Source organism: Sarcophilus harrisii, chromosome 3 (genome assembly GCF_902635505.1).
Source record: "Sarcophilus harrisii chromosome 3, mSarHar1.11, whole genome shotgun sequence".
Taxonomy (NCBI): Eukaryota; Metazoa; Chordata; class Mammalia; order Dasyuromorphia; family Dasyuridae; genus Sarcophilus; species Sarcophilus harrisii.
In genome coordinates, this window is record NC_045428.1 from 253,705,026 (window position 1) to 253,993,383 (window position 288,358).

Consider the following 288,358-nt stretch of genomic DNA (forward strand, 5'->3'; position numbering starts at 1 on the left):
AAAGGTCTCAGGAACCCTCCTAGTCAAGGTACTAATCCTTTCTACACACTTATACACTCCACAGAGACAACTATGTATTGCTCTATTGTTAGTTCATAGTTCCTCCATAATAGAAATGTAAACTCTTTGAGAGCAGACTGTCATGTTTGTCTGCATCATCAGCAAAGTAGCATAGTGGGACATCTAATAAATGCTTGTGGCCTAAAGGACTGATTGAGTCCTCAAACACCTAACTACAGGCTAATGCCATGCCATTTGTTTTGAGGTTATTTTCATATATAATCTTTCCAAAAGTACAAAATACTTTCTTCTTAACAACCTTAGGAAGTAATACAAATAAAGAATTTCAGGTTTAGAGAGCTAGATATTTTCAAAGGAGGTAGGATCAGAAACTAGATCTCCTGAGTCCAGAACCAACACTACTTCCACTGAATCACGCTTTTATTTTCCACTGTTACTTGTTTTCTATGCTGGTAAAAAGATATTTTAGTGACAGCCCTGAACACAGAATTTCTTTCTTCTTTGACAGAGCAGAGCTGAAAGATTTAGTTTCCTTCCCACCCGGACCTCGGACTGGCCCGGCTTTGCTGATGAAACCAGGAGAGGGCAAGGAGGGGAGAAAAACTACCTATAGGCCCCTGGGTGAGAGGCTAGGTCAGTCACCCATATACCTCCTCTGTTTTTGACTGCCCTGCTCGAGCTGACACTCAAGAGAGGTCTTTTATGATAAAGATGTCACTAGTGCATTGATGATCCAAGAAGACAAGCTTACCGTGGCAAGATGCCACACAAATGATTTTGGATGGGCTTTGGCCAGATGCCTGAGACACTCACAGGGCCTTGTCTGTGTTGGCTGCTCCCATGCCAAGCAGGAAGAGCATCATATAAATACTGTCCTTGGGGACATCAGTTATATCCTACGGCAGCAGGAAAACTGGCCTTGGGCAAAACTGATGTTAGGGGAGGTTTTTCTTCTAGGGCATTTTAGCATCCCCATTCAGGAACCAGAAATTTTATTACCCTTCCTTTCTTGATATGCTCTCCTTCCTTTAACAACACCTTTTTCTTTTTTTTTTTTTTCTTTAATTTTTTTTATTTCATTAAATATTTACCAATTGTATATTTTTAAAACTTTTAACATTCATCTTTTAAAATCTTGAGCTTTAAATTCTCTCCCTCCTTCCCGTCCCTTCTCTACCCCATTGAGAAGGCGAGCTATATATTAATTATATATGTGAAATCATATTACAAATACACGTTACAAATACCCACACATGCAAGAAAAATTTAAGAAGTAAAAAGAGTATGCTTCAATATGCATTTAGAGTTCAGCAATTCTTCCCTGGAGGTGGACAACATATTTCAAAATGGGTCTTTTGGGACTGTCTTGGATTATTGTATTGATCAGAATTAAATCTTTCAGGGTTGATAATCATTGCAATATTGCTGTTACTGTATACAATGTTCTGCTCACTTTACTTTGCATCAGTTCAAATAGGTTTTCACAGAATACCCCATACTTTTCCTAAATTTCTCCATGATTTTGGAAATTGACCCATTCAGTAGTTAGATGGCAGAGTGGATCTGGCATCAGGAAAACATTGGTTCAAGTCCTGCCTCAGATATTCATTAGTTGATAGAGTTGACCTCAATTTCTTTACGTATAAAATGGAGAAAATAATAGCACTTCTTGCCAGAGAGTTGTTGTGAGGACCCTCTCAAATGAAACACTTGATGAACCTTAAAGTAGATACTAGTTTTTATTATCCTTCCTTTATGTTAAGAGCTTCTTGACAGCAGAGATGACTTTTTGCCTTTGTATCCTCAGAGCTTAGCATAATTCTGACACATAGTAGGAGCTTAATATCTGACACATAGTAGGAGTTTAATAAAGCTTGTTGATGAGTAGGTAACTGGAAAATCTTACAAACAGATAATACTAGATCAAAGTGTTATCCATTCCCAGTAATACATTTGTATTTCAGCAGGGACTCTATAAGTGGGAATTTTACCTACCATGTAGGGTCAGTGATTCATATTCATGAGATCCCAGTTAATCTCTAGAATCCCAATTTCCCTTCAACCTAAATAACTGAGGGTCCAGAAGGGAGATATTTTTATTCTCCTCAAATTACACCAAATAAATAGCCTCTAACTTGTCTTAGGTGTAGAACTAATCCTTGCACAGTATTTATAGATATGGATACTTATCTTTAAGTAGCTAAGACTACCTAGATCAGGGCTTCTTAAATTTTTCCACTCATGACCCCTTTTTACCAAAGAAATTTTTATGTGACCCCAGGTATATAGGTATATAAGATATGTATACAAGTCATTTTACTGATGATAAATCATAAATAAATTTATTTTAAAACAATTTGTTTGCATATAATTTTTACCATGTGTTAAAGATGAAAGCAAATTTCCACATTAATGAGATAGATGTGCCTTTTTATTTTTACATAAAGAGTTAAAACTTGGAGGAATATTGGATACTTTTTACCATTGCCAAATTTTTTGCAACCCCCACATTTCATTATGCAACCCCATATAGGGTTGTGACCCACAGTTTAATAAACTTTGATCTAGACCACTAAGTGGTGATTTCAGAACTCTGGTAATTAATGAAGTCGTGTGTGAGGCTAATTCAAACCTTGGCAAAATAGTAAGATAATCAAAATTTGTCTTTGGTATTCTCTTTCCTTCATGATAATGCCTTTGCTGTGTCTTTTGCCCTTTCCCCTTCTCTCTCTTCCCTCCTTTCATCCATTCGGACACTTTGTACTATAGTTGATCATATAGCTAGTATATGACAGACGTGGAATCTGGGTCTTAGGTTCTCTCCACCCATTGTACAATACTGCCCCTTTGCACATCTTGGCTTCTCACAATAAGCTTATGAATTAAATAAAGTAATGTCATCATTTGACAAATGAGCAAACCAAGGCCCAGAGAGTTCATATATCTAACATAGCCATAACTGCAGCCAGGGCTCAAACCTAGTTTAATTGCAAATTCAGAGCACTTTTCTTTATATGTCACTGCTTCCCTAGGGACATTTGAGTTGAGCAATACCAGGAGCTACCATTCCCTCCCAAGGACATCATTCATGTTTCTGTTTGACACCATAAGGAAGCTAGAACAAGATCCAGCAACAATCATGCAATCACAGTTCCAACCTAGAAGGGTCCCAAGAAGTCATTTAGCTTTAACATTTCTTTTACAGATGAGGAAACTGAGGACTGGAGAGATTAAATGTCTTGCCTAATGTCATCTTCTGGTCAAGTGGCAGAGACAGAATTTGAAGCCTGGCCTTCTTACTCCAAATCTATCAGTCTTTCTCACTCTACTATGCCATCATGCTTCTCCCTTCTCCCCACCTCAAATGGGCAGAAATTCAACTTAAACTACAGGCCACCAGGCTAATGACCTTCTGGGGACAGACCCTCTGCAGTTCTTGCAGATGCTGTTACTTGGAACAGAACCAGAGTCATTAACTCCCTTCACCTGGAGAGCTTCACAGCTGCCAGAGAAGCAGAATGGGTAAACCAGGCAGTCCAGATTCACTTCAGACTAGGAAGGGAATGCTCCTTGTCTCATTAGGAATCCCCTTGAGCCAGGTAAAGTTTCATCTGTTTTCTCTGAGTGACAGTTTGTTGTCATTGCTGTTTACAAACCATAGATCTAAAAATCAAGTCAGCTAACATTTAATTAAGTGCCTTCTCTGTTGCCAGGCACTGACTGGGTTAAAGTGCTGGGGATACAAAGGAAAGCAGAAACAATCTCTGCCCTCAAGGAGCTCCTAGTCTATTGGGGGAAATGGCATGCAATTTACTATGTACAAATAAGCTATATACAGGATTAAACAGAGTTAGCTAGTTTTAGGAAGAGGGGATTAAAATTAATAACCAAATAGCTAATTTTATACGTGTTCAAGGTGATAGGAAACCTGGAGTGATTTTGAGGAAGAGACTGCTAACTTACTGGTAATGAAATCTCAGTAATGGTGATGATTACAACTGTGTCCATTTATGCATAGCTGCTTTCTATTTTACCAAGCTTGTCACTCGCTGCAGTCTTGTAAAATAAACATTTCTTCTCTCTGGGCCCCAGTTTCATCATCTATAAAATGAGAAAATTGGAGTAGAAAGTAACTCTAGGTTTCTCAGTAGAATGTAGGCTCCTTGAAGGCAGGGTCCCTTTTTAGTTTTTTTCTTTGTGTACCTAGAACCAACTACAATGCCTGGTAAATTGTAAATACTCTCAATAAAAGCTTGATGAATGAATGAACATTTTATGGTTCTGTGATTCTATGGTGAAAAAAAGAGAGACCTGTCAAAGGCTATTAATAACATACATGCAAGTGACAAATACTTCTGGGATCGACCAGATAAGTAGGTTAGAATGATACATAAAGACCTTACAAATATACAATACCTACTTATAAGCAGGTATAAGAACAAGGATATTAGCATCAGCCCACTTTGATCAAATAAATAAGGCTGCTGTTTTTTTCCCCCAAATTCAGAAAATGTGAGCAAAGATGAAAAAAAAAAATGCTCCCAAGCTATCCCTGAACTCTTTTAGACTCACTGCACCTGTTCCTGTCTCCCTAATACATAGAGGTTAGTTAACCTGCAGTGCAGGCAAGAGTTTTTTCCCATGCGTGCATGTCCTTCACATCAGAGGAGAAGGAAGCAGCTTCCTCCTCCAGAAAATGCAATTAAAAAAACAAATTATATCAGCAGGGCTCTCTTTGCTCGAAGTGTGAGCTTGATAGAAATCAGCAATGCAAATGGTGCTGAAGTGCAGTTAGAACTTCCGCTTTCCAAAAGGGGGAGAAATTAATTGCTTTTATACTTACCGTCCCCGATAAGCCCGAGGCACATGCTGTACACAAGTAACAGCATCCAGAAACCTTCCACAAGGAGAAGGAAAGAAGCAAAAGCAATAAATCTCCCTCTGAAAGGCCTGTGTTCCACACTGCAGATGTGCACAGCCTGGAATTCTTTGGCTGTGCTGTACAGGGAGGCTGTGCCAAAAGTCCCGACTTGGCTGAGCTCTGCTTAGAGACCCATCAAGGTGGTGAAGGGAAGAGTCCTTAAGAGTTGACAAGAGGGGGACAGCTCCAAACCCATCAAACTGGTTGGGAGGGGAGGAGGGGAAGGGGGAAATGAATGAATTTTTATTGTAAAGAAATCTTTCTTTGATCTTTAGAATCAGCATACTTCCCAGTTGATTAGAATACAGGAAAACTTCAGCAATGCCTTTCCAGTGTGAGCCGGTATTCTTGTTCTCCAACAGTGACAGTGAAAGCATGGATCAGGCTCTGGTTATGTTCTGAAATTTAAAAAGTGAAAAATATTTCCTACCTCTCATTCTCTGCAACCTCATTACCTTTCCTTACTAACTTCTATGGCTCTGAAATTCATGCATACATAGGGCTGAGGATAAGTTGTTCCAGTCAAGCCTAACTTTCTCTCTGTGATCCCATTTGGAGTTTTTTTTTTTTTTTTAGCAAAGATACTGTCATGGTTTGTCATTTATTTTTCCAGTTCATTTCACAGATGAAGAAACTGAGGCAAACAGGTTAAGTGACTTGCCCAGGTTCATACAGCTAGTAAGTGTCTGAGGCAAGATCTCACTCAAGTCCTAAATCCAGGAGGAGTGGTCTATCCATTGTGCCATGGAGCTGCCCCCAAACGACTAAACCCCCTCATTATCTTGTACCTTCCCTCTGTAATTACTTTCCTTTTGTTTTATTAAAGCTTTTTATTTACAAAACATATGCATGGGTAATTTTCCAATACTAACCCTTGCAAAACCTTCTGTTCCAAATTGTTCTCTCCTTCCCTCCATCCCCTGTCCTAGATGGTAAGTAGTCCAGTACATGTTAAATATGTTAAAATATATGTTAAATCCAATATGTGTATATATATTTATACAGTTATCTTGCTGCACAGGAAAAATCGGATCTAGAAAAAAACCAAAAAACCTGAGAATGAAAACAAAATGCAAGTAAACAACAACAGAAAGTGTGAAAATGCTGTGTTATGGTCCACACTCAATTCCCACAGGCCTCTGGGTGTATATGGCTTTCTTCATCACTGAACAATTGGAACTAGTTTGAATCATCCCATTGTTGAAGAGATCCATGTCCACTGAGGTTACTTTCCAATTACACTATATATCTACCCATACACTTACCCACACACATGCACAATCTCTGTGTATAAATACACGTGTATCTATGAAATATGCATATGTACCTATATGCATGCACATATATGTACATGTGTGAGTACATGTATAGATATCCAATCAAAATTTTATAGTCACTTATAAAGACACACATATATACATATATCTACATATATACACACATATAACTGTATATACTTTTTTTTGCATTCTGAAAAATTTGCAAAAAAGTCCTTTATTAGAATATGAGTTCCACGAAGGCAAGAATTTATTTTTGCCTTTTTTTGTATCCCCAATTCCAAGCACAACGTCTGGTGTATTCTATTAGATTAAAAAAAATGATACAAGGAGTTACTGGGTAAGGAAATGCCCTTTACCAGATTGGTACCTTCTCTGCAAATTATAGTCTTAGAGAGTTATCTGGGATACTGAAAGTTTAAATCATTTACTCAAGATCACACAGTCACCACATGTCAATAATTAGACTGGAACTCAGGTCTCTGCGGTTTCAAGGCAGGCCCTCTAACCACTATGGCCTATTCCGATTATGAAATTGTAGAATTATAGAATTTTCAAGCTGGATGGAATCTTAAAATTTGTCTAGTCCAAATCCACCATGTTATAGATAAAAAATTCCGAGTCTGAAAAATTTTAAATGACTTGATTAAAATCACAAAAACATAGTAAATAGAAAAACTGAATTGAATTCAGAGTCTCTAACTTTAGGCAAGTAAATAGCTCAGAGGATAGTGCTGGGCCTGGGGTCAGGAAGATTTATCTTTGTTAGTTCAGATTTGGCCTCAGACACTTGTGAGTTGTGAGACTCTGGGCTGTTAACTCTAATACCAGTTTCCTCATCTGTAAAATGAGTCAAAGAAGGAAATGGTTAATCCCTCTGGTATTTTTGCCAAGAAAATCCCAGGTGGGGGCACAGAGAGTTGGACAAGACCGAAACAATTGAACAATAAACTCTAATTCTAAATTGTGTGCACTTTCCACTACATTGTAGTAACCCTCTAAAGAAGTGTCGTCACCATCAGCACTGCAGTCTACGGGTGTGTGTGTGTGTGTGTGTGTGTGTGTGTGTGTGTGCATGGCATTATATAGGCATAGGATGCTTTTTCCTGTTATGAGCAAGGCACTTTGTAAAAGGGAGGAGAACTCGATGATGCTCAATCCAAAATTCTAAGATTCCAAAGATTTCTTAAACCTACCTAATTTTCTATACATGCCATTAGTTGAGATAAGGAACTTATATTTGGTACCTTTTGGTTGAAGTAGTACAGTGATTCTTTCTCTGTCCTAAAATTATCTTTTGAGTTTTAAAGGGGATCTTCTAGTTCTAATATTCTTTAATTTCACGAAATGTCTCTGTTCAGCAAGCCATCTTTCATGGCTTTGGGTATTTCTGTTATCACCCCTCGGCACTCCTTCTCTTTCCCCATTTTTTAAAAGTTGAGAATTCTTTAAGTTTCTCTCTCACAATGCAGGCCCTTTCTCCCCTTCATCATTATAGCTCCCTTTCTCTAGACTTTTTCTATTATATCTCCACTATGTCACTGAGGCACAGTGACCAGAATTCGTAAATTCCAGCATTGCCAGGTAGGCACATGAACCTGATTTTGTTCAAGGTCAGGATGATGTCTTCTTGGTGTTTTCAGTCTCCACTGATGGGAGTATTATTGATTTGAGTTTTCCAGAATGCAGTCTCCTGTATCCTGATTCAAGCCTGAGAAGGGCAGTGATGTTGAGCAGGAAAGGCATATTTTCTTTCTTTTTTTCCTTTGAGTTCATGTATTTGTTTTTATTGTTATATTATTAATTCATAATTTATTGATATTTCAAAGTCAATAATAGCATATAGCAAAAGTTGAATCTTATTAATCAGAAAACACTCATTTACCTATGTAATATACTCTACTTCACAAAGAGTAGTGATGAAAAGGCTTTGTAAATCTAAAAGTTAATATATAAAATGTGAATTATTATTATTATTTTATAATGATAGTTGATACTTTTCATCATCATTCTCGTTCTCACCCCTGCCATTGTAGAATGCCCACTCCAAGGCTCTCTCCAGGACCCTCCTTTCAATTTTCTCTTTTATTTGCTCCTATGAATTCCGTTATCATTTCTATGTAGATAACTCAAAGATGTGTAGCTATAATCTCCATCTTGAGTTCCACATAACCATTTATCTAGTGGTCATTTACATTTGGATATTCCATAGGCATCTCAAATTCATCATGTCCAAAGATGAATTTATTATCTTTTCTCTAAAATCCACCTTTTTCCTAACTTCCTAATTTTTGTCTAAAACTAAGACATCCTTACAAACACCAAGAGCTGCAACCTTGGAGTCATCCTTAATTCTTCACTCTTTTTCATCCCCATTTGGCTAATTACTTGCCGGGTTTTATTGATTTTTTCTTCAGATATCTCATACATTTCTCTCTATACACACAGCAACCCCGCTTATGTCAGGTCAGTTCCTTAGCACCTTGGACTTAGCACTTGGACTAAAACATTAGTTTCTTAGTCTTCCTTCTCTTAAGTCTCTCTCATCTTCATTCCATTCTCTATATAGCTGCCAAAATGAAATTCCTAAATCACAGACCTGCCTGGCCATCTCGTTGCTTACTAAACTGCAATGGCTCCCTCTTGCTTTACAAATGTAATGCAAAGGCTTTTGTATTTAAATCCCTTCACATCTAGTTCCATTTTACCTTTATGATTTAATTCTTATTATCCTTTTCTCTCTTTGATATGTTCTAGAATCCAGCCAAACTAGTATATTTGTTGTTCCTTATACAGGCTATTCCATCTCTTATCTTTCTGCCTTTTCAGAAACTGTCTTCCATGCCTGAGAATACACTTCTGCCTTACCACCACCTCTTAAAATGACGTTTCCTCTTTTTTTTGTTGTTTCTTTATGCTTGTTGTATTGATGAATTTTGTTTCTATAGGACATTTCCAAATATGTTCTTCCCACAGCAAAAGGTCCCTTGTTAACAAAGATGAAAAAAAAAAAGTTCAGCAAAACCAAACAATATATCCATTATGTCTGAAAGCATATGTAATATTGTATATTTGTCGTCTACCATCTCTGCAAAGAAAAAGGGAAGTTTATTTTTTTCCTCTCTTCTCTAGGGCCAATGTTTCATCATTATAATTTCACAACATTTAATTCAAGTCTTTTTTGTTATTAATTTACATTGTTGCAGTTATTATGTATATTGTTTCCTGTTACTCTCTATTTTATTCCAGCAATTTCTCTGAATTTGTTATGTTCTTCCTCCCTCTCTCCCTCCCTCCCTTCCTCCCTTCCTTCCTTCCCTCCCTCCCTTCCTCTCTCCCTCCTTCCGTCCTTCTCTCCTTTCCTTCCTTCCTTCCTTCCATCCTTCCTTCCTTCCTTCCTTCCTTCCTTCCTTCCTTCCTTCCTTCCTTCTGTCCTATGAGGTATGAGAATTGGGAATGGGAGATCCCCTCTGGTCTGATCTGCAAGTCTTATGCAAAAGAATTCGCAAACCCAAAATCTGTGTGGCACAAAGGGATTTATTGGCATTGAGAAGCCAACTTGCTAGGAAGTCAGACTTCTTAGTGGGCAGAGTCCTGATAGGACACCTTGCTAAGAAGACAGCTTCCTCAGCAAGCATAATCCTATTTAGGACTTCTGCAAAGACAGTTTGACCAACCTCTGATTATATCAGGTAAATCTTGGCCTGGGGGCTGGGAGCAGTTTGGGCTACTCAATAGAGGACTATCAGGCCAAGATCTCCAGTTGAATAAAATCACTTAACTGGGAGTTTGAACTACTGGGAGTTGTTCTGGACTAATCTTCAATTCAATAGATGGTGTGACCACCTTCCTGGCCAAGATCTCCAACTGAATGATACCACCCAACTGGATTCCCTGAAAGGTTGGCCTCTTTCAGAGAAGAGTTTGAGACTTAGGAACTTCCCCCGAGAAGGGGGACAATTTCAGGGTTCACCCCAAAGATAAAGAGGACACAATTTATATCATTTCTCCTCAAAAGATCTCAGTTTACATAATATCCTTCCTTCCTCCCTCCCTCCTTCCCTCACTCTCTCTCTTTCTTTCTTTCTCTCTTTTTTCTTTCTTTTTTTCTTTCCTATCTTCCTTCTTTTCTTTTTCTCTTATTTCTTCCTTTTTTCTTTCTTCCTTTCATTCCTTCCTTTCTGAGTCCTTTCAATATTAACTACTTCTGCAATTATCTTTGCCAATTTGCTGAATGCAAGGTGAAACCCACAACTATTTTAGTGAATTGATTTGGAACAATCTTTTATATGGTTGTTAAAAATTTGTAACTCTTTTGAGAACACAGTGTTTACATTAGGTTATTTATGTTTTCTTTATCTTATATATGTTTCCATTTATTATATTCTGGACTTTTAGTCTTTTATCATAAATATGAAACAAAGACATTTTCTCAATTTTCTTCATGTTTCTCAAGTTCATAAAATGAAATTATCATTTTTATCTTTCATAGTCACATCTATCTTTTGGTCAAGGAATTCTTCCTCATTTATTGCTATGAAACAGACTCTCTCATTCTCTTCTCATTCTTAATAGCTTTAAAAAACATTAGTTCACATGCATGACAGAATTAATTTTATTCCTTTGTTTTTCTTGAAGAGTTTACTTTCTTTCAGGAATATCTCAGGCCTCTCTTTTGTTAAAAGTATATACACTACTCCCTATCCTATCCCTAAATGGTAATTGATTAGGCTTAGGTTTACAGTATATATTATTTTGCACTGAAGCTTTACTTACTACCTGTGTGTAATTTACTTCACATTTGGACATCAGATTTTCTCATCTATAAAAGCAATGTGTTGGTTTAGATGCTCTTTAAAGTCCTTTCATATTCTAAATCTATAGGTATTTGTTTTTTCTATTCTTTTTTTCTGAATTTTTAGAGTTTTAGAGAAAACCTGGGTCATTCATAGACAAGAGTTACAAAGAGTTTCAGAGACTAATTAGTCCAATTTACTCATTTTACATATGAAGGAAATGAGGCCCAGAGAGATTTATAAGTTTATCAGTTATACAGACAGTAACAGAATTAGTCTTTAAACCTTAACTCTTTTGATTAAAAGCCTAGTGTTTTTGCCCCTCTATAAAGTTGATGCTTTTTCGTAGCTGAAGGTCTTTCTTCTAGTTGTTTGCAAAATTTGTTGTTTGGTATACAAATTGTAAAATTTAATTATCACATACTTTAGAGTTTAAGGCTTAGAGATTCTTTTTCACTTAGTGAGCAACTTGTATATTTGTTTATCAGTATTTTGTTTTCTGTTTTCAAAAATTCTGGATAATCTTTATGAATTAGTGTTTCATGTTTTTCAAGTATTTCAATTTATCATTTTTCCCTTTTGAAGCCTATGATCCCCAAATTATTTCTATGGTGCTATATTCAAGGTCAGTTGCTTTGGCTTAGGTAGAATTTATGTCTCCTTTCATAATTATTGTTTTTCATTTTTCTTCTGAAAAAATTTTCTTTTACTTCTGTATTTTTCTGTAGTTTTCTCCCCTAAGACTGTCCATCGTGTAGTCTAAGTTCTCTCTTCTGTTGTCTTCCCTGAATAACTGGGAATTCTAATTGTTGATTTAATTTCCATCCTAATATTATCTTATTGAAATTTAATTTATTTTTGAACTATTTTAAAGTTTATTCTTCTTGTGTCTTGACTCTGGGAAATTTGAAGAATTCTTTTTTATTAGAAATTTTGGTTCATTTTCTTTCATGATATAATTTCTTTTATCTTTTAAAACATTTTCCATTGATACTTTCTACGTGTATTTATGAGTCTTATTCTCAGTTTTCTGCTTGGGAAATAGGATCATACAATTTTTCTTGGACTTTTTTTTTTGTTTTTTCATCTTTTCTTCTTGTACTCCAAACTGTATAGATCAATCAATAAACATTTATTAAGTACCTATTATGTAGCCAAGTTCTGGAGATACAAAAAGGAGTAAAAGACAGTCCCTACCCTCAAAATCTTATGATCTCATGGGATAGATAACTTGCAAACAAATATATACGAAGCAAGTTATATGTAGGATACATAGGAAATATTTAACAGAGGAAAATCACTCACATTGAAAAAATAGGAAAGACTTCCAGTAAAAGGAAGGATTTTAGTTGGGATTTAAAGTAAGAAGGTCAGTAGACAGAGTAGAGGAAGGAAAGTATTCCAAGCATGGGAGAAAGCCAGAGGAAATTCCTGGAGCAGAGGTGGAAAATTGCATAAACATGGAACATCAAGGAGGCCATTGTGTCATTAGACAAAGTACACGTGATAGGGAGAAAGGTCTAAGAAGATTGGAAAGGTAGGAGAGGGATGGGTTATATAGAACTTTGAATGCCAAACAGGATTTCGTTTTTGATCCTGAAGACAACAGGGAGCCTCTGGAGTTTATTGAATGGGGGAGGGTAAGAGTAGAGTGGAGTAGAGTAACATGGTAAGACCTGCCTTTAGGAAAATCACTTTGGAGATTAAATAGAGGATGGATTTAGGTAGGAAAAGACTTAAGACAGGCAGACCCACCAGAAAACTATTGTAAAAATTCAGTATGAGGTCATGAAACTCTATCCTAGAGGATGGCAGTGTACAGTGTTCTCCTGGTTCTGCTCACTTCATTCTACAATTCATACGTCTTCCTAAGTTTTTCTAAAGCTATTCTCTTCATCATTTTATAGCACAATATTACTCCATCATAATCATATCCTACAACTTGTTCAGTTTTTCCCTAATTGATGGGTCTTCCTTAAACTTACAATTCTTTGTCACTACAGAAAGAACTGCTGTAAGGGTGCATGTATGCTGGATCAAAAGCCAAGCATAGTTTTATAGTTCTTTGAACATAGTTCCAAATTACTTTTTAATAATCACTACAAAAGTATATAAATATACCAAAAAAATTCATATTGTTATAATTTTTATAATTCCAAATAGCTAGACTAATTCACAATTCTACCAGCATTGTATTAGTGCATCTATTTTTTCACATCCTCTCCAATATTTGTCATTTGCCTTTTCTATCATGTGTAATATTTTTCTCTAAAATATAATGTTCTCTAGGAGCAGGTTTCTTGGGGGGCTTCTGGAGGCAGCCTTAGTTTCAATTCAGAGTAATCACCTCAAATGCAGCCAGGAGTTAAAGTCCAAATCCTTTATTTTCTCCTTCAAAGTCTTGTCTCTTTTCCTGGAGCCCAGTTAGCTTTAATAGAGTCCTATATCTCTCCTTGGTTCCAAGACCTTATAATGCCTTCTCTGCCTTGCGAATCTCTTCTACTGAATCCTGCCTTGTGAATCTCTCGAAGTGCATGGTGATTGAGGCTCCTATGCTCTCTTAAAGGTGTGAATCTTGTGGAATTGTAATAAGTACTAAGTACATCTAGAGAACTGTTAAGCTAAATATGAATAAATATAATATAATAAATAAATATAAATAAATGCTAAATAACCATTGTCTCTATCAATTCCACTGACTTAGCACCTTGTAAGAACTCTAACAATCATGTTGGTCAGTATTATCTGTATGAAATGGTACCTCACATGTTTTAATTTGGATTTCTCCAATCCACAATGATTTAGAGCATTTTTCATATCATTACAGATAGCTTTGATTTCTTCTTCTGAACACTGCCCATTCACATCTTTTGATCATTTATCAATTGGGGAAAGATTCTTATTTTTATAAATTTGACTTACTTTCCTATATATTTTTAAAAATAGGCCTTTATCAGAGAAACTTGCTGTAATTTTTTTTAATATTACTTCATTGTCTATAGTTGAGGTTGTTTAGTTGTTTAGTTGGTCTACCTCTTCATTCCTCCATTGACTATAGCACATCAGTGCTATTCATGGGGTTTTCTTGTCAAAGATACTGTAATAATTTACCTTTTTTTTCCTTCTTTTTTTTTTGGTTGACAGTGGTTAAATGACTTGCTTTTGAATCACACAGCTAATAAGTATCTGAGGCCATATCTCAATTCAGCTTTTTCTGACTCTAGGTCTAGTGCTCTATCCACTTTAGCCACATAGCTGCCTCATTGTCTATGATACTCTTTTTTTTTTTTTTTTAGCAAAATGTAATTTCCTTGATTGCCTCTTTTAATTACTTTTTTTTTTTTTTTTTTTTTTTTTTGCTTTTGCTTTGTCTAAGATTCTGGTTTCTATCCCTGCCCCATCCCCTCTCTCTCTTTAATCTCAGGTGAAGATGTTGCTGGTCTCTTACTCTAACTTTGTAAATCACTCGGTTTCACATGTGATTCTTGAAAACAACATATTGTTAGATTCTGGTTTTTTAAATCTATTCTACTATCCAAGTCTGTTTTACGGGTGAGTTCATCCCATTCACATTTATAGTTTTGTCCTTCCATCCTATTTTCTTCTCATTCTTTTTTCTCTCAAATAGCTTGTTGCTTCCTCAAAAATCTGTTTTGCTTCTGAACACTACCTCCCTTAACCTTCCCTTTCCTTTTATCACCTTCCCCTTTTCTCTTATTCTCTTCTCCTCCTACTTCTCTGTTAAGTAATATAGATTTCTATATCCAACTGGGTTTGTATACATATTCTTCCCTCTTTGAACCAATTCCAAGGAGATTGAGGATAAAATGTTGTTCAGTACCACTGCCTCATTTCCTCCTCCAATGTAAAAAGTCTTTCTTGCAAGCTTCTTTTTAAGTGAGACAGTTTTCTCTATCTCCTCCCTTCTTCAAGTGTAATCCCTCTTTTCCCTCCTTTCATTTTTTTGAGATCATCCAATATAATAAGACTCACACTCATGCCTTCTATTTAGGTAGACTCCTTCTAATTATGATAAAATTTTTAGGAATTAAATGTGTCATCTTTCCATATAGGAATGTAAACAGTTTAATCTTAAGTCCTTTGTGATTTTTCTTTCAAGTTTATATTTCAAAGCTTCTTTTTAGTTTTGTGTTTGAATGTCAACTCTTCTATTCAGTTCTGTTTTCTTCATCAGGAATCCTGGAAAATCCTCTATTTCATTAAATATCCATTTTTTTCCTTGAAGGATTTTGTTTAATTTTGATAAGTAAAATTGTTCTTGATTGTAATACTAGTTCCTTTGCCTTTAGGAAAATTCCAAACACTCTGCTCCTTTAATGTGGAAGCTACATCTTGATCTTGATGGTAAGTCTATGATATTTGAATAGATTCTTTCTGGCTGTTTATAATATTTTGTATTTGATCTGAAAATTATGGAATTTGGTTATAATACTCCTGGGAGTTTTCATTTTGGAATCTCTTTCAGAGGTAATCAGTGGATTCTTTCAATTTCTATTTTACCCTCAGAACCTAAGATATCAAAGTAGTTTCCCTCCATAACGTCTTGAAATATGACGGTTTTGATCATTACTTTCAGGTCATCCAGTAATTCTTTTTTTGGCTGAGGCAATTGACTTGCTAGGATCACACAGCTAGGAAGTATTAAATGTCTAAGACCAGAGTTGAACTCAGGTCCTCCTGACTTCAGGGCTGGTGTCCCATCCACTGTGCCCCCTAGCTGCCCCCATCCAGTAATTTTTAAATTATCTCTCTTTGATCTATTTTTCTGAATGGTTGTTTTCCTAATGAAATATTTCACATTTTCTTCAATTTTTTATCCTATTGACTTTATTTCTTGATGCCTCATATAGTAATTAGCTTCCACTTGACTAATTCTAATTTTTAAGATATTATTTTTTTCAGTGAATTGTTGTAGTTCCTTTTCCATGAAGCCAATTCTGCTTTTTAAGAAGTTCTTTTATTTTCCTCCATTGAATTTTTTGCGCTTCTTTTACCATTAGGTCAATTCCGTCTTTTAAAATTTTTTTTTTAATAAGACTGCTTGCCATCTAGGGGAAGAGGTGGAGGGAGGGAAGGGAAAAATCGGAGCAGAAGTGAGTGCAAGGGATAATATTGTAAAAAATTACCCATACATATGTACTGTCAATAAAAGTTATAATTATAAAAATAAATAAATAAAACTTTTTTTTTACCTCTTTTACCATACTGCTAATTTTCTTTTCATGATTTCCTTGCATCATTCTCATTTCTTTGCCTAAATTTTCCTCTATAATTCTTCTTTTTAAAAAAAAAAAAACAAAAAAAAAAACCAAACTCTTCCAGGAATTCTTGTTGGATTTATGTTCAATTCACATTTGTCTTTGAGGCTTTACTTGTGGCTATTTTAACATCATTGCTTTCTTTTGAATTTGTATCATTATCTTCTCACCATTAAAAACCAAACCAAAACAAAACCCATATAGCTTTCTTATGACAAGGTACATTTTTATTATTGTTTGCTAACTTTTCCAGCCTACTTCTTAACTTTGAATTTTATATTTAAGTTGGGCTCTGTTTACCTAGGGATGGAGAAGCACCATTCTAAATTTTAGGCTTTTTCACTCTGCTGTTTTCAGAGCTATCTCTGAGAGTCTAAGAGTTTTAGAGGAGATTCCAAGTTACTATCATCCTGAGAGAGGCTTTTTTGGTTTATACTCTTGTCTTTACCCAGGAAGCACTCCTGTTTCATTGCAGCTACAAGAGCTAGTAGTCCTCTTTTCCCTAGAGCTGTGACCAAAGTCTCTCCTCTTTTGTGACCAACCACAAGTACTAGTCTTCCTTCTGGAACTGAGACCCAGAACTGTATATGGGCAATGAAATTGCTGAACAATACCTGATCTTGTGCTCAGTGTTAGCTCAGGGTATTTCTGACTAGTTGTCTAATCCCCTTATCATCTCTGGGTTGAAAGCTCTCAAAGCTGCTTCTGCCATTGTTGCAGCTGTCTTCAGAGTTCACTGGTAATGAGCATTACTGGACACTCCCCACCCTGATGTCATAAATCTCTCTGGCCAACCTCTGAAGTTGTCTTAGGCTGCAAAAATATCTCATCCTGACCTTTATTAGTTGACTACACTGCTTCATAATTTTATTTAATAGTGTTATTTTTAAGTTTGGAGGGGATTGTTAGGAAAGTTCATATAGGCTGCTGCTTCTATTTCACCATCTTTGTTTTACTTCCTTCTGGTCATGAAACCTAATCCTTTCTATATATCTCAAGATAATTCAACTGATTCATCTGAAGTACACACACATACACAGAAATTTAGGTATATACATATATACAGGTATACATATTCATGTGTGAAAATGTGTGTGTACATACACATCTATATCTACAGCTATTTATTTATTTATCTTAGATGCTTAATCTCTATTCCAAATAACCTGTCTTTTCTCTTTGATTTTTTATTCCCTACCTCTTCATACTAGAAAATATGATGGAAGAAAATTTTCCCTAGTGGGCATAAAAAACCTAAATGTCTCAGATCTGTCCAAGTGGCAGGAAGGGGAAAAAAAGAAGTATACACATTGTTAATAACAGTTACCAACTCTTCAAGTGTTACCCTCTTGTTCAATTCAGCTCCTTTTTTTATTTTCCACACTCTGGCTTTTTTTCTGTCATTAGCAACAAAGCTTTTGAGAATTGAGTCCAGTATTTCTCCCTCTTTTCCTCCCTCTCTCTCTCTTTCCCTTCCTTCCTCTATTCCTTCTTTCTTTCCTCCCTCCCTCTTTCCTTCTTTTTTTTCCTTTTTTCCTTCTTTTGCTTTTTTCTTTTCTCTCTTTCATTCTCTCTCTTTTCCTTCCTTCCTTCCTCCCTCTTTCCCTTCCTTCCCTCCTTCCCTCTCTCCCCTTCCTTTCTTCCTTCCTTCCTTCCTTTCTTCCTTCCTTCCTTCCTTCCTTCCTTCCTTCCTTCCTTCCTTCCTTCCTTCCTTCCTTCCTTCCTTCCTTCCCTCCCTCCCTCCCTCCTTCCCTCTCTTCCTCCTTCTTTCTTCCTCACTCACCACTGTTCTCAGCACTTTTTTTCCTAAGTGGATTACACATCTTGGGACAGTGCATGGCCCTCTGTGTCGCTTCAGTATAGAAGCTATCATGTCTTCTTTCTATTTGGGATGTATTGCAGCGCCGACTCAATCTATTACTAAATCTTATTCTCAATGAGAGTAGGATAACTATCGTGTTTATTAGATCACTGGATGAGAAGATCATAGATTTAAACCTAGAAGGGAACTTAGGAGTCATTAAGTCCATCTTGCTAATTTTACAGATGAGAGGACTGAGGCCAAGAGAGGTTAGGATCACAGAACTAGTAAGTATCTGAGGCAGGATTTGGACTTAGGTGTTCCTGCTTCTAAGCCCAGCCACATTATTAACTACTCCATATTGTCTCTTCTTTTTTTCCCTCTCTTCCATCCAGCTAAGTACTTTACACATAGCAGGTGTCATCAATGCCCATCAGACTGAGGTAAGTTGAATCTAATCAGGTCATCAGCAAACAAAACAAAAACATTGATGGTGATGGACATTTGTCTAAACAGAAGACTATTGAAGAGGAACTTTGCCCGTTTCTCAGTTTTACTTGGGACCCGAAATACCATTCATGGGAATGAATATGAGCCATGTATCTTTATGACATTGTACATATTAGTTTCAGGTAACAGGCAGGGCCTGCTGATTCTTGTACTGACTGGCTTTTTAGACTTGTCTTTTCTGAAGCTCCAGATAACCATGGCACCTTGATTCTGTGGGCTATGTTGCTAGTGTCCTGCCATGCAAAAGAAATGCCATCATGTGGCATGGAATTTGGCTATTTTCACTGGTGCTGCTGATTTTTTCACTCACCAGGCAAGCCCCCAAATTGCAATGTGTCTGTTCAGCCAATTATACTCCCTGGCTTTTAACAGCTGCCCCTTTCCCTGGCTGCTTAATGAAAAGATGGGGCCAAGCATTAACAGGGATGTGTGGAGGCCCTCCAGCACAATCCCATTATCAGGGATTCTGAATAAATAAGGAAATGTATCTGCTGGGGAATACATGGTTTGGGCTTCAGGGAAATAATAGTAATAAGAGGTAGCATTTTGAGAGTGCTTTAAAATTTGCCAAGCACTTTACAAATAGAATCTCATTTTATCCTCACAAAAACTCTGGGAGTCTGAGAGGTAGGTGCTATTTTTATTAAGCTCTTTTTTAGTTATGTCTGACCCTTCGTCACCCTATTTGGGATTTTCTTGGTGGAAATGCTATCAATCCTTCTTCAATCCACTTTACAGATGAGGAAACTGAGCAAACAGGATTAAGTGACTGGTTCAGGTCATATAGTTAGTAAAGCATCTGAGGCCAGATTTGAACTTTGATTCCAAGCCTGGCATCTTATTTTATGCTCACATATCTGCTCTGTAGCAGGTACTGTGTCAGATCCTGGAGATATAAAGACAAAAATCAAACACTCATTACCCTCTAGGAACTTACATTCTACCTGGGAAGACAATATGTACACATGTAAATAAATACAAACACATGTAAAAAAATTATAAGGAATAGATTTTGTCTTTTTTTAAAAGCATTCGTTGTTCCTCAAAAACAATAATAATAAAACCATTCACACATATGAAAGGGTATCTACTATTTTTGGAGCAGGATTTCTCCTTAAACTGAAAGACTGTTCTTCCTATATCTCTAGGGGGTCCCCTCCTGACTGCAGATGTTCAGGGTAGATGCTTCTAAAATCTACACCCTCCCAAAGATGCTTGGTTCAAAGGAAATCACCTGGGAGAACCCAGCAGCTCAAAGATGCCTGCAGAAGTTTCATTAAAATTCCTCACCTGGGAGCTTAAAAAAAAATAGTAACTCAGCTGGAAGGGCATTTCAAAGTCCAATTTTACATCTGTGAATGTGAAAGTAGGAAGCTACTGCACTAATCAGAAACAAGACTGTTCTGGCCCATTGGAGGGTTAATGATTCACAGTGCATGACCCCACAGAGGGGGCTGCCTTACCAACTATGGGACAGTGTCTCTGAGTATGAGTCGATTCTGGTGTAGGAAAGTGTGCATGTGATTGTTCATATACATGTAGTATGTATGTATCTAGGTGGGAGCCAGTGTTTAAAGTTCTGCATCAATACAGACCCATGTGTAAGTGTGGAGGTATATACATGTACAGTGACATATTTGGGCATATGTTTGCTTCTGTGTATACATGACTATATTTGTGTTCTGGAGGATAGCTCATTCTTCAATCATAGCTTAGAGAAAAAAGAAGACAATTTCTCTTTCTCACTCTAGTCCCAGCTCTTCTTTTTCCTCTTCAGGGATAAAAAAGGTAAGTGGTTAGTACCTGGGCTTTTTAAATTTATTTTAACCATTCAACTAGAGAGATTCCAACTGGGAGTGCCAACAGGGCTTATCCTTGGTTGTCCTGGAAGGAAACAAACATTTATTAAATACCTCTTATATGCTAGCAAATACTTTACAAAATAATATCTCAGTTAATCCCCATAACAACCCTACAAGTTTTTATTCCCATTTTATAATTGAAGAACCTGAAGTAAGTCATGGTTAAGTGACTTTTCCAGGGTCACATAGCTAGTAAGTGTCAAAGACCACATTTGAACTCAGATCTTCCTGACTCCATTTTCAGTACTCTACTCATCGTACAAGGTAGCTGCTTCTCTTTATTTATGTTGGAATGCCAATAAAACCAAACCCAGAAATGTCATCTCCTCTTTTTCTGTGCTTCTGGCTCTCCTCAGTCTTGCTTGACTCCCCTCCTTTTGCTGTTGTTTCTTGTCCTCTACTCCCACCTTTTGTTTTCTCCTTATAATACTTCTCCCTACCACCCCTTAGATCTTCTTTTTTATGAATTTACATACTATTCTGCTCCAGAGAGCAAAATGATTGGACTACATAGTATCCTTACCCAGAATGAGAAACTGGACCTCTTTTATGGCCAGGACATGTAAATCCATTTCCCTTTATAGAGGAGCACCTCTACTAGACATCCCCATGACCAGGTCTCAAATTTCACCCAACTTCAAAGGTGTGTAAGACAATCTCTGCTTTGGAACCACTTCCCTACATACTCCAAAGTGTCCCAGGATTTTGTAGCATGGATATGTCTCCCCCCCCCCTCCACAAGTTTTAGTGGCCCAAAACTTCTGGAAAAGCAGGGACAATAAAATGGAAAGTTGGACTCATCACTTTCGGCTCAATGATTCTGTTAGGGACAAGAATTTCCCCTCTCTCTCTAGCCACTGAGGGGACATTCATAGTAGGCTTGTGGTATATACTGAGCATTTAGCATAGCCCTTTATATAATCAATAAACCGAGCCTCTGAGAAATGGCATAACCTGCCCACAACTTGCCCACAGCCCATAGTTAGTTCAAGGCAGAACTGGGATCACAATCCAGTTCTCTAATTCTCCCAATCCAATGCGCTTTCAAGGACACAACTCAGAAGCTCTTCTTATACAAATTCTTGAATAACTACCCAAATCATCCTTCTTCTAAATCCTCCCAATAATAGCAATCAGGGTACTTTGGAGATAGGAGAAGTAAGGGAGGGTTTGCTGTGTTATTTTATTTAGCATGGACACCTATAAGAAAGATGGTAATTTCTTCTTCGCAATGCTGTTAGAGAAAGTGGAATATGAAACCTTAATCCCTTGCTTCCATCTTCAAAAACTAGCTTATCTATATAAGAAAGCCTAAGGGGGAGTGGGAGTGGGGGACAGGGAAGGCAGAAAGATAAGATCTATGATTTCATCAGCTTGTACTTTGAAGTTGTTTCATTCTAAGCCTGGCTCACGAATGTCTTGCTCACCCCCTTAATTTCCTGTTTTCAACATCCAATAGCAGAGATACGTAGAAAGCCAGCACCAAGTGACCTCCTTAGTGCTGCCCAGGAAGTAAGCAGAAATGGTCTCCCTGACCATGAGGGTGCTCTTAGCAACAAACCTGAATCGTAGCTACATGTCAGAAATATGCTTTGTGAATTCTGATTTTATTTTGCCTCCTTCTATTTCTCCGACTGGAGAGATCTTCAACTCTTTATTTTCCCTGCCCTTCCCCCACCCTTATCATCCTCATGTCCAATCAATTGTCAAGTCCTGTCAATTCTCCTTTAATTATATTACTTGCATCTGATTTCTTCTCTTTACTCACAGATGTAAAACTCTAATTTATGACATCACTCACTCTCACTTGAACTATTGCAAGAGCATCCTAATTTTTCTTTTCCCAGTCTCTCTCTACCCTAGTCCATCCTCTACACAATTGCCATATTGATAATCTAAAAATGCACATATGACCACAAAACTACTTTGTTCAAAAAACTACAGTGGTGACCAGTTGCCTCTTGGTTAAAATACAAACTCTTCTGTCACTTAAAAGCCTTCAAGATCTTGTTTAAATTTATTTCTTCACCTGATTTCACACTATTTTGTTTCAGGCACTCTACATTCTAACTAAATTGGTAACTTTTTTTATTTTCTTGGCAAATATTTTGAGGTGACATTTATGTATTTGATTCTTCTGCCTCTTGGACCCCCAACATAAAGTAAGCTACTGGAGGGCAAGTTCTATTTAATTTTTTTTTCTTCTATCTCCAGTGCCAAACACAATGTCTAGCATATACTTAGCAATTTATAAAACCATTGATTGACTACCCAAAGACTTTGAATATCTAAAGAATAGGATTAGTGAATTTAATGCTTTAAATTTGATTTCTAAACAAATAAAGTTCGTTGAGAAAGGAAAACCAAAACAGAAACTTGAAAGATTTCCAGGCTTTCCTATCCAGAGTCCTCTGTGACATTCAAGGCTTTCTAAGTGCCTCAAAGGTACCAGTGTGACAGCCCCTGCAACCTTCCCGTTGTGATAGGTAGGGAATGGGTATTACCTATCAGTTGCATTTGATTGAGGAAAAACAGAGGTACAGACTGTTCCTGCAACACAGCCAATTAGTATAGAACCCCAGAGTTTCAGAGCTGGAAAAGGGTCTGAAGGATCTCTAGTCCCTCCGCTCACTGCTGCCTAATTTGACAGAAACCAGAGGCTCTGGAGGAGAAAGTGAGGCTGATGACTTTATACAACCCTGCCTCATTTGAATCCAATTCAATGGCAACTCAAGACTCACCTTTCTCATGTCACTGGTTCTCTTTGAGAATGAAGGACAAACAACAATAACAAAGAAGATAGGGATGGGTTAAACAGACGGGACCCAGAGAAATTCAGTGAGTTAGAACGGAGATAGGAGACAAGCATAGGCTTTTGACTCTCGATTTAATACTCTTTCCATTGCAGAAAGTTTGGTAAAAATTGGAGTGAAAGAGGGCTCAAATGGGATTCTTAAGAGTCTGGATTTGAATCCTGATTTAGCAGTTTAATGTGTGATCTTAAGTAAATCACTTAAATTTTCAGAGTCTCAGTTTCTTCATTTATAAAATGAGGGGTTCTGTCATTGTCTCCTTCCATCTCTAAATCTATGATCCTAGTCAAACAATGAGAAACTATTTAGGGGGCCAAAGACTGAGGTTCTGTACCCATTTGTTTCTTCTTCCCTCCTTTCCCACTTCCTTTCTCCTCTAAAGTTGAGACTCTAGACCCAGATGTATAATCTCATTTGATCTTCCCCACAGTCTGCTTGTATAGATGCTGTTATTATTAATCCCATTTTACAGATGAGGAAACTGAGGCTGAAAGAGTAACAAACATTTCCATGGAAATGAGGAGGAATTCAAATCCAGGTTCCCTAATGATAGAAGGGAATTGTGAGCAAAGAAGGGAAATTCAGTCTTGGTAGTTAAAACATTGTGAGTGGAGTCATAGAGTAATAGTGTCTATCCTTTTTTAGCAGCAGCTGTAGTATTCATTTGATGATTATTCTCAGAGCAAGAGTAAAATGTAGAAATTGGAAAAGTCGTAGGCGGGGGTGCACTTGGCACTAGGGCAGATGGCAAAATGCCTGGTTGGGTAGGCCCTGGCATCCTGGTGGAGAGCTGAATATCACGGAAGAACATGCCTTTGTAAGACCGCATGTGGGGCACACCCCACACTTAACCGCTTGGAAAAAAAAAATCTCCTTCCTTACTTTAAAAGAACAAATCGTTTCAGCAAAGGAAAGGCAGTGATTTAGATAAAGCTTCCCAAAAACTCCAAGTAGGGCAGCGTGGCATTATTGCTCCCATTTTTTCCACTGAGTTAGAAGCTGAAGCATAAACAGGTTAGAGAGCCTGCCAAGATCGCGCTTCAAGCCGGGGGCAGAGCTGGGGCTAGTTATGCAGCAGCTGACCTCGCGGGAGTCCCTCTGGCTTGGTGGATCCAGCCGCCGGCCTGGGGCCACCAATTATTCTGGCAAAGGACAGAGAATCTGTCATTAAAGCTTTCTCAATGGCTGAGCAATCGATTCTTAAGCCCCTGGCTGGGTCCCACAGGGTGGTAGAGATGACGAGGAGAGCCAGCACTTCAGGCGAGGGATGGCAGACAGCCTGGCAAGAACGCTGGCGTTTTATCAGCAGCCTTAGGGGAGCATCTTTAGGAGCTAGGATTTCCTCAACGCAGCAATGAATGGCCTTCCCTTTGGGAAAACCACAGGCGGGTGGGATGCAAAGCACTCCCGAAAGGCACCCTCCCCAGCCCGATTTATGAACCATCAGGGTTCCCAAGAAACGTGTGTCTTATAAAGCACGAGACAAGTAAGAGACATAGATTTTCTTAGTTGACAGGAGACAGGGACGTTCTCTCTCTCTCTCTCTCTCTCTCTCTCTCTCTCTCTCTCTCTCTCTCTCGTCTCTCTGTGTCTCTTCCTCCTCCTTTCTATCTGTCTCTGTGTCTCTCTCAGTCTCTGTCTCTGTGTCTCTATCTCTCTGTGTGTGTCGCTGTCTTTATCTATCTCTGTCTCTCTGTCTACTCCTCCTCCTCTTTTCTCCCCAGAGCTACACTGGAGGAAAAACCTGACCCAGTCTGTACCAGGAAACGTTTCTCTGCACACTCGGATGCACAATCAGCCCATTGTTAAGTCCCCTACAATACCTCATCAGTGAGCACAAGCGCTATAATTAAAAGTAAATCCAGCTCAAGCTCTTTAAAATAGGATCTAATTTAATTGGTGCATTTAATCTATCACTGTCACTCCAGGCCAACCAGGGGGGAGAGAGAGAGAGAGAGAGAGAGAGAGAGAGAGAGAGAGAGAGAGAGAGAGAGAGAGAGAGAGAGAGAAGGAGAGAGAGAGAGAGAGAGAGAGAGTCTCATCACAGCAGGAGGCTAGTTAAGAGTTCTCTCTGCTGGAGGTCTCCCCCTTTTGGGCATTTAAACAGCTGGGTGTGGACAGGTCTGGACCCGCATCCAGACAGAGCTCTTGAGAAAGGAAGTATGGGAAATGACTGGGCCCTTGTGGGAACTCCTTGGCAAACTGCCAATGGCAGGAATGGGATTTGACTATCTCACTGGTCTAGTCTCATGTCACCTTCCTTAGTCCTGCAAAAGAAGTGTGGTCTTAGGTCACCACAGGTGTGTCCCAAGCTGGATTTTTCTCATGTTCCTCCTACAGTCTGACTGGAACTATTCCATAGAACAAGAGGATTTTTGTTTTGTAAATTCTACTGCTCTGGGATGCCTATTTTAAAATAGGGTTTATATGTGAGTGTGCATACAAAAACAACCATATTTTTGCTTGATCTGAGGCTTTACCAGCAGTGTAGTCATGGACAAAAATGATGAACTCAGGGGAAACATTTCTTTTATTTCACTTCTCTTTTTCCTTTGTTCCCAAATTAAAACCCTACCAAACTTTTTTTTTTAAGTTTAAGGTGAATTATTAATATTTTCTCCATCCCTTTCTTAAGTCTAGACAATCAGCAAAGCAATAAGCCAAGCCCCAATTGGTATTGTTTGTGTATTTCTGAGTTGTAAATGCTCACATTGAAAATTTAACAATCAACTGAGCTGGACAAAATCTGGTTTCAGCACATGTCTATTCCCTCTAAATAATCATATAAGTATTTATCTAGAGGCGTAAAGTTTACAATCTCTCTCTCTCTCTCTCTCTCTCTCTCTCTCTCTCTCTCTTTCTCTCTCTCTCTCCCCCCCATTCATCCATCTCTTCATCATCTATTATCTATCTATCTATCTATGATCTTGACCCTCCCAACAATCCTGGATAACAAGGGTTATTACTATCTGCATTTTGCAGATCAGAAAACTAAGGTTAAGTAAGATTAAATTAACTTGCTTATAGTAACATGGCCAGTAAATGTGTGATCAAGGATTTGAATTCAGCTTTTGCTAACATTTACTGTCTATGTGACCCTGCGGAAGTCACTTAACTCTATTTGTTTGAGTTTCCTCATCTATAACATGAGCTAGAGAAGGAAATGGCAAACCACTTCAATCTTTGCCAAGAAAACTCCAAATAGGATCAGAAAGATTCAGACATCACTGAAAATTACTGAATAACAGCTGACTAGAACCTCACTTACTCAAGTGCCAGGTACTCTTTGATTGCAGAGGGGTTCCACTCTGTGACTTCAAGTAAATCTGCTCTTTTGGGCAGTGTCACACAGCTGAGATCCAGCTCTAAACATCTCAGAATCATCCTTGAAAAGCCCCTCAGTCTATTTACCTTTCCTTCATTCCAACTCCCTGGTCCCATTCCCCTCTCCTTCAGTCAAAATTCTCATTCTCAGAATGAGCTGATGAAGTAATTCTCTATCCTCAGCTATACCCATTAACCTAATAATTCAACATTTATTATTATATTTTATAATAATATTATTCTATTATATATTATATATCCTATTACATTATGTACACAATATAATATAACATATATAATATTTTATTTTAAAAGAGGACTTCAAAGTCCAGGGCTTCTTAACCTGTTTTATGTCATGGAAGCCTTTGGCAGTCTGGTAAAGGCTATGGGTTGTGATGCAATGTCTTAAAATAAATAGGATTACAAAGAAAACCAATGATTTTGATGTTCAGTTATAAAAAATATTAAAAAGAAAAAGAAAAACCTGTTTCTGGACTCACTGGTTAGAAATCTCTGCCTTACCCTAGAGATTCTAATGCTGGAAATTCCAGGCGGTGGGGCAAACTGGCAGTAGATATTTTGAGACATTGGTCATTTCCATTCATAAATGATACTACTACTACTACTACTACTACTACTACTACTACTACTACTACTACTACTACTTCTATTTCTACTATCACCACTATTATTGCTATTGTTTCTGCTACTAATAATAACAGCTAGCAATTACATAGCATATTAAATTTTGTAGAGAAATTTTCAAAACTTTATTTCAATTGATTTTCCTAACATTTCTGGGAGATAAGTACTATTATTATTCCCATTTTACAGATGAGAAAACTGAGACAGAGGTTGACTTTCCCTAAGTCATATACCTAAGTACCTGAGTTGGATTTGAACTGAAGCTTTTTGTGATTCCAGGTTCAGGGCTCTAATCACTGCAATACAGAACATAAACTAGATGCTCCCTGGTCTTTTTTATGGGTAATAATGAAAAATAATCAAAAGATGAGAGACAGAGAAAGAGAGAGACACACACAGACAGAGACAAAGACAGAGAAATAAAGAGAGACAGAGAGACAGAGTCACTAGGTGCCATAGTAGATAGAACGCCAGACCTGGAGTCCAAAAGACAGATTTTCCTGAAATTTGACTGTCTTTGTGACCCTGGGCAAGTCACTTAAACCTGTTGGCCTAAGTTTCCTCATTTGTAAAATAAGTTGGAGAAGAAAATGGTGAAGTATTCCAGTATTTTTACCAAGAAAATCTCAAATTTAATCACAGAGTCAGATGTTAATGAAAATTGATTAAATAGCAACAAAAATACACACAGAGAGACAGAAACAGAGATAGAGACAGAGACAAACAGAAAGAGACAGAGAGAGCACTTAGAATACATTGATTAGTTTGTTCTTCACAATAACCTTGTGAAATAGGAAACTAAATGACTTGTCCAGTATCATGGGGCTCACAAGTATTTGAGATGAGATTTGAATCCAGGTCTTCCCAAGGCTAAATCCTGAGAGTTACATGTTTTTATACTGCCTCTGGGGGTAAAGGGAGAGTAAAGAAAGTCCTTTCTTTGACGACAAGGGAAAATGCAATAGAAGTGGAAAGGCAAAAGACTATAGTGAGAGTGGCTTGATCGTAAGGGAAAGCAGAGTGAGCTGGAGAAATAAAAATAGGTGGTTTGATGGGGACCAACCTGATGCTTAAAGGCTGTGATAGCCAAAGCAAGCAAGCTGCCCTCTGAGTCTTACAGATGCCACCCACGTCTCCTGGTGCAGCCGTAGCCTCCTCTAAACAGAGCTGCCTTCAGGATAGATAGGGCTCAGACAGACAGTTCTGATTATGTATGCAAATGCGGATCTGAGCTACGAAGCTTATGAAAGAGCAGAACAGCTAGTCTAAGCCCCCCTGGAGAAAGGATCTTGCAAAGAATACTAAAGAGCAACCAAGTGTGAAGAATAAAACAAACATGAATTTAAAAAACAACAACAAAAAAATCAAATTGTACTTTCATATTTCTCTCAAACTGATAACCCCCAAAGCAAACAATAAAAAAGAAAATATCCCTCAAGCTTTTTGACCCAAATTTATTTTATTTTTAAAAATTTTTGTTGATGCCTTTCTTTCGTATCAGTTCTCTCCCAGTATGCTGCCACTCCCATTGAACTCTCACCTTGTAACAAAGAGTTTTAAAAAATCTCTAAAGAAATAACCTGTCTGGTAATGCATATCATGCAACATAGCACAACCATAATTCCCCTCCCCCTCTCCACCTTTCTCAGGAAGAAGGATCATAGAGAGGTGGAAGGAAACATGAAAGGGGCATCTAAGTAGTACAGGGCCCAGACTCCTGAAGTTAGGAGCTCAACTTCCTCAGTTCAAAGCTGGGTCTCAGCTGTGTGGCACTGGACAAGTTACAACTCTGCCTCAGTTTCCTCATCTATAAAATGATTTAGATAATGAAATGACAAACCATTCCAGTATCTTTGCCAAGAAGACCCCAAATGAGGTCACAAAAAATCAGACCACACTAAAAAATAACTGAACAATGACAGAAAACACAAAAGTCATTTAGTCTTAACTCCTTACATTTCTTTCTGCCAATGCAAACCAGCAACTACTGGAGTTGCCCAAGGTCCTGAAAGTGTCATACAGCCAGAATATAAATCAGGGATGGGTCTTTAATTTAGGTCTTCCTAAATCTAAGGCTATCTTTCAAGTTCACTACACCACATAGCTTTGCATGTAGCAGGTAAATAATAAATGCTTGTTGAGTTAAATATAATTTCAAAAATGAGGAAACTGAATCCCAGACAGCCTAACTTACTTGCCCAAGATCAACTAGCTAATATAGGGGGAAATAACATTCCAGAGCTGATAACCACAAATCCAAGATTTTTCCATGCCAGATCCTCCAAAAGCTTATAGGCAGCCAGTTCCTCTTAAAGGTCGTCTTCTTTCAATAATATAACCCAATGGAAAATGAATACCCATAGCACAATTTGCCTCTTAACCTGTCTTCCTGCTTCTGGTTATCAAATCCATCCTTTCCCAGAGCTGTCAAATTAATTATTTCTAATGCCCATTCCTAATCCCCTGCTAAAGAAGCTTCAACGATTCTCTATCACCCTTAGGATAAGAGGAACATTTTGCTATTCCATATATGAAGATCTTTACAACCTGGCTCTACTTTTCCAGATTTATTTCCTATTATCCCTCCTTTTACCCCTATATCTCTCCTTTGCATTTTGTGTTATGGACAAACTGGCATAATTGCTCTTACCTGTGTACAATATTCCTTCTCCTGCTTCCATTGGCTTCATGCAAGCAGCATCCAGTCCTAGAATGCCCTTCCTCATTACCTCTATGTTTGGAGCCTCTGTAAGGTTCACCTGGATGCCATTCCTATGGGGGGCTTTTTCTGATCTCCCAGATATTTTATGCCTTACCTAATTACTTTATATCATTTTTTGAACAATTTGCCATCAGTGAGGTAGGTAATCTTGATGCTGAGTTCGTCCTCATTGAAGGAATTTGATAATATGGCTGAAAGCATCATGCTAAAAAGCATGTGAGCAAGCAAAGCCTTGTTTCACTCCACTGGTAACTGGAAAAGCATAAGAGCATCATACATTATCCAGAATATGTGCAAGTGTACTGTCATGAAACTGACACACAATACTGATAAACTTCTTTGGGCGACCAAATTTTGACATAATTTTCCATAAGCTCTCATGACTGACAGTATCACAGGCCTTGGTCAGATTGATGACGAATGTTTTGAACAGATCCCTCTATTCTGCTCCTAGTATTTCTCTTGGAGTTGTCAGGTAATAAACATCATATTAACCATTTCTTAATCATGCTGGCTCTCAGATAAATAACCATCTTCCAGATGAAGGATCAGTCTATTAAGGAGGACTCTGGCAAGAATTTTGCCATCAATGATTAAGAGAGAGACATTCCCCCACAATTGTCATAGGACTATTTGCTTTACCCTTATAGAGATGGACAATGGAGGTATCCTTGAATTCCTGGGGATAACTTCCTCTTGCCATATAACCCAAAAAATTTCCGTTAACTTTTGTATGAGCAATAAACCTCTTACCTTAAAAAATCTCAGCCAAGTGCTTTACCACAAGAAAAGAGCCTTATAATACTCTTCTTTGATTAGAAATTTGTCTAGAGAGGGATTGACTTCAACTTGAGGTAAATGGCCAATGATTTATTTGTATACATAATGGATCACTCACTCAAACACTGTAAGATCCATGAGGAAAAAGATTATTTGATGTTTGTCTTATATTTCCTTGTATTGTTCTTCATCTAGAAATTCAATCTAGAAAAAATGCTTATTGCACTGAAATGAAGGGATATGCAATATTTGTAAAGAAATAGATCTACTCCCTCCCCCAAGAATTTCTACTACTAGATTCAAAACAAAAAGAAAAACAAACCAAAAAATCCAAAGACAAAAACAGTCAAGATATATACATGAAAGGCTTTCATTTCAAGAGGAATTTTGAAAAAGGAAGGAAAATTACTTTTGTAGGAATAATGTTATAAAGTGATATTAACCAACTGCAAAGCTCATGATCTCATAATGGTGTGGCAGGATTTCGGCTTCGAGGTATTAATTATGCTATTGTCAAGCAACATTGGGTGGGATAGGGTTATATAAGATACTTCTGGTTAATGAAACCTCCAAAAGGTCATTCTATTTGAATAGGTACTTATTTGACAGTTTCTTCCTCTTCCTTCCCTTCCTCCCAACTAATTGAGAAATGACAAGAAGACAAAAGAAAAATGATGGTGACCTCCCAAAGGACAGTGAGCAGGGAATGTAGGTAGGAGTATGGACAAGAAACTAGTGTTAATAACAGAAATAATTAGCAATGTCAGGGAGTCAAAGCAACAGTAATCAAAGTGATAAAAAAGCAGAGAAATGACATAGACAATCCAACTCTGATAATCTTTTTGCCAGTCCCCACTAGTAATTAAAGAGATTATTTAGGAATCTAGAGGATTAGATGGAAGGGAGCTTTCTGGATTCTCTATGGATTTCTGTATCTTTATTATATAAATAAATGCTCTGTTTTTGAGATCTTGTGAGCCCAGTGGCAAGACAAAAATTCAAGATAAGTGGTGATGGCTCAGGATGCAGTGGATTATGATCTTAGCATCTTTAATCACTGGTCAAGCCCTTTCCTCACCTTCATGGTTCTTTGAAACAAAATGCTCACATTTATCAATTCTACTGAGGAAGTCTTCACATGCTTGTGCTAAACACTTGCCTAACTCACTGATAGATCTGGAGATCATTGATTACCCTCAACTGGTTTAGCCCATCTGCCAAAACAGTTTTACAAGGGAGTGGTCACTATGTATTCTACATCTTCTTGGAGCCATAGGTGAGAGCTGAGTGGCAGGTGGACCTCAAAGTGGGAAGAATAGCTCTGAAAAGGACTCAGCAGCTCTCACACCAGAGGTGATAGTTCTCTTTGAATTTAAGTTCCTGTGGACTAAAAGAAAGAGGTGGCTAGATGGTCTGTTCTATGGATTACTTAATGCCCTGTTGTTTTTCCTCACATTGTCCCCTTGAGAGAGAGGCCATGAAACCTGATTTAAAAAGAGTGGAAAAAAATAGACCTGGGATCAGATCTAACTCTGACTCTTGCTAGCTGAATAGCCATTGGTAAAACATTTCAAGTTCTAAGCATTCCTTTTTTTTAAACATATTTTTTATTTATTTAATTAAATAATTGACAATTACATGTTTAAAAACCCAACAACAAGCATTACTTAATAGCTAATAAGAGGTAAGGCACTGTATTAAGTCCATAGGCTACAGAGTCAAGACTACAAATATTACTTGACTTCAAGATGCTCATATTCGTAGGGAGGAAATAGAGGACACAGAGATAAGTAAATGCCAAATAAATTCAAAGTAACTAGAATCAAGAAGGCCTCCAGTAGACTTCTTATGGGAGGCAGAACTAAATCCTACAAAAAACGAATTTCTTCATCAGTAAAGTATGACAAATTTTGTAGACCATTTTGTTATAATAGAGGAACTTAGAAACTCAAGTACACAATTATAGTAAGATACAAAGTATAATACTGACTTAAAAGATGCGTATATTGTGGGGAATAGACACAGATGGAAAGATAAAGAAACTGAAGTTCAAAGTACTAAGTGTCTCCTGACTTGCTAGGAGGATGTATATTTATAATCTCTAGGCCAATTCTCATCTATACAGTAAAAGAAATGGATAGTTAGATAAGCCATTTTTATAAAGAATGTTATATGAAAGATACATGAATGGAAGACAAAGAAACTTTTTCTCTAACTGTTCTCCTAGTGAATATAAATCATTTTACCTTATCTCAGACTTGAGGATTCTCATCTACAGAGGAAAGTAGAGATTACTAGGGCACAGAGTATAATGTTGTTAAAGATTGAGACAATATTTTCAAATTTGATCCATATTAAGGTTAGAAATATAAATATTAGTAATTTAATGAATTAGTAATACAAAGAGGCTAATGGACATTAGCGTACAAGTAAGAGACTAAATCTGAACCAAGTTCCAAAATCATCATTATTCCAGGCTTAGGTTTTTAAGTATAAATGAATTAATAACATATTTTCAAATCTTACCTTAAGATTTAGAACAGAAATCCTCTTTCTCAATTCTCTTTTTAAAGTAATATAATATTTCTATCTTATTTTAAATCTATCCTGTCTCACTTTTCTTAGTCCCTTTCTAATTCTCTTTTTAAACTGTCACTATGTATCATTACTTTTCCTTCTTTTCCTTTATATCCTTCCTTCCTCACTTTTTCCCTTTCTTCTTTCTTTCCTTCCTCCCTGCATTCTTTTTATTCTTCCCTTCCTTCCTCCCTTCCTCCTTCCGTCCCTCTCTTTTTTCCTTTCTTCCTTCTTTCCATCCTCCCTTCCTCCCTCCCTCCCTTCCTTCCTTCCTTCCTTCTTTCCTTCCTTCCTTCCTTCCTTCCTTCCTTCGTTCCTTCCTTCTTTCCTTCCTTCCTTCCTTTTTTCCTTCTTCCTTCCCTTCCTTCTTCCTTCCCTCCCTCCCTTCCTTCCTTCCTTCCTTCTATCCTTCTTCCTTCCTTCTTTCCCTCCTTCTACCTTTCTTCCTTCCTACCTTCCTTCCTCCTTTCTCTCCTTTTTCTTCTTCCTTTCCCTCCTTTTTTCCTTCCTCCTTCCCTTCCTTCTTCCTTCCCTCCCTCCCTTCTTCCCTCCTTCCCTTTCTCTTTCCTTCCTTCCTTTCTTTCACCTTCCTTCCTATCTTCCCTCCTTCTTTCCCTCCTTTCTTCCTCCCTCCATTCTTTTTTCCTTTTTTTCTCCTTTCTTCCTCCCTTCTTTCCTTCCTATCTACTTTTCTTTCTTCCTCCCTTCCTTCCTTCCTTTTCTTCCCTTCCTTCCTTTCCTTTCTCCTTCCCTTCCTTCCTTTCCTTTCTCCTTCCCTTCCTTCTTCTTTCCCCTCTTCCTTTTCCTCTTTTTTTCTACTTTCTTTCCTTCCTTCTCTCCCTCCCTTCCTCTCTACTTCTTTCTTTCCCTTTTTCTTCCTCCCTCCTTCCTTCCTTTCTTCTACCTTCCTTCCTTTTGTCTTTATTTCTATCTTCCTTCCTCCTTTTTCTCCTTTCTTCCTTCCTTCCTTCCAGGAAAGCTGACTTCAAAATTGGCCTCAGCCAATTGGTGACTTTGTGCTCTTGGGAAGGTCACTTAATCTCTCTTTCTGCTTCAGTTTCCTTAACTGTTAAATGGGGATATTCATTGCATCCACCTTACAGAGTTGTTGTATGGATCAAAGAAGATAATATTTGTACGAAGTGTTTAGCACAGTTCCTGGCTCATAGTAAGCATTTTATGAAAGGTTATTACCCTTCCCTCCTTCTACCACACCATTTTCTTTGATTTCCCCCTCCCCCCCAAAAACCCTCTTTCTTGTAACAAAAAAAGAATAAAAAAGTAAAATCAATAAATACATTAAACATGTCCAAAAAATGTGTCTTATTCTATACATCTATTCAATCACTTCTCTGTCAACAGGTAGGTAACACACTTTATCATTATTCTAGAGTCTGGTGGGTCAGTACTTTCATTAATTAGGTAACTAGATAGCAAAATGAATAAGGTGAGACTGGAGTCAGGAAGCAGAGTTCAAATTCAGCCACAGACATATACTTGAATAAGCCACTTAACTTCTATTTGCCTCACATTGATCACCTGTAAAGTGGGGATAATATTTTCTTGAAAGGCAGTTGTGAGGATCAAACAAGATAATAATTGTAAAAAGTGCACACTGTACCAGATACTTGATAAATATGTGTTTTTTTCCCTTCATCAGAGTTTTTAAGTCTTTCCAAGTTGTTTCATTTTACAACATTATATCAACTGTTTTATTGGTTTTGCTTACTTCATCTATATCACTTCACACATCATTCCAATTTTCTTTGAATCTGTTCAAGGGACTGAACATGAATGTTCTTTTTTGAGCTGAATTGCTAAACATTCAAACTCTACTCTAGAGGATATCTCCTTTGCACAGGCCACATTGTTCAAATGCCAAACAAAAATTTGCCTGAAAGACTACTTTATGGAGAACTCTTAAAAGGAGAACTTTTTTTCTTGTACTGTTCAGAAGATGCAATACAAGGACATTCTGAAGGTTTCTCTGAAGAATTTTAGAATTGATTGTGATAGAGAAGAAGATATTGGCAAAGAACCACCCAGCAAGGCATGGCCACAAAAAAAGCAGATGAGGAAAGTTGAATTGCAATAGTTCAAAAGAAATGTAAGATGACAAATTTAGAGACATTTCCAGTCCAAATGTTCATATAGACTATTTGTGTTCAACTTGTGGTAAAGCATCCAAATTTGTATTGGTCTGATCAGACACATTGTACTTTGACTCCAACATAGCAATGTCATTTTAATCCTCTTAGAGAATAAAAACAACCAACCATACTTTTGGCATTTTCAATTTCTTTTTATGAAATTGGAATAATTAAATTTCCATTTCTTCTGTTAATATTAATTAACAGATTTAAACAGAATTTAAACAGAATTAAAAATTTTTTGTGAATCTTTATCTCATTAATTAGTTATTAATTTTGTTGTCTTATAATTAAGCAGAATAGTTTCTAAAATTTTCCTCTATTTCTTTTACATTTTCAATGAATTCTTTTTTTTTTTTCTTAATTTTGGTATTGGTAATTTGATACTAGTTACCTATCAAATTAGATAAAAGATTATAGATTTTATATATAGACACTAATTTTATTAATTAATTAATTTTGTTTTCAATTTTGTTCATTTCTCTTTTGATTTTCAGAGTTTCTATGTTGGGCTTTGATTGGAATTTTTTAAATTGCTTTTTATTTTTTTTAATTCCATTATTTATTTATTTAACTATTTTTTCTCTCCATTGTTAAAGACATGTTTAGAGACAGACCTTTCCCCATCAGGACAGCTTTGACTGCATCCTAAAATTTTTGCTTTGTGTCTCATTATTGTCATTTTTATTACATAATCTATCACTTTTATGATTTGTTCTTTGACTCACCAATGCTTTAGGAAAAAATTATTTAGCTTCCAACAGATTTTGAATCCTTCCTTCAAATGCCATTATATAGTAGATAGTGATGTCATTTTGGTCCTTTTCAAGTACAAAGGACAATAAGCAACCAACAATGCATACATATATATATGGATATATAGTCAGATAAAAATAGATTTAAATATTTCTGCTTTTCTTCATTTATTTATAAGTTTTTATGTTCTAGCACAGGCTAAGTTTCATAAAAGTACAATATAGATGAGAGATATGTAAAGCCTTTCCTATTTATATATAATAATCACCAGAGAGCTAATATATATATATATATATATATATATATATATATATATATCTCCAAAATTCTATTCAGGGTCCTTCCTTCCTTCCTTCTTTCTTTTTTTCTTTCTTTTTATTGGGGAGAGGCTTATCTAGATTTGGAAAGGGAGGAATTAACATCTCCAACTATTACAGTTTTTATGTGTCTTTCTACCTGTAATTTGATTAACTTAGTTTTTAGGCACTTAGATGCTGTGCCCCTTGATACATATACATATACATTATATATATATGATATATATATATAATACTGGTATTATTTTATAGTTTATAGTGTCTTTAAGGTTAATAATTTTAATTTATTATCTTTTTAAACTATGTCAATTTTTGCTATTGCCATCTCTGAGCTCATAATTGCTTTCCCTGCTTTTTAAAAATATGCTTAAAGAATGATAAATTCTGTTCCACTCATTTTAATTCCATTTGAATCTTTATGCTTTAAGTATATTTCTTATGAAACAACTTATTTTTGGATTCAGTTTCCTAATCTACTTTACTATTCCTTTCTATTTTATAGATGAGTTAATTTCATTTACCTTTTTGGTTATATTTATTAATTTCATATTACTGTGCTCTTATACTTCCACCACAGCTTAGCTTCATGTCTTTTCCCCACAAAATAAATGTTGTGAAAAAGAACCATGATGAAAATTAGTGATCTATAATTAAATTGCCCTATTATCCCTTTGCTGCCTGTCTTATGTTCCCTTTACCCAAGCCCTAACTAACGATTTTATGCCATTTTCCTTCCTTTTAATTTCTCCTTTATAATTCATCACCCATTATTGAAATTTGTTTTCTTTGTGACCATTCTGCCCCTATCTCTGCCTATATCTTCCCTCTTCAACTCCACTCTCCCCCCTCCCTATCCCTGACAATTTACAATTTGAGTTTAAGGGTATTTCTTCATCAAATTCTCTTTGTATACTTTTTTTTAGATAACTGGAGAAACATTGTTTTTCTAGGTTAACAGCAATCAAATAAAAACTAAGTTTCTTGAGGGTATGGGCTATTTCATGTTTATCTTTATTTACTAACCACCTAACATGATGCCTTGCTCATTGTAGGAATTCAGTGAATATTAATTGAATTTAATTGAATCAAAATGCCTATAGTAAAATCTGTCTTTACATAAGATTTTCAGTTTAAGGAAGTTAATTACTTCAACTTCCAATAAACATTTATTGATTACCTACTAAGTTTGAAATCCTGGAGGGTGTACAAATCCTAGATCCACAGAATCAAAGAATCTGAATGTTGCAAGGAACCTCAAAGGTTAGCTAATCTAACCCATACCTGAAAAAGGGAATTCCCTCCAACATCAGTAGAAAGTAAGCATTCTATCCTCTGCTCCTATCACTAAAAGTTTTCAAGCAGAGGATAGAATTCTTACTTTCTACTGATGAATCTTCGTACCCTCACCCTATTCCCTTCTGAGTTCCCCATTTTTTTGTTGTATTCCTACTTTAGAATATAAGGCCCTTGAGGGCAGGGAATTTCCTACTTGATTGTACTTAAATCCATAGTATATGAATATATAACTCATAGTAAATGATTGATGCTGCTTTTTTTCTTTCCATTGACATTAATTCTGTCATCTGAGGTCAAGTGTAACAAGTCTAATCATAGTATCTAAAATATCTAAAGACAATTGTATATCTTGTACCCCAGGTCTTATCTTCTTCAATTTAACATCCCAGTCCTGAAATCACATAATCAGAGCTGCATCAAGGACAAGCTAGCAGGGTCTTTGTCTCAGATGTTACCAAGGAATTTTTAAAACTTGAGGGGGCTAATATCATTTTCTAGTACATGTATACTGTTCCTTTAGGCAGTATTTCCCTTTATGTTTGTGTTCTCAATGTTTTAGTAGCTAAAAGCAAAAACTATTATTTATATAGAAATATAATGTTCCAGGCATTGTGCTAATTGATGAGGTGCTGGGTCATAGGCAGAAAGAGCCTAAAGTATTCCCTGAAGCAAGCAGGAAAGGACAGCACACTAATGGGGCTCAGCTTTACAATCCCAACCCCATGGAGGTCTTGGGTAACTCTCTACCTTACTGTATTCAATTAGAAAGCCAAGTCATATCAAACTCCCAGATTAAATTTCCTCTAGAAATCTGTCCATGGGCTATGCCATCTTTGCTGAAATCCTTTGAGGTTATTTTGCCATAGCATTCTGCCTCATGGTCTTTCTCCTCACCTTTTCCCATAGCTCATGATGTCTTTTTCCTTATACTTAACTCTTTTAGGGTGCTAAACTCCTGTACGTATTTAGCCTGTTAGTCAATCACATATTCCCTTTCTCATAATTAATTGTGAGTTCCACTGGAGAATTTGCCTTTTCCATTGTTAACTGTTTAAAAAAAAAAACACTTTCCTTCATAACTATATCCTCTCTCAATTCTATTTCATTTTTTTTACCAGTCCTGGTGTCTATTTTACCCTGTCATTTTGCCTGTAACCTTTTCTTATAAATAAAAATAACTTTTGGCAAAAGAAAGGAGTCGTTGTGAATTTGTCATATGACCAAACTCCAACATTTAGTGCCGTATCTAAATCTCATTATTTAATGCCTATACTAATTTCATTGTTTGGTACAAATTGCTCTCCTCAATTCATCATTTGGAGCTCATCATTTGGTACCAATTCAATCTTATCACTAATCACGTCATAATTATTATCTTATTCATTTCTTATAACAATTCTGGGAGATAGGTACTACTATTATCTCCATTTTATAAATGAGGAAACTGAGGCAAAGTTGCCCAAAGTCACATAGTTAATAAGTGTCTGAGGCTAGATTTGAATTTAGGTTTTGCTAACTTCAGACCCAATACTCTATTCACTCTACCATTTAGCAACCTCCTACTTTTGTTTTTGAAAGTTCATCTAGTCTTTCATCATCAACTTGTCCTAGAGAATTTTAGGTAATGGAATCCTTCCTGTGCTTAATTATTCTTTCGCCCAAACCATGGCATGTTGGACCATACCATTTATTATTAACAAACTCTAAGACAAAATATTTACTTCTTTACGTTCTTATCCTTTCTACTTTGGCAATCATTTCCTCTTAGATGGTAAGAATCAATTTTGTCATTAATCTTACCATTTGAAGAATTACATCAATGATGATGATGATGATTGTGATGATGTAACTCAAGAATTTGCCATTTTTTTTCCAGAAGAGTAAGTTTCAACCAAAATTTATACAGCTGAAGATTTCCCTCATCATTACTATATCACATCTTTATAGTAAGTCTACCATCTGTTTCCCAAACTTTTCTTTTATTTCATCCTTATGGACGATTCTGCCACTGTATTGTTCATCTTTCTTCCTCCATTACTCCTTATGATAATTGCTCACATTTATAAACACTCTAAGGTTTGCAAAGTATTTTACATATATCATCTCATTTGATCCTTACAACCTTATGAGATAGGTGCTATTTTTTTCAACATATAGATTAGGAAAATGAGGTTGAAAGGTTAAATAATTTGCATGCTATTAAATACCTGATGCAAGATTCAAATTCGAGCATCCCTGAATTCCAATCCAACAACCTACTCACCATATCACATAGCTGCCCTAAAGGCTCAACAAAAATGTTTACCACTCCAATCATGGATTTTTTCACATGGGTATATCTTCTTAATGTAAAATACTAGTCCAGAATCTATTAAAAATCTAATCTACAGATTAGATAAAAGGTATAATAAAGTATATGTTTCTGTAGTGATAATACAATCATGAAGCACATCCCACCAAGACTCAATATCTGACAGTTAAATTTATTATATTAAAAACTAGTTGACTTTATTTATTCCCCAGACTTCGTGCATAAGTAGGTAAGCATGTGAGATTTTGCATTTTATGGTTGCCCTTCTTGGATACTATCTCCTGCGAATCGCTGATATTTTTCTTCCTTCTCTACAGAAGCCCTTCACAGTTTGTCTTCAGCTTCCCATTCCAGGTTGATTGTTTACCAATACTCTTCATGAATACTACTTTCCAGCCTAATTGACCTTCTTGCCTTTCCTAATAAAAAAAAAAATAGTCCATTTCTTGTCTATGTGTCATTTCATAGGCTGTTTCCTGCAGTTTTCTCTATTCACCTACACTTCATGGAACCCTTAGCTCCTTTACTGATTCAGGTAAGGAGCTACCTCCTGCAAGAGTCCTTTCTTCATTCTCCCAGGCATTAGTGACCCTCACTCTCACCCCAGAAATTATTTATTATATTTTAATATTCTTCTTATATTTATTTATTTTTGAATATGTTGTATTGCTCAATTAAAATGAAAGTTCCCTGAGAACAAATGACAGTCTCATTGTCTTTTTGCCTAGCACATGGTAAGTATTTATTAAATGTTTGCTGATTGATCAATTGCAATTTTGGGGGGGTATATTATCTAGCCCATAAAAAATTCCTTCAATTTTAATATAAATTCTTTCTTCAAGAGATTTCTAAGTTTCCTGGAAAACATATTTTTATTATCACTCAGTCCCAAAGAGCCTCACCAAGTCTCAATAATACGTATGGGATCAGACACATAATCTTCTTAACCAGCTGTTCACTTTGTTTTTTTTTTTTTATTATAAAACTTTTTATTGACAGAACCCATGCCAGGGTAATTTTTTACAACATTATCCCTTGAACTCACTTCTGTTCTGATTTTTCCCCTGTCTCCCTCCACCCAGCTGTTCACTTTGTAATGAAACCTGTGCTCCTAAAGGCTTCAAGTTTCTTTTATTGTACATCTTAATTTCTAGGAAGCTTTCTGTTTTTTAATTTTCCCCCAAACAATAAAAATCATTTTTTTCTCTTTCATCTTCACTCCTCCCACTGAGAAAGAAAGAAATAAAATTTTTGTTACAAACATGTAGTCAAGCAAAACAAATTCTTATATTGGCTATTTGTATATTTTTTTGTCAAGGTAATTGGGGTTAAGTAACTTACCCCAGATCACACAGCTAGGAAGTGTTATATGTCTGAAGTCATATTTGAACTCAGCTTGTCCCGACTCCAGAGCCAGTACTCTATCCACTGCACCATTTAGCTGCCCCACATTGACCATTTTTAAAAAAATAATCATTTCAATCTTTACTCTAAGTATTTTGTAGGTAGTATATTTCATCATGATTCCTTTGGAATTGTGGTTGATCATTGTGCTTATCAGAGTTTCTGAACCTTTCAAAGTTGTTTGCCTTAAAATAATTGTTATTGTATAAATTGGTTTTCATATTTTACTCATTTAATTCTGCATCAGTTCACCTGAGTCTTCCAAGGTTTCTCATACACTATTTGCTTCATCATTTTTTATAACACAATAATATTTTATTTCATTAAATGCCACAACTTATTCAGCCATTTCATAATTAATGGACATTCCCTCAGTTTCCATTTTTGCCAACACAACAAGAGTTGCTATAGATATTTTTATATAATCTTAAAAGTTTGTTTTGCTTAAAACAAATCCCTCCTTTAATCTATTCTTCCTCTTGATACCACTCTTCCCTTTTCCTCTTTCTCTTCATTTCCCCTGTTGAATTAACTATATTTCTATATTCCCTTCCTTGTGTGTGTCTTCCATCCTTTGATCAGATTAAATGAAAAGGAGAGATTCAAATGTTACTCATTGCCTCATCTCTTTTTCCTTGTTTATGTAGACTTCTACTTTTGTACCTTGATTATATAAACAATTTCCTCAATAGCCCCACCCAAAAGCATTCTCTCTTCTTTACATTCTCCTTTTAAAGTCATCAAAATCTATTAGAATCACTTCTAAGTCCACACCTAATCAAACTATTCCTATTACCACCTGGTGATAATAAGGTTTTGAGGGTATATATATCATTTCTCTATATAAGAATGTAAAGGATTTATCCTTATTTAAACCTTTATTTGGTCCCTGAGTTTGCTCAAATATGCTTTTTTATGTTTCTCTTGTTTACTATATTTGTACTTCAAAGTTGCTAGGCAGCTTTGGTCTTTTGATCAGATATGCTTAGAAGTCCTCTGTTTCATTAAATGCCCATTTCCCCCTACAGCATTATTCTCAGTTTTTCTGGGCAAATTATTTTTAATTGAATGCCTGTCGTCTTTGCCTTCTAGAATATCATATTCTAAGCCTTCGACTTTTTTAGAGTGATTTTTGCTAAAACACATGTGAGCCTGATTCTATCTTCTCAGTACTCAATTTCTTTCAACTAAATGCTTGCAATAATTGCTTTTCTTTAATCTGGAACCTGCAAGTTTTCATTTTGGGATTTTTTTCAGGAGGTGAGTGGATTCAGTTTATTTCTATTTTGATACTTGGTTCTCAGAAATCTGGGAAGTTTTATAATTTCTTGAAATGTGTCTAGGTGTTTAAAAACATTTTTTGGTCATGGATTTCAAGTAGTTCAATGATTCATCTATTATATCTCTTCAATCTGTTTTAGGCTATTTGTTTTTACTATGCAACAATGTATGTTACCTTCCTTTTTTATTTTCTAATTTATTTTTTATTAATTTTAATGACTTAAAATTTTATTTTAATATTTCTTACTGTCTCATGTAGTCATTATCTTTTATTGTTCTATTCTAATTTTAAGAGATTTTGTTGCTTGAGCAAAATTCTATAGCTGCTTATTTTTTAGCTTAGTACATAACCTAGGGGCCATGATTGCTGCTCACCAGAGGAATGTCATATCTCGACACAGTTCACCTTGTCAGTCAGCCCTGGATCTATGACCTGGAATTGGGTAATGAGCAACAGAACTTTCAAGTGGCACTTATTCTTACATCCTGTATAAGTTTAGACATCTCTGTGCTGAATTTGGGACATTTTCTTGCCCAGATGCATGTTGCTTCTTGCTGGGATGGAATGTTTTATGAGTCCTTTTTTGATTTAGCTCCATCCTCAATTACTGGACACTTTTCTATCTTGTTATGCTGACTTGAGCTGGAAAAAATTATTAACTGATTTTTCCTGGATGTTTCAAATGGGCCTTGATCTGGTGCATTTTCCAGATCTCTGTGGAGAAGTTGTGGGGATAGTATATTTCAATTATTCTTACTATGGGTACTCTTCCTTCTTGATTGTACCACAGGAATACTTTTTTTCTATTTTTCTTCTTGACTTACCTTTTCCCCTCCCGTCAATTGTCAGAGGTAATCAGTGCTCATCAGATTCATAAAGAGGCACATAGTCCAGGAATTAAGTGTACTTCTTTATTTTTCATATTAAGAAGACTTATAACAATCTTGGGATACTCTTGGCAGGCATTACTGATCATGAACCACTAATCACAATAAATTGGAAGCTTCTTTTCTTGATGGCACAAGACAATTTTTATTATCATTCTTTCTAATACAAGAAACTGTTCCTTCCTTGGAAAAAAAATTCATCCCAGTCCTCCAAGGACATTGCTGATGCACACATTTATTACATAGCTCCATAAACTCAGTGGAACTCTGCCCTCCTTTCCTTCTTTGTGGTACATTTTTTCATTCTTCAGCCTCTTGACCCCAGTTTGGTTTTCCTTTTTCCTCATCAGTTCCATTTTTGGTGCTATTTTCCTTTTGAAGCACAACTTAAATTCAAGGAACATATTTTTCAGATAGTCTGAAGAACAGAATATCATTCTTTCTTGACTTTTATCCTCACTCTAGTAGGGAGAGCCACCTGCATTTAGCTATTATTTGGCACCAGCAGAAACAAAAACAGAAGGCTGTGTAGGTTGCTTGAAAATTCTCCCTGTACTGAATATCTGCTAGAATTGAAATTCTCAGTTTTCTGTCCATTGCTGTTAGCTTATACCTTAGCTGCCATGCCCAAATGTCTCTCCACTGTATTGGGATGTCCAGTCCCTGGAGGCTCTGTTATAAAGCTTTATATCATGGATGACTTTTTGCTTTTTAAAAAATGGAAGCTTTATATGGTTTCTTTTGTATAGAAAACTAACTATACTATTGCAATAGATCTGTAATTAGAAAATTCCTATTAGGGTTATGAAGTAAATAATAGGAATAATAATCTAACATAATCTACTTTGGAAACCCTTAGCTATCTCCAAATTTAGTGTTGGGTGTCTGGGGTAAAAATACAACTGTCTTCAAGTTTACATTCTAATGAGGGAGACAATCTGTTAAAAAAAAAACTGTACACATTTAGTGGGGGGTTGACGCATTCCTATACCAACTGAAATAGTGTCAGCTATATGGAAGAATCTGGAGGATCCTGTTTCGGGCAAACCAGACAACTAGTGCCTTGTGCATTGACCTCCCATATGGTTGGAAGCCATTTTTTCCCATACTTTTGGCATCATTAAAGTGATCTGACACAGCAATATTCATGACTTTTGCTACCTTGTTGTCTTTGGTTAAAAGATCATTTCATTAATAATTGGTGAGACATTTGGTGGAGAGTGGAGAATGCTAGGGTATTGGGGCTTCAGTTTTTTCATTTAGTCTGCTATACTATTTGTAGAGGGTGGAGTTTCTGATTCAGTCTGGAACCTTGACCCACTACAAGTCCAGAAATCCAGGCTGGATATTGCAGCCAGGTTGTCAGTGGCATCCTGAAGAAAGAAGTTCCCGAAGAACCTGGCACTTCCTGCTCTGGACTTGAACTTAGAGAGACTGACTAATGCTATGTGTAGGTCTGCTACATTGTGAGCCTAATCTCCTCTTCTGCCTAGAGCCTGAGATACAAAAGGAGGAATTATGCTCCTGAGTTGTTGAAGAAAATGTTTGTATGTTTGCTCTTGCATTTATGCAAAATCTCTGAAGTTACTATCCCTTCCTAAAGTAAATATTATATTAAGTGGTTAAATAGAACCAGAGTGCTTGCTAATCACTGGAACTCTAACAATTTGGAGAACACAACTGGTGGGGACTTGGGGTCTCCTATAGTAGAGCGCTTAACTATCTCCTCAGCATACCTGGGGGCCTGAATGTTACTGGTCTGGGCTTGAGATAGTGGCAGCAGAGCAATCGTGTTACACATACAAGCTAGATATAGGGCAAATTGGAAAAGTTTCTGAGCAGGGCCGTGAAAGGATCAGCCTTACGATTTAGAAGGATTAACCTGACAGCTCTGTGTAGGACAGATTGAAGGAAGGAAAAAACCGGAGGCAGGAAGAGCTGTTAGGAAGCTATTACAATAGTCTGCGTGAGAGGCAAAGGAAGGAGGATTAAGGTAGTAGCTGAGAACTGAGAGAAGGGGACAGATTTGAGAGATACAGTGATGATGAAAATGATAAGGAATACTGTAATGATGTAAAGAGTGAGTGACCCAGAGAAGCCAAAGGTATTTCTGTAGGTTTGGGTGATTAAGAGTATGGTAGGGCCATTGAGGAAATTAGAGATGCAATAAAAGGAGAGATTTGGGTAAAGTTTAAGTTTGTTTGTAAACATGTTGGGTCTGAAAAACAGAATGGAAAACTTGGCAGAGATCCCCAGGAAGCAATTAGAAAAGAGAGGTTAGAGTACTACAGAAAAGGTGCATTACTTGTCTTTTCAGGCCTCAGTTTCCATACTTGTAAAATAAGTAAGTTGGATTATATGATCTATAGGATCTTTTCAAACACTAAATCCTATGATATTGTATGATTGTATGTCAAGTTTGAGGTGCTAGAGATACATCTGGGTAAAATTGTTTAACAAGCAATTGAAACAAGATCCTGGAAGCTGCAGAGAAAAGTATGTATGTGGGTGTCTCTCTGCCTGTATTTGTGTCTGTATATATGTGCATGCATGCAAATGTGTGTATGTGTGCATATGTGCCTGCATGTTACATGTATTGTGTGTGTGTGTGTATGTGTGTGTGTACTGTGTATGTATGTGAATTCCAAGGGGCAGTTACTATATTTAGCACCAGATATTGGGATTGGGAATCTGATGCTAAATTATATTCCCAGTCATTTACCAAGAAAGAGGGCCAAATTTAACTTTTGAGGAAGGGAGCACCAGGGCTCCATTTTCCTAAGTAGGCTGCCTGAAAGATCACCTATAAAAAACACTCCAGATATCTGCCATCTGAGAAGCTCTCTTCAAGCTGAGAATGAAGAAGACAACTCTCCCTTGTAATAACTTCACCTCCCCCACCTGCTCCACGGCTTATGGAAAAATGTCACATAATTGCTCACATTATAGGACTGCAATGAATCAGCTACCTCTCAGCTGATAGTGTTAGTGACAGGTGATTACATCAGCACCCTGTGAGCAGCAGCCTGGCCTGAGCATCAGTGTTAGTTACTGGTCCATCATGTATAATTGTAGAGTTTAATTTTATCTTCACAAACCTACAGGTACAAAACGCTGGATAAAGTTCTTTAAGGGGGTCCAGTGAGGAGGCAAGCTAGATTTACCCCACACACAGCAACTCTCAGGGTGGCCAGCTCAAATTAAATCATTATTGAGGGAGGAATAATCCTAGTAGATTCAGAAAATCAGTTTTAAATTCAGCCTGCTAGCAAAATTCTGAATGTATTTACTTTCTAGATTTCATTTCTCCATCCATATTAAAGCTCCATAGCATAATCAATTATGGGCTTATTGCAAAGCACAATAGGATTCAATCTCTAGGAATGCCTCTGGGTATGTTTTAGGAGGACGATAAAACTAATAGTAATGGGTCTACAACTTCTAAGGCTAAATTCCGCAGTTACAAATTTTATAAATAAATAGAAGGCATGTCAATTCCCAGTCACCCAGCTTGAAGTCTCTTATATTGATAAACCAGGACTTTCTATCTCACACAGATAGCAGGGCTTTCCTGGTTTGAATTGATGTGGTGGCTGTGGTGATGGGGAAGGTGGAAAGTGAAGAGTGGTTCTGAAATTTTTGTATTTTCATTTCTTTCATGTCAAAGTTCAGAAAAGATCCAGAGAAAATAGGAAAAGGTAGAATGGTTTTACTCTGGAATCACCTGGAATTCAGATCTCTGATTATCTGAGACAAAAAAATTAAAATAATGACTGGCTTTGGGTTCTTTGGCTTGCTCATAGTTTTAGTCTATATTCCTGACTAAATTGTTGTTGTTATTGAAAGATTATGAAGGCCTGGCTTTCTCAAGAATTTTATTTAGAAGTAGAACCTTCAGCTCTAGTAAGAAACTATCAAGTTCAGCCATTTCCTTTTTACATAAGAAGAGACCAAGGGTCAGAGTATAATGCTGGAGAAACTGAGGCAAGATAGAGATTAAAAAGTATTTAATAATTTATTAAAAGGGAAAGATATCCTGGGACCAAAGGGATCCATAGTTTGGTCCCAAGGTTGAATGAGACTATCGTCTCCAAGAATCCAGCAAACAATGCAAGTTCTCAATGACCTATATACACATGGCTCAGACTCAGGGGGTAGACTGAGGCAAGGGCGGAGTCAGGGTGCTGAGACCAGGAATGGGACTCTGACAGGGTGAGGTGAGATGGGATGACATAGGATATGGGATGACCTAATGGGGGGAGGAACCCTGGAGATGGGAAGAGGCATTTTGATAAGATAGTATTTGACAAGTAGCTTGAGATGAGGAAAGGCATTATGATATTCTAAAACATAATATCTTTTATCCTTATCAAATATTCTGATAAAGAGGGAGGGGAGGTTTTGCAGGATTGAGAAGACAATTATAAACTGAAGCAGACCAAGGCAGGACTGGGTCAGGATAATTAGGGAAACTGAGTCAGGACAATAAAAGAGAACTGTGGCATAACAAGAGAAGTCCAATGACATGGTCAAAGTCATGCAGGGAGTTAGTAACTGCATCAGCATTTGAACTTCTTTCTCTCTGGTTTCAAATCTAGGGCTCATTTCATACTGCTTTCTCAGATGTTGGACAGAAGGGGTGAAGATTCTGATCCATAGGGACAATTGTTATCTTCTCAAGAAGTTGTTGATTTCTGACCACTCTCCACACTTGAGTCCACTTTTAACACAACAGTTTCATTCAGTGGAATGGTTTAAGTCCTGAATTCAGACCCAACATGTTTGTCACTTTCATTGTATGACCTGAGACAAGTCATAGGATCTTAAATTTTGAGCTGGAAGAAAAAGTCCTTAAAAGAGAAAGGTTGAACCCACTTACTTTACAAGGAAGAAAACTGGGGTCCAGGAAAATGAAGTGATTTGCTGAGTCACACACTATAGTCTTATTCAGAGGTCCAAAGAAGGAACATCCCTTGTGAATTGTAAAAGTGAGTCCTACTATGCAGATGTACAATGGTGATTGCTTTGCATTTAGAAAGAATATTGTTTGGGTCCCTATTGACTCAGACTGAATGTAAATAGCAATCATTTTTGCTTTTGGCACAAACCCTGAGGGTCTTCCCCTCCCAGATTCATTCATCCATTCATTTATTTATTTAGATTTTTTTGGACTAGGTAAAAGAGGAGATTCTTTGCCTCAATTGTTACCTAGCCTGAATCACTGACTGTGGTCTCAGTCACACTGAGACTTTAGTTTAAAAGGCCCCTGTGGAAGGGGAAGGACTTTATGACCAAAGCAGAACTAGAGATCATTACTGAACACAAAATAGAAAATTTCGATTATACCAAACTGAAAAGTTTTTGTACAAACAAAACTAATGCAGACAAGATTAGAAGGGAAGCAATACTGGGAAAATATTTTTACAGTCAAAGGTTCTGATAAAGGCCTCATTTCCAAAATATATAGAGAATTAACTCTAATTTATAAAAAATCAAGCCATTCTCCAATTGAAAAATGGTCAAAGGATATGAACAGACAATTCTCAGATGAAGAAATTGAAACTATTTCTAGTCATATGAAAAGATGCTCCAAGTCATTATTAATCAGAGAAATGCAAATTAAGACAACTCTAAGATACCACTACACACCTGTCAGATTGGCTAAGATGACAGGAAAAAATAATGATGATTGTTGGAGGGGATGCGGGAAAACTGGGACATTGATGCATTGTTGGTGGAGTTGTGAACGAATCCAACCATTTTGGAGAGTAGTTTGGAACTATGCTCAAAAAGTTATCAAACTGTGCATACCCTTTGATCCAGCAGTGTTACTACTGGGATTATATCCCAAAGAGATTATAAAGAAGGGAAAGGGACCTGTATGTGCACGAATGTTTGTGGCAGCCCTTTTTGTAGTGGCTAGAAACTGGAAACTGAATGGATGTCCATCAGTTGGAGAATGGCTGAATAAATTGTGGTATATGAATATTATGGAATATTACTGTTCTGTAAGAAATGACCAACAGGATGATTTCAGAAAGGCCTGGGGAGAGACTTACACGAACTGATGCTGAGTGAAATGAGCAGGACCAGGAGATCATTATATACTTCAACAACAATACTAGATGATGACCAGTTCTGATGGACCTGGCCATCCACAGCAACGAGATCAACTAAATCATTTCCAATGGAGCAGTAATGAACTGAACCAACTATGCCCAGAGAAAGAACTTAGGGAGATAACTAAAAACCATTACATTGAATTCCCAATCCCTATATTTATGCCCACCTGCATTTTTGATTTCCTTCACAAGCTAATTGTACAATATTTCAGAGTCTGATTCTTTTTATACAGCAAAATAATGTTTTGGTCATGTATACTTATTGTGTATCTAATTTATATTTTAATGTATTTAACATCTATTGGTCATCCTGCCATCTAGGGGAGGGGATGGGGGGTAAGAGGTGAAAAATTGGAACAAGAGGTTTGGCAATTGTTAACGCTGTAAAGTTATCCATGCATATATCCTGTAAATAAAAGGCTATTAAATTAAAAAAAAAAAAAAAAAAAAAAAAAGGCCAAGATCTCCCATTTCATCTAGAGCCATCTCCAGTCATCATGATCTGTATCTTGCCACTGGACCCAGATACCTCTGAAAGGGAGAGTGAGGCAGGTGACCTGCATAGCCCTCCCTCATTTAAATCCAACTCACTTGTATCATCAAAGGACTCCTTGGAACTCAGCAACTTCGGGGAGTGAGCCCAGGAAGAACTGTCATTGCCTATTGCTTCCCTAGTTGCAAGCTAGTCCAGGAGTAGTATAACAACCAATGTTCTTTAGAGTAAGAGAAGAATCCTTGATTCAGCTATTCTCATGAGTAGTGGGTGTACTTATAGATGAGACACTAAGTACCCCAAGGGAGCAAGGTTTATACTAGTAGTTCCGTTCCTTACTCTTCCCTTCAAAGTTTGGATTGGTCAGATTTAACATCCAAGTAACAATTAGGTGGGATTACAATTGAAGTTACTGTGGAATTACCATCAGAATGACAATTAAGTGGTATTAGGCTTCCCTCAAAAGTCTGAAGCCTTGTCACTGATCATAGCTAGTTTGGAACTGTTTAACCCCAGGACCCTTTGTCAGGAACTTAGTTGTTTAACCAGTTCCTTAACTCGCAGGTTGTTAGTTGGAGATATCTTAACCAAATATTTCACCTCTCCCCTTCATCTTGTTTTGATAATATCTGTGGAAACCCAACTTCTCACTCCTCTCACAACTTGCATGTCATAGTATCACCATGTCATGGTCCTCCTCATGAGTGAAGGACAAACGCAAGAAAACATATTGAAGTTCTGGTCAGGATTGATTCAACATGTTCAAACGTGTTCAAAGGAGAATTCATTAACTCTTTCCTTCTCCCTTACCGATTATTATAGAGGGTGACACCATCATCCTAGTCCCTCAGGGTCATAATTTGGGAGTCATAATCGATTGCTCACTATCTCTCAGCCCCCCCCATCAGAGCTGTTGCTCAAAGCTTGCAAAATTTATCTGTATGACATCTCTTGAATAAGCCCCCTTTTCTTTTCTGACACTGTCACCTCTCTATATGGCTCTCATCACCTCACATCTAGGATATTGCAAGAGTCTGCTGCTAGATCTGTTTTAAATCTCTCGCCATTCCAATTCACCCTCCATTAGGCCACCAAAGTGATTTTCCTAAAGTACTCTCCTTCCCCTCAGTAAACTTTACTGGCTCACTATTACTTTCAAGATCAAATACAAAATGCTCTGTTTGGCATTTGAAGCCCTCCATGATCTTCATAGATTCCTCCTACATTTCCAGTCTTTTATACTTTATTCCCTGAGAAGTGATCTTCAATCCAGTACTACTGGCTTAAATGCTGTTCCCGGTATAAGATTTTTTTCTGACTGTCCCCAGTGCCTCATTTGTATCATGGCATCTCCTCCATAATGTCAGTCTTCTTCAAGAATGAAGGATAGAAAACTTCCATCCCTGAAATACTTTTTCTCCTTAACTCCTTCCTACTTACTTTCCTTGTTTCTTTTCAGTCCCAACTAAAATCCCACTTTCTACAAGAAGGCTTTCCCAATTGTTTGTAATTTCCTACTTGTCCTATATAGCTTCCTTTGAGTATATTTGTGTGTATATTGTATTCCCCATTAATTGTGAACTCCTTGAGTGTGGGGATTGGTTTTTACCTCTTTTTGTATCCCACCGAGTTTAGCACAGTGCAGTGTTTATTGATTGATGGAGTAATAGCAAACTTATATTAGGACTCAAAATCCATCCATAGAGAGTACCATAAATAGTTTGGCCTGACATTAGCCTCCTCATCTCTTTGGCCTGAAATGGATACCTCTGAATGAATGAAAAGTGTGGAGAGCTAGTCTTTATTAAAGATATACATTAGGGGACAGTTAGTTGGTACAGTGGATAGAACATCAGTCCTGAAATCAGGAGAACCTGAATTAAAATCAGGCCTCAGACAATTAACACTTCCTAGCTGTGTGATCCTGGGCAAGTCACTTAACCCCAATTGACTCAGCAAAGTTTAAAAAAAAAAAGGAGAATGATTTAAAAAAAAAGGAGAATGATTACAAGCAGTAGAAAATAGTAGAAAAAGAACCTAAGGTTGGATTTCCACTCTGCTTGTTTGCATGTAACCCTGTATTTCTCAATTCTCATTTACCTCAGCTATAACAGGAAGAACTTCAACCAGATGATCGCCAAAATTATTTCCAACTAACAAATTTAATTAATAAGCAACACTAATACTAATTTAATAATTAATTAGTGCTAGTTAGTTGGTGCTAATTTAATTAACAAATACTACTAATAAATTTAATTCACTATTTATCTCCTATTTGCACAAATGAGTTTACCAAATTAGTTAATTGTTAGCTTAGAATAATATAAGAGATAAAATTGGAGAAAGCTAAATTTCAATGCAGTGAGTCTAAAAGCATGACAGTAGGGAGTTCTGGGTAGGAAGGGAGACAGCATTAGTAGCCAATCTCCTAAGAACAGGCTGTAATGGGGATCCCTGAGTCACTTGGGTGGCACGCAGAGGCACTGTTCCAGAGAGAAAAAGGTTTGGACAACAGGGTATATTGGAGGTTGAAGCCTGTGGAGGATGGTGCCTATGGGGGGGAAGAATGATGAAGCACACTTTGCCTTACTTGACATTTTTGCCTAGGGCCTGCCCAGATACAAGAACTCCAGATTTTTAGTGGTGCCTTCCAGGTCTCTGTATCAGACATAAGGAACAAAAAGCAATTTCAATATACAGAGTATTTCATAAATGCCTCAGGAGCCACTAAGCAGAAACTAATTATAGAACACTTGAGTGAAGCTTTCTCTGATCCCCCTAACCAAATCTGATCTCTGAACCCCCGCCAACTTTCATGTGCCTTTCTTAAGACATTTTTCTCATTCTGCCTTGTATTAGAGTTATTCTTCCTTGAACTCCTGTTACTTATTCTATAATAATTATTCCAAACCTCTTCTTTCCTCACTACCTATCTTCTTTCTTCACCTCCTACCTTTACATAAAGCTACTAAAGAAAAATACAAATCCATCCAATATCTCAGCCAGCTGCTTTATATGTGATAGAGGTGGTAAAGGGAAACAACAGGTATGTATATAATTATAGTAGTCAAGTTAAGTCAAAAAGCAATTATTAAGCACTTAGTATTGTTGGGTACTAAGCCAAACACTGTTGTTGTTCATCCTTTGTTTTTGAAGAGGACCAGTGACATCACAGAGTAATATCTTGACTTGTGAATTGTATTTAAGTGAGAAGGAGTTGCACAAAGTCGGCAGCCTCCCTTTCCCTTCCCGCATTTTCAAAGTCCAGTGGCAAGAAAAAAGTCAAGATAACTGGTAATTTTTTTTCTTTTTTAAAGATAATTGGTAAGGACCCAGGATGAAATGGATGAACTTGACATTTTTGATATTTGACCAAGTTCTAAGCACTCCACAGTGCTTGTTTCATCCATCTTCATGGTGGCAAGAATAAATTGTTCTTACTTGTTTCTTCCACTGGGAGAAGTCTTCAGATGTTTGGGATAGACACCCCCCTAAGTTACCAATGGGTCTGAGGTCTGTTGGTTTCCCTCAGTCTGATCTAACCCAAATGCTGAGATAGTTTTACAAGGGTATTGATATTGTGCATGCTACAGCTTCTTGGAGCCACAGGTAAGAGTTGGGGAACAGATGGACACCAAAGGTGGATGAGCACCCTTGAAAGGAGCTCAGCAAGTCCTCTCACAGGAGAAGCTAGTCCTCCTTGAACAACCTATATGCCCTTAAGCACTGTACAAATATAAGCAAAAAAAAATCTGTCCATAGGGAGCTTTGGTGAAGAAAGAGGAGCAAAGGATTGCTGACCCAGGTACTTCCTCAAAATGCAAGCTGTAGGAGGCCACATGAGGAGTCTCCTAAGGTGAGAAGGCAGCTTGAAGTATAATGGTGACATCTGGAGAACCAGAAAGGTTGCCAAGTGAAGAAATATGAGCAAACTGAGGAAGGTGAAAGCGCTAACAATTAGAACAATTGGGGTAATCAGAGAAGACTTCACAGATTTCACTTTGAAAAGTAGAGAGGAATATATCTCTTCTTAAAAGAGATTTATTTGTAGAAAGCACCTTCTGCTGGGCAACTGGGACCAATCCAGGATTCTAGAATTCTCCAATTCCTGTATTTATTTCCAAGAATCACTGTTTGTAGCCTGGAAAAGGAAACAGAAGGGAATAGGAAGTCAAGACCCTGAAGTCTAGTGTTAAGTCCACTGAGACAAACCTGTATTCTCATTATCCTATGTACGCAGCCTCCATAGCTGCTTGGGAGAAAGGAAAAAATAATTCTCTTGCTAGAATTCATAGGGAAGAATATATTATACAAATCAGGATGGTCAAAAAAGAGGAAGTAGAGATTTTCTGAAGCTATCTTCCTTTTATATGGTATATATCTTGTTACCTACATAGTTGTTTGCATGTTGACTCCTCTTCTCCCTTAGAATGTAAGCTTCTTGAGGGTAGAGACCATTTTTTTTTTCATTTTATTGTTGCTGTATCCCCACAATGCCTAAGTTGTCATCGTTGTTCTTGAGTCTTATCTGACTCTTCATGATCCCACTTGGGATTTTCTTGGCAAAGATAATGGAGCAGTTTGCCATTTCCTTCTTAAACTAAGAGTTAAGTGATTTGCCCACAGTCATACAGTTAATAAGTGTCTGAAGCTAAATACCAACTCAGAAAGTTGAGTCCTTATGACTTCAAGCCCAGTTCTCTATCCACTCTAGTACCTTGCTGCCCTGCCTGGAACACAGTAAGTACTTAATAAATGCTAGATGATTGATTGACTTATGGGAAAGTGGGAGAGGGATGATTTTCTTACTTCAAAGCCAGAGACTATGGACTACCAGCAGTAGTCAAACTGCATGCTCAGACTATTTTCACAGGAAGAGCAACTGTCTCACTCTAGAGTATACCAAGGAGGTTCAGTTCATACATTCATGAGGTCTTCAATGTTGAGTGTGATTAGCAGAGGAATGGATAAACAGTAAGCCTTGATATGTGCAGGGAGAAGACGCGTTAGAAATCACTTTAGCTGATCCCATCTTCTAGGAAAGTCATTCAGTCAGAAATTCAAGTCATATCAAATGTGGTAGGGTTCTCCAGCAGTCTCACCTTGCCATGTCCTGTCAGAAATCCCAGTCCTGTCCCTGAGGTTCAATTTTCCTTAGAATATCTACTTATGGGCCATCCCATGACTGTTGTCCTTTCTTAGCCTTTTCCCATGCCACTTGGTGTCTCTCCTGACCCCACTTCTTCTCCTTACAGTTAACTAATTCTTTTAGGGTACTAAGAACCTTTCAGGACTTAGCCTGCCAGCTAAGCACATGCTCCAACTTCATGGGGTGTTCCCTTTCTACTGGGTAACTGTGAGTTCTGCTGAGGAACTTGGCTTTCATGTGCTTTCCCACTCTATTTTATATTTACCATTTCTTGTGTCTATGTAACCCTTCATTTTGTTTGTAACCTCTTCCCTAAATAAATCTACCTTTCGTCAAAAAAAAAAAAAGAAAAGAAAAGAAAAATAGAGAGGAGAAAGAGAATGAAATCTAGACATGGGGTATAACTTGAAAAAAGGCAATATTGATTATGGAACATCAGATAGGAGGAATGACTGGAATGTAGAGTTTGAGAAGGGACTTAGAATAAAATAAGGCTGAGAAGGTAGAAGAGAGCCAGTCTGTGTAGAACTTTCAGTGCCAGGCTAAGAGAATTGTTTTGTCCTCAAGGTAATAGGGAGTCCCTGAAAGCTTTCCATCAGAGAGTTCAGATCTGTGGTTTGGCAACTGTATAAAGGAGGATGGATAGATGAGAGAGAAGAAGCAGAGAAGCCAATCAGGAGATGAGAGAAGATAAGATACAGGCAGGAACCAGCATGTAATGGAGAGAGGGTGGCAGGTGCCAGAGATGTGGGTAATTATTGGAAAGAGAGAGGCTAGGAAATGGGAAGGAGGAAAGAGAGTTCAGGCAGACTCCCAGTTTACAAATATGCTTCAGGTAACAAGTTTGCTAATTTAAAAAAAAAAAAGACCTTGGCAACTTTTGTCTTCTTAACATGAAGTCAGTGAGTTTCATTCCCCTCTCTCCTTTTCTCTAACTCCTTTTATCTCATGATCTTTCTGTTTACTCCTCCCACATGCCTTCTTTCTCATCTCTTTGCTGAGTTGAATATGAATTGCCTGCTTCTCATATACCCTAGTTCTGGTACAGGGTTGTTGTTTTTTCCAATTTGGGGGGAAGGCAATTAGAGTTAAATGACTTGTATAGAGCCATATAACTAGTAAGTTATTTAAAGCTGGATTTGAACTCATATTCTCTGATTCCAGGGCTATTGATCTATCCATTGTGCAATCTAGTTGTCCCTTGACATGTGGTTTTAAAAAGTCTTTTGGCTTGATAATTTATGCACTTTAAATCACATCTCTATTATCTGTGAGGGACTACTACAACTAGTAATATTAAAATTATAGTCACTATTACTTCTACTACTGCTACTGCTATTGCTACTACTATTACTACTGCTATTACTGCTACTACTACTGCTGCTGCTGCTACTACTACTACTACTACTGCTGCTGCTGCTGCTGCTATTGCTACTATTACTGCTACTACTACTATTACTGCTGCTGCTGCTGCTACTATTGCTACTATTGCTGCTACTACTACTATTACTGCTGCTGCTGCTGCTACTATTGCTACTATTACTGCTACTACTACTGTTATTGCTGCTGCTGCTGAAGTACCCAGGTGAGAGAAAAACAGGGCAGCCAAAATAATGAAGTTTTAAGAGCATTTATTGCTAGCTAGAGACTGAACCCCAACACCAATACTGGAGGGATCAGTAATGAGTGGTCTCAGGGCCACATATTTATAGAAAGAAGAGAGAGACATCAAAATGTTTCTTGATACATTTGTCATAATAAAGGAATTTGTATTCTAAACAGGAAGCAAAAAGTTATCACTTTCTAAGGGGGTCATTCTCAGGCAGCAGCAGCAAGCAGCATTTCTTTAAGCTTATCAGGTTGTCAAGGTCACAAGACTCTCAGGACAGTACATCTGGGTTGTTAAAAATACCATCTACATTAGGGAGTGAAGAACTAGTAATAAACTTTTAACTACAAAGATTCAAGATTATATTTCTCACAGTCCCATTTTGGGGTGCTTTTCCATTTCACTGCTACTGCTACTACTATTGCTACTGCTATTGTATTGTACTGCTATTGCTATGACTACTACTACTGCTATTGTTACTGCTACTACTACTGGTATTACTGTTACTACTACTACTATTACTACTGCTACTATTACTACAACTGATATTACTGCTACTACTGTTGCTGCTGCTACTACTACTACTACTACTACTACTACCACCACTACTGCTACTGCTGCTGCTGTTATTACTACTGCTGCTATTACTGCTATTATTGCCACTACTACTGCTATTATTACTACTGCTGCTGCTGTTATTACTGCTACTACTACTGCTACTGCTACTGCTACTATTATTGCTACAACTATGACTATGACTACTACTACTTTGTCAGCAGCAGCAGCAACGTACAAACAAATATATACAAAGCAAGCTATGGTGAAGGTAAGTAATTAACAGAGGAAACCACTAGAGTTAAGGGAGACTGGGGAAGACTTCCTGTAGGAGGAGGGATTGGGTTGTTCTAGGCAACTCTCTGTAGTTGGAAAGTCATGAATTCAAACCCCAAGTTCAGACACTTACTGATTGTGTGACTTTGGACAAATTATTTAACCTCTATTTCCTTTTTTAAAAATTTTTTTTATTTATTTAATAGCCTTTTATTTACAGGTTATATGCATGGGTAACTTTACAGCATTAACAATTGCCAAACCTCTTATTCCAATTTTTCACCTCTTACCCCCCACCCATTCCCCCAGATGGCAACCTCTATTTCCTCAATGGTAAAATGGTGATAATAATAATAGCACCTGCCTCTTATGGTAGTGATGAAGCTCAAATATTTATAAAATATTTAGAATATTTCCTGGCACATAATAAGTATTAAATAAATACTAGCTGTTATCATCACCATCATTATCATTTTAGATAGTGAGGGTCTAAGTAATCCACCAAAGGGATAATTAGTCCTCATCATATCAGAAGCTAATTCTATTCAAAAATAAATTGACTAGTGTTTTAAAATAAAAAATCAGTTTCTTACTTACCAGCCCTATGCTAGACACTGGGTAGCAGTGTGGAGGTGGAAAGTAAAAGAAATAATAGCAAAACAAAGCTTCTGCCCTAAGAAACTATTTGGGTCATTATTAATCAGAGAAATGGAAATTAAGACAACTCTGAGATACGACTACACACCTGTTAGATTGGCTAAGATGACAGGAAAAAATAATGATGATTGTTGGAGGGGATGCGGGAAAACAGGGACACTGATACATTGTTGGTGGAGCTGTGAATGAATCCAACCATTCTGGAGAGCAATTTGGAACTATGCTCAAAAAGTTACCAAACTGTGCATACCCTTTGATCCAGAAGTGTTTCTACTGGGCTTATACCCCAAGGAGATACTAAAGAAGGAAAAGGGACATGTATGTGCCAAAATGTTTGTGTCAGTCCTGTTTGTAGTGGCTAGAAGCTGGAAACTGAGTGGATGCCCATCAATTGGAGAATGGTTGGGTAAATTGTGGTATATGAATGTCATAGAATATTATTGTTCTGTAAGAAATGACCAGCAGGATGAATACAGAGAAGCTTGGAGAGAATTACATGAACTGATGCTGAGTGAAATGAGCAGAACCAAGAGATCATTATATACGTCAACAACGATACTGTATGAAGATGTAATCTGATGGAAGTGGTCTGATGGAAGTGGATTTCTTTGACAAAGAGACCTAATTCAGTTTCAGTTGATCAATGATAGACAGAAACAGCTACACCCAAAGAAAAAACACTGGGAAATGAATGCAAACTGTTTGCATTTTTGTTTTTCTTCCTGGGTTATTTCTACCTTCTGAATCCAATTCTCCCTGTGCAACAAAAAAACTGTTTGGATCTGCACACATACATTGTATCTAGGATATACTAGGACATATTCAACATATATAGAACTGCTTGCCATCTAGGGGAGGGGGTGGAGGGTGGGAGGGAAAAATCGGAACAGAAGTGAGTGCAAGGGATAATGTTGTAAAAAAAATTACCCTGGCATGGATTCTGTCAATAAAAAGTTACTACAATAAAAAAAATTAAATTTAAAAAAAAGAAACTATTTGGGGACTCAAGATATTTACCCATAAAACATTTTTTTAAAAAAATAATTCATATTCTGGGGCATTCAATTCAATTAAACAAAACAAGTACATATAAGGCACAGGCAGCAAGAGTAGAAAACAGTTTTCAACTTAGATTGAAAGTAGCTTCTAGAATTAGGAAAACCCAGGTTAAATTCTGGGTAAGTCACTTTTAAAATTTCAGTTTCCCCAGGCAACTCTTAAAGATTGTAAATTGAGAAGAATGGCCAATTAGTTTCAATATAGAGTTCTTTATTTATGGATGAAATTCCAAGTCTAGACAAAAAAAAATTCCAAGCATTATAACAACAGACTTGAGGATAGAAAGACGGCAATCTCTTACCTCAGGGAGATTACATTCTACTGCTATGGAGGCTGCATACATAGGATAATGAGAATACAGGTTTATCTGAGTGGACTTAACACTAGATTTCAAGGTTTTGACTTTCTATTCCCTTCTGGTAGTAACATGTTGACCTGCCCAGCCAAATACTGATGATCAGAAATGGCTTCAAGATGGGGCCAACTTTTATTGATGATTTTATGTCTATATGGGTAAAATGACTCAGACCATTACATATCAGTTCCTTCCCAAGGCAGAAGTATGTGACAATTTCCAAGTACAAGTAGGTAGAGGATGACTTGATATGTGATGAATATCAGGTAATTCAGAGCTACACATTGAGTGACACAACTCCCAACACTGATTGACAAGAGTTTTAAGAACAATGGGTCACTGAATCAATCTAATTTTTGATAATTCTATTATAATAATTTGCATAATAGAAAATGAGAATCCATAGTAGAATAATAGCCATATGAGTGACAAGAAGCTGATAGATAGAATGAAGTTGTGGAGTTCCTAGTAATGGCTACTGCGAATAAAAGCAGAAAGTTATAAACCTGAAAAGATGATGGTAGTAGCCACAGTAGATGGGAAATCTGGAGAAGAGAAAGTGTAGTGGGGAAATGATTAATTTTCATTTGCATATGTTAAGTTTGAGATAATGACAGATAAAAATATTCAATAGGCATAAAGAAGAGTCATATGCTGTCCATGTATGGATCTGTTTGATCTTTTTTTTTACTTTGCTCATTTTGATGGGAATGGCGGCTGGTGTTTGGAAGGGAACTAGCTATAGCAATACTAAAAAGAAAAAAGGAGAGAAAGAAAATGGGTTTATCACAGAATTTTTTAAAAGAGCATAGAAAAGAACAGAATATAGTAGAAGATATAGCCAAGCAGGATAGCTTTGAAACTAATGTTGAATTATTAAATAAATTCCTGGTTTCATATATAAGCTTTTATTATTATTCTATGTATATGAAAATGTTCACATTTATTGTGTGCCAAATTCAGAATAATAAAATAATTTTAAGATAATTAAAATAAGTTTTAGAAAGAAAAATATTCACCACGAGGTGAACACCTAACATTAGGTTACTTCAGCATAGATGGATCCACACGACTAATAGCTATCAAGTACTTGGTACTAACGTTGGCAAAAGCCCAGTGAATGCTATAAGACATTTCTGCTTGGGGGTTCCCAATGTGGGTTTAAGAAACTGGCAAGGCACGAGCACAATTTTCCACCATGAATGAGTTTTTTTTTTTTTTAGTTGAAATGGCCAGCCTATTTCCCTAGGATCACAGAACAATTAGAGCTTGAAGAGACCTTGCAAGATTGCCAAGTCCCCCATCCTCCACACAGCTCACCAGCTGCTATCATTAGCCTTTCATCTGTAGCCAAACTGTTTAAACTTTCAATGTGTATGAAAACACTTCAACTGAAGCCATGTTAAAGGAGAAAATAAGGATATGAAGTAGGTCAGGAACTAAGAAAAATGAAGATAAAGACGGTAAAGGCAATTGGACCTGACCCAGTGCATACCAAAGAAATCTGTACCAGAGATGACATAGTTTTCAGTGAAATGAGAAATCATTGGAAATCACAGAAGAGTAAATAAAACCTATTTTAGAATACTGATCTAAACAGTAGTTATGTGACCTCAGAAAATCTTTTAGTTTTCTCATCTCTAAAATGGGGATAATAATGGCATCTGTATCTTATGGAGGTTTAAATGAGAACATATAAAGTGCTTTGTAAACTTTAAATAATTATAACGAATATAAGTTATTATCAATCAATATCTGAAGATGATAATAAATAAAATCACAGATAACAATACAAAAACAACAAAAAGATGGTGGAGAGGGTATTAAGAGCTATAAATCTATCAATCTATGGTCTTACCACTATAAAATATTTATTAAAATGTTCCACATAGAAGTCTAGAGAAACTTTAATGAAATATGAGAATGGAACAAGTGTTTGCAGGTAAAAAGGTAATAATTGACATGTCAAGTTACTCTAGAACAAAGGTTCTTAACTTTTTTTGTGAATGATCAACCCCTTTGGCCATCTATTGAAGCCTATGGACCCTTCTCAGAAAAATGATTTTAAGTTACTAAAATAAAATATATAATAGTATCACAAAAAGCAAAATATTTTGAGATCGTTATCAATATGTGGCAATGTAGATGTCAGTATAAAAAACAAGTGTGCAGATAAATACATGGAACAGCTAAATGGCTCAGTTCTAGACTGGGGGTCAGGAAAACTTGAGGTTGAAACCAGCCTCAATTACCTTCTGTTTGCTTTAGAACACTGGAAAAGGAAATGGCAAACCACTCTAGTATCATTACCAAGAAAAACCCATGGATATTATGGCTTATGGAGTCTTGAAGAGTCAGACACTACTAAATCAACTGAACAACAATATATACACATAAATATGTTTATATACATCTTCTTACTTATGTCACATGTGTAGAAACAAACAAAGATGAAAACTTTGTGGACTCAGGGTTAAGAATCTCATGTATAATGAGTTCATGTATAATTCTCCTTGAGAATTGAGATCATTTTGCTTTTCTATTTGTATCCCCAATACTTTGCACAGTAATGTGCACATAGTAAGGGCTTAATACATGCTTCATTCATTCATTTGTAGAGAGGTTTCTGGATGCTTGATTTTAATTAAGTTCTAAGAACACTAAAAAGTGTCCTAAGTGAGATCTATCAACCTTCAAAAAAGACTGATTCAAAAATCCTCTTGTAAAAAACCAGATGGATGAAATCTATACACTATGATTTGCATTTGAATGGATTGACAATCCATTGAGTCAATCAATTACACTATCATCAGACAGTGTTCTAGGTCAATGATGTCAAACTCAAAAAGAAAACAGGTTTGTTAAACCATTGTTAAATATACATTGACTTAGAACATTTTCCATGTTGTATTTTTTTTTAATTTTTCTAAATATTTCCCAATTACATTTTCATATTGTGTTGGATCATACTCTGAGTGTTGTAGGGCACAATGTACTGACACCTCTGTTCTCCAAGAACATAACATTTATGGAGCCATTTTATTTTTTATTTATTTATTTTTTTAATTTTTATTTAATAGCCTTTTATTTACAGGTTATATGCATGGGTAACTTTACAGCGTTAACAATTGCCAAACCTCTTATTCCAATTTTTCACCTCTTACCCCCCACCCCCTCCCCTAGATGGCAGGATGACCAGTAGATGTTAAATGCATTAAAATATAAATTAGATACACAATAAGTATACATGACCAAAACATTATTTTGCTGTATAAAAAGAATCAGACTCTGAAATATTGTACAATTAGCTTGTGAAGGAAATCAAAAATGCAGGTGGGCATAAATATAGGGATTGGGAATTCAATGTAATGGTTTTTAGTCATCTCCCAGAGTTCTTTCTCTGGGTGTAGCTGGTTCAGTTCATTACTTATGGAGCCATTTTATTAAAGTACTTTACATAACATTTTCTCCTTTGATCCTTACAACAACCTCAATCTGGCCCTAGAAATAAATAGGAAAAAAAGGAATAAGTAGCAATAGCATTTAGGATATGAAACAGTGCTTCTAAAGAAAGTATATCACTCCATTTTTTTTTAAACCATAGTATTCTTCTGGTGATGCTGACTAAATGTGATTCATGTAACACATGAATCTCTGAGTCACTACAGAATCAAATCTATGAAGGCCAATGGAAAGACATATGGTCCTCAACCAATAGTCAAAATCTGTATATAGATTTCAAAGCGCGATTTAGTAGAACTCCAAGACAGTTGCCACTATAATAATAATTGCTTATATATTACATACATCAAATTTTACATGATCTCATTTGATCCTAATAATTGTCTTATGAGGTAGGTGTTATTATTATTCACATTTTACATACAAGGCAACTGAGCCTTAGCAAACATAAGAAACTCACCCAAAGTCACGTAGCTAATAAATATTTAAGATGGGAGCAATTAGGTGGCGCCATGGATAGAGCATCAGCCCTGAAGTCAGGAGAGACCTGAGTTCAAATTTGGCCTCAGACACTTAACACTTCCTAGCTGTGTGACCCTGGGCAAGTTACTTAACCCTAATTGCCTCAGGGGGGAAAAAAGTATTTAAGGCAGAATTTTTAAAAATTAAATTTGTATTTGTTGGTGGGGGAGGAGGGGAAAGCATTTATTTTTTTCTCCCTCCCAATCTTTTCCTTGAAAAAATAAAAGCAAAATCTTTGTCACAAATCTGCACAGAGTACACACATTTCCTCTACTGATCATGTTTGGAACATTTGTGCCTCATCCTTCACCCTGAGTTCATCACTTTTTTGCAGGACTTCTGCAGTATAGATCATTGTCTGATCTCTAACATAGGATCTGAACTCAGATCTTCTTGCTACACAGCCAACATTCTCACCTCACTATCATATGCTGCTCTTTAAAGGATTCCCAACAAGGAAAGGAGCATGTCCTAGGAAGCTCTAACCTCTTCCTCCTCCTCAACCCCAGGGTCTTAATTGTCAGAACCCATCCAGGATGATATCAAGGCTTCAAAGAAAGAAAACACAAAACCGCCAGAAATCCCTACTCAGATTACAGTTTTTCAATAATTAATTGCTCAATCCTTCACACAATTTAGGGCATCAAAGTTGGTGCCATGCATAGTGCCAAGCCTAGAATTAGGAAGGCCTAAATTCAAACCTGGCCTCAGATACTTAGTAGCTGTGTGATCCAGGGCTGGTCACCTAACCTTGCTTGCCTCAGTTTCCTCATCTATAAAATGGGTTGGAGGAGGAAATGGCAAACCACTCCAGTATCTTTCCCAAGAAAACCTCAAAGGAGATCAGGAAAAGTCAGATATGACTGAAAATGACTGAATTAATGTGACATTATTTGGCCTAATTAGAGAAGTGCTGTTCAATCTAATCATTAGAGAATTGTTTAAGCTGTTTCTAGTGTGCTGAGTATGTGACTTTGTGAGCTCCTAAATGGCAAGAACTGGCTTTTACCTTTCTTTGTAACTTTAAAGCTTATGTGTGGAACACAGTAAATGCTTAATTAATGCTGACTGACATATTGAAACCCAAAACAGTTGAGTTCACAAATTTCTTAATTTTATCTGAAATTTTACCAGATATTTAATGTTCTTTTCACCTAACTTAATAGTGTTCCCTTTCCTTCCTCCCTTTACTGATTAATGAATATCATTACAACTGGTCTGTCATCCATTTCTCTCAGCAGTGGTCACCTCCTTACATCACCACATCTTCAATGTTCCAAATCAATACAGAATCTACAGAGAAATTCCAGTTTTGTAATGTTTTTTATTGTTGTTGTTTTTTAAGGCAATTGGAGTTAAGTGATTTCCTTAGAATAGCTAGTAAGTGTCTGAGACCACATTTGAACTCAGATTCTCCTGACTCCAGGGTTGGCACTCTAGCTACTATGCCACCTAGCTACCCTCACTACTACAGTACTACCTTAATGACATTCATCCATACTGAATCTCTTTGTGATCAAAGGATCATGAGATCAAGGACTTAGCTCTGGCAGGGACTGGTGAGGTCACCCTCAATCTGTCATCCAAATACTTCATTCACTTGAAGCTTAAATAATGCCTAAGGTCCCTTCTAGGTCTAAATCCTATATCTCAAGGTACCAGGGTCACATCAGTTTCATCACTTAACATAGATTAGGTTGCCTAGCAACTGTGCAAAGAACTGGACTGTGGACGGAGGAGAGGATGGGCTACAAAGATGAATGGGACATTGAGTTCCTTCTTTTACAAATATAACATTACCTCTAGCGTCAGAAGACCTGATTCAGACATCTACCACTTATAACCTGGGTCTCCTGAGGCAAGTCAATTAACCCCTATGGGGCAATGTTTTTCTATCTGTAAAGTGTAGGATTCAGACTGAATGATCTAAATGTTTTTCCAGTTCTAAATTTAGAATTCTATGAGCATATGTGTGTAGTCCTTATGTAAGAAGTTCTATTCTGGCACAAAGGGTCTGGATGTATTCTCAGAAGGGTAAAGGAAAGCAACAGGCATTTATTAAGAGTTGACTATGTGCCTGGAGGTGGGGGGAGAGGAGATACCTTTATACAGGGGCATAGTAATGAAGTCTAGAAAGTTAGAAATAGAACAGGATAGAAATGAGGCATGTTTAGCCCAGGGATCAAGCCCCACGTGAAAGTACTTGGAGGAAACTCAACAATGAGAGAAGTGAGGAATAGAGCAGAGAGATGTTCCAGGGTGAAAAGGCAGCTAAGTTATGATGTCGAATTCCCAGAGAGTCAGAAGCACAGGCATAACGCAAACATGACTGGCCTGAGCCCATGCCCAAGATGGAAGCCCCCTTCTCCTCCAAAATTATTTAGCCAATGGGAAATGAAGGATGAAAGGATGTTCTTGGGAGAAGAGCCCAGGTATTTTCAGGGTAAGAAGGTCACTGAGTCATGATGATAAAATCAGAAGTGATGGTCTGAAGCCCAGACAGGAAGGACTCTCCTTCTCTGGTTATTCCCACTCAGAGTATCTGAGAATATAAAATAATCTAGAGAGTAACATTTACCACCTCCTCCTCAACTGTAATTAATTCCCTTATTTCACAAGGCTCCAAAAAATGAACAAGTTTATTTATAGGTCAATGAACATAGAACCCACTTGGGAACCCAAAGAAATAACAATACATATTCCCCTAAAGACTAGTAATGTATCCTCAGCCATTGAAAGCACCTAATAAGTCTTAATCCCCCTTCCATGTAGCTTCTCATCTAATGTTTCTTACTAAGCTCCTACCATCTCTTAAACTCTTTTACTTTCCCCACATCACTTTGCCTACCTGCAGCTCTTTGCCTCCATAATGTGCTATCTGGATTTTTAGCTGCTTTTCAGTGACTTTCCTCCATACTTGCAGAGGTATTCCACATTTGAGATTAAATCTGAACTCTACTCTTTGAATTTATCTTTCCCTTTCCTACTTTATTTCTGCTAGTTGAAATGCAACTTTCTCATCTCTATTTGCTTCTTCCACACAACCTTTGCTGATTCTTCAGTTGGAAATCATGTCTACTTCTTCAATTTTCCTAACACTTTGCTTGCACCTTTCTTGGGAACTTATTATTCTTTTCTTTCTTTCTTTCTTTCTTATATTTTTTTGTTTGTAGCAGAGCCTAGGAATGCAATCATGATGATGCTCTGCTTGGTTTTCCTTGCTTATTCCACAATCTCCAACACAGATGTCATAAAATCACAAAAGTCAAATTGATTTGTCTCACAAAAAGTTAAATTCATGGGGAAATATCACAAAAGGTTATAGGAGAGGAAGAAATAGGAAAGAGCCAACAGTTTGTAGGAGACACAATGGATCCAAAACTCAACTGGGAGAAAAAGTGGTGTTTCCTGAAACAGTGCTGCTAAAGACTGAACTCATTTCCTATGGGAGAAGTTGACCTAACTTTTATGCTCAGGAGAAAATTTGGGAGAAAAAAATATCCTGGGCATTGCTTTAGAAGGGAGTGTAGGAAAAAGAAACTCTGAGTACATTTCTCCAATCCATTCTCCTACCTCCTTCCTTAAGAAAAATTATCTCTTGCAAACATGATGACTGTGGTATTAACTTGCAAGAGAAAGCAATAAGAGAATACAATTGAAATTCTACTGGGAAGAACTGACAACTACTCACCACTACCAAGTTTAGGAGCTGAAAATCTGGGCACCATCCTGTGGGGGCAAAGAATTGCAGGCAGAGTGATGTGGGGAAAGTGAGAACTGAAGAAATGGAAGGACTTCAGTAGGAGGTATTAGGTGAGAAGCCACATGGTAGAGGGCTATGGCCCATCTTAAGTGATTGAGGATACAATCCTTCACCAGACTTCATCTAGACTGTCAAATGGGTCAACAACATTTACCACCTCTTCTATTATAATTGATTCCTTTTATAAGCATGTTATCTCATAAGGCTACAAAAAGTGAACAAATTTATTTACAAGTCAATGAACATATTACAGGCAGAACCCATCTTGGGAAATCAGAGAAATAACAATACATATTTTCCCAGAGACTGGTATAACCTCAGCTGGGCACCTAATGGTGCCCTCTTCCATATGGTTTCTGACCTAATGCCTTCAGCTCTCATTTTCCCCACATCACTCTGCCTGTAGTTCTTTGTTCCCACAAGATGGTGCCCATATTTTCAGCTGCTCAACTTGGTGGGGAGAAGTAGGGTTAATAATCCTTGAACTAGATGGACTTGGAGGTCCCTTCCAACTTTAGATCTATGGTCTAATTTGGGGGAGATACCTTAATTTTCTCTGTGTCCCAGATTCCTCTTTTGTCAAATGAGACTTAGGGATTGGGAGATGAAGAATAAACATTTATATAGTGCCTATTATGTGGCAGATATACTGTGCTAAATATTTTACAATAGTCTATGAGAATCAAAAATCATGGCATTAAGTACCAGACTTGGGAGTTTGGACTCCACTTTTGGTCTAGTCTCTTTAAGACCACCCCATCTACACATCTGGTTTAAAATAGTCAAGAAGACTCAACGTAAAAACCAAGAAAATTTTTGTCGGAGGTAGGGAGGGAAGACAAACATAATACATATAAAGCTTATGAATATATACATTAATGTTTCAAGTGATTAAATTACCTTTTTAAAGTGAAAGAGTATTCCTTGGGCAATTTGGTGATTGGGTCACTATTTCTGCTTTTAGGGGAAAGACAGATTGTCCCCTCAAGGTAGCATCTCCAATGTGAAATACCTATGTAAGGTAACAACTCAGGTCACCCCTTGATCTGAGAAGGGAGGATGGTGCCCCTTATGAAAGACAACAATTAATTTTTATTGCACATACATGTGGAGAGATACCTGCTTGGCCCCTATGTGAGAGTCATAACTCTCTTAAATTGATGTGTCAGCGAACTAAAACCCAATATTTTTTTTTCGCACAGTATATTTTACAGTCAGAGGCCCTTCCCTAATCGGAATAAAGCAATTTGGCTCCCTGTCATTGCTCACTGAAAACATATGAGCAGGTTGGCATGTATGGCTTCCCAGATTTATCAGTGTCTCTGATCTAGTGCACGGGAGGTTCAGGGCTACAGCGGGAGAGGAGTGTATTTTTATGAATGCTTTTGGCTGTGTCTTGGAGTAGGTAGATTTATTCCTTAGTTTTAGAAACATTTTATTTACTGTGCCTATTTTCCCCCTCCCAATTCCCATGAGGTCAAAAGGAAGGTATTTGCATTTAGGGTTGTTGCTTTTCTTTCTCTCCTTCCTTCTTTTTTTGTCTAGTTTGCTTTTGTTTTATCCCAGATAATCCACATCCAACCCTTTATTTTTCTGCTATAATTATGCAGATTTGAACTCTCTGGGCTTGAATTGTTGGCATTCTAGCTGCATGCTTTATTAAATAATAGCAACTAACTTTAGACAAGTTTGCAAAGTACTATAAGTTATATTCTTACATTTGATGCTCATAACAATTCTGTGAGCAATGAGAAAAATATTACTGAAAAGATAAGGAAACTGAAGCTGAAGTAAATGAAATAACTACTATTTTAATATGGCTATGTGAGCCATGTGACTTCAAATGTTTAATATGTATCATATTGTTTGCCTTCTCAGTGGGCAAGGGGAAAGGCTGGAGAGAGGGAGAGAATTTGGAACTGAAGGTAAAAATTTAAAAAATTAAATACTATCATCATTTTATAGATAAGGAAACACTATTTAAAAGAGGAAAATTGTCTTGCTCAGGTCTTGCTCAGTGGTAGATTTTGAATGAAGGTCTTCTGGATTAATAAGTCTAGTGTTCTGTATGTTATATCCTGTTTCCTCAGTGACTCCATATCAAAGGAGGACCATCTATAAAATGGATCTAATATCATTTTTTACTAATCATTTCACAGGGTTGTTGTAAAAAAAAATGAGATAATGTATGCAAAAACTTTTACAAGCATGGACTTTGGAAACTTATTAAAGGAGAACAGAGAAAGCATATAGAAAGCCAAGGGAAAAGTTAGGTCTACATGGCTACTCTAAAAGAGAACCAGGAAGAAAAATTTATCCAATCTAGTGTAATCTAACTCATTTACATAATATTCTCCTTAGTAGAAAGGGTACTGACTTAACAACTCCATGCCTATGTATGGAGCAGAATTGATATGAGAACCTGTGACAGAAGGGAGCTTCTTATCTCTTTTTTGAGAAAAGATACCATGTGACCCCAGACTCTCTTGGAGGAGAAATGGGGGGGGAGAGGGGGAAGAAGGGAGGAGGGAGAGAGGGAAGGAGTGAAGCAGAGACAGAATAGAGATAGAGAGACAGGGAGAAGGAGAGAGGAAGGGAGACAAGCAGGAGGAAGAGGAGGAGAAGAGGAGGAGAAGAAGAAAGAGGAGGAGGAGGAGAGAATGAAGAGAAGGAGAAGGAGAGGAGGAGGAAGAAAGGAGGAGGAGGAGGAAATGAAGAGGAGGAAAGGAGGGGGAGGAAGGAGAGAAGGCAGAGGGAAGGAGGAGGAGGAGGAGGGGGAGGAGGAGGGGAGGAGGAGAGGAAGAGGAGAAATAGAAAAGGAGGAGGGGAGAGGAGGAGAAGAGGAGGAGGAGGGGGAGAGGAGAAGGAGGAAGAAGAGAAGAGGAGGGGGAGGAGAGAAGGAGAAAGTGAGGAGAAGGAGAGGAGGAGGAAGAGAAGAGGAAGAAGGGAGAAGAGGAGGAGGAAGAGGAAAAGAGGAGGAGACAGAGAAAGAGGAGGAGGAGGAGAGAAGGGTGAGGAGGAGGAGGAGAGGTGAAGGAGGAGGAAAGGAGGAGGAGGAAAGGAGGGGGAGGAGGAGAGAAGGAAGAGGGAAAGAGGAGGAGGAGGGGGAGGAGGAGGAGAGGCGGGGAGAAAGAGGAGGAAGAGGAGAAGACAGAGAGAGACACAGAGAGACAAACAGACAGAGACACACAGAGAGAGATAGAGACACGAGACAGAGACAGAAAGGAGGAGGAAGAGAGGAGGGAAAGAGGAGGGAGAGAGATAGAAGAGGAGGGAGAGGAGAGAGGAGAGGAAGAGAAGGAAGAGGAGGAGGAGAGGAAGAGGAGGAGGAGGAAAGAAGAGAGCTGAGGGGAAAAGAGAAGAGGAGAATAGAGAAGAGAGCTGAAGGGAAAAAGAGGAGAAGAGAGAAGAGGAGATGAGAGATGAGAGAAGAGAAGAGAAGAGAAGAGCAGAGGACAGGAAAAGAGAGGAGAGGAGAGAGACTCATTATTCACTTCTGTCAAAGTTACTTCTTTTTTTTAGGTTAAACATGTACAACATGTATTCTTCTAAATATATTTCCATATTTGTTATGCTGCACAAGAAAAATCAGTTCAAATGGGAAAAAACACAAGGAAGAAAAACAGCAAACAATAAGGTGAATATCTTGCTTTGATCCACATTCAGGATCCACAGTTCTCTCTCTGGATGCAGATGACACTTTATATTCCAAGTCTATTGGAATTGCCTTGAATCACCTCATTGAAAAAAGTGATGTCCATCAGTTTATCATGATGTAATTTTGTTGCTGTGTACAATGTTCTCTTGATTCTGCTTACTTCACTTAGCATCAATTTATGTAAGTCTCCAAAGTTAAATTTTGTATTCTTGAAATTACATTCATACTAAAGTTATAATTGTAATTTTTTGAAGTAACAATATTCTTTCAGCTGGGGCTAAAGGGAAACTTTCTTTGGGATGGGAATGGAAGGGGAAATATAAAGGGCAAAAAAGAGGAGAGCAAAATATGAATCAGAGAACCTTGCAGTCAATTAACACTTTAGGGTTTTAATACAATTAGCTAATTTTATAGATGAGTAAAATGAAGCTCAGAGAAATGAAATAACTCCCACAAAGTCATATAATCAATGAATGTCAAACCTAAGACTAGAATGAAGAGTCCACAAGTCAGTCCAATATTCTTTATACTACCTCATTCTCCATGTTTCTATTTTCAGAATGTGCAAAATGAATTCTCTTACAATAAATTTAATTAGTCCTTAGTTTTAGTTTAGATTTTCTAATTCCTATTTTCATCTTTGCTCTCCAGCTCACTGACCTTCCAAATTATTTTCTCTTTTTCTGTACTATCAGCTCAAATGGTACCACCTACTCAAGAGCCTGTTCTAATCCCTACAGTTGCTAACACCCTACTTCTCATTTTGTAAGTATGTAATAATATTTATATTTGCTTACAATTTATGAATGCAACGTATTTTTATTTACTTATCAGTCAATAAACATTAAGTACTTACTATATACCTGTATCCATACTGTTTCTATCAATAGAATATAATTCCCCCAAAAAAATTCATTTTTGTCTCTGTATCACCAGAACTTTAGACAACATTTGCTGGCATGTAAAAATGGTTACTGAACAAATGATTGATTTTTTACAAGTCAATGGGGTTCTCACTTTCTTTTTTTTTTTTTACCTTTGCAAAGCATAAAACAATTCTATTTTTTAAATTTCAAAATTCAATCAATTTCACTTTAGGTTTATATTTCCTTAACTATAAAGTGATAGGGTGGGTGAGAATATATTATTTCAGAGGTTTCGTCCAGCTCTAAATCTGAACCATATACTATTTCCTGAATGAATGTTTAAGGTTTTTTTTTTCAGTGATTTTATAAAATGCCAAGGTAATCCTTCAACTTCAAAAATCTCTCATAGATATCTTTGTTCTCATTTTGACCAGAGCTGTTGTTTTCTTCTGGCCTAAAACAGGGAGGTGTCATCCATTTGTTAAAATGAAATAAATGTCCTTTGTAGCTTATACTCCCAGATAGCAGACAATTCAAATAAATGTGAAATTGCTCTTTTTCTCTTCCAATTCTCTGGTTTTGGACAGGATACAATATCTATCCATTGTCTAATACAACCTATCAGACACCTGGCTGACAGAAAATAATCTTAAAAGGACATTTTGAAGGTGGGTCAGCCCTAGGCTTTTTTTCTTTAGTATATAGCTTGTTCATAGTACCAAACTAGAATTTGCAAAACCTGGAAAAAGTCAAGAGAAGAGAAATCTATGGAATTCCAGCCCATTTTGTCCAGAAACAATGCACTTGACTTGACCTGAAAGCTAGCCAACTTAATTGTTTTGTTTTAATATTAATAGCACCTATTAAAAAGCTATAAAAATTTTATCAGAATAATTTCATACTTTGAAAACATGAAAAAGTAGAAGAGGTTTTTTTTTTCTTCTATACACAGAAGAAAACAGGTTCAATCATGTCAGGAAGGGTATTTGTTATAAAGATTTCTGTGATTATGTGGCAGTAGTTTAGGCTCATAAAATATTATAGAATCTTAATGGTGGAAAGCACCTTAGAGGTTACCTAGTCTGACCTTTGTGACAGCTAGGTGACACAGTGGCTAGGGTACCAGGTCTTGAGTAGTCAAGAAGGTGAGATCAAATCTCACCTCTGATATTTAATAGCTATGTGACTGTTTACCTTAGTTTCTTCATATGTAAAATGAGTTAGAGAGAGTCAGATCTGACTAAACAACAATGAAGTCTGACTCTCTTATTTTAAAGTTGAAGAAGGTGAAGTCCAAGAAGTTAAGTGATTATACAGCTTGATAATAAAGCTAGTTATTAAGCAGAATCATAGCTAGATCCAGAGATTATTCCCAATTCACTATTTTGTTTTATTTTATTTCCATTATGTCCTCTCCAGTTTTGGAGAAACCTAAGTCCATCTTGGACAACTATATGGCTTTGTCAAAGTTTCTTTAGATTAGGAATGCACAATTTGAGATGGCAGCATTTCTGGCTCTATAAGTGGTTTTCTCATAACTATCACTTGCAAATATTATTATTCCTATTTTATAGGATTCACTTTTAAAACCTAAGAAATGTTAGACATCCCTCAGATCTTTCCTACTCTTGGTCAAAGTCAAGCCCAAAGTTGTTCTACATGGAATCCTTGTGCCTCAGAATCTCACTGTGGACCTGGATGAAACATCCAGCTTGGATTGCCGGATTCCTAGAGAAATACTATATATATATATATATATATATATATATTTATATATTTATATATATATACACATTTACATGTACACATAGGCACACACATATAATATTTGAGTATATAGGATCTTTTTTTCATTTTTATCTGTGTATCACAATCTTGAGCTTTGTTTGACACATAGTTGGCATTTTTTAAAATGGCTATTGAATGAATGAGTGATTCTTTCAAGCCAATGGATTATAATTTAGAGATAGAGAGACAGTCACAGACAAAGAGAGATAGAGAGACAGACAGTCACAGACAAACATAAACAGACACAAATGGACAGATAGAGACATAGAGAGAAAGGCACAGAGAGACAGACAGACCAACACAAACACAGACAGACAGAAGTACATACAGATAGAGACACAGAGAAAAAGACACACAGAGAGACAGAGACAGATACAGATGGACAGAGAGCTAGATACAGACAGCTAGAGAGAAAGAGAGAGAGACAGAGAGAGAGAGAGAGAGAGAGAGAGAGAGAGAGAGAGAGAGAAGGAAGGAAGGAAGGAAGGAAGGAAGGAAGGAAGGAAGGAAGGAAGGAAGGAAGGAAGCTTCAAAGGAAGGAAAGAAGAAGGGAAGAAGGGAAAGAGACAAAGAAGGACACAGAAGGGGAGGGAAGGAAGGAGAAAGAAAAAAAATTCAATTAAGAGTACAGGAATCCAGGCTGGATATTTTAGCCAATCCCACAATGAGACCTTAAAGGACAACAAAAGATTCCAGACTTCCACCTAGAGCAACTTTGGGCTTGAACTTGACCAAGAATTCTTATAGGAATTAAGAGAAAAGAAACACATACATGCAAAAATATAAATCTATTATATATATATGCACATAATATGTATATTATATGTGTGTGCATGTATATACACACATATATAGTGCATATCTATATAAAGTATTACTCTATCTAACATTTATTTAGTGCCAACTATGTATCAGGCATTGTTCTAAGTGCTTTACAAATATTACCTCATTTGATTATAACAACAATCCTGGGGGTAGGTGCTGTTATTATCCTCATTTTACAATTGAGGAAACAGGTAAACAATAGTTAGTCACTTGCCCAGTATCACACAGCTAGTAAGTCTCTGAGGTCAGTCATCTGCAGAAGAAGCTGATAGGGATAAGACTTTTCCTCTCAGGTATTAAAAAATCAAAATCAGTGATGTTTTTCACTCAGGTCATTTTAAAAGACAAACTAAGGCCATAGTCTTAGCTTCACTATTCCAACCCACATGGTAGAACCAATGCAGAATGTCCACATGTGCTCTACTCCTCCAGTTTACACAAAGCAATGTCTTAGCATCTTTTACATGGGTGACATCATGTTAAGTGCTCTGGGCATGGGTCGGGCACCCATTGCATTCCGATCATGACAAAAGCAAACACTTACATTTTAATCATACAAAGGGGTTTCCTTAAAGCAACTATATGAAAATATGATTATTCCCTCTTTTACCGGATTTTCTTTCATAGCCTAAGTAGTGTTGAAAGTGCCTTTATATTCCTCATATAATGTTGGACCTGATCAGTCTCACTGAAATGTAAAGGAACTAATGACTGCAATATGAAATAATTGCTGTTGTTCAGTCATGTCCAATTCTTTGTGACCACATTTGGGATTTTCTTGGCAAAGATATTGGAGTGGCTTTCCTCTTCCTTTTTTCAGCTCATTTTACAAATGAAACTGAGGCAAACAGGATTGTGACTTGCCCAAGTCACCTAGCTACCAAGTGTCTGAGGTCAGATTTGAACTCAGGAAGATGAATCTACTCCAGGACTAACACACTATACACCATGGCACCACCTAGCAACTTATATGAAATATACTTCAGAATAAAAAAATGAAACTAAAAGAGGCCTGAGAGTACTCCTGATGCAGTCACGAAGTACAGAAATCCATCAATCTCAGCATGGACACAGAACAGAGGAGCAATTGAGTGAAGATAAAAGGAAAGACAAAAGTAATATTGCTGCAAGAATATAATATCACCTGACCAGATGGACAAAAGAAATGGTGCTTTCTTGATACGGATGACAAAAGTTACATAGAGCAAAAATATAATAATCAGAAAGAATGAGTTCTTGGAAAAGAGGCAAGCATAAATCAGAATCCCCCCAAAGCTATCTGTGGCATGCCTAATCAAGGAACTGAGATGAACGGGAAATTTTAGTTGCAAGAAAATATTCACAGTAATATGTGGAAGTAAAACAACTGGAAACAAAGTAAATGTCCATCAATTTTGAAATGTTTCCAATAAGTTTTGATATATGAATATTACAGAATATTATGGCATTGTAGGTGATTTTAAGAGATTCAGAGAAACATGGAAAAATTGGTTTGAAGCAATATAACAGGAAAAAACAGAACCAGAAGAATACTATATATAATACATACAAAAGTAAATATCAAACATTAACAGAAGAAAAACAATAAACAAGCAAATAAACATGCTTGCATTCTGTATTGTCCACCGGTGTATATAGCAGATCTAGTAACTGTGTCCAGTTACTAAGTTAAGTGTAACATGTAAGTTAGAAATTCATTATTTCTCATTAGAAGGTAGAGCTTACATAAACAATGCAGGCTTCTCCTATTGTCCCAGGTCTACTTTCCTTTAGACAGCTAGATGTCACCATTAATGCATGGAGTTAGGAAGACTCAGATATCTTCCAGAGTTCAGATCTAATCTCAGGCATTTACTAGCTATGTGACCCTGGGCACTTCACTTTAGTCTGTTTACCTTAGTTTCTTCATTTGTAAAATGAGTTGGAGAAGAAATTGGCAAATTACTCTTGTATCTGTTCAAGAAAACCCTAAATGGCATCACAAAGAGTGAAATAAGCATTCATTTAGTGCTTACTATGGGCCAGGCATTGTGTTAGAGGCAGAATTCTGATTAAATGCAATAACTTTGCTTCCATGAAACTGATATTGAAACTTACTTCTCTCCCTTTAGTGAGGAGGTAATAGAATATTGGTGTGAACTATTACTGTGTTAGTAACTGTCATTTTTTCATAATTGATTTTAAAATGGTTCTATAATGCATAGATGTGTATATTATGGGGGGTGGGGAAGATGGTGGGGTATGAATATGTATAGAAGAGAAAATAAAAGTAAAAGCAAGAGAAAAAAACAGAAACAAAGTTATCCAAAACAGCAACCATGACTATAAGGAAAAGCATAAGAAGTATGACACAAATCTTGGAATCAGGGAATTGTTTTGTTGTTTACTTGTTTCAGTCATGTCCAAGTCTTTGGGACTACATTTGTGTTTTCTCATTCAAGTAAATTAAAATTCTCAATAAAACATTCTAATTGAATTAGCTAATTTTTGGTGATGACTCTATGTATCCCCTTACCCTACTCTGTCCTGATTTACTAGAGAAATGCTGTTTATTCTGATCTCTTCTGACTTAACTAACCCAATCATAACTGATTCCATCAGAATTTGGGATTAGACAAAAGGAACACATAGCAAAGAAGCAGGGATATACTGCAACAAGCTTTCTTTTCTTTTTTATCTCTTTCTTTCTTTTTCTTACTTTCCTTCCATTCTTCCTCCCTCCTTCCTTCTCTCCTTCCCTCCCTCCCTCCTTCCTCCTTCCTTCTCTCCTTCCCTCCTATCTTCCTTCCTTCTTTCCTTCCTTCCCTTCCTTCTTTCTTTCTTTCTTTCTTTCTTTCTTTCTTTCTTTCTTTCTTTCTTTCTTTCCTTTCTTTCTTTCTTTCTTTCTTTCTTTCTTTCTTTCTTTCTTTCCTTTCTTTCTTTCTTTCTTTCTTTCTTTCTTTCTTTCTTTCTTTCTTTCTTTCTTTCTTTTTTTCTTGTTTGCTTGCTTGTTGGTTGGTAAGGTATGCTACACACTTGGGAGCACTTTGACAAATCCTTCAGATTACATCATGGGGGCAATTAGGAATGTCTCTGCACTGTTCTTGCCTTTGAAGATCAGGAATAATCCTAAAGGAAGCAATGATGCCAATAGCAGATTTCTATTTGATATCAAGGAAAGTACATTTAAAAAGAAAAGTTATTGCCATCTTTTGTTTTTATATCCTCTATATTCCCAGTATATATCTCTCTCCTTTCACTCTCTTAGAGAGCCAACTTTTGTGCCAAATGGTAAATAATAGAGGGAAGACAGTTCAGCAAAAGTAACCAATATCTCAACCAAATCTGACTTTATATGTAACATTCCACAACTACAGGCTCTATCTCTGCAAAGAAGGGAGGGAAATGTCTTTAAGTAATTGTTTTGATGGTTTTTTTTCATTTACATTTTTGTAGTTATTGTGTATATTGTTTTCTTGGACTTATTTATTCTACTTTGCATTATTTTATATTTCATTCTTGCCATACATCTCTATATTCATTGTTTCTTGTAGCATAGTAATTTATAATATATTCATGTATCATAATTTATTTAGTCCTTTCCCAGGCAATGGACTTCTACATTTCCCCCCCTGTGCTTTGCTAATACAAAAAAGTATAGCTATAAATATTTTGGTCTATTATGTTTATTGTTGACCTCTTTAGAGGTTAGTTCTAGTAGTAGGATTTTGGGGTCAAAAGATATAGACATTTTGGTTATTTTTAGCATAATTCCAAATTGATTTCCAAAATGATTGATCCAATTCACAACTCTACCAACTGTGTATTAGTGTGCTTATCTTTTTACAACTCCTTTAATAATGACTAATCCTAGTTGGGTTTTTTTTTTATTTTTGATGATTTTCTGAGTATGAGTTAGAACCTAATTTCTCTCATTTTTAGCAATTTGGGGCATTCATTGATATGGTTATTAGTGTTTTGCAGTTATTCTAGAAACATTTTATTTATATCCCTTGATTACTTATCATTTGGATAATAGCTTTGGTCACATGTTAGTTCTCTACATGTCATGGATATCAGATTCTTGGCAGAGATATTTGATGCAGATTTTCCCCACCAATGATCTTCCTTTTATTTAACTTCATCAATTTTGTTGCATGCATTTTTTGGTTAATTTCGTGTAATCAAAATAATAATCTGTTTTGTTTTTTGTGATTGACTCTCCCTTATTAGGTTAAGAAATATGTTTCTTGAGTAGAATGTATTTGATATATATTAATATTCTGTTAATGAAGCACTTTCTAAGTCTTCCATTCTAGTATTTCTCCTATGATTCAAAAAAGGAAACAAAAATCTTTACCAGTATATTTCACTTCCCCCTCCCCCACATTCCATGGCTCCCCTCTAATATCTGAGTAGTGTAGAGATAATCCTTAATTGTCAAAGTTCATTCTAGTGAAGTATGCATTCTAGCATGTCCTAACAAACCAGAAAGGTGTTGAGTATGGGTCAGCAATGGTCTTGTTTTAATTCTTTGGACTTGCCTGGTCAAGTACAGAGATCATCTTCATAAGAATAGCTTCTAGGTGAAAGATTCTTTGGATCAAAAAATAAACAGATGAAAGAAAAGAAAACCTCATGACATACTAAATTATTATTGATCTTTTATGATATTATTGGTTTTGTGCATGTATCATTATGTAACAAAATTATTTCCCCCCTAAAACCTGGAAGCTTTCTGGCAATGAAATAATGTGATTAGAAATAATTTCTTTATCTGGCTTTAGGTGAATGAAAAAAATAATCTATTACCACAATGAAAAGAAATATTATTAAAATGTTGATGAGTATTTAATACTCAAAGATGGATATTGAAGCTACAAGTCCAAATACATTCACTACCCTGAGCCCATTAAGGTCCACCATGAATACCAAAAAAGTAATTCTTTATAAAGAAAAATTAAAAACTGGACAAAATGTCCAAAAGTTTCACGTGAAAGATGTAGAAGAATATTAGTAAATTGTGTCCCCTTTTTCTGTAGGGGACGAGAAAAGGGAATATCTTTCAAAATCAAGTTATTGTTCTATTTTTCAATGAAAGGAGGCTAATATTATTCAAGGAATCCTCATCTTTGTTGAGAATTTTTTGGTAGCACACAAACTATACCAGGTGCTGCAAAGTATTTGAAGGCTAACATGTTGTAAAAGTAGAGAATTAAAACTGACAGTTTCATCATTATTAGGTCCATTTTCCAAAGAAACTTTTTTAAACATGGAAAAAACTTATTTATACAAAAATATTTAAAGTAGTTTTTTTGGTGATGGCAAATAATTAGAAATTGATGAGATTTCTATCAATTGAGATGACTCAACAACTTGTGCTATGATTGTAATGAAATATTATTGTGTTATGGGAAATAATGAGCAGAATGATTTCAGAAAAACATGGGAAAACTTACATGAATGGATGCAAAGTGAAGTGAAGAAAACCAGGAGAATACCTTACCCTGTAATAACAATATTGTATACTGGTCAACTGTGGATGACTTAGCTATTTTCAGTAATGTAATGACCCAAGAACATTTCAAATGATTCATGATGAGAAGTGTTATTCACCTTCAGAGAAAAACTGATGTAATCTGAATGCAAATTGAAGCATACTATTTTTCACTTTATTTTTATGTTTTTTTTTTGGGGGGGAGGGGTCTGTGTTTTACAGCATGACTAACATGGAATCATGTTTTAAATGATTGCACATGTATAACCTTTATCAAATTGTTTACCACCTCAGGGAGGTAGGATGGGAGGGAGGAAGGGAGAGAATTTAAAACTCAAAATCTGAAAAAAGTTAAAAATTGTTTTGATATGTAATTGAGAAAAATAAAATATTATTTGAAAAAATGACAATTTAATCATTCAAGAAATACAGGCATGTCTGATATGCATTTGCATCAATCAATGTCATTTGGCAATAATACAGTTAATGCATTATCACCAAATCTCCAAATAGTAATGCTGTAAATTGATCCAAGCAAAACTTTTGACTTAGAGATTTCACTCATTGACATATGCCCCAAGCATAATAAACAAAATGACTAGTACCATAAATTTTCATGGTAGTATTTTCTGTGGCAGCAAAAACTGGAATCAAAGTGGGTGCTCATTAGTTGGAGATTGAACAAATAAACCATGGTATATAAATGTAATGGTATATTGAAATGACAAATATGAAGAATTTTCCCCAAAATTATGAAAATAAACCACGGTAGTATATATAGAGTGTTCTATTTGTCCATGTTGTTTTTGTCCAAATGAAGTTGCAGAAAGGCATAAATTAAAATGGTAAAGACAGGAGATTTCTTTGAGAAAATTAAAGATCTCAAGGGAACATTTCATGCAAAAATTGTCATGATAAAAGACAAAACTGGTAAGGACTGGACAAAAGCAGAAGAGATTAAGAAGAGGTGGCAAGATACACAGAAAAAGTATACAAGGAAGATATTAACATCACCGATAATCATGGCATTATGGTTACTGTGCTAGAGTCAGACTATGAATGAAGTTCAGTGGACTTGCTAATAACAAGATTAGTGGAGGTGATGAAATTCCAACTGAACTATTTAAAATTCTAAAAGATTATACTGTTAAAGTACTGTACTCAGCCTCATTTCTAAAATATATAGAAAACTGACTCAAATGTATAAGAATTCAAGCTATTCTCCAATTGATAAATGGTCAAAGAATATGAACAGACAATTTTCAGATAAAGAAATTGAAGCAGATAGCAGACTTGATTAAAAGCCAGAATCCTATAATATGTTGCTTACAAGAAACAAATTTAAAGCAAGGTGATACATACAGACTAAAGGTAAAAGGCTGGAGCAGAATCTATTATGCTTCAGGTGAAGCAAAAAAAAAACAAAAAAAAAAACAACCCAAGGGTAGCAATCCTGATCTCAGATCAAGCAAAAGCAAAAATAGATATAATTAAAAGAGATAAGAAAGGAAACTATATCTTGCTAAAAGGTACTATAATGAGGTAATATCAACACTAAACATATATGTACCAAGTGGTATAGCATCCAAATTCCAAGAGAAGTTAAGAGAATTGTAAGAGGAAATAAACAGCAAAACTAGTGGAGGACCTCAACCTTGTTCTCTCAGAACTAGATAAATCAAACTACAAAATAAATAAGAAAGAAGTTAGGAGATAAATAGAATTTTAGAAAAGTTAGATATTATAAATCTTTGGAGAAAATTGAATGGAGACAGAAAGGACTACACTTTTTTCTTGGCTATTCATGAAGTCTATACAAAAATTGACCACATATTAGGGCATAAAAACCTCAAAATCCAATGCAGAAAGCAAGAAACAGTAAATGCATCTTTTTAGATCATAATGCAATAAGAATAACATATAATAAAGAGCCAGGGAAAAATAGACCAAAAAATAATTGGAAACTAAATGATCTGATCCTAAAGAATGAGTGAATGAAACAACAAATCATAGATACAATTGATAATTTCATCCAAGAGAATGACAGTAATGAGATAATATACCAAAATTTATGTATGGTATGCAGCCAAAGCAATTCTTAGAAGTTTTATATCTATAGATGCTTACTTACATAAAATAGAGAAAGAGGAGATAATGAACTGGGTATGAAACTAAGAAAGCTTGAAAAAGAACAAATAAAAACCCACAAGTAAATACCAAATTTTGAAATTCTGAAAATAAAAGAGGAGGTTAATAAAACTGAAAGTACAAAAAAAGGTATTGAACTAGTAAACAAAACTAAGAGCTGATTTTATGAAAAAAACAATAAAGTAGATAAGCCTTCAGTTAATTTGATCAGAAGAAGGAAAGAAGTAAATCAAATTGTTAGTATCAAAAAATGAAAAGAAGAAACTTTCCACTAATGAAGAGGAAATTTGAGCAATAATTAGGAATGATTTTGCCCATTTTTTGCCAATAACTATGATAATCTAAGTGAAATAGATGAATATTTACAAAAATATAGATTGCCCAGATTAACAGAAGAGGAAACAAATTACTTAAAATAGTCCCATTTTATTAAAAGAAATTGAACAAGATATTAATCAGCTTCCTAATATTTCTTTCTTTCTTTCTGGCAATTGGGGTTAAGTGACTTGCCCAAGGTCACACAGCTAGGAAGAGTTAAATGTCTGAGGCCAGATTTGAACTCAAGTCCTCATGATTTCAGGGCTGGTGCTCTATCCACTGCACCACCTAGTTGCCCCTCTACCAAACATTTAAAGAACAATTAATTCCAATATTATGCAACCTCTTTGGAAAAATTGGGAAAAGAGAATCCAAATTCTTTTTATGACAGACATGGTGCTGATACCTAAACCAGGTAGGGTCAAAACAGAGAAAGAAAATTATAGACCAATATCCCTAATGAATATTGAAGCAAAAATCTTAAATAAATAAAATATTAGCAAAGGGATTACAGGATGATACACTATGACCAAGTAGAGTTTATACCAAGAATGCAGGGCTGGTTCAATATTAGGAAAACCATTAGCATAATTGATTATAGCAGTAATCAAACTAACAAAAATCATATGGCTAGTTCAATAGATGCAGAAAAAGCATTTAACAAAATCCAACACCCATTCCTATTAAAAACACTAGAGAGCATAAGAATAAATGGAGTTTTCCTTTAAATAATCAATAGCATCTATTTAAAGCCATCAGCAAGCATCAGATGTAATGGGGATAAACTAGAACCATTCCCAATCAGATCAGGGGTAAAACAAGGTTGTCCACTATCACCATTACTATTCAACATTGTATAAGAAATGTAATATTTGCTAATAAGAGAAGAAAAAGAGATTAAAGGAATTGGAATAGGTAAGGAGGAAACCAAATCATCACTCTTTGCAGATGGTATGATGATATACTTAGAGAATCCTAGAGAATCAACTAAAAAAAACTACTAGAAACAATTCACAACTTTAGCAAAATTGCAGGATACAAAATAAATCCACCTAAATCACCAGCATTTTTATGTATTACCAACAAAGTCCAGCAGCAAGAAATACAAAGAGAAATTCCATTTAAAATAATTGTGGATAATATAAAATACTTGGTAATCTATCTGGCAAGGCAAAGTCAGGAATCACATGAAAACAATTACAAAACGGTTTCCACACAAATAAAGTCAGATCGAATCTCTTGGGAAAATATCAAGTGCTCATGTGTAGGCTAAGCTAATATAATAAAAATGACAATACTACCTAAATTAGTCTTCTTATTAAGTGCCATACCAATCAAACTCCCAAGAAATTACTTCACAGAGCTAGAAAAAAATAACAAAATCCATCGGAAGGAATAAAAAGTCAAAAATTTTAAGGGAATTAATGAAACAAAATGCAAATGAAGGTGGCTTAGCTGTACCAGATCTAAAACTATATTATAAAATAATAGTCATCAAAATCATTTGGTACTGGCTAAGAAATAGAGCAGTAATCAGTGGAATAGCTTAGGTTCACAATGACTACAGTAATCTAGTGTTTGATAAACCCAAAGACCCCAGTTTCTGAGATAACAAATCACTATTTGACAAAAACTGCAGGGAAAATTGGAAATTAGTATGGCAGAAACTAGGCATTGACCCACACCTAACACTTTATATCAAGATAAAACAGAAATGGATTCATGATTTATACATAAAGAGTGATATTATAAGCAAATTAGAAGAACAAAAAATACTTTACCTGTCAGATCTGTGGAGAAGGAAGGAATTTGTGGCCAAAGAAGAACTGAAATACATTATTGAATGCAAAATGGATAATTTTGATTATATGAAGTTAAAAAATCTTTATACAAACAAAACCAAAGCAGACAAAATTAGAAGGAAAGTAATAAACTGGGAATTTTTTTTTTTTATATTTAAGGGTTCTGATAAAGGCCTCATTTCTAAAATTTATAGAGAATTGACTCAAATTTATAAGAATTCAAGCCATTCTCCAGTTGATAAATGGTTAAAGGATATGAACAAGCAATTTTCAAATGAAGAAATTAAAACTATTTCTAGTCATATGAAAATGTTCCCTAAATCATTATTCATCAGAGAAATGCAAATTAAAACAACTCCGAGGTACCACTACACACCTCTCAGATTGGCTAAAATGACAGGAAAAGATAATGAATGTTGGAAGGGATGTGAGAAAACTGGGACACGAATATATTGTTGGTAGAGTTGTGAACAGATTCAACCATTCTGGAGAGCAATTTGGAACTATGCCCAAAGGGCTATCAAACTGTATATACCTTCTATTTGGTTTGTATCTTAAAGAGATCATAAAGGAGGGAAAAGGATCCACGTGTGCAAAAATGTTTGTGGCAGCCCTCTTTGTAGTGGCAAGAAACTGGAAACTGAGTGGATGCCCATCCGTTGGAGAATGGCTGAACAAGTTATGGAATATGAATGTTATGGAATATTATTTTTTATAAGAAATGATCAGCAGGATGATTTCAGAGTCTCTGGAGAGACTTACATGAACTTATGCTAAGTGAAATGAGCTGAACCAGAAGATCACTAAACATAGCAACAGCAAGATTATACAATGATCAATTCTGATGGACAAGGCTCTCTTCAACAATGAGATAAATGAAACCAGTTCTAATGATCTTGTGATGAAGAGAGTCATCTACATCAGAGAGAGGACTGTGGGAACTGAGTATGGATCACAACATAGTATTTTCACTCTTTTTGTTGTTGTTTTCTTACATTTTGTTTTTTTTTCTCATTTTTTTCCTTTTTAATCTGATTTTTTTGTGCAGAATGATAATTATGGAAATATATATAGAATAACTATACATGTTTAATATATATTGCATTACTTGTCTTCTAGGGAAGGGGGTGAGGGGAAGAAAGGGAAAAAAATTGGAACACAAGGTTTTGCAAGGGTGAATGTAGAAAATTATCCATACAAATGTTTTGAAAATAAAAAGCTTTAATTTTAAAAAATGAAGTGCTGTACTCAATATGTCAGCAAATTTGGAAAATCTAGCACTGGCTACTGGATTGGAAAAGTCTAATTGTTGTCACAATCAATTCCAAGGAATGATCAAATTATCAAATAATTGAACTCATTTTACACACCAGCAAGATTCTGCTTAAGATTCTACAAGCCAGGCTTCAGTAATATACGAACCAAGAATTACTAATAGAGAAAGCTGATTTTCTTTTCTTTTCTTTTTTGTTTTTAAAAGTATTTTATTTCTCCCTAATTATATATTAAAACAATTTTAAAACATTTGTTGTGTTTAAAGTTTTGAATTCCAAATTTCTATCCATTCCTCCTTTCCTCCCTTCACTCCTCCTTGAGATGGCAAAAATTCTGATAGGGGTGATACATGTGCAATCATGTAAAATATTTCCACATTAGTTGTTTTGCATGAGAAGACTCAAACTTTTTTTTAAATGAAGAAGTAAAGAAGGTGAAAAATAGCATGGTTCAGTCTGTATTCTTTCTCCAGAAGCAGACAGTATGCTTTATCTTGAGTGCTTTGGGGTTCTCTTGGATCATTATACTGCTGAGAATAGCTAAGACATTCACAGTTCTTCATCATACAATATCATTGTTACTGTGTGAAATCTTCTCTTTGTTCTGCTTACTTCAATTTGCATCAGTTCATATAAGTCCAATTTTTCTGAAATCATCCTACTTGTTGAGATATTCTTCATTTTATGGGCATCCTTTGAGCTACCAATTCTTAGGCACTACAAAAAGAAAGAAAATGCTGGGTTTTAAAGAGGCAGAGGAATTAAAGACCAAATTGCCAATATTTGCTGGACTGTGGAGAAAGAAAGGGAGTTCCAAAAAAATCTACTTCTGTGTTGGGGACTACACTAAAAGCCTTTGAGAATGTGGATCATAAAATAATATTGGCAAATCCTCAAAGAAATTGGAGTACCAGTTTATCTTATTTGTCTGTTGAGAAATATGAATACAGACCAAGAAACAAAGTCCCAAAAACATTAGTTTAAGATGGAAAAGAAGTATAACAAGATTGTATATTGATATTTAACTTACATTCAGAATACATCATGTGAAATGTCAGGCTGGAGGAATCAAAAACCAGAATTAAAATCTCCAAGAGAAGAATCCACAATTTCAAGTATGCAGATGATACTGCTCTGATGGCAGAACATGAAGAAGAATTAAGAAGCGTCTTGATGTGGGTAAGAGAGGAAAGTATAAAAGCTGGCTTGAAGTTTAACAACAACAACAAAAATAAATCTAAGATCTCGGCAAGTAGTCCCATCACGACTGGGCAAATAGAGGAAGAAGACTTGTCAGCTGTGTCAAATTTTATTCTTAGACTCAAAGATCACTGCAGACAACAACTGAAGTCATGGAATTAAAAGATACTTGCTCCTTGGAAGGAAAGCTATGGTGTATCTGAATTGTATACAAAAACCCATCATCATTCTAAAAAAATCATTATGGTAAAAATTATGATTTTTCCAAAAGCAATGTATGGCTTTGAGAATTGGACTATAAGGAAAGTTGAAAACCACAGACTTGACACTTTTCAAAAGTGGTGCTGGAGAAGATTTTTGAGAGTCCCTTGGGCAGCAAGGAGGACAAATAAGTCAATACTTAAAGAAATTAATTCAGACTATTTATTGAGAGGACCAATACTGAAGATAAAACTTAAATACTTTGGCTACATAATGAGAAAATGAAACTCATTGGAAAAGATCCTGATATTGAGAAAGTCAGTCTGAAGGCAAAAGGAGAAGGGGATTTCAGAGGATGAAATAAATAGTGTCATGGAAACAATGAATATGAACTTTGAACATACATTGAGAGATAGCAGGGGATATAAGGACCTGGAATTTTATGGTCCATGTTGGACCACAGAAAGAGTTGGATATGACTAAATGACTAAACAAGAATGAATAGATGTCTCTGGAATCTTGCTCATCATTTTCTGAGGAAGAATTTGTTTCCTGCCAGGATTGGAGTAGAATATTTAGAACCATGAGGCTGGCCTGCTCTGCTTTACTTAAAGAAAGGATACCATTTGTACCAACTTTTCCCCTCTTTCCCTAGTAAAAAATAATAAAAAAAAGAAAGGATATCAGATAAAATTATATTTGCCTCCCTCCTCAACATTGGCAGTCTAGGGAAAGGAGGAAAGGAAGTATTTATTAACCTGTGTGCCAGGCACTGTGCTAAATGCTTAACAAATATTAACTCATTTGATCTTTACAATAACTCTGGGTTGGAGCTATTATTGTTAAGGAAATTGAAGCAGACAAGTTAAGTGACTTGTCCAGGGTCATGCAGATAGTAAGTATATGAGGCTGGATTTGAACCCATGTTTTCCTGACTCCAAGGTCAGCACACAATTTATTGGGGCCACCAGTTGCCTCTAGTGCCTCCAATTTATTTTTATTCAGGCCACTTTTCTTTGTCATTATTTCTTAATAGGGAAATAGTACTCCCAAACTAGAACTGAAGGCTTGATTCCCATCCCACCAAATTCCTTTTACATAAAAACCATTATACATTATGGATAGTAAAGAAGCTCATTTATACAATATGATAACAAACAGAAACCAGAGAAAATATATAGATTAGAACATGCCAGGCAATAAGAGATTGAATGATTTCTCTCACTAGGATCTCAATTCAACCAATTCATCCAAAAGCAAATGCTTCAAAGTTTCTAGTGTAATAAACGTAGGTGAAGACATGCTTGGCTTCTTCCCCAAATTGTTCTCATCCTCTAGATACCTCTCCCTAAGAGAGCCTGAAACTGTCTGCCCTCTCTAAAAAATAGAAGAAGACTTTTCTTTCAAGTTCTAACAAATTTTTCCCCTTTTGGAGCCATGAAGTATGGACAATTACTTGCTCTGTCAATGAGTTTTAAGCAAATGATTAGACTTATGCCCTAGGTTACATATAAATGAAAACAGTAGAAGACATTAGATTTCATGTTAAACTTAACAATGATCTATCTTGGTCTCAGAAAACCCATGATGAGCCATACTACCTTTCCCTCAGCAGAGAAGTAATGCAGTATGGGTGTATTGTCAGCCTTGTCAATATCACAATGTCTATGGACTATGTATTTTACCTACAGTGCTAGACATAGTCAGCCAAGTCAGTATCACAAAAAGGTATTGGGTATAAACAATTTATTTATCCCTAGTGGTGCCATTCACAAATTACATTTAGTTCCATTCCAAAAAACAATCATTAAATACATATCTTGCAGAGTATTGTGTTAAGTTCTAAGGCAGATACAAAATTTATTTAACAGGATTTTTCTAGGCTATGCCTGACTCAGTTCAGTCCCCTGATAGCTTGTGTTGGATGATAATGAAATGAAATGAGACACTTGTAGGTCATTACTTAACCATACCAAGAGAAAGATAATCAACAAACATATGCATTGAGGACACTCTGAATTGATTCAGCAGATGGAAGCTACTCAGAGTTGCCCATTGTGTGTGTCTAAAGCTCCTTGTGAATCTTTGGTACTCAGGTGACCAATAAGTGATATCAATAATCTGAACCTGTTTCTATTAGTCAGTCTTAAGGACTGTTTCAATGTATTTTAAGGGGAAAAAATGAACCTAACTTGCCTGGAAGCAGAGTCAGATATTGCTCCTGAATTTTATCCAATGGATTTGGCTTTTTTCAACAATAAGGTGATTCAAGGCAATTCGAAGAGATTTGTAATGGAAAGTGCTATCCACATCCAGAGAGAGAGAGCCATTAAGATTGCATGTAGATCAAAGCATAGTATTTTTATCTTTTTGTTTGTTTGTTTGTTTTTCTCCTTTCTTGTTTTTTCCCATTTTTATAGGATTTTTCTTATACAATGTGACAAATATGGAAATATGTTTAGAAGAGTTGCACATATTCTATCTGTCTGTCTATCTGTTTATCTATCTATTTATCTATAGATTGCTTGCTGTCTTGGGGAGGTGTGGAGGAGGAGAGGGGAAAAAATTTGGAACGCAAAATTTTGGAACCTTGGAAAGTGAATATTGAAAACTATCTTTGCATGTATTTAGAAAAATAACATTTATCCAAGTCCATAAAATCAGAAAAAAAAACATCAATTGACCCATCTAACTGTTTCTGAATCAAAGAGGAAATGATAAACATATATATACACATACATGGATATACATATATATCATGTATGTAATATGTGTACACACAGGTGTGCATATCTAGAAATATATATTATATTACATATTATATACATGCAATCTTTTAGTCTATAATTCAAGGTCACTCTGTCATTGTTTGCCCTACTTCTTATTTTTCCTCTCTCTTCAAGAAGGTAGACCAAGAGAATTTTGCTCAAAATCTTTGGGCTCCACTTAATATGTATTTCCCCTGAAAGAATGTATGCTCCTTGAAGTCAGGGGTGGTTTGATTTTTTTTAATTTTATATTGCTAGTACCTCATATAATACCTAATATATAGTAGGTGATTAATAAGTACTTCTTGATTGATTGAATTAAAACAAGGTGCTCAGGAAATATAGCAAAGAAAGAATTAGCCTTTTCCTCATTCTCCTAGATTCTTTGCTTCTTGTCCTTGAGCTAGTCACCTGATTTCTTTTATCTCTTTCTCCTCAATATTGCCCCAGCTGCTCACCATAAATCTTTGATAACTTGGTGCATCATAGCTCCATAGTTCTGGTCTATTAGGTGTCTAATAAGCCTGGTCTAGCCCAGTTCAGCCTATCCCCATGCCCATGATTTTCTAATGTACCCTCATTTCTCTGTACAGACCAGCCATAAGTTTTCATATTCTGATTTTAGGTTGCCCAGAAATATATTTTTCCATCTCAGACATTGCTCCAATATTTGTTTCAACTAAGGTCATGTTTTTATGGAACAAGTTAAGGGTATTAGGCAAGTTCCTTTACTCACTGAATGATTACTTTGTGTAAGGAATTACATTGGGTATTATGGAAAAGAAGGAAGGCAGGAAGAGGAGAAGGAAGGAAGGGAGGAAGGAAGGAAGGGAGGAAGGAAGGAAGGAAGGAAGGAAGGAAGGAAGGAAGGAAGGAAGGAAGGAAGGAAGGAAGGAAGGAAAGAAAGCAGGCAAGAAAAAGAAAGCCAAGGAAAGAGAGATGGAAGGAAGGAAAGAAAGCAGGAAAGAAAAAGAAGGGAAGGAAAGAGAGAGGGAAGGAAGGAAGGAGGAAAAGAAAGAAGGAAGAAAAAGGGAAAAGGAAGGAAAGGGAGAAGGAGGGAGAGAAGGCAGGAAGGAGGAAAGAAAGAAGGAAAAAGGGGGAAAGGAAGGAAAGAGGAAAAGAGAGAAGGAAAGAGAGGACGAAGGAAGGACAGAAGTAAAATGGGAAGGAGGGGAAAGATGGAAACAAGCGTTTATCAAGCATATACTATGTGCCAGAAACTTTAGAAATATTATTGTATTTGATCTTCACAACAACCTTAAAAAGCAAATACTATTATTATCATCCCCATTTTGTACTTGAGGAAAGTGAAGTAGACAGAAGTTTAGTAACTTGCTTAGAGTCACACACATAGTAAGTCTCTGAAATCCAGTTTGTATTAGCAAAGACTCAAGTCACAACTTCAGGGTAGAGAAGAGTGTTTGTGATTGCTCATAATCCAGAGTACAGGCCAGGACAGTAGTGACCACACTCTCCTTAGATCATACTCCGTTTAGTTCAGAAGAATTGAAAACTTTTAGTTTCCTAAAAATAACAATAGGAAAACAGCAGCATAAAAAACCTGAAGTCGGAGACAGTGGTCCATCCACTCTGGGAGGAGAGACCAAGTTTAACAAAAAGTCAAGAAATGTCTGTGAACAACAAAAAAAGAACCCAAAAGAAAGTTATTATGGTGATAGGGAAGATCAAGACAATCTCAGAAGAAAATCACAAAGTTACAACAGTTACATGCAAAGTCTGAAAGAAAAATGCGGATTGCATATTTAAGTGATATCAGATTGCTTGCTATCTTGGGGAGGGAAGGAAATAAGTGAGCGAGAGAAAATTTTAGAACACAAAAATGAATATTGAAAACTATCTTTACATATATTTAAAAATAAATTACTCTTACAAACAAAATCAACAGAAAAGAAGGAAGGAAAGAAGGAAGGAAGGAAGGAAGGAAGGAAGGAAGGAAGGAAGGAAGGAAGGAAGGAAGGAAGGAAGGAAGGAAGGAAGGAAGGAAGGAAGAAAGGAAGGAAGGAAGGAAGGAAGGAAGGAAGGAAGGAAGGAATATGAATTGAACACCACCCAAAAATAATTCCTGGAAGAGCCACAAAAGAATTTCAAAAATCAAATAAGAGAAGCAAAAGAAACATTGGGGAAATAAACGAGAGTGAATCAAGAAAATTATGAAAAAAGTCAACCATTTGGTAAGAGGTGTATAAAAAAAATGCTGAATAAAATAACTCCTTATAAAGCAGAATTGATCAAATGAAAAAACCTAGAAAAATTCACTGAAGAAAACCATTCCTTATAAATTACAATTGGATAAATGGAAGCTAAACTTAATCAAAAGAATGAAAAAAATAGAAGAAAATGTAAGATATTTCATTGGATAAACAACTGACTTGGAAAACACATCAAGGAAAGATAATTTAAGAATTATTAAACTATCTGAAAGCTGCAATTTTTAAAATGAGTTTAAATATCACATTTCAAGATATTCAAAGAAAGTTGTCCTGACATCCAAGAACCAAAAGGGAGAAATAGAAATTCAAAGAATCCACCTGTCACCTCCTGAAAAATCCCAAAATGAAAACTCCCAGGAATATTACAGCTAAATTCAAGAGCTCTCAGATCAAAGAGAAAATACTGCAAAAAAAACAATTCAAATGTGAAATCAGGATAACACAGGATTTAGCAGTCTTCACATTAAAGGAGCAGAGGGCTTGTAATATGATATTTTGGAAGACAAAGGACTAGAAATATAACTAAGAAAAATTACCCAGCAAAACTAAGTCTAATTTTTTTGAGGGGGGGAGAAGGGAAAATTGATATTTAATCAAATAGAGAACTGCCAAACATTCCTGACAAAAAGAGCAGAATCGAAATATGACTTTCAAATATAAGACTCCTGAAAAATCAAAAAGGTGAGCACAAAAGAAAAATCATAAGGGATTCAATAAAGTTAAACTATTTTCATTCCTATATGGGAAGATAATACTTGTCATTGTTAGGGCAGCTAGAACAAGTGGGTGTGAGTTGACTGTGATGGGATGATTTAAAAAAATCCAAGAGTGAGAAATAGAGATTGACTGGGTAAAAGAGAAAGGGAGAGGTAAAATGGGGGAAATTATCTCACATAAAAGGTGCAAAAGGAAAGTATTTATGGTCAAGAAGAAGATGGAGGGTTGGAGGATAACACTTGAACCCTGAGTTCATCAGGATTATCTCAAAAAGGGAATAACATATACATTCAGTTGAATATAAAGATATATCTTACCCTGTAGGGAAGTAAGAGGGGAAAATGATAAAAATAGAAGGGAAAGTGGGAAAGAGAGAGAGACAGAGAGATAAAAGTGGGGAGGGAGAAATAGTAAGATGGAGGGAAATATACAGATAGTAATCACAAATGTGAATGTGAACAGGATAAACACTCATAAAATGGAAGTGGATAGCAGAGCACATTAAAAACCAGAATCTGACAATATGATGCTTACAAGAAGCACACTTGAAACAAAGAAACAAACACAGAGTAAAAATAAAGGACTAGAACATAATCTATTGTGCTGAAATAAAAAAAGCAGAGGTACACTCATGATTTCATAGAAAGCAAAAACAAAAATAGATCTAATTATAAGAGATAAGCAAATTAAACTACACTATACTAAAAGATATCAGAGACAATGAAGTAATATCAATACTAAACATATATGAACTAAATGGTAGCATGCAGATTATTAAAGGATAACTTACATCAGTCATAGAAGGAAATAGACAGTAAAACTAAACTAGTGAGAGACCTCAACTTTCCTCTCTCAGAGCTAAATAAAACTACTCAAAAATATACAAGAAAAAAGTTAAAGAGAGGAAAATCATTTTAGAAAACTTACATATAGTAGACCTTCAGAGAAAATTGAATGGAAATAGAAAGGAGTATACTATTTTCCAAGCTGTTCATGGCACCCTCATAGAAATGAATCATATATTAGATATAGAAACCTCACGACCAAATGCAGAAAAATAGGAATATTAAATGCTTCCTTTTCATTGCATAATGAATTAAAAATTACATTCAGTAAAAGGTCATGGAAATAAAAATTAAAAATTAATTGGAAACAAAGTTGTAGGATATAAAATAAATCCATATAAATCATCAACATATCTATAAATTACCAACAAAGTGCAACAGGGAGAGATAGAGAAATTCCACATCTATAGACAATATAAAATACTTGGGAGTTTACCTGCCAAGACAAACCCAGAAACTATATGAACACAATTACAAAATACTTTTCACACAAATAAAGCCAGATTTAAACAATTAGAGAAAAGTTAATTGCTCACGTGTAGGTTGAGTCAATATAATAAAACAAAAATTCTAAAAAAATTAATTTATTTACTACAGTAGAAAAAATTAGTAGCAAAATTCATCTGGAATTACAAAGATCTATAAAATTGTACATGCCCTATGACCTAGCAGTACTACAACTAAGTCTATATATTGAAGAGATCAAAGAAAAAAATGAAAAGGACCTTTATGTACAAAACATATTTATAGCCACTCTTCTTGTAGTGGCAAAGAATTTCAAACTGAGGGAAGACCACGTAAATTGGGAAATGGCTGAAAAAAATTATGATAATTGATTGTGATGGAATACTACTGTGCTATAAGAAATGATGAGCAGGATAATTTCAGACAAACCTGGAGCTATTTATATGAACTGATGTAAAGTGAAATACACAATACTTCACTGCACACAATATCAAAATATTGTACAATGATCAATGTGAATAGCTCAGTTCTCCCTACCAATACAATAATCCACAACAATACCAAAAGATTTAGGTAAAAAAAAAAATGCTATTCCTGTACAAAGGAAGAATTGATGGAATCTTGATGTAGATTGAAGCATTTTGTTTTGGTATCTTTTTTTTTTGGGGGGGGGGAAGTAGTGGGGAGTTTTGCATGTCTGAATATGTATAGTTTTTATAAAATTGCTTGCTTTTTCTCAAGGAATTGTGAGAGGAAACAGAAAAAGAGAGAATTTAAGATTCTGAATTTTAAAAAGGTAAATATTTAAAATTGTTTTTACATGTAATTGAGAAAAAATAATTTTAAAATAAAGTATATTATATATACATATATATATATATATAAAAGATGGAGATGAACTTTCTTTTAAGTTTTGTTTATACCAATTAGAATGTGAACTCCTTTTGAACAGGGACTTTCACAGTTTTTTTGTTTGTATCCCTAGCATTTATTACAGTTTTTGACATATAGTAAGAATTTAGTAAGAGCCCGTTAGGTGGTGCAGTAGATTGAACACAGGCCTTGAAATCAAAAAGAACTGAGTTTAGATCTGGTCTCAGATACTTACTAGCTGTGTGACTCTGGGCAAGTCATTTAGCTCTATTGCCTTAGTTTCCTCATCTGTAAAATGAGCTGGAGAAGAAAATGGCAAATATCTTCAATAACTTTGCCAAGAGGGGGCGGAGCCAAGATGGCGGAGAAGACACACGCGGCTTTCTAAGCTCTTCTCTTACCCTCTTTATCAATATTATATCGAGCCTCAAAAATAGTCTTGACTGCTACAATTTGTAAAGATAAGAAGTAGAACAACTCACTGGCCGAAGAAAATCTGCAGTCTCACCAAAAAAGGTTGGTTCCGGGGCCAGGGGGGAGATCGGCGCAGACTGGGAGAGAAATTAGGTTCCGAGGAGAGACTCAAACCAAGAGGTGAAGGCACAGATCTCAGCATCAAGGCCGCAGCCCCAACCCGCAGTACAGGCTTTTCCTTGGGGAGTTGTGATCCTGCACAGCAGGAGGACGCAGCCTGGGTTAGCCTCCAATCTGCTGCAGTGGGGAGCTCGGCTTGAGGCCATAGAGCTTTTCAGGGCCGATTTGCATCAGGCAGAGCGCTGGGCAGAGTTTGTGGCGGTCCTGCGGTCTCGCGGTCAGCTGCAATCACTCACAGTCCCACAAGAGGCTCCGCCTGGGGCGGATGACCCTCACCATAGTTCTAGCCGAGGGCAATCGATAATCCCTCAGCCCTACTAAGCAGTTTGATAGCTCGGCCACTGCTGAATCCACTTCCTGTTGGGGAAGGAAAACTCTCACCCAGAGCACTCCCATACCTCGGGCGGAAATCGGTTTACATCTTTCCCTGCTCTGCAGAGGAAGCTGGTAACCCCTTGCCTAGGGAGACCTACCCTAAAGGCTTTAAAACATGAATAAAAGATGAAAAGAACAATCCACAGCTTCTATGCAGAAAAAGGCAGGTCAACAAACCTGAAGGGAACCTCAAACAGCAAAAAATGCATCAGACTGTCCTCCCTTTACATAATGCTCTCATAGAAGAGACCATTAAAAGTCTCAAAAGAGAGTTAGAAGATAAATGGGAAAAGGAAAGAGAGCCTTACAAGAGAGCAACAATTTCCTGAAATACGAATTGGAAAAAATAAAGAATTCACCTAGAAAGTAGGATTTGTGAATTGGAAAAGACAAAGAACACGCAAGAAAGTAGGATCGGAATTGAAAGAAGAAAACAATCATTAAAAAAATTAGTGAAATGGAAAAAATTCACAGACCAAAACAATACATTCAAAACTCAATTGGACATATACAGAAAGAAGTAAAAAAGCTATTGAAGAAAATAATTCTTTAAAAATTAGAACTGAACAAATTGAAACTAATGATTCATTGAGACAGCAAAGAATCAGTCAAGCAAAAACAAAAAAATGACAAACTGGAAAAAACCACGAATTATCTACTTGCAAAAACGACAGACTTGGAAAATAGATATAGGAGAGATAATTTGAGGATTATTGGACTTTCTGAAAACTATGATGAAAAAAAAGAGCCTAAATACTATTTTACAAGAAATCATCAAAGAGAACTGCCCAGATGTAATAGAATCAGAAGGTAAAATAGGCATTGAAAGAATTCATCGAAAGCACCTTCTGAAAGAAACCCTAAAATAAAAACCCCAAAGGAATATTGTGGCAAAAATTTCAGAACTATAAGATTAAGGAAAAAATTTTACAAGCAGCCAAAAAAAAAAACCATTTAAATACCGAGGTGCCACAATCAGGATCACCCAAGATCTGGCTGCCTCTACATTAAAGGAAAGAAGGGCCTGGAATATGATATTCCGAAAGGCACAAGAACTTGAGATGCAGCCAAGAATAAACTACCAGTAAGCTGAGCATTTTCTTCCAGGGAAGAAGATGGACATTTAATGAAACAAATGAATTCCATTTGTTTCTGAGAAAAAACCAGAACTAAACAAAAAATTTGATCTCCAAGAATAGAACTCAAGAGATGCAGAAAAGGTAAAATAACTCTTGAGAATTGTATTTCTGTTGTGGATATACAAAAGAATACATGTATAATTTGATTGTACTGATATAACATAAAAAAGGGAAGTAGATATGGAAAAGGGATGATGGCAGAATAAGGTGGGAAGGAGGGATAAAAAGAGGGAAACCACATCCCACAAAGAGGCTAAGGAAACTTATCATATCTGAGGGAATTTAGAGAGGGAGGAACATTGTGTGAATCTTACCTCATCAGAGTTGAGCTCAAAGAAAAAATAATTGACATTTGTTTTAGAGAAAATTCTCTCGCCTCATTAAAAACGGGGGAGAGGAAAGGGAAAGAGAAAAAGAGAATAGGGAAGGAAGGGGAAAGACCAAAGGGGGAGGGAGGGATTATAAAGAGGATAAGTATTGTGATACAAGAGGGTACATAAGTTTAAAAAGGGGAAAGAGGGTTGGGGAGGCAAGAATAAGTAAAGCACAATCTGGGGTTATTAGGATGGCAGGAAATACAGATTTAGTAATTCTAACGTAAATGTAATGGGATGAACTCCCCCATAAAGAGGAGGCAGATAGCAGACTGGATCAAAGTCAGAAGCCTACAATATGTTGTTTACAAAAACACATTTAAAGCAGGGGATGCATATAGAGTAAAAGTAAAGGCTGGAGCAAAATCTATTATGCTTCAGGTGAAGTCAGAAAAAGCTAGGGTAGCCATCCCTATCTCAGATCAAGCAAAAGTAAAATTGATCTAATTAAAAGAGATAAGGAAGGTAACTACATCCTGCTAAAGGGTAGCATAAACAACGAAGCAATATCAATATTAAACATATATGCACCAAGTGGTATGGCACTCAACTTCCTAAAGGAGAAGTTAAGAGAGTTAAAAGAAGAAATAGACAACAAACTGTAATAGTAGGAGATCTCAACCTTGCACTCTCAGAATTAGAAAAATCAAACCACAAAACAAATAAGAAAGAAATTAAAGAAGTAAATAGAATATTAGAAAAATTAGGTATGTTGGATCTTTGGAGAAAATTGAATGGAGATAGAAGGAATATACTTTGTTCTCAGCAGTTCATGGAACCTATTCAAAAATTGACCATATATTAGGACATAAAGACCTCAAAATTAAATCAAGAAAGCAGAAATAGTAAATGCTTTCTTTTCAGATCATGATGCAATAAAAACTACATTCAACAAAAGTTAGGGGAAATAGACCAAAAAGTAATTGAAACTAAACAATCTCATCTTAAAAATGATTGGGTGAAGCAGCAAATTATAGATACAATTAATAATTTCACTCAAGATAATGACAATGATGAGACATCATACCAAAATTTGTGGGATGCAGCCAAAGCGGTAATAGAGGGAATTTTATATCCTTAGAGGCTTACTTGAATAAAACAGAGAAAGAAAAAGATTAATGAATTGGGCTTTGCAACTAAACAAACTAAAAAGACCAAATTAAAACCCCAATCAAATACTAAATTGGAAATTCTAAAATTAAAAGGAGAAATTAAAAATATTGAAAGTAAAAAACTATTGAACTAATTAGTAAAACTAAGAGTTGGTTCTATGAAAAGCCAATAAAATAGATAAGCCTTTGGTAAATCTGATTAGAAAAGGAGGAGGAAAATGAAATTAGTAGTCTTAAAATGAAAAGGGAGAACTTTCCACCAATGAAGAGGAAATTAGAGAAATAATAAGGAGTTATTTTGCTCAACTTTATGCCAATAAATTTGATAACCTAAGTGAAATGGATGACTACCTCCAAAAATACAGACTTCCTAGACTAACAGAGGAAGAAGTAAATTGTCTTGAATAGTCCCATTTCAGAAAAAGAAATAGAACAGGCAATTAAACAACTCCCTAAGAAAAAATCCCCAGGACCAGATGGATTTAATGTGAATTTTCCAAACATTTAAAGAACAATTGGCCAATGCTATATAAATTATTTGATAAAATAGGGAATGAAGGAGTCCTACCAAATTCCTTCTATGACACAGACATGGTACTGATACCTAAACCAGGTAGGCTGAAAACAGAGAAAGAAAATTATAGACCAATCTCCCTAATGAATATTGATGCTAAAATCTTAAATAAGATATTAGCAAAAAGACTACAGAAAATCATCTCCAAGATAATACACTATGATCAAGTAGGATTTATACCAGGAATGCAGGACTGGTTCAATATTAGGAAAACTATCAATTAATTGGCCATGTTAATACAAATTAACAAAAACCATATGATCATCTCAATAGATGCAGAAAAGCATTTGATAAAATCCAACATCCATTCCTATTAAAAACACTTGGAGTATAGAATAAATGGACTTTTCCTTAAAATAATCAGCAGCATCTATTTAAAACCATCAGTAAGCATCATATGTAATGGAGACAAACTGCAACCATTCCCAATAAGATCTGGAGTGAAACAAAGGTTGCCCACTATCACCGTTACTATTTAATATTGTATTAGAAACGCTAGCTATAGCAGTAAGAGCTGAGAAAGAGATTAAAGGAATAAGAATAGGCAATGAGGAAGCCAAATTATCACTCTTTGCCGATGACATGATAGTATACTTAGAGAACCCCAGAGATTCTGCTAAAAAGTTATTAGAAATAATCCACAACTTTAGCAAAGTTGCTGGTTATAAAATAAACCCACATAAGTCATCAGCATTCTTATATATCACTAACAAAATCCAACAGTCAGAGTTACAAAGAGAAATTCCATTTAAAGTAACTACTGATAATATAAAATATTTAGGAATCTATCTGCCAAGGGAAAATCAGAAACTTTATGAGCAAAAATTACAGACCACTTTTCACACAAATTAAGTCTGATCTAACCAATTGGAAAAATATTAAATGCTCTTGGATAGGGCGAGCAAATATAATAAAGATGACAATATTACCTAAACTAATCTATTTATTTAGCGCTATACCAATCAGACTCCCAAAAACTATTTTAATGACCTAAAAAAATAACAAAAAAGTTCATATGGAAAAACAAAAGGTCAAGAATTTCAAGGGAATTAATGAAAAAAAAATCAATTGATGGTGGCTTAGCTGTACCAGATCTAAAATTATATTATAGAGCAGCAGTTACCAAAACTATTTGGTATTGGCTAAGGAATAGATTAGTTGATCAGTGGAATAGATTAGGTTCAAAGGATAAAACGGTCAACAAATATAGCAACCTAGTCTTTGACAAACCCAAAGATCCCAGCTTTTGGGATAAGAACTTACTGTTTGATAAAAATTGCTGGGAAAATTGGAAACTAATATGGCAGAAACTAGGCATTGATCCATACTTAACACCGTACACCAAGATAAGGTCAAAATGGGTTCATGACCTAGGCATAAAGAATGAAATTATTAATAAATTAGAGGAACATAGGATAGTTTACCTCTCAGACCTGTGGAAGGGGAAGGATCTTTATGACCAAAAGCAGAACTAGAGATCATTACTGATCACAAAATAGAAAATTTCTGATTATACCAAACTGAAAAGTTTTTGTACAAACAAAACTAATGCAGACAAGATTAGAAGGAAGCAATAAACTGGGAAAATATTTTTACAGTCAAAGGTTCTGATAAAGGCCTCATTTCCAAAATATATAGAGAATTAACTCTAATTTATAAAAAATCAAGCCATTCTCCAATTGAAAAATGGTCAAAGGATATGAACAGACAATTCTCAGATGAAGAAATTGAAACTATTTCTAGTCATATGAAAAGATGCTCCAAGTCATTATTAATCAGAGAAATGCAAATTAAGACAACTCTAAGATACACACACCTGTCAGATTGGCTAAGATGACAGGAAAAATAATGATGATTGTTGGAGGGGATGTGGGAAAACTGGGACATTGATTCATTGTTGGTGGAGTTGTGAACGAATCCAACCATTTTGGAGAAGTAGTTTGGATCTATGCTCAAAAAAGTTATCAAACTGTGCATACCCTTTGATCCAGCAGTGTTACTACTGGGATTATATCCCAAAGAGATTATAAAGAAGGAAAGGGACCTGTATGTTGCATCGAATGTTTGTGGCAGCCCTTTTGTAGTGGCTAGAAACTGGAAACTGAATGGATGTCCATCAGTTAGAGAATGGCTGAATAAATTGTGGTATATGAAAATTATGGAATATTACTGTTCTGTAAGAAATGACCAACAGGATCATTTCCAGAAAGGCCTGGAGAGACTTACACGAACTGATGCTGAGTGAAATGAGCAGGACCAGGAGATCATTATATACTTCAACAACAATACTAGATGATGACCAGTTCTGATGGATCAGGCCATCCTCAGACAAACGAGATCAACCAAATCATTTCTAATGGAGCAGTAATGAACTGAACTAGCTATACCCAGAAAAAGAACTCTGGGAGATGACTAAAAACCATTACATTGAATTCCCAATCCCTATATTTATGCACACCTGCATTTTTGATTTCCTTCACAAGCTAATCGTACAATAATTCAGAGTCTGATTCTTTTTGTACAGCAAAATAATGTTTTGGTCATGTATACTTATTGTGTATCTAAGTTATATTTTAATATATTTAACATCTACTGGTCATCCTGCCATTTAGGGAGGGGTGGGGGTAAGAGGTGAAAAATTGGAACAAGAGGTTTGGCAATTGTTAATGCTGTAAAGTTACCCATGTATATATCCTGTAAATAAAAGGCTATTAAATTAAAAAAAAATAACTTTGCCAAGAAAACTCCAAATGGGATCTTGAACAGTTGAACATGACTTAAGTGACTGAATAAGAATAAAAATAATTTAATAAATGCCTTCCCTTCATTAAAAAAAGAAAAAATATTTTCCTTTTGTATACTTTGTATACAAGGAGGAGTCAAGAGAGATACATTGAAAATTGTAAGTGATATGAAAACAAAAAGATAATAAAATTATTTAAAAGAATGAAAAATAATCAGCTAAGTAGAATACTTTTTTTTAATCCTTTGTGGGGAAAGCAAAAAAATACCTGTTCCTTGTGTACCTTCTTTAGCCAAAATATCACAGTTTTAATTTGGTACATTTTAATTACTTTATTGTTTATGTAAGAGAGGATATTCTCATTTCCCATATGCCCCTCCCCATTCACCTGGTTTTTCATAGTACAAGAAGACTTAGAATATAATCACAAGATTTTAATGAAGTATTAAACTGCCTGTAGAATTGATTCTATGTTTTAATTCCTTTAGGAGGAGTGAACACCTTTCTGGTTGAGTCCAGAAGGGAACAACTTGATTGACTGAACAAACAAATTAGCCTTGCTTCTAAAGACTTTAAATAGCCAAGCCCTGTAATCTAAATGCTGCTATTAGAAAATAGAATTACAATCTGGTAACTTCATGGATTCATTCTGATCAGCTGTGCTAGACCAGCTGTACTATTGAAGGTTCACCATGAAATAACTTTCTGAAGACGATGACCTCTTATATAGTCGAAGAGTTCAGCAAAGATGAAAAACCAACCTTGATGGTTCAAAAGATGTAGCAGATGATTTTTTCATGGCTTTCCTGAACAAAAGTCAAAACATATCAGAGACAAAAGTGAATCATCTGCTGAAGCTGATTTTGAAAATGAAATGAAATTTCATAATTTCATAATTAAATTCTATCATAAAAACAATGAAAGATAAATTGACATCACTAGAGAACAGGTTCTTCCTTAGAACTGTGAAAACTGGAATGATTTGGTCAAAGTATTACAATGATTTATATTCTGATTCTGAGGATGAAGACATAGTAATATCACAAATAACAAGAAGAAAAAGTAGCAGAGTTGGATTCCAATAAATGATCAATTATTAGATGATCCTGAAAAAGACAACAGAAACTGGGCCTTGGTGAATGCTTAAAGAAGAGGAAACCATTATTTTAGAGTGCAACTCTCTCACCAATAATAGGCTGTTTCAAATAGTGATGCTGTCTTGAATTGCCCTGTGCCTTGACTGCCAGAGGCATGAATACTACAAAACTCAATACAAAGCTATGTTTGTGATAAATTGCTTTGTCAACAGAGAGGAGGTTCTAAGATATAAAAGCTCAGTGAATCAGAAGAAAAGGCAGGGTCATAAGAAAATGAAGTCTGACAGTGAAAATTTCACAATTCAAGCATAGAGTGAAAAAGTAGATCACCCAGTAAAATGTACTGAATGCTCAACTGAAGTATCAGTATTTAATAAGGATGAAATCTTCTGTTTCCTCAACGTTTTAGCAAGCCATACATAAAAGCATAGTTGACAATTTGCACACCTGCTACTATATAAAAAACAAATATGAGATTTAAGCTCTCTTGCTAGTTTGTATACGTAAGAAAACCTAAAATTATCAGTTGAAGAAATATATATTTTTTAATTTTGATAAGAAGTGGTGATTAAAATTTTAGGCCAGTTTGATTGAAAGATACTTTGGAAGTTATGCTATTTAGCAAGTAGCTTGGTATTTATTAGAACTGAGTTTCAGAAAAAAGTGGGGAATACTGAAAGACAGGAGATGCTTTTCATGGAGGCTCCTGGCAGAGAGAGTGGGGGGAGGGAGGGAAAGAAAGAGAGAAGGAGGGAGGGGAAGGAAGAGAAATTTCTCTCTATTCCATCCCTCTTCCCCAAATTAGTTGTGTAGCTACTCTATCTAGAAGAAATATCACTTCTAGCAGGGAGAAAGATGTAGACTCTAGATAAACATGGATACATAAATAGAGCCACCTGAGGGATAATGCTATCTGGCGATTGTTGTTCTTTGTACTTCATTCTTGAAGAGTATCATGACATCAGAGATGTGATACCATGATATGTAAGTGAATCTGGCAATTGAGAGTTGGGTGAACTAAAGCAAGTAGCAGATTCTGGAATCCTAACTGAACCATCTGTCATGAAGACCATAAGGAGGAAGAGGGAACTTCTAGACTTTAAGGCACCAGGAATTGTGAGCTGCCTTTGTACATGTTAATTTAATCATTTCACATTAGGCTTCCCCCATATATTGTATGTATCATGGAAGAGTGTGTTTCACCAGGTGTGCTTGTATATATTTAATAACTTGGCTCTCCAAAAAGCAAGACATATTTTCCAATTTAATTTTCATTATTCATACTTACTCCATTATTTTCTTAAGTCTAGACAATCAACAAAACAATAAATCAAGCTCTGATTTATAATGTTTGCCGATTTCTGAGGTATAAATGTTCTCAGCAAACATTTAATAATTGGTTCTCTGGACAGATAGCTCAAGCTAGCTCTAGCACACTCCTGACCTTAGGCTTGTAAGAGGAATGTTTTGTAGCAACTGTTCTTCAAGAACATCTTAGTAAATGTCTTTCCTAAGACCTAAAGATTGTTTATAGAAGGATATAGACAGGAATTTGTGAGCTATAGCATTCAAATTACAGACTCACAGAGTTATCTCTAGAACACAAAGTAACAGCTCACTTATAGGAACCCAACTATTGTTCTACAATGCCTAGCACATAGTAGATGCTTAATAAAAATTTGATACATGATTGATTGACATATCTCTCTTTTTACAAATCTTCTGATAGTGATTATTTCTGTTTTGTGCCAACTTAAATAGTATAGTAGATCTGAGATGAAACCTTACAACTGTATTAATTCACATTTCTCTTATTCATGTGTTAGAGCATTTTAAAAATAAGGCCATTTCTTCTTTTGAAAACTATTCCTATGCCTTGACTACTTATCTATTGTGAAATGGATTTTACTCTTCATGTTATTTTTATCATAGAGTCTCATTATGGATCCATATCACTCAAAATCATAGGGGAAATACCTCTCTTCTAAAAGAAATCACTTAGAGGCTAATTCCCCTACAACCAAGCTTTGCTTACATGTAATCATTTCAAAATCACTGTCAGACACAGAAAATGTTGAGGGGAGAGAAGAAGTCAAGCAGCACAATTTCCATTTGGGTCCCTCTATGCAGTTACTATCAGCAACTAAACACTTACTAGGATCAAAGTCTGTAAAAAGTATCGGAGGCAGACAGAAAGAAAAAGAGAGGTTATAATCCAAGAAAAGCAAATTATAGTCTCTGACTTCTAGTATGGGAAAATGGGATATATATACATATGTATGTATAGATGCACACATATATCATATATTTATAATGTGTATATAACATATAAGATGTATACACAAATGTATATATATATATATATATATATCTAAATATATATACACATACACACACATACATATATATATATACATGAAAGATTAGATTTTGAGCTAGAAGGAATCTGTAAAGTAATCAAGGACAACTCTCTCATTTTGCATATTTGGAGAGACAAAACACAAATAGGCATGCACACAAATATACACTTGCACAAAGATAATCTCAGGTCCATAATAAAGAAATATAACAAAGACAAGAGATAATGTTTGTTTCTGGACTTATTTCTTCATCTGGGCCTATTCTTCCTACTGTTTTTCCTTTTCCATCTATAGATTTTCTATAGATCTATAGATTTTTTTCATCTATAAAATGATAAAATGGATGGGATCCTTAATGCTCCTTCTAACTCGGCTGTTTATGATATTATGAACTTAAGGATTCTGAAAAAAAGGAGTCAACAGACTGGAAAAGTGCTTAAAGTGTAGAATTGGCCAAATGGAAAAGGAGTTACAAAAATCTACTAAAGAAAATGATACCTCAAAGAGTACAATTGGACAAATGGAAAAGAAAATACAAAAACTGAGGAAAATGGTGCCTTAAAAATTAGTATTGGGCAGGTGGAATCTAATGACTGTATGAGACATCAACAATCAATCAAATAAATTCAAAAGATTGAAAAATGGAAGAAAATGTAAAATACCTAATGGGAAAAACAACTGACTTGGAAAATAGATCCAGGAAAGACAATGTCAAAATCATTGGACTACCTGAAAACCATAATTAAAATTAGAACCTGGACAGCATCTTTCAAGAAATGATCGAGGAAAACTGCCCTGATGCCCTGGAACTAGAAGGCAAATAGGCATTGAAAGAATCCATTTATCACCCCAGGAAAGAGATTCCAAAATGAAAACTCCAAAGAACATTATAGCCAGGTTTCAGAACTATCAAGTAAAGGAAATAATACTATAAATGGCCAGAAAGAAACAATTTAAATATTGGGGAATCACAATAAGGATTACTCAGGACTTGGCAGTGGCAACTTTAAAGATCCAAAGATCATGGAACATGATATTCTGGAAAGCAAAGAAGCTAGAACTACAACCAAGAATCACTTATCTGGTGAAGGTAGGTGATTAAGTGTAGGTAAGGTGGTGTTAAGTGTAATACAATAAGGGGAAAAGTTATCATTCAATGAAATAGAAGGATTTCAAGCTTTCACAAAGAGAAGATCAGAACTAAATTAAAAATTTGACCTCAATATCAAGACCCAAGAAAGCATAAACAGGTTAAAAAGGGAAAAGAAAACATAAAGAATTCAATAGAACTAAATTGTTTACATACCTATGCAAAAAGATAATACTTGTAATTCTTAAAAGTTTTATCACTAATAGGACAGTTAGAAGGAATATGCATAGACAGAGGATAAAGGTAGATATAAGGTGAATTTAAGGGAATGGCATAAAAAATTAAGAGATGAAAAAGAGGGGTACACTGGGTGCAGGAAGAAGGAAGAGGTAGTATGGTATAAATTATTTCATATAAAGAGGTTTGAAAGATCTATTACAAAGGAGGCAAAGATGGGAGGATGGTTGATGGGTATCATTTGAATTGGCTCAAGGAGGGAATAATATACACAATCAGTTGAATATAGAAATCTCTTTTATCCAACAGGGAAGCGGGAGGGAATGAAATTAAATAAAGGCATGAGAGGTATTGATAGCAGGGAGGGCAGATCAAGGGAGAAGGCAAAAGAAAAACATTGGTAAGGAGGGAACAGATGAAAGGAGAGAGGAAAAACAGTAGGAAGAATAGGATAGAGGGAAAATACATAGGTAGTAATTGTAATGGTGTATGTACAAATTAGAAGATCAAGGAATAGGCTACACATGAGATCTATGGGAGGAAAAGAATTCATGACCAAACTAGAATTAGAGAGCATTATAAAATTCAAAATAAATAATTTTAATTATATTAAATCAAAATAAAAACTTTTATACAAACAAAACCAATGCAACCAAGATTAGAAGGAAAACAAGCTTGGAAACAATCTTTTTAGCAAGTGCCTTTGGTAATGGCCTTTTTTCTCAAATATATAGAGAACTGAGTCAAATTAATCCAAGTACTAGCTATTTCCCAGTTGATAAATGGTCAACAGATATGAACAGACAGTTTTCAGATAAAGAAATCAAAGCTATCTATAGCTTGATGATATAATACTTTTGATAAGAGAAATGAAAATTAAAACAACTCTGTGATATTATCTCACATCTATCAAATCAGCTAATATGACCAAAAAAAGAAAAAAAAAGAAAAGTGATAAATGTTGGAGAGGATGATGGAAAATTTGGACACTAATATACTATTGGTAGAATTGTGAACTGATCCAACCGTTCTGGAAAACAATTTGTAACTATGACCAAGGAGCATGCCCTTTGATTCAACAATACCACTACAAGGCTTATATCCCCAAAAGATCATAAAAAGGGGAGAAGGACCTAGATGTGTGAAAAAATATTTATATAACAATCTTTTTCATGGTGGCAAAATATTGGAAATTGAGGGGATGCCCATCAATTGGGTAAAGGCTGAATAAACTGTGGTATAGGAATGTAATTCTATTGTTTAATAAGAAATTATGAATAGGATGATTTCAGAAAAATCTAGAAAGACTTGTAGGAACTGATGCAAAGTGAAATGAGCAGAACCAGGAAAACACGATACACAATATCAGCAACCTTGTGTGATGAGCAACTATGGATAATTCATTCTTCTTGGTAACATAATGATGCAAAACAAGTGCAAAGGACTCACAAAAGAAAACGCTATCTATATTCAGATAAAGAACTGGTGCACTCTGAATGCAAATTAAAGTATAATTTTTCATTTATTTATTTTTCTTGTGTTTTGGGTTTTTTTTACTTTGGCTCTATTTCTTCTTTCATAACTATGACTAATTTTGAAATGTTTTACATGATAGCACATGCATAAACTATATCAAACTAATCACCATTTTCAGAAAAGGGGAGAAAATGAAGGAAGGGAGAAAAAATTTGGAACTCAAAATCTTGTAAAAATGAATGCTAAAATTTTCTTGACATGTAACTGAGGAAAAGTTTTTCAAATTTGAGTGGACATTCTAAACAGTCTAACTTATCAGTGAAAATGACAGTAACATGTAGACAGTTTTCCTTGCTCACATAGCAATGGCTGTTCTATAATAATTTCATCCTCTTGGATAAGAGACTATTTTTGCTTCTTGTATTTGCTTCTTAACCAAAGGAACAGAATATCCAGGCTTGACTGAGCCACCAGAAGCAATCCATGCAAATCCATAAATGAAGTAGACTCATAGGTAATACAAGAAAAAAATCTTATTTTTCAGATTGAATAAGTTTCCAATGAACATTTTTCTTCTCACCAGTCTCTGTATCTACAATTCATGTCAGATAAACTTATTTTGTAGATAGACATGTTTCTTAATTCAGAATATATTAAGACAAAATAACAACATGTAAGACTGAGGTGTGGGAAGGGATTTATAGTTGAACAGAAACAAACTCCTGTTTAAGTGATTCTGAGCAGAAAGTTAGTGTTGATGTACAGAGTTTCTTGTACTTGAGCAAATAAAATAAAAAGGAGAGCTTCAAGAGTACTGAATCAGAAGAGAAACAAATCTATCTTGGGACCAGTCCTTATAAAAGGCAACTTTCTTTTGAAAGAATGAAGCCAAGTTCCTAATTGCCTATAATTTGTTATATGGGACATCGAGGATCCAAGATTCTTACTTTTCTAGAAATATCTAGTGTCTATGAGATGCTGACCCAAAAGGGAAGAAAATTGTATAGCGTGGGAATTGTGGGAATTGAATGAATCACATTCACTCCATCTTGTGACTCAGTTCCTTTTCTATTCAATTATGTGTCTAGTCCAATTTCTGTCTTGTGATAAAATTTTATTCAATTATGGGAATTGAGAAACTATGTCATTCTTTGAATCTAGTCCTGCATGTCTGGGAATCTGGACTACCACTATCTATTGCTTGTTATTGTTGTTCAATCATTCAGTCATGTCTGACTCTTTGTGACTTCATGGACCATATCTACGAAGTTTTCTTGGCAAAGATACTGGATTCCAGTATCCAGCAGTTTAAGGTAAACAATGGGTAAGTGATTTACCCAGGGTCACACATCTATTAAGTGTTTGAGAACAGATTTTAATTCATATCTTCTTGATTCTAGGGCCAGTTCCATCCACTGAATGATCTATTTGTTTCCACCTGTTGCGTAGAGACCTTTAACCAAGGACCTTTGTTCTGTTGACCAGAAATCCAGCTAAATCTGAAGACTGATACAAGGAATTTTCTCACAGTAAATTGTGAGAAGCAACTTATGTGTCTTATCTGAAAACTGACCCTGTGTGGATCAATCAATTACTGTTTAATTGTTTTCTTTGATTGAATACAGATGCTTGGAGGAAGTAGGACATCTCTTTTTTCTGATTTTAGGGAATTGCACCTATTTACTTTCTATCTCCTAGTTTGGAAAGCAACTAATCTTCTCCAATTAAAAAGCAGATGACCTAGTCTTGTGTCTTGGTTTTTATCCTGGGAATTGTTTTCTTTTAGTACATAAATATGTCTCCCCCATATTTGGGGGCTCTAGTGTTAAAATTGAGGAAACCTGGTCTCCATTTGTTATGCAATTGACATGCATTGCTTAATGAATTAAAATGTTCAAAAGTTTGAACCTTTGCTTCCTCAGTTATTTCAAATTCCACCCCTCACAATAAGAAAATAGACAAGTGAATAGAGAGGGAAAATATACAATGTTTTATAGGTAGAGGTGTCTAATCCTTTTGATCTTCTAAATATTCCTTTCTTGATCTCATCACCTTTCACAATAACAATTTGCCTGATGGATGAGCAAGAAAATAATCAGATCAGAACCCTAACCTGAGTTCTCAGCTGTTTATGCTCCAAAGTGAATTCTACTGCCTTTTCTCATCCTTTCCATTCCCATGTGTTCATCTTTCCCTCCTGGTTTAATGTTTGACAGCCTGCTTCACAGTATGTCTTGCATGAAAAGAAGTGTTTCAACTGTATTCTTATGCTCTTGTTTTCTTTCATTAAACACTTCATAGCAGCATGTGTGTGTGTGTGTGTGTGTGTGTGTGTGTGTTTATATGTATGTGTTGTGGAGGAGGAGATAGAGAAAGAATTTTACATTCCCTAAGAATGGGCCCATCAGCAAGAGAGGCGTCTATACAATACAAAGAAAAGGAAGTGATGTGGAGTCATTTATAGAACCAAATTAAATTGGTTACTCAAAGGGTTCTATCAGACTAGATGGATTAGTTAGTGCATGAGGATTGCAAGCTTCAAACTGCAACCTAAAATTAAGGGACAAGGTCACAAAAAGCCATCATCAGAAACAAAAGCTAATGAGAATCAGCATAAAATGGATTAGATTAGCCATCTGCAACAAGGACATGGTGTAGGAGTTAGTTTGTGAACTAATGGCACTGAAATGCTTCTCAGAGCTTATCAAAGGACTAGTAAATCTCTTAAAATTCCAATAACAAAAACTCATGGAGAAGATGCAAGATGATCAAATTAATTGGACCATCCTTAAGTAATATTGTAAAACAATAAACAGTAACAAAATTGGGAAACTGTTATTTGTATAAAGTGTTTTTTTTAAGTCAAAAAGTTAAAAAAAAAAAAAGGCAAATCATTGTCTTTAGCATCACCCCAGGGGAAAGGGTGCCCTGATTTTAATGACTTACACAGATTAATCAGACAGGAATATTCCTGGAGTAAAGAAGGGCACTTCATCTCACTACATGGTTTGATGGAAATATGCACTAAGAACATCCACTTCCCTTTGTTTTAATTCTGGGCTAACTAGGAAACTTTCTGATCTGTACTTTAATATTCTGAATATACTTACCCAACAGAGGGAATGCCCTCAGTAAATGGTTGCTACCAGTTATCCTGTCCAACATGTGTTTCGGGTACAAGAATCAGTCTCGTGGGAGTCTGTTTAACATGAATCAACTTCTCAAAGCCTAATCATTCTTGTGCAAACTGATGAAATTGGTATTTTTGAACCTTCAAAAACTGGAGACTACAACCTGGGTCTTTGGTGACTCCTACCACCCTATGAGGTTCAACCTGAAACAGGTGACTGGTCTCTCTCTTAGTTCCAACATATATTGATTTGGTTATTTTTAGTATTGGTCTGTGGCGTAAATTCACTGGGCTTTGGAGGTGGGATGGATGGTTGTTAAGATACATTTTTTTTCCCTTTGCTTCCAGAATATAAACTCCTACCGGCAAATGAAATCTCTCTCTTTTTTATTTCCTCCACAGCATCTTGAACAGATAATCAGAGCGTGCCGACATTCAGCAGTAATCAATTAGTACCTACTTTAGATTAAATTGAGAATATGTAAATTGGACTCTCATCAAGGCTGCACACAGCCAATGATTCAGACTCACGCACCCTAACCACACGCTACAAACATACTAAATGACAGGGACACAAAAGGTGACAAAATTCTTATCCCCAAGTCTAAAAATTGATATTGCCACATCTGTTTTCTTTTCTCACAGATGTAGCTAGACTTGTGCAGCATTCAATTCAATTCAACATTTATTATACACCTACTATATGCAAGGCACTATGCTAGGCTATGGGGTTATAAAAATTAAAAATTCTTGTTCTCAGGGAACTCATATTCTATATATGGTGTACAAATATGGTTAGTGACAGAATGTTATAATAACAAAGCTCTAACTAAGGTGGGGTGTTTGGGGTTTTGCCTCAGTTGCATGAGATTCCAGAAGGACACTGACAACACTTGTCCTTTTTCAGAAGGCAGAAGCTACTGAGTTTAGCACCTAGTTAGTAAGAATAATTAGTTTAAAACATGTAGTTACCAGATGGTCTAATTCTTTCTGTGGCAACAAGAAGCTCCTTCTCCTAGTGATGGTACTATCAGAGTGGCTTCTGTCTTCTGGTATCCAAGAGCCTCTTTTATCTCTATATCTTTTTGACTTCATGTTCCAAGGACCATATTCACTTTTTCTTCCCCTACAATTATTATTAAAGATCATTAATTTCCTTTCATTCTTTAAGTTTCAGATAGCTTGCTGATATATATCAAGGTGGGGGGATTTCAACATGGGGAGAGGACCAGTTTCTACATCAGGATTTCCTCTATGTAGATGCAAAAAAAGCTTCAGATAAAATTCAAAGAGTTAAAAAAAAAAAGTAGCCAATGAGGAAGAATCTTTAAGCAGAGAAGTGATAGGGTCAGAAATAAATGAATGAATGAGAAATTTTAAAGTACTTCTCAGACAGATGCCAAGCACTATACTAAGAATTGAGAACACAAAAGTGAGTTGATCTCTATACTTAAGTTTACATTTCAAAGATAACTATAGCTATAGACAAGCTATAGAGCTATACAGCTATGAAGATACCTATAGCTATAGAGACCTATAGCTATCAGGGGATAAAGAGAGATGGAGACAGGGACAGACATAGAGATAGGGAGGTAGTTTCAAAGGAAATGTGTAATGGTCTAGGAAGTCACAGGGCTGTTGAGTGGAGACAGGAGAATTGACCAGCAGGCCCTTTCAAGAAGCAATGCTAATATCAATTTGATTTTGATTGCTAAAGCCAGATGAAAGGAAAGTGGGTGCTATATGCAATGGCAGGAAAGTTATGAGGAAAATAACTATAGGGGAAGGCCATGACTGGAGATGGCTAGATAGAATTAAAACAAATTAGTTTATTTTCATGCATTGACCAAATAAAGGACAGGACTTGAAGCCAAGTCACAAAGAATTTATATGCCCCTACTATGTGTCAGGGTCTGTGTTAAGACCTAGAGTTATAAAGAAAGCCAAAAACCAGTCCGTATTCTCAAGGAATTTAGTCTAAGGAGAGAAAAACCCTGTAAATTACATAGGATATTTTTAGGGTAAATTGGAGATAATCTTGGTGGGAAAGTATTTAAGGAAGAATAGGAAAGGTTTCTTTCAGAAGAATTTTTCTAAGGTTTGAAAGGAAGCCACAGAAGCTAGGAGGTGGGAGAGAGAGCCAGGAATAAGAGACAGCCAGTGTATGAGGAACCATAAGAAGTCTAGTGTCAACTGATCCCAGAGCGTGTGGATGGAAGGAAAGTTTAAGGCTGTAAAGTTAGGAAGGGACTAGGTTATAAAGGGCTTTTAAAGTCAAAGCATTTACATAGTCTTATGATAATAGAGAGCCAGTGTGATTGGTAGAATGGCGTGTGTGTGTGTGTGTGTGTGTGTGTGTGTGTGTGTATATGCTATGGTAAGTCCTATGCTTTAAAAAGATCATTTTGATTGTTGAGTGGAGAATGGTTTAGAATGGAGACAGATTTGGAGAAAGCAGACTTACTAATACGCTATTAAAATAATCCAATTATAAGGTGATGAGGTCCTGGACCAATATGATGGTTGTTAGAAGAGAGAAAAATGCATATCTGAGAGATATTATGAAGGTAGAAAAAACGGGATTTGACAATGATTGGAAAACTGATTGGCAAAGCTGAGTGGATAGTAATAATATCAAAATCACATAGAAAACCATATTGAACCATACATAGGGCAGTTAGGTGGTGCAGTGTATAGAGTTCCAGGTCTAGAGTCAGGAAAACTCATCTTCCTGAGTTCAAATCTGGCCTTAGATACTTATTAACTTTGTGATCCTGGGCAAGTCACTGAACTCTGTTTCTTTCAGTTTTCTCATACATCAAATAAACTCGAGAAGAAAAGAGCAAACCATTGCAGGATCTTTGCCAAGAAAATATCAATTGGGGTCACAAAGAGTCCATTGCAACTGAAAAATGACTGAACAAAAACATACAAACATGCACATAAACATTTTTAAGTCCTTTCAGCTACATGTACCTCCTCCAAATAACCTTGTATTTATTTTAGATACATTTTAATACACTTATTTATATACATATTGTTTCCCCTAATAGAATGTCAGATTTTTGAGTGTAAAAACTATCCTCTTTTCATCTTTGTATCTTCAGTCTCAGCAGTATCTGCCACATAGTAGGCATTTGATAAGAGCTTGCTAATAGGTCAATCTAATAATTAATGAGTTTACTTTCCTAGTCTTGCTTCAGATACAATAGATTCTCATGTCATCAAAAATATCCTTCAGTGAAAAACACAATTTAATGTCTCCTAGTACTATGATCCCATGATCCTCTGATCTCTGATCCTTAGTTATCAGAAGCAGTAGAAAGCATCTAAAAACAATCTGTCATTTCTTCAAACATAAAATTTGGAACCTAAGCATTACTTTTCTGTGAAATCACTGTTTTTGCATTTGAAAGAAAAAAAAGGAGAGAGTGGGGAGTAAACAAAACTATGTGCTAAATATATCTTGACTACATATTCAAAAGTGAAGAATAGGGAATCAAAGATGACCCTCTTCTGGTTTCAGGGAGTAGTTCTAAGAGTAGATCTCATTTGATTCAAGAAATAAACATGAAAGTATATTGTGTCAGAAGTAAGGGTCAAAATAGAACCTGAACAGAAAAGCCAAGAATTGGGGAATTTTACTACAAAATCACAGGTTGGAAGGGTCCTCTAGGTAGAAGGGATCACAAAAGCCAATTTGTTTCTGAACAAGAGACAGTATTAAATATTCTAAATCAGTCCAGGATTGTCCCTTCCTGTCTTTGCTCAGACTTTCAAAAGTACATGAGTTACTTTGGCAGAGCTCTACTTGTTAACAAGTTTTTCATGTGAAGCTTAAATCTGTCTCTGTAGAGCTTGCACCTGTGACTCCTTACTCTGACCATGCCAAACAGCACAATTCTAGGTTTCTTGTACACGTTCTTGCTGATTGTTTTTCAGTCATGTCCAACTCCTCATTATCCCATTTTGGTGTTTTCTTGCCAGAGTTAGTGGAATGCTTTGCTATTTCCTTCTTCAACTCATCTCACAGTTGAAGCAACTGAGACAATGATTTTTCCAGAGTCACACAGCTGGTAAATATTTGAGGCCACATTTGAACTAAGGAAGATGAGTCTTCTTGACTTCAGCTCCAGCCCTTTATCTATCTAAACTGTATATCTAAACTGCCTCTAACTACAATCCTTCAAAGACTTGAAGATAGCTATCTTGGCTCCTTACCAATCCTTCTCTTCTTCAGGCTCCAAGATTCTATCTATCATGGAGCAACAGAACACCTGTGTACTACCCAACTCACCATCCCAGATTTACCAATATCTGCTGAAATGAAAGAGAAAACTTACAGAGTATGACTTCTAAAATTATCCATGAAGAGTTGACCATGGAGTCCCTCATTGAGAACATGTATGCAAAAAAAAAATCCATTTGCAATCTCTAGGAGGGTCAGAATTCATTGTTTTAGGTGAAAGTTTATCCAAATATTCATAGTTGTTATGAATTGAATGAACTTGAGATGAGCTCTGTCCAAATAAAACGGTGTAATTTGAACCATATCAGAGGCCAGAGGTATATTTCTTTTGTCCCAATTACTGGTCTTTCTTTCCTCAACTGTGATTCTTAAAATGTTTTTATGATTTGTTCTGTAACAACTCCCTTAACTTTAAAGAATTTTGTGGAATACAATGATTTTTTTAAATTAAAATCGATTTTATGAATTAAGGACATCTCTCAAAGCCAATCAACAAAATGTATTCAGTGTTTATTACTGTGCCAGATAATAGAGCCAAGAAAATACACAAGATCTAGATCCTTCCATTGAGGAGTTTCTGAACTGGTTTGGGGGATGACTCAGTACCTGAAAATAGAGAAAAATAAAAATAATAGTTTTAAGTTTTATAGCTCCTTAAAGCTATTATCCTGTGTCATGTCTACAATGACTTGTAGAAGTTGTTTTATGCAAATATCAGCCCCATTTCACTGATGAGGACACCAAAATTTACAAAGACTACATAATTTGTCCAAGACTATATAGTTGGTAAGTAGAAATATTGGATTTCCAAAACCAGGATCTTTAGCTGCCTTCATATCTAAACCCTTTACTTTTTTATGTTCAGTCATTTTCAATTGTATCCAACTCTTCCTGACCCCATTTGGTGTTTTTTTAGCAAAGAAATTTGGAATAGTTTGACATTTCTTTCTCCAGCTTATTTTACAAATGAGGACTAAGGCATACAGGAATCAGTAATTTGCCCAGGATCTCATAGCTAGTAGTAAGGGTATGAAGTTTGTAAGATTTGAACACAGATAGATATCTTCCTGACACTAGACCCAGTCCTCTGTGCACTATGGAGCCACTTAGTGCCCTAAACCCTTTACTACATAATGCTAGCGATGAAATTGTAAAGCTTGGAGTACTGAATGTAAGTGTTACAGGAATTGAACAGAACAATGTGGTTTAGAGTAGTTGGGAAAGGCTTCCTGAAGGAGATAAGTCTTGAAATGAACCTTTATGAATGGGAAATGTATACACGGCAACAAGGTTAGATGATGATCAGTTCTGATGGACATGACTCTTTCCAACAATGAGATGATTGAGGCCATTTTCAATCATTTTGTGAAGAGAGCCATCTTCATCCAGACTGTGGGAACTGAGTGTGGATGACAACATAGCATTTTCACTCTTTTTGTGGTTGTTTGCTTGCATTTTGATTTCTTTCTCATTTTTTCCCTTTTTGATCTGATTTTTCTTGTGCAGCAAGATAATTGCATAAATATATGTATATATTGGATTTAACATATATTTTAACATAGTTAACATATATTGGATTACTTGCCATCTAGGGGAGGGAGTGGGGGAAAGGAGGAGAAATTTTACAAGGTTTTGCAAGGGTCAATGTTGAAAAATTATTCCAATGCATATGCTGTGAAAATAAAAAGCTTTAATTAAAAAAAAAAAAAAAGAATGGTAAATGTTTGATTAGGATGAGAGGAGTGCAGAAAAGCAAAACAGTGAGCCATAGTATATGTGGGGAGACTTGCTAAGAGGAACAGAGAGTCTGTTTAGAAAGAAGCTCAATGCAACTGTGTAAGGCTAGATTAATTCAACAAAAGAAAGGTTAAAGTAGTACTTGTTAGATGGAAAATTAGGGTATTTGTTGTTCAAAGTCTTGTCTGGTTCTTCATGACCTCATTTGGGGTTTTCTTGGCAAAGACACTGGATTGATTTGACATTTCCTTCTCCAGCTCATTTTACAGATGAGAAAATCGAGGCAAACAAGATAAAATAATGTGTCCAGATTCACATAGCTGGTTAGTGTCTGAGGTCAGATCTGAACTCAGGAACATATCTTCTCAATCTGTGCACTATGGGACCTTCTAGTTGCCCTTAAAATTAGGGTGAGGGTAAGTTATTTTACATACTTATAAATTTATTTACATATTTTACAATATTTAGAATATATTTTACATATATTTTTCATATACATCAAAAATGTTTTCTGTATGAATGAGTTCTCAGTAAGAGTTTTGATTACTAGATTGAAAGAGAAGATAAACTCTGAAAGTCGGATTCAGAACCAGCAGTTCTTTTTACAGGTGAGGTCATCACAAATAGTAAGTACCAGAAGCAAAAACTGAAACAAGGTCTTTGACATTCACTAGGGATGGCAAGAAAGAGGTAGCCTTGGCTATCTACTACCAGCTCCAAGTTGGGTATCTCTTAGATAAACCAAATACTTTTCTGAAAAAACATCGGTCTTTCAGCTATGACTCACCCAGATGTTCTTTTAGCATTCTGTAATCATTCCCCAGAGTCAGTTGGGGCAAAGTGTGATAGAATAGAACCTAAGCTGTTGTAAAGCATTTAGTGAAACTCCGTTCGATAACACGAAAGAGAGTGGACATGTGCTGATTGCTCCCGTTTATATCCCCTGGGCTTTCCTCCGCTGCAGTTAATTTTCAAGACATGACGCCACTAAATATTAGCATGTCCTGCTATGTTAATGGTAAATGGCAAGAGTTTCTCATAATTTAGATATTTTTATGGCTGTTCTGTGGAAGCTAATTTTGTCTAACAAAACCCCATTAAGTTTCAACTTGATCCTTTTCCTTTCTCCAAATCCCAGAACTGGGACTTATATGCTAATTGTAGCCAGTCTATGCTAATTAGGTTTAATTTCTATTCCTTAAAGAGGCAGGAGTTGCCTCCCACGATCCAAATCTTTATTCTCTAGTTACCCTGCGTCTGCTTTTCAAGCTGCCAAATGTAAGATTTAAAGTCCCACCTGAGGTGGGGTTCATGTGTTCTGCCCTCCCCCACCCCCTGCCCCCAGTTTTTAAAGAGAAGAAATGGCTTCTCTCCATAAGATTTCAAATGTGGTATTTCTAATTGAAAAGCAAATCAAAACGTGATTGGATTCCCTAACCACACACAAATCAAAACAAAACCCTCTCCCAAACCCGCCTCCTCCAGTGATTATGTACAATGTAGACGGTCCACACTGCAGGTTTCAAGGCTAAGTCCATTGCTCTAGACCTTGGCAATGTTGTTTAATGGGGAAAAGTGTCAGAGCAACCACACATTCTAAGTCCTCATTAAGCTTGAATCACCTAGGCAACCTAATTGTGTGTTCCTTAATAACAAAAATAATAAAAAGACATGTACCTATGTATATATGGATACAAAGTATTTTGTCCAAGATTTATAATAAGGCTTTAAAATAGGTAGATAAGAGAAAAAATGACTTAGATAAGAACAGGCATTATTATCATGTCTATTTTGCAGATAAGAAAACTGAGACTTAGATAAAATCACATAGCTAACATGGAATACAACTTTTTTTTTCACTAACTAAAATTCCCAAAGCACATGGGGAATAGAGACTATGTCTTATACTTTCTTTTTAGTCCCAATGTCCAGCAGAGAGCCCTGAACTCAAGGAATATCTCCTGGTGCCACTCTGTGGAAAACACATCAATTTTGAAGGCAGAAAACTTAGATTCAAATCCCAACTCAGATCTGAATTATTGGTTGTATAACTTTGGGCCTCAGTTTTCTTATCTGTAAAATGGATCTAGTACTGACTTGTTAATATTTCACAGTTTCTGTTTTCTCATCAATTGCAGTTGTTCAGTCATGTCTGACTCTTTGAGATCACCCTTGGACCACAGCTGCCAGGTCCTTCTGTCTCTATACTATATTTCTCCCAGTCTTTCCAAGATTATGTTCATTGTTTTCATGATATCATCTATCCATCTCATTCTCTGCCTTCCCCTTTCCCTTTTGCCTTCAATTTCTCCCCAAATCCAGGATCTTTTCCAATGAATCCTATCTTCTCATTATATGGCCAAGGTATTTAAGCTTTAGTGTCAGTATTGGACCTTCCACTGAATAGTCTGAATTAATGATCTTCTTGATGTCTAAGTCTTCTCCAAAAATGTTTTCTCTAGCACCACAATTCAAGTGTCAAGTCTATAGTGCTCTTAAATTTCTCAGCCTGCATTTGAACTCACAAAGATGAGTCTTCCGGATTGCCAACACAGTGCTCTTTCTATTTCACCACCTAGCTTCTTTCCTCATCTATAAAAATGAACATAATAATAATAGTTAGCATTTACACAATACCTACTATGTCAGATGCTCCACAAAAACCTTGTTTTATCATTTGATGAGGTATTGGGGCTTTTATTACCCCATTTTACAAGTGAAGAAACTGAAGGTAGGAAATATAATCTCAGCCAGAATAGTAGGGAGAAAGAAGACGCAATGACACAAGAGGTGACAGACTAGAATTAGTTAAGAAAGCTTGGGTTCAAAACTTATTGACACTTCCTACTTGCCTGACCAGGGAAAAATCACATAACCTTTCTGAACCTCAGGCAACACTCAAAAGAGAGCTTCTCTCTATAATTTAAAAATATCCAAGGCAAAATTAACCCTTGTGCCCTTCTATCACTCCTTTGGCCACCCTTCTACTTCTTGGGTCCCTATTTCTCCTCCTTTTGCTACCCCTGATTCTTTATTTCATTCTCATTAACTCAATTCCTCCTCAAGCAGAGATTAAATACTTGGCCCAGGTCACACAGCTACTAAGTTTTTGAATCTGGATTTGAATTCAGGTTTTCTGACACCAAATCTAGGCTCTATCCCACTATGTGACTTATAGAATTATGGTATAGAAAATGCTTTTTCACTTTTAAGATGAGATTTAAACATGAGCTAATATGAATGAATGCTATGGCCCTCCCCTCACCTAATCCCTTATTAATAGGTGTCTTTCTGAGGCAACTCTTCTCTCCTCTCCTCCCTCTGTTTTTTAGCCAGGGTGCCAAGCAGCAGCATTAGCTACATCTGATTAAGAATCCTGTCTGGATTGGCTACCTAACACCTGCACTAATGGCAAGCTATGTACCTCTTACATTCAAGACCTCCTTTATCTCCAATTTTTTTAAAGAAGAAAAAAATGCAAAGAGAGAAAAAAATCCCCCCACACAATCCTTTATTACTCGAAGTCTACTCAGATTCATTAGAGCTTTGGGGAAGCAATCAAAAGTTTATCATGCTTGAAGGGGTTCCCAGTCTCCTTACACCACCTAATTTGATTTCACAGAACAGCTATGTAGTCAGAATTAGATCCGCATTAAAGATAAGAGGGGGCGGGGAACCTTCTTACCACCAATCAGGTTCCAAAATGTGCTTTTTCATAGTCTCCCTCATAGAATCACATATTTCACCAGATCAGAGGTGACTGTCAGGGGGACTGTCCTCTGAGAAATGGGTGTTTTTTTTTTAAAGCTACATCAGAATGTGAGGCAAAGTGGACCCAGCAGCTGTGTTCACTGGCCAGAAAAGAGTGTGGACCCATAGAACCTTACCCTTTTACTGGGAGTGGTTGTGGGAAATGAGGTAGGATCAATAAACAAGAGATAGGAAGAAAAGTCCTATTCATTGGGCAGGGCTGGCTTAGAATCTTAAATTTAGAGGTCATCCAGTACTCCCCTTACAATTACAAAAGAGAAAAGAAAGGTTCAGAGATATGTATTGCCCAAGATCACAGAGAGTAGAAAAACCAGGAATTTTGAGTTCTCTCATTCGTGGCTCTTTCCTTATGCTATATTTTAAACAGCTCTGGAGTGTGATATGGATTGTAGTAGAAGAAAGCCCTCTTCCCCAATATATCTATCCTTTCTTCTCATCTTTTTTCTCTTTTCCCACCCCCCTTCTCATTATAGTTCTGAAATCACACCTTTAAGGATCTATTCCTTTGAGACTAGAATGCTTTTAGAACATCAGTAGAACCTTGTTTAAAAGAAAAATTCAAGAGAAGTCTCCTCTGCTGATTCTTGAGGGGAATTTAGGTTCTGAGAATGAAACAAAGAATCAGGGGTGACAGAAGAGGGAGAAAAAGAGACCTAAGAGGTAGAAGAAGAGGCTGAAGGAATGATGGAAGGGCACAAGGGTTAATTTTGCCTACTTCACAATTTTGCCTGTCACTAAACAACCTAATCCTTGGATAGTTTTTAATTGTAGAGAGAACTCTTTTGAGAGTTGCCTGAGGTTCAGAAAGATTATGTCATTTTTTGCCTGGTTAGACAAGTAGGAAATGTCAGAAGCAAGCTTAGAACCCAGGCTTTCTTAACTAATTCTAGTTGGTCATCTCTTGTGCCTTTTTTCTTCCTGCTATTCTGACTGAGATTATATTTCCTACCCTCAAATAAGTTCAGTCATCAAGTTAAAAAAAAACCCAGCAGGTATTGAGTCAGCTTCTATTCCTGTCCATTTTAAATGCTGCAGTAAGATTTGTTTAAAATGTCTATAAAATGACTTTATACAAAAAAAAAAAATAAACAACAAAATATGATTCTAACTTTTTACTTGATTTGACTCTGAATTCAAAAAGATCTGGGAAAACTAACTGGATCTTTTTTTTTTTTTTTCTTAAGCCATTTCAAATGCATCCATTATTACAAAACGCCAAGTGATGTGAGGGAGAACAGACAGCATCTGTATGCTAACTAATTCTCTTATTATTATTACCCACTGAAAGGGCAGGCAGGATAGAATTTCAGGCAATCTCTCCATAGCAGAGATTTTCAGGTTTCACAGAGCACTCAGAATTTGCCCCTAAATGTGCTCCTTGAGCATTTGGATTTGTAATGTTGTAGATGAGACAAGGAGAAAAGGGGGAGTGGGGGGAATCTCTAATGGCCTTAATTTTCTTGTGCCTGACGGCTGGCCAATTTATTCCACCAAAACAGTTACCCATCTGATTCTCCCTCCTTCTCTTCCACCTATTCTCTCTTGCTAGAGCTTATTCTCTCTCTCTCTCTCTCTCTCTCTCTCTCTCTCTCTCTCTCTCTCTCTCTCACACACACACACACACACACACACACACACACACACACACCTATTTGGAAGACCTGTCAATCATGACTGTGTGTGCTGCAAGAATGAATTCCATCTCCCAGGCTCTCTGGAAGGTCACAAATTGCAGATGCAAATAGAACCAAGTGATGAGAGCTCCAGGTGCCAAGTAAAGGGAGGAAAGGAAGAAGCCTTGTCATGGTATCAGGGCAGTGATGCACAGCTAAGTCAGTGGGCAAAGCAGCCAAAGAGTGTGGGAGATGAAAAAGGGAAAACAACGGGGAGAAGCCGTGAAAGAGGGGCTAGGGAGAGAGTCCCATTGGTAAGGAGGTTTCGGGAGAACGGAGGCGATAGTGGAAAGCGGAGAACAAGAGCTTAGACTAGGGGGAGGGGGTGCAGGGGAAGAGGTGGCTTGATTGGCAGCCGTCCAACATAAGGAAGCCTGTAGCAGTGTTAGGCACACGCTGCTGTCACGAGGGACCTTCTCGGGGAGCAGAAGGCAAAAGAGGCTTGAGGAAGACAGTTGGAGCAAGCAAGGGCATAGCACACTGATATTTGAGAATCTTGGAGCATGCGGAGAGTCCCTGCGCATTGCTTTCTGGCAGGAGATTAAGTAAAATGGCAATCTTAATTGGTTGCTCTTCTTTCTCTCCTCACTCTTGTCCTCCTTTTTCTTCTGGTCCCTCCCCCAACCCCTGCAATTATTTCTTCTTTAACCCGTGAGCTGCACAACCTCTATAGGCAAAGCCCAGGTGACTGCTGTTGCTGCTGCTGCGTAACATTTCTCTCGTTCATCTGGCATTCTTCATTTTGGAGAGAGAGTTGGAGAGATGACTTAAGTTGCTGTTCGCTACTTTAAAAAGCCAGCTGCACAGTGGTTTGAATTACAAGATTTATCTTTTGGAATTGTTTTTAAAAATCGATCCTTTTCCCCCAGCCCCACTCCCAACCTCCAGCTATAGATTCTTTATTAAAATAAACAAACCAAAAAAACCTTTTAATGGCCTGGGGAAGGAACACAGAGCGTCTGACTTCATCTTGATCTATCAGATGCCTGAGAGCTGGAAGAACCTTAGAGATCACCAAATCCTCCCCTTCGCGTTGGGCAGTTGAAATTCAGAGGTGAATTAATTAACCGAGGTCTCAAAGCTAATAGGTAAGAGTCAGAATTGCAACCCAGGTTCTGTGATTTCCAGATCCAGTGAATTTTCCACTAAAATTTACTAATCATAATTTATCCATTGGTGGACCATACAGCTATATTCCCATGAAAAGAAAAAAAAAAAAATCTCAAGTCTCTTCAACTTCCCTGGGTGACAAACTCAAAATGACTTAGACCACTATGGCCATTATTTCCTAGTGGTCTTCTAAATCATGGGTGTTACTTATCATGGCTCCAAAATTCTAGCATTCTTTAGTAACTTCACTATGTGCCAGGCACAATAGCCGATGTTTTACAATTATTTTCTCATTTGATGCTCAAAACCACCTGGAAAGTAGATTAATATCCCCATTTTGCAGATGAAGAAACTGAGATAAACAGGAGACTTCCCTGATGACTAGATTTGAACTCAGACCCTCCTGACTCCAGGCCCAGCATTCTCCACTTGAACACCCCTATTCCAGTATGCCCTTATTTCCAGCTGCCACTCTGACCAAGACTATCCCACTCCAACCTCTCAATCTTCACAGGAACCTGTCTTTTAAGCAAGAATGCTCTCTGGCTTCCTTCCTTAGAAGTATAGCCTAAGACTAATGTCTTTTGGTCCCAATTGCCCTATATATAGACTATTATAATGTTTAGTCATATTTTGGTATTGTTACTCATCCTGTCTCCACCTTTGGACTGAGACCTAAGAGAGCAGAATAAACTGTCTTCGGCTGCCTCTGTATCCCTCAGCAGTCTTGCATACCATGTGCTACACCCTGTGGGCACTCAGAAAATGTCAGCACTCTCCTGGTTGGCTGACAGCTATAGCAGCTGGAAAAGGACATGATCTATTCAAGCCAGAGGCCACGATGAATGGGGAAAAAAAAACATTATCCTAGGTCATTTGGGTGACTTTTAATCCTAAGCCTAGGATAGACCCCAAGGATGCTAATAATACAAATTCACAGAGAGTGCCTTCTCTGTGCACTCACTAGAACATCACCAATTCCAAGAAGAGACAGAAGCTTGAACCAACCAAAACTATGGGAACTCAGTCCTTTAGGGATAAACAAGAAGGGTACTTTCTCTTGCTTTCCTCTTAGCCCCTTTCTGCCCCATGTACACTTCTTTCATTTTCCCAGATTCCCTCAGACTGGCTCCCTATGATTTTCCCACACTCGGCACTATATTAGGTCCATTTACCTCCTGGACAGGGAGAGCCAAGTTACAATGCTTTGTGAAAGAGTAAGGGAACCCCAGACTCTAGAATCCACCATGAGTCATACACTTAATTCCTGCTAACCCCAGGGAGCAAAGGTCAGGTTTCAGTGGGGATCTAGAGGCCAGGTCCAATTCATATAGCTACGATTTCAAGTCAAAAGAATTCTCAATTGCAAAAACAGCTTTTTTTAGTCACTGAAGAAACAAACCCTGCTGGGAGCTCTTCTAGCACTAAAAGGAAAGGCAGTCATGCCTGGGTTGATGACAGGAAAGGAAAGAGTCTATTCTCTAGGTGTATCCTGTTTTAAGGAATTCCCATATTAAAATAAAAACAAAACAAAGAAATTAAAAAATAAAATAAATAATGATCCTTAGCTTCACAAAAGTGTTTAACCAAATGCTTTCCTCACTCCTATTACTAGAATTTTAAAAATAAGGTTTGATTGACAAAATTCCATCTATACATAATTCTTCAAAAATGATAACAGCTCAGTAGTGTTTTATGAGAAGTGAAGGGAGAGCTGGAAGCTGGTGGGTAGGAGAGGTGTAAATTGGGAGCTAAAGTGGACATCTTAACCAGTAAAAGGACAACATTAAAATGACAGTGTATCTATAGAATCGAGGGTGAAGCGGTGAAGAACAGCATCACAGAGCTTTTTTGTTGTTCAATCAAGTCTTGCTCTTACCCCATTTGGGATTTTCTTAGTAAAGATACTAGAATGATTTTCCATTTCTCCAGCTCAAACTGGAGCAAACTAAAACAAACAGGATGAAGTGACTTATTGAGGACCCCACAGCTTTCAACTCATGAAGATAAGTTCTACTGATTTCAAGCTTAGTGCTCTATCTATGGCATCATCCAGCTGCCCCATCACAGAACTTAAGGGCTAACAACCTTTTTATCCTTCACACTTTGCCTGGCCTCGGCTGTGATTGCTATACTTGCACCTATGCAGCAAAAGTGTCTTAATAATTTTAAAATTATGTTTTAACTGTGCAAACAATTTTACCTATGTCTTGCTGCATTCTTGACAGGATGAGTAGATATTATATACCCATGTCAAGATGAAGGACAATCCAGGAGTAAATGAGTGAAAGATCTGTTATAAAAATGTCCTAATGAATCTTTGATCAAGCCCTCTGAGTTTCTTTTGAATTAAGGGTAGGAGGTTAAAAGTGATGTTTCAGGAGTATAGGTTCCCAAACAGACCACTCTTTTCTTACTGAAAACAACTACTGAGCATGAATGATCTGCCGAAATACTAGGAAATATGGGGGGTTGAGGAGAAGCATATTACTCCATTGCAGCCCTCATGAAATGTACTTAGGGGTGGAAGTGACAAAGAGAGAAAGGAAGGGGCAGTCCCCACAAATGTGGCTGACTCAAGAATAATTCTGTGCTTGACTGAAGAACTGCATGATAAGGTATATTGCAAAGTGCCAGAGGGAGTGAGTATAATATAAATTCAAAGAAGGGGGAAATCAGAGTGAGCCTGGTGTGTCACAAAAGTGAGTGCATAAGGCTGCATTTAGCCTTCTTGGTGCAAAGAACAACAGACAGCTGAGAATTTGAACCAATGAGGGTTTATTGAGTTTGCCAGCAGGGTTGTCACACTTGAAGATGTAAAGATTCCCTGAATGAACATTACATAAGTTTATCTAGGTTTCAGGAAGCAAGTAACAGAATAAGGGGCTTGGAGCAAAAGCTGATTTGTCAAGATCCCTGTTGCTGGGGCTTGAGGCTCATCTGATGCAATAACCCTTTTTTAACCCAGAGTGAGGATTAGGGGTTTCTGCATAAAACCACATAGGATAGGGGGAGGGATATATAAACTTTTTCTCAGAAAAGTTTGCACAACAGGATTACATGGCGCATCCTATTTTGGGATACTTGCATTGCAAGCACTAATAGGAGAGTACAGATATATATGTGCGAACAAAATGGAGTGCTTCTCAAAATAGAGTAGTGTTAGATCCACACCTTACAGTGTAGCATTTGAGTGCACAGAAGGGAGTAAGAAAGACACCATTTTTCATCTCATTTGAAATGTATCTGATCTTTTTCAATGACCTTCTGGGACACACAATGGAGACATGAGGCATGAGATTATTTCTCCAAATCCCAAGTTTTTTTTTTTTTTTTTTTTTTTAATGGTATTGAAACGCAGGATAGTTAAGGCATTTATACTGAAAAACACTCTGGACTTCTCTTTAAACTCAATGAACCCCCACCACCATCTACTTTTTTAAAAAGTTGTTTTATTGATGCTTTTTGTTTTCATTCCTATTCTTTTGCACCCCCAATCCTGAAAATGAGCAAAAGAAAATTTTCTCAAAACCATATTATGTAATGATGGGTCTGACAGTATATGTAACATTTTACATCCATAGAACTCTGCTTCTCTGACAGAAGAATTTTCTTTTCTATTTCTCAATCTTCCTTCTATTCTGCATACTTTTTTTTTTAAAAGGACTTTTGCCCTCCATTTCTCTACTTCCCTCCTTTCTTGCTGAAAGATCAATTCTACAAACCAGTCGTTCCCAAACTTTCTTGGTTCATGGCACCATTAGTGATTCAGTCATAATTTTCACAGTGCCCCTAGGCCAAAAGAAATACTAAATAGTTCCATTTATTAAATTGTTAGATCAAAATTTTAAAAATATCCTGTGGTGCTCTTGTTAGTTCTCTGTGGCAAGGCACTATGGTATCCAGTCTGGAAACTTCATTAATAAGTTGAAAAGCATCAGATTTAGGAAGCTACGTCATAGAAAGAGAGGCAGTATGATCATGCCAGATATAGCAACAAAAATGATGACTCTGAAGTCAATTCACCTGGATTCAAATCCTAGTTCTGTCATTTACTCCTTGCATAAACATGGGCGACTCATTTAACCAGCCTTAGTTTCCTCATTTGAAATATGATGTGAGCTCCCTTTCAGCTCTAAAGCTAAGATCTTATAGTAAAGTTTTTTTTAAGTAATAGTAGATTTTTATTTTTCAAAATATATGCAAAGATGATTTTCAGTATTCATTCTTGCAAAACCTTGTGTTGCAAATTTTCTCCCTCCTTCCTTCCCTCCCCTATGTTGTGATACTGGAGCCATTTGCCAGTGGCTCCTGGAGGTCTAACTCAGACCTGTAGAATGGATCTCTTCATGTGAGAGGATGATGATACAAGGAGACTGAGAGGCAGTTGCATTCTCTGACCTCTCTACTCTTCCCTCTTGCCTTGAATTTATTTCATTCCCAATCCACAAGGAACATCTGTGTTAGTAAAAGCTGTTTTGCAACTCCTTCAAGTGTTATGATTCACAACTGTGGAGGCTCTTGGAGAATTGAACTGTCCCTTCACTTAGGCATGGGCCCTTAACAATTCCGTTTTTTGTTTTATGGAAACGTGATTATTTCCCCCCCACAGGATGGTCAGTAAGTTTATGCATTAGCTTTTATCTAAGTCCACATGCTGAGGTATCTGAGTCTGCATGCTAGGGAGTATAAACAGTACTATAGCAAGTGTTAAAACTTGTGAGATGTCATGGAGGCAAACTTTCAAACGTAGAAGAGGATTATAGTCAGAACAGGCATTTTTCATAAGTCTCTCATCAGTCTCCTGGCTTGACCCTTTGATGTGTTGGCCCATTTAACTACCCCCACTAAAAAAGTCTTACTGGGTTACTGGATTTCTTCTCCCTTTCCTTCCCTGTGGGTTACTGAAGGAACTCTGGGAGGATCCTACTAATGAACAGCTCTCAAGTGCTGCTGCTTCTTTATTTCTTATTCTTCTTATAGTCTTGTGCCCCATGTTCAGGCGCCATATGTTGTTATACGGGAGCCACTTGCCTTATCACATTGAAAACATTGGAAGTCTCTTCCCAAAAGAGACCCTGTCTTCCCAGTTCAGATCTTGAAAAACTTGTATCATATTCTGGACATAAAAGATATTTGTGCCCACTATGTCACAGTATTTTATGATCTCCTCTAAAGGAGCATCCTTTTTTAGTCCTGTTATAATTCTTCTACAATACTCATTAGCATTTTTCTCTAGCAAGTTGTCTTATCATAATTTCTGTTGATATATTTTCACCCATAGTTCATATGACAGCTGTCTGCAGACATCCCATGAAATCAGCAAAGGGTTTATTTGGACCTTGCACTATTTTTGTGAAGGCTTCCCCTTTATCTTGTTTTCCTGGGAGGGTGCCCTATGCTTTTATAGCAACAGAAACAATTTGCTCTAATGCTGCCAAAGGGTAATTAATCTTTACTAAAATGTCTGCATAAGGACCTAAACCTGTTAGTTGATCAAAAGTGACTGGTGTATTAACTCCAGGTTCCCTATTTCATTGGACTTGTATTCTACAGAGTTCACTAACTCAGAAAGCCACAACGAGTTTTGGCCAGGTTCTAAACATATCTTTGCTATAGGTTTCCAGTCATTGGGGTTAAAATTTCATAAGCCAAATTCTCTAATACCATCTTAACATAAGACAATATAAACCCATAAAAGAGTGCAAGCCTTTTTCAGATCTTTGATAATTTCCAGATTAAAAGGAGTGTATCTTCTCCTGACTTGACCTGAAGAGTCAAATCTTCAATCACATAGTATGCTTCTATTCTCAAACCAGATGTATCCTGTCCTTCCTCCTTAACTTTAACTAATGCCTTTTGTGATGGTGGTATGGAGGTGGGCAAAACTGCTGCATGGGTGGTGCTGATGGTGTCACTGCCCCTCTCACTCCTCTTCCTCCCTCTCATGAAAGCAGAGTTGAGGGAGGAGGGTCAGAAGATGGAGAATATCCTAAGAGTGAATGCTTGAGTATAGCAGAAGTGGAACTGAGCTGTGAAAGTGAGAAGTACCATACCCTTTAAGCTCATCAGCACTGTCCTTAAGGTACTTAACTATTTTTCTGGTCACTTGCCATGCTTTCCAGCTGCTTTGTCAGTACCATCCCCCTCCTGCTCTTTCTCCTCACACTTGCTTGTCTTGCCATCCACATTAAAATCTTTCCTTGTTTTAAAACTTGTGGGAGTCTTTAAAGCCAATTGTATTATGTTGTACATAAGGAATGTTTCCTCAGGAAGGGAATCAGGACCCATAGCTTCATAATATTCAATTAATTGCTTTCCCACTATTTCCCACATATCTGGCTCGAATTTTTCTTCCTTAGAGAGTCAAGGAAATGTGCACTCTTAATATGTTTAAAAGCCCAGTGATCTGCTTCTGAGTTACTAACAAACCTTGTTTCTCTATTAACCTAACTACATATGCTTCATACTTCCCTCAGAGTGGGAGAGGCTCTTTTCTTAGTATTTGCCCCATTTCAACTGAAAAATGAAAGTGACTAATTTAGCCCTTACCAAGTTTTCCCACTTGTTTATTTTTGTACTATTTCCAGGTCATGAGAACTTCTCCACTGAACTCACCAATCGCATCAGTCCAGCCGCAATCAAGACTTCACATCTAGGGCCTCATGTCTAGAGCCCCATATTTAGGCCAAATTATAGTGTCCTTCTGGAGGTCCCTGTTTAAGTGCCAAAAATGTAATGTACTTTCTAGAGTCCCCAAATTGGAGTGCCAAAATATACCATCTGGACTAGCTCTCTGGAGGATCTTGGGACCAGCCTTGGTCTTAGTGGAGGAGTGAAGAAGGCAGAAGACTCACAAGGATGGTCAAAGACTTATTTCAAGTTCTTTCAGCCCTTAAATACCTTGGTATGATTATATCATTACAGCACACTAAGTATGTGCCAACTAGAGAAGCATTACATCATCACATCATATTGAGCAAGTGCTAACTATAATAGCATTACATCATCAAAGCACAATGGGCAAATACCAACTATAAACACCCTGGTATTGATATGAAAATGTCTCTCCTCACTGTAAGTATCCCTTGCTTCAAGTAGACAACAGATGGTCATACCCTCCTTGACTTCTCAGGAAGAGTGAGAGCACCAAAGGGAGATGGGGAGCCAAACCAGACATTGTCAGCAGGTTCCCTCTAGGCTAAAGGGTCTTATACCTTACCCAGAGTTCCCTCATTATCTGTGGCTCTCTACACCCTAGACAGCAAGTAATCCATTGTAAATTAAACATGTGCAATTTTTCTAAACATATTTCCACATTTATCATGCTGCACAAGAAAAATCAGATCAAAAGAGAGAAAAATAAGAAAGACAAAAACAAGCAAGCAAACAACAACAACAACAACAAAAGTGAAAATATGATATTATAATCCACATTCAGTCCTGATAGACCTGTCTCTGGATGCAGATGGCTCTCTCCATCACAAGTCTTTTGGAACTGACCTGAAACACCTCATTGTTGAAAAGAGTGAAATCTATCACAGTTAATCATCTCATAAGCTTCTTGTTGCTATGTACAATGTTCTCTTGGTTTTACTCACTTCACTTAGCATCAGTTCATGTAAGTCTCCCCAAGCCTTTCTGAAATCATCCTGTCAATTGTTTCTTATAGAACAATAATATTTGGTTACATTCATATATCGTAATTTATTCAGCCATTCCCTAACTGGAAACTCAGTTTTCAGTTCCTTGACACTTATGAACATTTTTGCACATGTTGGTCCTTTTCCTTTTTTATGATCACTTTGGGATACAGACTCAGTAGAGACATATAGTAGAGTTTCTTAATCTTTTATGTGTCTTGGCTCCCTTTGGCTATCTGGTAAAGACTGTGGACCTCAACTTATAATAATGTTTTTAAGTACATAAAATAAAATACATAGGAGTACAAAGGGAAAAATTGTATTGAAATAAAGTTTTTTTTCACCTCAAGTTCATGGACCACCTGAAACCTATCCATATATCCCATGAGGTCATGCAATATCATATTAAGAAGCTTTGTCCAAAGGCATTTCTTTTCACAAAGAAAAAACTTATCAGGATCTTCAGAGTGTCTATCTTGACTCTTATATGACCTTAACTAATACACCCTGCAATACCCAGTTCTTCCCTGGTCAAACAGAGAATAATAGCCTGTTTCATTAAAAGCTTCAAAATTCCAAGGCATGGAGGAGGAAGAAGAGGTATTCTACCAAATATTTAGAGCTAATGAAGTCATAACTCAAGAAGAGACAACAACTTAATAATTCTAACCCCAGAGCAAGACATACAGATAATCAGAAGATGAAACAAACTTATTTAGGCTGCTGTCCCAGTGATACCAGCTGACATTGGACAGGCTTGTAATACTTTACAAAGTATTTTCTGACCTCACTGAAAAACAGATCTGGGATGTGAGCAGCTCCCTACTGAGCTGAGGGGTTGATTCTGGATAGTGCCCAGAGACACCCTTTTTGCCTGAGATGCTTCACCTTTTTCTTAACTACTCTGCAAGGCAGGCGGTGAGTGTTCCCACCCCTCCTTATAAACTGTCTCCACTACAGACGTTCTGGCACATGTTGCCAAGGGAAAGACGAGAACTTTTTGCACAGATTTCATATATTATTCATGGAACCATTAATGCAGATGGCACATGGCTTTTCTGTTTGGTAACCCAGTGAGTCCCTCGATTATCTAATGACATTGAGAAAGGAAATTAAGGCCTCTCTCAGGCTGGGCTGCCACCTGGACATTTTCTTGGACCAATATACTTCATTCTTCCATATGTCTCAGGAGTGGGGGTGGGGGCAGATTGTCAAGGAAAGACTCATTTTTTTAATGTCTTATAGGGTAGCTTTCTGAATGAATAGGCTCCTTCCTCAGGGCTTATATCTCAGTTTCACTGTTTATTAAAGATTGTGTAATGTATATATTGGGGGTCGGGATTGGGATGATGATTCTGACTTCCTTAGGCTATAAAGTAGGCAATAAAGTAGACACTGCACAGTCCCTTTCACCTCTGTCAGGTCATGGGTCCCATGCTATTTTCCCCAGAGAAAGGAGCACCAGCACTGGGAAGTCTTCCCTGGTGATTCTACCCCAGAATGATAGAATCCTAGAATGCTGGAGTTAAAGAAGGCCTTGGAAATCAACTCCATTATATAACTGAGGAGACTGAGATTAAGAGAAGTCAAGGAATCCTAGATTTAGAATCCAAGGTGTTAAGTCTGAATGTTGGTTCTGTGTGTTCGCTAGAAAAATTCTCTAGACTTTCTCTAGTTTTCCCATCTAAAATGAGGGATTTAACCTAAATGGCCTCCTGGATCCCATGAATCTTTAAAGCAAAACTCAAGAGTGTCACCTGAATCAGATTAAAAATATAATTAGGAAATGTTTAACAAAATAAATAAAGATATAATTAGGCATTTATTTCTGTTCAGTCATTTCAGTCATTCTGACCCCATTTATGTTTGCTTGGCAAAGACACTGGAATTGTTTGCCATTTCTTGCTCCAGCTCATTTTACTGATAAGAAAACTGAGACAAAGTTAAGCGACTTGTTCAGGATCACATAGCTAGTAACTCCCTGTGGCTGGAATTGAACTCAAGTTTTCTTGACATCAATCCTAACACTATTCTCTGTACCACTTACTTGCTCTTTATATAACATAGATAACATTAATTTGTGTTTTTCTAAGTCAATATGCAGCTCACAGGAATCCATTTATTGAGTTTGACATCACTGCTTTAATAGACTTGTTGGAGGTCACATGGTTAGTAAATTGTAGAGCTGGGATTCTCATATAGGCTTTTTTTTTTTTTTAAAGTTGAAAAGAAGCAGTATTCTTACACATTTTACCCACTGGTCCTACTTCTGATCTTTTGAGCCAAGAAAGGTAGTTCTAAACACTGATATGAAATGCATTCTTGACTTCAGAAGTCAAAATAAGGGCCAGTAGAAACTATAGAAAGGCAGATTGGGGAATAAATTCATCGTCACCAGGAGTGTTCAAGAGGTTAGTGGCTGGGACTTTCTAGAGGGACTTAGGGAGGGGCAGAGCTAGGTGACCTCTGAGGTCCCTCCCACTATTCTATGATTCTGTACAGTAAGGAAAATTATGTCAATCAAACTCCTGGATTTCATATTGAATCTCAGTATATTTCAATTTAACTTTGAATAAATTGATGATCTTGACAGCAAGAGTAGTTAGGTAGCCCCAATCTCTTAGGAAGGCACATACTTTGCTTCAGCATAAGTTTCCCTCTTGACATGGGGGTAGGGTCAGTTTATTCCAAAGGTCAGCTAGTGCTTTCTCCAGTGACTGACAGGGGAACTTAGACTTTGAAAATAGTACATTTTGACAGTTGGAATCTGAAAGCTGCCTTGTGGATTGGTCTTGTTGAAATGAACTTTTTCCCTATTCTAAGAGAATGAAAAATCCACAACTCTTAATATTCAGGTCCTTGATAGAGATGCAGCAGAAGCTAGTGTTCATCTAGAAGACCTGAGTTTGAATTTTTACTTGACAACATATTAGTGCAAATATCACTATTGAGCTGATGGGGGGCTTCAATAGACTGTAAAATGGAGAGTTTAATCAGATGATCTCTGCAATCTACAACTAGCTCCATATCTATGATCTAATGAAGTGAGGCTGGAGATGAGGTGCTGGAATCAGTTCTCAGAACCTATTATTAAATTTTCACGATAAGCATTTACACCTCAGAAATTAGCAGACTATATATCAAAACTTGATTTAGTGTTTTATTAGCTGCCTAGACTTAAGAAAGCAATGAGGATAATGTTAATAATGCAAATTAAATTTAAAAGTGTGTCTCATGACCGTTTCCCTGTCTCCTTACCTGATTGTTAAATATTACCAGCAGACCCCTGAGTGTGCCCTTGTCTTCTGAGTTCTGGATGACTTCTTTCTCAAAGTGAGTGTGAGATCAGAAGGTCAGATCAAGAGGTCTCTTTGTGAAGTACCTCTCAGTCCTCCCTTTTAGAACAATAGCTCCCCAAAGCTTCTCAGAGCAAAGGGGAAGCTTGGCATGAACTCACATTATGTCTTTGCTCCACTCAGAGCATGCTCTCATGCTGTTGGAACTCAGAATTGAGGCAATGTGGGCTTGTGAGGAACTTGGCAAGTAAGACACTGAGAGGTTTTCAGTTTGGCTGGGGGTGGTTGTTGTTGTTTTCTAACCCTGTGAGAACCTCTAAAAAAAATAAAGAAAAAAAAAACTCAAGCAGCTTTTTAAAAAATTTTAATGAGTGCTCTCAAGCTAGTCAGTTTTTGACTAAAAGGCATAAGGGGGAGAGTAAACAAAATGAATGAATTTAAGACCTAGGCCCAGATGACCAAGTACATTTGTAAAATTGCAGCAAAATTACCCAAATTGGGAGCTGTCAGTTCAAAGGAGGAATCCAGAAAGACTGCCACAAACCTGGGGAACGGTTCCAAGCTGCTTGTTAGCACATCTGGCCAGCTAAGGTTTTTTAAGCTTCCTGACAAATGTTTTACAAAGATGATACCAACATTTTGCCCTCAAAGTCTCCCCTTTACTTCTCCAGTCCCTTCACACTGGCAGACATGGAAGGGGGATCCACTGTGTTAAGGGATTTTCTGGATGAAGATTGAGTTCCTACCCACAAAAAATTAAAAATGCATTTTCAAGAAATTATTCCAATGCTGTGACACTTTCAGCAAGCCCTTGAAGGGTATCCCAGCTGCTGAGCAACCCCCCAAAGCTGCTCAGCCAGATGGAGGAAAGGAGACAGTCCCAAGAATTGGAAATTCTAATGAAAAATCAGCAGACAAAGGGGTTGGGGAGGGGGGGAGAGCAGGGGGAGGCATTGTCTTATAGAATCTAAGATGGTTCTAGGAAAGAGACCCCTTCCATGCCCAGAGATATTGTCCTCTTTCCAGGGTACTGTTCATTCACAGTAGATGCAGGGAAGCCCCAATAATACACTTGAAGACGGGCACTTACTTAGCATAATCAAAACCAATACTCATCAGTTAGCAATCATACCAACTCTGGCTTCTTCCTGCTCCACACAAATAAGCACAACCCAATAGTATCTACACTCTGGGATCTCTACTCTCCAAAAACATAATAGCTAAAGGATTTATATTAAAAAGTAGGTTTGACCATGTATATTTCTCTCCTACTGTCTCCAAAATAATATCCAAACTCTTCTTTTTATCATTGAAAAACCTTCACAACCCAGCTCCAAACTACCTTTGCAGCCATCTTTCACACAGGAAATGCCATCTCTACACTTTTCATTGGCTCTCTCCTGCCAGAAATTCATTTTCTCCTGACCTCCACCTCTGTACACTTAAAAATCTAGCTCAAATGACATTCTTCTTTATGAAGCTTTTACTGATAGTCTCAGCTACTAGTGACTCCTCTGGCTAAAATTATTTTTTTATTAATATGTATATTTTTGTATTTATCCATCATCTCTGAAATATTGACCATGTAACCATGAACAAATCAATTAACATTTCAGTGTTCTAAGCCATTCTTTTATTTTTAAACATATTTTTATTTATCTTTGTTATACATTTCCCAATACATTTTTAAAAATTAAACTTTCATTTTTAAAAACACTTTGATATCCAAATTCTCTCCCTCCCCCACCCCATAAGAGGGCAAGCGATATATTGATCATCCATGCAAAATATGTTTTCATATTAGCTGTGTTGCTAAAGAAAACACATGTACAAGCATGTACACATACCCACACACCCACATATACACAATTCAAAAAAATAAAGTGGAAAAAAATGCTTCAAAATGCACTTAGTCCATCAGTTCTATAGTGGGGATAGCATTTTCCATTAGTCCACTACATTGAGACTGTAAGTTGCAGAAAGGGTGCTGACCTGTATTGGTTAAGGGAGTTCCCTCCCCTGGGGAGTTTCCTATACCAGTAAAATCAAAAACCCTCTCTAGTTATATGTGACCTTATTTTCTCCTTCCTTCAGGGCAGAGATTATTTCATTTTTGTTTTCACATCTCCCTTTTTAGCAAGTGCCTGGCACATCGGAAGCAATTCATAAATGAATATTGATTGATTGAAAAAAAAGACAAAGAAGTAGCTTCCCTGTATAAATCCCAAATGGACTGACCAAAGAAGGGAATGCAAGTATATAGAATGAGTCGAATGGAGGAGGGATCGTGGATCCTGCAGGTTTCTGTGGTTCTCTCTAAGTATTCTGCATCATCACACAGAGCTTTTTCTTTTATTATAGCCCTCTTCAGCAAGGCTAAGAAAGCTTGCCAGGCAGCTTGCCAGCAGCAAGAGTAGCCTTTGACAGTGAGAGAACAGCAAGAAACTCAGTGCCATTGAACTGTTGGGGCAAGAAGGCAGTAGCTGCTGCCAATACCCGGGAGGGATGACCTGGCTTCTCTGTGGTTACCAGCAATCAGCTAATATAGAGAGAGGACTTCTGCCCCTGGCATTTGGCAAGGAGATGTCTGGTCAGAACTGTGCAAGGCTTGGAGAAGCTTACAAAAGAAAGAGGCGATGGGTACATTGTTGCAGCAAAGTAGGGATATGTGCTATGAAGGGTCTCTTAGAGAATCTTGAGTACTAAGCTTCCTAAAGCATTGTGCTAAGAGAACACTGAAGAGATGTCTATGAGCATCTTTCTCCCATTCCAAAACCTCCTCTTCTGCAAAGTATGTCTGTGTCAGAGGTCCAAAGACCCAAGCACTGGTCCTTTTGGATCAGGCTGACTACCTCCAATGAGAACTACAGCGGATGGCAGCATGCTCCCACTGATCCGTCTGCAGAGCTCCTCTTTGTCCTGCTGTTCCTTTGTCCTTGGTTTCTATTTCTTCATATTGACAGCTAGTTCAGCTGTCCATTATTCTTTAGTAGGCATGGCTCCCATCAAGTGTGTGGAGGTTTGTTTACTTCCCACCAGTGCCTGCATCCCAGAGCCCAAGGGTATTCCTTGTTGTCATCCTTGATGAATTTGTGCTGCCAAAGCATCTTTGCGCTTGACTGAAGGATGATGCCCCTCAATGGGGCTGGGAAGGGGAGGTGGGGAAGGAAGGAGGGCCATGATCTCCAAATAAGCACATAGCATTGGAAGCCATGAAGGAGGCTGGGGACACCTGTCTTAGTCAGCCAGACTTGCTGACTCAGCCCTGGTGATCATTGGGGTGAGAGCTGTCCCAACCAGATTGCATTTACATCTGTAAATCCCTCTTGGACTTCCTTACAACAACCAGGGGCTTGCCTCTATCAAATACAGATGAAGAATAGGATGTTTGATTTTTGACTCAGAACCAAAATGATTAATTTAGCTATTGCAGTTGCATTGAAGGGTGATGTAGAAAGAAAGTGGGCTGAATCAAATATTAATTTAAGGAGGTCATTTCTCCCTGGGTTCTTATAAATTATACAAAGCAAGGAAGTGAGGACCAAGAAGATCAGACGTTAGCATGTATGTGATACTCAAGATCTGTGTTCAGGTTAAGGAAGGTTTGTGGAAGTTTTTTTCCCCTCTTATTTAAAATACAATGTGTCCACCAACTTCATCTGTCCTAGCAAATACAGAGTAGCTTAGCTGAATTTCCCTATTAAGATGTCATCATCTTCTTCCTTTTGCTGGTAGATTGATGTATTCACAAATCTCAGAGGGAGATGAATGGGCTAGAAGCATTAAGTCCAGCCTGAAAATAGGGAAATGTATTAAATGATTCACTATTATTATTATTATTATTATTAAGATTAGCACAAGGCTATTTGACTAAACAATAGCCAGCAAAGTAGTAGCAGAGACAGTTAGAGAATCCAGACCCATAATCTTGCCCTCATTTCAAAAGATCACAATTTATTGAATTACCTTAGAAAAATCATTCCTTCCATCCTTAGTTCCAAGGGCCCAATATTTCGTTAATGGGGGCACTCCCTTCCCTGACCCAATGCTTGCAAGCTTTAGAAATTTATTTTATGGGCTGTTGTGGCCAAAAATTTCCTCACCTGGTAGTTTCCCCTTCAGGTGATGAGTTTCTCCACACTTATCAAGGCTGGTCCTTAGACACCAGACACACAGTCTGTCATTGGGCTTGTACTTGGAGAGTTTCCAGCCTGATGGGATCTGCCAGCGCTGGGGCTCTGCTGGCAAAGTCTTCAGGAAGCCAGGCTCGGCCCAGCTCAGCCCTGCGATGATGCATAGGAGTGAATTGTTGGATCTATAAAAATTGAATTTGGTTCACCACAGGCTCAATGGGACTGCTCCCATTTCTCACTGCCCTCCCTACCCCGTCGTTGCACTGTACAGGACATTTGTCTGAGCAGGCGGAAGCACTGGAGTCCTTTTGCAAACACCCTCAGCCTCCTCCAGACAAATTCCCTTGGAACAAACCAAACAACTCCCAATGACACTAAGTCTCCGAATTTGTTTTATTTCAAGTGCCAAGTTTTTCAAGGTCTACTGTGCAATTTCTTTAATTTTTTTAGGCTCTGTGTATTTTCATAAATGTTTTGATACACAAGAGATAACATGGCCTAGTGGATGTAGAGTTGGTCTCAGAGTCAGGCCCTGGGTTCAAATTTTGCCACAAATATTAACTCTATACCCTGAGCAAATCAAGGAAGCTTTCATTGTTCCAGTCTAAAACAATGAGTAACAATTTCCATCTTCAGGGATAGTTCCTCAGCTCCCTACACCAAGGAAATCACAGGTTGGGATAGAAATAAAAGCTTTTTGAACCATTGTAGAACACTCAACACAAATACTGCCTCAAAGCTGCCCATCTATGTAGCTAAATTTGGATTCAGGAAGACTGAGTTCAAATCCAGTGTCAGACACTTCCTTAGCTGGATGATCCTGACCAACTCATTTCACTGCTATGTGCCCCAGTTTCCTTGTCTGTAAATTGATATTGATAATAACACCTACCTCCCAGTATCATTATAATGCTAAAATGAATTGATATTTGTGAAGTGCTTTACAAATCCTAAAGGACTCTATAAATACTAGTAAATATAAATAAATTCTATAAATATAAATGCCAGCAAATATAAAGTAATCTATAAATGCTAGTGCCTGGCCAGAAGTCAGGAAGAAGACTAAGACTTACCAACTATGTGACTCTGAGAAAGTCACTTAATCCTGTTTGCCTCAGTTAAAATGAGTTGGAAAAGGTAATGGTAAACCACTCGGGTATCTATGGCAAGAAAATCCCAAATTGGGTCAGGAAGAGTCAAAAATGACTGAATAACAAAAATTATTTTTGTTCCTGCAAGTAACTCCAAACATCTGTGCATGTTATATGTTTACCATGTACAACTAACACTGAACTTTTACCTCTGTAATATTCACAGAATAGTCAATCAGTCATCTAGCATTAATTAAGTGACTACCATATGCCAGGTACTCTGTTAAGCACTGAGGATACAAAGAAGGCCAAGGAAAAAAAGTCTCTTTTCTCAAGAAGCTCAGTCTAAGGGGAGAAACAACATATAAATAACTGTACAAATATGATATACACTGGATAAATTGGAAGTGATCTCAGAAAAAAGACATTCAGATTAAGGAAGACTGAGAGACTTCTTGTACAAGGCAAGATTTTTTGAAGGAAGCAGAAGAAGGTAGCGATGAGGAGAAAAAACATGTCAGGCACCATGGGACCAGGTGCAGGTGATGGGGACCTTTTGTGGGGGGGTCAGGAAGAAGTTTGAGAAGTTGAAGGAGAGAAGATTTGCTCCCTATGTGAGCAATGGGCACTTCTTTCCACTCCGAAAGGAACCGAATCTTTCAACAGTTGGGAGAATGATGCACTAGACAAAGAGATATTGTTCCATCATTTTTTAGTCATGTCCAATTCTTTGTGACCCTGTTTTGGGTTTTCTTGGCAAAGCTACTGGAGTAGTTTACCATTTCCTTCTCCAGCTCATTTTATAGATGAGGAACTGAGGTAAGTGAGTCACACAATTAGTACATGAAATTAATCTAAGGAGTAGAGATACTCCTTTTTACTGGCATCCCAAGATCTTCCAGGGTGGAAATTCATGGTATTAGATTTTAATCCAAAAGATTTGGCTTTGAATTCTACGTCTACTATTTACTAGGTATGGGATCTGAAACAAGCTAGTTACTTTGAGCCTGTTTCTTCATCCAAGGGTGGAGTCACTAGATGCTTTCAAAGGTTTTCTTCCAGATTCAAATATTATGATTCTGTGTCATTCATTCATTCATTCATACATAAATACATATGCACATACATTAATTCTTCCTTTCTTCTTCAGTCTCTGTTCTTTGAAGAGAGACTCCATGATGACCTGAGACCTTCCTGGAGCTACTTTAAAGATGGTTGACTTTTACTAGATGCTTCCTAGGAATGACAAGGGGAACTGAGTCTTGAAGAGAATCAGCAAATTTGTAAAGCCTTGTCCTTGGGGCCCTCTCACCTCCCTTTCTGTCCCTCTCTCCTATCTCTGGGAGTCCCTACTCCCAAGCTTCCCTGGACACTCAATAGCCTCATGCTGCCCTCTGGCGGCCTAAGACTCACACTGACTATAAAAGGATCCCCTCATCTAAAATATTCAAAATTGAAATTTATATATCATACCACATAATGGCATATATTTATACACATATCTATACATATGCATATATCTATTATAAAATGAATATAAATATATTTGATATGTGTTCATATATCAAATATCAAAATATATTCATGTTATGTATCTAAAATATATACATACATATATATGCATATGTATTCTTTCCTTCCTGTCTTCTTTTTTCTACCTTCCTTCCTTATTCCTTTCTTCCTTCCTTCCTTCTTTCCTTTCTTCCTTCCTTCCTTCTTTCCTTTCTTCCTTCCTTCCTTCCTTCCCTCCCTTTTTCCTTCCTTCCTTCCTTCCTTCCTTCCTTCCTTCCTTCCTTCCTTCCTTCCTTCCTTCCTTCCTGACATACTAGAGTGGTTTACATATTTCCTTCTCCAGCTCATTTTATAAATCAGGAAACTGAAACAAACAGGGTTAAATGACTTGCCAATGAGGTGTTAGAGGCAAGCTTCAAGTCTCCTGACCTGCATCTTGTGCTCTGCACCTTAACACCTTTCTCCTTGCTTAGGTTCTTAATCATTTTTTTGTCATCTAGCCCTTTTTGTGAAGCCTATGAACATTTTCTCTGAACATTTTTAAATGCATCAAATAAAACACATAGGATTACAAAGGACATTAATCACTTTGAAATATCAGAAAAAATTAAAAATCCACAAGTTTTAAGAACTCAGGTTAGGAACCTTAGCTCTTTTCCTTCTCTCCTTTCCACACTTCAATCAACAATTCCATTTCCTGAGTGGGACTTCTAGGTGCTAAGAGGAAAGTGATTTGATTAAACTAGTAGTATTGAAGTAAATGACTTATAGATCTTCTCCACCATCCCATGGGTATTTGCATTTAAAAGGAGTCTGGTTGTTAACCCAAATGAATCTCTAATTGAATTTTAACCACAGCCTTGTGGAGATACTTTTTCCCTATAATCCAAAGAATTGACTAATGCTAGGAATTTTGGGACAAAGAATAGACAGAAGTGACCTTATGAATGATCAGTAACAAGACCTCGTTTATATGTAGGATTAGGATGGTGCTGGAGGTGTCAACTACTTCATAACATCACAGAATAGACTTTAAAACTCCATGTGGAGGCAAATAGATTGTGCAGTGCATAGGAGAACCTGAGTTAAAATACAAACTCCTGTTCTGGACACTTACTAGTTGTGTGACTCTGGACACTTAATTGTCTTGCAAAAGCAAAACAAAAAAGTGAAAGGTCTCTCCATATAAATGCCATCACCTTCAAAGAGGTGGTCTCTTTGAGACCCCCTACACTCATAGAATTAAATCCAATTCACTCACAAGTCAAGACATCACTCCTTCATTCATTGGTCTTCTTAAAAACAACAACTGAAACAAAAATCTCCTCTACAACAAACTGGACAAGTAATTATCATTGCCCCCACTCCCATCCCCTGCCCTCTAGGGCTGGTTCTGATTATAACTAGGATAGCAAATTCCCAAATGTAAAAGTATAGGGTGATATCCAGAATCCTGCTAGTGTTCTGGGAAGCACACACTGTTGAAAACCAATGGAAGATGGGAAAAGGGCCCAATATCAGACCTTCACTCTATCTCTAAAGAATAGACTTATTTTCTTATAACAACAGATGATAAGTTGTATTTTGAACAAAATAAAAGGCATTGCTGATAAAACCAAAAGAGAAATGACTTTTTGGTTGAACTTAAAAATAGTATTTCCACATCTATTCCCTCTCCCCTATTCAACCAGATCCTCATATAGAATCACACGAGTTTAACTCTTTATATAAAGAGCTTTGTAAGCTTTTAAGTGTCATATAAATAATCAGCCATTGTCATTTTATTTTACTTTTAATTGTCTAAGCTGTACCAAAATGCAATTGTTATTGATAATTTCCCTTTAGGTCAGGAAGCAGTTAGGTAGTACAGCAGATAGAGTGCTAGAGTTCAAATTAAATCTTAGACACTTTATAGCTAGATGAGCCTGAGTGTGTTTTATATTTTTATATTATATTTATTTATATTTTATAATTTATAAAAATACAAAATTTATATTTTATATTTGAGGAAACTAAGGCTGAGGGAAGTTAAACATACCTCCCTCAGCCTTAGTTTCTTCCATTATAAAACAGGGATAATAATAATACCTACCTCCCATATTTTTTCTGAGGATCACATGTGTCAATATTGGTAGTGTTTAGCACAGTGCTTGGCATATAGTAAATAGTATAGTAAATAGTTATTACTATTATTTTCATGGTAAATTTATCTTTTCTGCACACAAGCCTTCTTTTCCTGTGCTTTTCTATGTTTCAACAGATTTCACATATCTGTCAAAAGAAAGTAACAGACAATTCTTGATATATTCATTAACAAACATTTATTAACGCCCACAACATGTTAAGCATGGTGCTAGGCACTGGGATGACAAAAAACAAAAAAAGAAAGGAAAAAATCTGCCCTCTTAAAGAGCTTACATTCTATTGAGGTAGACAACATATATAGGATGCACCTAAAGTCTTCGCACAATTTTCAACATATATGTGTATGTGTGATATACATGATGTGTACATTGTTGTTCCCCATTTTTGAAGGATAACATGATGTGATGAGTGATGTCTTGACTTGTGCATGAATTGGATTTAAGGGAGGCAGAGTCATCAGCTTTGTGCAATTCCAAGTCTTTTGGGGTCAGTCTTGGGCTACCTCCATCAGAGTCTGAGGGGAGAGCATAGTCAAGATGATGGCGGTGGCCCATTATACTTCCTGTCTTTCCATCAGGATACCCAGGTGTACTCAGATGTTACCAGTATAATATACTGGTATACTGGTATATACCACTATATTCTTATACATTTATGTGTGAATCCAACATATGCATGTGTATTTATACATGATTTATACATAGTATACATATATATAGAGACATATATACATTTGTGTATCTACATACATATCTTTATAATTATCTGTCTCTCTATCTACACATATGGCTCCAAAAAGTTGTAGCATGTAACTATATATGACTGATGGAGATAGCCCAAGACTTTGAAACCAAGAGACTTAGGAATAGCAGTGTTTCTAAGAGCTCATTGTTGAAAGGTTCAACATCAGAAACTGATATAATTTTATTGTGAAAATGACACTAAAGAAGAAATAATATATTTTATTTTGTCACTGAATCATTCCCATCCGATTGGAAGCTGAACCCTTCCTTATATATGTTGTCTTCCACATTAGAATGTGGGATCCTTGAGAGCAGGGGCTGTCTTGTTTTTAAAATTTTTCTAGCACTATTCTTTGGCCCTAGAATGCATTTAATAAATGATTCATTCATTCACTTATTCATATACAGAATAAATACAGACTAGTCCAAGGGAGACTGGTAAGAGGGATACTAATAGCTGGAAGAAACAGAAAAGATTTCATTAGAATATGGTATCTGAGCTGTGGAAGCCGTGGATAGAGTTCTGGGCTGGGAATTAAGAAGACCTGAGTGCAAGTTTAGTCTCAGACACTAACTAGCTGTATGATACTGGGCAAATCTCATGCACAATTTGAGCTGCATCTTGAAGGAAGTGAGGGTAGAAGCATATTCCAGGTATGGCTGATAATCTGTACACAGGCTGCAAATGGAGTGTCTGTGTATATGGAATAGAGAGAAGTACAGTTTGCCTGGACTGTACAACTGGGTAAAGGAGAATAATTACTAGAGGTGGGAAAGATGGGTTAGGGTCAAGTTGTAAAAGGCTTTTGAAAGTCAAAAAGATGAGTTTATATTTTATTCTGGATTTTATTAAGTAGAAGAGTGAGATAGCTCTACTCTTCCCTCTCTTACCCCCATAATCAATGAATATTTATTAAGAGCCTCCTATATGCTTAAGTAGATACAAAAAAAAAATGAAGGTACAAAGGGAAAGATAGAGACAGAGGGGGGAAGAGAGAGGAAGGGAGGGAAGGAGAGAAGAAGGGAGAGAAGGAAGGAAGAATGTGAGGAATGAAGGAATAAAAAAGGAAAGGAGGGAGGTAGGCAGGGAGGGGGAGAGAGAGAGAAGGAAAGAAGGAAGGAGGGAGAAAAGAGGAAGAGAGGAAGGAAGGAAGGAAAGAAGGTAGGAAGGAAGGAGGGAGATGGGGAGAGGAGGAAGGAAAGAGGAAGGGAGGGAGGAAAGGAGGGAGGGAGGGAAAGAAAAAGATCAAAAGTCAGTCTCTCTGCCTTTAAGGAGCTCCCATTCTCTTGGGAAAAAATCACATAATCTACTCTTAAGGACAATCATTTTGACAGCTGTGTAGAGGAAAGTTAGAAAGACTTAAGGTAGACAGATTAAATAGGAAATTATTGTAATAGGCCAAAGGAAAGCTGATAAAGGCCTTAATTAAGGTGATGGTTGTTGGAATAGAGAGAAATAATGGGATTCAAATGATGATGTGTGGTAAAAGTAGTTTAAAAAAAAACCTCTGCTTCTAGCAATACTTGGAGGTTTCCTCTCCAACTCTCTAAATCCCACCCCTCTTTCTCATCATGTACCCCACTTCTCCCCTTTCTCTTCCCTTCCCAAAGCTCTCATATGCAGTTTCTGAAAGTATATGGCAGCTTCTGATTGGGAAGGGAAAAGCAATCTCAGTTCCCATGGAAAACAAATAATCATCCAAAGCCCAGTTTGAATAGCATGATGTCATAAGCGAGAGCCTACTTTTCACTCAGTGAAATGCCCAGGACAATAATTACATTGCGGTTCTTGGTTTCTAGGCATTTAGCAAGCATTGACTAATGCATCTTTACTGTGCCTTGGTGAAGTAAGTGCTTATTGGACTCCAGGTGTGGGTCACACATTCTGGGAGTTAGAGCTTGAGCAGAAAAAGGATGGTCATTTTGGTCTAATTCTTTTCCTAGCTAATAAAAATATGGACGAGAGTAGAGGGGAGGGCTCTTTGAAAAGTAAAATGTGTACACACACACACACACACACACACACACACTGGGTTAATATTGATGGCATTTTAAATATCAGGGTTGCAGGATTCAAATGAACAGAGCCCGTATCTCTTGGAGTGGCTCTGTTCTCCTGGCACAATCAGTCAGCATTCAGCATTCCCACTGGCCCTGAAATAGAAGGACAAGAGAGAAAGGGGGTTCAGAAATAAGGAGGACTGAGAGCTGAGGTCAACATGTGCAAGGTTTGGAGGAGATTCAGAGAAGTACAGTGATAGGCTGTTTTTGTTTTCCTGTTGTTTTTAAATCAGCCTGAATCATTCCAGAATATTTTAGCTAAAGGGGGGTTCAAGGGGGTTAAAATTGGTTTTCTGGGTGGTTGTTGTTATTTTTCTAACGTTCTTTTTTATAAAACTGGAGATAGTCTTTGACAATAAAAAATCTCTAGGCCAAAGAGTCTCAAGTTTAGCTCTGTGTGGGCTGGTGTTCTCCCCACAGACAACCACAGTCTTATCAGAAAGCCCACAGGGAAGAAAGCTTTGTTGCCTCCAAGTTAGAAACATTTATTTTCTCAAAATCCAAACATAATGGCCAATATCTCTGACCTGTTTCCACAAAATGTTGGTCAATTCTACTTTTCCAGAGTTTCTCACATCCTCTCCTCTCAATTACTATTCTATAACATGCCCTAATTATCACTTGCTTAGGCTGGTGTACTTGCTTCCAACAAGGCCTTTTTGCCTCTATTCTCCCTGCATCATTCAACCACTAGAAATCTCCTTGTCATGCTCAGATTTAATTATATCATTCTTCTAAAAAATCTTCAGTGGCTCCCTATCACCTATTGAGTAAAGTTTAAATTTTTCTGCCTAGTATTCAAAGCCTTTGGAGGCCTAGCAACAGTATTCTTTTATAGCCTTATTTTATGTTATCTACCTTCATAGTGAATAACATGGTGCTTATAGATCAAGCCACAATCAAACTATATAACTGAACACACTCTATACTTTTTAACCAAACTAAGTTTCATATAATTTATCTCTATAGTGAATGATATGGAATTTGTAGTCTATATTTATTTATAGTCTAATTTGTAATCTAAACTCCAATCCAACTGTACAACTGCATGGAACCTGGGACTTTATCCATGATACAATTACTACTTCTGTTCCACCTCCTCAACAGCCACAGCTACTGAAAACTTGGAAAAAAAAGTTGTAATCACCAAACTCCTTGGCATTGTTCAATATTAGAAATAGACATAGTTTTTATTGGTGGAAATGACATTAAAGCAAGTTTATTACCATATGATTTGCTGCTGTACTCTACAGAAAATGGTTCATTTCTAGTAGAGTTACAGTTGAAACCTCTTATATGTCAATCAATCTATGAATCAATAAGCACTTACTAAGAGCCTACTGGGTGTCTTGCCCATTTGAGCTCCCTGAGAGCAAGAGCTGTCTCTACTTTTCTATTGATATTCCCACCACTTAGCTTTTAATAAGTGTTTTTTATCATTCATTTATTCTTTGATATCTACTGTCTACAACACAACTACTTAATAGCAGATTTAGGACTAGAATCCTGATTCCTTAACTGCCTGTCCAGTGTTTTTCCATTATACTATGCTGGCTGGAACAGCAGATTTATGTAAATGAATAGTGGAAATTAAGTTAGAACAGTAGCTACACATTTGTTACACAACAAGTACACAACTTGTTAAGTTGGCTGATGTTGAAATTAGGCAAAATTTTTATTTTAACTATGCCTTTTCCAATTATATTCTCCATGATAAAAAACATAGTGTAATTGTCTGTAAAATGAAACAAGTAAACATGCATGAGTATGAGGCATCTGTTTGTGATAGTGTTACAGAATCATTGAGAGATATAGGACACCAGCACAGTCTGTGCTGTTGACTTCTAAACTAGTGATAAGCAAACATATCTCCCTACTTCTGGTTTTGATTATATCTCAGGGTCATAATTCATACTCTTAATGTTTCTCCTTTTAAAGTTCTTTATTCTACTTGGGTACCATGATCCTCTAAGTTTATAAAGCTGAAGACCTTAAATAAATGTCTAGCTGCTTTCTCTCCCCCACTCAACAAATCCACTAAGGATTATCATATTTTACTTTGGTAATGTCCTTCATGAATTTTCTTCCTTGTATTTCCATTGCTGCTTCTTTAGTCAAAGTCTTCATGACTTCATCTATGGATAATTATAATATCCTCTCATAAGGTGTTCTCCTCTTAACCCATTCCTTACACTGATTAGTCCTAAAACACTGTTTTCATTTTGTCACTTTCCTGTGGAAATACTTTCAATCTCTACTCTTCCCTCAGTGCTCTATAAAATTAAAACTTTAGCCTGGTACTCAAAGACTTCCAAAATTATCCAATTTACCTGGGGCAGAAAACCTAGTTACTTGCAGGATACCTCCAGCCCCTTGGCCCCAGGAGTGGTTTCTAATTGTTAGAATTATAATAGCAATAATTGTTATCATCACCATCATCATCATCATGTGGTAGACAAGGCCCAATGATGGACAGTCCATTGTATGGGGCCCAAGATATATACTGATTAGCATACTTCTAATGATGTAGCAAGCCAGTGAGCGATAGTAAAAAATATCTTAATCCCACATCATCAATAAAGGTTAGCTAGCCCCAAACATCAATTTAGCCTAATATTATAAAGTTTTACTAAAAGGGATAGCCCATTTCCCACAACAACAGAAAAAATTCTTGATGAACCTTCACAAATGTAACCCATGTATTAATTGTGAAAAATGGTAGATTCCATAGAACTGCAAATGAGTAAAGACCCAGTATGGAATAGATCACAGCAGACTAGCCTCCTTTCCTTTTCTGCATATCTCTCTTTCTTTCTCTTTCCTTTACATGTCACACACATATAATCATATATAACTTACATAAATTTTATAAAAGCATTTTGATAAAACATCTCATGCTATTCTATACATATTTGGAAGTATATGGATTAGACAATAGTATAGTTAGATAGATTTGGAATAAACTGAGAAATTGGATCAAGAGAACCATTAATGGTTTCTGAAGTCAAGTTGAAAAGAGATGTCCAATAGAATATTTAATGGAATATGCCAGGGATTTGTCCTTGGTCCAGTGCTATTTAACATTTTTAACAGTGAATTAGATAAAATCATAGTATGATTACTAAGCTTGTTGATAATACAAAGCAAGGAAGGATAGGTTACATGTGAGATCCATAATATCTTAATAAACTAGAAATTTGGTTCAAATTCTATAAAATAAAATTTAACAGAAATGAATATAAGTTCTTTTACTTGAGTTAAAAAAAAACAAAACAAAAAACTACAGGTACAAGATAAGGGAAGCACGACTTGAGAGCAATTCATTTGAAAAAACCTGCAACTTCAGATTTGACATTTAGTGGACTTCAAGCTAGGTGTTGCAGTGGATAGCTTGCCAGTCCTTGAGTCAGGAAGATTCATCTCCTTGAGTTCCTGGCCTCAGACAATTATTAACCCTAATCAAGTCACTTCACCCTATTAGCCTCAGTTTTCTCATCTGTAAAGAGATCTCGAGAAGGAAATGACAAAACACTTCAGTATTTTTGCCAAGAAAACCCCAAATAGGGTTTGACTGAATGACTGAAATGACTGAACAACAACAAGCTTAATGTGGCTTAAAAGTATGATATGGTAGCTCCCCTCTCCCCCACTCCCCAAAGAAATAATGGAAACTTAGACTGCATTTAGAAATGTATAACTGAAAGAAGGACTAAAGAAGTTATGGACCTGCTATACATTGCCTTGGCTATAATATATTTAGAGTATTGTGTTTGATGTGAGAATCATTTTAGGAAAGGCATTTGTCAATTTGGAGAACATCTAATAAGTTGGGCAAATATGATGATGAGTAGCTTCAAAATTAAGTCATGCAAACTTTAGTTGAAGAAATGGGAGTGTTGAATATGGAGAAGACTTAACAGGGTTAGGGAAATTTTGAACATTTGAAAAACGATTGTGTTTATGAGGGATTAGTTTCTGTTTGGCTCCAGAGAATAGAGCTAAAAGAATCAGGGGAAGGTTATCTAGAAGCAGCTTACAGCTTGATTTAAGGAAAATTTACACTTTCAGGGAAATACTTGGGCTAGTACATGCTTACCATGTATTTTCATTCCTTCAATTTTGGTCAATTTGGAAAACAAAAGAGATAGGAGGAATCTCTGAGAATGATTATGCTATGTATGGTGGGCCCTTCTGATTATTATCTCAATTGTTATTTTGATTATAAATACAGTGTCAGTGGTCCCATCAAAAATATCCAGCCTCAAAGCATGGATATTCACACATTAAAAGTATTTGGAAGTGGTATTGTTAATGAAGGCGGAGGGGAAAGAGGGGCAGAGAATATGTATTTCTCAATTTTTTTCCCAGAGAGCTTAGTTCCGCTCCTCTTCTATAATGAGGATATCTGTGCTTTCCTCTCTTTACCCTCCCTAGATGTTCTTTCCTTGCTATGACAGTCCCCAAGGTTTCCCCAGGGACTTTTCAGGACATCATCTGCTTTTCAGGATCTGCCCACTTATTGATCTCCTGTCTAAGAAATGTCAGAAGCTGAGAGCTATTCTGTCTGGAGCATTTCCATAGGTTTGAGGTAGCTGACTTCTCAGATGTCTGCCCATGAACATACACACACACACATACTCATATACATACCCAAACACACGAGCTCATACATTCACATTGTGCACATGCACACACAGAGACACACACATGCTCATATATATACTCACCTACTCAAATACAAAATACATATTCAAACTCGTATATGCACACATGTGCACACATGTGCTCATAGACATACCCAAACATATGAACTCATGAACACTTACCCAGGCAGGCACACACACACACACACATACACCCTTTCTTTGTATCTCTGTTACATAAAAATCTATTTAGAACCCCCAGTATGAAAGAAAAATCTTCTAAGAAGGAATGATAATGCAGCAGAGATGAGAGGGGAGATAAAGGAAAAAGAATAAAAGAGAATGAACATGAGAATAAGTAAGGGTAAAACAGTAAAGATAAGGGAGAAGAAGGTTTAAAGGCTGATATAGGAGCAGAGTTTAAATCAGAAAGGATTTCAGAATTTCATGCTTCTATCTCCAAATTCCCTTCCTTCCTCTCCTGACACTCTTCAGATGATGGAGCAAGGAACCCCTTTGTTTCTAGCCTTCCGTGCTCTCTATAGCTATAGTAGAAATGAATAACAGTGAGGAGACAAGGGTGAAAATGAGCTTCTCCCTGACAATCACAATCTTATTTGTAAGTAAAATAGAATCTCAGAAACAGAGTGGTTTAGGTAGCCATTTGGAATGTCACCGTCTTTTAATCATTGGCACTTTTCTCTCACACTGCTGGCTTGCTGTCTACACATCTATTTCCCATTCTAGAGTTAAGAAAATTTTAAAAAGTAGGACTTTTTTAAGTGTATGAAAAGAGTTGTGACTGACTACTGGACTAATCCTCCAGAAAGTGAATCAGGCTTCCTCCTCCAATATTGTGCTGAAATGGAATCAGAATAGTGATACAATGAGATACTATGACAGAGATATTATGCAAGTATCACAAATGTAGGGGAAGTTTAGCTATAAAGTAATCACAGAGGACTGCTTGAAGCACAATGAATAGATACATCATAGTCACTGATTAGCAGAAAGTTTTTGCTTTGTCAGGAACTTTGTAACTTTGTGGAGGGACTGACCTTGATAGATTACCAGCTGGGAGCAAGCTGTGGGAGGGAGAACAACTGTCCAAGTGTACAGCAGAAGGGATCATAAGATCATAGAATTGGAGCTGAAAGGACCTTGGAGGTCTTGTAGTCCAAACTTCTCCCTTTACAAGTTAGAAAACTGAGGTCCAGAGCAATCTGTTTATAGTTACACAAATAGCAAGTGAGATTTGAATCCAGGCTTTTCTATCTAGTATTGCCCCGTACAACTGAACATTTCCTTGGTCAATGACACATTAATAAGTAATTATGAATGTACTGGGAAAGGTTATGTGAGAGAGGAGTCTTCGCTGTTATTAATTGTGTCTATATTTGTATGCTTAAGGAAAAGAGGTAAGGTGGGAAGTGAAGACCAAGGCTAACTAGAGGATCATAAGAATTAGTGTTGGAAGAGATTTTAGACATTATCCAATCTAATTTTCCTAAATTACAGATGAGACAATTGAGATCTAGAGAATTTGAAAGAATTGCCCAAAGTTACATAGGTCGATAGTGTGTAGCAGAGTCAAAGTTTGAATGTATATTTGATTCACTATAGAACCTACCCAACTATTCTTCAGCCAAGCTGATTCTTAGCTTGAAATCAGTCCCACCATTTCTCAAGTAGACAAACAAAGAATTTACCATTTTTTAATGAGTTCCATTCAAAAATCCAATTCAGGACACTCTAATATGCAATTAAGTGAGTCCACTATGACAGAAGAAAATGGGAAATATGGAAGTTGTGGTATGAGAGCTGTAGTATGAGTTTTAGTTCAATAATCCCTTATCATTTGGGCTGGACTAGTTATTTTCCTTAAAGGGCAGTGAAGCTGTCCTTGAGACTTAATTGGCTCAATACTCTTAAAAATTCTGGCTGTTGATACTGATTCCTGGTTACGTAAGGGGGAAAAAAACCACTAAGAGGAGGAGCTCTAACTTCCCTCTATTAATTAATCTCTAGACCTCCATGGGAAACTTAGACTGAGAGCTAAACTCAGCTGAACATCATGTTCCTGATGTATATCCTTGTTGAATATCCTTACCCTGAAATGTCTAGTAAATCTTTTTGTTAACTTCCATATAAACTACAAATATCTAATTTTGTTCTAATATTGAACCTAAAGTACCTGGGGATCATTTTGGTTGGTCCTAGCCTATAGCAAGCAGTAGAATAAGGTACCTGGTAGTTGGAAGCATACTTTAAAAAATTAGAGAACCCCAGAAATTGATATTAGATTTAGAATTAAAATTAGAATTAGAAACTGATAATTAGAATTAGATTAGATTAGATTAGGAAAGTGTCTTAGAGGTCATATAGTCTGCTCTTCAGCAGTTTTGGGTTTTTTTGTTTTTTTGTTTTTTTTTTAATGTTTTATACATAAGGATACTGAGGCCCAGGGAAGTTTTATTCAAAATTTGTTGATCTTTTAACTTTTCCATAGTTTTTTTTTTTTTTTTCCCCAAAGTAAGAAGAATTTTCTCTCTCAATAAACTTTATCAGTTCCATATGACTGATATCTTAGACAGGTGTGAATGAGAATGGAAACATACTGCTTTTCTTATTGTTAATTCCTACTCTGTCTACATTGTGGATTGAGAAGAATCCAGAGATTTTTAGTTAATGGGGGCTTGCTATATCTAATATGGTATGATAGCATAATGGCAGCTATTTCGATTTTCTGCTATAAAATATTTTGTCAACAAATGTAGCATAAATATATAAAACCAGTTAAGACAAACCTAATTCACCTAAAAAATATGATAGTGCTTTGGAGAATAGTCCTGCCAAGATTGTTCAGAAACAATTAGTCACAGGTAAGGATTCTGGTGCATGCATTTTTATTAAGTGATTATTCACCATGCATTTATTAAATATTTATTGTATATGCCTGACATTGTGCTAGGTTCTGAGGTTACAAAGACAAGTTTAGGCACTGTGTGTGTGTGTGTGTGTGTGTGCACGCACACATATACATATACATATACACACATACATATATATATATATATATAAATAAAGATTTGAGAACTACCTCTTAGATAATAGAAAAAACTTTTTTATTTTTTAAAAATAAAAATAGATTTCCTTCACAAGCTAATTGTACAATATTTCAGAGTCTGATTCTTTTTCTACAGCAAAATAACGTTTTGGTCGGGTATACTTATTGTGTATCTAATTTATATTTTAATATATTTAACATCTACTGGTCATCCTGCCATCTAGGGGAGGGGGTGGGGGGGGTAAGAGGTGAAAAATTGGAACAAGAGGTTTGGCAATTGTTAATGCTGTAAAATTACCCATGTATATATCATGTAAATAAAAGGCTATTAAATAAAAAAAAAATAAAAATAGTAGCAATTGGGATTCACAGACAAAAATTATGAATTGATTCACAAAGTTCCTAACTTCTGACTCTATCTGCTATCAGAACCAGACAAAGAATAAACATGTGTGAAACCTTTCACAATGGAAACCCAGCCATTACTGGTATTGATTTTAAAGATCTCATGCATGGATTCTCAATCATGGTAAAGATCGGCTTGGCAAAACCACTGGGGATTAGTTTATTGTTTAGTTTTCCAACTCTAGCAGATAAGTGAGAACAAGGTCCCAAGGGAATGATGCACAGAGTATTTCGGTGGGGGTCACTTGGAAAAAGAGTGGAAAAAGAATTCCAAAATAATTAAGGAGGAAGGAGTTAAGAGAGGGAGAGAGAAAAATTTGGAGCACAAAATTTTACAAAAATGAATGTTGAAAAATACCTTTACATGTATTTAGAAAAACAAAATACAATCAAAATTTTAAAAAAAATCCAAAATAAGGACTATAGAGATGAGATAGCTAGCCTAGAAAAAGGACTGCAATGGGGAGAATTTGCTTGAATTGAGGGCTCACAGCAGTCAGGAAGCAGCGTCACCCATTTACCATGAGCTTCTCCTGAAAGTCACCATATTTTATACATTTGGGAATGGGGGGAGGAAGAGAGAATTGGAAAGGAAAAATGCTCTCATCTTTACCCTCTTTTGCTGCTTTCCAATTAGGGAGTTTAAAACTGAAAAAAAAAAATCCAAGAAAAGAAAGAAGTGAGGCATTTTACAGCTTACTCTTATAAACCAGTTGCCAAACATATAGGAGAAAAAAACCTAGTCACTGGAGACTAATCAGAGAGTTAAGTGTGTCCTCTCAGCAAGGGATTACGGAGTGTTGTCTTTCTATAAAAGGTAGCCTTCTACTTAGATCTATGCACTATAATATTATTTATTTAATTGGAAGAAATCATCAGATTTTTCAGGGATTCCTTGATCACTCTTTTTAGTCTTTCTTCCTCTATGAATATTTGCTTTTCTACCAAATGAAATCTGGGCTTTAGGGGCATAATTACTCAGTACCCTTAGTTATTTATAGTGCTCTGGGGGCCTAAGGAGGTTCCAGCAGTTATTCAATAGGAATAACTCTTAGACAATCCTAAACATTGTCTTTTCTGAGGTACCTGACCTCCCATACCTTGTAGGTCTGGAATTTATGCACACTATCAAATTCAACAAGCTAATGGTGTTTTTTTTTTAATTCCCATATGTTAATGCCTATTTAGGTTTGTATAAGAGTCTATCCAACCCAGAATAATTAGGAAAGGGGAAAAAATTAAAAATGTAAATAACAATAACACAATAAAAGATTTTTAAAAAGGAAAGGGAGGACTGTTCTTCTCCCCCATTCTCCTCCTTCTCCAAGAGAAGGAGTATAGTCTCAAATGAGCTCTTCAAGTACTTTTTCACCCTCAGGTGGGAAAGCAAACTGTCCTGTGTAAAAATTATTCCATTGGATCTCTGCAAGACATAAAACAATTCAAATGGAATTCCAGACAAAATTTCTTTAAAGGATAAATGAAGTAATAAAGTATTTCAAATGGAAGTACAAAAGAGTAATTCTATCTCATCACCATATTAGGAGAACTTGCTTAATTCAAAAGAAAAGAAAACCAATAGGCAAACCCCAAAGATGTATAAGGTTTGCCAAAAAAAAAAAAAAAAAAAAAAAGAGAGAGAGAGAATTAAGCATTTTGTTTTAATTGGAAATAAACTTGTCTCATATCCCAGATGAATTCCCACATATATTGTCTTGGGTCACTCTAATCATCAAGGAAAAAAGTTTAGAGGTGACTGCCCTGGGTTCAAGATACATTTTGGATCTCTGTTCCCTAAAATCATAGCTCATGAGCCCCCACTGCTATGCTTGCTTTTAATAATCATCCCATAGTATATTATTAGTTCTATTCAGAAGCACTTAATGAAATGACAATAAAAAAAAATAAAAACCAAAACATTTCTCCCTCTGTGAAGACCAAGTTAGTACCCTGGATATCTTAGAATCAGCCGGAGTTAGGATAAGTAAAAGTCCTTGGTCTTTATTCTTGGTCTTTAGGGGTAGAAGTGAAGGGAATGGACGTAGGATCTCCACAGCCTTCCTTCACTTCATCTACCACCAAAGTGACTCTGGCTTGTCTTGTTCCACCCCCTAATCCTTCCTACAATTCTCTATATGCAGCAAAAGATCGAATTAGCACAGAATAGTGGGAAGGACCATTTTCCAAGCAGATGCTAATAGAGTATTGTCCAATAGATAATTAGCCTTATGTGCTCAGTTGTTCTATTCCAGTGCATCAACTCAAGAGTTTAAGCCCTTTACATTCCTCTTGCTCCTAAAAGGCACTCTCCCATAAAACTTCATGGTATCTGTAAGAAGAGTGGGCACATTTAGGGAGTATATGTAGTAGAACACACATAAGGAACATGTGTAGACAAAGCAGATGTGTGAAGGTATACACACAGATAACACAGATAACTAGAGCTCAAGTGTTTAGAGATACACATTAGGGAACATGTGTGGGCAGGTCATGTGGAAAGAGGAACAAATAATTCCAGTGTTGCCACTGACGTGTTTTAATGTTAGCAGCACACTACTTCCCACTGGTCTCTTATTCTCCACTGGACAAGACACTCTTCATATGGAAGTGTGACATGGCTCTTCGGGCTGCCCTTCTGCCAGACCTTCTTTCACTGGAAAAAGATTGCCAGATGCTTCTTCTCTGACTGCATTCAGACAAGATTTCTGTTGCCTCCAACTTCTGACTCAGCTGAAATCCTTGGTTTGCTCTTCCTTGGGGAAGAGCTGTTGCTGCCATGTTTTGTTGTTTTATTTTGTTCTTTTGTTTTTTAACATAAATACCATGTATTTTCCCCATCTCTCTTAGAAAAATGCAGAAATCCTTCTCAACCAAAAAGAGGCCTCCCCTGGTCTTCTTACTTCCTCTCTTGGTGCTCACTTGGTCTCTCCTTGCTCACATGGAGCCTTGGACACCAAACTTTTCATTTCTCCAGCCTAAAGTCTTCATTATGCTGAGTCAATCACTTTAGAGCCAAGATTGGATCTTCCAAACTAGGCCCTTGAGCTTACTCTTTTCTTTGAACTCTTCTTTCTGGTCTAGTGGTTTAGATTTCTATGTCAAAGGCTAAATTTCTCTAGTAGAATTCTGAGGGAATTCCCACTTAGAATTGAATGGGATTGATTGGATGAAGCTTTCTCAGTTTATGAGACTAAGTGACATGATCCCTATTCCCAGAGCTAGGAGATCAAGTTGGACTCTGGGTCCAAGAAGAACCCTGGAAAGTCATGATCTCTACAGGAAGTGACAGAAAGTTACAGGGAGTGATGTAACCTGTGGGAAGTGGATAACATTGGTGACCATTGGTCAAGGATGGTCACATCTTTTTAGTCTATCCATTGAAAAGGCTTGGGTCTTTTCCTATTTAACCAGGTATTCTACTTCCAGTTGGTCAGGTTCATTAGCACATGGAAAGAACTGGGATGACTCCCAGGTTTGTGTCTGGGCCTCTCCCTGCAGAGATTAAATACTTTCTCTTTGTACCTGAAGATGTCTCTGATTAGTTAATTTGGGAAAGGGGATCTTTCCCACACATCTGTCTCACACAGATTGGTGAGCAGTTTTTATATACCTCCCAATTTTAAATTTTGAAGGTTAAACTATAAATCTTAATAGATAATTATTATTTTCTCAATATCTAACAAATAATCCTAGGGTTCAGGTTTCCCCAGTTTTCAAGTTCCAAGAATCCTTGGTAAATGAGTGGGTGAGGAGAAGTTTGAGAGACCACAAAAAACTCAAGGGACAAGGTCAGAGTCTCCTGCTCAGCTTAAGCTGCCTTTCTGGCCTTTTCATATGCAAATACAATTAGCCTAAAGCCTCAGTGCACTAAGCCTGTACAAATAAATACTTTCACAAAATAGAGTCTCAGTGAATTAAGAGAAGTACAAAATCTTGTCTTAAATAGGGTGCAGACCAATGAACTCAACCTTCAACAAATGTATATAGAATGCTTTTGGTACAATTCACCAAGTGGAAGACATTGGGGAGAATGCTTGCTAGAAAGTAGTGATAACTATAATGGATATCCCACTAGAGACTTTGGACCATGGGCAGATACTCTGTGATTGTTGTTATTGTTCATCTTTCACATTTGAAGAGGATGGATGACATTAAGGAACAATGTCTTGACTCAAGGGCAAATTAGATTTAAGTGAAACAATTAAGTAAAGTCATCAGTCTCATTATCTCATCCAGAGTCATGGAAATCCAGTGGCAGTGGTGAGTAAAAAAAACTCCAGCAAAAAAACCAAATCAAACAAAACAAAAAACATGTTTCTAATAACACTCCTGTTACTAACCTAAGAGCTGCCCAGTTCATTTGTTGTTTGTCCTATATTCTCAAAGAGGATCATGGTATCAGGAAGAAAATGTCATAACTTGTAAGTGAATTGTGCTTAAGTGGGCAAAATTTGCTTCATTCATTTTCTGGAGCCATCTGAGTCCAGTAGCAAGATATGGATCTGGATGTCTGGAAATGACCTCAGGTCTTTTCAAGTTAAGATCTTTTCTAGATCTGTTTGACTGAGGCAAGACCCATTCAATAATTAAGGGTAGATAAGAAAGCAAAGAATGGCCTCCTTTACCTTATTAAAAAAAAAAAAAAAAAACTAAAAAATCAAGCTGGGAGGGAAAGACCCTGGGGGTTTCTACCCCTTCTAGTGGTACCTAAGACAAAAACTAATTCAGTAATTATGTTTCATTTGAATGTGAACTGCCTTAAGTATGTTAGAAATAATACTTTTGACACTGAAAATCAGATATGAAGGAAAATGTATTAAAGAAGAATCTTAAGGAATCATCTTAATGTTTCTGGCCAGAAGCAGGCCTTGCTCCTCTTCAGAAAGAGGAAGCACTGAGAATAGAAACTCGAGAAACTTTATACTTGCCTGTGTGACAAGTTCCTCCCTTCAGAGAGTGGATTGGTCCATTTTATCCAGGTTACAGTCTGATACATCCACTACATGTTTCCCCTTAATAGATATAAAACATACTCTCCCCACCCCACCCCATCATCCATCCCCTGTTCAAAAATGGTGGAAAACTCCTCCTCTGGGGTTGTTTAATATTCACTTAGCCTATTAAGCCGACCCAGTAGCAATTTGGTTAGATCAGGTCAGGTCACTTCATTGATCCCAACTAGTTTGGCTAAATGGGCTATTATCTTTAAGTTTGCTGTTGTCTCAAAACCACAAGACTCTTTTTCATTGGTTGAATCCACCTGTGCCATCCTAGCACCCCAATTTCACGTTTGCTCAAGGCTTCTGTTGATCACTTAATTGTTCTGTGAATCCTAATCTTCCTTAACCTCTCACATTCTGAAAACCTTTTCTTCATTGGTACTTACTGTTCCACACTACCTCAAAGCTTGCAACACTGTGGAAACCCAACTTTTCAGTATATCTCACAAGTATGAGTTCACACTATACAAACAAGAACAAGGTTACATAGGGTAAGACTTCTTAAATTTTCCCCCTGGCACCCCTTTTTTGCTCAAGATATTTTTATGTGACCCAGGGTTTATAGATATATAAAATAAGTATATAAATCAAACATTTACTAATAATAAATCATAAAGAAATTTATGTGCATGTTGTATGTTCAGAACCTAGGCTACAGTGAAGTTGTACAATGCATCATGGACAAGAATAGCTAGAAACAACTCAGATTTATGACATGTTTGATTTTGAATTAAATTTTGATTGTTGCATGTTTTTATCATTGCCATATTTTTCATGATCCCCATATTCAGTTATTCTACTCTATATGGGGTCATGCGTTACAGTTTAAGAAGTTTTGGTATAAAGGAAAGTATATTTGAAGACTTAAAGAGTTGGAGAGGAAAGTTTGAATTTTTGTTCTTGCATATCTTTGAAGTAGTAATCCTTTTGTAAAAACTTAATCAGTGTTAATTGGTTAAATTGTTATGCCACAGTTCTCTTTAACTGTCCTGGCTCAGTTTCCCTGCGAGTTTCCCATATTTCAGTCTCCCTAACTATTTCCCTAAGCTGTTAAATCCCCCTCCCCCTTTCTGGTCCATTAAGATTGGGAACCATTTACTCTAAGATTATACATTGTTAGCAAGATAAACAAGAGAGCAGACCTCCTGACTTCCCTGTCCTCAAGAATTTATATCTTATTCCTGTCAGACATCCTCTTTCTGAGTTCTTAGGATTTATGGTCTCCCCCCATCCTGACAGAAGTTTTCCCGTGCTTCTTACCCCTTCGTTTCTAAAAGGTATTTAAGAAGTTGGGTTTCTCCTATTCTTTGCTGGAGGCTGTATGCTAGATGCTGAATGCTGGATTCTTTGAGATGACAGTCTCCTCCAGCCCTGGGATCAACATGGATTCCTTTGTCCCAGTACATCTTTATCTCTGTCTGACTGGATAATTTGAGACAAGAGTCCTGTCCAGTCAATTATACTCTCCAATTAATAAAATATTGAAAACTCTCTAATCTCTCTCCTGCCTCAGTTTCTCTGGCATTACAAAATGGGATTGAAGGGATGATGATTGTCAACTAAGGCAAAGGGAAAAAACACACAACCCAAATAGGGGTGGGCTTAAGTCACTATTTTTAGAGAAAAGATACCCCAACTCTTTCAGGCTATTCTAGAACACTGATATAAAATCTCCTGGGAAAAGTGAGCTCAGAAAATACCTACTACATGATGACAGAGTTAGGGAAGGAGAAACCATCAAATGATGGTCACTTATAGCTAGATAGATCAGGAAAGGTTTCATGGAGGACAAAGCATTGTCCTCCTGCTTCTGGAAGGTGCGCAAAATTTCATTGGGTGGCAATGTGGTTAGGGAAGTGGGAGAGGTAGACTAGGGAACTATATGAGTAAAGCCATAGATCTGGGAAAGGATGAGAAAAATTGTAATGTTAGGTTGGAATAGATCATCAAGGGACTTGAAAAACAAGCTTAGTTTGGCCTTTGTTTGATAGACAATGGAGACTATCTTTTTGTTCTTTTATAGCATGACTTTGATAACTGACTTATGCATGCATGTTGATAAATTTCGCAGATATATGAAGAATGAGTTAAGAGAGAGAGAAGACTGAAGTTAGGAAGATAAGTTACCATGCTGTATCCAAAATTTAAATGAAAGGTAGTAAGTGCCAGAACTAGTCAATGGCAAGGGAAGGTAAATGCAAGAGATATTGGTGAGAAAGAATTCATAGAACTTGAGAAGCAGTGTGCCATAGTAGGTAGAGTATTGCCTCAAACACACATTAATTATTGGACAATGGGTAAGTCCCTTAACATTCTCTCATCATCTCATCTGTAAAATGTGGATAATAGTAGCAAATATATCACAGAAATGTTATATGGATAAAAAGCTAATTGATATAAATTACTCCTATTCAACCTAGACCTCTCTTCTCTGGTTGGATTCTTTTTTATGTAACTACTTCCTGACTGATGTTATTGATGGTGAATTAATGTAGAGAAAGCATTTTGCAAAGCTGAAAGTACTGTATATATTCAGGTCATCTCTATTACGGGCAACTCATAGAATTGGTGAAGTAGGCTGGTTCAGGATGCAAGTGGGGGACAAGTAAGAATATGCCTGTGATATGAAGCTTTGGTGTGTGGGATGATGATATCACCAGTGAAAACAGGAAAGTCAGAAAGACTTTGGGGTGAGAATAGGACAGAAAAGAAGCCAGTTTTGAACATTGTGCACTTGTGGTTCTGGTAGGACAACTAAATGAAGATGATGAGCAGAGAGAGGAGTTCTCATTAGCAATGAATGAAGTTCATCACATAGTATTGGACAATGATCTATGATTACAAGCCATTAGGTAAATCTTAGTGTTTCAAGCTGCTGTGAATCTCTTTGCCAGATAAAGAAGTACCCTGAATCAAAATTAATGCACAGGTCATGAATTCCAGTTTCTCCTTGATATAGTCTAAGCTTGGTCTTTCCCCTTGAAGAGTGTGTGGTTAAATAAATATGATAGAGGTACTGTTGGATAATATTGGGTTGACTTTTTTGTTTGTTTGTTTTTAATGTGGGAAAAAATGTCAAATTCTCTAGAGCTGACACATGGAAAAAAATTGACTCAAGACATTCCTAAACAGGTGATTCTCCAATACTTCGGTTAAGTTCATACTAGTTTAATGCATGAGGGATTTTTCCTCTTAGGAAGATAGTAAATCTCACTATTTTTTTTTTTTCCTTTCCTGTTCATGTCAAACTAAAAATACTTGGGGTATAGAGACAAGGAAGACTTATGAGAGTAAGGGTAACATCTACAAAGTTTTTTACTTTGAGTGGAAGGCAGATGGTAGATGGGGAGGAGACAAAGACAGAGACTTGATAGAAAAGTAAAGAAAAAGGACATAACAAATAAGTACAAAATGGGGGGGAAATGACTAAATTAGTATAAAAAGATGGGGAATCATTACTAAACCACAATATTAATGAAATAATCAATAAACAATGAACAATATGGAAACTTCCTCAGCCCCTCCCCCTCATAAAAAAACAAATACAAATTTAGAGACACATTAGAGGGACATTTTCTCCAAAATATTTGGAGAATATTGTGTTCAGTTCTAGGCTCAACACTATAGGGAAGGCAGAGACAATTTCTAGAGCAGGGTGAGGAACCTTTTTTGCAGTGGGAGGTTGTTCTATCTAGTTTTTAGCTCAACATCCCCTGCATTGATTATGCAAATGATTTTGTGGGCCCAAGGTTTCCCATCCCAACTCTAGAAAATCTTTCTCTGGAAAGTTAACTAGTTTAATTAGGGTGCTTGAAAATGTACTACATAAAAATATGGGTTAGGATATAGAAGATAAGACTTATGGGAAGTCAGGAAAACTGTCTAGACAAATATTTTGAAGGCTATAGGATCTTGGCCAGGGAAGTCATTTAACCTCTTTGTATTTAAGGATCTATCTACCAATCTTATATACCAATGTTAACAATTTGCATTGATATAGGATTTTCTGTTGCTGATGTAATTTTAGATCCTTTGCTTATCAAATGGAAGAGGAATTAGATTTGTCTTTAGCAAATGAATGGCGGAGTGAATAGAGCACTGTGCTTGGAATTAGGTAGAACTGACTTCAAATCCTGCCTCAGGCATTTATTGCCAGTGTGACTCTTAAATGAATGTGAATTTTAAATAAGGTCTAGTGGCAGTACAAGGGTAGGGAGTTCTGAGGATTCCCTTTCTGGTGGTGCAGAGATCCCCTGTAAAGGAATTTACAGACTCGAAAACCTAGATTGATAAAAGAGGTTTATTATGGGGATTGGAAGTAAAGTTAAAGTCTAGTTAAGGAAATAAGTATGGGTAAAGAGAAGAGGGCACTGGAAACAGTATTCCAGTGGGCAGAAGCTCCTTGAGGTGCCAAGCATGGTATGGCTGGCATGTTTGGAACCTCTACAAAGAGAGGGTTTTAGTTTGGCTCTTTTATAAGAGGGGGCTTTGGCTACAAGTTGAAGGGGGCTTGTGGGTGGAGTCCCAGGTTGGCGCCTCACTGGTTTTCAGCTAGGGCTAGAATTTGAATTGAATTCTACGGGTTTCAGGGTTGAGCCCACCCCACCTAGATAACAAAGACATTTGTGTTTCAGGTGGAGTTCCCTCACTGAGGCAGAGTTAAAGGAGATTTTCTCCTTTAAGGATTTTCAGTTTTGGGGTTTACTCTTCAAAATGATATCAATAATTACGATATATATGTGTGTGTATGTATCAATTTGTATAACATGTAAGTTCTTGAAGAAAAATTTAATCAAATTATAGGTAATAATAGATAGAAAACTATAATAGTTGGACATTTAAATTAGTCTCTTTCAGATCTAGAAAAATCTAACAAAATAAAAAATAAAGGACCTAAACAAAATTTTTTAAAAATTAGATATGATAGACTTTTGTGAATTATTAAATGGAAAAAAAGGAATATACACAGGTGTATGTGTGTGTGTGTGTGTGTGTGTGTGTGTAGGTGTGTATTTTTCTGCTGTATATGATATCTTTACAAAAACCGTTTATTAAGACATACAATAATCATTAATAAATCACAAAGATTCAGAAGAGTAGAAATCTCAAATACATTTATTAAGAGTCACAAGACAACAAAAAATTATAATCAATAAAGTGTTTGGGGAATGACTAAATAATTTAGCATTGATGATTTACTTGGTCAAAAAACAAATAATAAAAAATAATAGATAATTTCATTTTAAAATGAGAAAACAAAATGCTTGGGATGTAGTCATAGTCAATGGGGAACATTTAAAATAATTGGAGAGAAATTAATTGTTCATGGTCAATGTATTAAAATAATAAAAATGGCAATATTTCTTAAATTAATTATAAATTTAGTGTCATACCAATCAAACTACCAAAAGACTAGTTATGGCTCTAGAAATATTATCAAAAGATCAAAAACTCCAAGGGAAAGATGGAGAGGAGGGGAGATGGGAATTTAGCATAAACCATAACACAAAATGGTAATCATCAAAACTATTTGGTAGTGGTTACATAATAGAAATAGCAATCAGTGAAACCGATTAGATCACAAGAGTTGCAAATAATTGAATGTAATAGTTTATTGTTCAATATACCAAATACTGAAGTCTCTAATCCTGCCCTTACTAGAGTAAGTACTCATTACTCCCCAACAACTTCCCTGAAATATAAAAAAGCAGTAGGGCAAAAATTAGGGTTTGACTAACATCTCATACTCTATATCACTACAAGTTACAAATGGATTCATAACCTAGATATAAAAGGTCATATCATAAATTAATAAAGAAGGGGACAGAAACTTTTCATTATTATGGAAAGGGGGACATTTTCTAACCAAATAAGGGCATGACATAGAGGATCTCATTTGTTAAATTTGACTATTTTTATTACAAAAATGTAAAGATTTTTGCAAATGCAGTTGTACATTTATATATAAACCTGGTTTGCATTTTCCCATTAATGAGAGTGGGCTTATGCTTCTATAAAATCTAGCTTGGAGGCACATGAGTGGAGAAATTATTATAACTGGGGTATCTCACAGTTCTGGACTTCCTGGATCTTTAGATCATTGGATCCCTTTGGGAAAAATATTCAGCTCACAAAACTTCATTTCTACTGGTGTTCCTCCTACTATGTCTCTGATTTTTGAATTGATGAAACAGTGACAAATTTTTTTACAGAATATTCCCTAAAGCCATAGAAAAGAGCAGCTAGGTAGCACCATAGTGCACAGAGTACTACACCTAACTAGAGTCAGGGAGGCTCATTTGCCTCAATTTGTTGTTTTTCAGTAATGTCTGACTCTTTGTGAATCCATTTGGAGTTTTCTTGGCAGAGCTATTGGAGTGGTTTGCCATTTCCTTCTCCAGCTAATTTTATAGATGAGAAAACTGAGGCAAACAGGATCACATAGCTAGTAAGTGTCTGAGGCTGGGTTGAACTCAGAATGAGGATTCCTGTTCAGGTGCTTTAATCACTGCAATGCCCATCTGCCCATAAAAAGGTCTTTTCAAATATATTCAGCAAAAGAAGGGATTATATTGACTAGAGAATTTGAAAGTGAATCAGTAGTCTCATTCAGAGATTTTCTGTGGGGCTATTCTAGAAGAAAAAATTAACTCAAAAACCATTCAATATTCCACTTTTGATTAAAAAAAAAAGTGAGAAAACAAAGACCAATGATGCACTTCTAATTTCTATGAATTATAAAGGTTGACATGGCATCTAAATTTCTGTACTTTCAAAATGTGGGCCCCTTAACTTTTTTCTATATAGGAACTAAATTGTGAGTTATTTAAACATAAAAGCTACAAAATAGGTTCCTACAGTCTTGGATCCTGTAGGTATTTTGAACATAAGTGAAAAAGGTTAAGAGGGCATACCAAATAGAATACCACTTTGAGGATTAAAACCAAGAAAAATAACCCAACTGTTTTTCCTTTATATTGTAAAAGTTATAAATTCTTTCTAAATTACAATTACCTTATGTAAAAGAATATATCACAGCTACTGTTGGTGGAATTATGCCAAGTTATGAGTCATTTGTACAAAATGGAGAAAATACCTCACTTTCCTCATTTGTAAAATGAGTGGGAGAATGAAATGGCAAACTGCTCTGGCATCTTTGCCAAGAAAACCCCAAATGGGATTAAACATCATTGAAGAATAGTGATAATAGAACCTACCTCACAGGGTTGTTGTGAGAATTAAATGAGTAAACTGTTTTACTCATGATATGATATATGATAAGGAAGCTGGGTGGTCCAATAGATAGAGTTCTAGATCTAGAGTCAGGAAAACTCATCTTCTTGAATTCAAATCCAATCTCAGATAATTACTAGCTGTATAAATCTGGACAAGTCACTTTGTCCTGTTTGCCTCAGTTCCCTCATATGTAAAATGAACTAGAAAAGAAAATGACAAACCATTCAGTATTTTTGCCAAGAAAACCCTTAATAGGGTCATGGAGATTCAAATAGTATTGAACATAGAATTTTTAAGTTAAGTTATGGAACCAGAGGATTCTGCTTGTCCAATCAGCTTCAAGCTTCTTCTCTTAGAAAAACATTTCATGGTAAAACAGGAAAAGATCCTGTATTTCTCCCTTTATATCTCTCTCTCAAACCAGAGGGTATCAGGCAGTTAAACAAGGATCCCTAACAGGTGCCAAATCCAGATTTAAAAGGTATTAGAAAGCAATAAATATAAACATGATTTAGTTCTTTAGCTACCAGCTTTTATACTTGCTGGAACCAAGATTCTCAGTTCTCTATCTTACTCATTGGTAGCTGCTCTTTCCATGAATAACTGTGACAAACTGCTTATTTTCTACACCAGTTAGCCAAACTTGGAGCTCAGTTGTGTGAGGCTCCTGAGTGACACTTTATTTGTAGTATCCTTTCCAGTCTTTTTCTCATGATGTTATACCAGTTTGCTACTAACATACTCCTGCCAAAACACTAATGCAAATAGTGCTTAGTTATTTGTCTCCAAAATTTTAGGTAGAAATCTAATTTACTTCTTTCTTTCTCTTCTCTTTACTAACCCTTCCCCTACCCCCCAGCCTTAAATTCTGGCTTTAAGAAGAGAAAGTATCCCTGGAATGATCCTAAATGCATGTTGGATTTTGTCTACCCAGAATGGTAGGCTAAGTTCATTTATATATTTACAGTACCTCTTTAAATCTGGAGATGACTCTGAGAGCATTTTATCAAACTTTCTAATTTTGCACATAGAAAAATTGAGGTTTAGAGAGAAATCAGTATCAAAACTGGCATTAAAATATAAAGTATTGAGTTTTAAAATATTAAAAAGTATTAGAGTATTAAAGTGGTATTAAAACATAAAATATAAATCTCTTGACTCCAAAACAGTTCCCTTAATAGCCAATCATTTAATCAATTAATTCCACCTCTTACAACAAAAGGAAAAACAAAGAAATAGAAAAAGGCTTTTATTCTATTCCAATCATACAAAAAATAAGATAAATTTTTTCTCTTAAAATTCACAACAGATACTTTTTTTCCGTACAGGAAAGTCAGCAACTTTGAGGAATCAATCAATCAAAAATATTTATTTCATATTTTCTAATCATAAAGTATTGAACTGCTGAGTTGCTAAAATGATTTTTATAAAACATAAGAAAACATTGAAAATATTCCTAAAGCACTGACCATGTCACTGCGTATTCAATAAACTCCAGTGGCTCCCTATTAACTCCAGAATCAAATAGAAAATCTGCTGCCATTTAAACCTCTTCATAAACTGATCAAACCATTCTGGAAAGCAATTTGGAACTATGCCCAGAGGGTTATCAAGCTATGAATATTCTTTGATCCAGCAACACTACTACTTGGTCTGTATCCCAAAGAGACTTTTTTTCCAAAAAAGGAAGAGGAATTCCAAAAGTTGTAAAAAAATTATTTATAACAGCTCTTTTTGTGGAGGCAAAGAACTGGAAAATGAGATGTCTTTCAACTGGGGAATGGCTGTTGTAATATGTATTGTAAATGATTGTAATGGAACTCAGAAATTCAGAATTCAGAAAAAACTATAAAGATTTACATAAACTAATGCAAAATGATGTGAGAAGTACCAGCAGAACATTGTATACAGTGACAGCAATATTTTAGGATGAACTGTGAATAACTTTGCTATTCTCAGTAATAGTGATCGAAGTCGATCCTAAAGAACTCAAGATGTAAAATTCTATCTGCCTCCAAAAAAAAACTGATGTCACCTGAATACAGATCAAAGCATACCATTTTTCACTTATTTATTTTCTTTCTTTTCTTGTTTGATGTTTTTTGGGAAGTTTTTGAATTTTTTGGGGGGGGAGGGGGTTTGCACAAAATGACTAATGGAAGGGTTTTACATGATTGCACATGCATAAACTATATCAGATTGCTTACCATTTCAACAAGAGAAGGGTAGAAAAGAGGAAAAGAATTTGAAACTTGAATGTTTTTTAAAATTTATTTTATTTTTGCTGAAGTAATTGGAGTTAAGTGATTTGTCCAGGGTCACACAGCTATAAAGTATTAAGTGTCTGAGGCCAGATTTGAATTGCCAGTGCTCTATCCACTGCGCCATCTAGTTGCCCCTGAAACCTGAATGTTAAAAATTCCTTTTTACATAAAATTGGAAAAAAATAAAATGTTATTTTAAAAAATGAAGCTCTTCACAACCATATTCCTTCCTATCTTTCTGGTCCTCTCATTTTTCTTCTCTTCATGTATTCTATGATCCAATTATATTGGACTTTGTGCTGTCCTCCCATACATTACTCTAACTCTTGCCTGGCCTTTTCATAATTATACCCCAGCTCTCCCTCCTTACGTCTATTTATGATTTCCTGGTTTCCTTTGACCAACCTCAAATCTTACCTTGTCCAAGAGGCATGATCAGATCCCTTTCTCCTTCCCTCTCTCCAATTTCCCCTGATTAGCTCTATTTATTTTGCATATATTTTATATATGCATTGCTGTTTATATGTTGCCTTTCCCATTGGAATATGAGCTTCTTAAGAACATGTACTGCGTTTTTGCCTTTCTTTTCTTTCTCAGTATTTAGCACAGTGACTGGCATAAATGTTTAACTAACTATGCTATGAGAGATATAGAATACACAAATATTCCTTATCTTCTAGTATTTTCCTATATAGCTGGCAAGATAGGATGGGAAAGATGAAGGTGATCTACTGGAGGACTTTCCATGATTAATGTGAACATATCTCTCTCCCTCCCCAGTACATAACACTATACATTTATGCCTTATTCAGAAAATACATGTAACTCTTTATTGGATTTTAGTGACTGTGGCTACCTCCAAGATGGTTGACTGGCTGGAATTCAGATTTTTTTTTTCAGGAGTTTCTCCTTGCACTAACCTACTAAGGAGAAGGACAAAAAGCTCTCAGCCTTTTTGGACTTCCCCTTCTTTTTTCCCTATGTAGAAGATATACTGAATCACAGTGAGGTAGATTTCATTTTGGGGGTAAGGAAACCTAGGAATGTTCATTCTCTTCCCCATAACAACCAGAAATGTCTGCTTTGAGACAAGGAATACCTAGGGATTCCATGGCCTTATTTACAATTTTCCAAGAATAAATTAGGAAATCTGAGTCCCTGTAAAAGCACCTGGCAGAAACAAATGTGTACTTATCCATATACCCTGCAAAAAGAGATAAAAATATTACATCTTTTTAGCCCAAGAGATGAAGCAGCCAGGGCATTAATAGAGTTTCTTCAGAGACACGTGGAAGAAACAAACATGTGCTTATCCACTTTGTCTTGGAAGGCTAGGACCAGGCTTCTGTGAATAGGAATATTGCTGCTTTCAGAGATCTCTTCTGTGGGAAGAAGAATTAGGACAAAAAGAACTTGTATTCTGTTTCCAGGAAATATTGATTACCCTTGCCCTGGTGGATGATCAATATGCCCCAAGAGTGTGAGAGCATGCTCACCTTTGATTAAACAGTCGAAACCAATATGTGTGACATTGGTGTGGGAGACACAGGAAGGCAGGGAGAAAGACTCAGTATGCTTTAGACTTAGAGAATAACTCCCTATCTAAGACATGTACAACATGAAGCATGATACCCTGTAGGAGATTGAGGAATTTGGATTAAAATCCTAGATTTAAAATCAAGAGACCTTAGATGCCCATTCTAAAGATCACAAAACTGAAGAGTTTAGAGAACTTAAAGCAGAAACAGAATTTAAGACCATCTTTCCAGAAACCCACTTCAGCACTTTTTCAGAAGAATGCATCTCATTGTCTCATTATCCATTTTGTGGGACTGGAGGACTTGGAGCTACCAGATGACTTAGAGATAGTCTAGCTGAACATATCACAAAGAGAAAAACTAAAGCTTAGATAAGGTAAAGTGACCTGCTGGAGGTAATCTGGGAGGGACCATAATTTGAACTCAGGGCCTATGACTACAAATTCTTGTTTTTCTACAATGCTACACTGTTGGCTTTCATTCAGGGGACTTCTGGAGGGTGTGATTTAGCAGTAAGAGTGAAAGATTTGGACATAGAAGTCTTTTGGCCGAATCTTGGCTCTGCCACTTTCTGTTGAGAAAGGATGATGCCCATGGATGATAGGTTAGGAATCAGGATGTTTTGAATTCAAATTTTATTTTTTCTTTCTTTTTTCCCATTTATTTATTTTATTTTTAATTTATAGAACAAAATTTTAATAAATGGAATAAAACAAGCATTCTATTTAGGTAAAAATATGATACCACACATGAAAATGCAAATTTGTTATGTACAACTTACTATTCCTTTAAATATATAATACATTTATCATGCCAATTTCTTTTTTTCCTTTTTTTTCTTTCCTTCCTTTCAAATTCACTTTTAATATTTACTGAATGTTTGTCTTCAAGCAAGTCCCAGAATCTCCCTGGGACTCTATTTCCTCGTCTGTGAAATGGGAATAATAATAACTCTACCTTGGTTCAAATTCTGTCTCTGGACAAATACTACTTGGCTAACCCAAGGAAATTCATTTATTCTCTGAGTTTCCTAAGTAAATCTCCAAGATTCTAAGTTGCAGAGAAGGTGCTCTGCTGCATTGTTTAATTAAGGGAATTCCCTCATCAGGGAGTTCCTTATATAAGTGAAATCACAGGTCTAATCCCTATCCTCAACACCCAGAATGTGTGAAGGTCAAATGAAATAATGCTCAGCAACTTTAAAAAAGAAATGCCAATATAACATAGATATGTCCAGCTTTTGGTGGAAAGTCTATAAGCAAGGGGAATCCACTAATAGCTCTCCACACAAGCTATTCATTTCACTTTTATATAGCTCTAATGATTATGGTTTGTGGGGTTTTGTTTTTGTTTTGTTTTTGTTTTTGTTTTTGTTTTGTTTTTTTTGTTGGTCCGTTTGTTTTCCTAGACATAAAGACTAAATTGGTCACTTTATAACTTTTCCCCATTGCTTCCCCATTGTTCTGACCTCTGGGACCTAAGAAAACATGACCAATCTCTTTTCCATATGACAGTCTTTCAAATATTTGAACACAACTCTTACTTTAATTAACTCACTGAGGTAGGGAAAGTTATGATGATTGATGGGGAGATGGGTTAGGGAAGTGGATGGGCATGAGAAGGTGCTCTACTATACATTTAGGTGCTCTACTTTTTAAGCTTCTTATTCGATCCCATCTCAAAGGGTTTGGGTTCCAGCATCAGGGATAGACTAATGGTGACTGCAAGATAGATAGGACACTACATACAGGGTGATCAGTAACGTCTACCAACTGGTCACTCAGCGTGGTGTGTTTTTATTGTTATTGTTGTTTATCATGGGTATGGATGACCACATTTATTTGTAGGAGAAAAAAGTGTTTTTCTTTTTCCATCACTTTGCAATTCTCCCATTTTCAAAACCATTCCTTTGTTATCCTAGCAAAATCCCTACAGAAGTGATGACAAGGGGGAACTTGGCTTAATATGTTTAAGGGGCTCCAGAATTCAAAGAATATGAGATAGGGGGAGGAGAATAATAATTCCAACCATCAGGAAGAGTGCATGAGTGAATCCAGAAGCCTTCTAGCTCCCACCTGTATGGTGGGGACTTTTAGCTCAAATCCATAACACATGCTGCAGTTCTACCCTTCCTCCTTGGGTCAGGTTATACTTTCAACAGCCCTCTGGGAAGTAACCACAGGAGACCTAAACAGGGAACTTGGGAGACCTATGGGTCTCTCTCTATCTATGAATCTAAGCTTTCAAGGGACAATCAGGATTTATGTACCTTCTCTTTTATAGGCTGCAGGGGCTTCCCTCACTACCTCAGTTTCTCCTAAGGGAGAGAAAAAATGTCTTTTGCCTCTTTAATCAATCCATCATTAAGCATTTACTAAGAACTTACTCTATTCTAAGCTCTGGGGAAACTGATTTTTTACCCCATAATACAGCATGGGGGTTTCATGTAACTCAAAGGAGGGAAAATAGACTTACCTAGTGTCTTCTCTTCTTGCTCCATCCCCTTCTCTAAGGGACTTTAATTCCTGCCAGATAGGAAAATTGCAGGTTGGTATCAGAAGCTAGGCCATTCTGCTTTCCTCAGGAAGGGAGTACTAGACTAGAAGGGAAGGAGGACCCAGGCTTTGTACTCAAGGTTAACCCCCTTCCCACCAAGCACCAATTCTACAATGAACACACATAGCAAACATCAAGAAGCCTAAATGACCAAGTCAATGGCAAACAGAAATCAGAGAAAGTATGAATACATATACATGTATGTGATTTAGTATATGCACATGCATATATGTGTACACACACACACATACCAGACAGTGTCTCATTGGAAACAAGGTAATTTAGCTCAATAAGAGAAAATCCCAAATCTCACCCAAAGGAGAAATTCCCTGAAAACTCTTATATAACAAGCTGGGGAACATTATGGAAACTTCTAATTGTTCTCACATCAGCTTCTTCTCAGTCTTCTCCCTTTAGCAACCTGAAATGGAATTTGCCATGGTCCATCTTTTCTCTTGAAGCTGGAAGCCAGAAGTGCTTTCAAGTGACTGGAGAGCCCTTTAAAACTCAAAAATTTAAAGAAACATATATTTGGAACTCTCTTCTTTCCTCCTTTGTTTAACTCTGTTCTATCCTTCATGCAGCCATGGGGTGTTGATCTACACCAGTGAGAAAAGAATCCCATATTAATTAGCTTTGAGTCTTTAGTTACCAAAAAAAGAAAAATCAAAAATAGTCTCCAAATTTAAAGTGCCTACATTATAGTAGGAGAAGTTACATAAATATAAATCAGTGCATATAAGAGTAAATGATTACCTTAAGTGAAGGCTCTTGAGTAGAAAGACTAGAAAAGCCAAGCTCCTACCCCTTTCATTCCCTTCCTCCCCCTCAAGAATGTGAAGCTTGAAGTGAGTTTTGAAGAAAGCTTGGGAGGGTAAGAACAGCTTTCTGGGCATGAGGGACAGCCAGTGCAAATGGAAAGGAATTGGGAGATGAATTGTTCTGTGTGAGGAACAACAAATAGGTCAATATGGCTGGACCATTGATTGTATGGAAAGAAATAATGTTTAAGAAGACTGGGAAGATAAGAAAGGGCTGTTAGAAAGGCCTTTAAATGACAGAGCAATTTATATTTGATTTGAGAGGTAATTGGGAGCCAATGTAGTTTACTGAGTAGGGCCACACCTATGCTTTAGGAAGATGATGTTGGCAGCTGAGTGGAAACTTTTTTCAAAATCTTTCTTTCCCTCCCTATTCTCAGTCTGCTACTGCCATCGATCACATCAGTGTGGACTGTGGTCATCATCTTTATATTAAACAACTGAAATAGCATCCTATTTAGACATTGAAAAAGAGGCAATATGGTGTAGTGAGCAATAAGCTGACCATAAAGACATTTCATCTCTGTCAAACGTTGACTTTGTGACTTTATTGTTGTTTAATTTTTTTTTTTAGTTATTTCCAACTCTTCATGACCCCTTTTGTTTTAGTTTACTTTGTTTTTGCTTTTGGCAAAAATACTTCAGTGGTTTGCCATTTTCTTCTCCAACTCATTTTACAAATAAAGAACTAAGGCAGGGTTAAGTGACTTGGTCAGGATCACAAAGCTGGTAAGGGAATTCTTAACTTCGCCGTGCTCCCCCACTTCCTATTAGATTTGCCAGGTCTCCTAACTGATCTATTAGGCAAGCCATTTAAGCTCTCATTGTTATAAGCCACTCTAAGAATTCTATGTTACAAAAGAGTTGCTTACCTAAATTACTAGAGAAAATTTCCTTACCTGGGAATTTCCTATGCTAATGAAATCATACACATTATCTTTTATATTTGGATGTTTTTTAGAGTAAAAGTATTAACATATTTTCTAGAAAAAGAATTTAATCACTGGTTATTTTTGACCAACAGCTGAGAATAGGCAGTCTAACTTTTTTTCCTTTTCACCTTTTCCCTCAAGAGGAAGGAAGGGAATTGAATAAGTCAATTGGCTGTTAAATAGGTCACTATGCAACTATGGGAAAAACTCCTTCAAAACAAACAAAAGGGAAGCAAAGTCTTTCCATTGTACTACCAATCTAGTCTCAATTAATATGCCTCTCAATTATTGACAACCTCTAGATCAGCCCCTCCATTTCAGTCTTCTCTGTTCTTCCTCATAACTGAGAAAGAGTTTGTAGGGATTAGGTAGGGGAAAGGGAAAGATATTGCTGGAATCTTCATCAATTCCCTTTTTCTACATGGCTAACCAAGATGCATCATGGTTTTCTGTCCTTGTTTCAGCATCTGATCTACCCCCAAGTTCGATGCCACAGATCCTTGGGAACTCTGGTTAAAAATGTCTTCTTAGTTGCCACCATCATATCCCATATCCTAAGTCTCCATGGCAATACTAAGAGAACACAAAGAATTTATTCATAATATTGTTATAATTATTATTATTGGGAATTATAATAATTATCAAATAGTTACCAATGCCCATCCTGTTGTCTCTGTTGTGGAGGTGGAGGGACAATAACCAAGTAAGGGCACCCCAGCCAGAATGATGCACATCAGTGACTCTGGGTTTTCTGAGGGCATTTTGGTAACTAGGAAAACTTGGTAAGAACCCTGAAACATTAGCCAATTGAGTTCTGATGATGCTGATAATTAGTTTAGAGGCTTAACCAGTGTGATGACAAGTCTTCCACAGAATTTAAGAAATAGAAGGGCGGCATAGGATTGCAAATTGCCCCACTCCGAGCCATGGTGATGATCGGCTTGACACAGATGACAGCAGAATAAATGCTGCCTCTTCATATTCTGATACCACACAAAAAAGGCCAGATATAAAAAGAGAAATTGGAAATACCAGAGTGCCCTTGCTGGAAGTGCTTTGATGCAAATAGTTCTCTCTACTGAGGATAGTGAACTATAGGTGAGAATGAAATGGACTGAAGATTTGAATCCCTTTATTATTCAACAGTACTACAGTCTACCAAGGAAGCATAGTAGATACAGCATCAGACCTAGTATCAGGAGATCTGAGTTAAAATCCAGGCTCAGACACTAGCTGTGTGACCTTGGTCAAGTCATTTAATCCTATTTGCCTCAGTTTCCTCGCTTGTAAAATGAGCTGGAGAAGAAACTGCAAACCACTCCAATATTTTTGCCAAGAAAACCCCCAATGGGGTCATAGAGAATTAAACATGACTGAAAAAATACAACAACGACACAATCTAACATTCCAAACAGAGTTTAGCACTTTTAGGAGAGGGCTTTCATACTTCTTTAAAACAGCAATCTCCTTGGATCCAAGTTACACTACAAGATAATCCAGATAAATTCAGGACATTTTTAAAGAATAACTTCATTTCCAAACTTAAATTAGAAGAGATGAGTGAAAATTGAGGAGTTAACATTTGAAGAAAGAGATCCTTGAAGAACCCAAAGGATTTATAGATCCATACTTCAGCTCCTGCTAGCTAACAATGAAATGGGTCATAAAAGTAATACCAACAGGTTGAATCCTTTCGAAAGGAAGATGGGCATACTTAGAATGGAATTTTTTTTTAAGTCCTTTTCATCTTAAGTATGAGACCGACCTAGAGACAAACTCTACTAGTGCAGAGTAATTTTTAAAAGATGGTCTCTGCTATAAACATCATAAATTAATGCATTCTCTCACAACAATTGACAGAGTGTAAAGAAAAATATTTCAGGATTCTCACACAATTGCATATGCTGTAGCTGTTGCCATGGCAAGGATGATTAAAAAGAGAAGGTAGAACTATGTGAGAATATTCTTAAAGACAGGCATTAAAAACCACCATGGCATAAGCTGCTTGAAAAAACTATTGACTGCTTATGGAAAGATAGTCAAAGATTACATCAGTATTTGTCTGGTATACATTGTAGAAAACTTTAATAACATCACCAAATTAAAGGGAAAGAAAAGGAAATATGTGGAATGGAATTAGGAAAATAAGAGTCTATCAGAAAACTATATGATCTAGTGGATAGAACTCTACACTTAGAATTAGGAAGATCTAAATTCCAACACTGGTTGTATGATTTAGGGCAAGACATTTACCTTTCTTTCTTTCTTTCTTTCTTTTTTTCTTTCTTTCTGTCTTTCCTTCCTTCTTTCTTTCTTTCTTTCTTTCTTTCTTTCTTTCTTTCTTTCTTTCTTTCTTTCTTTCTTTCTCCTTTCTACCTTTCTCTTTCCTTCTTTCTTTCCTTTTTTTCTTGTTTCTCTCTCTTTCTTTCTTTCATTTTGGTATCATAATTAGTGCCATCTCCAATAAACCTCTGTCATCCAAATAAAACTTCTCCCTTTTAACAAGTAGAATCAAGGAAAATAAATTGGTGTTATATTGATTATGTCTATCTCATTCTGTACCTAGAAGATGTGATTTCTTCTGCACCAAGAGATAAAGGTCAGACTCACTCTTTCACTGGTTTTTAAAGTTTTTAATACACTAATCAGAGGTCTTAAGACTTTCAAAGTTGTTTTCATTTACAATAAACTTGTCTATGTTATTTTTCTGGATCTGCTTATCTATGCTCTGCATCAGTTAATACAACTCTTTTCAGGTTTCTTAGAAACTTTCCCTTTCATTATTTATTAGACAACATTATATGTGCATACATTATATGTATGCCATAATTTGTTCAGACACTCTCCAATTGGTGGGCATCATTAGCATAACTTTTAAAAATGCCACTATAAATATTTTTGTACATATGAGCTCTTTTCTCTTTCTATCATCTCTTTGCAGAGTAGGTTGAGCAATGATATTGGTGAATGAAGGGATATACATAAAGACTTTTTAAAAAACTACTTCTAAATTATTTTCCAGAATGATTGGACCAATTCATATCTCCACCAGCAATGCATAAGTTCCTGACTTCTAGTCCTGTTATCGACAGTCATTCTCTATTTTTGTCATCTTTGTGCATCTGAAAGATTTCAGATTTGCTTTTATTTGCATTTCATGCCAATTCTACCTCTCATGCAGATGTACCTCAAGCAATTGCTGACCAGGATTGTGGGGAACATTGCTTTTGGTGAATTCCAGAATGCCAGAAACTGTCAGTCATCACAGAGTGTAAAGTAGTGAACTTGAAGCAGGGAAATGGGCTTTTCTCCTTGAGCCAGTCTGAGACTCATTTTGAGGTCGAGTTTAGGACACACACATATACCTCTAAAATCATCCATTTTTCATGACTTAAGGAATTGTGAACATTTTTAGAGATGAATACAGGAAGAGCCAGATTTGTATCCCTCTTTATATATCTATATCTGTATCTATCTATCTATCTCTATATAAAATTAGTGGCCGCAAAAAGTAGTTGGTTTAGAATTTATAAATGTGGTTGGTTGAGACTGAAATAAGAAATTTCCTATATGTGGAATGCAGGAAAATCACAGAAATTTCTCTAATTTTATATTTTGGTACAATATTGAATAACCCCTGACTTTGAATGTAGAATCTAATTTGTAAAGGTTCCAATCTTACTTGTCAATTCAAGCCATGTAGTTTGGAATTATTAGAGATTAGAATTATTGGAAATTATTAGAGAATCTTAGAGATCTCTTGCCTCTTGAATGAGAGAAATCTCATTGCAAGGTTGGTAGATTCTGGTAGACAAATAATAAACCCTATTTCTTGCTGGGCTAATTGCAAAGTGACACTTTGCCTTCCTGTGTCTTGAAGAAAGATAGAACCAAACCAATATGAGCTGCTACTGCTCCTTGGAATAACTACCAAGTGTGCATACAGCCTACATCACTGTCATCTTTTTCTTTCTCATTTACTGGAAAAAGGGTCTTCTTCCCTCATTCAGGAAGAGACTTCCTCCGGTGTCCTTGTCCTTGGTATTTGTTCTTTGAGAAACGACAGCTGTTACTGATACTGAATTTCATGTTGTCTGGAAAAATTGCACTGGACTAGAGAAACATAGGATCATAGAACTGGACGGGCTGTTAATGATTATCTGGTCCAATTCTCCCTTTACTTGACAGATGAGGAAATAAACTAAGAGGTTAAGTGACTTCTCCAATATTACCCAGTTCCTAAGAAGCAGAAGCAGATTAAAAAACCCCAGATCCTCTGACTTGTAATTCAGCAATCTTTCCAAAAAGAAATTATGCTTTTTAAGGCCTCTTCCACCTCCAACATTCTGTGATTCTATTCTCTTTGGCGCTGATGACTCCTGACACTGTGAACCACATCTTCATTTGAAACCCATGACTCATGGAGGTCAGGGTATAGAGTCTAGTTCCACAATAGCTTCTAAATCATGCTCAGCTCAGCAACCTTATTCACTCAGCTGCTGTGTTCGCATCTCGATGCTGCTTCCTTCTGTGTTTTCTAATGGGATGGAGGGTTGAAAGGGAAGCAAGGAGGAGGGGAGGGGGTGTGTGAGTGTGTGCACGGTTGTGGGGGCAGGAGGATGTACATTAACTGTTTGGCTACAATGCTTCAGTGTTCAGAAGCTCCTTGTGAAGAAAAAAATGTACTCAGTGTGTGGTTTTGGATTTTTTTTTTTTGCATTAATACAATTTTAATTTTTTTTTTTTTTTTTTTAAGAAACCCATTTCTATAATCACTGTTAAGCCAGGGAAAGGGGAGGGTGGACGCGGAGGTGGGGCCGGGGAAATGTAGGGCTGGGGAGTTCTGCACACACGACAGTGGGCGTATTTTATGGAAAGCAGCCGACAATCAATGTTTGCAGACGCCTTTTATTTTATATTATTTCCTCATCTGTTCAGCGTTCTTGGGCGGTTGCCAAAAGCTTAATAGCCTCAGTCAAAGTCGGCCTTTTATCTGTCAAGTTCAAAATGAAACAGAGCTGCCCGCTCTGGTTTTAACAATGTCTGCGCTGAAGGCAAACACCTTCTCAGCTGCTCTGGCCCAAGGGCTCCCACCCCCTGGGCCGGCCCCCGCCAAGCCGTTTTACAAGGGCCTATGATTAGGGAGTGGCTCCAGCTCCCTTAACCCTCTCTGGGAGAACACATGGCCGGTCTCCCCCGTGGTAAGACCTATGCTTTTGGAAGCCCTCTAAAGTCCGAATCTCGTGTCGGGACTTGCTGTCAAGGAAGGCTGCCCTGTTAGTCCAGAACGGGGTCACCATTGGCTCAACACGTCATTGGGTAGTATGAAAGCAATTTGCGCCGTTCGGTTCAATTCAGTTCGGAGGGAATGTAAATAGCAATTGTTTCTGTGCTGGCCATTAACTCTACGGGTCTTCCAGTCCCAGATTGATTCTTCTGAGTAGGCAAACTAGACCATCTTTTGTCTCAGTTCTTACCTGGCTTTAGTCACTGAATGGGTGTTACTTCAGATAAAAGTGAGACTCGTTTAAAAAGGTTAAGGTCTCCGGCTCTTTCCCAGGGCTATGTATGGTCAGTCATCTTGACTTAGGTTTTGCCACTGGACTCAGATCTAGAAAAAGACTGGTGACTTTGTACAGCCCTGCCTCCCTTAAAGTCAAGTCACTCAAAAGGCAAGAGATCACCCTCCTGATATCATTCTTTGAGAATGAAGAATGAATGATTCAACAAGCATGTATTAAGTGCTTACAATCTACCAGGCTATATATATGTGTGTGTGGTCTGTGTGCATATACAGAATGCAGACATGCATATATGTTTATACACACATACACACGTATCTTTATATATGCATGTACATATATTCACACACATATATACATATACATAGATATGTTTATGCAATTTCCCCATGCACACATGTTTATATACACATCTATATTTATACACATCCACATATACACAACACATACACATGCATATTTATGCAATATATCCATGCATGTGTGTATGTTTACATAATACATACACACAATGCACTCATGTATATATGTTTATGTATATGTATATACACACAAACATGCATATATAATACACACTAGATGCTGAGGACTCAAAAAAAAGAAGTCCCTTCTTACAACCTACTGGGGTCAGGAGTAAGAGAAATGGGAGACTATCGCTTATTAATGCCTAATGAGTAAATGCAAAATATCTCTGGTATATATAGAGGAAATTTTGTATTTAGAATCAGAACCTGAGTTAAAGAGGTTAACTTCTTAGTCTATTTCCACATCTATAAATGAATAGGAGGTGGGGAGTATTGTACCAGATGATGACTAAAGTCCCTTCTAGTTCTGTTCTCTACCTGCACACATGAAATTCAGCATCCCCAATAGCTGTAATTTATCATAGAACAAATCATTGGAAAAGGATATGAGGGATATTCTCTCCCAGAATGAAAGAAGGGAACCTTCTGTCTAGTTTTGCCACATTCTACCCAGATGATTTTGGGTAAAATCACTTAACTTCTCAGAGGCCTCTGTTTATCCATCAAATAAGACTTCTGAGCAGAGAAATCCTGAGATTGGGGAATGGCCCAGGAGTGAGTCTGAACACCGTATAAATTGGTGGTCGGAGTCAATACAATCATAAGAGAGACCTGAAGTTAGGTTGTAGTCAGATTATGAAAAATTTTAAATGCCAAAGAAGCTTATATTTTATCCCTTGGCAAAAGGGAGCCACTGGAGCTCTCTGAGCAGAGGAGTGACTTGGGTTTTCTGACTATTATCCTATCAGTTGTGTGGAGGACAGGTTAGAGAGGGTAGAAGAAGCTAGGTGCAGGGAAATGGAGGAGGTAAATGAGTGTGCTGGGGGAATCTTTATAAAGTCTTTGTCCATTCAAATCCAGCTTCAAATATTTACTAGCTTTATGATTCTAGGCAAGTCATTTTATCTGTATGCCTTAGTTTTTTTCATCTGTAAAGTGGGTATAATAATAGCACCTACTTCCCAAGGTTGTTTTAAAGATAAAATAGATAATATTTGTAAAGTGCTGTGCAAACCTGAAAATGCTATATAAATGATAGCTATTATTTTTTAAAATGTTCATATCCAATTTCTTTATCTCCCTCAAGTAAAGAGATCTGACCAAATGGGGATTGTGATTACAGTTTTAGAAGCTAAGACTAGCTAGTAAGTAACTTTACCCCTCTGAATATCATTTACAGAATCTACCAAAGAAAGATGATTATGCTTGAACTACTTTGCCATAGAGTTATGGGAAAAAGGTAAATAAATGAGAATTATCACTATTGAAAGTCATCAGATGGCCAGCACAGGAAGTGAGAAGGAGGTAGAAGAGAGTACCTTGTGGACAATTGAACAGAGCAATGCTTTAGAGAAATATTAACCAGAAGCTCCTGAACCTTCATGTATATAAGTTCAAGTCATAGGATCATAGGCTTAAATCTGGAAGGGACCCAAGGGCACAGTGGAGGTAGTTTGAACTGGCTCCCAAGAACCAACAGTTAAATTTTCAATATAAGCATTTATACCTTGGAAATGAGCAAAAGCTACAATCAGGGTTTGATTTATTACTTTGTTGATACTGTAGACTTAAGAATATGATAGATAAAACATTATAAAGTAGATTAAATTTAAAATTGAATCCTACAAATGTGTGTGCTTGTTTAGATATATAGATATAAACACAATACACATTTATATATACATATATACACACACATATATTCCATTCAGTTGGTTGTCAAACATTTATCAGCTTGTTTCTGAAAGGACACTAGAAATTATTTAGTTCACTCCTTCATGTTACAAAGGAGAAAACAGATCCAGACAAAACAAATGACTTATCCAAGATCACACAGGTGTTATCAGAAGTGAGATTTGAATGGAGATCTTCTAACTCTAGAACCATTTCTTTTTCCATAGTACTGGGATGTCTTAATTTAATTTGATTTACATTTTCAGTATAAAAGAAATGCTAGAAATGCAAAGATGAAATCAAATGCTATCTATGCACTCAAGGAAATTATGATCAAATAGGGGAGAAGAATTATCTGTGTAAGTGTAATATAAAGTGGAAATAATAAATATAAAATCCTTAATTTATAGATGAGGAAACTAAGGTCCAGGGAGAACAGAAAGAGATCACTTTCAATTGAGGGAATCAAGGAAATCTTCATGGAGGAAGTACTGCTGGAACTGGGTCTTGAAGGAAGAGAAAATAATTAAATGGCATTCTTGACATGGGAGATGAAGTGCATTTATTCATTCATTGTGTAATAACAAGGACTGAATGAGATCAAGGAATCATTAAGTCCAGTACGACTGGACAAGGAGGTTACATAATCACTCAACCAGTCAGTCAATAAACAGTCAATCATGGAGATTTATTGATTGAAAAGACCAAAGGAGTACAACTGACTAGAAAATGAAAAGATGACTAGCTTGGGAGCCTTTCTCAAATAGAGGTTTAGGAGGAGCTCTTCACTTTCCAATAAGAGAGAGAACAGAGCAAACAAATATTAAAAGGTCAACAGGTCTTACATTGTGAAAGACCTCAAATGTCAGGCTACAGAGCTGGTTTTATCCTATATGCAATAGGGAAACTCTGAAGTGTTTTGTTTTTTGTTTTTTTCATAGAGTATTGATATGGCCAAAGCGATGTGCTAGAAGGATAATTTTGAGAGGCATGTGAAGCCTGCATTGGAGAAGGCAGTGAAATCATTTAAGAGGTTATTATTATACTCTAATAAAGATATAAAAGGCAACTTGGGGGAGCAAAATGCATAGAATAATGGGCCTGGAGTCAGAAGACCTGAGTTCAAATCTGACATCATCTACTTACAAGCTTCATAACTCTGGGCAAGTCACTTAACTGTTTACTTCATTTCCTCATCTATAAAATGAGATGGAGGGGGAAAAATGGCAAATCACCCTAGTATCTTTGCCAAGAAAACACCAAACAGGATCATCACAAAGAGCCAGACATAACTTAGCAACAACAAATATGTAAGGAGAGGACTTTTGATTAAAATAGTGACATAGAAAATTGTAGAGAAGCCCAATTCTCTAGTCTACATTCCAACAGAAATCTGAAAGGCACCAGACAGTAAAGATCAATAAAACAGCAGTAAGCTCTTCTACCCAGTCCAGGTCTGCATGAGAAAATAGACAAGAAGGGTACTAGGGTGTGGGTACTAGGACAAGGAGTCAGACTAGATGAGGTAAAAGTCAGGATGAACTTCTGTATATAGTGCATGGTCTAGTAAAGTGGCAGTGGGAAAAAGAGCCAGTTCTGCAGGGGAAAGTCATAACCTGTACTGAGCCACCAGAAAATAAGCCTAGATGTCAGAGATTATGATCCCAATATGAATCCTCCCACCCAGAACAGTAGCATAAAGATGATATGGCTGGACCAACTGTTACCTGCCTATCCAATTGAAGAGCATGAAAAGAAATGAGATCTGGCTCTAGCAAAAAAGTCTCAATCCAGAAAGTTAACAATTTGATATTTTAATTGCCACATCTAGTGACTTTTTTTTCCTGAATCTTCATTCTGCTTGACCTCTTTGCAGCTTTTGACATGGTTAATCATCCTTTTCTCCTTGCTACTCTATTCTCTCTTGATTTTCTCTCCTAATTCTCCTCCTAACTAACTGATCCTTCTTAATTTCCTTTGCTAGATCTTCATCCTTGTCATACTCATTAACTGTGGGTGTTCCCCAAGGTTTTGTCCTTGACCCTCATCTCTTCTCCCTCCATACTGTTTCACTTGGTGATTTCATCAGCTCCTATGGTTTTAATTATCATCTCTATGCAGATGACTCTCAGATCTACTTGTACAGCCTTGACCTCTCTCCAGGCATCTAGTCTCACATCACCAATTGCCTATTAGGCATCTCAAATTGGATACTCCATAGACATCTTAAATTCAACATGTCCAAAACTGAACTCATTATCTTTCCCCCAAGCCCTCTTCTCTTCCTAATTTCCCTGTTATTATCAAGGGCACCACCATTCTCCCAGTTATTCTAGCTTGAAACCTAGATGTCATCCTCAACTCTTCACTATCAACAGTTGCCAAGCCCTGTAGATTCTACCTTAATACCTTTGCTATGGCCTCTTTCTCTCCCCTGACACTATCACCATTCTGCAATAGGCCCTCATCACCCTGGAGTTTTGCAATAGTTTTCCAGTTGTCTTCCCTGTCTCAATTCTCTCCCTACTCCAGTCCATTCTCTAATAAACTATCAAAGTAATCTCTGAGTTTGCCACCCCCTTATTCAATAAACTCTAGTGGATAGCTATTACCTCTAGGATTAAATCCTCTGATTGATTTTTTTGAAGTCCTTCACACCTGGTATTCTTTATAACTTGTATTCATAACACTCTACTTTGTATTCTGTAATCCAGTGAAAATGGCCTTTTTGTGCCTTGAATATAACACAACATCTTTGAATTCAATGCATTTCCACTGTCTGATCCCCCTTTCCCATGCCTGGAATTCTTTCCATCATTTTTCTCCCTCTAGTTTCCTTCAAGTTTCAGTTGAAATCCTACCTTTTACAAGAAACTGTTTTTTGCTCCCTTTTAATGCTAATGACTTCCCTTTGAAATGCTCCCCAATTTATCTTGTTTATAATTTTGTTTGTACATAGTTGTTTTCATGTTGTTCCATTATTAGATTATCAACTTTTTCAGAGCATATTATTTTTTTGTATTTCTTTGCAAAAGCATAGCATAATATCTCACAACTTTGTTGTTCTGTCAGTTAGTTGTGGCTTTGTCTTCATTACCGCATTGGACCAGAATACACCATTCCCTTCTGTCCTCCACTATCTCTTGAAGTCGTCCAGGTTCATGTTCACTGTTTCCATATTATCTTTCCATCTTATTCTTTGCATCCATTTGCCTTCAGTCTTTTCCAGTCTTTTCCAATGAATCCTCTCTTCTCATTATGTGGCCCAAGTATTTAAGCTTCAGTTTTAGTATTTGTCTTTCCCATGAATATCCTGAATTAATTCTTTAAATAATGAATGATTGATCTCCTTGCTTTCCAAGAGATTCTCAAAAGTCTTTTCCAGCCCACAATTTGAAAGCATCATTTCCTCAGTGTTTAACTTTCTTTATGATCCATCTCTCACAACCATACGTTGCTATTGAAAAAAAGATAGTTTTGAACATATGAAGCTTTATCAGCAAGGTGATATATATTTTTTAGTATGCTGTCCAGATTTGCCATAAATTTCCTTTTAAGGAGCAAGTATCTTCTAATTTCATGGCTATAGTTACCATCTGCAGTGACCTTTGAGCCCAAAAATATAAAATCTAGTATTATTTCCTTTTCTTCTCCCTCTATTTGCCAGGAAGTGATGAGACAAATTACCAAGATCTTAGGGGTTTTTTTTATGTTAAGCTCCAAGTAAGTTTTTACACTCTCCTCTTCACCCTCATCAAGAAGCTTCTTCATTTCATATATAGTAGGAGCTTGATACATGCTTCTTGACTTAAAAGAAGTCTTAATCCAAATAAGAAATGGTTAAGTGCAGCTCAAGAGATAAACCCAGATAAAGAGAATACATGATGAGTGCAAATGATTCCTCTGGGAAAAGTGCCTTGCTATAAGAATTGAAAGAGTGGCTGGAAGAAATGAAGCAAAAACTACTTATGGTAACACACACTTATAATGACTTCTTCTAGGGAGATTGAAGGTAAGCAGACTGCTTGAGTTTGGTAGTTCTGAGCTGCAGGACTAGAGTTAAAGCCAAACAGGAATCTTGCACTAAGTACGGGACCAATATGATGAAGTCCTGGGGAAAAAAGGTTACCAAAATTCCTAAAGAGGGTTCAAATTGATCAGGTTGGAAATAGAGCAGGTCAAAGAAGGAAATAAAATAAAGTACAAAAATAGAACCAGAAAGCAAAAAGAAAATAGAAACAACTGGGCAAAATAACTGAAAGCAAACAAATATTATGGCTAATAGCCATAGTTTCCAAGCCAGAGGAAAAATATTATAAGCATCAAAATAAAAAGAGTTTAAGCATCTAGGAACCACAGTCAAGATCACATAAGACTGAACAGCAAGTACCATGAGAAGAGAAAATATTAGAAAGCAATTTTCTAAGTGGCAAAAGATAAAAAATTTACAACTAAAAAATAAAATTTACAATTTAAAAAAAATTTACAACTAAAAGCAAATGAAATTTAACATATTCCTAAAAGGAAAAAAATATTGGACCTTTAATAAAATAGAAAACTTTCATACTTTCTAATGAAAGAACAAGAGCTGGGTAGAATGATTGAAATACAAATAAAGGAAGCAAGAAAAATCTAAGAAAGTATATATATTTGAATAATTAAAAAGGGCTAAATGATTCTGGAGTGCTTACAATCCAATAAGAGCAGAAAATGTGTCCCTTCAGAACAGTGTAAGATCTGGTTTTCATTTTGTTCTGTCTGATTTTAAAAGAAGGAAAATAAAAGAAGAAAGAAAGAAAATATCAGTAGGAAAGAAAGAAAGAAGAAATGTATTAGAGTTAAAATATACAAACAGTATGAGGGGAAGAAATGAGGGGAATAGGCATTTCATGAATCTCCTTATTTGAACAGGACAAAAGAAGTTTTCATGTTCATACACATATATACAGAGAATTTAATACAACGTATATTAAAATCAACAGGAAATAGGTAGAAAAAAATGAAAGAGGAGAATAAATTTGAAGGATAAAGTTGGGGTGGGAAAGCAGAATTTAATTTCAGAGCATGGATCATAAAGGGGGAAAGTAAAATGAGAGAAATAGAAAGTACAAAAACAGTGATTCATCTCAGTTTGATGAGAAGGAAAAAGATCAGAACTGGATCCTTAGATCATTTCAACTATAGATTATTAGTAATCACATTATTTCTCTTTTACCATCTTTGTAAAGAAAACAAACATTAAGGGTAGCAAAAAGATGAAAAAAAAAACCATAAGTGGATATGATGGAGAGAAATACACAAATAATAATTCTAACTGTAAACATGAATGGGACCGAGTTTTTTCACAGTTGTATAACTCAAGAAACTCATCAGTCTTATCTGAAAATTGGTCCTTTACTGGTCAATTAGTTATTGTTTCTATGTTCCTTTAATTTAATACAGACACTTGGGGGGAGTATGGCACATTTTTTTTCTAATTTTAGGGAATTACACCCGTTTGCTCTCCTCCTGCCTGATTATAAAGCTTCTGGTCTTTCTTCTACTTAAAAATAAGATTATCTAATTACCTAATTTTGTTTCCTGGTAAATTGTTTTCTTTTAATTAGTTGATCTTATTTGATTAATTATTTTTAATTCATAAACTCTAGTGTCTGATTTATTACACAATTAACATGCATTTCTTCATAATTGATACACTTAGATACTTGAACTTTTATTTCTTCAGTCATTTTATCTTTCACCTACCACATTGCTATTCCACAAAAATTTCTGGAGGAACTGGAAACCAGTCTGACAGAATTTAGGTTTAAATAAACTTCTTATACCACATACCACAATACGTTCTAAAAGGCAATGTGATTAGAATAAAAGTTTATGTCATAAGCCAGTTAAGAGAAAAGTAAATACTTTCCCATGTATAGGGGAAAAGTTTTTGATCAAACAAGGTAGAGATATAATAAAAAAAAATAAAATAAAACATATAAATTTGATTATATGAAATTGAAAAACTTTGCACAATAAAACCAATGCAATTAAAATTAGATAAAAAACTATTAATTGGGGGAAATATTTGTATCAATTTTTTCTAATAAATACATATATATAAATGAAATATATACATAAATATAAATGATATATGGTAAGAATTTATATAAGTACATAAGAACAAGAACCATTCCCCAAAAGATAAAATGATCAAAGAATGTGAATGAGCCACTCATAAAAAAAAAAAAGACAAGCTCTCATCAATTACATAAAAAGCTATACAAATCACTAATAATAAAAGAAATGCAAACTTTGAAAACTTGGATTTCACCTTGTACCCATTATAAAACATAAAAATTCAATTATTGGAGGTGGTATGGAAGTGTAGACACACTAATGCTCTGTTGCTGGAGCTTTGAAATGGTCTAGTTATTCCCATTAAAATGATTACTCTTTCACTCAGTAATGTCACAACTATTCATATACTCTGTAAAGACGAAAAAGAAAAGGAAAGAATCCTTTTGAACAAAGATATATATATATATATATATATATATATATATATACTTTTTGTTTTAGCAAAGAAATAGAAGCAAAGTAGGTGCCCAGAATGACTAGACCAAATTATAGTATATGAATGCAACGAATGGACTATTACTGTGACATTAAAAATAAAAATCAGTCAACAAGCATTTATTAAATTCATTGTTTGTCAGGCATTGTGCTAGTTGCCAAGGATACAAATACAAAGAATAGAATAATCCCTACTCACCAGGCATTTCATTCTAATGAATTAAGAGGCAGCTAAGTAGCACAATGGCTAGAGCACTGGACCTGGATAAAGAAAGACCTGATCCAGCCTCATGCTTTCTAACCATGGGACCTGGAGCAAATTCCTTGACCTCTGTCCAAGTCAGTTCATATGAAAAATGAGGATAATAATAGCACCTATCTGATAGGAATGTTATGAAGATAAAGTGAAATATTTGCAAAGTACTATATAATAATTGTTATCATTAGTTATTATGAATGTAACAGACAACAAAGTACCAATAAAAGTATAAAAAGAGAACAAATGCAAATAAGCTAAAAAACGATAGATTTACAGTAACCTATAAAGACTATTATGTTATTGTGTAAAGAAAAGCAACTGGGCCCAGAACAATTTATACATTGACAACAATATTGTAAAGGAAGACAACTTCAAAAGGTTTAAGAACTTTGATCAATGCGGTGAGTAGTCTTGACTCCAAAAGACTTAATGATGAAGCATGCTTAATACCTCTTGGCAGAGAGGTGATGGACTTGCAGAAATAGAATGAGACATATTTTCAGACATGAAAAATATGTGAATTTGCTTTGCTTGATTATGCTTATTTATTACAAAGAAGAGGTTTATTTGGGGATGTGAGAGAGTTTGGGCGAAGTATGGTGATAAAGTTAATGATATTAAAATAAAGGAAAGAAATGAGTCAGTAAAATATTTTTTAAACACAGAGAAGAAATCTAAGGAAGTTCAGAAAAGGACATTGATAAGCAGGGCAGTGTGGATATTTTTATTTAAATTTTAATAAATGCTTTTTAAAATACCAAAGTTCTATGTAATAAAGATTTAGTTTTATATATAATCACTTTTTTTGAGGCAAATGGGGCTAAGTGATTAGCCTACAGTCATTATAGTAAGTAAGGCTAATTTTTAACAGACTCCAGCGCCTGTGCTCTCTCCATTGTGTCCTTTCTGCCCTAAACAATCATTTCTTTCCTGGTTTATTTTGTATATGGAAATGTTAATTTTTGTTGGTTTGTCAAATTCACAATGAAAAAAAGAAAACTTTGGAACACTAAGTGTGTATTTGTAAATAGGAATATATATGGATATACATACATATTTACAAATGTGTATGTATACACACATTTATAATGGTATGTAATGGGACGTGTTTGGCCATATCGAAACCTAAGATGAGAAAGGCTTTTGGAAAATGGCCAGATAGCATAATATAGAAGTACAATGAATCTTCTACCATATAGTTAGGGGTTGTTGTTGTTCAATCTCTCTGACTCATCTGGGGTTTTCTTGGTAAAGATATTGGAGTATCATTACATGACCATTTCATTCTCCAGCTCATGTTACAGATGAGGAAACAGAGACGAACAGGATTAAGCACCTTGCCCAGGATCATACAGCTAATAAGTGTCTGAGGCCAGATTTGAAATTAGGAAGATAAAGCTTCTTGATTCCAAGCCTGGCACTTTATTCACTGTGCTACCAACTGCCCACAAGTTGGGGGTAGCTTCCTTTAATTGACTGTGCAATTCAAACAGGCTGCAACTTTAAAACTTGTAATACTGAGACAATCACTAATTTTTGACATTCTTTCCTTTTTGCCGTCTCTAAAGGGTGAAGATCACCTACCATGAGCTGATGAGAAAGAAAGGATCTCCTTCCTTGCTCTCCCTCTTTATCCTTTACTCTGGTTCTGAAAAATGGACTTGGGAGAGTTTATGTTTGTTTCTCTTCTGTGTTTGTTGACTATTGACTGTTCTGTGTTGTTTGTCTTGTTTCAGGTGCCAGGGAGATCAAGCCATAACCACCTTGGAGCCAGGATTGCTGGAAGGATGTTGCAGCTAGCTGTCCCGGCAAGAAGGCCTTCACAAGGCAGGGTGCCTGAGATTTGAACCCGAATGTGGTTTGGGACTTGGAACTGGAAATCCTTCCCACATATTGGGGGAGTGATTGTATACTTGGGATTATACCTTTGAAGTAAATATTTCTGTATAAAAGTTAATCTGACTGTTAATGGATAAATGGAATAAGGATACAAGGAAATCCTACCCCTGAAATTAAGGAAACACCATTGGTTGAGGCTGGAGCAAGTGGAACAGAACCCCAACATCCTCAAATTTCTCAAGTGTAACTGAGAACCCAGGGGAAGAAGTGAAATGTAACACACCTGGCCTTCAGGTAGAAAGGGGCCATGATGATATTATATACATACTTAAATACATACATAATACATACATGTTTGCATATAGTTATAGTTTAGAGAGAGAGAGAAACAGAGAAAGAGACAGGAACAGAGAGAGGGGGAGTTAAGGGGATGAAGGGGGGAGAGAGAGATAGATACAGAGATGGAGAAAAAATGGAAGAGAAAAGGGGACAGAGGGAAGGAAGGGGAGGAGAGAGAAAGAGACAGAGACAAAAGAAAGAAACAGTGTGTGTGTGTGTGTGTGTGTGTGTGTGTGTGTGTGTGTGAAAGAGAGAGAGAGAGAAAGAGAGAGAGAGAGAGAAAGAGAGAGAGAGAGAGAGAGAGAGAGAGAGAGAGAGAGAGAGAATGATATGCCTCTTTATTTTTTGAGAGTTTTCTTATTATAGTTTTCCATGGAGGCTTAGATTTTAAGAGGGGAACTGCTGTTCCCACTGTTGCACAGCTGTTCTAGAAATCCAAGGGAAATCTTACCACTTCTCTCTTCTCTTCTCCTTGCTGATCTCCTTTTAAGAGATTCTCCAAGATCCCCCTATATGGGGAATTTCTCAACCTCCAATCCTGATCACTTTTTCTTCCATTCCTACAATGGGAAGACCTACAGCTTGCTGAGTTTTTGCAGCCAGAACAAGTCTTGCTGGAGAGACTACCATATTTGGAAGACCTGGACTAGATAAACCATGTGGGAACATATATCTACAGAGTAATCTTGGAAAACAAAACAAAGTCCCAGGTTGCCCTGAGAGCAGAGGTCTTGAACCTTTTTTTTTTTTTTTTTTTGTATCCTGGCCAACAAAATCTATGGTCACCTCAGAATAATGTTTTTAAATGCATAAAATAGAATGCATAGAATTATAAGGGAAACCTTCAGTTATCATATATATAAAATATATTAAGTTCATAGACAAGATCACTATTCCTTGCCTTAGAGAATTGTCTTCAATTCTGCAGACACTGCTTTATATTTCCTTCGAGAATTTTAGCTGGCTTCTCCCAGTCACTAACTAGAAATGTTACCTCAACCTGATGGGGTGCTGATGTTCATGACAAGGTAGTGTGACAAAAGGCAATAATTGAAGCATCTTTTTTCCTTTACCTCAGGAACCATATTGGATGCCCCTTGTCATTGCCATATAGATGTTTCTAATAAAGGTATAAATGCTTCCAATCACCTGTAATAGCAGCATTATCCTAATATCTCCATCTTAGCAGCTGGTGATCGAATGCAGGAAGATGGGAAGAAAACTCTTTGGAGCTGTCAGTAATAAGAAGGAGGCAGTTTGGTCTAATGGTAATGACTCATGCTTGCAGAGATGTTCTCATCCCAGAGGACCCTAAAGCACTCTACCAACACACTTTCACTCCTAGACTTTCTAAAAACCCTGGGATGCAGCAATATATATATAAATAATATATATTTTGAGTGCCTATATATACTGTCAGTGTATGATATAAATATGTATAAGTGTAACAAATATGATTTTCAAATTTCATATATAATCTTTTTTTTAATGGAGCTGGTATTGCTGTGCTCAGTAACCTTGTGTAGGTTTTAAGAGCAAAGGTGCTCTTTGAATCCAAACAATCAAGCAAATAATAACTGAGATTCATATAGTTTTTTATACCTTATGTACATTATCTAATTTGAATTTCATGATATGACTGTGAAAGAGTACAGACATTATTCAGATGTGATATATTCTGTGAACATCCAATGTGGAAACTTTTTCCACCAGTGTAGTTGACAACCTTTCTTTAAGTCATAACTTAGTTGCCTGGGGCACTGGAAAATTAAGTAATTTATCTAGGATGACATTGTTTTTATGTGACAGAGTCAGGACTTACATCCCCACCTTCTAAACTATGCATAAATGTATCTTAAAGATATTTTGAATACTCCCAACTAATAGAAAGGAAAGTAAGTCTTGAAGAGATTTAATTACATATATATATATATATATACATACATACAAACATATATATGTATGTATATATAAAGTAATAGGGTCAATATAACAAAACAGACTTCTTGATGAACAATTTTTAACACTGTGCAAATTACCTCTGAAAAGCTATGGCTTTGAAGAACTGAGGAAAACTCACACATATTTAGGATAGAACCAATATTCTATAGCCACTGGATGTAAAACACAAGACTGTGTTCATACAGTTTTCCTATTCAGGATTCAAACTGACTTTAATGGTTTATGGCTTCCTGTGCTTCCTGGGTGAGATTTTATAGCTGTGGCCCTAAATCTGTGTGACACCGGGCAAATCACAATTTCTCCAGGACTTAGTTACATCTCAATAGGCCCATACTTACTGAAGGAAATGAGGCCTGTACCTATACTCCAGTTAATTAAGCACATCATTTCAGTGAATCTTTCTACATAATGTGATGAACATATGGTCCCTTACTCCATTCCCATAGGGTTTGACAAGGGAGGCACTGGTACTATATTCATCAACAGCCAACACTGATTAAGCACCTACTGTGTGCAGAATGCCTTGCTAAGCACAATAGTGGCTATAACTGTGCCATCTTTACCAAGGCCTCTGGGCAGAGGTGGGACTTCTCACCCATAGAACAAACCCTCCTGGGTCAGATTCCTGGGAAATTTAGGAATCATTGATTTTAAGACTTGAAGAAACCTCAAAAAGAAGCAAGATGTCCTCATTTTATAAATAAGGCACCTGAGGTCAAGAAAGGCAGTATGTGATAAAGGAAAGTCAATCAGTTAAATAAGATTTATTAGTGCCTGCTGTGGGCCAGCCACTGTACAAAGTGCTTGAGATAACAAAGAAAGGCAAGAAATTGTCCCTGCTTTCAAGCTGCTCACAGGAAAGAATATTGGATTTTGATTCAAAGAATTTGTGTTTAAATCCTGATTCTGCCCCTTATTGCTTATGTGGTCTTAGCCATGTCAGTTAATTTTTCTAATCCTTGGTTCCCTCATCTGTAATGTTGTGGTGATTGATCATCACTCATCATCATCATCATCATCTTTTTTTCTTCTTCATCATCAGCATGATTAATAGCATTTATATAGATTTAAAGTTTTTAAAGCATTATATATAATATATATAAAATCTTGTTTTATCCTTACTATCCTAGAAGATAGGTGTTAATATTATCATGATTTACAAATGAAGAAACTGAGGAAAACCTGAGTGACTAGAAGAATGACAGTGAGTTTAAACATAATAAAGACACTTGGAGAAAGGGCAAGTTTAGGGAAAAGATAATTTCATTTTGGGTATGCTGAGTTTGACATATCTCTGGATTAGTCAAGTAGAAATATACAATAGACAGTCAGAAATATATACCTTGAGTAACAAAGAATAATTAAGACTATTAGATACATGATTTTATGATACAGGGTTTTGACTGAACTAGTAGGAGCTGATGAATTTACCAAACAGAAAGAGAAGGCTCAGGACAGAACTTTGTTTCTAGAGCAGATGGTGAAAAATATTCTAGTAAAATGTGAGAGAAGTATCCCTCAAACAGAAATAGAATAATGTTATGAAAACTGAGGGAAGAGACACCGGTCAGTAATATCAAAAGCTATGATGAAGTCAAAAAAGATGAGCTATTTTTTCCAGGTCATACAGTTAGTAAATATCTGAAACAGGATTAGGTTTTCCTGACTTCAGGTCCACTGCTTTATCCATTCTATCAATCACCTAGATTGATATGTCTTAGATAGCTAAGTTCCTAAAAAAGCAAAGCACCTATATAATTGAGCTGATTCTCATTTAAATGAGAACAATGACTTACATGTATGTTTGGGTGACCAATATATATTTTAGTGTATATAATTTAAAAATTTATATACCTGTTTTCAAAAAGAGGCCTAGGAGATGCTTGTACAATCTACCAAAATGCATTATTTTCAAGAACACAATGTGTTCTAGAATTTTGCCAGGAATAGATGTCAAACTCGCTGATCTGGAGTTTATTGACTGTGCCCTTTCATCCTTTTCCCTCTTGTCCTGTTTTGAAAAATCTAGACAACATTTGCCCTATAACACCTTTCACAGCTTCTAAAATCTCTCAGATATCCCAAGTGGTGGCTCAGTGAGCACATTTGACAAATATACATTTTGTTTAGAATTGTGTTCTAAAAGATCCCAAGTTCAGAAGATCATAGGCAATAAGATGAATTAATGAGAGGAAACTAATCAATAGTAAAGGGAGGTCCAATGGCTCACCAAAGGTCATACAACCAGGAAGCAACATATTCATTCATCTATGATTTGAATGAAGGTCTTCTGACTGCAAGAATATTTTCACATTCATTATAATATATCAAATGAATAAATGAGATGATTCTAAGGAAGATTCTAAGATGATATCATCTCTCAAATAAGGGAAGATTTGGTTAATTTTTTATCTCAATGAAGTAACCTTTCTTGGAACAAAAATACCAAAAAATAAAAACAAACAAAATGTATATTTGTCAAATGTGCTCACTGAGCCACCACTTGGGATATCTGAGAGATTTTAGAAGCTGTGAAGGGTGTTATAGGGCAAATGTTGTCTAGATTTTTCAAAACAGGACAAGAGGGAAAAGGATGAAAGGGCACAGTCAATAAACTCCAGATCAGTGAGTTTGACATCTATTCCTGGCAAAATTCTAGAACACATTGTTAAAAGGATGGTTTGGGAGCACTTAGGGAGAGAAGCAGTCATCATTAAACTCTAACATAGCTTGATCAAGAATAGGTTGTGGCAGATTAATTTCCTTACCTTTTTTTTGGATGGAATAACAAGCCTAAAACACCAAAGAAATGCTATGGACAATATAATATTCATATCATCTTCATCTTCTTCTTCATTATTTTCACTGTCATTATCAATAACATTTATATAAGGTTTTAAAGTTTGGAAAGCATTTTACATATATTGTCTTGTTTTAGCCTTATCACAATCCTGGAAAATAGGTGCTATTATTATCATGATTTACAAATGAAGAAATTGGGCAAACCTGAGTGATTGGAAGGATGATAGTGTTTTTGAAAGAAATAAGATATTTGAAGAAGGGACAGATTTAGGGGAAGAGATAGTATGTTGAACAAAGCATTCAATTTTTTATGCACAGATTTGTATGAAAAAATAGATACCAAAAATTCCCCCCCTTTTTTGGGGGGAGTGGGTGGGACAGAATTGAGATTTCATAGATTTAGAACTAGAAAGGATTCCACAGCCCAAGGAAACCAAAATTAAAAACATTAAGAGCACTTAGAATGAAGTGATTTAGCAAGGCTCATAGAAATAATGTCTATATGAATACAGGTCTTTGGATTCCAAGACCAATGATCTATCCTTATATGATATGCATATAGTATAGTCAGTTCAAGTCAGAAGTGGTTGAATGATAGAACCCAAGACATAGACATTATTTGGTTGATAGTATTAATTTGGAGAACTCAAGGATTTGTTTTTGTTTTCTGTTGTTATTTTTATCAGTCACTTTAATGAAGCCACAGAAAATGAGCTCGTAAAATCTATAGATGATACTAAAAGAGATAATCAAATATTGCATGACAGAGCTAAAATCCAAAAATTTCTCAGTGAACTAGAAGAATCTGGATAAATCCAGTAACATGAAATTGAATAGAGAAAAATGGAAAGTTTAAGTACAAGTCTGAGCTACTCTCTCCCTACCTTATTCTCACTATTGGCTAAGAGCTCAGCTGCTATATATTCTTTGGGGATTCTAGCGCCAATCCTGGGGGACTAGAGGGTGTCATTCTAGTGTCATAGCTTATGTGCTCCCACCAGGGTACCTCTTCTCTATGATTATCAGTCGATACCGAACTTAATTAGTTTTTTAAAAATTATCATAGAAGTGATAGAGTAAGAATAGTTCTGTACACAGAACATTGTCCCAAAAATCTATGAAATATTCTTCCATTTGGATATACAAAGTGAGTGGACTCAAGCTTAGAGCACGTATAGCAAAACGACAAAGCCACAGATTCTAATTTTCAAGAAGCTCTTCTCTCACCTTTAGGCGGAACTCATGTTTCCCTTAGGCATGGCAGAGTTTATGCTGAGTTCTTTATAGATTCCTTTTGGATTGCTTTTCCTCAATGCACCCTCTACTCCTGACATAGACACTGCCATTCCGGGACAATGCTAGGATATTAATAAAAAGTTCAAAATCATCTGGGCTCCCAAAGCTCACAAAATCTTCCTCTAGAAGAGATGGGGAGAAAAACCAAAAAGGAATTTGAGAATGGAGTTTTTTCTCCCCTTCTCTGAAGTAATCTATTTCAGTGTTTGGATTGGAATAGCTTTCCCCCCTCTCCAATGGCAAACAGGCAAACACTTGGGTCTTGCTATGTTATTTTTTTTAAAAGGGCACGGTCAAATCTCAACCAATCCAAACGTACTTCTTATTCAACATCACTCCATTTCATCCAATAGCTTTTAAGGACGTCTTAATTGATCAAGGACTTTCCCCATTGAATCTAAAGCCTTTGATTGAATGATTCAATGGGGATATTCTTACCTGGTTAAGGCAGTGGGGCATAGCATTTTGTTGATTACTTTAAGTGGGGTGGAGTGATTTGATCGATTGACTCAACCTATGCCCTCACCCCTACCCCCATCCCCTTACACTTGAATTCAAAAAGTCAACTTCACAAGTACAGGATAGGGAAGGCATATTAGACAACAGTTTCTCTAATGAAATCTGAGGATTTTCATGGATCGTAAGCTCAATATGAATCAATAGTGAAATACAGCAGAAAAAAAAAGCTAACTAAAGCTCTTCTAGGCTGCATTAAGATGGACATCATGTTCCAACTGAGAGCAATAATTGTTCTGCTATTTTCTTCCCTGGTCATCTCATACCCAGAATTATGTGCTCAGTTCTGATCATCACATTTGGGGAAGAATTAAGCAAGCTGGAGCCCACATAGAAGAGGACAATAAAGATAGTCAGAGGGCTAGAAACTATGCCATATGAGTTTTAAAATAATAGCAATAGCAACAAAAGGAGCTAATGTGTATGTAACATGTAAAGTTTTCAAAGAATTTTACTTGAATTATTGCATTTAATCATCATTTACAAACTGAAGTAGCTACAACAATTGCTATCCCCATTTTATAAAGGATTAAAAAAAACTGAGGCTAAGAATTGTTGACTGACTTGATGATACAATAAAAATCACCATGACTTAGAGACCAGAACACTGAATGTGAAGTCTGAAAGACTAGATTCACCAACTTACTGATTAATTAAATAGCTTGGAGTTGTCTTTAATGGGATATAGTAGAAGTTTTCGAGTTGTTATATACCTTCCCTGTCTGATAAATGATCTGTTCTCTAACCATACTCTTTCTGCTTTGCTCCTTTCTTGGAATGCTAAATTTCTTCCCTTCATTGTGATCTGTGAGCAAAGGGAAGGAATAAGTATTTTTATATGTTGGTTATTATATGCTCAGGCACTATGCTAAGGACATTTTTTATATATAAATGTTATTTGTTTATCACAACAACCCTTGGAGGTAGAAGTTATTATTATCCACACTTTACAATTGAGGAAACTGAGGCAAACAGGATTAAATGATTTGTGTAGGGTCACATAGCTAGTAGGTGTCAGAAGCTGGATTTAAATTCAGATTTCCCTCATTCAAAGTCCAGCAATTTATGCCTATGCTTTCAGGATATGAAGTCAATCAGATTTGCCTAAGTGGGCTTTCCCCACATTTCTTCTAAAATACTTGGATAGTTCTACTCTGAGAGTCATACTCGGGAACTATGCTGAAACATGGTGCTTGGAAGCCCAGAGAAAGAGTACATTGGTGTGTTTGTGAGCCAAAGCCTGGAAACAACTTCTTGCAAATTCATTATAGACTTTTTTTTTCTTCATGATATAAAGCCCATCTTGCTTAGAGCTCTCTAGTGATATCTGTTGTTGCAGAACTTGATTGACCATTCCAGACCCACTCTGGATGTGTCAGTCCCAGTCCCAACATGAGAGGGTGGGTAGGCTGCCTTGGTATGCTTTTTTATTGAACTTGATTCCCTGTCAAATATCCCTTGAAGGTCTTCAGGTAAGGGACTGTGGCCTTTCCTAAAGCACCTCACATAAAAGAGTCCTTGCCCTCAACACTGGGTTGCCTGATGATTCTTCTATGAGGCCCTTTAGTCTCAGGAATACAGCAGATTGTCTTGTGGAAGAAATGTTTAGATTTCTTCCGATTGAATCTAACAGGTAGAATTAGAACCTGTGAGTAGAGAAGGTCAAGGAAGAATTATGTCTAATGGCAAGAGAACCTTCTTCACAATTGAGGCTATTTGAAAGTACAATGGATTGCCTCAGTAACTGGTGGTTCCCCATTTCTCAAAGCCTAGAAGCTGAGATTGTATGATTGCTTGTCAGGGATTTGTAGAAAGGATTCTGGTTCTGGCATAGGTTAGACTAAATGGTCTCTAAAGTCCTTTCAAACTCTGACATTCTGTGAATATGTAGACCAGATGTAGAGGAAAAATGCCTTTCAAAGTTTGTGATACAAGTTGTGAAAATCTGCTATAGGAATAAAGTAGATGATAATAATAACTAACATTTGTGTCATATTAAATTTTTCAAAGCAATTTACATGTTTTCTTTTCATTCATTTTCAGTCCTATGAAGTAAGTACTTATATTATGCCCATTTTATAGGCAAAAAAAAAAAACTAGTCTCTGGGGCATAAAATGACTCATTGATAAGCGTCAGATTGAAAACAAAAATCCTATTGGCCCCAAGTTCAGGACTTTTCCAGTTAATAACAGTTTTTACTTCTACAATACTTAAAAGGTTTACAAAGCACTTTACATTAATTATCTCCTTTGGACCTCCAAACAATCCTATCAGGATGGAACCATTGAAATCATTTTCTCATCCTTTACAGCATTGCACATATATAACTTAGACAAATTGTATATTGTTTTAGGAAGACAGCAGAGGAAGGTGAAGGGAAAAATTTGGAACTCAAAATTGTCTTTACATATAGTTGGAAAAAATACTATGTTAAAAAGTTGAAAAAAATTACTGTGAGTTTTAGAGAGATTAAGTCAATTGCTCATAATCACACAATTATTGAGTGTTGGAATTGGCATTCAAATTCAGGTTTCCTCTGATTACAAGTCCAGAGCTCCCTTTACTACCGTCTAAGTCTTAATTCCTGTCTGAACATCTCTGGGTTTGTACCTTTTTTTTTTTTCCTAAGGGTTTTCTGTTAGCCGTGCCATAAGTATCTTACAGTAATAGGCTATGGAAGGTAAGGCATGTCTGGCTCATTGAACATCTTGTCCTTCTTGACCCACCACCACATGGCCATGACTGTAACAGGATTATAGTCACAGTCTGGTGCCTGTATGTGGCTTGTAGGCATCCCTTGGGCCTTGTGTGTAACCATAACTTCTAAGCTACTTTTCCCATGAGTTAACACAAGAAGAGCTACCCAAAGCCATCTGAATAACTCATGCATACACACATAAACATCTGGCAGTGAAGAGGGCTTTGGAAAAATTTTCACAGGGTTTTATTAAGGCTATAGCTGAAGGGAATAAATGTTCTTTAATCACTTTCTCATCCTCATTTCTCTCCTCCTTCTCATTCCTAAAATCCCTCAAAGATCTCATTTGTCACTTTTCTTTGATGAAGCTTGGGAGTTCTCATTCTATTATGAGCAGTAGTGGGTAGTAAGAAAACTGAAAGAAAAAAAAAGAGGAAGAGAGGAGGAAAAGAGGAGAGGAGGGAAGGAAGGAAGGAGCAAAGGAAGGAAAGGAGGGAGGAAAGAAAGGAAGGAAAGAGAAAGAGGAGAGAAGAGAAGAGAGGAGAAGAGCCTAGGGGAGGGGAGAAGAGAGGGGAAGGAAAAGGATGATGGAGATTTGAGTGTACGTGTTTTCTCTTCTCTTCTCTTCTTTTCTCTTCTCATCTCTTCTCTTCTCTTCTCTTCTCTTCTCTTTCATTGGTGCTTTTCTAGAGTGCCACTCACTTTCCAAGATACTGCTTAAATTTCTTGATTCTCTAGCATTGTACACATTGTTCTTTTCTTTACTTATAGGGTGCTTACTTAAATCAAGTCCTTAATATCTATTACTTAATATATTGCAGTGATTCTTAATTGAATTCCTATCTTCTAATTCCTTTACTCTCTAATCCATCTATCTAAACCATTGTTCTGAAATATATCCAATGCTGTCATTCTCCTGTTCAACAAACTTTAATGGCTCCCTATTGGTTCTACAATTGATTCTAGCTTGATATTTGAAGCTCTTCACAATCTCTAGTCTGCCTTTCTAGATTCAATGCCTATTATTCACCTTGGAGTACTCTACATTCCAGTTAAATTGCTCTGCTTACTGTTCTCTCAAATCTATTTCCCACCGCCATGCCATTGTACCCTGTCCCCCATGCTTGTAGTGTATTCTCTTATGACCTGTGCCTGTTAAAATCATTAGCTTCCTTTACAATGCATGTGATGTGATTTCTCCTACAGGAAGTTTTTCTTAGTCCCCAGTGTGTATTAATATTCCCTCTCCCCTTTTATGTATATATAACATCTGTATTGGAGCTGCTCTCTCAGTCCCACTTATACTGGCAAATTGGGATCCAGAGACTGGCTACCATGTCTCACTTTAGGGTTCTAGAACAGGCTGAGAGTTCAGGGGTATCTTTTAAATAAAATAGCTCATGAATACAAGAATCTAGAAGAAAGTGGACTTAAGCTGAGAACACAAAGGGAATAACTCACAGGTCCTAGAAGTCCTTTTTCTGGAGTTTTTAAGAGGTTCCCCTAATATGTGGTGGATTTCTTATAGACATCTCTCTGGGCTTCTTGTAAGGGTTCTATAAACTACTTTTCCTCAGTGAATTTAGCATGTCCTTAGCTATTGATGCAGACACTGACATCAGCTGTACTGGGGCTGCTGCTAGGACACCACAAATGGTAAGTCCAGAATCTTCCAGACCTTTTTCAAATTCACAGGATCCTCCCATGCTCAGAGGGGGGAGAGGAAGGAAACAGAGGCTTTCTGTCTCATCCCCTTAGTGGTTTTTTTTTTTTTTTCAGTGTTCTCTCTCCTCTGAACTGCCCCATGCTGGAATGCCTGGTTTTGAAACTGGCTTGCTATTTTATAGGAGATCCATTACCAAGACACTTATATTTATCCAAAGGCTTTCAAGGACTTCTCTCAGTGAGTCTTATCCCTTGTATTAATGGATTGATTTAATGGAAACATCTAGGCCTTGTTCACACTTAGGTGTGATTGAGTCCTCTGACTGATTCCAGATGAACCACATTCTCTCATAAATACTTATTTGTTTGTATGTTGTATCCCTCCTCAAGGGTTTGGACATTATTTTGGCAAATCTTTGTGTTCTGTTGATAAATTATTTCAGTCATATCTGACTTTCCATGTTTTCTTGGAGAAAACAAGGAGGGGTTTGCCATTTTCTTCTCCAGCTGGTTTTACAGTTGAGAAACTGAAGCAAACAGAGTTAAGTGACTTCTCCAGGGTAACATAGATAATAAGTGTCTGAATTCAGATTTGAACTCAGGTCTTCCAAACTTCAGGTCCACCTGCTATCTAGTTGCTCCAAAAACTTTAAATCCTTAAAGTTTAATACCTAGCAGTTAATAAATACTGTTGGATTTGATTCTAAGTCTTTTATGTACCATTTCCAATGTTCTTTTTAGTATTTTCCACATCCTTGAGTATCTTTATTTTCATACTCTTCCTAAATAGTAGGATAATTTTTTAGATTCCAGAACTGTCTTTCAGTGACTACATGATTTGGATCATCATTTGGGTTTAAGTCAATTAGAAATTACTGGAAATAGTAACTGTAGACTCTTTTAAAAGAATTCTAGATGATAACAAAAAGAAAAATGACTGACAGCTAATAGCCAACAGCTAGAATGGAGAACCAAAGACTGAAGGAAATAAGGTGAGTAGGAATAGGGAAAGGCTAGATTATCTAAATTTCTAAGGTCTCTTCTAGTTCTGTGACTTAATGAAATCCATGAAGTGTTGGGGAATTACTTCTCTGAAGAGTGATAATGCTTCATAAAAAGCAAATCTACTGTATTTTTAATACATTAATAAAAATAGAGATGCACTGTGAGAGAATAACAGTTATAATGCCTCGCACCTTTCTTCAAAGGAACTGAGCACTCCACATATATTATCATATTATCATATTCATTACCCTATTTTCTTCACATTTCTTATTAATTTTTTTGGGCTGGGTGACACATACTAATAAGAAAATCCATATCACATTGAGAATGATGTCAATCTATCTCTCTTCTTCCCTTACCTTCATCCCATCCTCCTTACTGATGTGAGATCAAAAATGCTATTATTCAGTACTGTCCAACCCTCCATGACCTCACTTGGAGTTTTCTTGAACAAGATACTGGAGAACTTTGTTATTTCCATCTTTAGTTTATTTTATAGATAAGAAAACTGAGGCAAACAGGACTAAATGACATACCCAAACTCATACAGCTAGTAAGTGTCTGAGGTCAGATTTGAACTCATGAAAATGAGTCTTCTGGGAGCACTGGACTATTTAAGTGCCTAAGAGAGAAAGCAGACAGCCACAAATCTATTCTACAGGAGAACAGTGAAAGATGAAGTGAGAGAAATCTTCAGCTTTCTACCTGGCAACTATTTAATTCCATTTGTAACTGTGAAGATTACCTGGATGCTGGGCACTCTAAATTATGTACCAGCTCTTCTTTTCCTGATCATTGCGTTGCCCTGAAGTGTAAAATTAAGAGGCTCCAAAAATGTCCTTCAGCAAAGTAGAAAGAAGTGAGGGGAATTTGAGGTCAGATGCTGATCCCAGGAGGTGGGAAGAGATGGGTTAGGATTTAGGTTTAGGGTTAGGACAACTGATTGTTCATTCCCTGATTCTCTCACTCTCATAAATTCCCATTCAGGTGATTAGAAGTTCCTCAGAACTTCCTTTTCCCTTTTTCCTCTCCAGGAGAACCAGTATATCTCCTATCTTCTCTTCTCAAGCAGGAAGACTTCCCCCTTATGAAGGTACTAAATGGAGAAGTGTAAACTGAGACATAGAGAGAGGGATGTGCTTGCTTGAGAACGAGGGACTGCATTTTTTCATCTTATATTCTCAACTTCATATATCAGCTCAAGGGGTTATTTCCAGAATTTCAATACCACACCTTGCTTCTTCTACACCTAGTGCTTTGAACCTCCTATTTCTTCTTACAAATGTGAATAAGCTCCTTTTGTTCCCTGGGTTAACTGAGACAAGACTGAGATATTCCAAATGTTTATTTCTCAAAAAGCAGAGAATTGATGACTATATATATATATATATATATGTATATAATATGTGTGTGTATGTTTACATATGTATATAAATATATATGTGTGTACGTGTATATGTATAGATGTGTATGTGTGTATATGTATATGTGTGTGTGTGTGTGTGTGTGTGTAGAAGTATAATTCTATTAATAAGGTAACTACAATTAAACTTCAGATTGCCTTGGAGAGCACAGCTTTAGGGAACTATATCCTATTTCCATTCAGGCCTCAATCTTTCTTCCAAATTTTAACTATCAGCTCATAGATGTAGAACTGAAGAAATCATAGAATTCATCAAATCCAAGCCCTCATTTTTCAGAGGAAGAAACTGAGGCCCATAGAGGCTAACTAGCTTGTCTGAGGTCAGACAAGTAGCAAAGTGTGGATCTGAAATCAAATTTTCTTGCTCTAATATGCTCTATCTTTTGTCAGGGCAACAAAATGCCTCCTAATGAGGAATTTTTTCTAAGCTAGAATTTAGGCTTTCTTACTGCCAGGTAGCAGATTGCTCTCCTAATTGGAATATTATATCAGCACCTTTCTCTACCAGAACCATAAGGCCTTCTTATATTGTTTCAAAAGCCTGAATTCCCTATTGAGTCCTCTAACCCACTACTAAATTAATTTCTAGTCTGTGGGAGACCTCTAGCTTTGATCCAAGTTTTCTTCTTTCTTGATTCAGTGTAAGAGCTCCATCCCTTTCCTAGGGTTATCCCTAGATGACCTGTTCAATTTAATTCAATTCAGTAAACATTTATTAAATGTCTGCATATGTCAGGCATTGTGCTAAATTCTGAGGATTAAAAAAAAAGTGGTCTCTCATCCCCAAGCAAGCATATCCCTCTTCCTGTGACTCAGTTTATACATCTCCATCTAGTACCCTCATGAGGGGAAAGTCTTTCTGTTTGAGGAGAGAGGATAGGAAATACACTGGTCCTCCTGGAGAGGAAGGAGGGAAAAGGAAGTTGGGAGGAATTTCTAGCCACCCGACTGAGAAAGAGTAGGGTAGAATTTATGAGAATGAGAGAATCAGGGAATGAACAATCAGTTATACCCACAACCTAAATTCTGACCCATCTCTTCCCACCTCTTGGGATCAGCATCTGAGCTCAAACTCCCCTCACTTCCTTCTACTTTGCTGACAGAGGCAGAGACAGACAGAAACACACAAACACACACACACACACACACACACAACCGAGGGAGACAGAGAGACAGAGACAGACAGACACACACAGAGAGAGACAGACAGACAGATACACACACACACACACACACACACACACGGTGGGGTGGGGGAGAGAGGGAGAGACATAAGACAGAGAGAGATGGAAACCGAGAGGGAACATTTATTTAGTGCTCGCTCACTTTCCCAGGCTCTTATTTGAGCCCTGGGGACTCAAAAGTACAAGCAAACAAAACAGTTCTAAAGTGCTTACATTATAATGGGGGAAGACAATACATAAAGGTGAGTTGTAAAGAGTTTTGAGAGTAAGGTACCGGAATAGCGGAAGAAGAGAGAACGGCAGCTAGTGAGGAGGTGATAACCACAGGTGAGCGAATCACCTGGGAATGAAATGGCCATTGCTGGGGCTGAGATCTCTTTATAATTTTACATCCCGGCTGCTCTTTCTGAAACTTCTTAGCTAGGGCTACGTCCCGAAACTGCGGCCATTTGCAGACGGCATCGGACCAGTTTTTCTATTTTACGTCTGCCATTTAATACCTGTGTGGCCTTGGGCAAGCTGCTTAACCTCTCCGGGCCTCCGTTTTCTCATTTATAAAATGAGTGGGATAGACTGGATGGCCTCTGTGGTACCCCGCAGCTCCAAGTCTACGACCCTCTCTGTACTAATGAGTCCGAAGACGAGAGCTGTCTTCTCTCTGCCCTATTCCCGCCTGGGTAAACATGTCCCTCCCCCACCCAGGGAAGAGGGAAACCGGAGAGAAATAAGGCTCATTATAGATATTATCATTCAGTTCTTCATATTTTCAAAGAGCTTTATAATCACTAATTAGTTCTTGCCAGAGAATATGGAAATGCCACCTTGCTGGAATTCCACAGCTTTGAGGCCAGATTTCCAGCAGGTCCGTATCCCTCCTGCATGCAGATCAGCTTGCGGGAGGTGGGGCAGCGCTCTGCACACAGCCGCACTGCCACCCGCGCGGTCTGGCGGCTGCACGTTGGAGAGCGTGGCTTTGAGTCGCGCCCGAATCAGGTTCCGCGGGGATTGTGACCCTGACTCTCCTCCCGGGGAACCATTCAGCCTCTGTGTTCCCGTTCCTCCAGGTTAGCAGAGCGGAGAGACACATGAAAGGCCTCGGGGTCTAGAGAAAATGATGAGGCAGAATAACAAAATATCTCCATGGTTAGCAAAACGCCGACAGAAACTCCGCCGGCTTTCCTTCGCAGACTGTTGGTTTCAAAAAATGGACAATGGAATGGGGTCTTGGGAGGTGAAAAGCCAGTGAGTAAGCCAGAAAAGAGGTTATCTTGAATATACATACACACACACACATATATAATTATATACACACACAGAAACACACTGCTGTCCATATAATGTATGCATTGCATACATGTATGTATGTTTGCATGTGTTTATATACACATACATGTATGTGTGTATATACATATATGCACACATCTATATAGTGACCTTTAAGTATTTTTTCAAAAATATGCTAAGCAACATTTATCCATGATGCTTTTGGGGTATGAGTGTATGTATGTGTGTGTGTCTCTGTGTGTATATATTCACACACACAACTAACATGCACACATATGTATACATGCGTGTATTGTGCATGTGCATATATGCACATATATATAGTGACCTCCACATATGTTTTTAAAAACAGGATAAGCAACATTTATCCAGAATGCTTTGGGGATGTGTGCTTATACAACACACACACATATACATATATTCAAACATATATATACATACATATCTATGTATACTATATATGTATGTGTATATATACACATTCATCTATGTGCATGCATGCACACACATACACACACACACACACACACACACACATATATAATAGATAGATGATAGATGACAGAGAGGAGCAGGGAGAAAATAGGTTGTAGTCTGTTGTCTTTATATCCTAGAACCCACACCTCCTTTTCTCACTTTCTGAGGCTAACATCTGAGGTCAAATCCCATTCACCTCATTTCTTTTATTTTCTTTTTAATAGGTTCAATGGATTATCTCAACTGTCCCCTAATTTCTAGATAGATGCATTCCCAAAGCATCCTGGATATATGTTGCTTAGGTTTTTTTGTTTGTTTGTTTTTTTATTCTTGGAGGTTACTATGTATTTTCCATCCTTCCTTAGAAAAGAGATGGAATAGTGACTTACTTATTTACCCCAAATTGTGTCTACATTGTTTTCATTTTATAAGTTTTTTTTTTTTTTTTTTTTTTTTTTTTAATGACCTGAAAAGTCAATGAAAGAAGTAATAAGAAAGATGGGAGGGGTAAAGGTACTTCTCAAGTCTGACTCAAATGTCTCAGAGTTACAATGTCTCAGATAAGGAGAGAACTCGCAACGGTTCCTCTCTTTTAGAACTCTGATTCATTCCTCAGTCTTTCTGTTAATAGGAATAGGGAGGTAAAATCACAGTAGGGAGAGCTGGCATTCTGGAAAGGCAAGACGGTACAGATCAGATGTGGGTGGGACAAAGACTCTGGGAACCACTCCCAGCTCACAGAAACTCGGCTGAGACCCAGCTGGAGGCAGCTCTTGAAATACATCTCTTAAGAAAGAGATCAGTCATCTTGAATACAGAATAAAAGAAAATCATAGAATCTGAGCTGGAAGGAGCCTTAAAGCCCATCAAGTTTTTATCTTTTCATTTTACAGAGGAGGTAACTGAGGCATAGAAAGGATAAGTAACTTTCTCGGCTTTTAAGTGTCTGGGACAGAATTTGAACCCGGGTATTCCTGACTCCAACTTTGATGCTCTATCCAATATTCACTACACCCCACCAATAGTTCATATGCACACAGTGAGTCTTCCCTACCTGATTACTCCAGCTATGTGCTGGGGTATCATGAAAAGTACCTAGGTGTGGAATCAGGAGACCTGTACTAAGATGCCAGTGTCCCCTCTTACAAACTTAATGACTTTGAGGAAGTTAACTTCCCCCTTCTCTGATCCTCTGCTTACTCCATGAAGAATTGAAATAATAGTAATGTTTGTATTTACTACCTACTTCAGAGGGTTGTTATGAGGAGAACATTTTCTATTAAAGTGCTGTGTAAATGTGAGTTTTGACCATGTTAGCAGGGATAAAGAAAAAGAGAATCAGATCTCTTAGAGACAAGAGAAATTATAGAATGGACTAAGCCTTTGTTAAGCATAACTGCAGGACCAATGAATTTGAACTCTATCCCAAAGACAAATTACCTGCTACACTCTATTTCTACTAGTCATTTACTAGTGGGTCACCTACCAGAACTGCCTGCTGACTGCTAACTCACTAGTGTGCAAGGAAATGGATTAGACCACCCTTCCATCTAATTTCTCAGAGCTCCGGCAGGAGAAGAATTCCTTTCATCATGGGGTCAACAAACAGCATCTGTTCATGATGTGTATTGAAGCCTGTGACAAGGTCCCTTCTAGGGCTGGCCCAGGTCTGTAAAATGTAAACTGGCACTGAGTCTGGGTGACTCAGAAGCATACTTCACATGGATTTTGGGAACTATGACTTTTAAAAGCCTGTCCCTTCGGGATAAGAGGTTGCCCCTCCTCTCCATTTTTCATGCCAAAGAGCTAGGATGTTTAAGGATAAGGAAGTTCTGTGATACCATTCCAAAGAGAGCTTTAAAAAGCTGTCACAACCTAAGTCCTGTTTTAGATTTCATACCACGACCTCTTTACTCTTATAATAGTCATTTTGGGCTCCACCCCCTTCAAGGCTCTCCTGAGCTGACTACCATAAAATTATTGAGGGGGAGTGCCCTTCTAATAGTCAACCAATTTCCTTGTTCTCCCTGCCCCCCCCTCCCCAATCAAAAGCATGTTCCTATAGATCCTAATTATCCTCTTCTGGATTTCTTCTCTGTATTCTTTTCTTCCACAGACCTTCTGTTTGGTTCCTCTCATTCCTTTCTCCCCCTCCTCTTTAGCTGCAAACAGTGCTTTATTTTGTTAATGCTGGAGAGGAAGCAGACAGTCTTGTGAAGCTAGCAGTAGCTCAGACATTTTGGCCAGTCCTGTTGTCTTGGCTTCAACACTTAGCAACTCAAATAGGAACATTTATTTATAGAGAAATAAATACTCTTGAATGAAAGATCAGGGCAACTTTCCTTTGGATCTTAAAAATCTTTTGTGCTGCCTGAATTCTTTGTTCTCCCAGTCACCTGCCCTATCCTGCCCTGCCCTATCCTGAGTATCTACTTCTCACCCCATAATTCTGTTCATTTCAACTTTTAATTCTACTATAGACAGAGAAAATTAGAGCAATAAAGGGCTTTTTGGGGGCTTAATCATTTTTTCAGTGGTGTTGGACTCCTTGTGATCCCATTTGGGGTTTTTGTGGCAAAGATACTGAAGTGGGGTTTGCCATTTCCTTCTCCAGTTCATTTTACAGATGAGGAAACTAGGGCAACAAAGTTAAGGGACATATTCAAGATCATATAGCTAGTAAGTGTCTGAGGATAGATTTAAACTTAGAAAGGAGAGTCTTCCTGACTCCAAGCCTAACACTCTATCCATTGGGCCACCAAACTGCCCAGTAAAAGACATCAGAGACCATCTATTCCAAACCCCTTGTTTGACACAGGAAGAAATCAGGGTCAAAGGAAATTAAATGATTTTCTTTTGTTCTGTTTCCCACTTTATCATATTACTTGTTAGTGGCAAAGCAGGGTATATGAGGTGTTGGGGAAGACTAACACCTTGATGTGAGGGTTGCTCATCTGCCTTTGGCATCTCAATTGTGGCTTCAACAAGCTATAGCATGCACAGTGATCACATCGAGATAAAATCATCTCAGCGGATGTACTTAACTAGGTTGAGAGTAAGGTATGGACCTCAAACATATCAGTTAGTTAGGGGGATGTCTACCCCAAGCATGTGAAGATTTCCCCAAGTAGAATGGGCAGATGAGAATAATTTTATCCAATGGCCATGAAGGCACTTGCCATAAAGTAGGTGCTATGAGCACTTAGAGCTTGGTCATCCTTTGCATCTGTGACCTTCACTACTTTTGACTTTTGTTTTGTCACTAGACTAGTGATTCTAGAAGAGACAGTGAGAAGCTGATGACTACACAACTCTGCCTCACTTAAATCCAATTCACATACAAGTCAAGACATCATCCCATAAAGAGATCATAATAATACCCACCTCTCAAGATTGTTTTGAGGATCAGATGAGATATTTGTAAAGTACATTGCAATAAAGTGCTAATTGGGGAGTCAAGATGGAGGAAAATGAACAATAACCAATAAAGATGCCCACTGAAACTTTTTTTGAAAATATATGAAAGAGAACAGAAGGAAAGACAGTTGAGGAAGCTGGTTTAGTACAAGCCAAAACTGAGGGTGTAGAATTAAAGCTGCTCCCTACCTCAATCATCATCACTGCTTAAATCAGAGAGGTTTTGAGAAGTTAGCTATTGTGACTTGTTTTATGAACACAATATTGCTCGTATCTTTCTTCTTCTCAGGTACTCATTGCCTCTTCCCCAGATCTACTGCAATCATTTCCTTTACTTTTAGTCTCACCTCTCTGCAATCCATCTTACACACAATTGCCAAAATCATCAATTTGAGGCATAGGTCTTCTGCTGAAAAAATTTTCAGTGTCTCCCTACAGCCTCTAAGATAAAGGCAAAATATAAACTCCTAAACTTGGCATTTAAAATCTATCAAAATCTAGCTTCTACCTCTCATCGTAGACTAATTTGATTAGAACTTTCATCACAAATTTTATATTCCAGTAAAAGTGAACTACTAATCATTTCCTAAACTTGATATTCCCTCTCCTATTTTTGTGTATTTGTGTTATTATCCCCTTATAAGTAAAAATGGGTGTCTCTTTTTGACTCTATCTTCTTTAATTTGCTTTCAGGACAAAGACAAATACGAAACTTGCAGAAAAAACCTGCAGAGTAAAAAATTTTGGGGTAAATAAATAAATATGGCAAGATTGTCTTGTTTCTTAGCATCTAATTGGTATATAACTGTCAAAGGAACTCTGGAATCAATAAACTGGGAAATCCAGGACCTTTGATTTGTTTTGTGATATTTGAACTAATGTAACTTGGCTGGTTATGGCTTAGCCAGCAGAAATGGGGATTTGGTTAATCACCATGAAGTGAGTTCTCTCACTGGTTTGCACCAGATAGGGGTTGTAAGAAATACTCCAGAGTCTAGTGGATTTGAAAAAAAAAACAAAAAAAAACTTATTTTTTTTTCTGTGCTATCTATTACCTGTTGCCTGGAAGAACTGTTTGATGATGGAGAGGATTTACTTTTTCTCTTTGCCCTGGTACTTGCTGCTTGGGAAGCAGAAACTCCTGGGCATCCAACCAAGGGAACCAAAACAGAAAATCCAGGCTAAAGTGTCTGCCAGTCACATGATTTCCTGGTCACTTGAGGATGAAAAAAACTGAAGTTTCCCCTAAGACTTTGGACTGCAGACTAACAGCATAACTAGTCAACAGCAGCACAGGAAAAACTATGTTCCACCTAATCAATAGTGTCTTCAAAGAAAATCTCTTTGTTTTGCTGAATGTTCTCCTTTTGTTATAGCTAAATCCTTATGTTAAAAGGACAATATGCTCTAGTTGCAGTAGAGAGTGAGAAAACCTGACAATAATGGCAATTGAACTCCCAAATCAAAATTGGCAGAGACATAGACCCAAGAAAAGTAGGCACAGGTATGAATGGTAGCAACTCCCTCCAAAAAAACCCAACAACAAAAAAACCCATCCTGTATATTCCTTTGTTGACTGAAAACTGGAACTGATAGGGATCTTTCACATGCTATTATTACAGCAGCCAGTGGTCAATGGACAATTCCTCCCCTGGAAGGGTTTAGAAGGATCAAGGAGTGAGATTAAAGGAAGGAGCTTTCTGGCAAAACAGGTGAGGTTCTTTCAATCCCTATGGAAAAATGAGAGTAGTTGCTTAGAAGAAAGCCTTGGATTTTGTTCTCTTCTTAAGGATACTGTCACATTACTATTTGTCTTGTCTTATCTTGTTTTGACTGGGTTTTGCTTTTCCTGATTTTTTTTTTTTTGTTTTGTTTTTCCTCTAATGCTTCCTATGTCAGGCTTTTTGAATATCTGATATTAGAATTGCTCAGATGCAGTTTTACAGACATTTATGTGGTAGAAAATCCTCTAGAAAACTCTTAAGGCCTTGTCACTTAGAGAACAAGAAGGAGGAACCCTCTCCCAGGTCATGCCAGTTTTTTCTTAAAATGTACTAAAAATGTTCTTAAATTTTATTGGTTTAGGACACTAAGGCATATGTCACTGGTGAAACTTTTCTGGTCATTGTAGTATTTAAAAACAGGACATAAATCTCTTCCTACAGCCCTTCAGATTGCAGTTCAGAAGCATGATCATCAACAGCACAAAAAAAAGCAGTACTCAGCTGAATCAATAATATCCTCAGTGACCATGTATTCTATTCTCCAAATCCCTGTTCCTGCTATAGCTAAGTAAACTTCCTTTTGTTAAGTGTCAGATATGAGACTATAAATGAATATCTTATTTCATTTCAATTCTAAACCTGAGGTCCCCGACTACCCTGGTCAAACATGGTTCAGGCTGATCAGCCATGACCTGCAACAGTGTCCCATATTTATGGGTTAAAAGTTATGTTATAATTATTCTTTGCTCTGCCTTCTGCTTAGTAAATTTGACAGAGTTAATAGGGTCAGCTAGCTGATTTGTTAAATGAGAAACACACCAGTGGGAACTTAGGAGCTAGAGTGAACAGTAAGCATGTATAAAGGTTATGTTAGTATCAGCTGGAGTCCCTCAAGTTACCTGTGTGAGTGAATTTTGAGTGAGGGAACTAAAAGAGCAGCAGAATCACACCTAGTATCCTGGAAGACCTTTCCTTTTTGCTTCTGTCTTTTAGAATCTTTGTCTTTCTTAGCATGGCTCTTTTTGCCCTGTCATTCCTCAATTTTCCTTCAGTAGTATATAACTTTTACTCACTTTTCCATAACCAATTAAATTACAACTGATTAGCTAGGGTACCCCTGAAGAGTTGGGTATCTCTTCTCTGATACCATCAACTTAAGCCTCTACTATCTTAATAGATGGCAGTTAGCAACTAGCAATCCACTTCCACTTAACTACTTAACAAATACAGTTATCCCTTCCATCATGATTTTAATAAATTACAGATCAGCATAAGAAATTAAATAGGAACTTTTTGGGAATTTTGTGAGTGCCACAGACAAAACAGAAAAAGTTTAGAAACTCAGAAATGCATAAATATACATATTATATAATATCAACATATTTTATGTTTTAATTCAATTCAGACTTCTTTTCTGGTATAAAGGGAAGGCCGCAATATTTTCCAGATTGTAGGGGTATTCCTAACTCATATTATGTGGAAGGGATAACCATACTTAAGCTTTTATAAATGGATACAACTTAGGAGATATAAGAAGAAAAAAAGTACAAACATTTCCCTCCAGTACCTCAGGGGCACACTTCTTCCAATCTGACCTGAACCTCTGAAGAGAGTGAGTTTTACATATTATATTAGTTCCACCAAGTTAACATCCAGACACAGAATTGCTGCTAAATAAGTCCTTTCATTTTGGTTATACTGGACTAGGTCTCGATAGTCATTCGTTGATCCACAGAGCATTAATACTGAGCTGGCCACAAATCTTGTATGATGGGATGATGGGATTTATTCTTCCTTTACCTAAAAGAGGAAAACACAACTATTAAGGCAAGAAAAGCAGTTGGCCTTGTATTTACAGGGTCATATGACAACCTTTATGGGTGGGGCTCAAAGCTTCTCAAATTACAGCATTGACTTTCTCATCAGTGAAGGAACCAAAACCTAGAGAAGAGAAGCCAAAAGATACCTCCCATTCCAGTTATACAGACAGCCAAAAAGATTTCTTCTAACCATTTGCTGAGCAGACTGTAACCATTTACAGAATGTCTACACATGCTCTGATTATCTTTTCAGGACACAGATATTGATCAGCATTTTTCAGAAGCAGCCTCTCCCCCCATCTCTTCATACAGGGAAGACACCATCAGAGGTTCTCTGAAAGTACTCTAGAACCTTGTTGTATCTATTTGTGACTGTACTTATCCCTTCCACATCACAGAGATTAGGGGTCCTCCCCTTTCCCCTCATTCCAACCCCACAAATCTGAAAATCCATGTAAAAGTTTTTGGCCCTCCATACCAAAGAAGATATCTAAATTATTAGGAAATTAAAAGATAAAATATGTTGATATTATATAACACTATACTTATATTTTATGCATTTCTGAATTCTAAATTTTTTCTATGTCATCTGCTGACTTTCTCATGTAGTCTGATACACTGAAATTGCAATGCGTAAAGTTCACGTGGAAGGGATAACTATATATTGTATGCCCTTAGTAGAAGGTAAGTTTTTTTGAAAGAAGTGACTATTTGTTTCTGTGTTTCTGTCCCCAGAATCTAGAACAGCTCCTGGAACATAGTGAGAACTTTATATTGTTTATTTTAAAAGGAATAGCATTTGCCAGAATGGGACCTGGTATCCTACTTTTATGATTAAAATCTTGATTAATGTGTCCTTTTCCAGATCTCTAGACTAGCAGGAGTTGTACTGGCAATAGAAGTAATTGGCAATAATGATTAGTTGCCTATCTACATGCACAGTAGTAGACAGAGCTGAGAACAAATTGGAAATTAAATAGTTATTTGGGTACACAGGGCTGAAGCCTCCTGATCACATTCCCTATTTCAAAAGGGAGCAAATGACTTCAGTCAGCCAATAAACATTTATTAAATGAGTACTATGTGTCAGGCACTCTGCTAAGCCTTAACATTTTTTAAAATTTAAAATTCCCAATTCTATCCTTCCCCTTCCCTACTCCCTATTAATATATAACATTATACATCACAATCATGTAAAATATTTCCAGATTACTCATTTTGTACAAGAAAACTAGAATAAAAGAGAAAGAAAGTGAAAAATAGCATACTTCAGTCTGTATTCAAGCAATATCAGTTCTTTGGAGGTGGGTGGTGTGCTTTGGGATTGTGTTGGATCATTATTCTGCTGAAAATAGCTAAATCAACAATTCTTTAGCATATAGTGCTGCCATTCTATGTACAATATTTTCTTGGTTCTGCTCACTTCACTTTGTATCAGCTTGTGTAAGTCTTCTAGGTGTTTCTGAAATCTTCTTGATCACCATTTCTTAGAACAATAATATTCCAGTACAATCAAAAACCACAGCTTGTTTAGCCATTCCCCAATTGGTGGGTTTCTTTGATTTCCAGTTATTGGCCATCACAAAAAGAACTGCTATAAATATTTTTGTTCAAATAGATCCTTTCCCTCCCCTTCGCCTTGTCTTTGGTATATAGACCTAGCCATACTAGAAGGTAGAATTTTACCTGGGACTTGAAGGAAGCCAGGATGTGGAAGTAAGGAGGGAGAATATTCCAGGCTTGGGGAATAGCCAGTGAAAATGGCTGGAGATGAGAGATGGAGTTTCTTATTTGAGCCAACATCAAGGAGGCCTGTATCTGGATCACAAGTATAATCAGAACAAAGTACTGAGCAGCTGAGAAATTCACTTTAGCCTGCGCCCATTCAAGAACCAAGCCTAGCAATAAAGACAGCTCAAAGGGCTACACCAAAAGGGTAGGACCACAGAATCTGAGCAAGAAAGCATTGAGAGAATGAATATCTAATCCAAGCTCCTCATTTTATACTTGAGGAATTTGGATTTACAGACATGAAGTGACCTGCCTAAGACATAGATTTAAGGGACAGAGCAGTGATTTTAATTCTAGGTTTTTCCATTGTACCATGCCAAAAAAATTATTGATTTGGCAAAGCTTAAGGAGCATATGGTAGGACTCAGTTTCCCCTGCCTCCCTTATTATCTCATGTCAAAACCAGATTTTTCATCAGTGATAGGCTAGTCCAGACTAGGAGTGATGGACCTCCCATGATGGGGCAAGCAGTCAAGGACTGTCTTAACAACTTGGATTGGAGGGAACTGAAACAGATGGAGCAGAGACAGTGTCAGGAGATTTTGCAACAAAAAGGCAGATGGCCAGCATCATCTGGGAGGTCTGGCAGTAATTGCAGGAACCTGGCTATGGGTTGAGTTCCAAAAGAGAAGAGGCAAGATAGGATTCCAGTCCTAAAGCTAAGAAACCAGGACAGGAATTCAATCAATCAATAAACACTTAATAATAAATCAATAAACAATAAACCCGAATGCCAGGTATTGTGTACTCTGGAATACAAAGAGAGGCAAAAGACAACCCTTGTCCTCAAGGAGAGTACAATTTAAAGGGATGGGGGAAGATAATATAAGCAAACTATGTAGAGGATAAATAGGAAATATTCAACAGAAAGACAGCACTAGAATTCAGAAATGAAAAGGGCTAAGATAGGTGCTCAATGCCTAGAGATTTAGTTACCAGGAACAAAGAAAGAATCCATTGATTGGAACCAAAGTAGATGACCAAAGGGAGGGCAGTAAGCCCAATCAAACAACAATTTATCAATCCCCTATTATGTGCCAGGTAATATGTTAGGAGTCAGGGATGCAAAGATCTGTTCTTAAGGAGCTTAATAATAATAAGGGAAAGCAATATACACAAACATACAAATATACAAAGTAAGCACAAAAGAACTCCCTAAAAAAACATATTCAGAGTCCTCTGAACTAGAAATCCAAGGGGAGGGAAGGAGAGAGGAACAAGTATTTATTAAACACCTACTATGCACTAGGCACTGTGCTAAACACTTAACAAATATTATCTAATTTGATCCTCCCAACCCTGTAAAGTAGATGCCATTAGTCTCATTTCCATTTTATAGAGTAGAAAGCTGAGGCAAACAGAAGCTCATTAGGTTGCCCACCGCCATGGAATTATCTAGTTCAGAGCTCAGGTCTTCTTGACTATAGACCCTGTACCCTATCCATTATACCACTTAACTGCCCCCAGGGGTCTTTATTCATTTATTTAGGGAGAAAGATTAGTTCTAGGACCTGAGGTGGGACTAAGTTTATAGGTGAGGGTTCCATGGTCACATCTGTGGCCCACAGGGATTGTGAAGGGATAGATGAGAACTCTAAACACCCTATAGCCTTGGTTTCAGAAATGCATCTTATCTCCCCTACTCCTCTGCCACCCAGCCATGGTCAGTCTTGAATATAATAAAGTCAATTTTACTTCAAGGACAGAGGTTTAAAAAACACACATGGAAGCAATCATATGCACAGCTTAGGGAATGTCTAATATTTCCTTCTATTTCAGTGACTCATGAATGGACCTCAGAGGCCATCAAGTATAATGCCTTATTTTACAAAAGAGGAAACTGAAGCTGTGACGTTAAATGATTTGCTCAGGATTACATAGCTAGTAAATATCTGAAGGATTCAAACTCAAGTCTTCTCCATTATATCCATTGCATCACTAGCTCTCTCACCTCAGACACAGATAAATTTAATCATGTTTGTTTATGGGTTAATTGAAAGCTTCTGATCTTCTTTTTTAAAATTTTCCATGGGCATTTTTGCCCTCTTGTACATATTACATTCTACCTAAATATCGTCTAGGAAGCAGCTCTCTTTTCACCTTACCAATATCAATTGTTGTCCAGCTATCCCCACAAACTCTAGCATTTCTCAGGACACTGGTCCTGCATTCGGTCCAGCTGCTCAGCTCTGAAGGTCATCATTCAGATAAATACTCAGCCAGCCACTCCCACCAAAAGCCAACTACTCAGGCAGGTACGGACAGTGTCCATGAAGCAGCAAGGCACCTTGAGGAGACTACAGCAAGCAGCATGTGCCTGGTGAGTTAAATCAGCACCATCTAGAGTCTAGACCAGCTTCTTTAAAATAAAAGAGATTGTGTGCAACAGTGACCCTTAGCTGAATTAAAATCAGAGACTTTCAAGGTAAAAAGCAAAAAAAGGATTTATTATAATCACATGAGAAAGGGCAACTCCAAACAGACAAAGTATCAGTAGAAGAGTACAAAGCACAAACTGCAAATACAGGATTATATAAATTCTCAAGCAGAAGCCCCCCACCTCCCCCTTTTGACCTTTTCTCCCATTGGCTAGGAAGTTCTAATTTACCCAGAAACTAAATATGTACCCCAGAATACTAATCAGTAATACACTCTTTACTGTATTAGGTACTTAATGCTAATGACAAGGGGGGAACAGAAGCAAAATGTGAACACCTGCAGCTTTTAACTATAACTCAATTTATTATTACAAAGTCTTAAGTCACAATTAAGAAATAGGTCAAGGCCACATTCTTATGAGAGGTCTTCACTCAGTTTATCCCATTTATCACCAATTGTTTTGCTCTTTCACCCCAAGTACAGAGACTTTTGCACCTGACTCAGAACTGAAACTTCTCACTCTGTATTTTCTCCTTCCCCTTTAGAATTTAGGTTTTTTGAAAGCCAGCACTTGTATGTTTTCTGTTTTTACCCTAGTTCTTATCACAATGCTTTCTTAGCACATAGTAAACACTTGATAAATGCTTATTCATTCATAGTTCTGTTACCTTTTCGTAAAAAGGTTCCTTTGTAAAATTATAAGTTTATGAGGACAGGGAATGTATTACATTTCATTTTTTATACCTTATTCTTGAAACAACCTTTTGCATATAATTGCTTATTAACTCTTTATTGAATTACAGTCTTGAGCCATGGGATTTATTGGGAGAGAGGGGTGAAAATGGAATTATTGTTTCTTTAACAGTTTTTTTCTTTGCTTAGCTATTTTCTGGCACACAGGCTGTCTGATAGCAGCATATTCCCAGAAGTTCAGTTAAAATGAATCTTTTCATCCATCCTCCTTCCACCCCCAGCATCCTTTTTGCGTTCAGCCTCGCAGCTGAAGAGCTTTGAAATTTTCCAAGTATGACAGGCAAAACAGAGATGGGTTCCAAGGAACCTGCCTCCTAATTTGGCCCCATCCCCATCGCACTCTGGCACTAGAACTCCACCCTGCCTCTTCCTGCACTCCTACCTTATTTCCATCCTTTTCCCTACCCAGGAGACATGAAGGCATATACAGCAAACAGCCCGGAAAGCATGATTTTTTTTTTTCCTGCACTAAGAACGGAGCTTGTCTCACTAGGCTGAAGGGAGACCCAATAAACAAACACTCGCACATGGAGACACTGGGTTTTGCCAAATTATGCAAAACATTCTTCTCAATTTTTATCTCGCTAATCAGCTCTCAGGCTGATTAGTCACAGACTGGGGCTCACCTGGGGAATTCTGTCTCTGGCTTTCACTTCTGGCAGAGCAGCTCTGTTTTCCTTGTGGCAGCTGCCCAGTGAGGAAAGTGGGGGGGGGGGGAGGCTAAGTATCCAAGGGACAAGGTTAAGCCTGGCAGGATTGGCTCCAGGCTTCTCCAGGACTTCCGAAGAAATCTCTGGGGTTTCATCACTAAAAAGGCGTGAACTTTCTCTCCCCACTTTATCAGAATCTAAGCAGCAAACCACAAATCTAATAGGTTCTATGGTTTCTGAAAAGGAATCATAATCAAAAGCCATTTAGTCAAGGCTGAACTAGACCAAAGACCCTGACCCCTGGCCCAGGAAATACCCACACACAGACCACTCTTCCCTCATTCCCCCCATACAATCCACCTCTGGAATTCTATTTTGAGGGAAGATTTCTTTTGTATTCAGCTCTAGTGTGCTTCTCTGCAATTTCCAGCATTGCTCCCAGTGAGTTTGTAATAGTCCTTCAAAAGAAAAGGTCATACCCATGCACCCCTCCTACAAGTTTTCTCCCTTTTAGCCTAAACATCCTCAAGTCAATCAACTAATCTGAGGCAGGCTCTTGCCTGATTATCTTGGTCCCCATGTTCCAGTATAGATTTATGTCCTTCCTAAAATGGGAGGAGACAAGCAAGATATAGTAAGGAAGATCATATTCTGAAGCCCAGCTGGTATAAGGCAAAAGGAGTAGAGCCCAAGAAATTAAAATTTTAGATTTGAGTAACTTATTTAGCCTCTCTAAATTATTGTTTCCTCATCTATAAAATCAGGGGATTGAATTTTTAGTCTTTTTTTTTTCTAGTCCTGTCTAAACCTCTATAGGTTTCTTGGGGGAGGGGAGAAGTTTCTTGGTCAAGATTTTTGAGTGATTTGCCATTTTCTTATCTAATTCATTTTACAGATGAGGAAAATAACCAGGATTAAATGACTTCCCCAGAATCACACTGTTAGCAAGTCAGATTTGAACTGGCCTGACTCCTGGTCCAGTACTCTATCTAGTATGTCACCTTAGCTTCTGTTATATATAATAAGACCTGCTGGACAGGGGAATAAGAGAAATTGGAAATATTAGGTGCAAGCCATATAAGACCAAATGTACAATTGATAAACCTTGTCTGATTTCCAAATTAAATGGAAGGCTGCCAGAGATGTCAGTGAGATTCTTTATCCCAGCTGTGTTTCTAAACCAGCAACCTTTTAGTTTTTATGCCAAGCTTTCATTTTTATTGCTGCCTCACTGGGTTGGTATGAAGCAAGCATTCTGTAAATCTTAACACACTATATAAATATTAGGTAATAATGGTAGTTGTATTAGTAAATAGGAGGGGAAGGACTCTCAAGAAGGGGAAGAGCAAGCAGTGGGAAAGGATAGCATCCTGCAGCTGTTGGGAGGCTGTTTCAAGAATGTCCTTTTAAAAATGAATACTTCCAGGAAGGAAAGCTATCACTTTTAGCCATCTGTTCTCAAAGTGTGGTCCAGGAACTTCTGGTCCCCAAGACCCTATATCACTTTGTAATGCCATTGGTCCTTTCTGAAAGCAAAAGACAAGCAACAATGCCTTAGCAAAAGTTAGTTGAGTCAGCTTAGGAACAAGAATTCAGACATTGTAGATTAAACATACTCTAGATTGCTACACTCTGTCTTTTCCTCTTTGAGTTCTGCTTGGAATAGCATTTGGAGAGAGAAATCACTGGGTAGAATGCAAATGATTTTTTTTCTGTGCCCTGAGGCTGTTTTATTGTTGCTCTGGTTTGGGGGCAGTCAAGTACACCAAAGTGGAGCCAACAGAGAAAAAAACAAGGTGGTACCCTCTTTAGTATTCAATGACATTAGGGACTCACTGAGGATAAAACAAGGTTATTCAGTTGGGTAGCCAGAAATAACCTTTGTAGGCTGTGTTGTGCCTGGTGGACATGGGGCCAGGGTTTCATTCCAGAGATTTCTTATTTACTTTTGGTTTTGGATTAATTTAAGCAATCAGTACTTTCCATTGCACAACAATGGGAAGGTGCATTGCAAGATACTGGGCTTTTTTCCTCTTAATCTAGGGATGCTTTATTTGCTTAAAGGTTCTTATAATTTGTATATGCTTATTCAAAAACCATATCCAGTATGTAAAATTTTTTTAAAAATCAGTTAAGCACAATTTACCATGATTGTATAAAACCTGATGTAAGGAAAACTATGGATCTGAAATATACAATGTATGAAGTCTAACCTCCTTCAGCTACAATTCACCCAGTCTAAAGTTGCAAATGATCAATGACAGGGAGAAAGAAAATGTTTTTTCTCCTTTCCTTCTAAAGGTTATAGTTGGGAAGGAAATTTCTTTTTTGCTATGGTCCCTGAAACTAAAGATAGTCCCTCTTCCCAGGAAGAATAAAAGCAGGGGCAGGCCCAGCAGGTGAGGGACAGTGAAGGGTCTTGATTTGCTCAGTATTCATATTCATTCTGAGTCTGGATGACATTCAGAAAAGGATGGGGAAAGACAAAGATTTTGGTGGTGGTGTTTGTCCCTTGGGTCTAGACGACCAATGATATCTTGACTTGCCCATCAATTGGATTTAAGTGAGGCAGAATTGCATGAGCCTTGGTCTCTCTTATTGAGTCATCAAAGCCCAATGATAAGACAAAAATCAAGACTGGTGGTGGTCCAGTCTGCAGTGGAGGACCTCAGCATCTTTTAAAGTCTCAACAACCTCTAAGAGATCCATAGTGCCTGCTTCAGCTGCCTTCATGGCCATTGGAACAAATTACTTTCATCTACCCATTCCATGGGGGAGGGAGAAGGGAATATCTTCACATGCTTCAGGTAAACATCCCCCTGACTTACCAATGATTTTGTGGCTTGTGGGTTTATCGTATATTCTGCGACAGTTTTACCCAGATGTGGCCTCTGTGCATGCTTATAGGTTCTTGAAGCACAGGTGAGAGTTGAGTGATAGATAAATAACAAAGGTAGAGAGTCCTAAAGGGGCTTGGCAAGTCCTTCTACCAGAAGTGCCAATTCTCTTTAAACACCTCGTATACCCCAAAGCCTCTGGTATTGCCTTTCTATGTCCTTTCCTCCTTGTCTCCATATTATCTTTTAGTAATAAATTCATTCTCATGGCTTCAATTGCCATAAATATTTGGATGATCTAGATGTCTTGGGCTAGTCTCTCACAGGCTCCTATCTCCGTTGAGCATCTGCCAACTAGATATCTAAAATGTGGTGCTCATAGATATCTATATTCAATAGCTCCATAACAGAACTCACTATCTTTTCCCTTAAATTGGTCTCTCTTCCTTATTTTTCTATTTATGTCAAGAACACCTATGTCCTTCAAGTCATTCCAGGTTAGAAACTTCAGTCATCTTTCATTTTCTTTCATTTATTGTATTTAACTAGTTGTCAAGATAGTTGAATTCACTTTCACAGCATTTCCTATTTAACCCCTCTGTCTCCTTAGTCACCATTCCAGTTAAGTCTTTGATTATCTCTTGTCTATACTATTATAATAATCTCCTAATTAGCCCCTCCCCTCTCTCTAACCTATTCTCCATTCACCTGTCAAACTAATATTCCTAAAACACAGATTACTTCTCTGTTTAAATGAAGCTTCCTATTATTTCTATAAACTCCTCAGCACTTCATGATCTGACTCAAGCCTATTTTCAAGCCAGACTTATTCCAGATTATTCCTTTTCAAGTAATCTACATTCCATTACAACTGTCTTGATTATTCCTTATGTGGCTGTATTTCCAACTATTCCTCATGTGTGCAGTATATTTTGCTTCTGCTTCTTGGGATCTCTTGGTCCTCCTACCTTAAAACCTTCCATGTTCTCCCTATTAGCATACTCCAGAAATTAACATTTTGTATTTATATAACCTGTGTTTCAAAAGCTTCTCTAATGGAAGCTCTGGAAATGGTTCCTGTCTCCCTAAAAACAAAGAAGCTAGGAATAATTTAAGTTTTGTCCTTCTGTGAGGTGCTTTTCCCTATGGAGGAAATGACAGTGTACATCTCTCTTGGATCTACAAGGAATTTGTGAGGAAATAGAAAGTTTTAATTGCTATTTGTAAAGAGATAAAGAGTTAGCTTTTATCTCTTTCCTGCCATATGTGGAGAGAGACTGAGTGATAACATAAGGAAAGAAAATAGAGAAAACTTCTTCCTTTAAGAAATGATTCTAACATATTTTCCAGAAAGGATGAGGAAGATTCTTGAGAAGATACTTTATTTTATATTTTGAGAGAATTGTATAGCAGTGCTGTTTACAGATATGAGGAAGAGATTTGAAATTATGGTTATAGTGCATATATATAGTTATAATGGTTTAAGGTGACTTGGGGTAGCTAGGTGTAGCAGTAGATAGAGTATCAGGCCTGGAGTCAGGAAATCCAGAGTTCAAATCTGGCCTTGCACATTTAGTAGCTGTGTGACCCTTGGCAAGTCACTTAATCCTGTTTGCCTCAGTTTTCTCATCTATAAAATGAGCTAGAAAAGGAAATTGCAAACCAATATGTATCTTTGCCAAGAAAACCTCTAACCAGACACAACTGTACAGTAAGAACAATAAAGTTGACTTTAAGTTGTGATTATTCTTGTAGCTAAAATATTGTAAGTAGTTATCTATTTGTTTTATTGTTGATTTCATTGTTAATAAATTACATATTTAGTAACCTTTGTGTTTATTTGATCTTTGGTGATTTAACATATGTAGAGAGATGTGAATAACTATTGGTAAAGGAATTTTCTATACTTTGTTAAATAGTATTTGATAACTAAATAATTTTTGAATTGTACTGAATTGAGTGATATAATAGAGATGAGCAGCTATTGAACAGTGAATAGAACACTGGATTTGGTAATCAGAAAGACTCATCTTCATGAGTTCAAAACAGGTCTCAGACACTAGATCCTGGGTAAATCACTTAACCCTTTTTGCCTCAGTTTCCTCTTCAGTAAAATGAGCTGGAAATGGCAAACCACTGCAGTGTCTTTGCCAAGAAAATGCCAAACCAAGTCACAGAGAGTCAGTCAGGAGTGAAAAAGTTAAACAACAAAATGGTAGAGATAGAGGCAGGAAATAGGTAGAATCAAGATTATATATAGGTTATTATACTATGCTAAAGAACTTTGAGGAAAAATAGGTGAAATTTGAATTGGGCAATCTATAGGCTTCTCAAAATGAAATGAATTTGTGTAAAAACAAACAAACAAACAGAAATACTACCACCAAACCTTTAAGGAAATTGTCTTATCTCTTTTTAGCATCATTTCTGTTTCCTCAGATATTTGGAACTGTTTTCATTGTGTCTCTATACCTCATATCCTTCCTTACTCACAGGTTCCTTGCTCTGCTATTTCAGTTCTGAACCAGAGCCCACAGATTTTTATGAGTCAGCCAAACCATGGCTAATGAATAAGCTGATGTTTTCTAGTCCAAAGCTTCATCTACCACAGCTGAAACTAAATGGACCATTATCTTTCATTCCCATGGCTTGATGAGGCTTCTCTGATGAATCACCAATTTCTTTTGGTGATTAGAACCCTCTTGGCTTCCAAGAATGCTTAATTGTTTTTGTCCATGAGCTTTTCCTCAGGCCTCCTCCCTTCTTTCAATACAGCAATTAAAGGAGTTAAACTGAACTTTGGATCAAATTAAAAGAAAATCCAATCCAATTCAACAAGCATTTATTAAGTGCCTACTAAGTGTCAGCTGGGTGCTGCAAAGCAAGACTTACCTTCCTGAGTTCAAATCTAGACACTTAGTAGCTGTGTGATCCTGGGCAAGTTACTTAATCTTATTTCCCTCAGTTTCCTCATCTGTAAAGTGAACTGGAGAAGAAAATAGAAAAGTGTTTCAATATATCCACCAAGAAAATTCAAAAATGGCATCATAAAGATTTGCACACAACTGAAAGGACTGAACAATAACACTAAGTGTCAATCAGTGTGTTAGGTTTTGAGAATAGAGAAAAATAAATAGTCCCCTGCTCTCAAGGAGTTTCTATTCCAATTGGAGTTCAACTATTTTGAGTGATAGATGGGGCATCTAGGGTCTGGTTCCCACTTATTTTTTGGATGCATTGTTAAGCAACGGTTGATTCTTGTATTTCTGTTACTTTATCTGAAAAATGGATCATCAATGTGAAGCAATTACATACCACTTACCCCACAGGGAATTTGTGAGCAGGTGGTACCTATGGTATAATGCATTAATGTCATTAGGAACAATCACAGTAATGAGGAAGTGACATCACAAACTCAGCAAATTGAAGAGTAAAATTGTGGAAAGGAAATATAAGCAACAGCTGGACATTTCTCTCTCCAGACTTGGCCAGAATCTCCTAACGGCTTCCTCTATCTTTCCTTGATATCCATGAAATAATATGAGGCTACAAGGAGACGTTCTAGAAACAGATCCCATTAAAGGTCACTATTTTCAATGAGCTGTTACAGAGTGTTTATTAAATGCCAATGTATGGGACAGCGAACCTTACCCAAATTAAAATCAGTGACTCAAGGTAAAAAGCAAAAAGGATTTATTATGATCTTACGAGAAAGGGCAGCTCCCAATAACAGTAGTGTCGGTATAGGACTGCAAAGTATATACGACAGAGAGCAGATTATATAGCACCAGTGTGGAATTTTACCCCATTCCCCCTTCTGATCTTTTCTCCCATCTACTGGGGAGTTCAGGCTTACATTGCAAAATGCAGAAATCAATTCAGAAACATAGAATATTAGCCAATGACACATTCTTTACTCTATTAGTAACTTAATGCTAATTGTGGCAAAAAAAAAAAAAAAGACAGGGGGAACAGGAGGGAAATGTATGTTTATCCTAGATAAGTGAACACCTGCCAGCTTTGGGCTATGGCACAACTTATTACTGCAAAGTTTCAAATTATAATTAGGGTACAGATCAAGGCCACATTCTCATGAGAGATCTTCACTCACTTTAAACTCTTCACCAAGTATCATCATAGATAAAGTTAAATAATTTCTACTGAGTTTTTTGTAATTTGTCCTCCTTTTGTTTTCAGTGAAATGGTGAGATATTAGGGATGTAAAACAGATATTTATATGTTACCAAATATAGAGGCCCAATTCACCTTTCTGTCTACAATATGAGGAAATGAAGGTAATATATAAGCAGAATGTTTCTGATATTTTCCAATAATAGGATCTCCTGTATGCCTTCTAATTTTCTTATTTACTTTTTGACCTCTGTACCCTTGAGAACTCCCTTGAAAAGTCAAAGTCTTTTGTCATTCTTATTAGTTATTTGTGTTGTTATTGTGTTAAGTTGTGTTAAGTTATTTGCAAATCATTTCTCCTAAATAAAGTTGGAAAGGAAAATGATTGCTCATTGATCCCTGATTAGTCCTCCCTCCTTCTGACCCCATAAGTGAAACAGGATTTTGGGTTAATTCTTTGTACAAAGCCAAAGCCATAATGAGGAGCTAAGGTACCCTGACTGGCGAGATGATGAAATCCATTTGTTCCAGCTATTTACTAGGAGGATGGAGAATTCATGAAACTTAGTCTGTCAAGACTAGAAACAAGCATCTTGTAACCCTGTCCCATTCCTGCCAGGGCTTAAAGACCATCACATTCAAGGTTCCAAAAACTACCTTACCAATCACAAAACACTTCTCTAACTGAGATTTATGTTGATGAAAGAAACAGAGAGTATCAATAAATCCTTATTAAAAATAAAATTGTAACAATAGCTACACAGTAGAACTATGCGCCAGGCACCATGCAATGTGCTTTGTAATAATTTTTCATTTGATCCTCATAACAACCCTGAGTGGTAGATGTTGTGTTTATTCCCCTTTTACACTCGAGGAAACTGAGATAAATAAAGATTGATTAACTTATAAGTTTCTGAAGCCACATTTGAAATTAGATCTTACTGACTTCAAGCCAGTACTCTTGTGTGCTGGGTCTCCTAGAAGCTTATAGCTTCCACATTCTAATTTATATCCATGATTATAGTTTCTACATTCTGTTCTCTTTTCTTCTTCCTCAATGTATTTTTCTCCCCCCAAATCAGACTATATATATAGCATTTCTCCTCAAGTTAATTTCTCTTACCTTTTTTTGTTCCTCATACAAAGAATATCTTATGTAATGCTACATACTTTGTATAATATCAATACATATGAATAGATTGGAGTTAGCTGGACTTGACAATGCAAGAAAGAAGATACAGAATCCATCATTTCAATGATTCTTTCCCAGTGAAAGTAAGAGTTGCATTTCTACCTTTTTGGGATCTAGTGTATAAAAAATTAGGAAGATAATTTTCTATTAACATAGGCTCTAGCTCTAAAAGAACCTTATAGATTACTTTCTATAATCTGCTCATTTCAAAGAGGAAGCTACTGAGTCCTAGAGAAGTCAGTCAATTTATAAATATTTATAATGTACTTCTTATGCATTGGAAGGTCAAATAAGCTGAAGCTTAAATACTTTAGCCATGCAATAAGAAGATGGGATTCATTGGGGAAAAAACCCTGATATTGAGAAAGATTGAAGGCAAAAAGAAAAAGGGACAGCAGAGGATGAGATGGAAAGATAATTCCATTGAAATAATGAACATGAAGGACAGATTTTGAGAGATAATGGAAGACAGAGGGGCCTGCCATGTTCTGGTCCATAGGGTCACCAAGAGTCAGAAATGACTGAATGGCAGAACTACAAAATGTGCCATGCTTTGTGCTAAACTATGAAGATAAGGAAAAAATAAAATTCCCCACCATGAGGAGCATAAAAGAAACAAAAAACAAAACTAGATAAATACAAAGTACAAAGAGAGACTAAAAAGATACAGCAAGCTTATAGCCACACATGTATGTATATATATATATATATATATATATATATATATATAGTACTTATGTGGTATATGTGTTATATTTACACCATATAGAAATGGGAGATAGAGGATTGTGTTTGAAGTATTGCAATTAGGCCAGCATAACTGGCAAAACGTCTTTGACTCTGGGGTGCTGTAACTGACTGTGGGGGTCATGAAATGATGATTTATTACCAATAATTGTTTGGTTTGCTTAACTATTTTTATATACTTATATACCCAGGGTCTTGGAAAATTTTCTCAGGCTAAAATGGATTGTGAGTGGAAAAAGTTTAAGAAAACCTGGTTTATAGCATGCATGACCAGGAGCAAGGCTAACTGAAAAGGAAGAAAGTGGCCAGATAATTAAGGAGCACTAAATGCCAAATAGAGGAGTTTGTATAATAGCTAATGCTTATTATATATCAAGCACTTTGCTAAACTCTTTACAAATATTATATCATTTGATTTTCCAACAACTCTCTGAGGTAAACAGATTAAGTATCTTGCTTAGAATCACACAACTAGTAAGTATCTGAAGCTAGATTTGAATGCAGATTTGACTCCAGGTTCAACACATTATCACATTATCTACCATGTCACCTAGCTAAGATCTATTTGATCCTGCAGGTAACTAAGATTCATTGAATAAGGGGCGAGGTGACACAGTCATACCCATGTTTTAGAAAAATCACCTTGGTGGTTGAATGAAGAATGAATTGGAAGTAGGATGATTGTTGTTTGTCCTTCCTTCTCGAAGAGGACCATGACATCAGGGAAGTGATGCCATGATATGCAAATGAATTAGATTTAAGTGAGAAAGGATTGTGCAAGGTCATTCACTTCATTTTCTCCTCCAGAGCCATTTTAAGGTAGTGACGACAGTTAAGGGGTATATTGGAATAGTATGGATTAAATAAGTTAAAGTTCTGAACTAGGGTTGTGCTTATGTGAGTAGAGGGAAAGGGATATATTGGCGAGATATGAAGGCAGAAACAACAAGATTTGGCCATGGATTTATAGGGTTAGTGAGTGTGAGCAATTGAGGATGACACTGAGGATTCAATCCTGCGAGCTGGATGAATATTGATGAGGATTTGGAAGTAGGGAGAGATTGAGAGAAAAAAGAAAAGACTATATTAAATATGTTGAATTTGAGATGCATGTATGACTGTAGCTCATCAGTGAGAGTAGGGATATTTATGCCACATATCATATATGCATGGGTCTGTACAGATTGAGAGATGAATAGATGAATGTGAATCATTTGCATGAACATAATAAATGAACTCATGGAAGTTGATGAAATCAATGGAGACAGTTTAAATGGAATAAAAAGAGAAGGGGGTCAAAGATAGTATTGTGAGGTACACTCACAGTTAGTGGGTGCAAAATGATTGAAGAATCACTAATGGAGACAAAGACAGAGCAATCAATACACGGGAAGATGACCAAGAGTGAGCAGTGTCATGAAAACCTAGAGGGGAAAGAAGATTCAGAAAAAGGTGAGCAAGCAATGGTGTCAAATTCTGCAGAGGGGTCAAGTATGATCAGGGATGAGAAAAGGCCATTGTATTTGTCACTTAAGAAATTTCAGAAATGGTAGTTTTATTTGAATGAGAAGGTCAGAAGCCAGATTACAAAGAGTTTATAACAGAGATAGATGAGAGGGTCCAGGTATCAACTGTAGACTGTTCTCTCAATTACTTTAGCCATAAAAGGGAAAAGAGACATAAGATGAGAGCTAACAGGGATTTTTATCAAGTTCTGATTTTTTTTTTAAGGATAGGAAAGACAAATTTATAGACATTAGGGAAGGAACATTACTAGGCTTGATGAACAGCTCCATCTTTCCTTTCCAGTCTGCTTATATCTTGTTTCTGGTCATACAAACTACAATCCAGCAACATTGCTTAGCTGTAATATTTCAAATATGTTTCTCTATCTCCTGTCTCCATAACTTTACACTATCAGTTTTTTTTCCCTAGGATTTTCTGGCCCTTCATTGTTATCTTTTCCCCCCTGACCTCTTGAAAGACATAGTTCAAATCTTACCCTCTTCAGGAGGACTCTTTTTTAAAATTCCTTTTTTCTTCGCTTCTCAATAGTATTTTATTTTTTCCAAATATATGTAAGATAATTTTCAGTATTCATTTTTGCAAGACTTTGAGTTCCAAATTTTTCTCTCTCCTTCCCTTGCCTCCCTCTCCCCACATAAATTATACATATACAATCATTTTAAACATATCTCCATATTAGTCATGTTGTAAAAGAAAAACCAGAACAAAAGGGAAAAACCATTAGAAAGTGAAAGCAAGCAATAAAAAATAAAGGTGACAATAGTATGCTTTCATCAGTAATCCAATCTTCATAGTTCTCTCTTTGGATGTGGATGGTGTTTTCCATCCCAAATCTATTGGAATTGTCTTGGATCACTGTATTGCTGAGAAGAGCTAAGTCTATTATAAGTAATTGTCATATAATCTTGCTCTTATTATGAGCCCCACGTTGGGCGCCAAAATGTTGGTGTTCTTTTTCCAAAACACTGCCAGGTGATAAAAGAGTTCAGATCTTTTATTGTATCCTCAATATAGCCCGGTTAGCTCAGAGGCCTATCTCCCCACTTGGTTCTAAGAGCTCCACCCAAATGTCTCCAAATCCAAAGGTTTGTCCTTCTGACTCCAGCCAGCACCAAGGTAGAAGATACGATGAATCTCTCTTTCCTCGAAGATAGGGCTTGAGGCTTTCTTGCAGAGTGCTCCTCTCCACTCCTCGGAATGCTCCCAAGTAATTCGAGTGGCTTACTGGAGCTGTATTTATGCTACTTCTCCGAGAGTGGGATTGTGGGATATCTCCCAGTATGCTCTCTGGCCCTAAAGGAGGTGTGAATTTGGATATCTCTTTCTAAACCCTGAAATCTCCCAAACATGTGAACTCCATTGAGTACTTAGATACTTATGAGCTCTCTAAAGGTGTGAACACAAGCATTGTTTCCATCAGTTATACTTAGTACCTTGTTTCAAGTTCTGGCCCAAAATATCTCTTTCTAAGATCAAATCAATCATATTGAACCATGCCAAATTAGATAATTATTGTCTCTATCAACTCCAATGGCTTAACAGTTTGTAAAGATTCCAACAACAATGTTCTCCTGGTTCTGCTCACTTCACTCAGCATCAGTTCATGTAAGCCTTTCTAGGATTTTCTGAATTTAGCCTGTTCATCATTTCTTATAGAACAATAATATTCTATTATATTCATATACTATAACTTATTCATCTATTCCCCAACTAAGGGGCATCCACCCAATTTCCAGTTCTTTGCCACTACAAAAAAAAAGCTGCTACAAACATTTTTGCACATACACATTTATTTCCCTATTTCATGATCTTTTTAGGATACAGACCTAGTAGTGACCCTGCTGGATCAAAGGGTATGAACAATTTTATTACCCTTTGGACATAGTTTGCAGACAACTTCTGAGATCCTTCTAGGTGCTCAGGGCTTCCTTTTTCAGATTGCTTTAATTTACCATTATCTATCCATCTATCTATCTATCTATCTATCTGATACATCAATATATCTACACACATAACACATACTCATATATGCACATATGTACATATATGTATCTATAATCTTGTATATACTTATTTGTTTAGTTATATATTTTTATTTGTTTTACAAATTGTCTCCTCTATTATAAAGTATGGTCCTCACAGGTTGTGAGATTGAAGATGAGAGTGAGCGTGGGAAAAATAGTAGAGACAGTTTGCTATAAAAACTGGGAGGGTGAATATAAACAAAAAATTTGTCTTGGCAAGGAAAGCACCATCTCTCCATCTGATGCCAAAGTGAAAAAGGACATCATGGAGGAAAATGTCTGAATGTGAAATGATGATGGGGGGGGGGGATGATAGGAAGTAAAGTTCTTAATTGAGAGAGTTGGAGAAAATCTTGACAAAAGTTTTGGAATAACAGCTGTGGAGAGTGGGAGAATGAAATGATCATAGAATGGATTGCCTTGCTGCAGTGAGGACCAAGTTAAGATTGGATTAATGTAAATTTGTAGTGGATCCAGTGGGAACCGTTTGTGATTTATAACTCTATTCACTAACGCATGATGAGGTGAAGTAATTAAAGTCACACAGAGACTTAACCAGTAGAGTTGTGCTTCTAAACAATGTCTCTCAAATCCAAATCCATTCCATTTTTACATTTTTTTGCCATGTGTATTTGAGAATTACAGAATTTAGTGCCTGATAAAACATTTTGGAATAAATTAGATTATGCTCTACTGTAGCAAGATGCATCTAGAATACATTTTTTGTATCATACACACAGCATTGGTTTGAATCTGAAACTTTTGTGTGAGTGATTGTATGTATGTATATATATATATATATATATATATATATTAATGCACAGATAATTTATACATGGATATAAATCACTTTATATATCTATATGTTGGTATACATGTTTATGCTTATATATTTATATATACTTCTCTCTCCATATATAAATATACATATCTTTACATACATACTTGAGGTTTGTAGGTAGGTAATGATGTTCATATATATCTTACATAATAGTGATCACTTCTCAGTCTGCTATTTGATTAATTACCATATTCATGTCTATTAATCCAAGTTCTAAGGTAATGTAGGGATATGTTTCAATATTTGCTTATCAGTTACTAAAATTGAAACTTACATCATCAGTCAGTTTTCTCTGAGTTCCCAACCTCATTCATTAATATTATTTAATAAAGAAACTTCCTTCCCAATGAGCAGCTATTCATCTTCCATTCTATATCAAATCCCTAATCTATATAAATATTAAGATTACTGGCTATACAATTTATTAACAATATAACCAACAAAAATTTAAATACTTACAATGTTTTAGCTATGAAGAAGGTCAGATTCACTTCTAACAATCAGCTTTGTATTTTATTTCTTCTTACTTCTGGAACATTACCATTCAGTATCAATATTGTAGCCAAAGACTTTCAAGAATCATTTTATTTATTTACAATGTAGGTTTAAACTCCATTATCTCAGGAAATAAATTCTTTCTGTCCTTGCCCAGTGTCTTTCCAGCCATGACAGGTAATTTTCCAGAATGACAGTTAAAACTCTCCAGTTTCCTCATAGACTCATCAAAAATTCTCATTATAAATTTTCTTCACAAGATGAGTTCAGTCAGTTCTCTCAGGAAGAAAGTTTTCTTCATCCTCTTTATCTTCGTCTTCTTTCATTCTCTCAAATCATCACTGAAAAGTCTCTCCAGAATAATAGTTAAATTGCAAGTCTCTCAGAATCCTATAGCTTCTAAAAGTTACAATAACAATATCTATGGTTTCTGTGGAAGAGGCTGTTGAAGCTGGTGAAGTACATATGTGTGTGCATGGAAGTGGGGTGGGAGAAGGGAACCAGTGATTTCTTTACCAAAGCAGATTGACAACTACTTTGCATTTTATCATCTTTGAAAGTTACTTGGAGAACTAAAAGAGGTTAAATCATTTGTCTAGGTTTCTATGCAGTGTTTGTCAAAGGCAAGATTTGAATTTGAATATCTTGATTCTGAGATGAGTTATCTATTCACTTTGTCATTCTTTCTCTGTCTCTGTTATGTATCTCTGTCTCTTTATATATATAACACACACGCACATATATGCCTCCTTTCTTGCCCACTGAGAAAGTAAGAAACATTATACATATACATACACACACCTATATTATATGTATATATGTATACACACATATGTATAAACATATATAAAATATGTTTATCTACATAAATTTTGAGGAAGTTATATTGTTAGAGAGAGAAATAAATGTGTGTATAGATCATTTGAAATTATTTTACTAGCTGACTTGCATTTAGATAGGTTTCTCCATCTATCCCCTAATTTTCCTTCCCTCCCCCATCCCAGGAGAAAAGATTCTTTGTTTGATACCTTCAGGTAAGCAGGTGAGCTGGTCAGATCCCTTTGCTTTCAGTAATCTGTCTATGGTTTCTTTTCTGTTATTAATCTGGATCATGGAGAAGCAGAATTGAGAAAGTAAGAAGGAAAAGAGGAAAAAAGATTCAACAGAATTTAAGAACTGTTCATGGATTTTATCACTTTGTTGAGAGCATAAAGTAGTTATTAGTTACATTGCATTGTTTAGATATTTTCATCAAGTCATTTGTATAAAATTACACATTTTCAGTGCTAATAGTGTGCGTTTGGGGGTTTGTCTGTTATAAAACACTATAAAGTGTGAAGAATCTTTGATTCCTGAGAGGCTTTAGGACTATATTGTTTGTTTTGAGTGTGGCAGGATTGTCTCTGTAGGCACCATCATCAGCTAGAGTGATCTCTTTTATCTTTGTCTTTTCTGATTCTCAAGGTTACAGTTACAAAATTGACAGTCTTCATTTCTTCTTTGGTCAGACTCAAGGTCCTGCCTCTGGAGAAAATTGGGCTTTGATGGTCGACTTGAACTTCTCACTGCACTTTCGTATTTTTCCAGGAATGTAAAAGAATCAGCAATAGCTGGCTATCTCAGGACTTCTCCCTAGTATCTCAGAATCCTGAGAATTACTGAGCTTGCTCTATAGAGATTGGCCACCTTTGGTTTAAGAAGGACAGACAATCTAGTGTTCTGAGTTTCTCTTTAAAAAAATTTCTAAATTTTCTTCCCTTCTCTGCCTCCTTTCCTGCCCACTGAGAAAGTAAGAAACATTATACACACACATACACACATATATTATATGTATATGTATACACAAATATTATATGTAAATGTATACACACACACATATAAAACTGAACACATTTCCTTAACAGCCATATTCTGGGGGGAAATCAGGAAGAAGAAAGAAAGGGAAAGAAAATAGGCTTCAATTTGCTCTCTGAATCCATCAATTCTCTATCTAGAGATGGACAGGCTCTTTTCTCCAGGATCCTTGTATTGATCACTTACTAAGTGTTTCACAGTTAATTATCCTTATATTATTGGTGTTACTGTGTAAATTGTTCTCCTGGTTCTTTTTACTTTACTTTGTATCAGTTCATAGGAGGAATCTTTCTAGGTTTTTCTGAAATTATGTTTCATATGAAAATATGATAATTTGTTCCACATGGTTGGGTTGTTTCATAGCTCTACCAATATTTCATTGAAAATCTATTTCCCGAATGAATGCCCATCAATTGGAGAAGAGCATTCTCCAATTGGTTGGGTAAATTATGGTATATGAATGTTATGGAATGTTATTGTTCTGTAAGAAATGACCAGCAAGATGAATACAGAGAGGCTTGGAGAGACTTATATGAACTGACGCTAAGTGAAATGAGCAGAACCAGGAGATCATTATATACTTCAACAATGATACTGTATGAAGATATATTCTGATGGAAGTGGATTTCTTCGACAAAGAGAAGATCTAACTCAGTTTCAATTGATCAATGACAGAAGCAGCTACACCCAGAGAAGGAACACTGGGAAATGAGTGTAAACTGTTTGCATTTTTTTCTTCGCAGGTTATCTTTACCTTCTGAATCCAACTCTCCCTGTGCAAGAGTACTGTTTGGTTCTGCACACATATATTATATCTAGGATATACTGTAATATATTTAACATGTATAAGACTGCTTGCCATCTAGGGGAGGGCGTGGAGGGAGGGAAGGGAAAAGTCAGAACAGAAGTGAGTGTAAGAGATAATGTTGTAAAAAATTACCCAGACATATGTACTGAATATTAAAAAATTATAAAAAATAAAAGTAAATCAATTTCCCACATTCCCTCCTCCACATGTCATTTTCTTTTTCTTAGCTAAAATGATAGGTGAGAGGTAGTACATCAGTTATTTTAATATGCATTTCTCTAATTATTAAAGGTTTAGATAATTATTTCACACTACTGATAACTTTGATTTCTTTCTCTGAAAACTATCTCTTAACTATTTATCAATTGAAGAATTTGGCTCAATCCCCTGTATATTTTGTGAAATAAGATCTTTATCAGAACATTTGCTGTAAATTTTTCTTCTAGTTTCCTACTTTTCTTCTAATTTTGGCTATATTGGTTTTCCTTGTGCAAAACTTTAACTTTATATATTCACAATTAATCTAACTTCATATGAACTTCTCCTATCCATAAATCTGACAGGTAATTTTTTTCTATACTCCCTTAATTTGCTTATGATATTATCCTTTATGTCTAAATCATGAACCCATTTTGAGCTTATCTCAGTATATGATGTGTGATATTGATCTATACTAAGTTTCTGCTAGACTGCTTTCCATTTTCCCATAGCACTTTTTGTCAAATAGTATGAATTTATTAAACATTAGGTTATTAAACTCATTTGCTTCTGTATATTCTATACCTATTCTGTTCCATTGATCAACTATATTTCTTATCCAATACCAAATGGTTTTGATGATTACCAGTTTGTAATATGATTTGAGATCTGGTACTGCTAGGTCCTTCTCAGCAGCTGCTCTCAAAAATCCCTGCTGAGCATAGTCTAGTATTTCCCTCTCCCAGTGCCTCAGTTTCCTGTACAGTAAATGGCAGGAACCATGACCCTTAGGATGCTCTAAAGAGTGACTAATTAATGAGGATACAGCAGGCTGAAAATATAAATGTCAAGTGTTTCTAATAAGAGTCATTTCCTCTGCTATGATTTCCAGGGTCTCTCATGCTTTCCAGTTAGATGGGGTAGGATTTAGAAAGAGACCTTTGATTGTAGCACACCCTGACTCCCACCCTCCCAGCCCTACCATGGCTGAGAAGAGACCAGTTTAAAGAAATAAGTTTTGTTCAGTTTATAGTTCAGTTATTCTAATAGGTTTTCAATGATAGAGAAGTATATATGCACATAAATGCACAAATAGATATAGTAAGGCATAGAGTTGTCCATATCTGGGAATGTAAGTCATTTTGAAGTCTGGATAGTTTTGTTCACTAAGCTTCAAGTGTAATGTTCTTAAGGTCGTGTCAGGAAGAAGAATGGAAATCAATGGCTGTTCTTAAATCATTCAAATTTTGCCAAGAATTCTGCCTCCTTTCCTAGATTGGTCCCAGTTTTCCAGACCTGTAAGGGGAGAGGGACTTGGGGGTTAAAGTCTGACTCACTGATGGATTACTCAGACTCTCAAATTCAATGCTCATTTAGGATTGACTGGTGAAAAGAAGAAGCAAGATGGCATTGTCAGCTGAGAGAAACAGAGGAAGCAAGTGAAGAGCTAATCAAAAATAAGCCTTGAGGATTTGGGAGAGGACCAGGTCAGAATGAAACAGAGCCAAGGCAGGGAGGGGAAAGTGCCCAGACTGCAAATGTTGGAAATGGGATTGATTCTGAGTTATGATCGGGCTCTAGCAAGAAAAGCAGAGTCAGGGGTACACCTGGATGTTTCACCTTCTCTATTCACCTAGAGAAATGTCAGTCTCCCAGCAATCCCATTAACATTTTAGATAAAGCTATTTATCTCCTTTCAAACTACCAATGATAATACCATTTTTACCTCCTTACAAATTACTATGAATTTAGTGCCCTTTTTTTTTTTTAAGTTTTTCTATCCTAAAATACACTTTCCCTCCTTATCTCAGTTCCAACTTCCCTGGCTTCCTTCAAGTTCCAGATAAAATCACACCTTCTACAAGAAACCTTTCTTAGTCTCCCTTAACACCTGTGATTTCCCTCTGTTGCTTATTTCCTAATCCTGCATATATCTTGTTTGTACATAGTTGTTTTTCAAGTTATCTCCCTTATCAGTCTGTGAGATCTTTGAGATTTTTTTGCCTCTCTGTCTTCCAGTGTTTAGTACTATGTCTTACACAGTAGGCACTTAATAAATGTTTGACTCACTGCCCAGCGACTCTGACTCTGGTTATTATGCACAATACAGAAAAGATGAAATCTAAATTACTGAAGTTTGATCCTTTTAATCTCAAGTTTGCCCAGTGCAAATTGACGGGAATTCTAAGTTGCACATTTAGCAAAGAGGAGAAGCATTGAATATTTTAATGAATGTCCTAAAAGAAAAAAAGGGAGCCATCATTTAGAAAAATAACCTTGGAAAACAAGAGCCAATGCAGCTCCAGAACTCATCCAAAGCAAGGTGGCAATCCCTAAGAATGTGTGCTAAGTCTGAAAGAAAAGCTGCCCTCCAGAAGGCTGGAAAGGAAGCAAAACATCGAGCTCTACCCAAAGGCAGAGGAATGGAGGTAGGAGTTTTCCTGCCATGCACAGACAGCTAGTTCTGCAACCTCAAGGATGATTGACAGTTCCATCCATCTGGGTCATCAGTGCCACCTGGTGGATACACAAATCCATGTGTGGGATGCTAGGATCCTTCATCCCCCCCAAAAATGTGTGATCCTTCACTTCACACGAGAGCAGTTCATTGAAACAGATGATGGCAATGCTTTTTATAGGGGGAGATCATGTTCTTGTTCAAGTGTGCTTGGTTGCTTTTCCAACCCTGTTACCTTAAGCAAGGACACACTTGGGACTGGTCAGTGATTCAAACTGGAAAACTAAGCATGGGATAGGGAAAAAAGACAGGAAGCAGAGGTCATATAAGTCTTTCATCTCAGAGAACTGACCAAAAGAGAGGGTGGGGGAAAGGGACAGTTGATTATCATACTATTTCACAAAGTTTTTGAAGGAAAAGTGATTTGTAAGCTTGAAAATGCTATAGAAAAAGTGAATTATTATTATGCCTTTCAAGGACTTTTTAAAATTCAGTTTCCTGAACAATTCTTACAGAGTGGCAATATTATATGACTATTTTTGCATTCTGAAAATCTAGTCACCTTAGAATCCTGGGAGAGAGCATTGTCACCAGAAAGACAAAGAATATGTGTAGATGACAGAAGAGTAGGAAAAGACAGGGTGAATAAGGGATGAAGAATGTAGGAAATACAACCTTATCTGGTATAAGCAGAGGAAGGAGAATGGGGAAAGAGGAAATTAGGTACAGTGTGTTTTGGAGCAGGCATAAAAAGTAGTAACAACAGAGATCAAATCTCAGAAATATTATTGCAATCCTTATTAATGTTATTTTTAATTATTTCTAAGCTTTGTCCACTGTGGAAATTTTAGGTTTATTAAAAATAATCATAAATTATCTTTAAATGATGCTTCAAGTTTTGCAAAACATTTCCCTCTGGGCTAATCACAATTTATCTCTAGTTTTATAAATGAGGAAATAAGTGCTGTGTCTAAAGATCTTCTGACTAGGCATTGATCCATACACCGTACACCAAGATAAGGTCAAAATGGGTTCATGACCTAGGCATAAAGAATGAAATTATTAATAAATTAGAGGAACACAGGATAGTTTACCTCTCAGACCTGTGGAAGGGGAAGGTCTTTATGACCAAAGCAGAACTAGAGATCATTACTGATCACAAAATAGAAAATTTTGATTATACCAAACTGAAAAGTTTTTGTACAAACAAAACTAATGCAGACAAGATTAGAAGGGAAGCAATAAACTGGGAAAATATTTTTACAGTCAAAGGTTCTGATAAAGGCCTCATTTCCAAAATATATAGAGAATTAACTCTAATTTATAAAAAATCAAGCCATTCTCCAATTGAAAAATGGTCAAAGGATATGAACAGACAATTCTCAGATGAAGAAATTGAAACTATTTCTAGTCATATGAAAAGATGCTCCAAGTCATTATTAATCAGAGAAATGCAAATTAAGACAACTCTAAGATACCACTACACACCTGTCAGATTGGCTAAGATGACAGGAAAAAATAATGATGATTGTTGGAGGGGATGCGGGAAAACTGGGACATTGATGCATTGTTGGTGGAGTTGTGAACGAATCCAACCATTTTGGAGAGTAGTTTGGAACTATGCTCAAAAAGTTATCAAACTGTGCATACCCTTTGATCCAGCAGTGTTACTACTGGGATTATATCCCAAAGAGATTATAAAGAAGGGAAAGGGACCTGTATGTGCACGAATGTTTGTGGCAGCCCTTTTTGTAGTGGCTAGAAACTGGAAACTGAATGGATGTCCATCAGTTGGAGAATGGCTGAATAAATTGTGGTATATGAAAATTATGGAATATTACTGTTCTGTAAGAAATGACCAACAGGATGATTTCAGAAAGGCCTGGAGAGACTTACACGAACTGATGCTGAGTGAAATGAGCAGGACCAGGAGATCATTATATACTTCAACAACAATACTAGATGATGACCAGTTCTGATGGATCAGGCCATCCTCAGCAACGAGATCAACCAAATCATTTCTAATGGAGCAGTAATGAACTGAACCAGCTATGCCCAGAGAAAGAACTCTGGGTGATGACTAAAAACCATTACATTGAATTCCCAATCCCTATATTTATGCACACCTGCATTTTTTATTTCCTTCACAAGCTAATTGTACAATATTTCAGAGTCTGATTATTTTTGTACAGCAAAATAACGTTTTGGTCATGTATACTTATTGTGTATCTAATTTATATTTTAATATATTTAACATCTACTGGTCATCCTGCCATCTAGGGGAGGGGGTGGGGGGGTAAGAGGTGAAAAATTGGAACAAGAGGTTTGGCAATTGTTAATGCTGTAAAGTTACCCATGCATATATCCTGTAAATAAAAGGCTATTAAATAAAAAAAAAAAGATCTTCTGATTCCATAGTTTCTTGTTTTAAAAAATACATATGATAATTTGTATTTTTATTTTGCAGAAAATGAAAATAGTTTCAAAAACTGCTTTAAGAAATTAAAAAAGCTATTTTAGCTTCAAAAGTCCAGCTGATAGAAATTCAAAGATGTCTGAAACATAAACTTTAGCTTTTCAAAACTTTGTTACCTCTAATAAAGGTCTTTTTAAAAAGTTTTGTTTTAGCCTTCTTCCACACTCTCATAAATAAATACCAGGTATAATCAGCAAACTGGGTTCCATCCATCCTTTTTCCTTTTTCTGAGATTTTGATTTTTTCTTTTCACTTGGAAACTCCAGGAAAATACATTTCATAATAAGTATCTTAATGTGATTTTAAGTAGACTGGCTTTACCATTGCGCTACTTCATATGATGATCAATTTCACAGAGAGATGGAAGATAATTGATCTCTGAGTAGAAGCAGCCACTGATAATCACAGCCACTGGGTCTGTCATATAATTACATTATCAGGACTTATACTTCAGCCATGATGAGATACAGAGAGGGAGAGAGAAAGAGACAGATCGACAGAGGCAAAAAAAGACAGACAAAGTCAAGGGACAAAGACAGACATAGTCTCTGTGAGACAGTGGAACAAGGATTTGAAAAGTGTGCAACCCTATGAAAAGCTTCTAATCATTGGGATAAAAAGGGTGGGAGTCTGCTAGGAAAATGTGGAAATATGTGTGTATGTGTGTTTTGTATGTGGGTGTATAGATGCAGCATGGTTTGGAAGGAGAGCTGGGATTAGAACCCTCTTTCTATGGTTCATCCAATCTTCCATTGAGGGGTGCTATGGCCAAGGGCACCATTATTCTTACTGGCTTGAAACTTCAGATCTTGCTTGACTGTGGTTCTTGCATCTCCCATTGACATTTTAACCAAGCAAGGTGAGTCCTGGCCAGATTCCAGCTTGGTTAATTATGATCTGTCAACTTAAATTCTAAGAGTTGCAGCTGAACATGGTACCAATCATTTCACTTAAGATACCCTGTGGTCCTGCTGCAAGGTGCTGAAATCCATTATACTCTGTTCCTCAGAAGAAGCCACTTTTAGGCTGTGACTCAAAAGATTTATTAGGTTGGGGTGGGTGGGGGTAATAAACAGGCAGATTTTAAAGCATCTGGGAATTGTCACTGATGGAAGGTGGCAGGAGAATGTAATTACCACAGTCCTCTTTTCCTGAGTACTTTATGGACAGAAATATCTGGAATATTTTATGCACTATTATCATTTTCAATTGAATTATCCAAAGGACAAAGCTTAGCTTCTCAATTTCACTAGCTAGATTTTCAAATTGGGACTGGAGATGGAGAGATGCCTGAGAGGGCCTCCAAGTTTTATTTAGTTAGTTGGTTGATTTTGAATTAAGGGATGAACGTAATACAGACTTGTAATTGATTGTCTGAATCTCCAAACTGTAGTTTAAAATATTATATATGTAGACGTACATATATAATATTCAAGTTGAGATTATAGAAATAAAAAAGGTTATTGTTGTTTTCCCTTTTTCAAGGGGCATAGGTTTAGGAACATCAGAAGTGATATGAAATGTATTATAAGCTAGGAGCTGCCTCTCTTTTCCATTGAATGCCCTCGGATAAGAACTGTGCTGCCTTTTTAAATCCATACCCTTGTTTGTCAAATTCCTTCCTTGGGCAATTATCTCACACTAGAAAAAAAAGGTGATAATATAAGGTATTCACTGCCAGTTTTGCCTACAGAGGTGTGAGCTACAATGAAGATAGCTGTGTTTCGATTAGAAATTGAGAAAAACAAAACCCAGTGATTGGGATATGTAAGTGAGAGGTCAGCTTCATTATTCTAATGCAGGAGTTTCTATGCCCATAGAAATATATTATTTCAACAAGTTAATTCCTTTAAGTTGGGAGCCAGGAGTGTGGCAGATTTGATTATCTTCCCTGGGTTTCACTGGGCTTTCCCAAACTCTGCATTTTGAATAGTTGCTTTTTTTTTTCAGCTTACCACATGCAATTAGAAACAGCCCCATAGGGCAGAGGTGCAGGCTGCATTCTGAGATATTCTATTGCTGCTGAAATAAAAACAGCCTTTGAGAATATTTTCCTGCCAAAATAATTTTAGCATTTCACTGTCACACAGTAGGAAGCCAAAAGAGAGAGAATCCGTTCAGAACGCATTGGATGAGACTTCATGAGTTTTTATTCTGTACAAGAAAATTAATTAATTTCCTTTTCCCCCATTTTAAAAAAGGTTATAAACACATAGTTCATGATGTTACATTTTCATAAGGAAGACGTTTCTCTGGTAATTGAGTTCTTTTAAGACAAGGCTGTAATTAGATTGTCCATGGTGATGATGAATGTGGTGAAAGATAGATTCTAATTTCGGTGAAAAGGAATCATCACACAGACTTGGCGGGGAAAGGCTTGCCCAGAGCATCTGTGATCTTTGCCAATCTTTCCCATGAGGTCTTAAAGGAGGAAAACTTTGCTTCTAACTTCTATAGAAAGAGAAGAGAGAATGATAGAAGAAAGAAAAAAATGGAAAGGAGCTGTCTTACAATAGATGGCAGTCCAGGGCTGCTATGCAAGCAGAGATGGACAGCAGTGGCAACTAGGTGCACGTTGTTGCCTTCTGTTTGTTTTTACTGTGGTCTGCACAAACTGTGCCTACAGTAAGTTAAGGAAACCACTGACCAGTGCTTGGTTTGCTATCTGAGAGTTCTTTAACTTTTGAGGTTTTGATACCTAACGGGTCTATTCTTAGAAAACATTATTAAATAATTGGAAGAAATTATACATTTTAATTTTGTTGTTCAATCATTTTTTCAGTTAAGTTTGACTCTTTGTGACTTCATTTGGGGTTTTCTTGGCAAAAGTACTGACGTGGTTTGCCATTTCCTCCTCCAATTTCTTTTACAGATGAGGAACCTGAGGCAAAAGGGGTTAACTGACTTGCCCAGGGTCACCTTGCTGGTAAGTATGTGAGGTCAGATTTGAACTCGGGTTTTCTTGAGTCCAGACCCAACACTTTATTCATGGTGCCACCCAGCTTCCCCTTCTAAATTTCATTTAGTAGGTAATTAAAGTAAAGGTGTAATTTTTTCCTCCTCCCAAGTTCACAAAGACTATTCCCTTTGGAGGACTCTGTACTCTAGATTAAGAACCCCTGGTGAAGAAGTTTCCTGGGAATCAGAGGTAGGTTACATAGAGAAGCAGGCAGATATGAGAACCACAGGGAAGATTTCCCTCTATCAAAAACTCTCTCCCTCATTCAGATACTCCAGTGTCTAAAATTCTAATATTGGTTGTGTTAAATATAGCTGAGTCCCCTAAAATCTTCTTTTCTAAAGTAAAAGCTCCCAGGAAGGATAACACATGAAGACCCTTAGTGTGAATTAATTTATTATCTTTGTTGTTTAATATTGCTGATTCTTCATGAATAATGTGGAATATGGTCTATAGGGTTTTCTTGTCAAACTTACTAGAGTGGTTTACTATATCCTTCTCCAGTGAATTAAGTCAATTTGAAGTTAAATAACTTACCTAGGAGAGAGTCTGCAGCCAAATTTGAACTCAAGGCTACCTTAACTCAGGTTAGAGAATCTTTAACTCCAGTTCCCTTTCAACTGAGCCATTTAGCTTCCTCCCAAATTTATCATATTTTTCTTGTGCATCATGATAAATGTGGAAATATGTTCAGAAGAATTACACATGTTTAATCTATAATGGATTACTTATTATTTAGGGAAGAGAGGAAAAGAAGGGGAGAAGGGGAGAAAAATTTGGAACACAAGGTTTTGCAAGGGTGAATGTATTTTACGTGTATTTTGAAAAAATAAAAAGCTATTATTATAAAAATTATCATATGCTTATCTCTAAAGGAGACCACAGTTTGAGAAGGCAATATATTAATATTAAAAATAATCTGAAGATAAAAGATACAGCTTTTGTTCTCCTGTTTTATGTGCTGGTCAAAAACATACATAGTTCATTATACTTACAATCTCAGGATCTTCTATTTAAAAAGAATTTCAGCCTGTACTTGAACAAGAATTCCCCCAAAAAACATCTCTAAGAGGGAGTTTTTCTGCCCATCCCTTGAAAACCTTGCTTGAGAAGGAATCCCTACATTCTGAAGCAGACTATTATTCTCTTTAGAAACAGATTTAACTATTAAAAATCTTTTCTTATATCAGGATAAATCTGCCTATTTGCCAGATTTATAACTAGAAAAAGAGGCATTGGAATTTTGCAAGAGGAGTGATTTCCCTGCCCTAAAACCCACTATCCCTTTGGCTCATAGACAGTCTATGCTGTGCAATAAATTTTATCAATTTCCTCACCCATCCCTATACTTTTGCCCACAGGATCTCATTGCTATGGTGTCCCCTCTTTCAGATATCTTCTTTCACCATTACCTCTACCATTCCTACTTTCTCCCAAAAGTTGGGGGTGGGGGGAGAAGCAACTAACCATGCTATGGAGACATAAACTGATTTTTCTTCACCCTTTGTCCTTTCTTCTTCCTCACTTCCCTGCCATTGTCCTCAATACTGTCCTATCCTCCCTTCTGCTTAATTATATTGCCTTACCTATAAGAATTTCTAGTTCCTGGTTCTTCTTTATGCAAATTCTATCAATGGTTACCCTCTGGATCCAAGAAAAGGAAGAAAAATGTCTTATATGACAGCCTCTCAAATATTTCAAGATAGCTAATATGACTCTCTATTTTCCCTCTTTTCTATGTCTTTTCCAAATATGTTATTACCATCTTATCTAGTGAAAGTCTTATTCCTGCTATGATTTTCCTTTTCTTATCCTTTCCCTACCTCATGCAATTAAAAAACAAACAAAAAATGTTTGTTTATACTTAGCAGTTATCATCCATATCAGCTTATTATGACCAGTTATTTCTCACTCAGGACACTCCATCTAACAACTCATATCTCCTTACACCTGAAATTCTCTCTTTCCGCATCAGAAAATAATATTTGTAGGATACTTATTTTAATACCTGGCACTTAGCAGATACTGAATAAATATTATTCCCTTTCCTCAATTTCCTCATTTTTGCTTCCTGACTTTCTTGACTGTCTTCAGGTACCAGCTAATATCCTACTTTTTATAAGGAACCTTTCCCAATTTCCCTTAGTACTAGAACTTTCCTTCTGTGTATTATTTCTAAGTTATCCAAACTATAACTTGCTTGTACATAATTCTTGCATGATGTTTTCCCTTTTAGAGCTTCTTGAAGTCAAATTTGCAAACTTATTTTAGTTTTACCTAGTTCACCTTGGTTGTTATCCATACTTTGTACATTTCTGAAGCCATGAGGTTTTTTTTTTTCTTTTTAAGATAGCTCCTTTGTGGATTTTTGTTTTCTATGAATTTCTGGATGAATAACACTGTTAAATGTAATTACATTGTAGTTACTATGGTGGTTTAGTTTTTTCTATCCCTGTTAATTTTTCATGTAAAGGCTTTTTGATGACATTGCAAGATAATATTCTCACAAATCTGGGTTTAAACCAGCAACTTCTCAGCTTCTTGGTTCCTCTGTTTAGTCCCATAACTCTTCATTTGTGACTTCTCCGCCTGACATTTGCTATCTCTGGCACTGCTGCTATGGCAACTGTTATTGCCAACAAGGGCTACTGTATTTCCCCACAAAGTAATACAACTCTTGTAGAAAGAGACCATCTGGGACAATATGTCTTGGGACAAGTCAACACAATTCCAGTAATCATTCCCATAGCACATCCCTAATGGCACAGTAAAGAGTTCCTTAGGCAGCTGTGATAACCTTGGAAGATCTCAGACTTACTTTCTCAACCAAAGGTCTGCAACCTTTGATTTAGCCAAAGTAGGACAGTTTAGCTCCATTCACATCTTCCTGGTCTTGGAGTATAAACAGTATTCCTATTTCCCCTCCCATCCAGCCCCACATTGTTAGCAATGCCCACTAAGTTGTTTTTGGAAGCTAGGTATCGCACCCCTTTCTATTTGCCTTTCCATAGGAAGCCTTGCTGATCACTCCACTGTTCTCCCCTTCCTCAAATAATTGCATATAGATGAATCAGTTTATTATATCCTCTAGGGAATCTTCTTCATTCTGCCTTGGTATCCCGAATATCTAGTACTAAGTCATGAACATAAATGCATATTGGATCAACCATGCATCCAAATGAAAAATGTTTATTGGATCAGAAATTCTCATGAAAGTCTGATGGCACTCTCTCCAGAGAGCACTAAAAATTTTAGAGATGGGGGGGGCAGAGTTAGAAACTGCTTTTAACAACAATAATAATGATAGCAGAAGTAGCAATAATAATAATGAGATAATGGCTAACATTCATATAGTATTTTAAGATTTGCATATCCTTATCTTAGTGGATTCTTATAGCAGTGCTATTATTACATACTATTATTATATCTATTTTACAAATGAAGAAATTGTAACTTAAAAGAAAAATTAAGTGACTTGTCCAGAGCCACACAATTTATTTGTGTCTGAGGTAAGATTTGAACTCAGATGTTATTGACTCTGGAGCAATTAGGTGGTACCATAGTGCATGGAGTGCTAGGCTTGGAGTCAGAAAGATTCATTTTCATGAGTTCAAATCTGACCTCAAGATACTTATAAATTGCCTTACCCTTTTTGCCTCAGTTTCTTCATCTGTAAAATGAGCTAGAAAAGGAAATGGCAAACCACTCCAGCATCTTTGCCAAGAAAACCCCAAACGGTGTCACAAAGAATCAGACAGGACTGAAAATGACTGACTCCAAGTCTAGCACTGTCTATTGTGCTACCTAGCTGCCAGGTAAATCATTAAGTCCCTGTTATTTTTTTAATTTATTACTCACTCAATTAACTGAATTTTTCATCACTGCTTTTTACATAAAAATAACATCCCAACTGATGCAATGAGGTTTCCTCTGTAACAAAGAAGTATCAGTAGGAGAGTACATTTAAAGAAAACCAACTACAGTATCCACCATGTCTATACCATATGCAACATTCTTCATTCATGAACTCTGGTCCCACCTCTCCAAAGAAAGGGGGAAGATACTTTTCCTCCCTACTTTCTCCAGGACCAAAATTGGTTATTTCAATCATTTACAGTCATGATAATGATCAGTCTGATCTTTTCAGTATTCATCAACATTGTCATAGTCATTGTTCATATTGTTCTCCTGCTTCTGTTAAATTCAATCTACACATCATATAATCATCCCTATGCTTCTCTAAATTGATCCTATTTCATTCTTCTTATGACAGACACAACACTATTGCATTAGTCATATGCTATATTTTTTGTTCAGTTCTTTCCTAATCAATGGACACTCACCTTATTTCCAGTTTTTGGCTATCACAAACAAAAACAAAAATGCTGCAGGAACTCTTCCTCTCTTTAAAGATAAGACAAAAACTACCAAAAGAGGTGAAGGGAATTGTTCTTCCTCCCATCATCCCAATTGGCTCTAAGCCAAACCCCACAGGGTTTACCAGTGTGTGTGTTTGTGTGTATGTCCTCATTACATCACAACACCCTTTCTTTTGTAGGGTTCCTGGAGGTCAGCCAGTGAACATCAACTCAGCTTATCTCAGCTTGTGTGTGCAAGAGTACATGCTGAGATGCTGAGAAAGGTGGTGACAGAAACACAGAACAGGGGACAGAGGGTAAAATATCCCTCGACTGGGGTTAAGAAAGGGATAAAAGTTGAGAGAGGGAGGGAGACAGAAAAGGAAGTCTGTCTAGTCCGGCAACAGTTTGATTAGCATTTTTTCATTACGCATTGTCTGTTCCCAGCACAGCGAGGAAAAGAAGGAGAGATTAAAAAGTATTTCTGAGCAACCTGACCCCACACTGCTGTCCGCCACATGGAGCAGGGCTGTGGGTCTGTGATGGAGCCCAGCCCATCTGGGAAAGAGGCACTCTGGCCACTGCTTCCCTCCCTTCCTCCTGATTCTTTCTTTCCCTTCCTCCACCCCACTCCTTTGAATAATCCTGCCCAGTGAAGACTGGAGTCATCCCCACTGGACTCTAGGCCAAAGCAATTCAGGAATATTCGATTTCATTGCATTTGTGATCTCAGCAGCCCCAGTCATCCTGCAGAAATAAGCTCTAATGGTTTGGAAGCATAATCCAACAGGCAATTTACAGCCTGTTTCCAATTGCTGACAAGCTGCTGTCTTGAGCAGCCTGAACAAGGAGGGCAAGTCGGGTAATGGTCACCTCAAGAACAGCAGAAAAAAGGTGACTGATAATGAGCTGGAACTTGGTCCTGGTCCTGGTGACAGAACAGAACTTTTAAGAGAATGGGGGTGGGAAGGGGCTGTCAAAAGCAACATCATTCACATCGGGGAAGACGGGAGCGTATGCTTCAAACAGGAACTGCTTTACTATTCTCCATTTTTAATGGAAAAGAATAGCCTAAGGAGAAAGTCCACAGTCAAGTTAATCCCAGCTTTGGTTTCCAAACAAGATTTCTCTAATCAGCAGATGACTGGATATAATAAATGCTAGTTGACTGACTGAAGAAGCCTCAGGGTGAACTGGCCCAAACATCTACTGACAATTCATTATTATCATCTCTCAAGGCTGCACCAGAGACCTCATTTTTATCCCAATTAATATCTCTTACATATTGGTGGCTGATGACATGGGTTCATATGCAGTTCCCTCAGTAGGCTATAGAACATCCCACAGAGCACAGAGATGGGAACTAATGTTGAATAGAATATGTTTGAGACAGGCCCTAAACATTGAAGAAAAAAGCTATCCTGCCTACCACTGTAAATTGATTAAAAGCAAAGGGAAAATAATATTTCAGGGGTTGGTTACTTCCACGGGTTCAATGTAGGCTTTCAGTAAACAGTACAGCTGTGGTAAGCAGACTCAACACTCAGTGGAATTGATGCTACTGTAACTTGAGTGCTATTTTGGATGGAGACCAAATAGCACATTTTCAATCTGTTTCTCAGGATTGGTCAAACAACGAACATCGTAAGGGAAAGGAGAAGGGAATAAACAGTTTTATAGCACCTACTATAAGCCAGACACTGTGCTAAGTGCTTTTTACAAATATTATCTCATTTGGTCCTTATAACAATCCTGCAAGATGTGTGCTATAATTATCTCCATTTTACAGTCAAGGAAATTGAGGCAAAGAGAAGCTAAGGGGCTTGCCCAGACTCGCACACATAATATCTGAGGTTGGATTTGAACTCAGGTTCTCTAATTCTGGATCCAGTGTTCTATCTAGTATAACAGGACTTAAACTTTTTCCACTCCAGATCCCTTTTTGTCTGAGAAACTTTTGCAGGACATGTATCTGTAAATATGCAGGTATATAAAATATGTAGGTATGTAGATATATAGATATGTAGGTATATAACATAGGTATATATAGCATATATACATGTTGAGCATTTATTGACAATAAATCACCAAGAAATTTATTTTAAAACAATTCTTTGATTTACATATAATTTGACCACTTATTAAAGACAAAGCAAACTTGCATGCTAAGAAGATGGATGTGCTTGTTTATTTACTATGAAAAATAAAATCTTGGCCAGAATATTTGATACATTAAGTGTTGCCAAATTTTTCATGACCCCCCCCCCCACCCACACACAAACACATTCTGATACAAGGGATTTTGATTCAGAGTTTAAGAAGCTTTGCATGATACCATAGCTATTAGCTACCTGATAACTATTAGTGATGTCACTACTGTAGAAGAATAATGATCAAAGAAGTTTTTTAGAATATGTATTTCTTACCTCTGCTTTAAAACATAATAAAGTATTTTTTTCTTCCTAACTTTTGGAATTTATATTCTACATAAACTTTTTATTTTATAAAAGCTTTTTTTTATTTTCAAAATATATGCATGAATACTTTTTCAACATTGACCCTTGCAAAAAACCTTGTGTTCCAAATTTTCCCTTCCTTCCTCCCAGTCCCTCTCCTAAATGGCAAATAACCCAATATATCTTAAACTTGCAATTCTTCTATACATATTTCCTACAATTATCGTGTTACACAAGAAAAATCACATCAAATAAGAAAAAAATGAGAAAGAAAACAAAATGCAAGCAAACAACAACAAAATGAACATTCTATGTTGTGATCCACACTCAGTTCCCATAATCCTCTCTCTGGGTGTAGATGGCTTTCTTCATTACAAGATCATTAGAACTGGTTACAATCATCTCATTGTTGGAAAGAGCTAAGTCCATCAGAATTCATCTTCCTACAATCTTGTTGAGGTTCCACATAGTCTTAATCAAGGAAAACACCTTCACACTTTGTAAAGGAATCCCTGAGTCATAGGTATAATCAACTTCCCTTTAATTCAGGATCATAAATTTAAAGCTACAAGGGACCTAAGGAGCCTTTAGGTCCGAGTCACTTATTTTGTAGGCGAGGAAACAGTGTAAGAAATGTTAAGTGACTTGCCTAGAGTCACACAACCAGTGATTGGAGGCAGAAAGGGAATTCAGATCTTCCTGATTCTGAGCCTAGCATTCTGTCTTCTGCAGATTTCTCATATTCCATCATGTAATATATAATAGAGATAATGAGATATTAAAATGTTAGCAAAGTGAAAAGAGTTAACACACTGTTATCCTTCTGTGAAGTTCTATCTCCATGATCTATTTCTATATTTACATACACATTCCTTTTCCCTGCCATATATATGTGTGTATGCATAATATCTATACATTTGTATGTTTGCATATGTATGTATTTATGTATATATGTGTGTTTACATATATGTGTGTGGGGGGGTTGTCTCCAGACCAAAAACTACTGGAAGACAGAAGTTATTTTCTTTGTTCATTTTTGTTTGTGCCTTCCCAGTCTCAGTTGTAATCTGACACATAATAGTCAACTGATAGATGCTTATTGATTAACTGAATGATTGATCTCCCAAGGCATTCTTTAAAAAAACCTAAACACTTTACCCTATCATTGCCTGAGTTAAAATGGTAAGTACAACTCGATTGTACTATTATTTTTTTTATTATAGCTTTTTATTTACAAGTTATATGCATGGGTAATTTTACAGCATTGACAATTGCCAAATCTTTTGTTCCAATTTTCCCCCTCCTTTCCCCCATCCCCTCCCCCAGATGGCAGGTTGACCAATACATGTTAAATATGTTAAAGTATAAATTAAATAATATAAGTATACATGTCCAAACAGTTATTTTGCTGTTCAGTTGTACTATTATTGAACTCATTTATTGGCCTTTCTTCCTTTATCAACTCTCTGCTTTCTAAAAATCAACCTCTTCCCCACTAAGTATACTCTGCCAGGATTGTGCAAGAGTCAGCTAAAGTTTGTGAACAGAGCTGATTGCTAAATTTTCAGTATAAGCATTTATACTGAGATATCCATATAAACTAGGGAATGGTTTATTATTTTCTTGATTGTTTAGCTTCAAGAAAATGAGGAAGAAAATGTTAATAATGCAGATTAAACTTAAAGTGTGTACTTTCCCCCCCTTCCTCCAAAGCTGGTTGTTAAACAATTACCCTTGATTGTTCATCTCTTCATGTATGGAACGTATAGAGAGACATAAGAAGAGGGATCGTGTAAATGTGACGTAGCACCAGCAATGTTCTGTTGTTTTGTTATTATTGTTGTTATTTTTATCTCGTGTAATCTCTAAGATTTTCCTCTTTTATCCTCTCCAATTATTAAATGTGTGAATCTGTTCAAGAGACATTACACATGTGAGTTTCACTCCATCACTAAAAATCCCCAATAGAGAATTTTAAATGGTAAAAACCATGAATTAAAACTTTGCTAATACTTCTATGTAAAAACCAATCGTTTGTGTCTGGATTTTTAGTAATCTTATTTAAAGAGACATTACCAGCCTTCATTAAATCTACCTGGGGGTATAGGAATTTGAGTCTCTTAATTACACATTATATTTGAATTTTAGCTTTCCTTTATGTCATAACACAATGGACTCAAACCCCATCATTATTTTCTAATTCTGATATCTGTACATATAGCACATAAAGTTAATCCAAGATGATTTAGTATGATGTATTAAAATGAGTCTTGGTTTAGAAATAAGGAGATCTGAGTTCTAATCCTGGCCCTGTTACTACATTGAAGAAGCTATGGGCCTTTGGATTAAATACCTCATTTCCCCAAATTTCAGTTTCCTCATTTGTAAAATAAAATCGTACCAGGTGATCTCTAACTGACCCTTTCAACATTACCATTGAAGAATGCAATGAGGCTAAATAGATAAATATTCAATAAGAATTCCCAGCAAGAATAATAAATGTCTAAGGCTCTCTCACTCTCAACAAGATTAGAGAACAGGGACCGAAGAACAATTTACATGATAGTGAACTGAAAAGAGCATATAACACTTGTGTTCCCACCATAACCAAGTGGCAGAATTATTTATCTATTATCGGTGCTCAAAGTACAGGCTAGTCTCTCTTCTCAAAGATGAGGTAAAAGGACTAGGGAATTCCTTTCTATCTCTAACCTATTGGGTATAATTGTAGGTTTTTTAATAGAAAAAGGGAATTCAATAAAAAAACAAAGAAGAGAAGGACTATGAAGAAGCAGAAGGAAATCCTGACCTATATCAGCAGGTTGTAAGATAAAAGAATGGGACACTGTAGAGGAGGGACATTGTAGAGAAGGACCACTAAATGCTTGGATTCAGTTACTGTTAGTTCTTAACAAAGAGGAAGAGGATGGACTCTGAAAAAGAAAGAAGCTTCCTGTTTTCCAAGAAGGTGGAACAATGGTAGGTAATAGGATTTTTGCAATGATGCCATCCTGTGAGAATAGTTTTAGGTACATGAAAGCTAAGAATGAGATGATACTAAGGAATAATGCTAGAATGCTAAAGAAAAAAAAGGATCATGGATAATTTTAAAAGTTAGTCATATTGGGGAAAACATTGGGTAGCACTGCTGTTGTGAGTGAATGGGATGATAGGAACTCACAATGGAGAAAAGGAAAAAGTGGACAAAATCTTATTAGCCCTTTTCCTCTTCCAACAAGAATAGTTTTTGGACTAGGAAGGACGGAATAAAAATAGTAAATATGTATTCAAGATCCAAGATCAGTAAGGAGTTTACATAAAAGTATGCTGTCCTTGGTGAATTTAAGTTATCAGGCATAGGTTATTGAAATAACCAGCAGATGAAACTGTTAAATCACTATGGATCTGTGAAAGATTATTGACAATAGGAGAGGTGCCTCAAGTTTTGAAAAAGGCAAATTTTCCAAATAGAGATGAGAATTAATTCTACAAGCTCTTGGTTCACTTTGATTACTGAGAAAATTACAGAATCTATTATGAAAAGGGTAATTAGAAGACATATAGAACAGTGACCTCAGAGGGCAGCATGGCTTCATCAAGAATAGGTCAAAAAAGACTTATCTCATTCCTTTTCTGGCTGTACTAAATACATCAAGGGAATACCATAAGGGTAGTTCATCTGTATTTTATTAAACCATTTGATAGAGCCTATAATACCTTTCTTTTGTAGACAAAATAGAAATAGAAAGATGTGAGTTGGATCACTGTAGAGTAAGAGCTAGTTGAAAGGCCATACTCAAAGAGTAGACTCTAAAATTATTAGTTATAAAACTAAAAAGTAATCTCTGGTGATCTAATTTTAAACCTGAGCTGAATCTTGGGTTGCCAATAACTTGGATACAGTCATAGATGGTAAGGATTTTCAAATTTTCAAATTATACAAAACTAGTAGAGATATTTAACACATTCGATGTCAAGATCCTAAAAGGTCTTACCACCCTAAATATTGTAATGAATATAAGTAGATGAAATAAAATAGAGAAAAATATAAAGATATACTTGGTTAAAAATTAACTACAGAAGTACAAGATGAGAGAGATAACAGTTTATTTTAAAGGGGTATTAAAGGACTGAAAATGTAATATGAGTGGGCAGAGATAGAAATTATACCTATGATTTCATTGGTTAGAATTCCTAGATGGGCAAACTCCCTCTACCAATGCAGAATGGCATCTTTTTTTCGTCCTATTATCTTAGAAAGTTACTTATACAAGGGATTCTTAAACTTTTTGCACTTAGGACCCATTTTTGCCTGAGAGATTTTTCTGTGATCCCAGGCATATTAATTAAATACATATGAAGATCAAATATTTATGGATAACAAATCATAACTTTGTGATCCCCATATCCAGTAAGGAGATCCCATAGTTTAAAAAGCTGGGGACTGGAGCACTGGGAATTTGAGTGGTTTTTCCCAGGGTCATACAGTAGGACTTGAATCTAAAAATGGCTCCAAGGCCAGTTCTTTATCATTATACCATGCTGTCTCTCACATAAAGGAAAACATTGATATTGAAGCAATTTTTATTTTATTTTTTATTTGCTGAGACAATTGGGGTTAAGTGACTTGCCCAGATCCCACAGCTAGGAAATATTAAGTGTCTGAGGCCAGATTTGAACTCAGGTCGAAGTAATTTTTTTAAAAAGCTACTATTATTGTAAACTGTATTAAGAGAAATGGGATTGAAGTCTGGGGGAAGATTATAGTCTGGTTCTCATTGGACAATTGTGTTCAGTTCTGGGCACAATTTTAGAAAGAACAGTAAGAAGCTGAGGAGTGCCCATAGGAATGTGACCAGCATGGTAAAGGACCTAACTTTAGTAAATTACAAAGTACGTTTTAAGCAGATTTCCAAACAAAACACCATCTTTTTTCACATTGATACATTTCCAGAAGTTGATCAACAAGCCAATTCTTAAACAAGCACAGTGCCAGGAACTCTACTCAGCACTGGGAATACAAAGACAAATGTCCTCAGGAAATATACCATCTATTAAGAGAGATAAATATGTACATATAAAATGGGTAAGTGGACATATTCATAAAGATATAGATATATAGATGTCTATATGTTTTCCACAGTTGGAAAGATATACATATGTATACATAATAGATGCAAAATAAATATAAGATAAAATTGAAGTAGGTGTAAGAAGTTGGGGAAATCAGAAAAAGTTGATGAGTGTTTTGAAGGAATAAGGGATTCTAAAAGTGAATAGACAGTATAGTCTGTAAGTCACAGAAATGAAAGATAGAGTGTCTTGTGTGAGAAACAATCAATAAAGATTTATTAAATGCCTACTGTGTGTCAGGTACTGGGGGTATTGAAAAAAAGAAAAAGGACAGTCTCTACCCTAAAAGAGTTTACAATAAAATGACAGTTTCTTTAGACCATTGACTATACCAAATAGAGATGAGTATTAAGGTTGGAAGAGTATGTTAAAGCCAAGTTGTAAAAGGCTTTGAAAACTAAACAAAAGAGCTTAAAGAGGATCCTAAAAGCAATAAAGAATCATTGGAGTTTATTGATCAGGGAAGTGATATAGCCAGACCTATATTATAGGAAAATTACTTCAGTATTTGCATGGAGGATAGCTTGAAGAGGGGAGGAACTTGAGGCAGTGAGATCAATTAAGCAGAGTTTTCAATATTATAAGTGAAAAGTGATGAAGGACTGTGCTAGGATAAGAACAATTTGAGTAAAGAGAAGTATAGAAAAGGAAGAAATGGTGGAGACAGTTATATCTATGGATTCCATGTTCCTGATAGTCTCAATTCTCATTTTTCTTCAGGAATAGGTCACATTTCTACAGTGCTTTCTAACAATTTTGTAAGTTAGGAAGAATATTTTTAGTCCTATTTTATAAATAAGAAAAACCAAAGTTCAGAGAGGTTAGTTACTTTTCTCAGAGTTAAAGAGCTACTAAATAAAAGAGCGAGAATTTGAACCCAGACCTTCTGGCCAGTGCTTTTATTATACCACATTGTATCTCTATTCTATACCTCATAAGTTTACACCCTAATAAAAATCAATTTAATCAAAAAATATCAATTGATGAGGTTGCTGTAACCAGCTACTTAAGAGATTCAGCTTTTAAAATTTCCATGTAAGCACTGAAATTGATAAACACTAAAATATAGCTTGATTTCTTGTTTTGTTGAGTTGAGAGGTTGAAAATGAGAAGTTGAATATTAATGTAAGTAAAACTTAAAAGTTACTGGAGAGCTAGTTGTTAAACACTTACCAGCATACCCCTGAGTGCATGTTTCCCAAAACACACACACACACACACACACACACACACACACACGCTGCCCTTTAGTTCACTAATGACGGGTTCTCAAAGCTACTTACTGCAAAAGTGATAGGGAAAGCAAATATTTCCCATCTCGATCCCTTCTCTTATTTCAGGTAGCTATGACAAACTAAAAAAAACTGAGAGAGGCCCCAGGTAGCTATCCAAATTGCTTGGAGGTGAATATAAATATGAGTGATTTATCTCAGTGGTCAGAAGCAAAGAGGAAATGTTCTAGAGAGAGAACAGGGGCTTGTGGTTGCTAATTCTTCTCCTACCCCATATTAGTTCCCCCAATCCAAGCAAAATAGCCTGAACCAATTTTTCTAAAGCTCTCCTTGCTGAATTGGATGCCAGGGGCCTGCTGTTTACCAAACAGCATTAAATTCCATACCCAGGGAATAAATTACATTCACTATCTTTTAGAGACAAACTGTTCCAGAATGTAGGAGTGGGGGAAGGGTTTCAATTTCTGTTGCTACACAGGGCAGCTGTATTCACATATAAAAATTACAATGATTAACCAAAAGATATGTAACACTCTATGGTAATTTTAGCCCACTCTGGACATTGTGAATGAAAATATTCATTTTGCTTATCTAAGAGATGGGCTTTCCTTAGGTTTTTCACATTTCCTTCACAACAGTCCTAACTGGCTTTTGTAAATACCATGTACAGATATATATTTATTTTCACAAGTTGATATGTTTGATTTCATCATTCATCCGTCAGAGAGAATGTCATGGAAAATAAATTGCTGCCAGGTGGTTTTTGCCCACAATTATGATGTGCATAGTGCCCCACAACATGGGTACATAGGCTGTCTACTGTGTAAGTTAGTGAGAAAATATGTTGAATGTCACTGAAACATGTTTTTGTGACCAATTCAGAATCAGTAAAATGTAAACTCCCTGAGGGCAGAAATTGCTTCATTAGTCTTTTATATGCTCAGTATCTAGTACAGTATTTGGCACAGAATAGGAACATAATAAATATATGTTGAATTATTTAGGGAGTTAAATTCAAGGCTGTTTTCATAAAGGTGGAATAGCAGTAGTGAACACCCTCTTCTTTCATTCACTGTAAATTATATGATACTTCCCTTGTTGGAACACAGTGTAAAGGAAAGAGTATTGGACTTTAATCAATAAACATTTATTAAATACCTGCTATGTATTAGGCAATGTGTTAATGTAGATATAAATAAAGGCATAAGCTAGTTCCTCCCCTTAAGGAGTTTATGGTCTAAGGAAACAAATATATGCAAAGAAAGCTATTTACAGGATATGTCGAAATAATCAAGGAAATAATATGCAGGAAAGATATTAGAATTAAGAGGGGTCAAGAAAGCCTTCTGGTGAAAGAGAGAGGGTTTTATTTAAGTCTTAAAGGACCCAGAAAACTTGGCTCTGAGTTTTCTCTTAGTTTGTTTGAAGGCGTGCATAGTAGGTTGATCTTTTTTGGGGGGTAGTGGTAACTGTCACACACACACACACACACACACACACACACATCCTTCTCCTGTTTTTCATCCCCTTCTGAGTGACACAGACTGAGTGGATACTTCGAATCTCTCCCCACCTAAAGCTGGAAACCTCTAAGGTCCAAAACTTTCTAAAAATTTTTGTCGTTAACCCTTCTGGTGAGAATGGCCCCTTTTTCTAAATCCCCCTTTATATTATATACACAAATTGCTTTAATGCATGGAGTAATGTTAAAAGTTGGAGTTCCAACTCATTGAACCTGGTAAGAAGTTAAGAAATCAGTGTAATGTTGAGCCAAGTACAGCAGTTGGAAGATCACCTTGGATTCCCTCCTTCTGCAATGACTTAAAGATCATTGTGGACACAAGCACTGGTGACATCTCCGAGTGTATTCTTTCCTTGTTCTTCATTATTTTGGTTTTTATTTGGAGCCATCAGCATTTGCCAAGTTGTTGTCTGTTTGTTTGTTTTGGGGGATGGAAGGGAAGAGAGGCAATAATACCCTAGGATCCTTCCCTCCCTGACTTTTCTCTTTCTTATGTTTCTACTTTAGATGTAGTATCTCAGTCTAATATCCCTGTGTGAATTAAAGTGCCCTAATAAAGGTTTTTTAGCATTGAATGACAGCCTGATTCTTACTTCACCATATAAACGATATACCTGTAAGTCTCAAAACCATTGTACTGGCCTGGAGCACTAAGCCAGTCATTTAAAATCTCCAGGCCTCATTTGTAAAATGGAAATGTTTGTATGAACTGCAAAGCTCTATTAATTCATATATTAATTGTATTATTATGTATTTCTTTGTATTATTGTATTATTAAATGTATTAATAAGCTATGAGACATATCCATTTCTGAATACACAAACACACACAGTATACATACATACACATACATATATAGATGTATATACACAAATTTGTGTGTATACACATACATTAATACACATATTCATATATTCTCCTACCCACTCCTCTGGGCCAGTTTTTATATAAATTTTTTTAAATCATTTTTTTAAAATAGAGGGGTTATTTGTATAGTTTTTTATTTGTGCTGGGTTTTTTTTTTTTTTTTGGAAGAATGGGCTTCAAGAACTTTGAAGTATTTTATAAATAAAAATTGTTATTCCTTTTTGGTAAATTTTTGAGAATCACTTTAAAGAACAACTAGATGATTATTCAGTTGCCAAGTATGCAAAAGTGCCACCTGTTGTTTGTTATTAATCATCCTCAATTCTCTAAGAGGATCAATGACTTCAAGAGGACAATGTCTTTTCTTGCAAGTGAATTGGATTTAAGTGAGGAAGGCTGTACAGAGTCCTCAGTCTCAATCTCTCCTCTAGAGACATTTTAGTCCAGAGGCAAGACATAGGTCAAGACTAGTGTCATGGTCCCAGCTGCAGTGGGTGACCTTGACCTTTTAAGCAAAAGTCTTTCTCAGGTCTCAACTTGTCTGAAGAAACATCCAATCAGCACTACTCAGCAAGAAAAAAAATAATATTTACCCTCCCTGAGTTTACATTCTATCAGAGAAAACAACTGTGAATATACAAGTAAATGCACAATTTATACAACATAAATACTAGGTAATGCCAATGTGAAAGAGCCACTAAACATTAGAGAATTACAAAAGGAAATTTTATAAAGCTGAGTTGTCAGAATATATGGGAGAGGACAGGCCTTTTAGAGGCTTGGAGTGCCCTGAATGAGACAGCAAATAGATCATATTAAGGACAATAATTTGTAATAAGTATAGGAAATTCACCTGGATCCATATTGCAAAGGGGTTTAAAGACCAACCATAAGAGTTTGCATTTGACCTTGGAGTCAAAAGGGAAATTCTGAAGCTCTTCAAGAAGAAATAGTTCAATGTGATCCAAATTGTGTTTTGGCACAAATTATCACTCAGGCAACAATGTGGTTTACAAATTAGAAACTGGAGAAACTGGGTTCTACTGCAATAGTCCAGGTGAGAAGTGATGCAAACCTAGGCTGGGGGCCATTTGGTTAGAAAAAGGAGACAGATGGGAGAGCTATTATGGAAATAGAATGGTACCTTTGGCAACTGAATGGTTTTGGGGAATGAGGAAGAATATAGAATACTGGTTAAATAGACATTAGGAACCAGGAAGACTAGAAGTATGGTGTTGTCTTTGATAGAAATATGTGAATGAGAGTTTTGGGGGAAAAGATGATGAATTATGTACAAGAAGAGTTCTCTAAAGGGGAGAAGGACTCCCAGGCCATTTTCTGACAGTTTGTTCTAGGAAAGAAAGAAAAATTGAACTACTAAGTGGAAAGGAAGACTCACAGCTTTGTTTTTTGTTTCCCTGTAGATAATTTCATCAGCTGTAAAGGAAACCTTTTGAAATGCCTTTTTTTTTTTTTTAAATTGAGTGATGATTGACTAAGCGGCATAAGAACAATAAGACTAGGAAGTCTCACCTCTATGAGTAGAATGAAGAGTCAGGCTACAGAATTTTAAAAAGAAGCTGTTTAAAAAATTGGGGAGCTGAAACATGGATGATTCCTTGCCTGTTGTAAAGCAATAAGGGGCAGCCAGTTAAGAAACACTTAGGTGGACACATACTGAGGAGAATTTTGTTAAGGATATCAGAAAGGGCCCAGAAAAGAGAGACTTTATTAAGAAATACTGGATGGGGGGCATCTAGATGGTGCAATAGAGTACAAGCCCTGAAATTAGGAAGACCTGAGTTCAAATCCAGTCTCAGACACTTAACACTTCCTAGCTTTGTGACCCAGGCAAGTCAATCCCAATTGCCTCAGGAAAAAAAAAAATACTGGTTGGAATCTATTGCAAGATAAAAATAATTCTGCTGTCTGGGAGAATATTTTGAACCTGGATCCAAGTGGTTAGAAGGAAGGCTAACTAAACCAAGCATGCTGGCTAAAGAACTGAAAAGTAAAAAAGGCAATGAGAACCTGTAAAAACCTGATTTTATTTATTTTTCTGAGCTGTGTAAAGCTGATTTAAATAAGTGTGTGTTACTTTTTTTTCCCCCTGTCCTCATATGGTATCTTTAGGCGTACCTGTCCAATTCCCATTTTTCTTCCTCTTCAAGGTCCTACTCAAATAACAAGCTTCTCTGTGAAGGATCCCTGGGTACCCCCAGGAGGTAGTATCAGGGATTAGCAAATCTCTTAATAAATACTTGCCGCATTTGTATTGTATTTTTATTAACAGGCAGGGAGACACATCCATTTCTGAATGTATCTTCTCTTACCAATGTCACTCAGCCTATCGTGGTTGAGATAAAAAGAAAAAAAGGGGGACGGAGAAGAGTAGGAAAGCAGCTCCTTAAATCTAACCAATACAACAGCCTTCTCTGAGGTATTGTACTCTCTGAGGTCCCAGGATTTCCAGTCTGGTAAATGCTGGAACTCAGAGTCTAGGTCTACTCATTTTCTTGTCCTGCTGAAATGCTCCAGAGGTTCATGCCTTTGTGACACTGCCTGAGGATCACAAATCTAATGCTGATGGGAGGATGATAGATATGTTTCAAGAGCCATTGTGTCCTGACCTTGACTTTTTCTCCTTCAAAGTCACCATGGCAGCATCTGACATCAGCCCTCTCTTTTTGGATCAGCCTGGAAAACCAAAAGGGAAAATGAAGAAGCCATGCTGGGACAGCAGGATGCTAGAAAGGGGGCCAAAATATCCCCATTTTTACCAAAGCCTACGGTTCATAAAGGTGTTAGATGCAGGAAGCTAGGCAAGAGCAAGAGCAACCCTATAAACAATAAATCCAAACAGCGTATGGGTGGGGAGAGAGGAAAGGGATAGGGGTGATATTTGTCCACACACAGCAAGATCAAAAAGACACATTTTATTGTCAATGCCATGATATTTATGTGCTCCCTATTCAGTTGAAATCATTCCAGCTGTGGATACAAACCTCTTGATCCCCATAACTGGAAATGATTTGTCTCCCCTCTGTATCTTTCATTGTATTTTTGCATTCTCCTGTTCCACCCTGCCTTTTAAAAACAGTTATTTGAATACAGTTCTTGTCCACCTTATTCAGTTCAGGTGGGCAGTCTTCTGCATCCTTGCATCTCCTCAATAATTAGCACACTAAGTGTTCAGGAAATTAGTTTTTTTGTTTGTTTTTGTTTTGTTTTTTAAATTACTATATTTTTGAAGGAACTTAATTATACATTATAGTAAAAGAGTTTTTGGTGACTTTGAATATATTATGGTTGAAGACTTACTACAGTGGAAAAAAATCTCTTTGACATTTTGGAAGAGCTATGACCTCATCAATGTAGGTTCCCCATCTAACCACACATGTATCACACCCTTCCTTCCAGACCATTTTCATCCTGTGGGATTTTTATTCCATTAATTCTCCAGAGGAGATCTCCCTGTCTTTGATTAGACAAAGGAAAGCCATGAGGAAAAGAAAAGCTATGGTCCAGAGAGCTCTTGGCTGGTGGCAGTAGAAACTCATAATTATAGACTATCAGAGGAATCCTTTATTTGTGGTTGCCTGACCCCATTTTAACTGACTTATATTTACTGATGTTGATTTGAGTGCGGTTTGAAGTGATGTAGACTCCATGGCATGGCATGGCATGGGTATCAAGTATACACACACAAATATAATTATATACATATATCACATGTGTGTGATTGTGCATATACAAAAATCTAATCACAATATCACATATCTGTGCATGTATGTATACATATATACATACATGTACACATATTTCGTTGTGTTGTTCAGTTGTATCTAACTCTTTGAGACCCCATTTAAGATTTTCCTGGCAAAGATACAGGGATGTTTTGTCATTTCCTTCTCCAGTTCATTTTACAGATGAAGAAACTGAGGCAAATAAGGTTAAGTGACTTGCCCAGGATCACACAGCTAAGTGTCTGAGGCCAGATTTGAATTCAGAAAGATGAGTCTTCTTGATTCCAGATCTGTTACTCTATGCACACAAATTAATCATATATAATACATGTATACATATAATATAATATATACACATAAATACCTATAGTCAACTCTTATTTTCCATTAATATATTATTAACTTAATAGTTTATTCATAGGGCCGCTCTCTCTCTACTACTCAACTAGTTATCTATAATCAGGAGTAAAGCTGAGCCAGGATTTCAGAATAAGCAGCATAGACATGATGAGAATGTCTAAGAATGTGGGTATGAGTTTCTCCCTCCACTCTTCTTCTCTTCCCTTCTTTTCCTTCTCTCTCTCTCCTCTTTCTCCCCCCCCCCCTCTTTCTTTTCCCCTCTTCCTCCTCCTCTCTCTCTTTCTCTCTCTCTCTTTCTCTTTCTCACTCCATGTGTTTGGGTCTCTCTGTCTACCTCTGTGTCTCTTTCTCTTCTGAAATGCCATAGTGAAATAGCATCGCAGATATGATATGTATTGCATATCCTGTCATTGTGGAGGATGCAAAGAGTTCTATGACATAATCCCTGAAGTGTCTGAATGATTTGTCATCTATTGTATTTGCATGATCAGTCTTTCTGGTCCCTTTTATTAAAGTACATTATTAATGTTTACCATAAGTATTCATAGTAAAATATGCTTAGCGTTCCCAACTGGCTACTTGTGTAGAGATGTCCAGGGACTCAAGTTCTGGTAGATAGTGATGATACCAGCAACAGTGAAAAAATAATGAAGCTAATGACATGCTATTTGCTAGTAGAATTTTGTGTTGGCCAAGGGCCTTGTTATTTTTACTGCATACCTGAGATGGGGAGGAAGCATGACTGCATTAGCTTCAGTTTATGGAGGAAGCAGGGAGTCAATATCTACAGCTAAGGCTAAATCATTCAGACATTGTTATCAATGTTTGACTTAAAGTAGAGAAGGTGGATTCATTCAGCTGACTAGAGTAATTAGTTAATCATTCAGGTATTTAACTAGAATACTTAACCAAAATGTTGTTATTAAGTCCTGTCTGACTCTCTGTGACCCCATTGGGAGTTTTCTTGGTAAAGATACTGGAATGATTTGTCATTTCCTTCTCCAGTTCATTTGTCAGATGAGGAAACTAAGGCAAATAGGATTAAGTGACCAGCCATAAGTCATACAATTAGTAAGAGTCTGAGGTCACATTTGAGCTCAGGTCTTCCAGATTCCAAGCCTGGCATTCTAACCACTGACCCAAGAAGCTGTTCGCTTTAAACCATCAAAGATGGAGACTAGAACCATCTTGTCTTTTTAACACCTCTGGTCCTAAAGGGATAAGGGATCACTAATTAATTTAATGAAGAACCCTTATCACTTGGATACGATGTATTTGGAAATGATGATGTATGTCTGCCTGATGATTTGTAAACAAGTTCATTTTAGAGGCTCTGAAACCTGCCTCCCAGAAGGGTTGCCCAGGAAAACACTTGTGAAAATTCTCACAAAATAAGTGCTAGCATAGTCCAGGGGGCCAGGTGATACAATGGTTAGAGCCCAGGCAATTGGAGTCAGCAAGACCTGATGACCTCAGACACTTAACTTGGTTAAATAGGTCATTTGCTCAGTTTCATCCTCTGAAAAATAAGCTGGAAAAGGGAATGGCAAACTACCCAAGTATCTTTGCCCCAAAAATGGGGGGGGGGGCGGCGCAGTGCACAAAGAATCAGAAAGGATTGAACAACAAGGATAGTCCAAAAAAGCAGAAAACTCTGGAGACTTTGTGGGACTAAAGATAATTATCATCTTTAGACAAGTAATTGTGTATGTTCTAGTCACTCAGCCTCTACTTAGTCAATGAATATCTTAGTCTGAACTACATCTGAGAATTGTTGCTTTATAAGTCATTGGTCAATCAGTGATTGGATCATAGAACTTCTGAATTCAGGGATTGGATTCTCACCAAAGAGCTGCCTTTGCTATCTGTACCAGTGATGTACGGGTCATGTGCATTCCTTCCCTACTCCTCTCACCCCCATTCCCCAAAAGAAATGGGACAGCCTGGTCTATCAGATACATTGCAGTTCTAGCCCTGATCTGAACTTCATTTGTGGGTCAAATCCACCTACTTTTTAACCTACTCCAGTGGAAAGAGTAATAGATTTGGAGATAGAGGTTCTGACTCTAAACTTTGTCTGATGTTTGCTCCTTGTGTGCATGTGGGGAAGTCATTTGAACTCTCTGAACTTCAATTTCCTCATTTATAAAATGAAGGGATTAAACTAGATGATTTCTAAATTCCCTTGTAGCTCTCAAGTAATAGTCTGATGACTCTCTGGGTCTGGATTTCCACATCAATAAAAAAGAGAAGGGTTTTGAAAGTGGGTGCGGCAGTAAGGGGAGGATTGGTGCTACTTCCACCATAGGAATGTTGGAAGGATAATCTAGGAGCACTGAAAGATGAAGCCACTTGCCCAGAATCACATAACCAAAATGTGACAGAAATGATGTTAAAACCCAGGTCTTCTGGACCCTGAGGACAGCTCTTAAAATTAGATTATCTCTGTTTTACAGGTGAGAAGGTTCAAACACATTATATGACTCATTCCCAGTTCCACAAGTGATCAATGCCAGAGGCAAGACTGAACCAGGTCTATCTGATTCCTGGCCCAGCAGTCTTCAATTTTTTTTATACCAATAGTCTTCAATCTTTTTTTTAATGGTGTGCCCTTATCAGAACAAAAAAATGAGAATGCAATTCAACCAAATACATGTTATTTATAAATTATATTTCAGTACCATGGTATTGATAATTCTATACATTATAAAACTTACACAAAAGTGGATATTTTAAAAAGATGGGACAAAATTTTGGTCTTAGAATCAATAAAGAGACATTCAAATTTATTAAGTAAGAAAATTACCTATATTTGTAAAATTATTTTTGCATATTATGAAGGATGATTCTCAATGGGGAGATACTTGAGCCAGGGACACCGATTAGAAGGATATTGCTACAATCCAATTGAGAAGTGATGAGAGTGTGCACTAGGCTGTTGTAGAGAGATAAATGGCAAGATCTGGCGACTAATTAGATGCATGAGGTGAATGATCATAGGGAATTGAGGATTAGCATTAAGTTTTCAAATTTGGATGATTAGCAGAATAGTAGTACCCTTAATGAAAATATGGCAGTTTGGAAGAAAAAATTTTTTGGAGGGGGAGATTCTTTTTTTTATTACAGCTTTTTATTTATAAGATATATGCATGGGTAATTTTTCAGCACTGACAATTGCAAAACCTTTTGTTCCAACTTTTCTCCTCATGGGGGGTAGGGGGAATTCTATAATGAAATTGCAAAACAAATCCTAAGCCATCCGTGCCTACTCATCTTGTAAAACTTATTCTAACCACTGAAAAATAAAAAAAGGGATGGGCATGAGGTTCTGACCAGCTATTGCCCCAAAGAAGAGGGCCTATCCCTGTAAAGTGCACTTTTCACAGCCAGGAGGTCATGGGTGGGTGAATGAGTGGAATGTTGGTTGTACAAGTGCTGGTCTGAGTATCCTACTCTTTAGTTAGAAATAACTTCCTGAGAGGCGCCTTCCTAGTGGAGAATGGAAGAAAGTGGAGAAAGGAGTTTGTATACACAGAGAAAAACGTAATAGAAGGAGGGAAAATGGTGGAACAGTTGATAATGTGTAAAAAGGGCAAATGGTTTGTTTTGGAGATTAGTGCAGTGATTGGGTAGAATACCCTGTGCTTGGTTGATTATGCCTTCTTTAGAATCATACCATGCTCTTCTACTTTGGAGATCCCTGCAGCAAAACATACTGTGATTGGAACTCCTAATGTCACTTACAGAGCTATAACAAATAACAGAGCTGACCACCAGAACAACTTTTATGTCCTGCCTAAAAATCAGGTCTGACAGCATTGTCAGGAGACTCTCTTCCCCTCTGCAGGGAGAGAATGCTATTGACCTCAGAGGGGAATGGTTATGACTAAGAAGGCAATGGAGCAGGGTAGTGATCTTTCTCTAGCTTTGCTCAGTGTGAATGACAAAAAGCTATGTTACCTGCAAAAACTGAACACACATGAACTGCCATTGGCACCTGCCAAGTTCCATTTTGCAATGGGCATTTTTGAGAGACATTTTTGACCTGAGCTGTGAGAGGTAAACAGTCATGAGATTGGGTCTGTGACCTTTGGGAGAGAAAAGCAGGAGGGCAGCTCTTGTACCAGGGTCCTCTGACCACCTAGGGCATGAGCCCAGGCACCTACTTCAGAACCAATTTTCACATATTTTAATAGAGACTTAAAAAGTCTCCAGAGGCCACTGCTTTTCACCCTTCATTGCATGTGAATCATAGAAACATAGCTCAGGTTAGAACAGTCTGGAAAAGTGTAAAAAAATAAAGTGGAAAACTAGTACAAGAAACCAGAATTTTAGCCACTACTAATAATGTGGGACCCCCAACTTTGGGGCTTCCTTTTTTATGCTTATTTTCCCTTTTCTGAAGGAAAGGAATAAATTTATTGAAATCAAATTGAACATTTTTGCTAATTTGATCACCATAGATTATTATTGTTAGACCACTATTTAGTCTAACTCCTTTTTGAGATAAGAAAAGTGAAAAGCAGTCTTCTCCAAGGTCATACATCTAATAAGAGATACAGTGACTCCCAAGCCCAGGGTGATCTGTGGATCATCTCCCTACTCTCTTATTTGAATATTAATAGTTTCATGCATAGGCTTGTTTCTTTTCCTCCCTCCTTCCTTCCTTCCTTCCTTCCTTCCTTCCTTCCTTCCTTCCTTCCTTCCTTCCTTCTTTCCTTCCTTCTTCCTTCCTTCCTTCCTTCTTTCCTTCCTTCCTTCCTTCCTTCTTTCCTTCTTTCTTTTCTTCTTTCCTTCTTTTCTTATCTTTCCCCTCTCTTCCTTCTCTCTCCCCTTTCTTCCTTCTCTCCCTCCCTTCCTTCCTTTCTCCCGCTCTTCCTTCCTTCTTTCCCTCCCTTCCTTCCTTTTTCTCACTCTTCCTTCCTCCCATCCTCCTTCTCTCCCCTCTTCTTTCCTTCCCTCTCTCTCTCCCTTCCTCTCTTCCTCCTTCTCTTCCTCACCTTCCCTCCTTCTTTCCTTCCCCCTCCCTTCTTCCTTCTTTCTTTCTTTCCTTCCTTCCTTCTTTTCTTATCTTTCCCCTTTTTTCTTTCTCTATCCTCTTTCTTCCTTCTCTCCCTCCCTCTTTTCCTTCCTTCTTTCCTTCCTTCCTTCCTTCCTTCCTTCTCTCCTTCCATTTCTCTCTCTCTCTCTCTCTCCTTTTTCTCTTCCAATGTCACTAGGAATTATCTTTCTGTTCTATTTAGTAGTCTTTGCCTTTTAGGAAAACAAATGTTACTCTTTGTGCGAAGATCAAATATTTTAAAATTGATCTTGTCTCTATTTAACTGATAACAGCCTTTCCTAGTTATCTTCATCTACTTTTTCCCATGAACCCTGAGTTACAGAACGCAAGCATCTGGGGATATTGGGGTGTGACCAAAGTGCCTCAGATGGCATTCCTATATGGAGAATGCAGCTTTCGGGAGAATCATGATATTATATAGAAGAAATTCCTTGTAAAGGTAGACTGTGAAGCATGCATAAACAACCTGTAACTGTTTCTGATGTTTAACCATATTTTTAAACAAGAGATTCTTTGGCTATGGAGGCATTCAAAAAGGTCTGTCAACCCCAGATGTTTCGTTTTCATCTCAAGGCACTTGGGCAACCGTGAAAGAGAATGCAGTATGTAACCTTGTGAGTTAGAAAGGTCTAGAAATCTTCTCAGCATTTCATCATTCCAGAGTTTGGGTTGGTAGTGATGTTAACATCAATGCCCTGGGGAACAAGGAGCAATCTTTGAGAGTGACCTTCAGGATTCCAGTCCATCAGTAGCCAAGATATAGGTTATACCTAATAATACTGAATTTGGGCATGAACCTAGTGGGAAGAACCACCCTCACCCCAATACAGACAGAGAAATAAAAGTTGTGTAGGACATAATATATTCTGGAAATAATGGAGGAAGTATTTGTTTTTGGCATATTTTGGAAGTAACCATCCCTTTGAAAAAGTTAAATTGATTTTAAGTGGTTAAGTGGAATTAGAGATGCGAGTCATAGGTTCCTTAAAATGGGGGGACATAACCAGTGGGGGCTCAATATGATGTCAGAGGAAGTAGGAATCCTTAGAGGGTAATGTAGCTTTGATGCCTTGTGAGAGTGGAGTCAAAGCATACATATTCATTATTCCCTCCTCCCCATATTTCATATGTGCCTGGTTTTCACAAATAATTTTTCTTTTTACTTTTTGTCATTCATACTGGGCAGTTGCTGTTATTCTATATATGTCTGTGTAATGTGTGTATACACACACATATGGAAAGTAGCTGATATATATGTATATAAACACATGTGTATGTATATTGATATATCTAGTTCAGGAATATGTATATATACATGAACATATACATATGTAATATACATATGCATTCACATATATACATACACACATATCTGTCACCTATTCCCTATCTAATTCCTTTCCATTTTCCCTCTAAAAGCACAATGGAAGGAAGGAGAGACCGATTCTAGTGACTTAATTGCTTATGATGTCACTATAGAGTACAATAAAAAATATATATGTTCTATAGGAATATAGCTAGAGATAGGAATGGAGCTGTGTATTCTCTTATGGTGAGAAACTCTTCCCTCCCTCCCCCACCTCTGCAGTATAGATGGACATTTTTTCTCTAATTTAGTGTCTTGGGAAGTTGGAGAGTTAAAAGTGCAGATCCTGTGGACTTGGTGTTATTGGAGTTATTGTTGATTGGTTTAAAGATTGGTTTTAAAGATTAAAAATTGGAGAGTGAATGTAAATGAACACATGCTATGTTAACTTTTTTCCTCCTGTTTTCCTCCTTGTTTTCTCCCAACATGATTAATAAAGAAATGTGCATGTAAAAATTAATGTACATGTATAATCAGTAAAAAAAAAACATAAAAGGGTAAAAACCCAAAAGAATAAAAATTATAACCTTAAAACAAAAGCAAGAGTGGATTTTTTTAGAATGCTGGATATTCAGTTTTCTTCTGATTATAATTGTGAGACAAAAGAAAGAATTTCTTTAAGAGACAAAAGCATTAAAGCTTTATCAAATCATGTTGGCTCTTTTTATCATTTCATCAGAAACTCTCTATAATACTATGATAGATTTTAGTACAAAGTATCACTTGTTGAATCTCATCCAAGAGATTTTAGTTACTGATGTTAGCCATATGTCATTCAACTCTGCATCCACATAGATTAACAGTTTAAAGCAGAGGAATATGGGACAGTAATGATTTGCAGGGAAGGAGAGTTCTACTCTAGCAATTTAATGGGAATTTTCAAAATCAAATAAATACAATGTCCTGCTAAGATGGCATAATAGAATTAATGAAATGTCCATACATTTAGACTTTAAAAGTCTCCCATTGTATCCAGGGCCATTTCCAGTCATCCTAATCTATATCTGGTCACTGGGCCCAGATAGCTCTGGAAGAGAGAGTGGGTTCAAACCTTGCCTCTGACACATATATACTATGTGACCATAGAAAACTCACTTAAATTCTCAGTCCCCAGTGCATCTCTCTAAAACTGTAAATTACAGATGACTTTCTGATTGACAACAGTGAAGATTTTTTTTACATTGTGAGTTCTCCACACTGCTGGAATCTAGACATCTATTGAGTTGAGAAACTAGAATGTGCATGTGCTTGATATCTTCAAGTGCCAGGGATAAGACCAGGACCAAAACCACTATGGTATCTAATACTAAATGGCCAACTCAGTTAAACTAGAGTTTACCCCATGTTATTAATATTTCCCACATCAGGCTAAAAAACTAGAAGATGATTCATTTTGACAAATTTTCTCTTTTTCTTAATGCTGTTCCCAAGTTTCTCCTAAGGGAATAAATATCTTTTGTTCCTTTAAGGGTACTCCCTTATTCCTAAATTTTGCACTTGAAAACTTAGGCACAAATCATAGCAGACAAGCATAGTTTGATTGAAGCATTAAATAACAGGAAAAAATTATTAAAAGGAACTGATTTTTTTTTGTTACAGTTTGTAAAAATGCTGTACACAAGAGGGCCCCAGATTTGTGTCCCTCTCTCCTTCCCTACCTTCTGCCTTTCTTTGCCTCAGGGGGAAATGGAAAGGAAGTAATTGAAGAAGTGATGGCTGTTTCCACAGGCTAGCTCCTAGTAAGGATGGGGGAATGAAAGAGTTTCATCTGGGTTATCTTACATCTCACTCCAAACCATGACATGCATATGGTCAACCATTCCCCTCACATGCTGACATCCATTGGTCTACTTTTGACCTCAGCTCATTACAGCAGAATAGAATCCTGGAGAGATCACTCCCTCCTGACCCACCTTTAATCTGTTGTAGCAAAATGATATCCTACACAAAGGATTTTCTCTTTTTGGAAGTAGTCTTTTTCAAAAGTCAGTGTATCAGAAGAGCCCTAAGCTTCCCAATTATCTATATTCCTCTCTTGCCTTTTGGTTATTTTCAACTCGTGACCTTTTTCTAAGTCAGTTTGAACCTCAAGACAAGTTTTTCCATGCTTTTCTGTATTTGTCTTATTATTTCTTATGGCACAATAATATTCCATTACATACATGCGCCAATTTATGTAGCCATTGCCCAATTTATGGCAGCTACATAGAGAAATAGAGAGGGGCTTGAGCCTAGTGTCAGGAAGAGCTGAGTTCAAATACTTACTGACACTGTGATCCTGGGCAAGTCACTTAACTTTGATTTGTTTCAATTTCCTGATTTGTAAAATAGAATGAATACTGTTGTGAGGGAAAAAAAAGAAATAGTATTTATAAAGCCCTTTGTAAATCTTAAAGCATTATATAAAATTTAGCTATTGTTGTTGTTATCATGTGCATCTGCTTTATCTGCAGTTCTGTGCTACCATACACACATGTACACACATGTATATGTATATGTTTGTGTTTGTATAACTTTTTTCTTACCATGGCTTCCTATACTTAGCAATAAAATCCCTGGGTCAAAAAGATTCAAAATCAAAGAGGTCAAAATTAAATCTGGTTATTTTAATCACTCTATATAATTGTAAATTACTTCCCAGAATGATCATACTGATTCACAGTTCCATCAATGATGAATTAATAATGCGCCTTTTGTTGTTTTTATTCATTTGTTCATTTGTTCAGTCATGTTCAACTCTTCATGACCCATGGATCATAGGCCACTTAGCCCTTCTAGACTCCATTATTTCTTGAAGTCCTGTCCAAGTTCATGCTTATTGCTTCTATGATATTATTCATCTTTCTTTTGCTATTCCCTTTTTCTTTTGCCTTCATTCTTTCCCAACATCAGGGTCTTTTCCAATGAATCCTTCTTCTCATTATGTGGCCAAACTATTTAGTCTAGCTTCAGTATTTGTTCTTCCAATGAATAATTTGAATGAATTTATTTAAGTATTGATTGATTTGATCTCTTTGCTGTCCAAGAGACTTTAAAAAGTCTTCTTCAGTACCACAATTCAAAATCACTGATTCTGGGCACTCAGTTTTCCTTATAGGTCAACTTTTACAGTTATACATCATTACTGGAAGAACCTTAACTTTGACTAAACTGATCTTTGTCACTAAAATGATGTCTTTGCTTTTTAGCATGCTATCCAGATTGTCACAGCTTTCCTTCCAGGAAAAAGTGTCTTAATTTTATTGCTACAGTTGCTATTTTCAATGATCTTTGAGCCCAAGAATTAAAAAATCCAAAACTGACTCTATTTCTTTCTTTGTTATTATTATGTTTATTTGCCAGCAAGTGATAGGACCAGTTGCTATGATCTTAGTCATTTTGGGGATTTGGTTTCTTTTCTTTTCTTTTTTTTTTTTTTTTTTAATGTTAAGCATCCAGCAAGCTTTTATATTCTCCTCTTTCACCTTCATCAAGAGACTTCTTAATTCTTCATTTTCTGCCAAATAAAGTGGTATCATCTGTATATAGAAGGTTGTTGATATTTCTTCTCCCCATAGTTAAGCAGTTATGTAGCAGTTGCTCTAACATTATTCCCAACTTTTTCTCATTTTTGTCAAATTTCTGGGTATGAATTAAAAACTCAGGGATGTTTTGATTTGCAATTCTCTTATTAGTTATTTAGAACACACTCTCATATTGTTCTTAATAATTTGTAATTCTTTTGGTAACTGTTCATATCTTTTGACCACTTATGTATTGAGGAATGCTTTTGGGTTATATAACTCCTTTACAACTTGTTCTATTTCTTTTTCTGAGATTGGATTAGCCAATTGTCAGTCAGTTAACTAGTATTTATTAAATGCCTACTTTATACTAGGCACTTTGCTAAGCACTGGGGATACAAAGAAAGACCAACCCCCCCCCAATACTATACTCTCAAGAAACTTACAGTCTAATGTGGGGGACAACATGCAAGCAACCATATAAAAACAAAATATAAACAGGATAAATTGGGGATAGTCTCAGAATGATAACGCCTTCTTGTAGAAAGTATGATTTTAGCTGAGATTTGAAGAAAATCAGCTAATCTAGGAGTTAGAGATAAGGATGTTCCAGGAATGTTCCCGGAGATGAGGATGTTCCCATTCCAAGAATGGAAAGCAACAAATAAAAATGCTCAGATGGAGATGGAGTGTCTGTCTGATGAACAGCAAAGGAGCTAATGTCACTGGATCACAGAGTACATGAAGGGGAGTAAAATATTAAAAGATTGGTAAGGTAGAAGGAGGTCTAGTTATGAAAAGATTATTTAAAGTCTCTAATCTTCTATTGGTTTGTATATTTTGAAGATATTTCTCCATTTCATAGGACATTCTAATAATCTAATTTATTCTGGTTTTGTGCTGATTTTGCCTTGTTTGTTTATTTTATTTTGTTGATATAATTTTATTACCTTTTCTTTTCCAAAAGATTTTTTATCTATTTAAAATAAGGATGATGCAAGGATCATACACTATGACCAGGTGGAATTTATATAAAAAATGTACGTGTGGTTCAATATTAGGAAAACTATCAGTATAATGGACCATATCAATAACAAAACCACTTGATATCATATGATTATCTCAGTAGATGGAGAAAAACCCTTTGACAAAATACAGCACCCATTCCTATTTTTTAAGCCACTAGAAAGTATAGGAATAAAGCTTTTCTTATAATTATAAGTAATATTATCTATCTATCTATTTACTTATTTTTGTTGAGGTAGTTGGGGATAAGTGACTTGCCCAGGGTCATACAGGTAGGAAGTGTTAAGTGTCTGAGGCCATATTTGAACTCAGTTCTGATCCTCTATCCTGACTTCAAGGCTGGTCCTCTATCCTGACTTCAGGGCTGGTCCTCTATCCACTGCGCCACCTAGCTGCCCCTTGCCATCTAGCTGCACCTATGTAATGTTGTCTAATACCATCAGCAAGCATTATCTGTAATGGGGATAAATTAGAAACCTTTCCATTAAGATCAGGGGTGAAGCAAGGATGTCCATTATCCCCTCTATTATTAAATATTGTTCTGAAATGTTAACTATAGTAATAAGAAAAGGAAATTGAAGGAATTAGAATAGGCAACAAGGAAACAAAACTGTCTTTGCAGATGATATGATGTTGTAATTAAAGAATCACTTAAAAAATCACTTGGGGAAAAAATGAAACTATTAGAGGTCTCAGTGAAGATGCAAAACGGGGTTGGAGTTGCAAGACAAAGAGTAAAAGATGGAATGACAACAGATTGTGATCAAATTAAAGAATTTCAGAGTTTATGAACATGGAAGTGATGCATAGTTAGATCAAGGGAATGACTACCTTTGTGTGTAGCTGAGGTAGACTGGAGAAGTAGATGATGAGAAATGAATAAATTAAGGAACTGGGAGGTAAGGGTGATTGAAAGAGTTTCACTTTATATCTTGAAGTACTCTAGTATGAGAGCAAGAACCAAGTGCTGAACCCATGGAGGGAGGAATTAGAATGTCCCATTGATCAGTAGACAACAGTCACCAGAATCTTGATTGGATGATAAATATGGATCACATGAACATCTAGGAGATGTTACCAAGTGAGAATTGTAGAGAAAGCCTGGAAATAGCAAAAGATAATTAATAACATTCCAGAGGAAAAGTGCAACCATTGCCTTAAAGAGTAGAGATGAATTTGTGTCATTAGGAAGGATCCAGGTTTCACTAAGGGCAAAAAGATAAAGGGAATTAGAAAGGAAAAAGATTTATAAAGAAAGCTAGTTTGTTACCTATGGAGTGGGATTTCAGAGAGAACAGATAAAGTTAGCTATCTTTTGGATAGCTAACTTTATAGAGAAAAAGGGAAATATAGTAAGAACTGTAATGGGGGAATGAAGGGAATAATGGGATTTGAACATCTATTCTGGGCTCAGAATAGATGAATAAAAAAGTGTTAATGTCAGGCTTCCCTGGTTTTCTTCATGTAATTGCTTAAGTCTCACCTTCTGCAAAGTCTTTACCAGTGTTCCTTAATATTGGTGCCTTCCCATTTCTAATTTATCATATATATGCATATGTATATACACAAATACAGGTATGTCTAGGTATATACACATATGGACACACAACACAAATGTGTATGTGATTTTATGTAGTTTACATGTTCCTGTCCAAAATTGGACTATTAATTCTTTGAGAATAGTGACTATTTTTTACCTTTCTCTGTGTTTCTAGTTTTTGGTGCCACGTTTGACAATGGAATACAGTATGTAGTAAATACTTAATAAATGGTTGTTGATTGATTTGACTTTCATGCCACTTTTATGATCTGTATTCCAAATTTTTCATGTATAATCTTTTCTGTTTAGATAGTCAATATGCTATTGAGAAAATTGTTTCTGTTTCCCTATTCATTGATCTTCACTCAAATGTTCTCTACTGTGTTTCTCCTATTCTGTACTTCTTCACAGGACTATGGTTTCTTTCATAAAATATACCCATGTTCTTTATTTGTCCTATTTCTTTTTAATATCCATCTAGAGTAGTACTCCAGTCATAGATTTAATATCAACAAGATATAGTGATATCTGTGATATCAAATTTATTTTCTTATATTAGAATTTTTGCTTATTTCTTTTTAGCAGGTGGCTTAAATAGATAGATGGATAATAGATCAATATAGATATAGATATGTGCATACACACATATACATACATGTATATGTGTATGTATATATAGGCATATATACACATATATTTTTGTGTATATATGTATATGTAATTTCCTCTCTTCTTCATTCTTTTTAGTTAAGAGCACTTTTGATTAGATTTATGACATTATTCAGTTTTTGTTAAGTGACTACCATCCTCAGTGAACAAACATCCTTGGATAGGAGTCTATAATCCTCATATTTTAAACTGTGATCCAGAAATTTAAATCTTATTTTTAGTTACTATTTCTTAACCAGCTGTTCAATTCTCAGATCATCCTGCTTTTTCCCTAAGCATCTGGATAGGATGAAGTAAGAACAATATAATCTGTGCCTCTGTGATCCTAAGATTTCATACACTTTGGGGTAACATTTTTGTCTCCTTTTGGCAATATTATTTATACCTACATGAACCACTAGAAATGGATGGTAGCAAATCATAAAGAGTTTTCTGCTATGCACTCATTCCTTCCACATTTCTTTTCTCTTAATTAAGTCTTTGTCCTTCTTCTACAAGTTGGAATTGTTTCAAATCACCTTCACAATTTCCTCCTTTTTTATTGAGCTCGTATTCTTTTTTATCCTCCTACTCCTCTCACAACGTTTTGCCCTACGAAGACAAGAAACCCCTCTATTGTTGTTATCAAGTTGAAAAATAATCGCTTCAGTACTCCAGAATAGGGAGTCAGCAACTACCACTTTCCTTCTTCTATTCTTTTATTGGATGATGTCTACCCCAAAAGTACTTATAGATCTAATTTATCATTTCCTAGGTGATGAGCACTGTTTTCAGAGCAGCTGCCTTTTTACTCTTGAGAAAGAGTCTTAAACTTACTCTTTTTTGTAAAATCAAAGAGTATAGTTGCCCTTTTCCTTTCTTTCTTTCTCTTGGAAATTTTTAGGGAAACATTCCTGTTTCCTTCAAATTTCCTTTTAAAAGAGAGCCCTGTGTACGCTAAGAACAAAGCAATCGCAGTGCCATCACTATCAAGGATATATCACTATCACAAGCACTCCAAGTAAATCACTATAAAAGTTCACCAACTCTCCATATTGTTGAAGATTCTCGACCTTGTCTTTGGACTATTTAAATATATGAACACTTAATCTATAGGTAATGCCTTAAAACTTTATAACTGCTTATCATTTCAACATGAACTTGCCTGATATACCATACTTCCTTTAGAGTGTGGTATATCACTCTATAGTTAGCTCTTTGAGGGCAGGGACTATCTCCCCCCCCCCCCTTTTTTTTTGTTTCCACATTACTTAGCACAGTGCCTGGCTCATAGAAAGTTCTTAATAAGTGTTTACTGATTGATTGATTGATTGTCTCAAAATTTATAGTCACATCCTAATGCTTGCCTTTTTCTCATTTCTTGTTTCATCAAATTTTGTATTCAATAATTTAAATAGCCACTTTTACTTATCTTTTTAAAATAAAACTTTTTCTGGCCAACTACTTTCCTTTTCTTTCTTCTTGAGTCATTCTCTTCAAGTTCTTATTCCTTATTCCTACTCCTTTTACAACTCTCTTTCACAGAAGCCAAAAATAAAATTCAGGCCTGGAGAATATTCTTCAAATTTCCCCTTGTCCCTTCCAAATTTCTTTTCCCTTAATTCAATCTCTGTCCAAGTTCTTTTACAAGTTGAGATTGTTTCAAATTACCTTCACAATTTCTTCCTTTTTATTGAGCTCATATTCTTTTCTATTCTCCTACTCTTCTCAAAACTTTTTGCCTACAGAAGCCAAAAGCAGAAAAAAGTCACTTCTTTCCTTCTTTGCATCAGTTTCCTTGTTTATAAAATAAGTGTAATTATGTTTATGTAGCTCATACTATTTAGATTTACATAAATGTCCGTTATTATAATAATACAATGTTCCAATATGAAAATGTCTGTTAGTGCTATGTCTAAGATCAGAATGTATCATATCAATTAATTGATCAATCAACAAGTATTTTTTAAATCCTTACTATCTACTATATGCCACACACACAAAAGCACAAAGGGGATATAAAGACAAAAATGAAATATTCCTTATCTTCAAGAGAAATTACATAAAAGTAAAAGGAGGAATAAATAAAAGGTGTATATGTAGCCCTGGTTTTCTAGGCTCCTCACCTGGAGAGCACTTAGGTGAACACAAGAAATTCAAGGAGATTCTGTCTCAGAATGTAAAGGGTTGAAATGTTGAATAAGTGCACTTGAATCAGACAATGGATCACTTAAGGTTAATTAACTATTTGAAATAAGACAATAACTTTATTAGCATATGTTTGGATAAATGGCTCTTCTCATGGGGCTGGCTCAATGTTTGATGTAAAGATAATCATGGGCAAGGATTAGAGGGTGGGGTGACAGAGGTCAGAGCTCACTTTGGGCAGAATGGGGAGGAGAAAAGTGGAGATTCTTGATTTTAGAATTGAGGAGAGATCCTTGGCAAAAATCCTGCCAGTTTTTTTTGTCTCTTTCACTTCTCCCCCTAAAAACCAAGGACTTTTGCTTATCCTGACTCTGGCTGATTGTGAGGCCTCAAGGGAGCTAACCTGGACTTTATATTTTGGTGCCCAACATGGACTAAGGACTGTAAATAGGGTGAGTATTTTAATACACAAAGAGAACTTACTTTGTTAAGATGTAAACTAGTAACTCTCATTTTCTAGCTGAAATGGGGCAGATATTAGGAAAAGATTCTCCCCCACCCCGACCCCAAGGGAGATCTACAAGAGGCATACTTAGACTTAAGAGGCAAGGTTTGATTGTAACTTGTGAGTAGATTGATGGACTCATGGATACATTAGAATGCACATCCCCTTGGTTCTTCAAGGAAGAAGAAACAGAGGCAGATAATTGGAAACTAGTAGGAGATCAACTATGTCACTATTACAATGATAAAGGTCCTAATTCAATTTCTAAGGAAACATTCTATATGTACAACTTAATACAATTGACCTTAAAGAATCCCGCAAGTTATAAAAAAAAGTAAAGTTTTAAGAATACCCAGATGAAGAAGTGTGAGGAAAAAGAGGAAGAAAAAGCAGAGATTAGTGGAAATATTGCTAGAGGGCATGAGGAATACGGTGAACTTGAAAGGCGTGGTGATTCTCACTCTCATAGCTCAGCTTCAACTCCACCTATACCTGAGCAGGCCATTGACCCATCCCCATCAACTTTACCTTTCTGGGTGGAGGGAGGAGGAGGAGTGGGAAGGGCAATGGTATCACCAGCACCTATTCTATCCCTCTAGATAAAGAGGATATGAAAAGATTTGCCTTTTCAGTCCTCAGCATTAATTTAGCTGAGCCTTTTAAAAGATATGAATGTACAGTTTTGCCACAGGGAATGAAAAACAACCCTACTGTGTGTCAAATGTATGTTGCTGCTGCTCTTACTTACTTAAGAAAAGCATTTCCAAATGTAATGTTATTACATTACATGGATGATATATTGGGATGTGCACCTGAGGAACAAATGTTAGAAGCATGTCTACAAAAGACCATAGAAACACTAAGGAACTACAAATTGTATATAACTTCAGAAAAAATTCAAAGACATGCTCCTTTTCTTTCTTTCTTTCTTTCTTTTTAAATAACTTTTTATTTACAAGTTATATGCATGCGTAATTTTACAGCATTGACAATTGCCAAACCATTTGTTCCAATTTTTCCCCTCCTTCCTCCCACCCCCTCCCCTAGATGGCAGATTGACCAATACATGTTAAATATGTTAAAGTATAAATTAAATACAAAATAAGTATATATGCCCAATTATTTTGCTGTACAAAAAGAATCAGACTCTGAAATAGTGTACAATTAGCCTGTGAAGGAAATCAAAAATGCAGGTGGACAAAAATATAGGGATTGGGAATTCTATGTAATGATTCTTAGTTATCTCCCAGAGTTCTTTCACTGGATGTAGCTGGTTCAATTCATTACTGCCCCATTGGAACTGATTTGGTTCATCTCATTGCTGAAGATGGCCAGGTCCATCAGAACTGATCATCATATAGTATTGTTGTTGAAGTATATAATGATCTCCTGGTTCTGCTCATTTCACTCAGCATCAGTTGACATGCTCCTTTTCAATATTTAGGATATGAAGTACCCCCTTCATATCCTAAGGTATGCTTACAGTACAAAAGGTGCTTACAGTACAAAAACTTTCCTTAAGAACAGAGAAGCTAAACACCTTAAATGACTTTCAGAAATTGATAAGAGATATCCAATAAATGTGTCCAGTGTAAGGCTTGACTACTTATCAATTGCAACCATTATATGACATTTTAAGTGGAGAGAGTGCTTTAAATTCACCATATCAACTTACAAAAGAAGCCCAAGAGGCTTTGAGAGAAGCTGAACTGACTTTATCCAATGTGGTTGAAAGAGTCACTCAAAAACCCTTGGAAATATCAGTTTTTGCTACAAAAGAGGCACCCACAGTAGTCCTTCATCAAGGAGACAGTGTGATAGAGTGGGTGAACCTCCCAGCACAACCAGACCACAGCCTTACTCCTTACCCAGTGCTTGTGGCTAGAATCGACTATTAAAGGCCATTAAGCGAGCAATACAATTATCTGAGATAATACCTGACAAGGTATACATCTTTTATACTAATGCACAATTTAATGTAGGCTGTGAAACCATCCCAGAGTGGCAAATTTTATTGGCCACAGCTCCAAATTTTACACACGGGTCTCCATTAAAGATAACCAGACTATTACATAATTGGCAATGGATTCTTGAAGAAAAGGTTTCTAAAGTTCCTCTTAAAGGACCAACTATCTTTACAGATGCATCCAAACATAATATTTGTGCCGTGTACTCTCATGATCTAACTATAAAGAGAGTAGTAAGAACTCCTTTTCAGTCCACTCAGAAGAATGAATTATATACAATCATTTTAGCTCTTACTTATTATCCAGGAGATTTAAAATAATATCTGATTTGGCCTATTCAGTAGGTGTGGTACAAAGAATTGCCACAGCCCAAATAAAATTTGTAGCTTCCAATATATATCAGCTCTTTAAGGAACTTCAAGAGCAAGTGAGAAAGCATCCAGGTAATATTTATATCTCGCATGTCCACTCTCATAGTGGACTTCCAGGTCCCATTTTTGATGAAAATTCAAAAGCAGATAGCTTTCTAACCATGTTGGCCAATACCCTTTATTTCAAGAAGCCCAAGAATCTCATTTTGAATATCATCAAGCTGCTTGAGCTTTATTTATGCAATTTGGGATAACAAAAGAGGAATCTAGGAGTACAGTAAAAGCCTGTACAGCTTGCCTTCCTTTCCATGCTTCTACACTCCCTTTTACACTCCCTCCAGGGAAGAACCCTCGTTGTTTGAAACCCAATGAAATTTGGCAAATGGATGTGACCCATTATAAATCTTTGGGTCGTCTGTCTTTTATCCACATTGTAGTAGACATCTTTTCAGGATTTACTTTTGCAATACTAGCAGCAAAAGAGACAGCCTGAGTGGTCACTGAATTCCTTATACAAGCTTTTGCAATTATGGGTGTGCTACAAGCAATAAAAACAGATAATGGACCTGCATATACTTCTAAACATTTTGCACAGTTTTGTGCACAGTACAAGGTTTTACACACCACTGGCATACCCTTTAATCCCCAAGGACAGGCAATAGTAAAGAAGAGAAACAGAGACATTAAGATGCTCCTCCAAAAAGAAAAGAAAGGGGGAGCCACAGGTAACCCTAGAGAACTTCTAAATTTAGGACTTTACACTATTAATTTCTTGACTTTTGACAAAGATGCATTGGATCAGGCAGACAGGTTTTGTAACCCACACAGAAAAACAGTGTCCAGTTCAAGAAGCTCCACTATCTTTAGATAATCTCCAGGTGATCTGGAGAGACCCAGAAAGTGGGGAATGGAAGGGACCAGATAGGCTAACTGCTTGGGGAGAGGATTTGCTTGTATCTTACAGATGGAAAAGGAATCAGATGGGTGCCAATGAGCTGTATTCACCTTGTCCATTGGAGAGAGATGGAACAGGGACCCTTGAAATGAAGGAGAAGACCTAAGAAACATAGGGTGGTTCCATCGCTGATTGTGTCCACCACTGAAAGAGCCTGGCAGTTATGGCGATTGACTCATGGACATCAAAAATTGTTGGACTTCAGAACACTTAGGAAACATTGGAATCCCTGAGACATGATAAGACTGCTGTAGGACTTGAAAACCCTCAGGAATTACTGGATTCTCTGAGGCATGATAAGACTGTTGTAGGACTTGAAAACCCTCAGGAACCATTGGATTCTCTGAGATATGATAAGATTGTTGCAGGACTTCAAAAACTTACAGGAATCATTGGATTTCCTGACATGTGAAGTAATGGACAATGGATTGGTTTTGGACTATCTCTTGGCTGCTGAAGTAGGCGTATGTGTGATTGTCATTTACATACCCTCCTTCTAGGACTTCTGGAAATCTTTTACAACACCATGTTGATTCATATTGTTTATTATATCACTACTTACATGTACAATTCATATTTGTTAGACCACATTGAGCCTGCATTGGCTGTGGGGAGACTCGACACTACTAGCATGTGTTTATAGCTATGTGTTTGTGTTATACCTCCCATGCTGATGAGTTTGTGAACTCATCACCTGTTTCTAGTAAGACCCTTCAGCCTGGAAACCCACTAACAATATCTGGCTTGACTCCCCACTTCTCTTTGGTGTTTTTCATCTCTCTTCCTTGAGAAGTCAGGGAGGTCGTGATCATCTCCTTTTTAGTGCTTTCACCTCCCTTCCTGAGAAGTCAGGGATGGTGGGATCACCTCCTTTTTAAGGTTCTCACTTCCCTGAGAAGTCAGGGAGAGCATGACCACCTGTGTTCTAAAACAAAAGAAAGTGGGAGGTGTAAAGGGCTGAAACTCTGAATAGGTGCATTTGAATCAGACATCCAAGTACTTAAGGCTAATTACCTATTTAAAATAAGACAATAGCATTTGGATAAATTGCCCTTCTCACAGTTGATGCTGGCTCAATGTTTGGTGTAAAGATAATCATAGGCAAGGATTAAAAGGTGGGGTGACAGAGGCCAGAGCTCACTTGGGGCAGAATGAGGAGGAGAAAAGTGTAGATTCTGGACTTTAGAATCGAGGAGTAATCCTTGGCAAAACTCCTGGAAGTTTGTCTGTCTCTTTCACTTCTCCCCCTAAAAACCAAGGACTTTTGCTTATCCTGACTCTGGCTGATCATGAGGCCTCAAAGGAGCTAACTCGGACTTTACATCAGAGTTCACCAGTGAGTAATATGTTTGAGATTTGGTTGTGTGAGACTGTTTTTGGAGTTTTCTGAGACAGAAAAGCATGAAGCTTGAATGAGCAGCCTTTTTATCCACCAGCCTTTTTATCCCTTTATCCCAGGGAGGATGTGCAGGAAGGGTTAAACAGAGAGCACAGTCCTTATATCCTGGCTCCCAGCCCCTTTCTCTGTGATCCAGTGAGCTCCAAGTGCAAATGAGGAGAATTAAAGCTGAAGGATGGGTTTTCCACCTAAAGAGAAGTGATAGGAAGCTGGTGAGACTTGAGAGGAGCTAGAAGGAAGTTTGCATTTTTCCTCCTTTGAGATTAACTCAAAGCTTGAATCTCCATTAAACCTGTGAAGAATTTCTTCTTCCTTTTGGAGAGGGATTAACTAAATAGGTGGAGATGATTCTCTGTTGGCAGCCAAAAGCTTAAGCCACTGGCTTCTTCCCCCATTACTCTCTGGCTTTTCTCTGCTATTATTTTATCCCCATCTTTTATATAAAAGAAAATTGATGACTGATTCCTCACCTGATATTATTAGTGGTGGCACAAGTAGTGATTAGGTGAGAGGTTTAGGAGTCCATAGGTGGAAGGCTAAGTCCCCACTTCAGTGATACTAAGGGACAAGGAAAGGAAGAGCTGACACTGCCTACATTTGGAAGCTCCTATTGTAATGGAGTCATATTGAATTGTGCCCCTAGGCAAGCACAAGTTTCCATAAACAGGAGAGTCTATAAACAGAGAGAGAATTATTTTTACATATGCATTTATAAATATTCATATACATGCATACACTTAGAGAGTGCTCTAGGCAACTCTCTGAAACTGTACATTATAATTCTAAGTTATAGCTGCTTGCACTGGTAGAGGGAATTTCTTCATTTGGAAGTTCCACATACAAAGGAAATTATAGTCTCTATAACTATTCCTTCCCTTCCCTTTCCCATTCCCTTCCCTTCCCTCTTCCCTTTTCCCTTCCCTTCCCTTCCCTTCCCTTCCTTTTTCCCCTTCTCTTCCCTTCCCTTTTTCCCTTCCCTTTTCTCTTGCCTTTTCCTTTTCTTTTCCCTTGCCTTCCTTTCCCTTCCTTTTCCTTCCCTTCCCTTCCCTTCCTTTCCCTTCTCTTCCCTTTTCTCTTCCCTTCCTTTCTCTTCTTCCCCTCCCCAGTTAGGAAAATACAACCTGTACCCCTGTGATCTAAAGTTTCTTTCCTGAGACTTGACAAGCTTTAGAAATACTTTATAGGTTTCTTATTATAAGGATATGGATTGTGTTCATACATGAATATATACATATGTACACACAATATACATTTGTATGTATGCAATATAAATACATCTATAAATATAGATACATGTATATACACTCTACACACACACACACACACGCAATCTACACAATGCAATCCTGACTAGTAAGCATCTGTAGTATTGTATATGTGTGTATGCACATATATATGCATGTATATATTTGTATTTATATATGTGAGGAAAGAGAGATCCATAGATCTATAGCTCTGTATTTATATAGATATAGATATAGATCTATACTTATATTTATCTAGTTATAGATCTATCTCTCTCCAAAGGAAAATACACACATATACAAATGTATACACATATGTATATCTTACTATAGTCATATCTATATCATCTCCAAAGAAATATAGAAATGTATGCATTACATATATATGTATATACATGTGTTAATGCTTGTATGTATATATGCAAATGCATTGTTTCTGTTAAATCTAGGCATATGCTTGTATACATAATACATGCATACCCCTAAATTTAGTAAAAATAATCCCTTGAGGCAAAAACAATCCAAACCTGGGACAATGGCAATTTGTGTTCCCTGTGCAATTCACATACATCCACTAAAACTGCTGCCATAAAGGAAATATTCCTAAAAAATGCTTATGTACCTAACCAGTAATGGGGGGTAGAGGAGTGGGCAATGGTGATATACCTAGAGTAGGGCTCTGATAATCTACCCTTCTTTTTCTTATCACACCCCCTCCAGCCACATCACTGGTAGGACACTTGCTAAAAGGAATTACATCTCCTAAATGCGACAAATGGGGACCATGATCCCTTTATATTCTTTATATGTGGGAATCTCTTATATATTCTACATCTCTATATAGTATATATAATATTAGAAAACTATGAAAGAGAGATGGCCCTGGATGCAACAAGAGACCTTGACTTTTTCAGCTAAGATCTATAACAGGTCTCAATTTGACTGAGGCAATGCCCACTTAGTGATTAAGGCTAGGTCAGAATTGAGACAAAGAATAATTTCTAGGAATGGGGAAAGTAGAGCAAGAAACAAGGTGTAGGCCAGCATGACTGAATAGATCACAGACTATATGGAGAGAAGTAATGTGTAAGAAGATTGAAATACTTCATTGAGAACTCACATTGTTTGCTGGATTCTCAGAGATGATAGTCTCATTCAGCCCTGGGACCAAACCATGGACCCATTTGGTCCTAGTAAATCTCTCCATTTAATAAATTATTAAATACTCTCTAATCTCTATCCTGCCTCAGTTTTTCAGTATTACACTTTAAATTTAAAAATTCTTTAGGGCATAATATATCTTTATTTATCAGTCAGAAGGAGCATATCAAATTTATTTTCTCCCTCTTTGGACTTAAAAATTATTAAAAATAAGCTGACAGCTGATTTGGGAGAACCCTAGCTCCTCAGAGAGAGCATATCTAGTAGAGGACCACCTTTAGTGTTGTCTTGAGTCTCAGGCTTTTGATGAATCACAACTTCAAAAGATGAAAACATAAATGACTCACTTGAATAGGAAGAGCAAAGACTTTGAGCTCTCTGTGTTTGTGTATGCATACAGTGCATGTGTATCTATCTATATATTTATATGAATCAGCACACAGACACATGCATACATCTGTACCTATATAATATATATATATATATATATATATATATACACACACATACACATACACACACACATATATATACACACACATGCA

At 36.6% G+C, this 288,358-nt stretch overlaps 1 pseudogene; it reads left to right on the forward strand.

Moving 5' to 3' along the window:
* Nucleotides 1–102,915: 102,915 nt before the first annotated feature.
* On the forward strand, nucleotides 102,916–103,639 carry LOC100915927 (annotated as a pseudogene).
* Nucleotides 103,640–288,358: the final 184,719 nt, after the last annotated feature.